This window comes from Mauremys mutica, chromosome 1, assembly GCF_020497125.1.
Source record: "Mauremys mutica isolate MM-2020 ecotype Southern chromosome 1, ASM2049712v1, whole genome shotgun sequence".
Lineage (NCBI taxonomy): Eukaryota > Metazoa > Chordata > Testudines > Geoemydidae > Mauremys > Mauremys mutica.
The window spans coordinates 18,878,863-19,122,655 of record NC_059072.1 but is presented as its reverse complement, the minus strand read 5'-3'; the positions used below and the strand labels follow the sequence as shown (position 1 = coordinate 19,122,655).

The 243,793-nt window shown below is 42.9% G+C and overlaps 1 protein-coding gene across 1 annotated transcript; it reads right to left on the bottom strand.

Moving 5' to 3' along the window:
- Positions 1 to 10,716: 10,716 nt before the first annotated feature.
- Positions 10,717 to 202,830, bottom strand: SEMA3D (semaphorin 3D). Its single transcript, XM_045002540.1, has 19 exons — positions 202,665 to 202,830; positions 194,015 to 194,144; positions 144,022 to 144,213; positions 120,281 to 120,441; positions 108,087 to 108,149; positions 105,747 to 105,866; positions 96,293 to 96,386; positions 92,539 to 92,667; positions 85,853 to 85,995; positions 56,267 to 56,381; positions 55,800 to 55,869; positions 53,346 to 53,490; positions 38,115 to 38,337; positions 34,965 to 35,053; positions 33,053 to 33,094; positions 31,286 to 31,443; positions 28,795 to 28,859; positions 26,518 to 26,657; positions 10,717 to 12,441 (listed from the first exon to the last, which is right to left on the bottom strand). Exons 3-19 carry the CDS (start codon positions 144,170 to 144,172, stop codon positions 12,013 to 12,015), a joined length of 2,337 nt encoding a protein of 778 aa, XP_044858475.1. The 5' UTR covers positions 144,173 to 144,213; positions 194,015 to 194,144; positions 202,665 to 202,830; the 3' UTR covers positions 10,717 to 12,012.
- Positions 202,831 to 243,793: the final 40,963 nt, after the last annotated feature.

Below are 243,793 nucleotides of genomic sequence, written 5' to 3'. Positions count from 1 at the left end.
CTCCTCCCCATCCAACCGCCCTCTGCCCCCTGACTGCCTCCTGGGACCGACCACCCCTAACCACCCCCTCCGAGGACTGCACCCCTATTCAACCCCCCCACTCCCTGTCCCATGATTGCCCCGACCCCTATCCACACCCATGCCCCCTGACAGGACCCCTGGGACTTCCATACCTATCCAACTCCCCTGTTCCTTGTCCTCCGACCACCTCCCCCAGAACCTCCGCCCCATCCAACCGCCCCCTGCTCCCTGTCCCCTGACTTCCCCCTGGAGCCCTCTGTCCCTTATCCAACACCCCCCCCCACTCCTCGCCCCCTTACCATGCTGCTCAGAGCAGCAGGAGCTCGTAGCAACACCACCACACTGCCTGGCAGGAGCGGTGGGCCAGAGCGCTGGCGGCGCGGCGAGCTGAGGCCGCGGGGGAGCGGCGAGCTCAAGGGCCGGGCAGGACAGTTCTACAGGCCGGATGTGGCCTGCAGGCTGTAGTTTGCCCACCTCTGTCCTAGAAGGCGGTGATTCTACAATAGAAACTATGTAGTCACAAAGGAAGGTGTTTTGGAGGGAAGGGTGTGTTGATTTTATGTGTTATGCACTGTGCTTAAATCTCACTACATTAGAGTGCAAAGCAGGAATAACGTTTGACCTGGTAGTGTTTTACACACACTTTCTCCACCATCTTACATCTTGTCTAGTCATTTACAGCACTGCAAAGAGAGTGAAAATGACTAGCCAAGATGCCTGGCAGTGGAGATTCAGGTCCTGTGATTCTCAAGAAACTGCCTTTACGCAGAATGAACAGACTCTCATATTATTGTAATAAACCTATGGCATTATATTGTTGCCCTGTTCTATGAGTTCGCTGAGACAGAAAATTTGAATATTGTGAAACTTGACAATAAGCCTTGTCTACACGGCAGAGTTTTGTCAGTAAAAGGCAGCTTTTGGCAGCAAAACAGTGGAGGTGTACACACTACACTGCCACTTTTGGTGACCACATTTTTCAGTTTTGGCAACAAAATAAAACCACCTCGATGAGAGACATAGAGCTTTTTTGCAGCAAAGTTGAAGTGACAAACCTCAGTGTAGACACTGCCGTTCATTATATCGCCAGAACTGGCCTCCCCCAGTATCCCACAATGCCTGCCATGACCGCTCTGCTCACAGTTTTGAACTCGGCTGCCCTGCAGGCATATGCCCCTCCCCTTTCAAAGCATCATGAAGTTCTCACAGCTGAGCCTACTGTTCTGCTCTGGGAACAAAGAACAAAACATTAACTCCAGTCAAGTGGGTGCTTATTTGGTTCCAGACCATAGACCTGTCTATCGTCTTGTACTAAATGTTATTCATGGTGATTCCCATGAGACTGATGGATTCTTCAAGCTCCTTCTCCATGCCCCAGTTGTTGATGTCCCATACAAAAACAATGTTCCAGATTGCATTCTACAGACCCTCTGAGTTTTAGATTGTCAAGGCCTAGAACTCTTCTGCTAATTCGAAAATTTCACATCTTCTGTGAAGCTGCTCTCTGTATTAGTATTAAACATCTGTGTAACCATTTTCTGAAGTTTCACATTTCTGTTCTTCTCCATTTGTACTGCCTCTCATTTGAGTGTAAGTGTTGCACTTTGTCACAGATGCTTGTCACAGCTAGCCTGTCTGGTAAAATCAGCATGCATGTTGCACCTAATATACAATGATTTTCCTCCACTTTCATGAAATATTTGTAGGATATTGCTGTGCTCGTTGCTTTGCCCTTATTTTAGCTACTTTACTCATTTTTTGTTGTTGTTGCCTCTTTAGCATTTTACTGCTGCTGATACTGCCAAAAAGTTGAGATCACTTCCTGCTTCCACAAGACGGGTCACTGGTTTCATGGTTGAGTGGCAAGAAATGCCAAAATTCATAAGTTCCATGACAATGGTGGCCAGGGTCTGCTCCAGGCACCAGCCCAGCAAGCAGGGAGATGGTGGTAAAATTGGGCCCCCCAATGCAGAGGCTGGCTGGTGTGCAGAGAATAATGGAGGGCACCACACATTGAATAGTAAGGGGGGAAAACAAATAGGGAACAGCTGGCTCATTGACTATGCACTGTCCCTGCTGCGTGCTGAATTAGGCACGGCTCTGCAGATATAATAGTATGTAACCATGTAATTAAAGTTTGTATTGTAAGGAGCGTTAAGGTTGTAGAGGGAATCTTAATGTTGGCACTGCCTGACTTTAAAGTGTTTAGCTCCATTTGACTGTAACACTCTTTTAAAGATGCGTGTCAACCTGTTCCAAAATATGCTTAGTTGTAATTTTTTTTTCTTCTTCACAACTTTAAGAATTAAATCTGAGTCAGAAATGTGGATTTGATACATCAGTGTAGAGAGCAAAGGAGGGAGCTCAAACTAGAATAATGCTAAATATAAGTGAACTTGTTGACCACCCTCAGCCGGTTTTGAAAGGCGTTGCTACGGTGTCACTGTATCACTCACTGGTGAAAGAGTTTACAGGTCTCCCCTCTGTGCCCATCCACAGAGGACAGGAATTGTTACAGCTTATAGTTGTAGACACTTGGTGTTTTAGCTCAAGCTGTAGCAGCCCATACTTTTAGCTCTGATGGTTCCCCATTCAATCCTTTATGTGATAACCAAGATGATGTAACATCTTACCCTCTGTGGATCAGCACAGAGAAGGTCCTGAAACCAACACTCACCAATGGGCAACAACTGTACTGGGTTAGGAACTCCACTTTCTGCCACTATTTACAAACCGTGCATTAGCTGCAAGCAATAACAATACAGAGAAAATGTGGGCAACTAGCTATTCTTTCCCTCACTCCAAAATTGGATCAAATATATTACTTGATAGAAACCTAAATTACTACCAGTGTCAAGTAAACTTTGAAACTCTTGTCATTAACATTAAAAATCTCATTGCGTGCGAATAGGTCCCCGAGTTCTTCCAAATGGCCAGATTTCACCCCTTCCCTCCTTTTCTCTCTTTGAGTAGTGCCTTATTTTGTCAGCAGCCCCACTGATTTCACAGAGACTAGATGTGGAGGTTTTTCACCTTCCTCTGCAGCGTGGGGCACGGGTCACTTGCTGGAGGATTCTCTGCAGCTTGAGGTCTTCAAACCACAATTTGAGGACTTCAATAACTCAGACATAGGTTAGGGGTTTGTTACAGGAGTGGGTGGGTGAGATTCTGCGGCCTGCATTGTGCAGGAGGTCAGACTAGATGATCATAATGGTCCCTTCTGACCTTAAAGTCTATGAGTCTATGAGTAACATACTACTCGCTGTGATCAGCGGCATGCAGAAAGTTTAGAAAGCTAATCAGTTTCATAAATGCTGTTGTGTAAGCTTCAAAGAGCTCCTTGCTTGTGCAAGGGGCTCATAATTAAAAGGACATGGCAAACCGGGTACTTCACTAATTGTCTTCAAGTTTGACCCCGTTAAACCTTTTCAGATAAAATGAAATATTTCAACTTAATTAGCTTTCCTGTCTACGGGTTCCCATGAAATAGTGCTCTGCTTTAGACCCGACCAACTAAATATGTGGCTGCAAAAAGCCAGCTGAGCATTTAATTTTTTCCTTCTTTCTCTCTACTCTGTTGAGCAGCCTGTACATTGCAGTGGATAAATAACAAAATATCTCATCCTGACGGAGTTCTGGCTGCTTTACCAGCTGCACACAGGGCCAAAGTCTGGTCATACTGAAGTCAATGGCAAGTGACTGCAGTGGAACCAAGATTGAGCCCACACAGGGATCACATCATCCACTGCTGAAGTGCGGCCACCTGTGGGGAGGGGACACAGCAGCTGTTCAAAGTCTTTATTCATGTGAAACTTCAGTTGAAGTCAACAAGATATGTATCTGAGTAATATTTGCCGTTGACCTTGTATTAGTTCCTTAGGCCAGTTACACTAGGATTGCTTTGTTGGTATAGTATAAATGTATTCCTACAGCAGCAAAGCACTCCAAAACAAAAATGTTTTTTATTTGGAAACCCATATTTTACTATTTGGTCCGATTAGGGGGAAAAATAGACAGCAAAAGTTCTGTCAGAATTTGCTCTTTATTATAATAAAACCAAAATATACATTTAACAGTTTCAGATACCTTTGGATTACAAGATTGGAATTCCTGTTAAAACAGCAGGATTGCCAAACTCAAAGCAAGTTAGTGACCATGTACAACGCTTTAGTTATGATGTTACATAATTAACTATATTGCTTGTAGTATTGTTGTAGCCGTGTCAGTCCCAGGATATTAAAGAGAGCAGGTGAGTGAGGTAATAGCTTTTACTGCACCAACTTCTGTGGGGGAAAGAGACAAGCTTTCAGGTTTACCCAGAAGGAAGAGCTCTGGGTAAGCTCAAAAGCTTGTCTCTTTCACCAACAGAGATTGGTCCAATAAAAGATAGTGCTTCACCCACTGTGACTCTATATTTAGCCATGGTAATTCACAAATGGGCCCTTTCCACCAAAAATGTTTTTTTTCCATATTACTCTATAAATAATGATACTATAAATGTGGAATTGATTCCTGCACAAAAAGTCAGTTTAAGAACCACTTAAGCCCTATAACATGGCTTTAAGTGGTGCATAGTTCTTGTGCTGGACTTCTGAAATACTGTGAGTTTTGCCTTATGTGAAAATATTAGCCTTACTGATAGAATGTGAGGCATTAACCAATTCCTTTTGGTAAATCTGCTTGGCCATGACTTTTCTCTTGAGAGCATTTGGGGAGCTTCTGAACAGTTTCCTTTCTTCCCAGACAGACTTATCCTGAGATATTTGAATTTTTCTGTCATTAATTGGGGGAAAAAACATGGACTTCATACAAGTGATGGAAAATATTATAGTCTCTCTTGATTTGTATGTTTCATAGATTTCTGTGCTTCTTATCCAATAGTAATGTAGTCCAGTTTTTACAATGTCAACATGTTGACAAGCAAACTTAAAATGACTTTTTTACATTTACTTTACATAGAAATCTTTTCAATTTAAGTCATGAAGAAATCATAAGTAACAGAACTTAAGGAATCCTTTAGAGCAGGTTGATTTTTTTAAAGTTGGGTGAGTTTTGGAACATCTGAGAGCAATTTCCATGCTGTCATCATTCGTGGTATTTTTATTTTTTCTGAATTTTCTTGTATAAAAATAATTCATTTTCAAAGTGAAATTTTCAAAAAATGCTTTTTAAAAAATCCCTTGTGACTAAGGGCTTGTCTGCGTGGGGAAGTTAGTATGGAGTAATAAGCTAGGGTGTGAATTTAAAATGCACTAGCTACCGATGTGGATACTGTTACTCTTTAAAGCACACAAAGACGCTCTTAGTGCTGAGTAAGTATGTCCACACAGAGAGTTAATGTGAAGTAGCTAGTGTGCACTAGCTGCTCCACACCAGCTACTCTGGGCTTTTTTCCTCATGTAAATAAGCTAAGATGACCAATCAAAATTGGCCATGCAATCTTCCCTTCTCCCCCCCACCCCAGGCAAATATACATTTTGAAAAGCAACAAGCAGGCAAATCTTTTCTTTACAAATTTCTATTGATTTTTTTTTTAAAAAATGGAAAACTTCAAAAATATGAAAACTTTTTCCAAAAATATTTCATTTTTGGAAAATGGCCACACTTTGATAAAGTATTATTCTCCTTTTAAAAGATGACCATTTCTAGCTGTCAGATTTCTGGAACTTTTGGTAAATTATATAGCTTTAGGTGATTTTTTGAAGTATAGTAAATGCAAGTTTTGTAAACTGATCCTGACTTTCGGCCTATAGGCAGATATATGGTACTGTCCCATGAAATGCTAAGTGCTTTCAAAACTCATAAAAGTTGTGAAGCCCACAAGGCTCTGCCCAGGGTAGCCATGACACACCTTTGCAGACAAGTTATCTGCCTAAGCCTTCTGTTCCAGTCACTATTACCATGTATGTTGAATCTTCAGAAAACGGCTTGTCTTGGCCATGATTCCATTTAACAGCAGGAGTAGCAAGAACAAAATGATAGAACACAAAAAGCAGCGAAAGGCACTTATATATAATAAGAGTAATGGAGCAGAATATAAAACACAACCAAAATTGAGACGTCTGGGTCCATTAAAAATATCATGACTGCCTATGAGTGGACAAATGACTGTCTTGGCACAGACTATTTGAAACCATTAACTAGAGGTCCATAGCAGTAATAAAAGCCACCTGGAAATGTTTTTCTGGTTCTTACATCACCCAGAAAGTTTTTTGTTTTAAAGCACAACAGACATTGATTTTAAACTGGGGAACTGTACACAATGACAATACAATAAAGAGGAAAAAGACCAACTTTAAAAAGTTTCAAAATCTCATTATTGAGGCAAATTTCACCTTCTGCTCTGTGATTTGTCTTTCCAGATCTGGTTTACATCTGTCAGTCACTGAATTGTTTTGTGTCAAAACATTAGGAAAGTTTGTGGTAGACACTAGTCTATACAAACACAAGTGCCTAAGAAAACATTGTCTGAGATGAGAATATGTTAAAGGGCCTTCTAGTGTGTTTAACTTTATACACCAAGCAATGAGTCAAATCCTGAAATCTTCACTGATTTGCCTAGTTTTTTTTTTTAAGGTCAGCAAGAGTTGACTAAGTGAGGACTGAGTGAAAACCATGGAAGGATTTGTCCCAATAGCTTGAGACAACAGACTCAGATGGTACGATATAAAAAGAAACCTGAACAATTAAGAGCCCAATCCTGCTCCATTGAAGTTTGTGGCAAAACTCCCATTAATTTCAATTGGAACAGGATCAGGCCCTTTAGCCAAACATTGGTGATTATCTGTTATCCCGGTATTATAATATATTTAAATATTCAGCACTGTGAAAATGTATGCCTGGCTAGGACACCTTTAGGATTATCATCATTAAAATACTATATGGAAGTAAAAAAACAAGATCATTTTTCACAGCCTTAAAATTCTCTCAAGGGCTGTTCTTTTATCCTTCCTTTTCCTGTCTATAATGTACTTGTTTTATAAACGTCAAAAGTTGGATTACAATTACAAAGGATTTCACACATCAGCTAATCACAGAAGCCTAATTCTGAGTAATATTTGTGACACTAAGGTAAAATACAATAAGGGACCACTTACATTTTCATAAGTTGTAACAGAATATATTGGAGAGACATGTGGACTTGATTTTCCTGTCACCCAGGTGTAATTCCAGTGCCTTCCATGCAGTTAACTCCTGATTCTCCTCTGTATAATGAATCTCTACATAGTTATCTACACTCTAAGCTGCGTCTTGCAATAACTTGCTATAATTACTTTGATTAGAATCAGATTTATATTCCACTGAAGCCAATGGGATTTAGGTCACTGACATCCATGGGAGCTGACTCTGTAAGTATTTTTAGCTCATATCAATCAGTTGCAATACCTTGTGTTACACATAAAATAAAATGCATCCAATTATTTATGTAGGTCCCTACAAAACCGTCATACACATGACAGCAGTTTAGTAGGAAAATCATGTTCTACCAATCATGTATTAAATTTTGATAAGGGATATGTAAATGGTAGATGCATATCAAGATTTACATAGATTTGATTAAAATTTCAGAGCGTTTTAGACTATGGGCCCAGTTCTGATCTCACATGAATGTAAATCAAGAGTAATTCCATTAAGTTTAATTGTGTACATTAGTATAATTGAGATAAGAATCAGGGTCCAATGTCTAGTTGAGGACTGGCAAAATCAAGGATCTTGGCTCCTCAGTATGTGTGTAAATTGAACTGTTTGCACAGAAAACTGTTTGCTTATGATATGAATACATATTTACATGTCCCTAGAATGTTTTCCAACAAAGGAACAAATTTAACAGACTAAGTGTTAAACACTTTATTCCTTTGTCTGCTAATCCCACAGCCAGTTTTATTTTAACTGACTTCAGGAATACTACAGTATTTAGGAACTTGTTGGATCTTAAAGCTTGCATCAGTTTTTAGAATTCTAACAACTACAATACAAGCTGCACTGGCTGTTCTGACAGGCTGTTTGAAATGGATGGAACTCAGGCAAACACAAGTTATATTCTGAAGTGAGGGGAGAAGGAGTTTGTTATTTTTTTTAATTTATTTTTTGAGGTAGGGGAAGAGCATTTATTACTGATCGGACCAAGGTATTTTTTTTTAAAGTCTGCACTAGGGTATCTGTTTAGAACCTTCAGTTATTAATGTGGAGGTCACTTTTTCCACTCTCGACCCAAACTTTGGGTAGCATTACTTTTACTGAGCCCTTTAAGGAGGCTGGGTTCAGTTCCATTTTAACTATGAGCCTGTTGTGGCTCATCGTACAGCTCGCAGCACAATGGACCCTCAAGTTCTCATTTTGAAAGTTAATTAGATCCAGGTTTGGGCCTTTACATTAAAAATATCTATAACTGAATATATATAACAGAATTTTTTACAGGAAGGGAATCCTTTCTTTTCTGTCTCGTTGCTAAAATTTCTGAGTTAGCTCATTCTGTTCTCCTTTGAGCCTCTCTTTGGGATTGCACATTACAGAAGGATCCACTACTCTTACTCCTGACCTTGGTTTTTGACTGAATAACAAACAGCTGTCTAGAGAAATCCCTTCTTACCCTTCCCCAGTGTTCCCTGGACTATCTAGCTAATTTACTGGTCCCCAGTGCCCAGTGTATCATCTACTGCTGTGTATGAGAAGCAGTGTCCTAATTCAATGTACATCTCTTATAAAATGTATTGAACCACAGATGTTTATTTCCACAATATTATTAATACCCCTCCCCAGGGTGGTATGAATCCAATATGGCATAATGACTTGGAGGATATTGAATTTATTTCCTCAGGATAGAAGTGGCCTCATTCCTCGCTTAGGGCTTCTCTCTGCTACTCCACACAGCAGAGTTGAGATCAGTCCTCTGAGAGGAATCCTATTGCAAGAACACTTAAAATAAAATAAAACCCCTTGAATTTAAGAGTAGTAACATTTTAATTCAATCTTTTAAAGCTCACAGTCCCAGTGGTGCAGCCCTTAGGCCCTCAAGACTCCTGTTGAAGTTGATGGGGAGTTTTGTGCAACGATTGTGGCACTAGGCTCTGCAAAGCTATTTAAACCTAAAGGAAACCAGTTCTGTTCAGCTCTCAAGGAAGATGGAAAAAAGTACTGAGCAAACCACAAACAGCTTATTTAGGGCCAAATCCTGCACACCTTATCTGACTGAGTAGGGGCACTGAAGTGAGTCCAATGGTTCTACTTTCATGAAGAAGATAAGTAGGGTTTATGCTCTAATCAATTACAATATTGCTCCCATTGACTTCAGTGGGAGAAGGAGCAGACCCCTTGTCAGTACATGTAAGCATGGGACCAATATGGATTATTTGATGCTAGCACCTTAGCTTAGTCATGGTGTGGCACCACTCATTCCCCGGGGGACCAAGTCTGAGAGATGCTACTCTCTGGACTGATAAAATACAACAAGGAATACATCGGTGGGTTCTGTATGGTGACTGCAGTCATCCGTAGGCAAAAATTTTCGAAAGTGATTCAAGATTTTGAGTGTCTCATTTTTTGGGTGTCCAACTTGAGATTTCTTAAAGGGGCCTCATATTTACAGGATAACACCCCTTCTGGAGTCTCAAATTGGGCACCAAACATCAAGGCAGTCAAAATCACTAGTCACTTTTGAAAATCTTGGCCTAAGGTGCTATTGCTGTACAAGCTGACTTCTGAGCATAATGCTTACTACTGTGAAAAGTTCTATAGACATTAATAGGCTACTCAGAGTAGTAAGGACTAAGCTTACTAATAAGAGCCTAGGACATCAGTCTCTTTGATTAAAAGTCCTGTATAATGAAACTCCCCTCTCATCTTTTATAATAGTTAACACTTGCAGAGTACACTATCAAAGTACTGTACACAAACTACCTAATGCGGTCTAATTAACCAATGTATCTTAATGAAAAAACAAAGAATCTAAAATCCCTGTCTTTAGACAATACATGCACATTCAGTTTTAATTTTTTTACAATAAACTTGAGTCAGGTGAGGTTCCTTTCTATGATCTGAAAAACACATCACCTTATTTGTATCATTTATCAAAGAGGAAATGTACAATGGCACAGATTGTATGGGCACAATTATTGATCTGGGACTGAATGCACACACACATTGGGTAGCGGATAGGGATAATCTCCAGCATGCAGAGCCAAAGTTCTTGGTTCCTTAATAAATTGCACACCAATTACATGGCGTTCCCACAGACTTTGCTCTCAAGACATGCAGAATGCATGAGAAACAAGTAAAGTCTGTCGGTTTAGTATCCATCAAAGCTTTCTTCCATGTGAGGAAGTGGCTAATTTCTCATTTCACACTCAAAGAGGCGTGAAAGGCAGAAAGGGGGAGGTTTGGTAGAGTGGGGGAGAGGGGCTGCGAAGCATGAGAAGAGGCAATAGACCTGATTTTGATCTTGCTTACACTAGTGTAAATTGGGAGAAAGTCCAATGAAGCCAATGGAGTTACACTGGCGTAAATCAGATCTGAAGGAAGTGCCAGGGCTGCCCAGAGGATTCAGGGGGCCTGGGGCAAAGCAATTTCAGGGGCCCCTTCCATAAAAAAAAGTTGCAATATTACAGAATACTATATTCTCTTGGGGGCCCCTGTGGGGCCCGGGGCAAATTGCCCCACTTGCCCCCCCACCCCCCGGGTGGCCCTGGGAAGCTCTTGCTCATACAAGAAGTTTTATCTCATTAAAGAGAGAAAGTAAAACTAGGAACACTTTACAAATGGTGTTATTGTAAATCGCAAAGCTGCTCATCTCTAACTTCTACTTCTGTTTATTTACACGTGGGCTTTTTTTGTTTTTATTTAATTATAATAAAAAAGTATTAATTCCAACAACACAATGCCTTGTTTGAAATACACAAGACCTTTTATAAAACAAATACATAAGTCTGAGGAATGTCTGCTCTCTCCCCAATGTTATACCTGGTGTAAGAGCACTGTCAGTTTCTGTCTGTCGCCAAATATGTTTCCCTCATTGTCTTTTGTCATCAAGTTCGGGAGGGTTTTTGTGCGTGTGTGTTCTCCACTCCTCTTTTTTTCTACAACAAACTAACCATACCCCAGAAAATGAAGCCAGTCGGGGGTTAGAGTTGTAGATGTGAGTGGAGACATTCAGGGTAAAATCTTCAGCAAGACAATAGAGGTGAAGGCAGAAATCCCATTATTTGTTAACAGGGTTTGTGCACGTACCTCCCAGGTGCTTCTTACGAAATTTACTCTCGAGTACCTTGCTGGCAGTTTCAATTGAGTCAACATTTCATTTCAGCAGATGGACTGCAAACTAGAGGCTGCTTATGCCCTAATGAATAAAGTTCTACATCTCCTCCTCTTAAAATGTGATTACATTTTTAAAGGGGAAAACGAGTGTTACTGCTAAGCTTATATTTAATTGATTTTTTGCTTTGCTTCTCTGTGTTAGCAAATGCCACCCATGTACCTAAATATATGTCCAATGGGTAATTTAGTATAGTTTTGCAGATCCGTCACAAAATGGCCTGTATCTATATGGCACCTCCCATCCTTACAAGACCCCCGAGCACTTTTACAAATACATCCACATACCCCTGAACTGCAGCCAACTCTTGGGTGGAATGTAGCAGTCAATTAATAATGCACTGTAACATAGACTTTAAATCTCATATTAAAATTATGCCAGGGAAGCCATGGAACACCCACATGACATATGTCACGAATCAGCTTCTCACTGTTAGCTACAAAATCTGAATTTCTGGGAAAAAACCCAGATTTGGAATTATTGCCTTGAATGCGGTACTCAAATAAGGAATTTGTCATTTGCTATAATATTCCAGTATTACAGTGCAGTCCTGTACAGACCAATAATGACTGTGCATTATCTAATCTCAGTATGAAGCAATATTAATTAATCGGAAGGATGCACAAAACAGAACACAGTATTTTTGCATGTTAAACGTCCTTTCTTTAAATAGACTATAAAAGCTACGTAGATGTAGGCCTGGCATGTGGGCTGCTGACAGGTTCATGGTGCCTTCGATTTCGCTTTTTCTTCATCTCCTGCATGTGCTTCCATTTTGCCCCACCTTTGTTCCGCTGCCGCCGCTTCTCTCGGTGCCACATCTGTTCACAATACTCATCCAGGCTGAAGCTGGGGCTGCTGACGAGTTGGATGTAATCCTTGTACCTCAGCCGCGACTCAGTAAGCAAATCTCTCCCCCGTCCCTCTTCATCCTCCGTTTTCTGAGTGCTTTCCATGTGCCCGTTCTCTATGACATTCAAATTTAACTTCACGATGGTGTGAATGAACGTGTGCTCCTGTGCTTTGCAGTAATACGCCCCTGTGTCCTTTTTCTGCAGGCTGCGGATCAGCAGCCCGTATTCCGTTTTGATGATCCTCTCGTCAGCCTTCAGCTGTGAGATTGGACAAAGCAGAAAACAATGCATTAAAAGCACAGGAAAAATAAAATCTGAGTATGTGTTAGGTGGGGAGTAGAGGAGACCAGCGGCAGCTCCAGGCACAGTGCTCCAAGTGCATGCCTGGGGCAGCAAGCCACGGGAGGCGCCCTGCCAGTCCCTGCGAGGGCGGCAGTCAGGCTGCCTTCGGTGGCTTGCCGGCGGGAGTTCTGCCGGTCCCGCGGATTCGGCGGCAATTCAGCAGTGGGTACATCGAAGCCATGGGACCGGCGGACCTCCCACAGGCAAGCCCCGAATCCACTGGACCAGGGACCTCCCGCAGGCAAGCCGCCAAAGGCAGCCTGACTGCTGTGCTTGGGATGGCAAAAAAGCTAGAGCCGCCTGGAGGAGACAGGGGATGATTGGCTCAGGGACTGACAATGAGATATGCAGCCTTTTACCTCTAGGTCACCTTAGATAAACAGATGCATATGGAACCATTTGAATTTCAGAGCTCTACTATTCAATTGGTAATTATAGTCTCATCAGCACGCATTAGTTAAAGGTACATACAGTCTGAGAGGATAGAGTCACCAAGAAATACCGTAATACAGTTAAAAAGACCAAAGCAAGAGTGGGATAGTTAGCTGGACCAATCCCATTAGACTGCAAGCTGTTTGGGGCAGGGGCTTTCATTTTATTCTGTTTGTACAACACGTAGCACAATGGGGTCCTGGTCCACGACTGGCGTGCCTAGCCACTACCGCAATACAAATAATAAATCAATAGTAATAACAATTAAGTCAATAAGTCTCATTCTGATCTGACACTGGTTTACAACACTCTCTTAACTTCAGTGTAGTTACTCTTCATTTACACCATTGTAAGTGAGAGCAGAAAAACGCCAATAAGATTCAGGGAGCTAAAACCAAGTGCAATTTTTTTATCATGTAGGGTTCAGGATCTGTGAATGAGAAAACCTAGGAAAAACTGAGATTTAAAGCTAAGGCTGAATTTCTGTGCATTATGTACCCTATTCACTGCAGCATTTGTGGAAGTGTACTTGAGATTGTGAAGGCTGTGGAAATACTTGCTATAGCTAGCACAATATGACATGTTAGCCACTGGAGTGCTGGCTCAATGCACTTGGTGCCTGAGGGAAACATAGCCATCCATGCTGCCAGCTACTTTGCAAATCTGGTAACCTACAAGTGATTTACAACATAATTAAGCCTCACAACCCCTCTCTGAGGCACTGATATGTTAGGATCCTTGCAGATGGAGCAACATGGATGTTAAGCGATTTGCCCAAGGCCACACAAAGACTCAGTGGCAGCGTTGTGAGTACAGCTCTGACTCCCAGTCCCTTGCTCTAATTCCATACCCCAGGGAACATTCCCTCTGAAGCGCTGATGTTTGAAAAGGAAGCTGGCACTTCACAGAGTGTGCAGTGTTCTGCTGCCGCACAGAGGCTGCAGGGGAGAACAACAGTGAAGGGACTGTGGTTCAGTTTAATTAGCCCACAATGCAGATTAAGCACATCTTCAGCACCACTGGTGTCATTGTTATAATACACAAGGATCCTGTTTAATTCACTATTGTGCTGAGTGCCTCACTGGGAAAAAAAAGACAGACAGAAAGAAAAAAAAATCTGGAAACGTCCCAGACGATACATCTACCCTCCCAGAATATTTCAGAGGAAGAAGATCAGGGAAGCATAAAGATGAGTAAATTAACTATATTCACAGTGGGTAGATTACACACTGTTTTTATGTGAAAAATCTGTAAGCAATTCTTCATCCCTAAATAATATATATAAGTCCTGCTTGCCCGGCTTGCTACCATACTAGCAGAAGCACTCTTCAGCCAGATTGGGAGGGATAGCTCAGTGGTTTGAGCATTGGCCTGCTAAACCCAGGGTTGTGAGTTCAATCCTTGAGGGGGCCACTTAGGGATCTGGGGCAAAAATTAGTCCTGCTAGTGAAGGCAGGGGACTGGACTTGATGACCTTTCAAGGTCCCTTCCGGTTCTAGGAGATCGGTATATCTCCAATTATTACCTTTATGTGTGCCATTGATGACCCACTCAGAGAGCACACGTCAGCTACTAGAAAGGCGGGGTGGTCTACTGAACAGAACCCAGCTCAGCTGGGGCTTACTGGTGGGTTCTGTTTGGTTCTGTCACAGACACACAATATGGCCTGAGGGAAGGCAGCTCTGGGCTTCAGTTTCCTCATTCATAAATTGGCGACAATAATATTTACTGCATCACAAGGGGGAAGTCAGGCTTATTTAATAAGTGTCTGGCAATGCTTTGTGATCTTTTGACACCAGGCACTATACAACCCCAAAGTCTGTCTGAGTTAAACTAGATCGGTCATGGTCAAAATACAAGTACATTTACTGCAGCTAACAGTCCTGCAATAGCGGGGAGATGGACTAGGTAATTCAATAAGTCTTTTTCTTCGCTAGATTCTACCACATAGGGCAGTTTTCAGGTTGGCATCCCCTTATTTGAAGTAAAACTTTTTGCAAATTCCTTGCACTTACTGTAAAGTAACAATAAAAATGTATCAATGATAAGATAAGCCTATATAATGTATTTGTGTGTATGTTTCATGTTATTGAGAGACAATACCTGACCCGGAAGAGTAAGGTTAGTTAGGCAGTGGTGGAGAGAGATTTTCTTTGGTTTAGATTATAATAATTTTTTTAGTGCCTCGCAACCCCGCCCCCCACCAATTGCCTTTCATGATCTTCCCCCCCACACACACAAGGGTCATGACCCACTGATTGAGAAACATTGACATGGGAAAGGCCAACTGCTGGATGTCTGAGGAAAACAGAGAAATGTAGGGTGGGATTTTCAAAACTGCTCAGCACTGGCCTTTACTCTGTTGCCATTAGATGGCACGTGGATTTCAACAGGAGCACAGTTAGCCCGAGTGAGCTTTCTTGAAAATTTCGCCTAAACATGGCATTATATTGTGTCAAGTGATACCACAACATTTGGTATCCTGCAAAGGTAGAATATAAAGGAGATATTTTAAGTTTTTGAAAAGGCCTATTTTAAGGGTAAAAGTTCCATCACTTTTGCTATTATTATTTCTACGGCCATCCAAAGATATATTGTTAGGTGTCTTCCAAAACAGAAAGCCTTCTCCAAGGTGCTTACAAGACAAAATTATGCATTTAATCAGCATGGGCATGGCAGTATGAGGAAAGGTTTTTATAAATTATTCTGGGAAAACGTGTCTTAACCTGGTTAATTTTGTGTAGGCATAATGGCAAAGGTGGATCTTAAAAAGGGGCTTGAATGAGTTGAGGGTGGTGGCTTTTCATAGCAGCTCAAGCAGGTCATGCCAGGAGTAGAGACTGGTGTGCAAGAAAGTGCAAAGAGGGCTGTGGGTAAAGCTGATGACCAGGGCAAAAAGGCTGATGTTGCTGGTGGAGTAGAGATGACACAATAAGAGACAAGAGGCTCAAACCACTGCTGAGCCCAGGTAAGGGAGTTTCAAAGAGGCATCCTGTGGCTCCCTGGCCCCATAGTTTAGAGCAGATTGAGGGCTGTTCTACGCTATGTCCCAGCTGCAATATCCTCCAAAGAGCTGTTTGTCAGCTGGGACCCACCAGAGCACAGCTTGCTCTGGCCACATCTCTGATTCTGGAGGCAGAGGGCCGGCTACATTGGCTTAGGGTGACCAGACATCCTGATATTATCGGGACCATCCTGATATTAGGAGCTTTGTCTTATATATGCAACTATACCCAGGGGTGAATGTAACTTACAGGATTTACCGGTACTGCCGGAGTCCTGAGGGGGCCATGGCCTCATCCGGAAGAGGCGTGGCCTCATCTAGAAGAGGCGTGGCCTCTCAAGATTTAAAGGCCCTGGGGAATCAGCTGTGGCTTGGAGACCCAGAGCCTTTAAATCAACCAGGGGCTACCAGCTGCAGAGGTGGCTGGGAGCCCCCCGGGGCTCTGGCCGCCAGGGGGAACCCTGAGCTTTGCGGGGCTGGGGCAGGGCCCAGAGCTCATGCTGCTGAGGGGAGCCCCGAGCCCTTTAAATCCTGGCCCCAGCCCTGCCGCCAGAGCCGTGGCTGGGATACAAAGAGCTCTGGGCTGCCCACAGCCGCGGGGAGCTCTGAGCCTTTAAATCCCGGCCCCAGCCCTGCCGCCGGAGCCGCGGCCGGGATTTAAAGGGCTCTGGGCTGCCTGCAGCGGCAGGGAGCTCTCAGCCCTTTAAATCCTAGCCACAGCCGGGATTCAAAGGGCTCTGGGCTGCCTGCAGCCGCGGGCAGCCCAGAGCCCTTTCAATCCCCCCCCGTGGAAGTCGAAGCTCTTGCCGGTACGCCGTACCAGACCGGACCGGCTTATTTTCACCTCTGACTATACCTCTCTGCAAAAAAGTGTCTCGATTTTTCACACTTGCTATCTGGTCACCGTACATTGGCTACATGTCAGACTTCCTACAGTAAGGGAATCTGCAGCTGACTGTTTAAGCTGGCTGTACACTGGTTCAAAGGAACCACAGTGGGGCTCAGCCTGTTGGCAGGTAAAAGGAAGGACAGAGCTATGGAGGCTCTTGAAGAATCTAGAATTAGAAAAGAGCTGTTGGGTCACTTAGTTCATCTCCGTACTAATTATTACCATGCAGTATTTGTAATACAGTAGCCTTCATGTGCAGTTTGACACTAGGATGGAGCACCTAGGATGGAGCCAGGCTGTTTTCAGTCGTGGCAGATGACAGAACAAGGAGCAATAGTCTCAAGTTTCAGTGGGGGAGGTCTAGGTTGGATATTAGGAAACACTATTTCACTAGGAGGGTGATAAAACACTGGAATGAGTTATCTAGAGAGGTAGTGGAATCTTCATCCTTAGGGGTTTTTAAGGCCCGGCTTGACAAAGCCCTGGCTGGGATGATTTAGTTGCTGTTGGTCCTGCTTTGAGCAGGGGATTGGACTAGCTGACCTCCTGAGGTCTCTTCCAATCCTGATAATCTATTATTCTATTCTATGATACAGTTCTGTTCACAGTATAGTTATAAATGTGCTAAAGGCTGAGGTTCAGATCACTCTCCTTGAGAGCCCACACCACAGGCTAACCAATATTAAAGTGGTTGTGTCTCTTAATCCTAATCCATCTCTACTTTTATTTTTAATGAATAAGATTCTTATTCAACATCTCATTTACATCTTAGTTATTGATTTATGGAGATTGTCACCTCCTCCTTTTCTATGGCTTCATTATTAATTCCTTTCTTATTATCTGACAGGGTGAAATTATGGCTCTGATTTCACACATATTGAGCCACATTTCATTATTGTTTTCCCTCAACTTTTCTTTTTTGGTATCCTGTTTATGTTGTTTTACCCAAAGGTTCAGAACTCTTCCTGTCTTTCCTCTCTACTTTTCCCCCCACAGGACTCTGGAGTTTCATAAACACCTGGCATTTCATTACTTGGTAGTAGATCTTTAACCTTTCACTTGAATGCTTAATTTGTTCTTTAGTTCCTGACCTGCAGATGTAAAACATGTTTTATTCAATTTTTGAGTATAGTGAAAAGCCTGGTTACGTAGGAGATATCGTTTTAGTTCTGTCATATGTGGTTTCATTATTTTTCAGCATATTATAACCAATCATTTTGCTGGAGCTATAATGAGTTCTTTAGCAATTCAGAAGACCAAAGATCCCAATTCAATAATGTGATTAACTTTAAGCAGGTATTTTAAGATGAACATATGAATAAGTGTTTTGTTGAATCAGAGCCAAAATTGTGAGCCACAGAAATTAAGCAGTTGATTATCAACATTTGTCCATGTAACTTTTCTGGTGTCATGTAGTTGCTTTGATTCAGCTTGCAAATAGGTTGCAGTGTGCATGCTATATCTTCTCAATGACAAGGTAGCAGAGTTGGACAGCATTCTGTATATTCTTTAAGCAACTTTTAATTAGTTTTTTATCATTGATATAAAATATTAAATAAAATGTGCAGAGCGCAGATACAGAAAATGCCCGGCAAATGAATAACAGGTTCATTTATATTAACTGCTTGTTTTTTACAGCATGAATTTAGCAATGGGGGGAAAACAGATTGCCATGAGGTGGCAAATCTTGAAAGGGTAAGATAGTAAAGAGGAAAGGATTCAAAAGTGGCATGGCATCAGGTTAGGTCAACATCTTTTGTCCTTTGTTAATGGTGTGTTTAGATGGCTCCCTCATTACAAATCATTCACGTCAACTTTTTCACAGATGAAACATTGCACCTGTGTGTGAGAAGATAGTGGCTTCAAAGCCTGCCTTCCCTCATTAATCAAAATGTGAAAAAGCACTACATGTAAAGCTGAGCTAACCATGGGTTAGATTACTCCTGGGGGAATTCTGCGCCACTGCACAATGCAGAGTTTTGCAGAAATTAATGTTGTGTGCACAGAATTTCCTCTTTTCCCCAACAGAAATGGGCTGCAGAACTGCTGGCCACCACTGGGGGCCTCTGGATGTGGCGGAGCCCAGCTCACAACTAGAAGATACTGCAGGGGGAGTGGGAGGAGGAGTTGCAGGGTTCCTGGCAGGTTCCCTGAAGGAAGGAGGCAGTGTGCAGGAAACTCCATGCAAGCCCAGGACCTAGTATCAGTTTGTTTCTCCCTCTGGATCCCTAGACTATGGGGAGAAGGGGGCGTGAGTGTCTAGACTGGGAGCAGCCATGGCTGGGCTCTGAGGGGGAGGGGTGCGAGCATCTGAGTCAGAGGGGGGCCCTGCAGCTGAGCTCTGGGTGGTAGAGGGTGTGAGTGTCTGGGCTGGGGAGGGCCCCACGGCTGGGCTCTGGGGAAGGAGGGGATGTGAGTGTCTGACTCCTTGACTGGGCTCTGCAGGGGGAGAGGCCAGAGAAGCAGGAACTTGTCGGTAGTAGGGGTTTCTTTAACTCTACTCCTGCGGGAATTTGTGTGTGTGTCTGTATTGTTACAGACATACTTGCTGACAGGTATTTTGAAATAAATGACCAAATAATTGAAACTGGCATGATTATATAGTGCAGGGATCAGCAACCTTTGGCACATGGCCTGTCAGGGAAATCCACTGGTGGGCCGGATGGTTGGTTTGCCTGCAGCGTCCGCAGATTCGGCCGATCACAGCGCCCACTGGCTGCGGTTTGCCGTTCCAGGCCAATGGGCCGAGGGATGTGCTGGCAACCACTTCCCGCAGCCCCCATTGGCCTGGAACGGTGAACCGCGGCCAGTGGGAGCTGTGATCAGCCGAACCTGTGGATGCTGCAGGTAAACAAACCATACCAGCCCACCACTGGATTTCCCTGAAGGGCTGCATGCTAAAGGTTGCCGATCCCTGATATAGTGTTATTTTGACAAATAGAATTTGCAGAATTTTAAAATATTGTGCGCAGAATTTTGAAATTTTTGGCGCAGAATTACCCCAGTAGTATTAGATGCAACTGCTGAACAAAAGAAAGAGTGGAAGAAAGAAAAATAAGGAGCGTTTACTGAGAATTCTCCTTGGACTTCATTATCAGTGGCCTATATCATCATTCTGTTGAGAAGGTGGATCTTTTTTATTATGTTCCATGTTGTTAGTGTTACCCTTGGAAAAATAATAATTGAATCCAAACATTGCTGTAGAGAGAACTTTTTTACAACTCTTTTTTTAAATTTTAACGTAATACAAATATAAAGGAAAAATGAAGAATGTGTTGGGGACATACAGAGAGACAAGATAGGTGAAATAATATCTTTTATTCGACCAAATTCTGTTAGTGAGAGAGACAAGCTTTTGAGCTTACACAGAGCTCTTCTTCAGGTTTTGGGGACATAATGTCATTATTTAGGGAGAGACATCAGTCACACTATAGTTAAGGTTGAAGCTAACTTCCCATTGGAAGGATAATTTTTAAATTCTCATCCTACATTATCAATCTCCCTGAAAATCCACATGGATATATCTCAGCTCAGGATATAATTTTTTTTTTAATTGTGGAAAAAAAATAATGGCCTGATTTAAGGACTTCATGGAATTAAAAAAACAAACAAACAATCCACCACCACCACCACCACTCTATTGGTTAAAGTAAAGTAAAAGAGTGAAAGAATCAATGGTCAACAAACTGAAACAGATAAACCTTTAAAGTGTAAGTTAACATTGCTGTCAACACCAGGGGATTTCCCCAAGAAAGCACATCACACCACCAACTTACAGTAAAAAGCAAATCAACTGCATTTTCAATTAAATTCAACAACAAGTTAGTCAATAACTGTTTAACATTGCATTCCATCCCTGCCGGGCTATGTGTATTTCAGTCCAGGGTTCCAACTAGTCACCCTTCCATGGGCCTCCAAGACAAAACTCCCTTCTCAAAGAACCAGGCCTGAAACAGGATGGCGTATTCTTAATTCTTTACATGATAATAAGGTCTATGTCCATAACCAATGTTCTCTGCCAAACTTAGCCCTCTTCTCCATTCTTCTTTCATCTGATTCTTGGGTTTGGGGCTGAATAGTCACAGAATCTATCTACAATCGCCGCCAGAAACTCATGCCCATGAAATCATGGTCAAAGAAAATAGGCTGTAATCACACAAAGATCATCAGCCACTGACTAAACCAACAGAGACCAATGCCTCACGCACCAATTCACCACCAAAAATATCAGCACCACAAAACAGAGATCACTGCCAGATGCAACTGAAGCTCAATCCCTCCAACCAGTGTAAAATGGACCATGGGAAAAAATGCCTCCCTGTCTCCAATATGGTGACCACACCAATAGAGTTCAGTGTCCTACCAGACACGTACCTTTCAAAGAGGATTACCAACCAGGCTGGCTAGCCCAATCCATGGCCAACATCAGCCAGTGAACATGGAGTGGGACAGTGGGAAAGAGTGAGCTACTGGTGAAGAAGCCAAAATATGCTGAGGCTCCCCAGTGGGTTATCTTCCATCGCCCGCACCATACAAGGAGTTAAACCATATCGATGAATAGGCCGTCATTTCAAAACAGATGTCTTGCTATATCCCATGGAAAGGGACATGACCGCTTGGCAAACCTGCAGCCACAGGAGACTCTGGGTCAGGCTAGCCGAATATTTTTAAAAACCATAGGAGGCCAATGTTAATAGCTTTGCAGGGAACACTGGATTTGCTTTTTCTGGCCCTGACACCTATTATGTACATAACACAACACATAGGAATTTAAAAAGGAATAAACAAACAGCTGAGCTTAAGCTGCAGGAAATTCAGCACATTAAAGCTTTACGAACAAATGATGTACAGGCTTTTTTATTAATGCAAGTCACAAAAATGTTCTCCCACCAGTCAGTGACTAACCTTCCAAATATGGGAATAAACATGATCAATTGCGTGAGCAACACTAAATACAAAAGCACCAGATAATTGACTCATGACCCACCAAACCACAGGGAAACGCACTCTCCCTGGCAGCAGAATGACCTGGTGACAGCTCCTGTACCACAGGAGATCCTGTCCCCTCCCATAGGCCATTCTGACTGGAAGTAGGATTCTGAACCATGACCTTAAAGATGAAATGCAGGAGACATCCTGCTGGGCCAAAGGCTCCCAATCTAGTCTGGATTTTGCCCTTTCTCTCCCCTCAGGAAGCTGTATTGCATGTCATGGACAAAGCGTAACCATCTATTTGTAAAGTGAGGTTTAAAGATCTGCTGAAACATTCCAGCTACACCACTGTAACTAAAAGTCTGTAACTTAAGTTCCAGGTGCACTGAGTCATTCCCAAAGCATGGTATCGTCATCACAATAAGTTATACCTTTAAGACATGCACTACAATAACATACAGTGTTATTAGAGAAATATAATGCAGGAAGAGAGAGCAGAATATAGAACTGTAACAGGAAAAGTTATGGTAGGGTATTGACTGAGCAAAGATCAGGCTACATGTTAAATACAACTACCTTATTTCTGTTACATATGGTGTTTTAGTCAAAGTAAAGTGCATTAAAACCCCTCAACTTAATATCTCTCTATCTTTGGATTTTCTATAGAGGCGATCCATGTGGTATCCAATACTGAGGGAAAATTTTCAAACATGGGTGCCCAAAGGTAGACCATCTCTATAAAAAGACCCTGTGGTTCAGAGATGCCAAACACCAACAGAAGTAGTGAGTGCTCAGCATCTCTTAAAATCGGGCTGATTTATGTAGGTGGCTACACATGAATTTACTTTAGTAACCAATTTGAAAATGCAGCTTTATTAATTTTTTCTTTATCTTTAAAGATAACAAAAGAAAGAACAGCATTGTTGTAGCTGCGATGGTCCCAGGTGGAGACCAGGTGGATAGGTAGTATCTTTTATTGGACCAATTTTGGTTGGTTCAAGACCAGTTTCAAGCTTATACAGAGCTCTTGCCAACAGAAGTTGGTTCAATAAAAAATATTTCCTCACCCACCTTGTTTCTCTAAAAGGAAGAACATTTTTTTTTGTATTGAAATGCACCATCAGGATGATTCTGAAAAGGGAAATGGTGGTTGCCCCATTTTTTATGACAACAAAAACTAGATTGGGTCAAAATACTAGACATAGGAACAAGCATTTACCAGCAAGGATGGAGATGAGCTAATAGGCCTATCCTGTCTCTAATTGCTATGATCTTGAAAGTGAAAAAGGACTCTGGCTGGGGACTTTGGTGGGAGAAAAAGTATAAGAAAAAAAATCCAGAACATGGGCTCCAGTATCTATTTTATCAAAGATCAAACATCATGTGTATACTCCCATGGATATCTTGATTATCACTACAAAAGTGTTTTTTCTCCTGCTGACAATAGTTCATCTTAATTAATTAGCCTCCTAGAGTTGGTAGGGGAACTCCCACCTTTTCATGTTCTCTGTATGTATATATATCTCCTCACTATATGTTCCATTATATCATCCGATGAAGTGGGCAGTAGCCCACAAAAGCTTATGCTCAAATAAATTTGTTAGTCTCTAAGGTGCCATAAGTACTCCTGTTCTTTTTATGGATACAGACTAACGTGGCTGTGGCTCTGAAGCATGTGATAAGAAACTCTTTTCTTGCAGTTGACATTCATAACACAGAAAATACATCTGGAGAGTTTTCTTCTAAATGAGCCCAGTGGTTAATATGGCATTTTATCAAAGCTTTACTTTTCTCATATAAATATTTCAGATGGTTTACATAGTGCGAGCCTATTAAACGTTGTGAAAGGCTGCTAATGTGTGCTGGGTGCATATTAGAGATGCAAATGCCATAAAGCATATGCACACACCCCCTTATGCCCTTCACACCAGATCCTTGACTCAACTCCTCAAACCAGCTGTTGAATCCGATGATGTAGGGGAGTCCCTGGGTAGCATAAAACCCACATGGCTGGACTCTACACTGTGTTCTCATGGCCTGGCTTAGGAAATGCACCCAGAGCATGCTGGCATATTGGCTATTTGCGGCTATTACAAGTTGGTGAAAGTTTGCCCAGCCCTTAGCCTGCTCTAATGTAGCCAAAGGCCAGTTTGGCCTTAAGCCAGCTCCACGATCAAGTGAGATGGAAAGGTGGTTTAAAGCCACCTTTCTTTTGCTCACCATCAGCGGCACCAATTGAGTCTTTGATTTCTAACAAAATCTGAGTTTTTTCCAACTGGGTTGCACAAAACTCAGGGAGGAAAACTAGTCTTGTTAAAACATCAGACAGAGCCAGGAGTTTCAACTTCTGATTTAGCTACAGGAATGAACCCACGGAACCCACCAACCCTGTTGTATCTCAATTTCCCAACATGAAAAATGAAGATGAAAATGCTTAACCAACTTTGCAAAGAACTTTCAGATCTAAGAGGATTAAACATTATCTTTATTAAATATACCTTCTTCAGATGTAATATTTGATTAACATTTGTAAATCCTTTTGAGAACCTTGGTTAGGTATTACAGAGGTGGAAGGTTGTTTTTATAATGACTGTGGCTCATCTAAGCACCAATCAAAGTTTCCTGTTCTGGAATATTCTAGAGCATGTGCCTAACTTTAAGCATGTGCTGAAATCCCTTTGAAAACAACAGGACTTAAATAATTGCTCAACTGTTTTCATAAATTGGGTTGGATGTAATCACGTATGTAAGTGCTTTTCTGAAGTGCACCCCTACTGAGGTAAGGAATACCGTTTCTTGAACAAGAGAGTCAAAGATAAAACAATTAGGGAAGAATTACAATATTTCTGGAGTGCTTAATATAGGTCTTCCAAGCCGTGTGCAGTACAGTTTTCAGTTTAGCCACCTGTGTTTATTAGTGTTCTTTGGCCATTCTCCAGACATACCAGCAGGCCTGCTGACGAGAATATAATATAATTTTTCAAGTATGTGGTATTGATGGATGTCAAAGATAGTGTTTTAAAACACTATAACTTTACCTAAGGCTTTAAGCCTGGGGCATGAGACATGCTAGATATATAAATACATTTGTTATGTGTTCATGCTCAGTGGTGAAGTTCACTTTGCCAAGCTTGAGTATGCAGGGGTTGGTACAACAAAAGTACCCCAAAGCCAGGGCCTGCAGACAGTCCTGTTTCTCCTGCTCACATGGTGGAAAAGCAGCTGCAGCCTGAACTACTTGCACATAAAATAGATTATCTGACTCCCAAGGTTAGCGCATCCATCACTACTCTCCATGGCCCACTACTGTTGTCCTAGCCCTCATGTGGCATCCCACATGGCAACTTTCCCCAAAGAGCCCAGATGGTTCTCAGAGTCCTCTGCAATACAGAGCTATCACCTCACAAGAATCAGCCATGGCTAGACTTTCTTGGCCCTTAGAAAGAAAGAGAGAAATCTTGCCATCACAGTCAATGGGAGAGTTGCTAGCGCCCACAATCAATGGAAGGCTGAACCATAAACCATGGTGCATATTTAATAGTTCCGATAGGACTCTGATATTTAAACTCTGCTTGAGCTTGAAAGAAAAACAATTCAATCTGGTTCAGATCCAAAGGCATAACTAACTAAAGACTGGTATGAACATTGAACAATAAAGCTCATCTAAAGCCTTCGACCAGCTTATCTCCCCCTTTTCACTACCACCACAGTTGTGATGACTACACAGATGGTAGAGAGTGGCCTGAGATGGAAAATGGCTTGTAGGAGGGCAAAAGGCATGCTCTGTGAGGGGTCCTTAGGTTTGAAAGTCAGTCCAAACCAGTCCCAATGTGTTGACCTTCAGGACATGCTCTAATGCCCATTGGTTTTTCACTAGCTATGAGAGGACTCCGTGGGAAATTATAAAGATTGTAAGTCAGGAGACATTTTGGGTGCTGGTCCCAGATGACAGAATTAACTCCCCCAGGAATAGGGTGACCAGATGTCCCAATTTTATAGGGACAGTCCTGATTTTTGGGTCTTTTTTTTATATAGGCTCCTATTACCCCCCACCCCCATCCTGATTTTTCACACTTGCTGTCTGGTCACCCTACCCAGGAACTAAGGACCACTGGAAACAACCCCACTTTCAACTTCAAGTGCAAGTGGCACTTCTTCCACCTGCCTTCTCCAACTTAACACAGAGGAGCACAAACATTTAAAAAAATCTGAAACCCAACACAATCATAATAAAAGCCACTCCATTGTACATACAATTCTCCTTCTAGGGACAGGAGGAGAGAAAGAATCAACTTCACAGGAGAGATGTTCATCACCACACTTAATTGGAAGGTTCACAGATACTAGGGTGATGAGGGTGGTATGGAAACTTATAGAGGGCAGAAGATTCTGAATGTGGTTTTGATGCTGAGTTATTCCATGTGTTAATTATTGGGGGAAAAGGTGTTACTGGAGTAGTCTGTCTTTTTAAAATGCACCCAAGACTGTTTACAGCAAAGGTTGGGGTGTTGTTTTTTTTAGTGAGTAGAATAAATAAAATAAATCTGCCTGTAGTACAGTGCAAATGGCCTCTCTCCTACCCTCTCTATGCCCCAAATGGTGATACCAGAATGCTACATGATCCCTCAGGTGAAGCAAGGAAAAGGAAAACATCTACTAATCCCAATAACTCCTGCCTTCGAATACTCAGCTGAATTCTCCACTGAGGAAGCTTGCCTTGTTGCCTATAACTTACCTCTTCTCGGTGTTCTTCTCCAGAGCGTTGAATATACCACCTAATCGAGGCTTGCTGGGACTTAGGAATGCATTCCAGAAAAGTTGAGTTAAATTCAATGCCAAAAATCACCTTTTCATCAGTAGTTTCATGACTAATGCCTGGAAAGCAAACATGGTACCGAAGATTAACCCTGACCTGATTTTTAAAGCAATAGGAAAATAGACTGATTCAGAACAGATGCTACAGGAGCAAGTGAATTATAAAAAAAGACAAAGGAAACTTAACTTTTAGCTTAAAATCTAACAGCTAGGATTTAGAGGTGGCTGCTAAATTTCCTCCACTGCAACTTTTTTTTTAGAGCAGTTAATAAAATCTGTACCACTGACTTATTTATGTTTAAAGAGATACAGCCACTTCTGGTGAATTCAATATTTTACCTGCATTTTTCCTCTGTTCCATCCTCTGTGCACCCAGTGGAGACTGAGCAGAGTAGAGGCGGGGTAGCCATAAGTGCTGGTTGTAGTTCCACCAATTCTGAGAGCCACCAGGGGCCGCTTTAGCACCCTGCATACTTTAGAGCAGCCTCAAGGCTATCTGAAATAACTCCCTTTTAGTGGCCATCTACTAGGCAGTTACTGCTGGAGCTTGGTGTGTTCCAGATAGGGCGCTGAACTAGAAGTAAGGAGACTTGGCTTCTTCTCTTGGCTCTGCCAATGACCTTGAAAAAGTCACTCCACCTCTCTGGGCTGTTGTTTCCCCTCCCAGCCTTTGTCTGTCTTGTTTATTTAGATTGCAAGATCTTCAGAGCAGGGATTGCCTCTTGCACTCTGTTGGTGCAGTGTCTAGCTCAATAGGGCCCTAGTCACAACTGGATCTGGGAGGTGCTATCTGTTGTGTATTTGGTTGTCATTATATAATTATTATCTATTATTTATAGTTATTATTATTAATCTGCCAGGGGCTGGAAGTGGGGTGGCACAAGGTCATCTGAACCTGTTTTACAGCACCAGGGGAAATACCCACCTAGCTGCTAAAGCTAGCCAGACATTCCATTTTTGCCACCATACTGGGGCTCAGGATGGAGTTCATATTAGTGAAACATCTAAGTAATTTTGTATTTGTTCATCAAAGACAGTAACTTCAATAACCATTTCTCTACAAAGAGATACCTGACTGCAGCAGTCGGGATGGCATCCCTACAGCAACCCTAAGCTCTGTGGCATATCTCAGATACCACTATGTAGTAATTGTGGGGTGAATCGTGAGAGTGCAATCCCAGCCCCTTTGAAATCAATGGGAGTTTGGCCGTTAACTTCAATGGAACCAGGATTTCACCCTGACCTTTTAATGATCCCTGCGGTATATAAGCACAGTGAGAGCCCAGTATATCGTGCAACAGACTGGTCATTGATCTCATGGCAGACAGCCCTAATTTTTGCTGTGAAATACGCTGAGTTCTGCAGCAGGCTTCCAGCACCAAAATGACACGAAAATAATCAAAGATTGATCAAAGGTAGCAGCTTCTATTAGCTCAAAAATTAAACTCAGCAATACTACCAATACTGTTGTGACTGGGCTGTTCATTTTAATAACTGAATGTAAAAACCCCAGACTAACTCAAACTTCAGTTTTGAAAGCTTTTCTTTTATTTTACGCTGCCACAGAAATTGCAGTGTAACCGCAGGATTTAGCATTGACAGTACACTCTGTAAGTGAACTGCAGCAGTTGCCAAGGGAGTGAGCCAGACTGTTTGGCAGCTGGGAGAGGGGGATTTCTTGTTGAGGGAAGAGGAAGCTCATGTTAATAGGGGGAGTGTTTAAGTAGCTGCATGGAGGGGGAACTGGAGGGTTTGGCAGCTGGAACAGGGGTTGGGACTTATTAGGGGAGGAAAAAGGAGCATTTCCTGCTTCCTCAAAGGTTTTCTTACTTGGATTTCTCTCCAGATACTCTGCAAAGGAGCATAGGTCCTGGCATCTCACTCATGTGGGGTATGGGGTATTCACATCAATTGTCTTATTTCTCCCCTGATGCGGGTTTCTGCTGGTGTCTCTCTTGCATGGAGTGGGGGGTGGAGGGGAGGGAGAAGTTGTTTTCGCCATTTGCTTCTTTTAAGTTCCCATGGCTCAGTGAGTCTAACTGCTGGATGAGGGCTGAATGGAGAGAATTTGGGGATTCTAACTGCCTGGGCATTAGCTGCCCAGATATCTGCAGAGGCCTAGTTCCAAAGAGCATAATAAAAAGACAGACACACTGACCGTACACATCTTGTTGGAAGAAGAGGCGCAAATACTTACTTTCTTCCACGTCCCAGCACTGAGCGACTGGGTCTCCATATTTGACATCTTGCCTCCTGGCTCGCCTATAATAAAAGCATTAAAATTTGTAACACTTGAGGCATAATTGTTGGAATTCAGTAACAAAATGCAGAGGAGCTCGGCAGATGTGGGACCGCAGCACTCCTGCCCTATCGTTGGCAATTGCAGCCCTAAGTAAATCCAGCCTCGCTCTCAAGTGGCATGTGACACAGATAGATTTGTACAAATGGCACAAAGAGACAGGCCGGTGATTTAAGAAAATCACTGTGGGGAGACTGATCTGCCTAGAAAAGGGTGAGGGCAATCTAGTGGCAGAGACAGCTTCCAAATCAGCTATAGATGCTCTGCCAGATCTAAAGGCAGAACAGATGTTGTGTTCTGGTGGGCCAGATCATCTTGGAAACCATCAGAACCCTCAACACCGTACATCATGTAAACCTACGAGTTTCAACAGACCACATTCCTGACGCGTTTCAAGGCCAACACAGTGTAATGTCAACTACTGAATTTTCTAAAACAAGCAATGCTGGAAAAGCGTAGGTGCTGCTTCAGATGGAACAATGTTGAGAACAGCAACTACGGAGTACGGTTTGGGGAACTTTAAGTAGATATCAACAGAGCAGGGGATTGGGAGTCAAGATTCCTGGATTCTTTTCCCAGTTCCGCTATTTAATTGCTTAGTGATCTTTGGGCGAATTACTTAACCTCTCTGTGACTGTTTTTTGGTTTAATTAAAATAATATTGATAATACTTAGCTCTTACGAACTTTTGTCCGTAGATCTCAAGAGGATAAATCTACTTATTTTCATTCTTCAGATGGGGAAACTGAGGCATAGAGAGGCAAAGTGACTTCCTCGAGGACACACTATGAGCCAGCGTCAGAGATGGCAATAGGACCTTACAAGTGCAAAGCACAGCAATGTCTAAATGGAAGAGCTGGTTCCTGATGCCGATGTGTCCATTTGGAGAAGAGACTTAAATATGCCGGGAGCACAGTGTGCCAGGTTGCTAGACCAAGCTAAAGGAAAATATGCAAGTAACTGGCCTATGGAAGATGCACAAAGCAAAACACCAATCCCTTCTTCTGGAGCCTCGAACCCACAAAGCTTTGACCTATCCACCAAGCCAGGGAGCTCTATAAATAAATGAGCCCTCATTCTCTGTCTCCGCATGCAGTGGAAAGAAAGCATTGCAGCCTTCAGCCACCCCATGGGGCATAACTTGTCCATTGAATCTTAGCTTTTATATTTCTCTTTTCATTTACATTTCTCTGAATTTATTCTAGTTCACTTTGGCTTAGGGGAGAATGTACATGGTTGCGCAATGAATGATACAATAACCCACAACTCATTAACTACAATAGCTCATTTAATCATTTAGGCCCAGTACTGCAGTCCTTAAAGAAGCAAAACTCTTATCACAGACAGCAACCATGGGCCTTTATTGTAAGCAGAGCTGGGCAACATTTTTCAGATGATTAGTTTATATGCCAAAAAATGCAGTTTCAGCCCAAAAATCTTTGTATGTGTGTGTGTAATTTTTTGATTCAAACCAAATTTTGTTTCAATTTTTTGGAACTGCCAGCAAACCAAAAAATCAGTTATTCGCTCCAATTGTAAGGACTGCCCACAGGCCAGTTTCATCGAAGGGGTGGAAGAGGAGGCTGAGGAAAAGCCTTGGAATAGTGGCCTGAACTGAGAAATTCTGGCTGACCCAGTCAGAATGCTAGTAGGGGGAGCTAATGCCAACTCAGTAACTCTATTAGCCTTCTAGAGTACAGCATGAAATCCCTCCATCTGGCTCAGGGAGAGTTCAGAAACGGCTCCCGTGGTCCTTTCTCTTTTGGGAGGCTGGTGCTGCAGCTGGTATTAGCCCAGCAAAGCACTTGTGTAACCTATACCAACACACTATGGCTCTCTGTTCTTCACTAGTCCATGGATAGAGGTTTGTAAACTCTAAAGCACTTGAGCCATGAGACCTGTGTCTTTTAGCTTAGACAGCAGCAGCTCATCCTTTCAGTTCCTGCTGCTGACGACCCACCCAGGGGTATCGTGTGGGAGTCACACTCCCCATTGTGATTGTGCCTGGCTCCCATGCAGAGGCACAAGTATCGGAGGCTCTTTGAATTACTTCCCTCCTTTGCACACTCATGCAGAGCCAGACACAATTTAGCCCTTAGCCTCATAACTTGGTATCTTAAAGCACGTAGCATAACAATAAATATGGTGATCTTGTTATGTTAGATGCCCTAGCGCAGTTATCACTATTCATATTAAAGTGCTGCACTGTTTTCATAGCACTCCCAGCAAAACATGGACAAAGTTATGTCTACAATTTACCTAAAAAAACATGCTGAAAAAGTGCAATTTGTTTTTGCTGGCCTAGAAACTCAGTGGGAACCTCTGAAGCCCTTAATGTAGGGTATATGAGTGGGTGGATTTTCCATAGGAACTCTATACATATTCTTACCTTTTAGAAGTTGGTGCATATCTGGAACACGAGTTTCCATCCCAAGCGCAGTATGGGTCTCTGGCAAGGCAGCAGTCTGCACAAGCCTTCCCATACGTGTGACATCTGTGCAGGGAGAGCTGAACCAATCCATCTTTGGAACCAATGTACAATTGTTGCTGCAAATCAGGCAAAGTGAATGAATTAGAAGCATTCTTCAAGCAATTATTTTAAATCTTCTCTTTCTCGCTACCACCCTTGCAATCTTTCAATCTTGGCCCAGATTGTATTGAACGGGAGAGAATTTAACATTTATTGTAAAATGTTTCTCAGGGCACTGTGTGTGCTAGCCAGTTTCCATCCATTGCAGATGACATGATGGTGGAAAGGGGCTATGGAACTGGAAGGACAAGGATCTAAAACCCTGGTAGGATGTTGGCATGAATTTACAATATCAAAAATCAGCAGCAATCTACAACAAAAGTAATTTTACTAATAATTTGATAGAGGAAGACAGGTCTTGCTTTTAATCTCAACGGTCATGGGGCTCATTTCTGGTTTATGTCTAATGTTCCTAAAAGCTCATGCTTCAGGGTTTCAGATGGTCACCTGCACAGGTCAGGAAGGGATTTTTCCCCCTCCAATGTATTTTTTTATCTCCTTCCTCTGAAGCATCAGGGATGGCCCTGGCTGGAGATGGGATATTGGATAGGGTGGGCCACGGTTCTGAGGTAACATTGAGCAGTCTCTCTCTCAGGTGCTTGGCTGGCTGATTCTTGCTCAAAGGGTCTAACTGATTGTCACATGCAAGGTTGCAAAGGCATTTTTGCCCAGATCAAATTGGCAGTGACCTTGGGGATTTTTGTCTTTCTCTGCAGCATGTGGGTGCAGGTCACTTGCTAGGATTACCTGGGTATATCTCACCTAATCATTTCCCTGCCATTGCAGAGACCTCAGGTACTGTGCACCTCGGTCTCTTGCCTACTCTCTGCTGTAGCACATAACAGTTCAGTTTCTTGTGGGCTGTAATACTTGGTTCTAATTTCAGTTGTTGGGTTTAACGTGCGGGTCCTGGGTGGTGTTGGTGGCCTGTAGCATACAGGAGGTCAGACTAGATGGTTTGGTAGATGGCCTGTAACACACAGGAGGTCAGATGAGATGGTTTGGTGGTCCCTTTGGCTTTAAACTATGACACTGACCTGGAATTTGGGATATCTGGATGACCTCGGGCAAATAACTTTCCCTCTCTGTGCTTCAGTTCTTTATTTAAAATGGGGAATAATAATACTTCCTTTCTCCCACCTTTTGTGACTTGTGTAGTTAGACTGTAAACTCATAGCTTGGGGACTGCCTCTTACTATGTGTACGTACAATGACTGGCACTGTGGGGCCTTGATCCCTATTTGAGATCCCTAGTTCTGCTGCTTGTAATAGCGATACTATAACCAATAATAAAATAATAATGTCTCAATGAATTAATAGAGAATACAGAGTCAAATTTTTGTTATATGTGGAAAATATGTGTGTTATCTTAATTCACAAATCCCACATCCATATGACTAAGGATTTGTATCCATGAGTAATTACCTGTTTGTGCATACAAACTACTATTTGCGAGCAAATGTCAATTTTCCAGGCAAATTAGTTCACACTATACTTTCCAGATGCAGCTTAAGTGGCAGCCTTTGAAAATTTGGCCAACAAGCAACAGATGTCACCAGCAAAGCAACAAGCTAAATGCTCAAAATACCAAACTATTCATGTGAATTAAACAAGTGTGCGAATTACCTGCTTCAGGGACATCTCCATAGTTGAGATAAATGTTGGATGCTGAAAAATTAAAGAGTGAATGTCAGTGTACCTGTTCATTGACATTTGCTTCTGTCTTTAATAGAAAAGATGACATATCTTAACACCTGCCTAACAACAAAATAAAGAAAACTACAGATCAATTTAATTGGTTTATCCAGATGTGAAAAAATATCAGAAATACGGAAATACTTGCTTCCAGAAATAAATGCCAGCAAATATTTTCTGCTACTTGCCAGTAGATGATTTTTATCCAGGAAGATTGTAATTCACCCTGCACAGAGGACCAGCACCAGATCTAAAAACTCAATTTAAGCACTATTCTGAAGGCTTAAATGAGACTTAAAGTGTGCATAGGTTGCTCCTCTGCACCAAGGGTGAATTTTACCTCTAGTGAAGCCAGTGGATGTTGTGCCAACGACTGTAGTAAGAACAGGATGGTCCTGGTATATTATTTATGCTCTATCACATAATGCAACATCTAAGCCTATTGTTTAATTTTGATGTGGCTTTAGGAATAAGGAATGGTTTGCAGCTGCTCTTTCCTCTTCAATTTTCCATATTAAAAAAAATGTAGAGGTAACATTTATAAAGTAGAGGACTGTCTGCTAAGCAAACCCCAAACCTTTTAGTGTTAAATATGATATGGCATGTTTGCCCTTGACGTTATGTTATAAGAATGCAGCAAATTGGTGTACACACTGAAACTCCTGATTACTTGGCAGACAGTCGAGCAATCTTGGTATTTTCAAAGAAATATTTATAATTGGTGTTCATTGCAGTGGAAAGAGGACATTAAGAGCCTTTAAATCAAGAGGATTCTCATCCTATAGATGATTATTAAAAGGCACCATAGAGAGATTAACTCAGTAATATCAGTTTTACAGAGCCCGCACTAGTGCTGGGTGAACTCACTGTGTCTGATTTCAAACCCACTTGATCATTGTGAATTAGAAAGATCGACTACGACCCCACTGTTCTTTGGCTTGCACTGCACTTAGGAGAGAATCTATGAAAAAAGGGCAGATGGTGGGGAGAAAGGAAAACACTAATGAAACAGTAAGGTGAAAAATGAAGTAGAGCTGGATGCAATGAAAAGGGAACAGCAAGAGACTGCCAAAAAGGAGGAGAGAGAAACACTGGAATGAAAAAATAAATCAGCAGGCACATTCTATTCTGCATTACACTGGTGTAAATCCAAATCAACTCAACTGCCATCAACAGAGTTAATCAGGATTTATGTCAGTGTAATAGAGAGCAGAATTTGGCCCAGGATATATACCATTTATAGGCAACTCACTGGAGCTGGCCTGACTCTCTCTGACATTCTACCAGCATTGCCAACCCCAAGCACACAAAAACCTTGAATCAGGCTCCAGAATAAACTCACCCCAAAACAAAACAAATCAAGAGATTGATTTAAAAATCATTAGACTTTAAACAATCACAGATATTTTGTTCATTTTATTTGTCTTGTGTTTTTTGTTTGTTTTGTTTTTAACCTTGATCGTTCGTGTTTCAAGGTTTCCTCCACAACCATGAGGGTTGAAAACATTTTTTAAGTGATAACAGGGATTGTAGGACTCCAGAAGCTGAGGCTTTAAGAAAAACACTAAAAATCAAGCAGTGTTGGTGAGACAGCTGAGAAAACTGTGAGTTGGCAGCAGTGTTGTACATAAAAGACTTCCTAGGAGCTTGAAAATTGATGTTCTTTTTGATTCAATCATCTTTGGAAAACCAAAGGATCTCAATGTTAAAAATAAAATAAGTTTGGGAACTTGCACTAGTTCTGAGAAATGAATTGCTTCAGAGGTTGAACTCCACAAGGCTTAAAACTTCCCTAAACTATTCTCTGATGCTGTTCAAACACTCAGTGGCTGTTAAAGCTTACCTTGAAAATCTGCAGCTCTTCCAGGACTACCTCCTCCATAGTCCACTTCTCCTTTGTAATACTCACAACTTTCAGTACCGTTCCTGTGTCTGAAACAAAGGTATGTAGTATACAAAGCAGTGCTTGTGTTTCAGTATTTAAGTACAGTTCTGTTTCTAACTGACTTCATATTGACTCCCCTTCCCATTCTTTTTCTAAGTGATGCGCTAAACTTCAGTTATAAAGAAGATAAAAAAGAAACTAGACATCAGGGATCATGCTTAATGTAGCAAGGAATTTGCTTTCTAAATACATCTATCCATCCCAGGTACTTGTATGGCCCCCATCACTCTAATGTCTGTGCAACTCACAATTTTTAATGTATTTAACCTCAGAATACTCTGTGAGACAGTGCTATTAGCCCCATTTTACAGATAGGGAACTGAAGCACAGCAAGATAGCTCAGTGGTTTGAGCATTGGCCTGCTAAACCTAGGATTATGAGTTCAATCCTTGAGGGATCCATAGGGATCTGGGGGGAAATTAGTACTTGGTCCTGCTAGTAAAGGCAGGGGTCTGGACTCAATGACCTTTCAGGGTCCCTTCCAGCTCTATGAGATAGGTATATCTGCATAAGACTTGCCCAGTCTCACAACAGACATTTGTGGGGGAAGCAAGAAATTTAACTAAGGTCTATGGAGTCCCACTCAAGTGCCTTAGCTACTGGATCATCCTTCTTTTTCTGTAAGAACGTATCTATTTAAACAGTTTTAAGGGCCTAAAGTCCTTTGCTGAATAGGGGGTCTTAGTGACTACCTATGCAGCGTGGTGTGATCAGACTTAAAATGGAATTGAAGTGCTTTTAAAATTACTCTAAACAGTTGTTTAAGATCCCAAAGCATTAAGGGTGGAGCCCTCACACCTGCTGAGGCCCAAATGTGGGACACTGTGTGACACTGACCCAAAGTCAGGGATACAGAAATGTTACTCATGCAAGAGATTTAAATCGCAATGGGAGCCCTTATTTTAATGTAAATGACTCTTTGGATCATCTCAGCTCCATGATTCTGCATTTCTGATGTAACTAAATTCCAGCCATAATAGTGAAGGGACACCAAAGCTGTGTGGCATTTACGTATTTGGGATTGCAATGAGTGACACCCAGTTGAGAGGTGTGCCTGAACAAGGCCCTTCGCAACACTCACATCCCACTCGGCCCTAACAGGGGACTCATGAGCTGCATAAAGCCCTGTGTGTGGGTTGCACATTTTCCTGACAGAATACGGTGTACATAGGGAGGCAGGTTGGAAGTCTAGTGAACTGAGCATTAGGCATCCTGGAGTTCTAACCCCACCTCTGTCATTGAGTCACTGGGAGGCTTTCAGAAACTCTGTGCCTCAGGTTTCTGACCTCAGCAGAAATTACAACGCCTCCCTACCTCAAAGGGAAGATAAAATTCATTGACATTTGCAAATCCCTATTAAAGATATCAGGCTTGATCATCTCCTGGGACTCCTCAGTGCTGTACATTCCAGTTGGTGGAGTCCCAGCATTGCAAGGGAGCTAGCCAACCCTGCCCCCAAAACACAGAGGCTGGTGAAGGGACATGGCCTGGATGTCTGGAAGAAGCAAGGCAGGACTGAATCAAGTCCATTCAGTACTAAATAGTATGTGTAGTATTAAAACAACAAATACATACATTTTAAAGCAAAGTAGGAGACTACAGCTGATGACATCCCTAGCACCTTAAGTGGAAGTTACAAAATGCACTACCTGCCTTCTGTTTTGTAATGCCCATACTCTTATCTAGGCTTGCATAGATACAAAAGGCTTCAGCTGGAATGTCTATACATAACAGGCAGCCTTTCTAAATTCTCTAGCAGCATTGGTTGAACATGTTCAAACATAGTTTAAGCTCCTGATCTTCTGGTGACCAAAACCTCCCCAGTTATTTGGTGTATTTTTATGCACTCATTACATAATCTTTGAAATATTATCTTTCAGCCTGAATTTCCACAGGATAGATTTAAAATATAAAATGAAATAAAACCATGTACTTCTGGGGAAAAAAAGAGCTCACTTTTTAACTAAAAGGTGCTGGCGTTGATAATTTTCTCTTTATTCAAATTATGGAGCACTACCTAGTGACTACATGGTACCTAACCACCTCCAAATCTCTACACTAAAGAAGAATTATGAGGAAGAATTAGATGTCAGTGCTATCTATCAATGCCTAAACTGACAGGAGGTTATTAATCTAATATAAGTTCATTTTGTATGATAACCTACTGCAGTAGAGGATAGCACAAAACTGAATGCAAATTCTAGAACACACCAAAACAATATTCCATTTGTTAGGCCGCAAATCTACCTTTTTTGAATGTATGTTTAATTTTTTCATAACTTTTCAGCATGTGTAATGTATGACTGATTATGTGTGTGCATGTTGTGTGTATGCTTCAGATGTATATTTTATACCTGAATTGTAGGGGTTTCACGGTATTTGAAAGTGCATGATTACTTTCCTCCTTTCATTGCTGTCAGAAAGACTTCATTCAGAGAGGCAAAGCAATAAAGGTCCTCCAAGATTGCGGCAGTGCTTGTTCCTGGATAGCCAACTGTGCTGTGAGAGCAAGTCACCCTGAAGTTCTTCCTCATGCTAAAATCCCAGTCCATCTCACTCTTCACTCATTGGCCTGAACTGTATGGATGCTGGAAGACACCTTATGACACCTTGTTTGCTAGTGAAATTAGTACTTGTGAGAAAGGCTGAGTTGAAAACCCTGGAGACTTAAGTCCTGCACCTGAGATATCAATGGCTCGGAAATTCACTCCTTTCCAGTTTTGTCCCAAATTGTCCAAATTTGTTGAACTTCAGGGCATGCTGCAAAATTCATCTATGTTGTAAAGGGGAGGCAGTGTGGCCTACTGGAGTGTGACTCAGGAAACCTGGGTTCTATTCTTGGCTCTGCCACTGGCCTGCTGGGTGATCTTGGGCAAGTCACTTCACCGTTCTTTGCCTCAGTTTCCCCATCTGTAAAATGGGAATAATGATACCTCTTTGGTAAATGGAAAGATTTTTGATAGATTAGGACCCCAAATGATCTTCTTTAACCTATTTAGCTTTCCTATGACATTGCCCTTGAAGAACTACGAGAGCTCTTTAATTTACCTGTGCCTAGGAATATAACATCATACTGCCCATCTTCCGCCATGACATGATCCACCACAATCTGTGTCAGTCTGTAGTCCACATTGATTCTAGTAAATACAGGTCCTCCAGTCATCGGGTAAACTGACTTGTACATCAATGGATGGCGTTTTATAAAACTAATGACATCATCTGGAAAATCTCTGGTAGATTTAATCAACGGGTCGTATGTTTTGCTTGGGCACTGAACACAAGAAAGGGAAAAAGAAGATAAACAAGAGAACATTAAGAAAAAATATTGATTACTTTGAAGTGTTCATTTCTGTGTTAGGAAAACTTATTCACAAACAGTGCGGGGAGATGAATGTTTAGTATAACGGAAAAATTGTCTCACTCACTTGGAAACAGCGTTTAACATATAGGGTGCTTAGGGTGACCAGATGTCCTGATTTTATAGGGATAGTTCCGATGTTTGGGACTTTTTCTTATATAGGCACCTATTGCCCCCCCAGCCCCTGTCCCGATTTTTCACACTTGCTGTCTGGTCACCCTAACAGTGTTACACAGAGTCCACTGAAGTCAGTGGGAGCTGCTGGGTGCTAAGCCCTATTGAAAAACGAACCACTTGTTTACATGCCTAAATACGGAATTAGGAGTGTAACTTTAGACAACCATTGTTTTTAAACCTTGGCTTTTGTGTGTATATTGTAACTGTTTATAAAGCATGAATGACAGCGATAAACCCAAGATTTCATCCAGAGGGAAAGTAATTTGGCCTAGAATTGGAATAGCTCATGGTGTTTCAAGTTTTCTAGTCACCAATGCGTGGAAGCACACTGGGCTGTTCAAAAAGACCATCCAAGAACTCTCTGCATTGGATTCTTCAGCTTGCCACTTTCCCCCTTGTTTTTCCACTTCCCTCTCCTCTTTTCATTTTTCATGTCTTTGAAAGCCTGTCCCTTTTATCCTCATTTCTGTTTTTCTCTGCTCCACTGATTTTCCTTTAGCTTCTAAAACTCTCTGAAACTTCATCATTTGTTTCCACTAGACTCTTGCCACTTCTCCTCAGTAATATAAAATTCAGATCCTCGCACTATCACTCTCTTTCACAAAGGAGATGCAGTTTCTGGTGTCACTTATTCAGCTGGCCAATCCAGCAGCCCTTCCTCAGGCAGACCTTCCACTGATGTCAGTGGGAGTACAGGTCAGTTGCCAGGTTGGGATAGTAAGGGTTGGCAGGCAGTGCTAGTAGGAAGGCTTTGTCTAGCAGGCACTATATGAAACTCTAATAGGGGCTATAGGAATTCAAGCACTTAGACTCTATTTTCCTCCATTCAAGAAAAAAAGTCTGTTAATGAAACTTATTTTAAAAAGTTACCTTTGGGACTTAAGATATATCAGTAAATAGGTGTGAAGACCACAATCAAAGAGCCTGTCTGTGCCCTCTTCTAACAGTCTGTGTGACTATTACAGCTATCGTTACATTTATACTACCATCACCAATCATGGCAGCAAGGGTTACTTATTTATTAATTATTACTATTATTGATCTGGTCCATGCCAGCAGTGTGCTCAGGGTTGTATGTGGCACATTTTAAAGGGCTTTTCAACAGACATTTGGATAATGAAGAGTGAACAATTTTCAGCCAAAAATGATAAAATAACTTAAGAAAAAACTCCCACAAATTTCTGATGTTCAAGATTTTTGTAACTATTTTCAGTGTTAAAAGTAGAGGTCCCAGGTGTCTTTTCTTAATCAGGCCTCAGTCCTGAGCATCAGTAGGAATTCAGGGTGCTCAGCACAGAACCTCACACTATTAATATGGAAGCAAGACTTTGTTTGCTATTTGTGCAGTCATGGAAAGTGTCTGCTGAATATCAGGAGAACTTCCTGACAGGGACACTCAACCATGAAAATGCTGGAGGCCCGTTACTTCAGATTGTTTAACAAGGAGTCAGACAAGTAAACTAGGTATGGGATAGAGGGAGAATGGAAAGACCTATTATATTGTCTACCCATTTTACTTCGATTGGTGTGTGTTTTTCAACAGTTAGCCTACATTGCCCTCTGGTGGTTCTCAATGGAAAGTCCCCAGCTTCTTAAATCTGAATTGCCTGGATACAAATACAAGACATGCTTCTTTTCATCACTGTCTGTGCCTTTTAGGGTGACCAGATGTCCCGATTTTATAGGGCTGGTCCCGATTTTTGGGTCTTTTTCTTTTATAGGATCCTATTACCCCGCACCCCTGTCCCGATTTTTCACACTTGCTGTCTGGTCACCTTAGTGCCGTTGCTTAATTGTTTAGGGCCACAGGATACCCTGATCTACACATCACAGAGAGGGGTAAAAGGAGCCAGAAAAGATCCAAAACTGAAGTGGGAGAAGTGTAAACAGAAGTATTTCAGAAGATTGTCTCAAGAGACCACAGAGACTCAACAGTCTCTCGCCAATGTTGGGGTTCTGTAGCGCTGCACTGGTGCAGTGGGGCTGAACAGGGGAGCAGTCACTCTTTAGTGGCCTGTTCCCTGGCACATTTCCTAATGGGAATCTACTCAAAAGTTACGTCTGCTAAAACACCACCCTCTGCATTACTGAAGCAGAACTGTTTAATCATACTCCCCTTGTTTGACTTTGTCTGTTATACAGCTCTCTTCTACTATTTTTGTCCTGTGTAGGGAGTTGCAGACTGTGATCAAGCCACCTTTTAGCTTTCCCTTGTATAACGTAATCAGGTTGAGATCCTTGTGTCTCTTGTTGTAAATCAGGTTTTCCAGACCCCAAATCATTCCTGTAGCTCTTCTCTGAACCTTCTCCAGTTTTTCAGTATCCTTTTTTATAGCATGGACACCAGAACTAGGCACAACATTCTGACTGATGAAGGCCTTTAAAGTGAATATTGCTGCTTACTATACATGTGATAAAATTTATTAAAATAATCCCTGTGCTTCCTGCCAGATGGAGCCACAACACCCTTTGTGAGAAGAGACGTCTGACAAAGGAGTCTGTGCATAGTGCGCTAGGGCAAAATTAAGGCTTGTGATGAGATGATTTGCAGCCATCCCCTGCAGCTGATTTAAGCAAACAGAATAGAAACCAGGGTTGCCAACTTTCTAATCCCACAAAACAGAACACCCTTGCTCCACCCCGGCCCTGAGGCCCTGCCCCTGCCCTTTCTCTGAGACCCCTCTCCCTGCTCAGTACATCCCCCCTTCCCTCTTTCTCTCTCCCTGTCCCACCCTCACTCACTTTCTCCAGGTTGGGGCAAAGTGTTGCTGTGTGGGAGGAGATGAGGGCTCTGACTGGAGGTGTGAGCTCTGGGGACGAGGGGTTTAGGGTGCAGGAGGGGTCTCTGGGCTGGGGTAGGGGTGTGGGGTGTGAGAAGGGGCATGTAGTATGGGCTCTGGGAGGGAGTTTGGGTGTGGGACGGGGCTCAGGGCTGAGGTAAGGGGGTGGGGTGCGGGAGTGGGTGTGGGGTCTGGGCTTCAGGAGGGAATTTGGGTGAGGGAGGGGGCTCAGGGCTGGGACAGGGGGTTGAGGCATGGAAGGGGTTGGGGTATGGGAGGGGGTTTGGGGTGTGGGCTCCAGCCCGCTGGCGCTTACCTCAGGCGGCTCCCAGAAGTGGCTGGTATGTCCGTCTCCTAGGCGGAGAGGAGGGGGCAGCGCACGTGGCCACCCCTACACCTAGGAGACGGACATACTAGCCGTTTCCGGTAGCCACATGGAGCCAGGGAGCCTGCCTTAGCCCCGCTGAGCTGCCAACCTGACTTTTAGTGGCCCGGTCAGCGGTGCTAACCAGATGCACCAGGGTCCCTTTTCGACCAGGTGTTCTGGTCGAAAACTGGACGCCTGGCAACCCTAAATAGAAAATACCAAATGTGCAATTTGACAGCCTAACTCTCTGGTGCCTATTAAGGACTCAGTGGTTAGAACTTGCTACATTACATAAGGTTTGGCATTATTTAAAACATTCATACTATGTACGGTAAACACTATACCAAGGACTGAGCCTGCCCCTCCCTTCATGGTTTGTATGTATTACTAGCATACAGGTAACAATCAGACTTATTTTGCAGATAAAGTAGAGACTTTCTGGCAAATGATTATTGAAACCCCTCTTTTGATAACTAGATAGCTACAAGGAACAAATTTCTTCTGGCAGATCAATACCAGATCTGCACTCTGAGACAGTGCTTTGTATCCGTGCAATGAACTTGCATTGATATCAGGGGTAGTTCTATATATGTACAGCAGGGAAACCAAAAGATCGGAGCCAGGCCTGCCGACGGGGGGCAGGGGAGAGAAAGGGCAATTGCGCAGGGGCCCAGGTGATTGTAAAGGGCCCAGGGGGCCCCGGCCACTGCCACTGGCAGCAAAGTGGAGCTAAGGCAGGCTTCCTGCTCTCCCTCACTCTGCGTTGCTCCCGGAAGTGGCCAGAATGCCCTCTGGTGGGCAGGGGGTCTCCGCGTGCTGTCCCCGCACAACGCAGCCTCCGCAGATCCCATAGGCTGGGAACTGCAGCCAATGCGAGCTGTGGGGGTGTTTCCTGTGGGCAGCAATGCACAGAGACTCCCTGAGTTCCCCACCTAGGAGCCACAGCCACAGGGGTGTGCCAGTCACTTTTGGGAGCCACCCGAGGAAAGTGCCAACCCCCTGCCTTAGCCTAGAGTCCACACCCAAACTCGGTCCCAGAGCCTGCACCCCGCACTCCCTCCTGCATTCCAATTCCCTGCCCCAGCCTGGTGAAAATGAGTGAGGATGGGGGAGAGTGAGCAGGCATGGCCTCAAGGAAGGGGTGGGGCAAGGGTCTTTGGGTTTGCGCAGTTAGAATAATAGGGTTGGAAGGGACCTCAGGAGGTCATCTATTCCAACCCCCTGCTCAAAGCAGGACAAATCCCCAAATCCCTAAATGGCCCCCTCAAGGATTGAATTCACAACCCTAGGTTTAGCAGGCCAATGCTCAAACCACTGAGCTATCCCTCCCCACAGTTGCCAACCCTACCGGGCGGGCATGTAAAAGCCCTGGCCGTGCCGGAAGCGTGCGCCTAGTAGCGCAGCTGGCAGCTCTCTGGGCACCAGCCAGCGCGGGTGCAGCACCGCCCAAATGTCAGGTGGACCACATCCGCACAGGCGCAGCTTGTGCGTGCATGGGGGCCCATTGACTGTTCTCTCCTGGAGCCCGGAATTGCTATTGGCGGGCCTGATCGGAGCAGAGACCAGCTGTGTAAACCAGGTCGGAGACAGTTGTCCTTTAAGTGGATCCTACATTTATATCTAAATTTAATCTGTACAGTCCAGTCCAGTCAAAGAAACAAATTAGCTTGAAGTTTGGCTTGTGTTAAACATAGCTAGTAACTATTCTCTGCAAGTAAAGGGAGTTTTACCTGCATATAAAACTGCACAAGTCTCCTAAGAGAGAAACTAGTTAGGAAAAAAGTAGTTTTTGACTAAGGGTAAAATTTTCAAAGGCACCTAAATGACCTAGCAGTCTAAATCCCATTTTTCCAAAGTGATTTAGATGCCTAAAGAAACAAATATTAGGAACTCAATGAGAATTAGGCATAGCTGCAATTTTTGCTGTCTAAATACTTTTAAAATCTGGCTTTTAGGTAGTTAGGAGCCTAAGTCTTATTGAAAGTCATTGCAGCTTAGTGTCTACTACAGCCCAGATTTTAAGATATTTAGTCACTTAACTCGCACTGTCCTTATGTCGCTTTTGACTATGCCTAAATTACTTAGGAGGTTTTGAAAGTTTTATGCTAGATACTTGAGGTGTTACATCAGTGAAAGGCAGAACTGCACTCTACATCACCATGTACCCAGTGTCCTATCATTTAGTGTCAACCTACAATTTGATGTACCGCTGTGGCTAAAAATTAAAGACTCAACTGGAAAATACAGTTGCTCTTGCATTACTGCCCTGTGATAGTTATTCACTGGGCATCTCTGGAGACTTTGGCACAAGCAAAGAAAGACAAGGAGATATGTCAATCGGATACTGTAAAAGTATCCTTTGGAAATATATTTTCATTTGCTGTGAGTTATTCCTAGTGGCATTTTGCCAGCATTTGCATAAGGTCTTTATCCCCTGGTTTTCTGAGCATGATCTCCCATGTTCCGTTGTCTGATGTCCTTTCACAAACGAAAGCCATTACAAGGTTATTCCTTGGAGACTGGCTGTAGTCAGATTCATTTGTGAAGAAAATCATGTTATTTTAATATAGGGAATTTCTGTCAGAATAATTTGCTTTGATATTATGTAACAAAGAGAAACAGAGTGTGTGTGACGAATCTAAAAATCCATTCAAAGGCTAGTCAAAACCCTTTCATTTCCAGAGAAATTCAAATAGATCTATACTGACAGCAGAAAAAAATGAGATAGACCAATAGCTGTAAACAAACCAAACCATAGCTAAACAGTACATTTTCAGGGCAGCAGTCAGGGAAATTTCTCTTTATCCCCATCCCTCTGAACTATCCAAATTTAATCCTCCTCCAACTTAGACTGTTCTGGGAACTCAGTAACTGATTACAATGGTGTAGTTATCCATTTAGGGGTTGAGGCAAAGCCCATTGAACCGAATGAAAATATTTTCATTTTCTTCACTGGTACGAAGTATCAGAGTGGTAGCCGTGTTAGTCTGTATCCACAAAAACAACGAGGAGTCTGGTGGCACCTTAAAGACTAACAGATTTATTTGGGCATAAGCAAATCCACTTCTTCAGGTCCATGCATCTGAAGAAGTGGGTATTTTACCCACGAAAGCTTATGCCCAAAAATCTGTTAGTCTTTAAGGTGCCACCGAACTCTCTGTTATTTTCTTCACTGGAGTTTGGATCAGCATAAGTGAGAGTAGAATCAGGCCAGATTCCCCAGATTCCAGATGGTCAATAGCTCCCCACTGATGGAATTTATTTTCCCTCCTTTGTATATTTTTCTGTGATTTGCATTATCACTAGCTAAATATGGTATACTTCATATGGCACAGTCCACATCTTCTAGTGCTTTTTGTATGGCTCCTCCATTCACAAATGAATCCCAGCCACTCTATTTGTTTCTGAATACCACTTTGAAAATCTAAGTTAGCATGAGAGACTGGAAGATATTAAAGATGTTCTGAGAGCTAGAATGTGAGACATTTAAACATCTTGTAGAAATGTCTATGTGAAAGAACATGAGACGCAGTAGAAGTGACATCACCTGCTAACATCTGTGGGATTAAGAGCAAAATGTCTACCAATCTGGAACTGAAATAATTATATTACTCCCAAAGGCCTGGATTCTAAAGCGTGTAGTGTCAGCAGATCCCTGCCCATTAATTTCAATGGGTGCCCATGGATGCTTGCACAGAGTAGTTGGCTGGAGTGCGGTCTACTATGACGTCGGTGGGCTTTGGTTCATGTCCTAAAACAGCCTGACCATTAAGAACAGCTGGCCAGGTGCAAGTCTGTTGTGCTTGGCAAAGTTAGTTGTGTCCATAGGCATCTCTGGCAGTGGCATGGGGTACTGGAGAAGGGAATGAAAAATGATTCTCTGGCACCAACAGGACTTTGCCCATTGGCAAGTCACCAAACAGCTCCACCCATCATTACAGGACAATCTATGTAGGCTTCGGCTTCCTTTCATACTAATCAGCATGACACATGGTGTTAGAGGCTAGGTAGCACAGTGAGGGAGTGAGGTAGCTTTTCACCTCTTAAAAGCTGAGGTCACATCCTGGCATATGTCACAAGTGAAATTGAGAGGGGTGATCTTCACCCATTCCATAGAGGACATTAGTGTACATCCGGAAGGACCAGAGGGTGCCTCAGATATGGCCACACATCTCCCACTGAAGTCAGTGATAGTTCTACATTCACATTAGAGGGCACAGGACTGAAACATCAGGAATGCTGCATGTGAGGATTTGAATTCTACTCTATGTAGGTTCTTATAATACCCTCATCACCATAGTATCTGAGCGCCTTCCAATAGTGCATTAAGTGATGTGACTAACATCTGTCAGGGCAGGATTAGTTTAGCACTGGGTGGAAGCCTACAAAGAATATATCCAGAGTGTAAATCACTCTTGCAAGATTTGTTAGGTCTTTGCTTTTATGAAAGATAACTTCACAAACACATAAGTTAAATGTTTAAAAAAACCCACACATACTGTGCACACATGTTCAGCTACTGTGTAAAATCTGATTCACAAAACATTAAGGGATTGATTCAACACCCATTAAAGTCAATGGGAGTCTTTCCATTGACTTCAATGAGAGTTTGATTAGACCCTACTTGCTTTGGGTCCAATTATGATCCTAGTTACCCTAACATAAATGCTGTAGCAGCGCCACCAAAATTGTTGGAGTTACTCCTAATTTACACAGCTATAGCTGAGAATTAGGAGTTGCCATTGGTTAGGGAGGTGGTGTAGCGCACTGTACTTGGACTCAGGATCTTAGGGTTCTACTCTCAGCTCTACCATTGGCCTGCTGTGTGATTTCAAGCAAGTCTCTTTGCATCTCAGTTTATGCATCTGTAAAATGGGGACAATGATATTTACCTCTTTTGTAGATCACTTAGATGTATTATTATTATGTGCAATTCTAGATCAAATTGTCCACTCTACTATGGGAGGAGATGAAACTTCAGAAGCTCCACAAACATGATGGGGAAAAGACACCACAACAGATGATCTGCAAAAATGCTTTTTAAAATTTTCTCATATAGACTATGCTAAAGCACATTTGCACTAATAAAATCCAAACAAAGTCAAGAGATGGTAAATTAAGGCAAAACTTTTTCAACTGTATGTTAATGAAGGTTAATTTGGTTGCAGTGTATAGATGTAAGGTTTTCTCTTTTATGCTTGTTTGGTTAAATATGTAGTTTAATGTAGTATGTGTGTCTGAGTAAATCCCATAAAATGCAAAGATGTGCAGCGCTGCTGAGTTAACATTATGTGGAACGCTTTGCTGACATTTTCAAAAGTGGATGCCAAAATTTAGGCCCCTAAATATATGATTTATCAAAATCCTGAGCTCTTTGTAGCTCTTAATGAGGTCAGTAAGAGCTGCTGGATGCTTAGCACTTTGAAACTCAGGACAATCATTTGGGAGCCTAACTTTATGGTGAGTTTATTTATTTTTTAAGTATAGACCCCTAATGTTTGCATTTTCTGACATCTCTTGACTTTAAGGATGTACCTTTAACACTGCATTGATGTTGACTTTTTACATCAATTTTTAAAAAAATAAAATGTGGCTCTATGCATGTTTCAACCTAAGGACAAAGGGTAACAGTTCCAAAAGCACCCAAATCTCATTTAAAAAAATGACATCAGAATTTAGGAACCTAAGTTGCATTGAAAGTCAATGGGATTTGAGCTCCGAAGACCTAAGTCTCTTTTGAAAAATGGGACTCAGGCTCCTAAACCATTTAGGATCTTAAAAAAAAAAACATTACCCAAAAGTCTGTGTCTGATTGGCAGTGTGTGAAGTTCCAGCATTTATTCTGCATTTGGTATTCTAACCTGCCTGCCAACACCATCAGTGTATCTCTGTGTATAGAGACAGCACAAAATATGCAGGCGGGATCCGCAGGGAGATTTAGAAAGCAGAATTTTGCACTAACTTTGTTGACATGTCATGCAGGCCCACTGGCTAGGCACACACGGGGAGCAGCAAAACGGCAAGGTGGTCAAGGACCAACCTTTTCTTTTAAGAAAGAGAAATATTTTTTAAAAGGCTCAGATTCCCCTAGCTGATGCCTGATCCTAGATTGACCCAAAAGAAAAAAATAAATGTTAGTTCAGGTGGTGTTTGGAATCAGCTGCTCCTCTGTTCAAGGTTCCACTGCCTGCCTCAAACATGCTGTATCACTTTTCCTGTTAATGCACTGGAATTGTGGATATTAAGGAATAAATTGAGAGAATTGCTTTTAGGTGGACTGGAATAAGAAGGATCCACTAAGTGACCCTGACTTTGCAGGTGGCACTGTAGAGTTCTCTGTAAAGCTTTGCAAGTGCAAAAGGCAACTAAGATTCACTGAGTTCAGAAAATCTGCTGATAACTCAAAGATGATTCATATAAGGGAAAGCATATTAGTAAGGAGGTGGAGGAGGTTTCTTCAGGAAAACAACATAAAGTGAAATGTTTCACTTAATCCGGTAGCCCAATTATAGTGTGGAGATCAAAGGAGAGCTGAATTGGAGAAGTGAGGAATGCATTCCAACCTATAAAGATCAGGAGCAACAGAGAGATTAGCCTACAAATAATAAGTGACACCTGTGTAACCTCCATGTTTTATATACATGCTTATTACAGCAGGAAAGCCAACCAGAGAGCGGGCTGGTGGGAGTTTTTGGCAGAGAGTGTTGGCTTTGAAGGATGCTTCCCTTGGGATTCAGTCTAGTTAGAACGAGATGTACAGCACCCCCACTACCTGCGTCTGCACTGAAACTGCAGAGGGGATAAAAGAGGTGAAATATGATCAGTGTTAGATGTTATGGTGAGGAACTCTACAGAAAAGTGAGAGAGACCCAGAGTAAGGAAGAGATCACATCTGAGAAGCTCATATTAGTTTTAATCATTTTACAGTTTTTCAAAACATATAATGCTCGGAAAAACAAAGAACCCAGAAACCCAGGGTTTGTGAGGTGCTTAGATACTAGTGATTATAGCCATAACAGTAGACAGATTAAAAGACTTTCCCCCTAATTTAATCAAAATCCTGCTATTTTGCCTTCTACCTGACATCAGAACTGATTATAAATGTGAAAACCTCCAGAATACATTTTATTCAGAGTTTTTGGAGATTTAGTCCTGGTCTTCTTCTAATGTTAATGGTAATTTCCTGGGTAGTGTTTTCTAGTGACAACAGAAGTTATTCAATCTCAATTTTTAAGACGCAAAAGAAAATCAGAATGAGGTAAGCTTGTTTTTCAAATGGAACTCAATTTCAGATCTACTGGCTGTTATTTTGATTTGCCCCTTTCATCAGCTCCCAAATTCCAGCATACTGTATTTCAATTATTTCACCCTTGTTTAATTTCCATTATTTCCTGGAGGTTCCAATTAACACCACTTGGACAGTCATGGCCGAAAGAGGCATCACACACTGACCAAGCCTAGAAGTGTGGTGTATTAGGGGTTCTTAAACTAACACCAGAGGGCAGGCAAACAATGCCAGAAAGAAACTGAAGCAAACAAGGGTTCCTGCTGCTTCTATACAATTTAGCATTGTGGAGTCATGATATCATGGTCATGCTGAGAGTTTATCGCTAACACAAATTGCCACAGGAAGCATTTTGTCAAAATTTCAATATCAGCGTGGTCACAGAATATTTAGTGAGCAGCTTTATTTACTTAGGAGATAACGTTAGTTGAGTAGAATCTTAAATTAGGGTAACAGTCTCCAGCTTCTGTATAAATGCTTAAAGGAAGCCAGTGCATCTCTGGAAGCCCAACATCAAAGGGAATACATTTCACAGTGTATTCATTTTTAAGCAACCCATAACATATAACATAAGAAATATAATGAATCCAGGAAGAGCTCTGGACACCCTAATGGCACTTATGCAGATCTTTCCATTTTCCAAATACTAATTTATTCGGGGCAAAATTGTACCTATTTTGCAGAGCCCTGAGCAGTACTAAGCTACCCTACGTTAGAGGGACCACAGGTGACATTTGACCTTGAAGGGTAGTGACTCCAGCATCCAAGGAGCACTCAAAAGGTAACACACTTAAATCATGCAGCATACCTCACCTCCTATCCCCCGACATGCCTAGCTAGCTTTACTGGCTGGCATATGGGCAGGGAGGAATCATGGCTCCAACTACATCTCGTCCCCTCTTTTGGGTTCTGTACTACATGGTGGAGGGTCTTGGTATTAGCACTGTGCTCCCTTGATCAGTGGGGATGCAAATCTGCCCAGAATCTTATGTGGCAGTACAACACAAAGAGAGGCTCCTCTTTCAGATCTGGATTCTGGCCCCTCTCCCCCAAAGTTTAGGACTATTCATATCCAGGCTTTTGGTTTAGCCTGTTACAAGATGGGAGCCTTTTCACTTAATTTTAATTTGGATTCTGATTCAGGTCATCATTATCATCAAGGCACCGCCAAAAGGGATGTAGTCTCCTTGCAGATCAAGCACCACTGGGATCAATCTCTAGCTAGGTCCTTAGGACAATCTGGCTGAATGTTCAGTCTATCTCCATCATTGGCCATCTCACTGCACCACCAAATCTTTTGGTGACTATGTGCTGAGCAGCAGCATTCCTTGGTAAACAGGCTTTGTAATTTGTTAGTCTTCCTCCTATTATGTACATACCAGAAAAGCCGACAAAATTGAACTTGTGCTGATGGAGATCCATTTGCTGGGTTTGGCTACAAATTTCCTTATTCCTGACTGTATCCTACCACTTAATATGGAGCTGAAATGGCCAAGAGTTTCTCTACCACTGAAGAAAAAATGCCCAATGAAAACTTGTGAAAGGGCCATTCCTGTATCCTGAGTGTTGGCGGAATATGTAAAATTAGTGCCTGGAATGTTCAAACTTTGTCCGAAACAGCTAAGCCGCTCTCATCAAGCTGTTGAAAAGTCTGAATGTTGATATCTGTGCCTTATCTGAAGCATATTGCCCAGAACCAATGAAAAAAGAGTTGAGGACTATACATTTTTGTTCTCATGCTGCCCTCAGGGGTTGCTCGAGCAGAATGGCTATTGTACTTTCACCCAATGCTCAAACAGGAACTGCAGCTGTGGCAGATAACCAATGAGCAATTTATCCTGACTGGGATACTAAATATTAAATCCCCAAATTTAAGAGATGTTCAGATCTGGGATTGTTCCATCTCAATAAAGACAAAAGATTCCAGTATTAAAATATTAAATATAAATAGATATAATGTAAACATGTACTACTGTATAATTAAAGTACATTATTGTAACCACTTTGAGAGCACTTTCCCTACTCAACCCTTGTTCAAGAAAACTCTTACTGACGTCTACTGACAAAAGATTGAGTAAAGAGGCCCTTAGTATTTGACCCTAACTTTTTATGGAACCATTCTCTCATAGCTGTTATCAGGTGTTTAAAGGAAGTAGCTGCAGACTTACGGGAAGGGTTATGGAAAGTATCAGTTTATCTTTAAATCCTGCAACCTTTAAAATTCTTTCAGATGAGGACATCCAAAACAGTGCTACAGATCAGTGCTGACAGGATCACTGACACGCACACTTCCTTCCTTGTGAATCTCAGTTCAGGCATGTGATGGCTAATACAGAGAAAAATTATCCTTCTATCAGGGCAGAAGTTTCAGCACATTCATCTTTCTTGGGCATGGCAGGTATTTCAGAAGAGCAATTCCAATTACATAGACCTGTGACAGTTTCTGTTTTTGTGGGCACTATTTTATGCCTATGAGTAACTGTACCTGCATTTTTAGTAATGAGCTGTGAGTGCAAGTGTTGATTAGTTATAGCCCAAATTGTCAAATGTGGCTTCTACTTTTGGGTACCTCAAATTCTGGATGGCAGTTAGAGACACTTAGTGCCTGATTTCTGAATCTCACCTCCCACGTATTCCACTCAGGCCCTAGGTTAAGTATTTCAGATTGGGCAATCACAAACTGCGGTGGCATTCTAAATTAAAGTACTCAATTGAAAATCTGGATCAAAACGCCTACCTGTTTGCATGTGCGTAACAGGCTGGGCTGCGCTGTTATGAACGAGGGGGCCTGCCCCTTATGAGGCAGGGGTTGGGTGTTCCCTACAAAAGGCTGAGACAGCTCAGTTGGAAGGGGAACTGTAGAAAGGAAGTAGGTTTCTGTGGCTGGGCCAGGAACAGGAGATAGAAGAGCAAAGGGAAAGGCCTTGGGACCTCTGCAGCCTGTGCTGATCAGAGGAATAGTATTGTTTTGTGTTACTCTGTGAGTTTTGTGTTTGAATTAATAAACTGTGCCTGAAAGAGACTCTGGGCATGGGATTAGTCCTTCCTGGGTTGGGCAGACAAGCAGCTTATAATGTGCTAGTATTTATCTCAGATGTCTAATTACTATTGGTGACTGCAGATAGCTGAGAAAAGAAGTAGGGGGGGGGGGATAAAGGAGAAATGGGGGATGACAAGAACACATAGGAGTGAGAGATGGACTGAAAGGAAGAGCAAAAATTAGATAGTGGATTACTGCCCAAGACAGAGGCAACCTCAGGCCATAAAATATGTCCTAGCTTTATTCTGCCATATAATCAGTTTCTCACTGCAATGTGTGATTTTGTAGGATCATGGATAGGGAGGGAAAAGGCCCATAAGACAATCTCTATTAAGATGTGGACTACTCTATAAAGAAGTTTGAGAACTTCTGTTCTAGTGCTCCGTCCAGTCTATATTTATATGTCTCCATCTACACAGGACTTCCATTGCTCTCCTCTCATCCCCAGTGTGGAACTGACACTCTTATCTACACGTGGTTAGGCTGGTCCACATTTTTCCAATTCAATATTTTATTTTATTTTTAAATGGGGGAAATTTGTCATAAAATGATCCTTTTTTGATCAACTAGAGAGTAGGTCAACCTTTTTTTCAATATTTGAAATATTCATTAAAAATTATAAATTTTGAAATTTAAAAAGGGTGGTTTTTTTCCCTTCAATTTTCCACCTTTTTTCCCCTCAGTGTCTAGTGGGTTACTACTGAGAAGTATTTCCTGATTTAAGCTTTACTTTTTCCTCCCATCAATCAGTTTTTCACCAGAATATCTTAAAATTTATTATATCTAATTACTTATGTTACTTTAAAACAACTTATATTAATGACAGAGTCAAAATCAATGGTCACAGCTAAGGGAATAGAATTTTATCAAAATGAAAGACTGTAAGATATAGCAAACCACAGAAACACAAGATTTAAACAAAATCTATCACCACCACCTAATAGTCATCAGAGAAAAGTACTCTGCTATTTATGAAGTGTTGATGTCTCAGAGAGGATCTCCACCTACAGATGGAAATATAGCCAGGAGGAGCCCAGAATGGGAGAGACAATCAGGAAATAGACAGTCTGGGCACAATGTTATCTCAGAGAAACGGAAGAGTTATATATAAAAAGGGGTAGGTAGAAGTCTGAGCTGTCAACATGAGGGAAGGTTGAGAGGATAATTTAAAACATCCTGAAAGGAAAATACAAGTTACTCATTCAGAAAAATAAAATATGGGACAATGGTCATTGAGTAAAAATAGAAGTATATAATTAAAGAGACACTTACTGTACCAGGCCGGGGGTATGGGATACGTCCTTCATATTGTACCCATCGATGATCCACACTTTCTTTATGAGCGTAAGGGCCATTGAAAACAGCTCTGATATCAGCCATGCTGTATACACAAACCGCAGAGCCCTTGAATACAGAGCTGAAAGAAATGAAGCATGTTTATAAGCACATTTTAAAATCTTCAATATAGGCCTGATCCAAAGCCCACTGAAGACAGTTAAAAGACTTCCCCTGTTTTTGATGGACTTTGGATCACGTCCTATACCTGAGAATTATTATAACCGAGAGTGGTGCTAATTATATACAGTATAGAATACTGCTTTGGCCTGAAAACTCATACTTAATATAACTGTGAATTAGAGTTTAAAACTTTGGTCTACTCAGGGGTGGCTCTAGGAATTTGACCGCCCAAAGCACGGCGGCATGCCGCAGGGGGCGCGCTGCCGGTCCCGCGGCTCTGGGGGACCTCTTGCAGACGTGCCTGCGGAGGGTGCGCTGGGAGGGCGGCAGGCGGCTCCGGCGGACCTTCCGCAGTTATGCCTGCGGGAAGTCCGCTGGTCCCGCGGCTCCGGTGGACCTCCCGCAGGCATGACTGCGGAAGGTCCGCCGGAGCCGCCTGCCGCCCTGCCGGCAAAATGCCGCCCCAAGCGCGCGCTTGGTGCGCTGGGGTCTGGAGCCGGCCCTGTGTCTACTGGAGAGTAGGTTTGTTAACCTTTTGGCCATCCTGAAAAAAACATCTTTTATCCTGGTGGGTGAAGGGATACAGAGATCTCTTATTCCTTATTATGATTAGGACTTTGGGGTGTGAATTTTAGAGACTGAAGGACAGCCCATTACATTCAGTTTGTATTTGACATTCTGTATTTTAATTCTTGTTCAGACAACCAGAGTATTAGAGAGGCATGTGGTAGGAGCATTGTAAACAAAAAATAAATAAATAAATAGTTGTGTGTCTTTTCTAACAAAGACGGTTGAATTATCTAACCAAAACCAAACCGTAGGCAAACGTGTTAATCTTACACTTTGTGTGACAAAATGGACATCCATTCACTTCTGTATAGCTTCAGTGGCTATGTAATCTTTAGGACAAGATCCTGTAATTCAGTTCAATTTTTGTCAGTTTGTTTACTGAATTGTATGAAGGTTCCAGGAGGCTTTGTTGCACATGGCATGGATCTTATCAATATTGTATTAATTCATACTGTTCCTATAGTTGACATTTACAGTGTCTTTAGTCCTTTGCACACTGCACTGAGACCCCAGGGCCCTGAGTTCTACTCCTGGCTCTGCCACTAATCAGCTGTGTGACCTGGCACAAGTCAAGTCATTTCTCTGTGTCACTCTCCTGCCTTGACACCTCCCCCTTTGGTTGGTCTATTTAGATTATCAACTCTTCAGGACGAGGACTCGCTTACTATGCGAATGCTCTGCATCTAGCCCAAAGGCACCCTAATCTTGGTCAGGGCATGTATGTGCTACTGTAATACAAATCAATAATAAAGACTACTACAAACTGATACAGAAATTATATCTAGAATGACTACGTTCCATTCCATCTGCAGCAGGTAGATTACTTTACACACAAAAACTACATTAAACATTATTAAGATGGAGAGTCAAATACTCAAAAGTTAGGATGCCAGAGGTAAAATTGCCAGTGCAAACTTAACTCGCCCCCTTGTGTGTATACATTATGATGCTGTCTCTGATCACACACTATTTTATCCACAGGACTTCTGCCTCATTCAGTTCAAAGGATGCAGGGTGCTCACTTAATCAGCAGTTATTCAATATCTGGTTGTAACCTTATTGTTCAATGTGTGACCCCATTTACTGCACACTATTCAAACCATGCTCTGAAAACAGAATTATTAATTTCCTCATTGGATGTTCTATGATGTACATCACTATAATATTTGAGTACTACACCAACATTAATTAATCTTCCAACCCCACTCCCCTCCTGTGAGGTGAAGGGGTATTATCTTATTATCATCCCCACCTATTATGCTGATGCGTTACTCTAAAGTGCTTTATTGCAAAAAGTGACCTACAGCTGTATCACCTTGACATGTGATATTGTTTGACCTCACAAGATAATCAGGGTCTGGCAGCAGAGGAGAATGACTTTATTTCAATAGGAGCTGTTGGGTACTCTGTAAAGCTAATCTTTTTTTTTTATTTTGAAATTCAACATCTTGAAGATTTCTGTGAAAAATTCACCTGTTTCTCAGTTGACTCTTTTTTAAACCAGGCACGTATTTAGATGCCTACATAAGGACTATGAAGCATAACTTTAGGCACACATTTTGGAAAATATTGGCCTAGGGGAATAGAGGTCAGTCCTGCAGGTCTTATTCCGGCAAGCTCCCTTTGACTTTAAGAGGTTTTTGCCTGAGTGAGGCCTTCAGGATTGGATTCCAGGGGCAAATGTGACCCTACACATACCTTGTAGTAGTGAAGACTCCATATACTAGAGGGTTTCTCTCATCTCTTGTGGAAAGTAAGAATATATCTTCTGTAATGGGAAAAGTTTCTTTTTATTAGACAGCCTATAAACATTTTCATATTTACCACCCTATCATTTGGAGCTTTGTAAACATAACATTAATCCTTACATTTGTTTGATTTTGAATTTTCTGTCCTGTGAATTGTGCTGAAGTTTTGATTTCTGCCATCTGCTGTATTCCACTTGGAATCAGCTGAACTTCTTCCCAAATGGGAAAAGCCAAGCAAAAATAACAGGCCATAATTCTGATCACATTTACACCAGCTGTATGCCAGGAGTAAAGTCAGTGGAGTTGCCCACAGTATAAAACTGGTGGGAGTGAGATCAAAACAATGTCCTGAGTTTCTGAAAATCCAAAACACAGAACAGATTACAGAACAAAATAGTAAAGCTCAGTTCAACTTACGTAGCTCATCAAAGTATGTGTCTGCCCCCTCAGGGCCAGGTATCGAGCACACTAGTCTTGCTTTCAAGAAAGTTGTCCACTTGTTTATTAGGCTCCGTTGACCTCCCATATCATTCTAATTTAAAAAATAAAGTTTTGCTTAATGACAAAATAAGACAATTTTACATAAGCATCTAAAATATCTGCTGATCCCCTTCTGAGCAGTGTTTTACAGGGCGTATTTCTAGTCCGCCCTTTCTATATTTAAAGTAGAAAAGGGATTAATGGGAAATGTTTAACACAAACATACATCTCACAAGAAATGCTTAAGATTGCAGGTGCAGGAAGACCTGCTGTATTTAAGGCTGCAGAGTGGTTTTCTTTGTGACCTCATTTTTAGTTACTCATAGTCTTGGGACTTTCAACTTTGGGGCTGAAAATTGAATGGTTTGGTATTATCCCAATTGTGATTGTATTCTTTTACTCCTTGTGCTGAAAAAAGCCTACTTTGAACAAATAAACTAAAAAAAAAAGAGAGAGAGAGATTACTATACCCCCCTTTTTACAGTTTATTTGGTCAAACTAGCCATTTTTCAGTACAAAGAAAGTAAAAGAATACATTTTCCCCCATTATACAAAAATCTGTTTGCAAAGTTTCTTTGAACAACTCCACAGCTGAAATGCCCAAAGCCACACCTCTCCCAGCCATGTAGTCTCTTCTTGTCAAGAGACAGTCATTCTGGAATCAATGGTTCTCTAGGAATTTTTTTACATACAGAATAATGGTGCAGATCATTTGGGCAGAGGTCCCAAAGACAAATTGCTGTACCTACCAATGGTTCTACAAACATACATACTCTATTTGTTATGTGTACACAGTTCACAGGGAGGTTTGTGGGAGGGCAAAATTTGATCAAATTACTATATCCTAAGTTCTTGGTGAAGTAGTCCCCTAAATTCCATTCTAGATAATTTCCCCTGAGCTACCCTTATAGCACTAACAAACAATGCTCAAAGGTTTAGGAATTGTCTAATGTATCAAGTATAAAACAAATGGGATACCAGGACCAAAACTGTTTCTGAAATATTAATATGCTTAACAAAATGTACTCATGAGTTGTCAAAAAATGAAAAAAAGGAGTTGATTCTGGAATGAAGTTTTAAATTTGTAAGGAGTCGACTGTAAACACTTAGTGACTGGATGATAACTATTACAGACATCCAGGAGCATGGTCTTAAATGTCAAAGTTCACTTTGCAAGGAGTTGCTTTTCTCCAGTAATGCATTCTCAGCTGACTAACTGTTGACTTCTCTTTTTTTCCATATTTGTTCCTTTTAAATATTTTTAGCTCAGTTTCTAATTTTTTTTGTAATTATTGCCTTTTGAATCAAAGTTCCTACAAGAACTGTCACCTCTCTGCTTATTTTTCTAAAGTCCTTCACAGCCCGCAGGTTTGCATCTAGCCAACAGATTTATTATACAGGTGTCAAAATTAGCAGCCTTACGTGACTAGTAAAGTATGCTCTGTACATGTGTGTTCTGTTTGGAGGTGCAACAGCTGAGCATTCTGGCACAAGCAACCAAACATACCTAAACAGTAAATAGCTCCGAGCTTTTCATGCATCTGGCCATTCTGTTCACCTAAATTACATCTATCTTTTCCACCAGAGTACCCTTATTAGCTCACTAGTTGATGCTGCACATTTTCAAAAGACTACAAGTAGTTTCTAAATGTCTTTCTGGGATTTGGAGTGATATTGGGGAAGCAGGGGGATGTCTGAAAGGATGAGAGAAGAATCTAGAGACATTCCGCTGCAACTACAGACCGGAAATTCTGTAAACGTCGTTCATAATCCTCAAGTCCGATCAGGCAAAGCTCTTAAACACCAACTTAATGTTAAACACATTAGCAGTCCCATTCAGTTCCTAAAGTTAAGCATATGCTTAAGTACTTTGATCGGTGCCTCAGCAAGCAGCTGAACCTATGTTACACATTGCCAATAATATTTTATTTCACATATTGAAACAAGGAGGAAAGTCAGCATCTTGTAACCTGCCAGCTCTACCTGGACTACCATCAAGTGCTCTATAAAGGAACCACAGAGTGAAAATTTCTACTACAGAAATTACAAATGGAAAATCCATTCCACTCATAACATCCTCTGTCCTTCAGCAGCAGCTTCTATCCTTCCAGGCACCTCTGGGTGAAAGAGGCAGTGAGACACAAAGAGTAAGGCACAGGGGAAACATGGGGGAATGGTTGTTTTTTTAAAACATTGGTATCTCTAGCGAACACTCAGCTCTACATCTCTTTTCCATAACACCTGAATGATGCAGTTTCTTTGCTTTTCTAATGCCTGCTCTGATAGCTTTCTAGAGGAGATTGAGCTGAAAAAGAAAAAGTAAATATGGGGGTGTCAATTGAAAGGGGGCAGGAATTGACAAATGTTGTAACTGCTCTATTTACTGGTGGGATGAGCCCAGCCTATGCCAAGAAGTAGTCACCATCTAAGAGTAATTTTGGACACCTCCCTGCTCTTGGATTCTCAGGTAACACAGTAGCTACTACTGCTTTCGATATCTGGGCTTAGCTGTGTAAGCAAAGCCTTTGCTCCGGGATGCAGACTTCACCACAACACTTCTAACTACTTCAGCCCTTGCAATTTGCCTGGAAATTTCAGCTACAACAAAACATGCTTATCTATCTGCTGATGGGAGTGCACTGGCATGAGCACAATAGTGCCCTGTGAACCACATAAGTTTCCCATTTCAATTCATTGCATTGGTTCTGACCTGGGCCTAATCTGGGAATGCATTACCTTAGAACATACCTCTTTTCCTATTCAATCACTACAACATTTGGGACATTTTTGCTGACAGTCAGTCCCTAGATTCTTCAGAGTGGGGACTGAAGGTAGGGAGCTTTTGGTGTAGGATCCCCAGTCCATCATGGCATCTTTATAGGCCTATAGAGTCCTGTCTATAGCACATTTGGCCAAACATCTTCTTGAAGCTTCAGTGACACATGGAAGGGGGGCTATTTTATTCTGTTTGTCTTTCGTGGATGGTTTGATTTAATATTTCACTGCACTTAATCATTGTCAGGCAAGGTCGGCCCACAACATTTTGGCACCTGAGGCAGGGAGCTCAAATGATGCCCCAATACCCCCTCGCTTAGGCCAAAACTTCGAAAGGTCTCAATTCTATCTTCTTCCTGTTCTACTCCTCTCATGGTATGGCTCTTCTACCTACCCCAATAAAGGAGAACTAACAACTTAAAATGCCTTGTTCAAAAATTTTAAGTAACACTTAACTTTCAAACGTCTTAACAGCAAATGTAACTTTTCTTGTCTTCATAGTAAACACTGGCATTTTTATCTGTTTGAATAATCAAAGTGGTGCTTTCTGTGCCTTCTTGGTTGCAAAGATTTGAACTACTTCCTAAAGGTCCACAGTCTGGGCCAGCTCACGCTCTATTGAGATGGTTGCAAGGCCGACCAGCCTCTCCTGTGTCATTGTGGAGTGTAGATGTGTTTTTATTAACTTCAGCTTGGAGAAGCTGCATTCTCCACTGGCAACTGTTACAGGAAGTGTTAGAAGTATGCGCAGAGCAACAAAAGCATTTGGAAAGAGGGTGGTCATCTTATTTGTGCACATATATTCCAGAACAGACTTTGGAGTTGATCCTGCTGAAATGTATCTTGAAAGGGCTTTCAATTCATCACCTAAATCACTCGCATCAATATCACGCATGTCATCATGTGCCAACACTGTCTCTAGTGCCCTGCATTGCTGGTGTAGGTCTTCTTCAGGTATAGTGAGGAGTTTGGGAATTCATACAACATCCCAAATATGTGTTCCTTGAGCTGCATGAAATGTTTTTCAGGTGACTGTATTGCACAATCTAGCACCTGGTTAAATAATTCAACTTTGAATTGTTGTTGGGGTCTCTTATGGGATTATCCTGTGCCTCGTAATGAAAATGTCTTCTTCAGTGACTCTTTGTATTCTTGAATGGGTGGGAAAATAGCTTCAGTGTGAAGTTCCTCTGCGAACTTCTGTGCACTCTTCAGAATGTTTTGAAATCCCTCATCTGACCAGTAAGACTGTAGGTATGACTTTGATTTGTCCAGTTGTTCCACTGCTCCAGATATATCAAGGTCAACACCTTGGAGTTTCTTGCTTACAACATTTATTTCAAACAGTATGTCATGCCACAACACTAAGCCACACAGAAATGTGAAGTTATGTATGTTTGGTGATTCCATTTCCCTCTGCCACTGTTCTCCCACGAACAGTTCCTGTCATAGTATTATCCTCCATAATGGCAACTATGGCATCATCTATCTTCCCAATTTGGTATTTGATAAGCTTTATCGCCTCCACTCAACTTTCCCATCATGTGGCACTCAGTGGTTTCAGTGTCAGAGAGGATGTTCCCAGATGTTGCTTCAAAATTTGCCATCGATGAGTTGATGTAGACAAAAATACACAGATGCTTTAATTACATTAAAAAATTCAGCAGCATCACTAGAAGCTGATACTGCATCACTGGCCACCAAGTTCAATGAATGAGAACTGCATGGGACAAAAAATGCTCCAGGATTTAACTCTCGGATCCGTGTCTGCACTTCTCTGTTCTTTCCTCTCATGTTGGCATCATTATCGTAGCCCTGACCTCTCATGTCAGCTATCGCAATTCCTATATCTTCCAGCTTTTTAAGAAGCACATTTGTCATACCAGCTCCTGTTGTATTATCAATGTCAATAAATACTAGAGAATGCTCTCTGACAATCACCATTGCAGGGACAGTTTCACTAGGCTCTGTTGTTGTTACAAAACGCACCATTAAAGTCATTTGTTCAGTATGGCTGATGTCAGGTGTGCAGTCCAGAATAACAGAGTAATATCTTGCTGACTTCAGATCTGCCACAATCTTCTGTTTGACTTTTGTTGCCAGTAACTGCATGATCTCATTTTGAATTGTTTTTCCAAGGTAGTGGTGTGTGTACATTTCTTGGGTGGTGACTCTTCTTAGATGCTTCTGGAGTACAGGATCAAACTCAGCCATCAGTTTCACAATTTTAAGGAAGTTTCCATTGTTTGGCACATACAGCTGATCTGAAGTGCCACACAGTGCTAGGCTTTGGGTAGCAAGCATTCTCACAATGGCAATGAGCCTTTTCAGAACATTTTGCCAGTAAAGAGACTCTAATGCAATCTTCTCTTGATGCTGATCATCTATGGCGGCCTTTAACCTTAGTCCCATCTCAAACTCTTTCCACCTATGGAATGCTCTCTGGTGATTTGCTGCCTTCTCATGGCATGCCAGATTTCTAGCCAGATTTTTCCAGTCCTTTGTTCCTGTAGAACCCAATGTGGCTGGAACATTAGACTGGAAGAGTTTGCAACAAAAACACTATGTAGCATTCTGGGTTTTTGAGTACATAAGCCATGGCCTCTCCACTTTGTCACCACTGGGGATTTCACGCCAGGAATGTGTTGGATGGAAACTTCTATTTTCATTGTCTTTGGGGAACATGAAGTTTTTCACTTGCTGTGGCCCATGCAGTACAAGAAAGTCCCTCAGGCTACTGCTCAAGTGGGTCCACAGTCCTGGATCATCTAGACGTAAGGAACTAAACTCAGCAGCAGCTGTTTCTTGCGCCTCCACCACACTCTTCTCTGATCTACACTTTTCTTCAGGAATGTGCATGGTTATATCCATTTGAGATGGAGATATGGATGCTGCAGTAGCTGCCAGGTCACCTGCACTCTGACTAACTGCAAGATCAGGCATATCCTCACCACTCACATACTCACTGGGGCCAGGCTCACCGTGAACATTTGTGCCTATGTATCTTAGGAAAGCTCCTTCCTGCTTAGATAGAAAAGCTTCCTTTACTTTTTCTTTTTCTGAATGCTGCCCCAGAGGGGCGTCTTCTTCTTTCACTCATGACTGCTGTTCTGTGCCAGCTATAGTGGCTCTCAACACTCAATTGAAGGGGACAAAGCAGGCTGGTAGCAGTGCCTGAGTGAGGGAAGATATCAGTGTCTTAAGAACCTAACTGGCTCCTACTACTTCAGCTGACTGCCTGTTCTCCTCGAGTGGGTTCAGGGAAGCAGCAGGAGACAGGAAGCTCCCTGAGAAGCTGGTGTTAATCAGTCCAGGCTTCTGGGGGTGCTAGAGAGGTACATAAAAGGCTCCTCCTCCTCCTCTCTCTCCCTGCAGCTCCTGCTGCTTTCTGTTATTCCCTCTCACCTTTTCTCCTGCCTTGCTGTTATGTCTCTTGTGCCCTCCTTCCTCCAGCACAGCACTCCACCATCTCTGTGCATCTAGAGCAGAGAGAATACATATGCACGAGCAGCAGACACAATTTTCTACACTCTGGGTCCTAGTGGTGCCTCCCCAGAGTCTGGCACCTGAGGCAGTCACCTCAGTTTGCCTCATGGTAAGGCCAGCCCTGCTGTCAGATGCTCAAATGCAACCTCAGTGGGTAGCAGATCACTAAATTAATATAACGAAACCTTCAGAGGCTAGGTGAGCAGAGATTGGAAAGAGGGTAAAAGAGAAAGGAAGGGAAGAAGGAAAGAAAAGAGTAAATTAAGAAAGGGAAATTCAAAGTGTGTGTGTGGGGGGGGAGAAATCCTGGGAGAGGAGGAGACTATGCAGGTAGGAGAATAGCAAGAAATAACTTGAAATGGGGAGATCCTCAGTCATTTCCTCATCTGGTGTAAACCAGCATAGCTCCATCATAGGTGTAGTTTGACTGCAATATTTTTTTTTGTGGGGGAAGGGGGAGGGGAAGCAAAGCACATTCATGCACACACACGTGCATGGTGAAGTCAGCTCACTTGGCTCACTGGATCTCTCCCCTGGCCAGGAGTGGTACCTGGGCTGCCAGTACTGGGGGAGATGGGCCGGCTTAATGGGGAAGTCCCAGCTGCTGCTGGCGGCCACTCTGGCACCGGTGGTTGTAGTGATGTCGCTGCTTTGGCGCTGCTGAAACTGCCTCCCTGCTGGGGCTACTGCTGCTGCCAAGGGGATGCCACATGCTGGGTTCCTGCTTCCCCCTGCCCATTCCGGTATCCCCTTCATTCCCTCTCCCCTCTGCCTTCCTCTCCCCACTGTCCCCTGCCTCATCCCATCCCCTTCCTCTCCCCACTGCCCCCTGCCCCATCCTCCAACCCCTTCCCTTCACCTTGCCCAATGCCACTGTCTCTTCCCACCCGCCCACTCCATACCCCCCACTCCCCCTTGCCCCACCACATTCTCTTGCCATGCCCCTCATGGGCACTCACTGCTGTACAGGGTACAGGCGGGCACTAGAACCCAGGAGGCAGTGTCCAGTTGCTGAGGCAGCACCCAGAGCACAGGGGAAAGGCTGCTCCATCCCACTTTAAATTGGGGGTGGGGGGGGAGGTGCAGTGTGGGAAGGACAGAGCCCCCCTCCTGAGAAAGTTGAGCAAACCCTGCTCTGTGCTTGCACAAATGGGGGGTGGGAGGTGGGACGTGAGCCCCCGGGATACCCTCCTCACACCTTGCCTCTGCTTGAGGGGGGCAAAATAAGGGGGCTTTCACCAAGAGAAATCAGTAAAGCGGGATGCAGAAGAAGAGATACAACTTTAGAGAATGTTTTCACCCCTCAGCCATAAGGCCTACTACAACGAGATGAGACAATGGCAGGAGAGGATGGCACAGGATGAATTTAAGTGTATGTGTTGAGAGGAGGAGGGGCAGGAAGAATACTTTAGTTTTTCAATCTAAAATTATGGCCAGACTAGTCACGCCACATGAGCAGCCCAAAGGTATCTGAAATCTTATCTCTAAGTATCACTGTCTATAGATCCTGAGAACACTGGCTTAGTAGTGTTTACAATACACTTTGTTGCATTACAGAAGAAGGCACTTAAAGCTGCATATTTTTCTCTATATAAATAAAGATTTAATTAGCACTTACTGCTTTGTAATCTTACAAGTTGTAACAGATACCAATGCTTCCGGCTGAAATGCCTTCTTCTGTAATATAAAGAAGTGCCTGTAAACTCTGCTACTCATGTGTATTTTGGAGTGAGAGGCAGCTTTAGATACACTGCCAGCTGGAAAGCAGATAATTTACCTGGAGTCGCAAGTCTGTTATAGTAAGACTAAAAAAAGACAGCACACACAAATTAACTAGTGACAAGGGAAGCCTATTCATTAAGATTATAAAATGTTAAATTAATATATTCTAAGGCCAGAAAGGACCACTGTGATCATCCAGGCTGACTTCCTGCATTCCACACTAGGCCATAGAACTTCCCCAAAATAGAGCATATCCTTTAGAAAAAAACATCCAATCTGAATTTTAAAATGGCCAGTGATGGAGAATCCTCCACAACCTTTGGTAAATTGTTTGAATGGTTAATTACCATTAAAAATATATGCCTTATTTCCAGTCTCAATTTGACTTGCTTTGACTTGGTACAGTACATTAAAGAGATATTGTAACTATTAGAAATGGTAAAAAAAAATATGATGGAACGATTTTCTGCCATTAAAATGCAGTTGCATTGAAATCAAGATGATTTGCTGGAACGTGTGAATTTCAACAGAATTTTCAACAGAACAAAGTCAAAGCTAACTCTTTCGACCTTCGCTTTTTGTTTAGATAATGTTGAAATGCTTCATTTTGACTCCCGTTTCGATTAATTTCATTTTGACTTTTAAAATATAAATTTTAATATGCGTTATAATTATACAGTTTTGATATTATCAAAGTGATTTTTTTTACTCTATCTATAATAAATGTTTCAACATTATCTAAATTAAATGTTTCAATGGTAAATTGATTTTTTTAAAATGCTTCTTCCATGGGAAATGTCAGCTTTTTGTTATGATTTAGAACAAAACCAAATTTTGAAACATCTGAACTTTCTATGGAATGGAAATTCCAATTTCTACCCATCTCTAGTGACTATTCAAATATTTGAGGCAACACTGAAATTAATACAGCTCTACTAAGAAATATAATACCCTTGTCAAATCAAGAAGGCACGCTCTTCAAAAGTCAGAATATAAAATTTGTATTCGAGATTAAGGCTGAATCCTGCAGATTTTATGTGAATAGCTCTACTGCTGTGCAAATCATATCTCAACAAACTGAAGGTCTCATTCAGCTCTCATTAATGTGAACAGAAAGTCTCTCACTGACTTTAAACAGGAGATGGCTCAGGCTCCAAAATTGTAATCATAATTTACACAATTAATAACTTTTGGCACTCGGTTCATATTAGAAACTGCAACTGATCTTTCTCATTCATGTCAACATCAAAATGTAAATGTAGATGCATTTGAAGCCCTTGCTTTCTATCTACAAAATTAATATGTCTCTTTCTGATTAAAAATAAAGAGGAATCTTTCTGATCTGCAATTTTCAAGTACCAGAACAAAATATATGTTTCCTAAACCATGTGGTTATAGGTAAGTTATCTGAGCATTAACCTTTTTTTGCAAGTAAAATCTATCACACCACTATTGATCTTGGAGCGTATAGATTAAAAATAAAATTAAATGATACATTTTCAATCACTTTATGGAAATATGTAGATGACATTAATGTAGCTGAATCAAAATTCACAATTGTGTGCCTTGGAATCCACTAGACAGGAAAACAGATGGCAGTACAGCAAAAGAACATCTGAGCCTAATTGATTCTTAATCTCTCATTTGGGTTGTAAATAACACTGAATGTCAGAACAGAAAATGCATTTTTTAAACCAGTAAACATTGAAGACATCAGAAAATGTAATACATAAAACTTTAAAGATAGTAATTATCCTGAACAGCTGCATAAATCAAATCAGACAATGAGTGGAATTCAAAGGAGGCGGCTATTAATTAGTGCCTGTGGCAAGATGCAAAAGGACCATCCAAAGTGAATTCCTAGCAGGAACAAAAGGAAATACCAGCAAACAAAATGAAAAGAGCTGGAACCGCGAAAGACCCTGGAGCTCTAGCTGATAGATCCACCAAAAACAAATAAAATCCTAAGCAACAGAGAGCAGCACTATGGAAAAGTTTCCAGCAGACCAATAAAATTCTATTGAGAAACTGCCAACATTCTAATGTCCATGAATTTATGCCTCCAAACACATAATTCCTTTGTGACTCTCTAAGTATTACTGCCTAATATTTTTATTCTGGCATTGTCCAGCTGTGCTAGGTACTGGCCACATACAGGAAAGATGCAGTCCCTTCATCCAAGAGCTTTTTATCTGTAGGGTCTGAGTCAAAGCATATTGAAGTCCATGGGAAGACTCCCATGATTTCAGTGGGCTCTACATCAGGCCCTAAGAAGATAAGCAATACAGGAAGGGTGGGAGAGCGAGAGAATAAGAAAGAGAATAAAAATATGCACAAGTAAAAATAAAAGGAAGGGTGGTCATGTGGTTAGGGTTAGGCTTTGCGAGTTAGGGTTAGGCTTTGTGAGTCCTGGGTCAGTTCACAGCTTCCTATATGACTTTGGGCAAGTCACTTTCTCTCTCTCTCTCTGCCTCAGTCTCCCATGGGGATAATTCTGTCTTGGAGTAGTGTTTGTTTCTCACTATGTGTTTGTACAGGGGTTAGCACAACGGGCCCCAATGTTGGCTGGGACTGCAACACACTATCATACTACTACTATTAAAGAACACTTTTATTCAATATTATGGGACAAAGAATTCACTATATTCCCTGTCTTGGACCCACAGAATTGGTGCTACTCTCCCAGCTTCGGAACAGTCTCTTGGAGGAACCCCATCAATATGTCAGACCCTAAGGGGTCTCACTCTTTCTTCAGGTCAGGCCACCACCTCCTGGGACTGCACCTGTGGGGCTTCAGCACTCCTGCTTTACACCATGAGCTCTGTTCAGTGAGTCCAACGGAGAGAGACCCGCTGGTAGAGACTTGTCCATTCTTCAGGGATTAATGCACCTCACCAAGCATTTACAGTGACACTTAAGCAATGTTTTCAAAACAGTTGGGTTTATTAGTCAACTGGAACATAGCATAGGAAACCCTTATCCTTATGTGGGGTGCTTTACCAAGTGTTAAGTCAGTCTAATGAGATAAATCAATTAACAGCAGGATACCAAAGGAGGAGAAATAACTTTTGAAGAGGTAAGAGAGTGTCCCATTACAGACAGCTGACAAGAAGGTGTGAGTAACAGTAGGGAGAAATTAATAACACTTGATAAAGCACCCCACATCCTTTCATGTATTTATACCTGCTCCTGTATCTTTTACTTCATACATCTGATGAAGTGGGTTTTAGCCCACAAAAGCTTATGCCCAAATAAATTTGTTAGTCTCTAAGGTGCCACAAGGAGTCCTCATTTTTTATCTGGAGAGAAAACTACAGAAGCAGGGAAAGTGAAAGGAACTCAGTTTGAGCAGGCCACATCACCTATGGAAATAAGAACATAAGAACATAAGAATGGCCGTACTGGGTCAGACCAAAGGTCCATCTAGCCCAGTATCTGTCTACCGACAGTGGCCAATGCCAGGTGCCCCTGAGGGAGTGAACCTAACAGGCAATGATCAAGTGATCTCTCTCCTGCCATCCATCTCCATCCTCTGACGAACAGAGGCTAGGGACACCATTCTTACCCATCCTAGCTAATAGCCATTTATGGACTTAGCCACCATGAATTTATCCAGTCCCCTTTTAAACATTGTTATAGTCCTAGCCTTCACAACCTCCTCAGGTAAGGAGTTCCACAAGTTGACTGTGTGCTGCGTGAAGAAGAACTTCCTTTTATTTGTTTTAAACCTGCTGCCTATTAATTTCATTTGATGACCCCTAGTTCTTGTATTATGGGAATAAGTAAATAACTTTTCCTTATCCACTTTCTCAAGATCAATCATGATTTTATATACCTCTATCATATCCCCCCTTAGTCTTCTCTTTTCCAAGCTGAAGAGTCCTAGCCTCTTTAATCTTTCCTCATATGGGACCCTCTCCAAACCCCTAATCATTTTAGTTGCCCTTCTCTGAACCTTTTCTAGTGCTAGAATATCTTTTTTGAGGTGAGGAGACCACATCTGTACACAGTATTCGAGATGTGGGCGTACCATGGATTTATATAAGGGCAATAATATATTCTCAGTCTTATTTTCTATCCCCTTTTTAATGATTCCTAACATCCTGTTTGCTTTTTTGACCGCCTCTGCACACTGCGTGGACATCTTCAGAGAACTATCCACGATGACTCCAAGATCTTTTTCCTGACTCATTGTAGCTAAATTAGCCCCCATCATGTTGTATGTATAGTTGGGGTTATTTTTTCCAATGTGCATTACTTTACATTTATCCACATTAAATTTCATTTGCCATTTTGTTGCCCAATCACTTAGTTTTGTGAGATCTTTCTGAAGTTCTTCACAATCTGCTTTGGTCTTAACTATCTTGAGTAGTTTAGTATCATCTGCAAACTTTGCCACCTCACTGTTTACCCCTTTCTCCAGATCATTTATGAATAAATTGAATAGGATTGGTCCTAGGACTGACCCTTGGGGAACACCACTAGTTACCCCTCTCCATTCTGAGAATTTACCATTAATTCCTACCCTTTGTTCCCTATCCTTTAACCAGTTCTCAGTCCATGAAAGGACCTTCCCTTTTATCCCATGACAGCTTAATTTACGTAAGAGCCTTTGGTGAGGGACCTTGTCAAAGGCTTTCTGGAAATCTAAGTACACTACGTCCACCAGATCCCCCTTTTCCACATGTTTGTTGACCCCTTCAAAGAACTCTAATAGATTAGTAAGACACGATTTCCCTTTACAGAAACCATGTTGACTATTGCTCAAAAGTTTATGTTTTTCTATGTGTCTGACAATTTTATTCTTAACTATTGTTTCAACTAATTTGCCCGGTACCGACGTTAGACTTACCGGTCTTTAATTGCCAGGATCACCCCTAGAGCCCTTTTTAAATATTGGCGTTACATTAGCTAACTTCCAGTCATTGGGTACCGAAGCCGATTTAAAGGACAGGTTACAAACCTTAGTTAATAGTTCCGCAACTTCACATTTGAGTTCTTTCAGAACTCTTGGGTGAAAGCCATCTGGTCCCGGTGACTTGTTAATGTTGAGTTTATCAATTAATTCCAAAACCTCCTCTAGTGACACTTCAATCTGTGACAGTTCCTCAGATTTGTCACCTACAAAAGCCAGCTCAGGTTTGGGAATCTCCCTAACATTCAAATGGCCTCTGACTGAACTATGTGTGGGAGACAACACTATTTTAGCGTTGAGTTCCTGTACCTCTCACAGATTGGCTCTTACCTCTTTAAGAGCAGTAATTTACTCACAACAAATGTGCAGAACTATTAGGGTCGCCATGGAAAACTCGACTCTCATTTTATAAAATATTTTCACATCACACCCAGAGTTTCTACTGAATTATTTTTGGATGTGTCCCAAACTGGAGAGTCTAACTGTACAGTAAGGAACCCGCTGGAATGGTTACCATTCATACCAGAAAAAAAGAGAGATCAATAGGCTCAGGTGAAGTGACAGAGATTACAACAGGTGTGTAGGCTTTGGGAGGAAAGTAATCATGAATCAAAGCTCTAACATGCAGAATGTTCTTGGGGGTGCCAGGAACACTCAGTACTCAGGTTGCATTTCCACAACAGGGCTTCTGCCAACATTTGATGCATTCTCAAAGACTGCACTGGATTAACTCTTCTGTGGGCCCGGGGCTATTAGATTTTGCGGGGCGCCTGTATACAAGTCTTTTTCCTAATTTAAAACAAAATGATCACAAGTATGGCATCTAGGGTATTAACCCTATACTAAACTTGCCTTTTAATTAACATAAAGCCGTTCTGTGGTTACATTTCAGTCTTAAAACATGTAGAATATAGTTAAGTTAATTCAAAAATAGCCTACTTCTTATCTTAGAACAGCTGTTATCTTCATTTTTTTCTGGGAGGGATTATGGGTGCAGGAAGAGGCTCCAGGCTGGGGCAGAGTGTTGGGGTGCAGGACAGGGTGAGGGGTTTGGGCTCTGGGAGGGAGTTTAGTGCAGGAAAGGATTCTGACCTGGGGCAGGGATGCAAGAGGGGTTGTGGGGTGCAGATGTAACACGAACAGACCCCAGACGGCGGCGGGCAGGATTGAACGTGGGGCCTCTGGAGCTTACTACATGAGCCTTTACAGCATGAGCCAAAAGCAAACTGGCTGTTAGCTAAGGCTGTAGAGCAGACATTTAACTCTCTCTCTCTCAGTGGTCTCCGTGCCACTAGATGGGACAGAACACCACACCCTGGAGGTGTGTGGGTTACAAAGGATCCAGCCGGGAGGCGCTTAGCACAGGCGGCTCCCAGCTGGCGGTGCAGCAGACCTCAGACAGGCTGCCTCCATGTCGTGGCCCCACACCACTCCCAGAAGCAGACGGCTGCTGGCATGTGTCTGCACACCCCTGTGGGGAGGGGGACAGTGTGCCTCAGTGCACTGCTGGCACCCACAAGTGCCACTCCCACAGCTCCCATTGGCCAGGAACTGGCCAATGGGAGCTGCAAGGACAGTGCTGGGGACAGGGACAATGTGCAGAGCCTCCTCCCTCCGCCCCCTTGCTAGGGGCCACAAAGACATGCCAGCAGCTGGCCGCTTCCAGGAACGGCATGGGGCCACGGCATGCAGGCAGCCTGCCTGAGCCCTGCTATGCCAGGGAGCACCTTAGCCTCGGGCTTTGGGCTGCAGCCCCTAAAGCCCCTGCGTTAAGTCGGCCCTATGAATAGGGACAGAGTGGCATATGGTCAGCAGTTAAGGCTAATTCCTTATGACAAAGCAGCCATGCAAAAGGCATCAGGAGATGTTAGAAATGGATACCTGGTAATAGTTGTTAACTGTTCAACTAGGGAAAAAAAAAGCCAATAAAAATGATCATAATTCATCTTTCTGTCATTAGATTTAAGCCATACCATCCATCTTCATAAAACATTGACATCGTTATTTTGGTTTTGATGGAAGGAAGTAATTGGCTTCATCTCAAAACCTCTTCAAACTACTTTAGTTGTTATGCGTCACAATGTTGTTTCCTCTGAGAAAGGACAGTCTCATATGAAGTGGATGATATGTGTTGAAGTGAGGTCTAACCAGGCTGAGGCAGTCTCCAGCAGAAACACCTCATACTGTCCTCGATACCTTTGTAGTTAATTCTCCCAGATGTGTGTCACTTCTAACTCATTTGTGTATCTTTTTCCCATATTCCCTCTTCCAGATCTCTGATGATTAGTGCAAACAAGACTAGACTAATATGCTGCCTGTGACACTCTATTTGTCAATATCCATTTACCACTACTCTCCTCTCTGATTGTGGTTTACAAAGCCCCAGCCTACACTAGCAACGTACATTGATTTTCCACATCCCTGAGCAACACAGTTATACTGACCTAACTCCATGTGTAGACAGTGCTATGTCAATGGGAGGGCTTCTCCTATCAACATAGCTACCACTTCTCAGGGAAACGAATACCTATGCCGACAAGAGAAGTCCTCCCATCGGCATAGGAAGAATCTTTACTGAATCACTACATTGGTGCTGCTGCAGCTTTTTAAGCGTAGACAGGCCCTCAGCCATAGGTTATCTAATTATGCCCAGTTATTCATTAGCGTCAAGGGTTCAGCAATGCCATAGGTCTGCTTATTCTTCAATGGGAGTTTCAAGTGAGGAAAAGGTGATTGCAGAACTGGACAAAAATTCCATTCAGTACTCAATGAAAAGCCTTATTGAAGTTCAAGTCCTGCCTGCTTATGCTTTACCCCAGTTAGCTCTCATAGGTCATCTACTCAAAAAAGCTAACAAGGAGTCTTTAACATGGCCACTCCTGTATAAATCCTTGCTCACTGGCTTTGGCCAGCATCTATGTGTCCCAGCAGCCTCCTGTTCTCTGTTTAATTAAAATGAACTATATTGTCTAAATACATAAAACCTATTAACATGATACAGCAAAAAAGATTGGCAAGTTATAAAATGTAACATACTTGATCATGAAGCTACAGGAAAGTCCGGCAACTAGTTGAGTCATGCAGTGCAATGACAAATAAGAGACCTGGGTTTTAGTGGCTTAAATAGTTACACTGTGAACTGTTCTTCTGAAGCATCTCGAAGAAGTGGGCAAAGCAGTGCTGGGATATGTTGATTTCTCACCTAGCCACAAGGTGAGCTCAATGTTCGCAACCACGAGATGTAGATTTAGAGCATGAAAACACAAGATGAAAGTGCAGATGAAGCCTTCACAACAACCCTTAGGGTAACTAGTATCCTGAGTCATTACCACAGGGCGAGTGACAGCCACCTCAGGAGGCAACAACTCAGCCTGAGCCACAAGCAGCTGACAGCCCATTATTCAATGGCTGGAGCGTTCCTTGAAGTAAGTAGGTAAGTAAGCAAATAAATAAATAAATAAACAAACAAACAGGATAACTGTCCAAGAGAACATGGTTTGGGGAAAATTCAGGACTGGAGTGTGTTGGGGTCACCCTACAAGCAGAAACCAAGGCTGGTAGAGATCAGGCATTGTGACTGGTGTATAGCTGGCAGCTACTGGGGTCAGAGTTTCTGGATACACACACTCAGGGTATGAACTGCATGCTTGTTGCTGACTGTGAGCATCCCAGCTTGGAAGCTACAGCAGCAAAGTACTGGGATGCACTCAGGGTTATAGGGTAAGAAGTAACACAACCCATCACTAGCCTGGATTGCACCCTGAACCCCTATCACAATTATTCTCTCTCTCTCTCTCTCTCTCTCTTACTAAGGTTCAGTACATTTTATGTATTCCTCTTCTACATTAGCATGACTTACATTTTTGACTTAATGTTGCAATATATAAAATTTCACACAAATTGGTGATTGCAGTGCTGAAACTCACCCACGAGAATCTGAAAATTATACAGGGACCTCCTTTCGCCATGCCTTCACCAGAGCCAATAAAATAAAGCTAGTCCAAAAAAAATCATCAGGGTTAGAAACAAATGTTGTATAGAGCTTGCTTCCTGCTTTGGTTGTGTCCAAGGCATCAAACCTTAAAATGACATCATTCTGCTTGTTGACATCTGAAAGCTGTCAAATGGTACAAACATTAATGTGTAAGCCTGAAAGCCCATGAGATGTTGACTGCTAAAAACCTTTGAGAAAGTGTGTTGCAGAGGTGTTTTGCTGGCAAATCAGCACAAATGTTTTCAGAAGCAGGACATGCTTCCTAGAATTGGTCCCGGACCAGTGATCAAAGAAATAAAAAACATCTCCATCCACGTCCAGCAGCATGTCTAGGTGAGATCACAGAAAATAATGAAAATAGTGACCCAACACCAGACCGAAGACTGACTTCCATGAGACCTACTAGCTACACCCTCCCAGTTTGATAGTGAACCATTGATAACTACCTTTGAGTACGGTCTTTCCACCAATTGTGAACCGACTGTCATGGGGTGTCGCAGTCCAGGGGTGCAAATCCAGACCAATGAGAGGCTGTGTCACCATTTGCCCTGTAACACGGAGTGCCTTACAATGCTTTGCTGTTGTAGGTCCCAACCTGGGCTGCTCACAACCAACCTGTCAGCATGCAGATCATTCTCTGAGAGTCTGTGTGCTAACAGCTCTGCTTCAGCAAATTTCTGTTGCTTCAGCTCTGCCTCTTCACTTAGACAAGTAGCCTCTAGCTCCATCCGTCTCTCCTTCACTAGCAGCTTTTTCCACTCCTGCCTCCATAGCTCTGAAATTCTTGCCACCACTATTACCTCTGCTGGATTGTCTGGAGAACCATCTGCTTGGTTGCCTGCATGTGGAATAGGAGAAAAAGGGACCCCTTCTGGCACTCAGTTTGGAGCAGGTGCTCTATCCTGCCTCCTGGCATATCAGTGCAGCATGGTCACCAGCTCCGACATCTTCTGATCAGCTGCTGACTGATCTCACTGTGCATACAGCTCTTTTAACTGCTTCCCGGGGAGCTCAGCATCTGCCTCTTTGTTGCTCCTGCCTTTTCTGCTTCTTGCTCATCTTTAAACTTTCCTTTGTTCTATTTCCCTGGCCCCAAACAAACTAATAGAAAATAATAAAACTGTAACTTTTCTTTAACTGTTCCCAGTCTTTTCACTTGAGAATCACTAAAAACTATTTCACTGTGCTTAAAGAGTAAACCACAGTTAAATCAGCACACTGTGTGCAACTCCTGCTTCGACTATGCCACTGTCACATTCTGGGATGCAATCCAGGCCAGTAAAGAGCTGCTTCTCTGCCTGCCCTCTTACCTTGTGTGCCTCACAATGCTTTGCCGTTGTAGCTCCCAACATGGTTTGCTCACAACCAGTCTACCAGCATGCAGATCACACTCTGAGAATCTGTGTGCTAGACAATCCTGGTTCCGCAGCTCTGATAGCAGCAGCCTGTCTATAGCCCCACAGTCCCACTCTGGCTTGCACCATCCTCGGTTACTTTACTGCTTGTAGGGTAGCCCCCTTTTCCCCCCACTCCCAATCCTGAATTTTCCCAAAAATGTGTGTTCTGGACAGTCCAGATCTTAAGGTTTGCTGTTCCTGTTAAGGAGTCAATATTCAACAGTTTGTTACTTTAACTGGAATTACTAAACAGCTCAGCACTGGATTGGTTTAGATTAAAAATAAAGCAAGTTTATTAACAAAAGAAGATCGGATGTTAAGTGAATTCAAGGATAAGAGAGAACACTTAGGGCTAGTCTACACTGGCAATGCTAAAGCGCTGCCGTGGTAGCACTTTAACGTGCCTTGTGTGGTCGTGGTGCAGCGCTGGGAAAGAGCTCTCCAAGCACTCTAAAAAACCCACCTCCATGAGGGGCATGGCTACCAGCACTGGGAGCACGGCTCCTAGTGCTGGTGCACTGTCTACATTGGCGCTTTACAGCGCTGAAACTTGCTGTGCTCAGGGGGGTGTTTTTTTACACCCCTGAGCGAGAAAGTTGCAGTGCTGTAAATTGCCAGTGTAGACAAGCCCTTAGAAATGGTTACTTAGCAAATAAAAGTGAAAACACACATCTAAAAGTCTAAAACTTAATCAAGCAAATTTTGGTACCAGGCTTTGTTTAAAATGGAAACTGACCCTTTCCTTGGTTAGGAGCTTTCCCTGAGGCCCAAAGGTGTTGGTGCCATTGTCTTCTTAGGTGAAAAGAGATAAACTGGAGTTTTCGTTTATAGTCCAGTGAACCTTTGAAGTGGATTCTTCTGAAGGTTGCCCTTCAAAGCAAAGTCTATCCAAAGAGAGAAGGCAACATGGTGTCTGGTGGTGAAGGAGGCTCCATGCTCTTTCTTCCCCCACTTGTGTTTGTTAACATGCAAATTGTTCTGTTTCCTACCATCTCCTTCCCCTGCATTTTTGAGGACCCTGTTTATTACGTATATGTAAATTGATGTAAACACACATTCCTTTCTTTAGATAGGCCTGTTTAACAACTTTTGCGCAGGCAGGACTGTCTGGTTTTGAACCTGTGCTAACATCATCATATGGGGGAATTCACATCTTTACATATAATGCTGCTGCATACATTTCACTATGATACAACTGACCAGCAAGTTATTCATTTTCAAATTATACCTTACAAGGCATATTTTGTACAAAGGTTACTACAATGGTGTATATGGTATGAATATAGGGGTGCTTTTGGTCACATCCACCTTATAATAATTTAATTTAGACCACATTTCCCTAGTGGGACAGTGTCAGAAGTCTTACTAAAATCAAGGTATATCACGTCTACTGCTTTTCCCCTATCCACTAGGCCAGTTACTCTATCAAAGAAGGAAATTAGGTTGGTTTGGCATGATTTTTTTTTTGACAAATCCATGCTGGCTATTCCTTATGATCCTATTATCTTTCGGTGTTTACAAATTGATTATGTAATAATTTGTTCCAGTATCTTTCCAGGTACTGAAGTTAGGCTCAACAGTCTCTAATCCCCGGGTCCTCTTTGTTCCCCCTTTTTAAAGACAGGTACTATGTTTGTCCTTCTTCAGTCTTCTGGGATCTCACCCATCCTCCAGGAGTTCTCAGATAACCGTTTCTGAGATTGCTTCAACTAGTTCCTTATGTACTGTAGGATGGATTTCAAGGAATGACATCATGACTTTTTTACACTGAGCCTTAATGATCTTGGACAATGTCCATTACATTACAATATACTGAAGCTGGCATGTAATTTTGTAAAAATGTACTGAAACTGATAAAAAATTATCTCAAAATAAATTCTTACCTTCCTAGTGGACTGTTGTAAGATTGGACTTATTTTTCTAAGGTGCTTTTGGCAGGTTTCTATATGGTTCAGTGTGTTTCTATATGTGCAGTTTGCATACAAATGATGACATTTCCACGAACAAAATCTACTTGCCATCAATTTGCAATGGATATACATGCAAAGGCTTTGTGTGCGTGTGTGACTAAAGTTTATCATTTGAGTGCAAAGGTGACAGTTTACAGAAACAGCACTAGTTTTCAAAATCTGACCCTGAGTGTCTAATATATGGACCTTACCATCAGCTCGCGTAAATGGTGCAAATTGACTTGAGGTCAATGGAGCTATGTAGGGAGCCAGGGTGGCTTCCCTCCGAACCTGAGGGTAAAGAGACGCTCTCTCAGCCTGAGTGGGCAGGGCCAGGCCAAGCTTACTCCAGCCCCCGGAAGGGGAGGGGTGGAACAGGAAGTACAAAGGGCAGGGCCCTTAGCTCAGTCAGGGTAGCACCAAGGAGGGAGGCAGACACAGACTGCTGGCTGTTCCCGTCAGACCTTGCTGGCATGCCAGGGAAGGCCCTGGACCAGGAGAAACCTGACCTGGAGGAAGGACTGGGGCTACCAGGACTGCCCACCGCCGAGTACCCGGAGGAAATGGAGGAGCCTGACGCGGAGGGGGAGCTGGAGCTGCCAGCAGCGGTCTACCCGGACGAGCTGGAGGGACCGGAGGGACTCGCTCGAGCAACCGGGGAGGAAGTAGCCCAGGGACAAAACTGCAAAGTGCGGTGAGTCTATTTGGTCAGCGTGTTGCGGAAGGACCCTCGCTGGGACCCTCTCCCAGTCACTGTCAGGGCCCTGGGCTGGAATGCAGTGGAGTTGGGTGGGCCTGCGTTCCCCCACCCCGGCCAACCCGCCCTGGGGAGCAGAATCCCGACAACGCTGTAGACTCTTGCCGGCACTCCCCTGCCTGAGGGGCGCTAGAGACTCTTGCCGGCGCTCCCCTGCCTCAGGGGTGCTACAGACTCTTGCCGGCGCTCCCCTGCCTGAGGGGCGCTAGAGACTCTTGCCGGCGCTCCCCTGCCTGAGGGGCGCTAGAGACTCTTGCCGGCGCTCCCCTGCCTGAGGGGCGCTAGAGACTCTTGCCAGCGCTCCCCTGCCTGAAGGGCGCTAGAGACTCGTGCCGGCGCTCCCCTGCCTGAGGGGCGCTAGAGACTCGTGCCGGCGCTCCCCTGCCTCAGGGGTGCTACAGACTCTTGCCGGCGCTCCCCTGCCTGAGGGGCGCTAGAGACTCTTGCCAGCGCTCCCCTGCCTGAGGGGCGCTAGAGACTCTTGCCAGCGCTCCCCTGCCTGAAGGGCGCTAGAGACTCGTGCCGGCGCTCCCCTGCCTGAGGGGCACTAGAGACTCTTGCCGGCGCTCCCCTGCCTGAGGGGCGCTAGAGACTCTTGCCGGCGCTCCCCTGCCTGAGGGGCGCTAGAGACTCTTGCTGGTGCCCCTCCCTCTGCTAATTCTCCATTCACAGAGGCATGACCCAGGCTGGCCAGTAGGGCAGTAGCTTCCCACTGCCCCCTAGTGGCTCGGTGGTCCAACTGACACAGATCACAAGCTTTAATAATTTAGACTGACTGAGGATATGGTCTTGTGACATCAATGGGAAAAGGTTCCTACAAAATGTAATACGTGTTCTATATTTTAAAAAAATATATACATAAAAATCCAAATAGGATTAATCTTTAAATGTGATTTTTGCTTTTCACAGATAATCCTACCTTGAATGAAAGCAAACAACTAGCCATGTTACACTTGATATTAGTGGGAACATTCTGTTTTCCCTAAGCAGAACAAGAAATTCCAGGTACTGCAGATAAGCTGACGATAACAAAACAAAACAAAAAAAAAAAAAGGTAAAACCAAAAATAGGAAATGCCATTTGTCATGATAAATTATACATTTTAGTCTGTAAGTGACAGTTGAAAGCACTTCCTCCCAGTTTATAATTATATCCCCCGGTGATATACAGAAGGCAAATGACGTAAACCTAAATGAGTGCTTTTTAATGCTTTGGTGGCAGTGTTATTGCAAAGCATGCTTTAAGATAGTAAATATAGGAACAGTCTTCTCAACAGGGCAAGTGACAGCTGTTTGACTCTGGGCAAAGAACTTCAAGTGATATATTGTAATCTTTTAGGTCTAGAAATAGCTGGGAAAGGGGAATGCTCTCCAGAGAAGACTTCCCTAAGGGAGAGGATCAGTGTGAGACTATATTGTTCAACCAATGAATACAGCTAAAGAGTAGACTCTACTGACTAACCTGTTATATTAAACACACAAGTCTTTTTGTGTTTTTACTGCCTATTCTAATTTCAGCATGTACCTCTAACACCAAAGTGTAAGAAGAGCCTTAGGGAACAGTGAGGCAGAGTGGTGAAGCTCTAGTCGAAGGAACTGGAATTACACACACCAAGCAGATCATTTAAATAGTTCATGGTCTCCTGACATATATCAATATGTTGTGTTGCTGTGGACATAGTGGATGGAAGACAGAAGCTCGAATGTAAGGAAAATTGTCTAGATTAGTTGAAGCTTATTATCAAGTAATGCTGCAGGGCAAATAGAACTTTCAACCACACTAAATTACTCATTGTTGATTTTAACCATAGACATGGACACCTATGCCTGCAGGCATAGAGAATTAAGCTGACCAGATTTGGCACTGCAGGTCAAGGCATCCCGAGAAGACACAATTGAAACAGATGTCGGGAGTTTATGCTTTACCCATTTGCACTACATTTATACTACAATAAGTATAATCAAGGCTGCTGAGCATTTTGGAATATCTGGTCCCATATGTCTAGCAACCATCTATATTTTGGTGTATGTACACATTACTACACGTGTTCATAGCTCCCAATGTTAGGAGTTACACATGTATATAATAAAATGGACCTAGCTATTTCGAAGTTCTCCTATAATGTTCATTTGACTGGCAAAATGAAAACATAAAGCTCAAGACATTATTTCCTACAACACCACTAGCCTAAAAACTTGATCTCATTTGAGACTCAATTATGCCTGGTCATTAGGGTCTCTTTATAGTACATTTGCTTTTATTATGATATCTTATCTGTCCTTTTTCTCAGTAGAAGCTGGACGTCTACTATTAATGCATCTTAGTTTAATATAATCTCTCTGTGCCTTGGCGTTGCAGATTCCACCTAACAATTTCCCCCCCTAATGAATTAAGTACTTTCATAATCAGCAAAAGCCACATCTAGTAGTAAATTATATTTGTTTGCCTTGTCAGTGTTTCATTAATCATACTGCTGTGAAAAACCCAACCAAAGCTTGCCCATTCTCTTGTTTGGCTAAACACGAACTGCTACAGAGAATTGGTTGCTCAGTTTGTTGCAAACATTTGTTGACCCAGGACTGAAAATTTGTAGACCCAGTGGTCACTGAAGTCTCAACTGTGACTCTTCATGGATAGTATCAGAGGGGTAGCCGTGTTAGTCTGGTTCTGTAAAAGCAGCAAAGAATCCTGTGGCACCTTATAGACTAACAGACGTTTTGCAGCATGAGCTTTCGTGGGTGAATACCCACTTCTTCAGATGCAAGTGGTGGAAATTTCCTGGGGCAGGTATAAATAAGCAAGCAAGAAGCAAGCTAGAGATAACGAGGTTAGATCAATCAGGGAGGATGAGGCCCTGTTCTAGCAGTTGAAGTGTGAAAACCAAGGGAGGAGAAACTGGTTCTGTAATTGGCAAGCCATTCACAGTCTTTGTTTAGTCCTGAGCTGATGGTGTCAAATTTGCAGATGAACTGGAGCTCAGCAGTTTCTCTTTGAAGTCTGGTCCTAAAGTTTTTTTGCTGTAGGATGGCCACCTTAAGATCTGCTATTGTGTGGCCAGGGAGGTTGAAGTGTTCTCCTATAGGTTTTTGTATATTGCCATTCCTAATGTCTGATTTGTGTCCATTTATCCTTTTCCTTAGAGACTGTCCAGTTTGGCCGATGTACATAGCAGAGGGGCATTGCTGGCATATGATGGCATATATTACATTGGTGGAAGTGCAGGTGAATGAACCGGTGATGTTGTGGCTGATCTGGTTTGGTCCTGTGATGGTGTTGCTGGTGTAGATATGTGGGCAGAGTTGGCATCGAGGTTTGTTGCATGGATTGGTTCCTGAGCTAGAGTTACTATGGTGCGGTGTGCAGTTGCTGGTGAGAATATGCTTCAGGTTGGCAGGTTGTCTGTGGGCGAGGACTGGTCTGCCACCCAAGGCCTGTGAAAGTGTGGGATCATTGTCCAGGATGGGTTGTAGATCCCTGATGATGCGTTGTAGGGGTTTTAGCTGGGGACTGTATGTGATGGCCAGTGGAGTCCTGTTGGTTTCTTTCTTGGGTTTGTCTTCCAGTAGGAGGCTTCTGGGTACACGTCTGGCTCTGTTGATCTGTTTCCTTATTTCCTCGTGTGGGTACTGTAGTCTTGAGAATGCTTGGTGGAGATTTTCTAGGTGTTGGTCTCTGTCTGCGGGGTTAGAGCAGATACGGTTGTACCTCAGTGCTTGGCTGTAGACAATGGATCTTGTGGTGTGTCCGGGATGGAAGCTGGAGGCATGAAGGTAGGCATAGTGGTCGGTAGGTTTTCGGTATAGGGTGGTGTTGATGTGACCATCACTTATTTGCACCGTGGTGTCTAGGAAGTGGACCTCCCGTGTAGATTGGTCCAGGCTGAGGTTGATGGAGGGGTGGAAGCTGTTGAAATCGTGGTGGAATTTTTCCAGAGTCTCCTTCCCATGGGTCCAGATGATGAAGATGTCATCGATGTAGCGTAGGTAGAGAAGGGGCGTGAGTGGACGGGAGCTGAGGAAGCGTTGTTCCAGGTCGGCCATAAAAATATTGGCATATTGTGGGGCCATACGGGTGCCCATAGCGGTGCCACTGATCTGGAGATATATATTGTCAGCAAATTTGAAATAGTTGTGTGTGAGGATAAAGCCACAGAGCTCAGCAACCAGTTGTGCTGTGGCATCATCAGGGATACTGTTCCTGACAGCTTGTATTCCATCAGTGTGTGGGATGTTTGTGTAGAGAGCCTCTACATCCATGGTGGCCAGGATGGTGTTTTCTGGAAGGTCACCAATGCATTGTAGTTTCCTCAGGAAATCAGTGGTGTCTCGGAGATAGCTGGGAGTGCTGGTAGCATAGGGTCTGAGTAGAGAGTCTACATATCCAGACAGTCCTTCAGTGAGAGTTCCAATGCCCGAGATGATGGGGCATCCAGGATTTCCGGGTTTGTGGATCTTGGGTAGTAGATAGAATAACCCTGGTCGGGGCTCTAAGGGTATGTTGATTAGTTCTGGTGTTAGTGTAGGGAGTGTCCTGAGTAGATGGTGCAGTTTCTTAGTGTATTCCTCAGTGGGATCTGAGGGAAGTAGCCTGTAAAATTTAGTATTGGAGAGTTGTCTGGGGGCCTCCTTTTGGTAGTCAGACCTGTTCATGATGACAACAGCACCTCCTTTATCAGCCTCTTTGATTATAATGTCAGGATGGTTTCTGAGGCTGTGGATGGCATTGCGTTCTGCACGACTTAGGTTGTGAGGCAAGCGATGTTGTTTTTGCACAATTTCTGCCTGTGCACGTCGGCGGAAGCATTCAATGTATAGGTCCAGACTGTCATTTCGACCCTCAGGAGGAGTCCATGTGGAGTTCTTCTTCTTGTGCTGTTGGTGGGAGGGTAACTGTGTATCCATGCGCTGTTCAGTGTTGTCCTGAAAGAATTCTTTGAGTCGGAGACGTCGAAAGTAGGCTTCCAGATCACTGCAGAACTGTATCATGTTGGTGGGGGTGGCAGGGCAGAAAGAGAGTCCCCGAGATAGGACAGACTGTTCTTCTGGGCTGAGTGTGTGGTTGGATAGATTGACGATATTGCTGGGTGGGTTAGGGGTACCACGGTTGTGGCCCCATGTGGCAGGTAGGAGTTTAGACAGCTTACAGTCCTTTTTCCTTTGTAGAGAGGTGAAGTGAGTGATGTAGATCTCCTGTCTTATTTTAGTGAAGTCCATTTGTATGGAAGTTTGGTTATTGATGAGAGTCTCCAGGTTGGAGAGCTCTTTTTTGATGTTTTCCTGTTTGCTGTATAGGATGCTGATCAGGTGGTTCCTCAGTTTCTTCGATAGAGTATGGCATAATCTCTCACTGTGGTCTGTGTAGTATGCAGATAGTAGTGGATTTTTTACCTTTAGTCCATTAGGTATGATGTCCATCCGTTTGCATTTGGAAAGGAAGATGATATATGTCTGTATTTGTGCAAGTTTCTTCATGAGGTTGATGGATTTCCACTCCATACGGCTAAATGCAGTGCCTTGCATGGTGTCAAGTATCAGAGGGGTAGCCGTGTTAGTCTGGTTCTGTAAAAGCAGCAAAGAATCCTGTGGCACCTTATAGACTAACAGACATTTTGCAGCATGAGCTTTTGTGGGTGAATACTCACTTCTTCAGATGCAAGTGGTGGAAAACACCATCCTGGCCACCATGGATGTAGAGGCTCTCTACACAAACATCCCACACACTGATGGAATACAAGCTGTCAGGAACAGTATCCCTGATGATGCCACAGCACAACTGGTTGCTGAGCTCTGTGGCTTTATCCTCACACACAACTATTTCAAATTTGCTGACAATATATATCTCCAGATCAGTGGCACCGCTATGGGCACCCGTATGGCCCCACAATATGCCAATATTTTTATGGCCGACCTGGAACAACGCTTCCTCAGCTCCCGTCCACTCACGCCCCTTCTCTACCTACGCTACATCGATGACATCTTCATCATCTGGACCCATGGGAAGGAGACTCTGGAAAAATTCCACCACGATTTCAACAGCTTCCACCCCTCCATCAACCTCAGCCTGGACCAATCTACACGGGAGGTCCACTTCCTAGACACCACGGTGCAAATAAGTGATGGTCACATCAACACCACCCTATACCGAAAACCTACCGACCACTATGCCTACCTTCATGCCTCCAGCTTCCATCCCGGACACACCACAAGATCCATTGTCTACAGCCAAGCACTGAGGTACAACCGTATCTGCTCTAACCCCGCAGACAGAGACCAACACCTAGAAAATCTCCACCAAGCATTCTCAAGACTACAGTACCCACACGAGGAAATAAGGAAACAGATCAACAGAGCCAGATGTGTACCCAGAAGCCTCCTACTGGAAGACAAACCCAAGAAAGAAACCAACAGGACTCCACTGGCCATCACATACAGTCCCCAGCTAAAACCCCTACAACGCATCATCAGGGATCTACAACCCATCCTGGACAATGATCCCACACTTTCACAGGCCTTGGGTGGCAGACCAGTCCTCGCCCACAGACAACCTGCCAACCTGAAGCATATTCTCACCAACAACTGCACACCGCACCATAGTAACTCTAGCTCAGGAACCAATCCATGCAACAAACCTCGATGCCAACTCTGCCCACATATCTACACCAGCAACACCATCACAGGACCAAACCAGATCAGCCACAACATCACCGGTTCATTCACCTGCACTTCCACCAATGTAATATATGCCATCATATGCCAGCAATGCCCCTCTGCTATGTACATCGGCCAAACTGGACAGTCTCTAAGGAAAAGGATAAATGGACACAAATCAGACATTAGGAATGGCAATATACAAAAACCTATAGGAGAACACTTCAACCTCCCTGGCCACACAATAGCAGATCTTAAGGTGGCCATCCTACAGCAAAAAAACTTTAGGACCAGACTTCAAAGAGAAACTGCTGAGCTCCAGTTCATCTGCAAATTTGACACCATCAGCTCAGGACTAAACAAAGACTGTGAATGGCTTGCCAATTACAGAACCAGTTTCTCCTCCCTTGGTTTTCACACTTCAACTGCTAGAACAGGGCCTCATCCTCCCTGATTGATCTAACCTCGTTATCTCTAGCTTGCTTCTTGCTTGCTTATTTATACCTGCCCCAGGAAATTTCCACCACTTGCATCTGAAGAAGTGGGTATTCACCCACGAAAGCTCATGCTGCAAAACGTCTGTTAGTCTATAAGGTGCCACAGGATTCTTTGCTGCTTCTTCATGGATAGAAGAACAATTCTGGGTAGGCATCCACACACATGTGTATGTCCAGTTCTTTGTTCTCCTGTGCATGCATGTCTTTCTAGCTCATTTTTTCCTATTAATTTCTCTTTTTGAATCAAGAAGTCTTGCAGTTAATTGCTTTTTTCCTCAAGGGTCTTTCTTAGGAACCTAATGCCCACTGTCAGTAGTGCTAACTAATGCATCAGGCAACACGCTACAGAATACCAGCAAATGAAGAAAGCTGTACAATGGCACCATAGAAATGCAGCAGATTTACCTCTGAGATTACTACATACAGGGTTTTTGCTGAGACATGGGCCATTTCATAATCAAAGCATGATGTTTTCAAAGTGTAATAACATTCAGACATTGAGATTATTCCAAAACATGATAAAGAAACTAAACAGTTCCAGTGTGACATTGGAGTTCCTCATGTTTCCAACATGACTTTGGCCACTCCATGGAAACTTAATCAAAAACACAATTTCTAATGATCTGGTCCATATTTTTTTGAAAAATCCCAGCTTTTCTAATCATTACCAAAGTTTCACAAATCCATGGAACTGATCACAAAAATACTAGATTTGGAGCACAGGGCATCTGCAGTAACAACATCTATCTCTACAGTGTTATGGATTACAGTAATGGCTGGGGAAAGGAGATGCCGGCTGGGTACAAAGAACACATCAGCTAAAGTATTGTATGGGTCATTGTTACTATTATTTATTATTTCTATTATTGTAGCACCTAGGGGCCCTAATCATAGGCCAGGCATGGTGCAAACACAGAACAAAAAAGACATTGTTAGTAAGACTTGTGGGGGTGATACACTGCTGCTCCCCACCTCAGCGGGGATTCTATTTTCCCTTTAAACCAGGGCACACCCCATACAAAAGGTTCATGTACTCTAACTTAGCACAGATGCTTAGGATTTAGCCTTAACCAAGACAGCAAAACCAAGGTTCTCACCACAGAGTAGCTGAAAATTAATCAATCGCTATTTAGATGCATCATTATCGATTATGAAAATATTATGTTTAAAAAATATATGCTGATTTACTAAGTATCAAGCCTATTTTACAGTTAAGGCAAGTGCATTTTAGACATAATTAGTAATCCATGTTATTGAACATTACTCAGAAGGTACTATGGGTGAGGTTATTTCCTTCCTGGACAAAACTGAGATTTCTTAAAGAAACAAATTAAAGTTTCCTTTTTTTTAAAAAGAGGGAAAAAAAAGAATGTACATTTCTCACCTTACAAATTCTTCCAACTCGGGAAAGGATCGCTTTGTCAGACGTGCTGCTATCTTGCGATATTTCTCGGAAAAAGAAATAGATTTTGTCGTCATCTGGGTTGTATGTGTCTGGGATGGGGTAGGTTCCAATAAATTTTGCTCCTAAAAGAAACCCCCAAAACAAAAACAAATTATTAAAGTATTAAAAAAAAACCTAATACTTGAGACCAAGATTCTGCGTTTGTGTCCATGAAGCAGATCATGGTGAAATCAATGAGTCATCATAAGCATATCTGAGAGAAGTCTGGTCATAAGACTGTATTGACCCCAAAAGTATTTACATCTAATAGGATCGCTTTTATTCTTCAGGCTGTATTCTGTTGCAGAACCCTGCATTGACATAATTGGCTGCCATTGTGAGTTTACAGGGTTAATGCCAAGGTTTTTAGATCCAAAAACCATACCTATGATACAGCTGATTTGCTGCTTGTGTTACCCTGTTTCCTGCTAAGCGGGTTTTCCAAAATCACACACTATGTTACACAGTTATCTAATTTAAAAATGGCAGCACTTAGTAGTAGTCCAGGGACGTAGGAAACCACAAATGTTTACGAGAGACAGTATGCAAGGGAGCAATATAACCTCGATTTGTTTGCATGATTCAAGCTCAGATATTAATAACAGCTGTACTAAGACAATAGTTTCCTATGCACATGTGCTAGGATGGCCTTACTAAGTTAACAGTGTTGAGATTGTTTCGCTAAGACAATTGGTTCATATGTCCCTGTTCTGCTCTACAGTCTCATTTTCAAAGGTTTAATAACTTGGCATTTTCACTTTGCTTGTGCACTCAAATCAGAAAGTAACGAAATGCCAGCCACCTTTCCTAGCGAAGCAACAACAAGCAACAAAATTCAAATACACAAATAGAGGGGGAAATATTTAGGGAAATTGCTTTAAGATGTCCTTGTGATCTGCTACCATGACTGAGATCCTGTGGGAGCACTCAAGATAACTGTCCTTTGCACTGAACAAGAGGTGGGCCAGTGACCAGACTAACTCAGCAGGAGTAGGCCCTTGACTATGGAATTCATTTCCCAGGCTAGTCAGACAGAGCATAGTATCTCTGGCCCTCACAGGGTACAGTGCAAGGATCATCTTTTCTCCCAGTTGTTTGGATAGGGGGGTAAGAAAGAGGGGCAAAACCAGGACTAGAGGATGTTGGGTGAGTGAGGAGTGAACTGGTGGTTTGTAGAGAATGATATTTTCTTCTGCCTCCGTAAGAAGTTAATTGATTTGTATTTAAATATGTTTGTTTAAATTCTCAGTATGCACATTGATGCCAGAGAGTGAAATGTATGGGCCAGAATAACATTCGATATACTCCCGCTTCACACTGGTGTGACTCCACGGAGTTACATGTCAGTGTAAAAGTGGAATGATGCGGTAGAACATTTAGGCTAGGATTTTCAAATGAGCCTAAGGAAGTTAGGCACCCAGCTCCCACTCAGCCCCTTTCAGGCTCTTTTGAAAATCCCAGCCCTAGCCATTAATAAATGCATTAATAAGCTTCCAAGGTGGCTATCAGCATATAGAGCTAGTTAAAAATAAACAAACAGCAAATTCTGAAAAATACCTTGACAACATCCTTATTTCTTTCAGATTTTTTTTTAAAAATCCACGTCTGCAGAGCTAAACTCTGAATTCTGATTTTTTTTTAATTACGATTTTACTGGTTTACTTGGCAAATGGAATCCAAAAATAAATGCACAAATATCAGTTCCTGGAACAAATTTAAAGCAATCTCAAACAAATGAAATAAAGGAACAGGAATACTTGAGTAATACAATATTCAAGGACTTAAATTCACAGTTGAAAACATTAAAGTTGAAAGTTACATCCAAACAAATAAGCTGGAAAAGGTAATCATACACAGACAAAGACATAGAAATCAATGTAATAAACAGACCATCACACACACACACACACACACACACACACACACACACACACACACACACACACACACACACTATTTTTTCCACCAGTGAGATCTTCCTCTCATCTTTAGTATCCTGTTCACACTCTATATAGAAAAACAATTATAATCAGCTCTGACATGTTTTTTCTGTTTTGTAGAGAAAACAAATGGCATAATTGTGCATTTTAAATCATTGTTTATATTCTCAATCATATTGTCTGTCTTCATTCAAAAATCTGACTAATTTCAATGGAAAGATTGTAAAGATTTCATTTGTTGGGGTGTGTATAAGGAAACATTAAGGCACTGAGATGATAAATGGAAAGCAAGGCCTGGTAACAGATGATACAGTATATCCTGGTATTGCATAAACTTTTTGTAATTTGCTCTGATGGCCTTCTGGGAGCAGCAATAAAAGTATAGAAAGTTCACTAACGCAGTCTGTATCCCTGGTGTTGTATCTGATTACCTACTTTAAACAATGCTCCAATCCAATATTATAGGATTGCTTGGTCAAGAGGCTCAATAAAGTTTATTCTACTGAATGAGTCGTATTGAGACTCATGAGGCCCGGATGCAGAGGGAATCAAAGGAGTGGGAAAGGCCCAGAAAGCAGGGAAGTGAAGAGAGAAGATCCAAAGCAGCATGAGCTAGTGGAAGACACGCTGCACCAACACTATGATTTTGGGCCTCTAGAGGTCATGAGTATAGAAGAGGGGCAGCCACTCCGTGATACATGCTTCCCATGCGTCCTACATTTTGGGACAAACCCCTGGAGGTTAATGATATCCAGGGAGACATTAACTCTGACAATGGCATTAGCTCCCTGGACAAGTGGGAGGAATGTGCATTTGCTTGGTGTATACAAGTGTGTGGACAGATCAAAGACAGCGTGGCTCAGGAGCCAGGCACACTGCCATAGGACCCTTCAATTCTCATACAATCCTTTTCATTGCCAATCTTGTCAAGAATCTGCTTGGCTTGGGCAAGACAGATCCACAGAGCTTCAATCTAAGGCCCAATCCTGAGACTAGATCCACATGCTCATTGACTTCAGCCACTGGCGGATTTAGAGCTAGTGGTGCCCTGTGCACAGTTTCATTTTCAGGGCCTCCTGCTCGGGACCCAGCCAATAAAAAGAACATTCTCTCTTATCTCCCCTGGTTTTTCATTTTTTTTCCTTCATCCTCCTCCTATATTATAAGTAATGGGAAGTAAACGAAAATAAAGTGAGGTACCCTGATTGGGGCAGGGGGTTTGGGTGTGGGAGGGATGAGGGGTCAGGCTCTGGGAGGGATTTTGGGTGTGGGGTGCGGGCTCTGGGCTGGGGCAGGGGTTTGGGAGGAGGGGTGAGGAGTCAGGCTCTGGGAGGAAGTTTGGGTACTGGGTGCGGGCTCTGGGCTGGGGCAGGGGGTTGAGGTGCGTGTGGGGGGAAGGGAGATGGCACTTACCTCGGGCGGCGCAGATCCCAAAGTGACTGGCAGACACACCCCTCTGGCAGAGGCTCCTAGGCAGGGGGGAGGGGACAGGGGGTCTCAGCGCACCACTGCCCACAGTTGCCGCCCCTGCAGCTCCCATTGGCCTCAGTTCCCAGCCAATGGGAGCTGCGGAATCGGTGCTCGGGGCAGGAGCAATGCGCAGAGACACCCCCTCCAGAGGCCGCAGGGACATGCCATCTGCTTCCGGGAGTAGTGTGGCACGGAGGAAGGGAGGCAGAGTGGGCTGGGAGCTGCCTTAGCCCTGCTGCTGGCACGTCTCTGCACACCCCTTCGGGGGAGGGGGACAGCAGGTCTCCGTGCGCTGCCCAGGATGGGGGCAGCGTGCGGAGCCACCTCCCCCATGCCAGGGGTGCATAGAAACGTGCCAGCAGCCGGCCGCTTCCTGGAGTGATGTGGGGCTACCGGCCATGGCATGCAGGCACCCTGCCTGCCTGAGCCCTGCTGTGCCACCGGCCGGGACTCAGGGGCAGATTGTCAGATGAAATTTGTCCTGCATTTGGGGGAGGGGGCTGTCATTGGGGGCCCAGTGCCACCACATGATTTATTTCATGGTAAATCCGCTCCAGACATCAGTGGGACTCTGTGCAGGAGTAAGAGTCCCAGTGGGTGTGAATTTGTTCGAAGGTTTATTCATCTCATCTCTTCTGAAAGGCTGCTATTAATGCAGTCAAGAGTAGGCTGTGAAGGCAGTGCACTGCACAGGACCTAATGGTGTCCCAGAAATCTTTGCCTTCTGCATTGTTGTTTCCCTCCACAAGAAGGAAAAATACTGCTTCAAGAAACATTTTACTAAAAAACTTAAAATGCTAACGTGCATTATAACACAATCCCCTCTGCACTCAACCCCCCCCCCATACATTTTTCACTTATCCTAAGTAAAATATGAGTCACCCCCGAAAGTAATTTATTGCTAATTATTCAATTACTTAAATATGTACAACCATTCCTGGAGGTCTAACACATGCCTGGTAAATGAATAGTGAATTTAGGTTCTGTAGTGATTTTAAACCTAGAATCAAGTAAATATTTTCTTAGCACCAAAATCTGCTGAAAGCACAAAATGCATGTGATTGTTAATATTACTTAATAAACTAGTGATGCACTGAGTATTATGGTACAGTACTTAGTGCAAAAAATGATCACAATAGTTAGAATTTCCTCAGTCTTAACAGAATCATTTTAAAATGTTAAAAACATTTCTATTTATTTCAATGTAGAACAATGCATGGATTGTCTATGTCAAGTTTCAGACATGCTATAATTGTAGTCCTTAAATATGGCTGGAAAGAGAGCAAAAATCTGACAGAGATTTTGGGGGCTTCGTTACTTACATGGTATGAGAGTTTCCTCACCACAGCCTAACATACTAAGTTGTTTTTAAAACTCAGCCATATTCATATAACGCACACTGTCCTTACAAAATCCTCACAAATATGTTACCTCTTAAGGAAAACAAAATAATTTTAAAAAAAATTGGTCTCAAAAGCCAAACCAAAAACCTCAGAACTAAAACACATACAAAACTCTCAATTTCTTTGCTTTATGTTACACCTATTTACTGTTCCCTTGCCTGTTTAGGGCCCAATCCTAACTATACACAGAGAGGTAACTTATTGATGCTATTGAACAGCCCAAGTGGAAATTAATGGTGTAGGTGAGTGTTTGCAGGGTTGGACTGTTTGGTTGTAAGGCACAGAACACCAAAGGTATTAAGGCATCTAATTCCCATTAATTGGTGCCTAAACACCTTTGGGGATCTGGGTCTCAGTTCTTTTGGGCAGGAAAAGGAACCTTCTAATATGCCTGTGCCAGGCATACCAACAGTGGTGCTAGCACTGTAACAACTAAATTTATTAGCTCACAACAACATTAAATCTTTTCTATGATAATACTTTACCCCTTAGGAAACTGGCTAATCCTAAGGATTTTTATGCCATAAATACTGGTCAATATCCAGGGTTCTAAATTGGTTAGTGAAGGAGCAGGCTGCATCAAAATTCCTGAAAGGAGCCAGTCCTGGCCTGAGCTGGCCTGCCTCACTTTCTAGGAACCCTCTCCTGCTCTGGACTGCAAACCGAACATGCCCTGCCTTCCTTCACCGACAGGCCTGCCCCCACCCTCAGGAAGTGTAGCAGCTGGTGGGTGGCACACAGCAAGAGAGGTGGGACAGAACAGGTACAGAGGCAGCCAAGGGAGGAAAGCAGGAGACAGCAGAGAGGGAGCTCAGCAAGGCCTAAAGGAGATGAGATTCTCCACCTGCTTGGAAGGATCCCATTTTTACAGCCTGGGAAAAGCTAAGGATATTTTAGTGGTTATATATATTGCTCTTTTACACAGAAAGACACTGGGACAGGAGAATGGGCACAAGTGGATAGAAAGGTGAGGCGAGAGAGGAGTGAAAGAAAATGGAGTAAACTCTTGTCAAAGGGTTAACAGGCACAATGATCCCTTTCAGAGGATAACTGTGGAGAAGTCAACTTACCCCTGCGGTCAAGAGCTCTGGCCAGTGTTGCCACATTTTTAAAGATAACGGATGGCTGAAAGGGGACACTTTCACATCTCCTCATTGAAAGGCATTAGGATTGTGGGTGAAGTTTTCTGTGCCACTCTGTGTGTGGTTTGAGGATGGCTGGGTATAAATATGGCCATTTACTACTTTAAAAATGGTTTTAAATGGGCAAGAAAAAGCAGTCTGCTACTTAGGAAGCAAATTTAAAGCATTCATAGTGGTTTTAAACTGCTCCTTGGAGTAGCACGGGATATTTTTCCCCTGGGGGAGAGAAGTGGGGGAGGAGGGGAAACCTCCTACCTAATAGATGGAATTTCTAGTCTGACATTTCAGAGCACTGTAGGAAGCAGTTTTTAATAAATGATTGCAACTGTTTGGTGAAAAAAAAAATATTATTCCAACAACACTGAAAAACTAGAAGCACTTATGCCATGAAATTATTTCCAACTACTGTGCTATATATAGACTCATAGATTAGAGATGGAAAGAATTCTTAAGTCTTGTACTTCAAATCCCTTCCATTGCAGTATTTTCCCCTCTGGTACATTTCTCCGGCACTTTCTCTGTTCTACTTTTAAAAGACTGTAGTTGGGAATAACCAACAATGCAACTTTATTTATGCTTGTTATATACATGTTTTTAAATAAAATGGGCCTCTGAACGTTCAAAAAAGCAGAGACAATGCAGTCAACAGCAACATATGTTTAGTGTCCTACCGTTAAGCCAGTAATGTTCGGAAATGTCAGTTCTGATGTAATGGTGGTCGTGAGAAGGGCCCAGAGAACGTGTTAAAGCTGTATCTTTGCCAAGGAAATCAGAAGCTGTTCCAGCATAGAGGTAGTCATCTGTAAATAAGAAAGAAATAGTGAGGCTTTCTTCAAGACCATGGCGTATATATGTCTTATTTTATTCGCCATGGCGTATATATGTTTTATTCAGTATTGTTGCATTAATAAAGTATACATATTTTACACCATTCTTTTCTTTTAAATCCAAGTCTTTGATTCTGTAATGTAACATAAAGGATAACATTTTCAAATATACCTCAGTGACTTCAGAGCCCAGGTCCCATTATCAAAAGTCACTTTGGCACATTGACTTTCAATGGAATTTAGGAAGAATTTCCAAAGGCTCCTAAGTGCTAACTAAACAATTTAATACAGATCAGTGTTTCATATGCTGCAAACTGGTAATGATGAATTTTGATACAGGGCCCAATCCTGATCATGTTAAAGTAAATGAGCCTCTTTTCCTGGGTCAGGTGATGACGATTTACTTCACAGCAAAACTAGAGTTAAACATAATGGAAATTCCAGATTGTTTCCATGCATTGCACTGTGCCAATTGCAATTGCAGTTACAGTTTATTCCTCTGCTTAGGTTTCTGTATGGTTCTTAGAATCCAAGGCCAGAAGGGACCATTGTGATCATATAGTCCAACCTCCTGTATTACACAGGACGTAGAACTTTCCAAAAATATTTCCTAGAGCATATGTAACTACCTTTGTGGCATCTCAGCACTGCACAGAATTAAAGGAGCACAGAAGACCAGAACAATGTTTGCTCTTTGTGTTCAGAACATAGCTCTTTTGTGAAAAGAAGCCAAAGAAGACCTTGCTGCACAAGTTTTCCATTGCATAGTGCATTTCACAATATCTCTTTAATTCTTGCAAAATAAAAAGCTATGTTTAATGATGATGATTTTTATAACACATTTGTATATGACAACATATTTCTGATGTTTGTAAGAAGAAACAACAAAACTATGATGATGTGTGTAATCCATACATGAGTGGCAGAACTTCATATTGAACAGCAATCATAAACCACATATAAAAGGTCCCTTTACTCAAAGTCTGACATGGATGAAAACATTCTATGTGATCTCTGTGCAGTTAAATCTGAAGCTGAAAGTAACTGCATTTTTTAATATTATACAATACTGATGTTGTGAAGTTTCTTCTGTACAGAGAAAAACACATTAAAAATATACCTACCCCCCCCCAATAAATATGAACCAAACAAACCTATTTTATCAGTATTACTATTATCTAAGTAATCCTTCCATAACAAAATTTTAAAATACATCTTTCAGACATCATGTCTCCTTTGTTCAGTGACAAAGCACATTCTGAAAGGTAAATGTCAAAATGAGGAATGGATGATATAATTAGTGTTTGCTAGCTGACAGGCATTCAATGATTGATACATCTGAAAGACTCAAAGAAAGTGCCCATCCTCACTTAACCTCTGTTGACAAAGAGCTTTCAGCACTTAATTTATTCTTTGGTATCCTGCATTCCAACTTCCTGTTGTTTCCTATAAAGGCTTTGGTAGACAAGAATTTTTAAAAAGGGATGGATGCTAAACAATATTAATAATAAATGCATTAAAAAGCTTTGAGCAATCGCATAATAGTATAAAAAATGCCTACGTAGGGTAGCCAGATATTCAAAGCTTTTGGTAATACATTCGGAAATACTCATGCAAGGAAGTATTTGTAAAATCGGGCAAATAGCTTTTTAAGATTAGGTACTAAAATAGACACCAACAAATGCATTCAATTTGCCCCTGTAGGTTTTAGCCAAAGAGACTAGTTTTTTTAACATAATGTATAGCTAATATCTAGTACACAAGATATTGAGGCCAAATGTTTTGCAATATTCAAAAACAACAAAAAACATAGACATTTATAAGGAGAATGAGAGCATTCCCAATTACATTAAAATAGAAAACTATTTATAAAGGATAGAATTCCTAGCTCTTGTAGACTGTTTCACATCTTTAGATCTCAAAACACTTTACAAAGGAGGTCAGTATCATTACCCCAATTTAAATATGGGGGAAATGAGGCACAGAGTAGGGTCGTGACTTGTCCAGGGTCACACAACATGCCTGGGCAGAGCCAGGAATTGAATGGAGGTCTCTTTTCATAGACTCTAAAACCATGTTTCATCTGAACTCCTGCATAACACAGGCCATAGAACTTCCCCCAAATAATTCCAGTTTGAACTACAGCATCTCTTTTAGAAAAATATCTACTCTTGATTTAAAAATTGCCAATGATGAAGAAGCCACCACAATACTTGGTAAAGTGTGCCAATGGTTAACTACCCACCACTATTAAAAATGTACACCTCATTTCCAGTCTGAATTTGCACAGCTGCAACTTCCAGCCAAAAGGAACTTGTCAGTAGTGGGTCCCACTCCAATGCCCAATCCTGATCCAGTGCCCAAGCCACTAGGCCAAACTGCCTCCCTTATGTTTCAGGGCATGAACTAATTGATGTGTTAGGAAGAAACTTCCCCCAAGGGCAGGTGATGTCACAGCTGCCTATTACAGTGTTTCTTGCACCTTCTCCTGAAGCATTTGGCATTGGTCAGGGATGGGATACTGAATTAAAGGGGTCACTATTTTGGTCTAGCATGGGAATGCTTATGTTCTAAATGATATGTTTTAATAAATTGAAACGTGGCCTCTTCTTCACTGCACAAGACTTAACAGAGCACTCAAAAGTATTTTAATGCTACTGAAATTAACAACCAACTCTATAATAAATCAGAGTGTTCTGTCACATTAGGAAAAAGAGAACAGTAGAAGTTTTTAGAATCCCTTTTTAGAAACAGACTTCATGGCCATTAAAAAGGGCTAGGGGTTCCTGAGAATGGTAACCCTCAGGCTTTAATCTATTGTTTTTAATAAAAGTAGTGCTGGCCCTTCAGCTGGGTCAAGATCACAAATCATCCATCTTATTATTGTAGAATAAAGGCTGAACATTAGTCATATTCTTTTTATAACCCCAAGTGTCTGATACTTCAAAGCACTATCACCACTCCTCTTTTGCTGTAAATGAAAAGGTCATGGTGCTTCACTCTTATCTTGTATTCATACACTTGATGGACAAGTTAAATGAAAATTGTCCAAAGCTCTGAACCAAACCATGACAAAAGTAGCTCTCTTACAGTGGTTTGAAATTCAGAGGTCAGACTGACATTCCATGACACCAAATGTCAGACCACACAGCATGGAAGTACAGGCCTCTGATGTGGCTACTAAAATAATTAGAAACCTCAAAATGGATTTATGCAGATGACTTCATGTATGTCAACAGACTTCAAAGGGCTGACAATATTGATAATTGCCACAGAACCCCTGAATCATATGAAATACTGTATACAGATTTTTTTTAAGCAGAAATGACTGGGTAAAGATGACATCACCTTGTTTCTAAACTGGCAGCTTTTCCATTTAATGGCTCTCATATTTCCCCTTTAGCTTTATTGCATTCTTTGGGGGTGGGGTTAAGCATATTCAAAGTGAAGGACACTGTTGGGCCAGGTCATGAGCTACTGAAAATTGGCACAGCATCATAAAAGACAATGGAGCTGAGGATCTGGCCCTGTTGTTTTTAATTAAATAAGATTGTGATGAACATGCAAGGAAGAAACATCCGTGATGTTGACACCTTACCTGTCATTACTGAAGCAAACGGCTGATGAGGATCAAAAGGACATTTCAACCTGCCAGGCTCCAGGTTCTGAGTGTCCAGTCTGAATACTGTTTCCTGAGAATAAATGCAAATTCATTAACCAGGGGTCAATGCAGAGAGAGACTAAGTCTCAGACATATTGCTCTTCTCATATATGAAGTAACGGTGTATTGGACTGTATATCTCTCACGCATCTGGCCTTTCTGTCTGTAGTTTTATAGATCTGCTTTGTATCTGGCTTTTACATTCATCATTTTAATGCATCGCAGTCATTTAATAGCAATGAATCTAATAAAAATAAACTGATCTGAAAATAGATGTATTGTTCAATTCCATCCGTCCAGATTAAAGGCTGGATGTGCCTTAAAGGCATAAGCCTTTGTTGGGGAGAGAATACTGAGAGACTGTGCACAAATGGGAGGGATTCTGACTATCTCCACGTGGATTTCTCTCAGGGCTCCTGAACAGTGCTCACTGCAGACACAGCTCAGCCACTCTTTACATGAGTGCAGCATGTGCTCTCCCCTTGCCATCTTTAAGGAAGCTGTTCATGCTGGGGCTGCTAGCATGGCTCACTGGCTCCAATCACCATCTGCATAGTGGCTAGGAGCTGGGCAATGGCACAAGGCATAAAGCAGGATGGAGAAAATCATGATTTAAAAAAAATAATGGATTTTAAAAAAATTAACAACTACTGTTATACTAATATAACTTGCAGGGTGAACACACTTATTCTGGAGTAAGGGTGGCTTTCCTAGGTTAGTTTAAACCCCTTACAAAGCAACATAAGCTAAACAGAAAAAACAAAACAAAAAGGCACTCATACCGATATAAGAGTATCCACATAGGGACTTATATCACTATAATCAGAATGGTTTAAATTAACACTTTAGTTTCCATTGGTATAGCTTTCCTGTGGGGGAAACACCCTAATATCCTTATTGTAAGAACAGCACAAATTGAAACACAAAATTGATAAGCAAATAGTCTGGGCTGTATTTGCAATCACCACTATATTCCATTACATTGAACTGCCAGAAGTCAAGAAAGCTGAAATGGTTCAACCATATTACGCTCTTCCAACATGGTTTACAATCTGAAGTCAGTGGGACCCTGTGCTTTTGAATTACTTAGCTGCTTTTGAAAATTCTACTCTTATGTATATAAAGATGGGCTTGTGGTGGGTCGGCTGCCCCACACAGGGAGAAGGTGTTAAAGACAGCACCAGGGAGGCTGCGCAGAATCCATTAATCAGGAAAGGGCTTATTGATCCCACCAATAGGGGGAAGGCTTGCTGGAGCAACTGATCAGAGCCAGCGAGGGCCATATATAAAGGGCTGTTCAGCAGCGCAGAAGGCACTCTCTCCTTGGAAGGCAAGGGAGGAGGACTGGCTGCCTGAAGAAGTGGCATAGCTAGAGCAGTGCTGGGCAGGGGCAGCAGAGTGAATGTGTGAGCTGCTGGCTGACCACTGCCAGGCTGAGGCCTTGCTCCAAGGGCTGAGAGGATGCTAGGGCTACAGGGGAAATGACCCAGGGAAAATATGCAGCAGGTCGGAGGGCAGTAGGTCACTGCCAGCTATAGGGTCCCTGGGTTGGGACTCAGAGTAATGGGTGGGCCTGGGTCCCTCCACTTGTCAATGAGGAGAGTTGCCGCTATCCAGACTGCAGTTTGTCCCTGAGGCGAGGGGCTGGACTCCAGTTGGCCAGCGAGGCAAGTAGCGGGAATAGAGACATCCGCTTCCCCGGGAGCAGGGAGATACCAGAATGGGGGCACAGCCAGAGGGCCGTACCCAGAAGAGGATGCCATGGTCCAGGGAACGATGCAGGTCCAAAGAGTGGAGACAGCAGTGATGGCAGGCCTGACACCACTAACTGAAGGCGGACTGGAAGGGCCGAGAGCTAATTCACAGGACGGCCAGCAGGAGGCGCCATGGTGGTGAATCCTGCTTTGTCACAGGGCTTAAAGCAAACTTTAGGCTCCTATTTTTGGACCATATGTATGAAAAAACCCCACCTTTGTTAATGTATTGAAGGTCTACATTTTTTTCCTTAGTTTTTCATTGTTAAAACAAAATCTCTTCAGTGTTAAAGTGACAAAGATGTTATGCCACTAAGAGAAAAGTTTCAATAAAAATACCAATTTTAGCCTGTGATGCTGTAAACGCTCACATGAATGCTTAACTTAATGCATGTGAGTACTCTCATTGAAGTCAATTTGACTATTTGTGTGAGTAAAATTATGCAACTGCTAAAGTATTTGTTGGACCAGGGCCTTAATTTTCCATATTTTCTTTTTTGCCTGGAGCAGTTTTGTGTAACTGCAATGAGATACCCTACTAGTAGTGGCATTTAAAAACCCCTCTTGCATTTATAGTTTAGCTCTTCATACATTTTAATTTAAAATTGCAATAGCACAATTTTTCTAATTAGTTTTACAAAGTTTCAACTTGATTTAAATCAATTATTAATATAATAAAATAAAAATCAAGTGCCTTCAATGAATGGTTTAAATCACTTTGTGTTAAATCATTCCACCCTGTCTTGGGGTATGGAGGGCAGGCTACTTACACAGCCACAAAGGGTCATGTACAATAGGACTCCTTAACAAGTTAAATCCACCAATAAGCTACACTACATCGTTAGATCAATACAAGGCAGCTTATGTTGACCTAGTGTGGATGTGTCTTCACTTAAATTTGGCTCCCATCGATGTAAGTGCCCTACTATGCCAACTTAATAGCAAACACCACCTCTCCAAGCAGCGGAGAGTCCTAGTCGATGTATTTAGGTGAACACAAGGTATGTCTACACAGCAAAGAAAAACCCACAGCTAGCCCATGCCAGGTGACTTTGGTTTGTGGGGCTTGGGCTAAGGAGATGTTTCATTGCTTTGTAGACTTCTGAGCTTAGCTTAGAGGCCAAGTCTAGGATCCTGAAAGGTAGGAAAGTCCTAGAGCTTGGGCTGCAGCCTGAGCCTGAAAGTCTACACTGCAGTGAAACAGCCCCGCAGCCCGAACCCTGGAAGCCCACGTTGATTGGTATGGGCCAGCCACAGGTATCTAGTTGCTGTGTAGACATACACACAGTGTCAGTGAAGACACCGTGTTACTTAAATTGACTATTATTGTCTCCAGGACCTGTCCCACACTGACCACTCTGGTCACCATTGTGAACTCCACTGCCCAGGGGGTCCGGGAGACAGAAAACTGCCCCTTCTCTTTAAAGCCCTGTGAATTTTTGTAATTCCTTTTCCTGGATGCCTGGCCTGGAGAGCACACCTACCAGCTCTCCACAGTTGTGTGCAGCTGCCCAGCTGACCAGGCTGGCTACATGGTGCAGACGTGTTCCTACCTGGAGTAAATGAAGTAACAGTATTCAATCTCCTATGGGGAGAAGAAGTTGTGCAGGCACAGCGCCAATCTAGCCACAGAAACGTGGACATCTAGAAGCAGATTACTTGGGGGATACTGGAGAAGGGCTACACCATGGTTGGTGTATGTGTACCTGAAATGGAGTGTTCTTTCCCCTTCATAAATTCTGATCCCTTAATGTATTACGTTTTAGATGGGTTTTTTTTAATTGCCTGGTTCATGTTACAGAATAAAATTCTATTTTTTGGAATAAAATTCATCTTTATTAGTTCACAACATATGCTGGCTGGTGCTGAGCAGATCTGACACCCACCTCTTTCCTGTTACTTCACTGTCTCAGAACCTGTAACACCATTCATGGACAATATTAATAGGTGTATTGACAACGTTCTAATCACTACAAGACTCATATCAGCCTGCAAAAGAGCAAGGCCAGGTAGAATACACTATAGCAACACTTACTACTCTGGCTCACTATTATAATGATCTTTCAAAGCCTCCCTGCGCCGTGTAGCCCTGTATTGTATCTGAATGTTCAAATTCAGAAGACAGCTACTCGACCTCCACCCCAGAGGAAACCTTTCTCCTTTTACTTCACAGATATTATGCAAGACATAGCAGGCTGCTATAACCATTGGGATATTTTTCTCACTTAGGTCCAATCTTGTAAGTAAACAACGCTAGTGATCCTTCAAACGACCAAAGGCACATTCAGCTGCCATTCTGCACCTGCTGAGCCTGATGCTGTCGCGGTGGCCAGTGTATAGCTTCATGACCCATGGGAGCAATAGGGGTAATCTGCCAGTTGGGAAAGAAAGACCCTGCTTGCAGTCTTTTGAACAGTTCCGTCTTCGTAAAGATGCGAGCATCATGTACCTTCCCTGAAGAGCCCACACTGACGTCAGTAAAGCATCACCAGTGATTTACAAGAGCTTGCATTACTATAGAAAAGTAGCCCTTTTTGTGGATGTACTCTGTGGCAAAGTGATCCGATAGTAAAATAGGGATACACGTGCCATCTCTTGCCACACCACAATTCAGGAACTCTGTTGCTGCAAAACCAGCCACTATGCCCTCCACATTCCCCAGAGTCACAGTCCTGCATAGCAGAAGGCAATTAATAGCCCTGCACACTAGCATGACAATGGCCCTTACGGTGGATTTCCCAACTCCAAATTGATTCCTGACTGACAGGTAGCAATCTGTCATTGCAAGTTTCCACAGTGTGAATCACCACTTGCTTCTCAACTGTCAGTGCAGCTCTTATTTTGGTGTCTCTGCACTGGAGGGCTGGGGCAAGTTCAGCACACTTTGTGGCTTTATGCATCCAAAATCTCTGCAGCCATGTCTCATCATGCCAAATCTGCATGACAATGCAATCCCACCAGTCAATGCTTGTTTCTCAGGCCCAGAACTGGTGCACCGCCATCTCTGGCTGCTCCGTGAATGCCACCAACAACCTGGAATTGGTTCTTTCTATGCCCCACAGCAATCTAGCCTCCAAGCAGGGGCGGCTCTAGGTATTTTGCCGTCTCAAGCATGGCAGGAAGGCTGCCTTCGGAGGCTTGCCTGCAGGAGGTCCCCAGTCCCGCGGATTTGACAGCATGACTGTGGGAGATCCGCCAAAGCCGCGGGACCAGTGGACCCTCCGCAGGCGTGCCGTCGAAGGCAGCCTGCCTGCCGCCCTCGCGGCGACTGGCAGAGCGCCCCCCGTGGCTTGCCGCCCCAGGCACGCACTTGGCGTGCTGGTGCCTGGAGCCGCCCCTACCTCCAAGGAATCATCACGTTCTCCACAGCTCCTCTGGCAGGTCTGCAAACACTACAGCACCATGCCCTCTATGCTTGCAACACTCATGACAATAGTGCAGCGCTGTGCAGACTCCATGCTTCTGTCACAGATGGTGGGTAGCAAGGAGGGATGTGTGGGTTTTGAAAAGAAGATGTGAAATATTATGGGATGGAGAACACTTCATTATGGGAAGTTGACCTCCCAGCCTCCCAGTCACCACTGCGTGACTTGTTTCGACCTCATCAGGCATTGCAAAAACTTCCCAAAACACCCTGTGCTGGTTGATGGCAAGTTGCACAGTGGGATTCCTACCCATGGTGCACTGCTCTCTGCACTGATACAAGCACTCCTGGTGAGGACGCGCTCCGCTGACACAAGGAGCAAAGTGTACACATGCACAAGCGATGTAATAACTGTGGTGACTGTATGCCAATGTAACTGAGATCAGCATAATTTTGTAGTGTAGACATGTCCTAAATTTTCATTTAGGTGACCAGAGGGCTGACATTTTTATTTTTCCTGTTATGTCCATCCATAAATTCTCTAGGTTCATGACAAAATGTAAAACCACAGCAACGCAAACCATGTATGCGGAATATTTAATAACTAAGCTCCCTGCAAAGAATCAAATCCTTCCCAGTACTGGGATATATTCCACCCCATCCATTCACCTCATTCCCTCAAATAATGCCACTTGGGACACAGGTAAACATTGCCATGTTCTCAGAGGGTCACCAATGTAAGTTGAGGCATACTGATGGGGAAAATGAATTCTAAGGCTAAAGATCACTGACCTGCTCCCATCCCACTCCCATTTCAACAAGGTGGTTTTTAGTATGAGCCCCTCAGAGGATCACAACTACAGCAGTATCAAATATGGACAGGTTGTCTCTAAGTTAAACAGGACCCAAGTCATTTAGAGTTTTATACATCAAAACCAAATAGCTCAAACTTCACTCAGAAATCAACAGGTAACCAGTACAGAGCATAGGTGATTAACACACAACCCGGCCAAAACTTTTAACACTGTTTTGAAGGCTGTGGCAAAAGGCACAAATTAGGCCCAGTCCTCTTCACCTGGCAGGCAGGCAGAAGTTTTGGCTTTGACTTCAATTGTAAGAAGATTGGGATTTTAATCTCCTTAAATTCAACTGTGTGACGCCTTGGCAGATTTTATACTGTTTCCAAAACAGTATGTGCTGTGGCTTAAAGTCACCTGACCTGTTCTGACTCATCTGTTTCCAGAGCACTGGCATCAGATGGCAGAAGGTTGGCAGACACACTGGCAGGTTTCCAAGGTTGTCAGTACACTGGCAGATTTCAAAGGCTCATTACAGAAAGGAAGAATATCTGGAGCCTTTGCTTTCCCAACAGCAGATTAGTGCCTAGAGTCCAACAGGGTTGGACTGAGTTTGATCAAACAAAACACACATAATTATAATCTAGACTTTTAAAAAACAAGAAAGGATCTGGGTCAATTGCAGTGCCGTGTTACCATGCAAGAAACCTGAATTCAGTTCCAAGTCTCAGGGGACAAAATTCCACCTTCAGTACAAGACCCATGCAACCACAGCCGTATCAATGGATTTGCAGAGAGAGTAAGGGCTAGCAGCATCTGGCCCCTAGCCTCTCACTTCTCAGAAGTTAAGTGAGACAGTGCGGAGGCAGTGGATTTAGCCTGTTAGATAAGCGCTGCAGGAGGAAAGGGAATGAGTGCCTCATGCCGTTCACCGCTACATTGCACTTGATTAAACAAGGCTGCAGGCAAGAGGTACTATCATGTGAGGCTTTGAGTGGTAATGGGAGAAATGAACACTCCTTCGGGATGCAGAGGGCGAGCAGGAGAAGTGGGAGGAGAGGGGAAGATGAGGGAGAAAAGTTGCATAGCCAGTCCAAGAATTCTGTTCCAACGGCTGTGACAAAAGAAGCAAAAGTGCTGCTTTTCTTTTATTTCTTTTCTTTTCTTTTATTTTATTTATTTCAGAAGCACTAAAATGTGCTAATTTCTCTTTTGAATCTTAGGTAAGAGACCTTTGAAAAAAGTGAATTATTTCAACCCATGAAAAACGTAGCCCTCTTGCACCCTCAAACACATAGGAACATTGGACTTGTCCTAATGGATCAGGCTAGTCGTCGGTCCAGTCAAATGGCCTATTTCCTACCTTGCCCAGTACCAGCTGCTTTAGGGGAAGGGGGAAATAAATCCCTATAATGAACAACTATGGAATAGTCTGTTCATACGGGAAATTTCTTCCAGCCCCATCAGTTAGTGACTGGATTATACCCTGTAGTGTGAATTTGGCACATTGCCACTGTTGTCACTAGGGAGAGCGTGGGCCTGTTATACCAATGCACAGGGTGCGGCATGTACAGACACATGGGCGGGGACAATTTTGCAGGGTGGTGGAGCTGGGGGTTAGAGCTTGTGAAGGCAAAAGTGTTGGAATCAGTCTGAACCGAGCTTGTCCACATAGACCGATAGTTTGTCTGTGCCCTGTGCAAGGAGAGGAGGGAAAAGCTCCTTAAATCCTCCTGCTCCATCCCTAGCAGATACTGCTCTGGTGCCTTTACACTAGGTAAAGGGCTGGAATGACATAAAGAGGCTCTATAAGTCCCATTTCAGCTGCGGGCGGATTCCCTCAGTGCAGGTACTGATGAAGACAGCTTTCTGAGAACCTCCTCGCAAGCCCTGGCATAGGATGCATGCCAGCAGAAGGGGCATGTCGGGGCAGGGCTGGGTTCCAGGCAGCACTACGGCCCAAAGGCAGAACTAGGAGACTGCTTGTAGACAGGTCACAGGACTAGTCTCTCCAGGCTCCAGAGCATGCCAGGATCAAGGGCTTGCAAAAGTGGTTTAGTTTCCCTCCCCTTGGGCTGTGAGTTTGCCTCAGGTCCCTAAACCCTCTTTTCAGCTCCCTTGTTTTTAAAAGTTTTATAGGAATCCTTGCACCTCTTACCTGGCAGGAAATATCTAGCCTTGGCGCTGTGCCTCAAAAGAATTGCAGGTAGCTGGTGTTACCACATGCTTTGGCACACTATTGCTTACATTATATTTTACAGAGCAAGCCAATATTATGTTAGATTTTGGGAATCATGGGTTCAAATGACAAGTCCTTCAGGATGAAATCATATCCAGGAGCAATACGCATGTGAAAGGACTCTGCTGTGTGTTCTAAGGACATGGGGAGGGTGAGGAGGCTGCTCAGCATTGACTGATAACAGATTTGGAGGAGGAATCTAAGGGTACGTCTACACTACCCACCGGATCGGCGGGTAGTGATCGATCTATCGGGGATCGATTTATCGCATGTAGTGTAGATGCGATAAATCGATTCCCGATTGCTCTCCTGTTGACTTCTGAACTTCAGCTCGGCAAGAGGCAGAAGCAAAGTCGACGGGGGAGCGGCAGCCATCGATTCTGTGCCGCGAGGACGTGAAGTGATTCTAAGTCAGTCTAAGATATGTCAACTTAAACTACGCTATTCTCGTAGCTGAAGTTGCGTATCTTAGATCGATCCCCCCCACTGTAGACAGGCCTGTTGCTCTCCCCAACTGTCATTTTGATCATGAGTGGCAGACAATCAGTCCTGTCATCTTCATCCCCATAACTTTCCTTCCCTCATGAGCAAAGAGCCACCACACAGTTCCCCCTTCTGCTTCCTTTTCAATTCACAGCTCCCCTGTGCATTGGAAAATGTGTTATTTCCACTGGGAATGGATGGGTCTAAGGCCAGGCCTGGGGACTGAAAGTTTTCACCCAAAATGGTGAATGGACTAAGCAATACATAGTGGTTTAGACAGTCCCAAAGCACCAGGGCACTTCCATTCCCAGAGGTAGCTGGCCCATGGAGTGATAGCGATAGTGGATTTAGAAGCTGCTACTTTCCCTGGTAGAAGCAGAGTGTTGCAATGCTGACCAGAAAGCAAGGAAAGAGAAATAGGAATAAATAAGCAGGAAAAGGATTTGCTAGAAAACAAGACATCTGGGTTAAATGTGCTCTTCACATAATTAATCATTGAAAGTGTCACTCTGAAGACCTTTGTATATTAATTCCTATCGGGCAAAAAGCTTTGTTCAAGTGCAATATGCACACATCAAATGTGAGAACATGAGTTCTTACATGACCTGTAAAATGCACCATAACCCTGCTATTTATACAAACTGCTGTCAGTTCATTTTTTACATCACTCACTCTGTTTTAAAATAAATGATGGATGCTAAGCGAGGTTAGAGCCATTTCTTGTCATGCACCATTGGTGGAGGGATTAAATTACCTCTTTGTGTATTCCAAGCTCAATGTAGCCACAGATAGGGTGGAAGGCTCCTGTGCCACAGACATAAACATGGGTCCGGTTGTAGGGTTGAAGAACCCTGATAAAATTTGCACATTCTGTCTGTTGGGAAAAATGGAAGAAAAGTTAATCCTTTGCAACCATGCACATAACAAGACTCATATTTGGTGACTTATTTATTTTTGCTCTCACATCTACCTTTCATTAAGCAATAGCTAACGTTATTTTTAAAAAGTTGCAGCAAGTAAAGCATTAGCACTGGCCAACTACTGTACAGTTCATCCATCAGGCAATGACGTACATGTTATACTGATTACATTCTTGTTATACTGGTATAAAGCCATGAAGAATGACAAAGTACATGGTGAAAGTCTAGTTTTGAGGAGTTCTTTCTGTACCAGTCTTTGTTGTAATAAAGCTCCAGTCTTAACAATTGTCTGGAAATGGGAAAGTTGGCAACCGTTTCCAAAATGTGGTGGGCCCCACGTTTGGCTGGCCCGTTGGTTCCCCTGTCATTTCTTCCAATTAAAGACTCAGTGCAAGCATTAACAGCCAAAGGTTAATTGTGGGAATGGAGGCGGGGCCCCTCCATAACTGTGGCAGTCCTCAGGGCTGCAATAAACTGTCAAAGGATGCATTATGTATATACCCTCCTTGCATTGGCCAGCAAGGACTGGGGCAAGTCTGTTGTGCTCTGATGCACCCTAATCAGCAATCCCAAAACACAAGGAAATTTAAGCAAGACACACAGGAAGGTTGTCAATCAAAACCTGTAACAACCATGAACCAGTTAAATCAGCAACAGTCTGAACAAAACATCATAACAGTCCAAATGGCAGGTATATAGCAGTTGTCCCTGACTAACTGCACACGTCCAATGGTATGTGCACATACACACAGAACCAGCAACTATAGCAAAGAGGAACAGGAACAGAGAGAAGGAAGCAGTAATCAGGAAGGGAACACACATGCACACAAGTCATCACAAGGTCCATGACACCTTTGGGCTACTTAGCACCAGGGTAGTCCCTAGACAGTCCTGGTCCTTGCTGTTCAGCAGTGCAATTAACTAGATTGTGGCTGTCCATTGCAAGGTTATGGAATGGAGCAGGGGTAAAGGTCAAGCAACAGCCTTGCCCTAACTAGGAAAAAGAAGCATACAACAAAGCTGTTCGGCCACTTATTTCCAGATTAATATCTGCTGTCTAACCTGTGAGGCTGGAAGAAAGCTGAAGAGGGAATGTAGTAGGTGACACCTACAAGATGTCACAAAAAACAATATTCTTCCCTCCAGCTGCCTCTCTTTTACAAAAGCACAGAGATTGGTCAAATCACAAAGTTTGTGTACAGATCAGGATCAGTGATTTCCCAGAGCTCAGAGGAGGTGTTGTTCAGACCTGCTGTATTATAGAGATAAGGGACAGCCATTATGTTAGGATGCCAAATGGAACCTCCTCATAAAGTGTATTTCAATCCAGGGTTTTAGCTTGGGCCTATCCCTTAACCAAACATGCCCAGTGAAGGCCACTGGGTTAGTGGGAAGAGAGGGGAAGAAACTTCACACGTATGAGGGGGGCAGGCGTCACATTCTTTATGGCGCTTCTTGTCTTTCATGAGGGAATCTGGTTTCTCTTCACTGTGCAGAAGAGGGATGGGGGATGCCTTTTTATTATGCAGAATGATGCATGTTCTTATAGGAAAGGGGATCATGGCACTGGAGAAGAGCTTATGAAACCATGAGACTGGTGTTTTACACTGGTGATAATTGCAGCTGTCTATGAATTGAGTTAATTTGTAAATGTACAAGTCGGATGCTTTGTTAGTGAATTGCAGTAAAGCTGTGTTCAGTAGATTCCCAAGGGGAAGGGACTTTTTGATGGTCACAAGAACTTTTAGTGGCTTTGGATCAGGCTCATAATGAGTATCACAGGATACATTTCATAATGGAGTTGATTCACTTCTCAATACGATCTGTGACTGAATTTTGAGTGTACACCGAATTTTGCATGTATACTGATGGCTAAGCACCTCTCCTACTCAGTATTGTTCCACATTCTCCTTGAAACATCAGCATTTGAAACAGAGATGAAACTACTCTTTTAAGTTAGTGATTTCAATAACAGTTGCATGAACTTTTTTAAAGAAAAAGGCTAAACTATCAATGGTGTGTCTTTTGTGCATTAAATTAGAATACAACAGTATGAGTATTTACCAGCCTTTTTTCAACAGCTGCTTAATAATCAAATCTAACACATTTAGAAATAAATATATAGCTATACAGTGTTACCAGCACCAATAAAGAAAAAAATGTTCTGTATTTACCTGGACATCTTTCCCAGCTAGTTTGCATACTTCCACCTTCTCTTTTGCTGCAGGCCAGTAAATCTGTAATACATTTAAAGGTGTGTTAGGACCAGAGATTTTGCAGCATTTTACTTTTTCTTGTGATTTTGCTTGAAGTATTTCATTGCAAAGAACAGGTCAAGTAACCTTATGCATAGTTAAAGAACTGAGATATGAATATGTATGCCTTTAAGACTATCATAATGACTATACAGACTTTAAATACAATGTGGCCTGCCATTTGTTCATTTCTTCATTTTATTTTCCCCATTTTAAGGTAACCTTTAAGACCCTTTACCTGTTTTAATAGTTCATATGCATTTTTTAACATGATGAGCTGTGTCTGGTTCTCAAGGATAGGACAGACCAAATTCAGCCTGAAAGTAAAATGAATACAATCTATGGAATTACACTAAAAGTGAATTTAGCCCAGTGGCTACAGATTTGGCAAATCTGTATTTTGGCAAATATATATTTAGCTGTGTCTGCCAATTTTAAAATGAAAAGGGGTTTTGTTTGAAAAACTAAACATAGCTTTAGGGAAATCTTTAGAACAAAAAGGGCATTTGTCAGAAATGTATAGCACATAATTTAATAATCCGACCCATCAGCAGGAACTGAAATAGTAAAGCATATATATGTAGAAAATGACATACATGCATAGAGCAGAATTACATGCCATTTTTAATAGGTCTCTTTTCTTTCATATACACTTAGAATCCTGACATATGGAAGTTAGTATTTTTGGAAATATTGGCCCAGATCATTAGGTGGCATAAATTGGCATAACTCCATTTATGGCAATGGAGTTACATTGATTTATACCAGCTGAGGAGCTGGCCCATTTATTTCAATTAAGCAATCAAAATAGGGCACTGTCAAATATATGTATGAATCCATCAGCTTAAGAAATACAAACTTTTGATAAGTTCAAAGGAGGGGAGAGAAAGAGAGGGAAAAGTACACTTCCAAAACCAACATGATTTATTTGCCCTGAGCTGACCAGGGATCTATATTCCTGTTTTTTATTATTTTAAGATGGCCTGAGTGCTAGGATTTTTTTTTCTGATTGAAAGCAAGGGGGCAGAAAGAATTTAATATGGCAAGGCCTTGACCGAATGCAAGTTAGGAAACATCTAATGCTTCAGGAGCCCAAAAGTGATTTACCAGTAGCCTGGGTTCTTACAGCATAATGTTCATCTTGGATTGCACTTCGTTCAAATCTTAACACCGCAGTGGTAAGAGTCTAGATTTGTTGTATTACAGAGCAGACGTTACATAAGGCTTGTTTTCAATACAGACATGCCTTCACCAAAATATATACTATTTCCAAAAAGGGATTTAAGGAGTTGAATTCATGGTAATTAAATCGAAAGATATTCCTCTGTACAATTTCAGATGGAAGAAAGGGCAATACGATTTATACCCACTAATGGTGAGCTTCAAAAGGTTCAAAATTGGAGTTCAGTTCAGATAAGCATCCAAACGTTCTGGATGTTGGGGTGTAGATGAGCTGTACTCAGAGCAAGATTAAAAAGCTTGGAGACTTAAGTGTCTCTCTGGCACCATTTTTACTCCTCCAATCCTCATGGCTACTCTAATCATGTCATCTTGTAACAGGCCCCTAGGGACCATTATTGCAGATGGGGATCGCTGGAGTGAAGCACATTCTAGCCATGTCCCTTCTGCCAAGGCATGTCCCCTACACCAGTTCAATTCCATGCAATTAGGGCAGCTTGAAAGTGCCAAAGCAGCCTTAACACAGCCCAAGATCTTGCTCCAGATTTATGTGCAATGTTTCTCTGAATCATCCCAACCTCCCAAGTCTGCAAAACTGGACTGAGAACAACCTCCCCTGTTTGGATTCCAGCCCTTCTTGTTCTCCTCCCAGCCACAAATGGGATGTGCTGGCCTTCTGCAAGGAAATTAATTTCACTCCTATATGAATAAGGGATGTGCAATCAGGCCATATGTATTTTCCTTACTGTAAAAATACAGTCATTGATTAACAATTACCTTTGTGGTAAGAAACTATTCATAAAGGAAATTTAAGTTACATAAACTTTAACCCTTTACAGCAATAGTTACTTAAAGAAAAGATAAGGCCTTATAATGTCATCTCAGGAACTAGAGCTCTAATTTGCTCTTCCAGAAAGCACCAAGGTCTTATGGTCTGAATCCGACATGCCAGTACAGCTGGTTCCAGGGGCATGGTGCCAGAATGTTTGGGGGGAAAGTACTGGGAAAGATGCAGGGTCATCAGGGTGAGATGTTGGGGTGACTGCGTGGAAGATGGCATAGGTTTCAATGGGGTACAGCATAAACAAGGTAAGAGATTCAGGTGTATGGACCCTAATTCCTGGGCAGAGTCTTTTCCGGGACTGAAGCCTAAGGCATGATAGCATTTGTTGTACGAAATGGACAGATCAGGCTGGGACATGAACGCTTCTTGCCATGCTGACTGAGGAAACGGACGGAGTCAATCCTGACTACAGAAGAGTCACTTGGTTTACATCCTAGCTACTTGACAGCCTCAGAGCTTAGCAGTCTAAAGACATAAATCTGTCACTGAAGGGTATCTTAAGTGCTGCAGCTTAACAATCTGTTTACAATTATGCACAAAGGATTTAATAGAATGTTTGTTTATTCTTCATGTGAGAAATGAGATGTTCCCTCAATGTGCCATTTCTAAAATGTAACACATCAAGATTACATAATAAATTATAAAGTATGATCAGAGAGTCAAAACTCTTTTAATTCTAAAGTGATCAAACTGCACGCAATAGTTCCCCAGGGCTTGTTCCTGCTAACACTGGCCCTCATAAGTAACTTTAGTTATGTCAAACGTCCCATTGACTAATCATGTGCACCAAACTATTTACCTGCATAAGCATTTCAAAGATCCTAGCTATAGACTTAAGACTGGATGCCTTGCTGGACTAGGGTGACCAGATGTCCCAATTTTATAAAGGACAATCCTGATATTTGGGGCTTTTGCTTATATAGTTGCCAATTACCTACTATCCCCGTCCCGATTTTTGACACTTGCTATCTGGTCACCCTATTCTGGAAGATATGCTTTAGTCAACAAAATGTATTGGGCTTAACATAGAAGTAAATGGACAAAATTTTATGACCTATGTGTGACACCCTGGCACCCCAATATTCACCACTGTCATGTAATTAGGATATGTTTTGCACAAAGTATGCCTTGTGGGGTATCATTCTAAAAGTCTTGATCTGCTAGACATTAATATCTCGTTGTGTTGTATTGTATCTGCTATCGTCGTATGTGAAGTTATGAAATTGGCTGTGTTTGTGTTACTGAAACATGTTGTGAGGCTGAAAATACCCACAAGCAGATTTTGGGTACAACAGTAAAAAGGCCAAACAATGTTAATGGCTTATTGAGGAAATGCACACAAGTACAAGGATTACCCCAGGAACTGTGTACAACAGAAACCTCTCAGATAGAACTACACCAGGGTTTCTCAAACAGGGGTCCCCTGGCGGCCCGGCCTGCCAGGGGCTTTCCTTACACAAGCAGCGACCCCTGTTTGAGAAACCCTGAACTACACCATGGGAACTGTTTGATCCAAGTCACAGCAAAAAAGCTTTCCAGCAAGTGGGAAGAAGATATAAAAGGAGGGAAATGACCTTGTGATGGTACCTCACTCCCCCTACACAACACACCTGGAAACACCTGAGGAACAAAGACTGAACTGGGGGAAGTGATGGTCCCAGGCTAAAGAGATTTTTAGCCAGTGAATGGAACACCCGGGGATTCCAAGCTGTAAGCAAGTGCAGCTGGCCCCTTAAGAATCTGCAGCCTGCTTGTATCAGCTCTTAGGGTGAAGATCTGCTATTCACAGCCAATCTATTTAGTATATTAAGTTGCGTTTGCATTTTTTTGTTTATTTACTAGGTAATCTGCTTTGATCTGTTTTATTTCACTTATAATCTATCTTTATAGTTAATAAACTTATTTTTGCTTTATCTAAACCAGTGTGTGGGAATCATAACTCAGGGGCAAAAAGCTGTTGCATATTCCTCTCCACATTGAAGGAGGGGGCAAATGTTATGAGCTTACGCTGTACAATTCCTTGTGCAATGCAAGATGGGATAATTGTGGGTTTACACTCCAGAGGGAGTGTGTGCCTGAGGAGCTGGTAGTTGCCCTAGCTGTAGCCGTCTCATGCAGCGGCTGGTCTGAGAGCCTGCATGTAACTACAGCTGCGTTTGTCCCTACCTGTATGTATGCTGGTGAATGTGCAGGCTGGAGAGGGCTTTGCAGCTTGTCACAGCAGTACAGTGTGAGAGGGAGCACAGGCTGGTGGGTCAGTGGGGCTCAATGGTACCCCAGTTCCAGGTGGCACCCTAAGGGGAACCCATCACACTATGTTATAGAGAAAATCAGACTAGCCAATCTATGGATGGCTTGGACTGACAAGGTCAGAGCAAAACTTACTTTATTCTGCAAGATGCGTTTCAGCTTATGCATTCAATGCAAAATGTAAGTGTTGTAATCTCTTACTGACCTAACCGTTTTGTTCTGGAATTCCTCAAAGGGAAGCTCATTAACAAAACCATTTTCATGATAATGAACATGTACAAATGCAACCATGCATGCCCTGCTAAAATCTGTTATGGGGTTGCACTAGAAGTATTATGAAATTATTATTTCTGGATTTAGAATAATTAGTTTCATTCCATAAATCCCACCAATTATAGCTTATAAATTGCATGGAGAGCATCTATATCTTAAATATCTGTGAAAATTGTAGGTTACCTAACTTAAGTGAAGAATGTAACTGTATTAAAGACGCAGCAAAGAATCCTGTGGCACCTTATAGACTAACAGACGTTTTGCAGCATGAGCTTTCGTGGGTGAATACCCACTTCTTCGGATGCAAGCAGTGGAAATTTCCAGGGGCAGGTGTGTATATATAAGCAAGCTAGAGATAACGAGGTTAGATCAATCAGGGAGGATGAGGCCCTGTTCCAGCAGCTGAGGTGTGAAAACCAAGGGAGGAGAAACTGGTTCTGTAATTGGCAAGCCATTCACAGTCTTTGTTTAGTCCTAAACTGATGGTGTTAAATTTGCAGATGAACTGGAGCTCAGCAGTTTCTCTTTGAAGTCTGGTCCTAAAGTTTTTTTGCTGTAGGATGGCCACCTTAAAATCTGCTATTGTGTGGCCAGGGAGGTTGAAGTGTTCTCCTACAGGTTTTTGTATATTGCCATTCCTAATGTCTGATTTGTGTCCATTTTTCCTTTTCCTTAGAGACTGTCCAGTTTGGCCGATGTACATAGCAGAGGGGCATTGCTGGTATATGATGGCATATATTACATTGGTGGACGCGCAGGTGAATGAACCGGTGATGGTGTGGCTGATCTGGTTAGGTCCTGTGATGGTGTTGCTGGTGTAGATATGTGGGCAGAGTTGGCATCGAGGTTTGTTGCATGGGTTGGTTCCTGAGCTAGAGTTACTATGGTGCGGTGTGCAGTTGTTGGTGAGAATATGCTTCAGGTTGGCAGGTTGTCTGTGGGCGAGGACTGGCCTGCCACCCAAGGCCTGTGAAAGTGTGGGATCATTGTCCAGGATGGGTTGTAGATCCCTGATGATGCGTTGAAGGGGTTTGAGCTGGGGACTGTATGTGATGGCCAGTGGAGTCCTGGCCATCACATACAGTCCCCAGCTCAAACCCCTCCAACGCATCATCAGGGATCTACAACCCATCCTGGACAATGATCCCACACTTTCACAGGCCTTGGGTGGCAGGCCAGTCCTCGCCCACAGACAACCTGCCAACCTGAAGCATATTCTCACCAACAACTGCACACCGCACCATAGTAACTCTAGCTCAGGAACCAACCCATGCAACAAACCTCGATGCCAACTCTGCCCACATATCTACACCAGCAACACCATCACAGGACCTAACCAGATCAGCCACACCATCACCGGTTCATTCACCTGCGCGTCCACCAATGTAATATATGCCATCATATGCCAGCAATGCCCCTCTGCTATGTACATCGGCCAAACTGGACAGTCTCTAAGGAAAAGGATAAATGGACACAAATCAGACATTAGGAATGGCAATATACAAAAACCTGTAGGAGAACACTTCAACCTCCCTGGCCACACAATAGCAGATTTTAAGGTGGCAATCCTACAGCAAAAAAACTTTAGGACCAGACTTCAAAGAGAAACTGCTGAGCTCCAGTTCATCTGCAAATTTAACACCATCAGTTTAGGACTAAACAAAGACTGTGAATGGCTTGCCAATTACAGAACCAGTTTCTCCTCCCTTGGTTTTCACACCTCAGCTGCTGGAACAGGGCCTCATCCTCCCTGATTGATCTAACCTCGTTATCTCTAGCTTGCTTATATATACACACCTGCCCCTGGAAATTTCCACTGCTTGCATCCGAAGAAGTGGGTATTCACCCACGAAAGCTCATGCTGCAAAACGTCTGTTAGTCTATAAGGTGCCACAGGATTCTTTGCTGCTTCTACAGAACCAGACTAACACGGCTACCCCTCTGATACTTGACATGTATTAAAGACATGATCCATCCACTCAGAAGGGTGTTTATTTTCTTTTAATCATTTATTTTTCTTGGAAAGTATATATAATGAAGATCCAAAGGTCAAAGCTGACTTTATAGTTTCATGATTTTATCTTATGTAGCTCTGATCGAGAATGTACCCTATTATTACTTTTAAGTAATTCTACAAATATTTTCTTAAATTTACTAACAGGAAAAAATTAAAAATACTTAATAAATGCAGGATAATAAGTTATCTGCTGGAAGGATGAAAGAAAACCTCCCAGGAATACAAAATTAAAAATACATAGATGGATCATAGATTAGGTATCATTTTAAAGTGTAGCTGTAAATTGATTTCTGATTACAACAAAACACTACACTGGATCCATTACACATATTAAAATTAGAAAGAAAAATTAAAAAGCACCAGATGCTGATTTCAATTACACCAGAGCAAAACTGGAAAGACTTCATTAACTTCAATGGAGTTACTCTGTAACTGTAAATGAGAGAAGAAATTACCCCACAGTCTGTTTGTCATAAGAGGAAAACATGATTGCTAGGGAAAATACCACCCCTTTTCACATTAGTCTCACCTCTTGCATTTGAATACAAATCCCACCCTCACATAACTTGAGCAAAGCCCAAGATGAGCAGGATTTTTCAGATGGAAGCATATCAACTATTCATTAGATGACACCAAAAGCCAAGCAGTGACATATGAATATGGCAGTGGATGTTTGCACTGTATTTTATGGCAGCATTACAAAAGGAAAAGAAAGATACACCAGCAGTGGGGAAAGATGCCAGCAAGCTTCAAACAACAGCTTGACTCCAGTTCTCTTCTCAGGACTTTCTTTACTAACAGACATTCAGACCAAAACCAAACACAGGCGAAAACAGTCCCACTGCCCCTCATGGGCTTGTCTTAGCTTCACAGCTGTTCCGTCCTTTCTTCTAGAACTTCACAGGCCACCCCAGCTGAGGCTTCTCCCCAGGTAGCTCCTGATCTTTGCAGGTGGCTCCTTCTCAGGTCTTACATCCTGACTGGTGCAGAGAGTCCCTTCCCTCACTTTGGGTCCCCACTGTCTGCTCCTCTGCATAAGAGGTAGGAAGCCCTGTATCCAATTTTCTGTAGGACATCTTACCTGCAACTACATTTCCCAGTCTAATTGGTCTGAGGGCCTTAACAGGCACACTTGCATGTGTGCATGAGCCCCAGAATTCAGTGCCCTAATACAGGCCCAATCCCACATTACTGCTATGCTAAAATTCCCATTAATTTAGTCCAGATTTACGGAAAACTCCCACTGATTTAAATAGAAGTTTTGCCTGAGAATGTGTGGCCCTTATCAAGTGTTTGTTTTACTACAGGAGGATGGGATCTGTCCAAAAGTGAAAAGAGATAAATCACAAGACTCTTAATCCACATGCTAACCCTCAAACATTCACATGGTGTTGCCACAAAACAAGCTGCAAGCTAAAGATGCCCTCGACAACAACAAATTGTGACCTCATGTCATGCACACTGTGGCAGGTCAAAATAACTCCTTCCAAAGAAGAGAGTGGGGATGTGACATGTTTATCTGTTTGGCCCATATGTGGATGTGTTTTCTAGCACTGACAGCTCCTGTAGGCTGGCAGTTTTTCAGGAGTTTGTCAGCTCTTGATAGCATTCCTATTGCTGCAGAGAAGGGTGGGTCTCACTATAGATCGCACAGTGATAACCATGCTAAAATGTAACCCTGCTTACACTGCTGAGGGCTGTAAGTACATAAGATGCAGAGGAATATGGGAATTCCTGTGCAGCCTTTTCACCAACATTTGTACAGTTGACTGAAGTTATTTACTTTATTTATTAGTTTATTTAAATTTAAAATAATAAGCCAAGGCTCTAGATGCTCTAACAATACAGTAAATGAAATGAATCCCATCAGTATAGAAGTAATCGTTTCAGCAGGAACTCAGCCAGTCGGATGCCTATCAAAACTCCTTTTCACCTCTTCATCATTGTGAGGAGCATGCTCTCTTCAAAATCCTTTCTAATGCCTTCCTTTTAAACTACACCCTCCATTGGTTACAACCTACTATTCATTTAGGAGTGACATGCTGTAACAAACATCCATTAGTGCTCTTTTCTGCCTACTTCTATGCTGATTTTGCGGTTATTATTTGTTTGAAGAGAGTTACAGGGTCTCTTCTTTATAAGCAGTTTGTAATATTTGTCAAGTGTCTTAAGCTCTTTGGATGAAGACATTAGGGCATATGCCTATGAGCTCTCTTACGGAAAAGCCCTATGGAATTTAACAGAAAACCCTCTTGAGGTTTGTAGATCCTATGTAATTTCATAGTAAATTCTATCCCTGATATAGAAAGCTGATCCTACTCTATTAAGTGCTATAGATTTCTACAGTAATATCTACAAAATCCTAAATTAACTGATCTATAATTTTAATGGTATTCATTCCTTTTAAATTCTAGAGGACGATCGTGACTGCATGTACTGTGCTGAAAAGGGGGTGGTTTTTCAACCATACCACAATTGACACAGTAATAGATGGGAGTTGTCAATCACCTCCACAATTACCTAGAATAGGCTGATTAAAAGCTACAACAATTAAAGAAACCATGTCCTTGAAGGAAAGGAAAAAAATATGTTAATTGGTGATGAAACTGTGATATGACAGAATACAGAAGCTATATATTTTTTTAAAAGTATTAAAATAATACTCCTCATCAAGAATTTCATAGTGAGTAGCTGCTCTGTCTCTTTCCAACATATGTAACTAACTATGCAGTAACAGAAAGTTGTAAAAAGGTTTTGTTTTTTTTAAAAGGGGGAAGGGTCTGCTTTTGAGGCTTCTTTAAATACTATTCCAGAAATACTGTAACTTATCTGAACAGACTTTACAATGTAATTTTGGCAAGTGAATATATAGAAAGTAGCATTCTAAATGTAAATAGAGGGATATTCAGAGTTAGATATGCAGGGTTATAACTGCTCCTCTGAATCCCCCAAAAACTGAGTAACAGCCTGTTATTCTCTAGATCTAGATGCACATCTCTAGATTCACTAGGTTTATAAAATTCAAACATTGTTCATGCACTCTTTTCCCCCCTGAAGAGTGAAAGCTTGTGCATTAGTTACACAAACTTTCATTCTGATTGCAAACCTCTTGTGCCTGTCTCAAACCTCTAAGCACAGTATTCTTGCCTCATCCTTCTGCAAAGTCATTTGTAATTGTACCATTTGCAGGAAGAAATTTAATATCCTAATGTGTTGCTTCTATCCCTAACGGACACCTATAGCACAATACACTTTTTTCAGAAGACTCTTAGTCCAAAGAGTACAAAGGACACACTTCAGACGCTGGTAGTCCCAACATGTGTGGTTTCCTCACACAGGGAAGGGCTGGAGCTGAGCCGAGTGGCACAAAGCCAATCAAAACCACAGTCAGTCTAAACACAGCACAGACAAACACTACATTCTGACACTTATTTGCTACTGGAGAGTACCCTTTGGCATTTGGTACTGGAGAGTACGCTTAGGCTACGTGAAATCTCTCTCTCCCCTATCATTGTGTAAGTATATTATGGTTATGGATGCCAGCACTAAACAGATAAGACAGACTGACTGATACATAGATGCCAATATTGTCTAACTTGAGTGCCTAAAATTAGGCACTGAAAAGGAAATCCATACTTACGCATTTAAATAAAAAGGTCCAGTATACAAAAGTGCTGCCCCCTCCCATTGAAATTAATGGGATAAGTAGGTTCTTTAGTCATTTATGTAGCTGCTGAAATATACCTTGTGTGGCTGTCTTGTGATAAAACTCAAGACAATTAAAGGAAACTCCATAGCAAAATTGTGAGTGAAAACTGTGTTTGATCCTGGGGTACATCTACACACACAGCCTCCTTTGAAGTCAGAATCTACTAAAATCTGCACATTTTATTGAGTTCAAATTATCACAGTATCGGTCAGTTATTCACTTATTGATTTTGATTTATCACAAGTAAATTTGAGTTCTATCATAAAGTGAGTTTACACCAGGGCTTCTCAAACAGGGGTCGCCGCTTGTGTAGGGAAAGCCCCTGGCGGGCCGGGCCAGTGTATTTACCTACCCTGTGTGCAGGGCCGGCCGATGGCGGCTCCCACTGGCCATGGATTGCTGCTCCGGGCCAATGGGAGCTGCTGGAAGTGACGCAGGCTGAGGGACTTACTGGCCACTGCTTCCAGCAGCCCCCATTGGCCTGCAGTGGCAAACTGCGGCCAGTGGGAGCCGCGATCGGCCAGACCTGAGGACAGGGCAGGTAAACACACTGGCCTGGCCCGCCAGAGGCTTTCCCTACACAAGCAGCAGCCCCTGTTTGAGAAACCCTAAGCTAAAGTAAGGATTTGTAGAAACAAATCTGCCTCCCTTACAAGTGATTTTCCCTCTTTTCCACTGCCCAGTTGCCAAAACCTGGGATAAGAACTATCCCTAAGAGATGGGTGGGGGCCATTTTTACATTATCACAGTTCTGACGATACTAGTGAGCCCTAAGACTGAAAATGATCATTTGGAAAAGCATACAAGGAAATATGAATAAAAGAATAAGAAATAGCTATTCAGATTGTGAAGTTTGATATTGGAAACTCTTTTTTACAACGCTCTCACGTTTTCCCTTCACGCAGATGGGCCTGACCTCTCCTCTGTTACACCTGTTAACTCCATTGTCTTCAGTCAAGTTACTCCAGACTGAGTTATACTGGTATAGCCCACAGCAGAATTTACCTTTTAAAACCTCCTGTCATATTTAAAGAAAATATAAAATACAGCTGAGGATTTAACTTTCTTCAATCAGAAACATACATGTGACAATCAAAAAGTTAGCGTTTTTGTGTTAGCACCTGGTTTTTATACTCTAGAGGACAAAGGTGTGTGCAAAAATCATCAAATCATCTTCCCCACTGGAAATATTGAAGGTTAAACTGACATCCTTCTCTTAGATATGGTCTAGAAGTAACAAAATTAATTGTACCCAGGGTAGGGGCTTGGGCTATGTATAGTAGCACCCAACAGAGGTCCCTTGTAACCCAAATAATTCTGATTATGAATACAGTTATGAATATTTAAATTGCCTTCAAAATATTGAGTGCCATTTACAATACAGCAGACTAACATACTAATGGGCCATATTCTACTTTTAGTTAGACCTATAACCCCAATTAAATCAGTAAGCAAGGACAGAACTGACCTCACTGTTTTGTTTTTTTTCCTTGCAAATGTCTCCATTACGCTAGAAGAGAGAAGAAACAAATACTTTGAGAGGGGGGTCCTTGCCCACTGTTGATATTATGGTTTCATGGAATGGAAAACCCCTATAGGTATCTGACCTATTACATTCCTTTATTGCTACAAGGGGGTCACACACGCTGACAACCTCAGTTGATTAAAAGCAAACCATGTAACAATGGGAGGTGAGATTATTAAGTCCTGTTACGAGGACGTATCACATAGTGAATTTGCCATTTAGCCAGTGAAGACAGAAAAAACAAAAACAAAAACACAAGCCAGGAAAGGGGCTGAAAACAAACTTATCAGATGAACTGTATAGAAAACAAACTGACCTTTTTTACATTTTTGTTTAAATCAACCAAGCTGAGCAGAAAGATGTGGTCTTTAGCTCCGATTAGCAGCCGGCCCCTCTCCTCATCTAGCAGCAGGGTCCGAAAATCAAACCCCTCCGCTGAGCCCAGGAATGGGATACAGCTGTTTGAAAGCAGCAAGTCTGTGGGAAAATGAAGAAAATCTTTATAATCAAAATGTTTACATATGACTCATTGGTGTCTGTTATAAATATACGCAACCACCATGGAGGTTGCCGGTGAGATAACTGCAGCGGACAGCATATCTTTCTGGAGTCAGAATACAATTTTTGTTATCCTCAAACTTAATTTTTTTAAAAAAATTTTGGTTTTCAATTGGGTTATATTCACTTTCACAACTGATTTTTAATGTGTAAAAATCTGTTAATAAATATTTTTAAAAGTCTCTGAGGAATCAGATTTTTGGAAGAAATTGGAAACGGAAAAGGCAAAACTTCGGAAGAAATTTGCTACATCTTTTTTCTTGCTGCTATAAAATCTGGCCACATTATTAATATTATTCTGTATTTTAATTACCATTATTATTCACCCCAATCAAGGATCAGGACCCCAATGTACTCGGCTCTATACAAACAACGTAACAATAAAGACAGTCACTGACCCAGAGAAATATCAGACATGATGTAACAGGTGAACCAACGAGATAAAGCAGGAATGGAGGGATTTGAGATGTTGAGGTAATAATTAAATTGATAGAGGTTAGCATAAAAAGCGAGAGATCATGGGTGAGGTAATATATTTTATTGGACCAACTTCTGTTGGTGAGAGAGACAAACTTTTGAGTTACACAGAGCTCTTCCTCAGGTCTGGGAAAGGAGAGGGTCACAGCTAGATACAAGCTCAAACAGAGAGATAAGCATAAGTAATTAGCATATATTCTAAGGGACCATTCAAGGTGAAGAGGGCCATTAAAATCCCTGTAGTCATAGGACAAAAAGGGGGGTTAATGGGTTACAGATTGTTGTAATAAGCCATAAATCCAGTGTCTTTATTAAGACCATGATTTTTAGTGTCTAGTAAAGTTATGAATTTAATCTCCCACACTTGTCCTTTGAAGGTGTTGTGCAGCTTTCCTTTGAGCCTGGGAGCTTAAATTCATAAGCTAGACACTAAAAATCATGGTCTTAATAAAGACACCGGATTTGTGGCTTATTACAACAATCTGTAACTCAAGCCATGTCTGTATGTGCAGCGTGGCAGCGGCGCTGTTGTACTGACACTGCAGCCTGTGCCACTGTAGCACATCTGCAGAGCTCTCCCATCGGCATAATAAAACCACCTTCACAAACGGCAGAAGACATAGCGCTGTGTATACGAGCGCTTATGTCGAAGTAACTTATGTCGCTCAAGAAGGTGGAATTTTCACCTGAGCGAATATGTTTTGCCAATATAGGCTGTAGTGTAGACATAGCCTCACTAAGCCCTCTTTTTGTCCTATGACTACAAGGGTGCTAATGGGCCACATCACCTTGAATAGTACAGTCAAACCTCGCAACAATGCGCTCCGCCATAACGCAAAATTGCATATAACACGATCATTAGTTGGCTCCCCTTTAAGGCCTAATACCAGTGGTCCCCAACGCCATGGCGCCCGTCGGGACATTGATGTGCCCCTGCCTAGTGGCAGCAAGGGAGAGAAGCTGCAGCCCTGCGCCTGTCGGGGACAGAGAACTCCAGGGCTGCAGGCGCCGGTGCTCTCTGTCCTCAGCAGGTGCAGGGCCATGGCTTCTCTCCGGCTTCCAGAGGCTTCACTCTCCCTCTTTTCCTCCCTCCCAAATAAGCTACATTCCATATTTTCCACCTCATCTGGAAACAGTTTTCTTCACTATGGAAATCACCTGATTTTTATCATCATCCCATTAAAAACAAATATGTTTCTATAGTTTTTCATGGGGATCCTCAAACTTTTATGGGCTTTGGTTTAAGGCTGCAAGAGGAGCCGCAGCCCCGCGCCTGCCAGGGACAGAGAACTCCAGGGCTGTGGGTGCCGGTGCTCTCTGTCACCGGCAGGCGCGGTGCCGCGGCTTCTCTCTGGCCTGCCAGGGACACAGAGCACCGGCGCCTGAAGCCTCGGAGAAACCAGAGAAAAGCCACGGCCCCGCACCTGCCGGGGACAGTGAGCACCGGCGCCCGCAGCCCTGGAGTTCTCTGTCCCCGGCAGGTGCAGGGCTGCGGCTCCTCTTGAAGCCGGAGAGAAGCCGCAGCCCCGTGCCTGCCGGGGACAGAGAGCATCGGTGCCCGCAGCCCTGGAGTTCTCTGTCCCTGGCAGGCGCAGAGCCACAGCTTCTCTCCAAGCCAGAGAGAAGCCGCAGCCCTGCACCTGGCGGGGACAGAGAGCACCGGCGCCCGCAGCCTGGGAGTTCTCTGTCCCTGGCAGGCGCAGCCCCGGTTCCAATGCACCGCATTGGGGACCACTGACTTAAACTGACCGGCTTGAAACCCTGCTATACCGCGACCCTGCATTTATCGCAATGGAATTGTTTGGACCCCAAACATCGTGTTATAACGGGGTTTCACTGTACCTTATAATATGTGCTAACTACTTATGCAAGACTATCTGTTCCATCTTGTATTTAGCTGTGATACACTTAAGCTATGTCTACACTATCGCCTAGGTTGGGAAAACTTCTCTCACTCAGGGGTGTGAATATTCCATTCCCTGACATAAGTTACACCAACATAATCGCTCGTATACACACCGCTATGTCAGTGGGAGAGTTTGTCCCTCCAGCATAGATTCTGCTGCTCACAGAGGTGGTTTTATTATGCTGACAAGAGAGCTCTCTCCTGTCAGTGTAGAGCGTTTTCACCAGATGTGCTGCAGCAACGCAGCTGTGTTGTAAGTGTAGACGGAGCCTAAGTACCTTTTCCAGACTTGAGGAAGAGCTCTGTGTAGCTTGAAAGCTGTCTCTCTCACTAACAGAAGGAGGTCCAATAAAAGATATTACCTCACCCATCTTGTCTCTAATGTCCTGGGACTGAAATGGGTACAACAACACTGCACAGCATAAAGCGTCTCAGTTCGCCACTTGCCTACCCCATACCAGGTGGTTGGGGATGTATCGGAGCATAGTATTAACATTTGAAACAATCTTAAGCAGTACATATGAGACTAAGGCGCAGTCTTGAAGTAGGGAGCAGTATGGAGGCACACCAGCCCAGCCAATGCAACAGGAAGCTTGCATGGTGCCTGAGCCAGGCACAATGGCCCAGATCCTCAAGGTATTTAGCTGCCTACCTCCAGGAGCCGTGGAGGAGCACAGCCAGTGGACTCCCATGAAAAGGAGTCAGTGTGTGCTTGCCCCAGCATTGCTGATCTATCAGCAGAGGAAGTGAGGACACAGCTAGGCCCCTCCACTCACGTTGTCCAACCTGAGCAATCTAGTGCCCAGATTTGAACTGAGCTGTTGCTTTTGCATGATATTCACCTTGTCCAACACTGGGGATTGAACAGGGGAACCTCCAAAGCTAAAAGCATGAGTCTCCACTGCTTGAATTCCAGAGCCCCCTTCTATAGCATAGGCTTTATCTGACCCTGTGGATCCAGGACAGAAGCGGACACGTAACATATGCCAATCAGTGAATTACACTTGCACACAGAAGAGCACAAAGACTATGACTGAAACCAGCTCAATATAGCTCTGGAGGGCTTTCTGCCTAGGGGCCCTCTTTCAGTGTTCTCACCGGAAAAGCAAGCATAAACCAGGGCTAAAGTTGACCAACCAATTCATCTACTGATATTCTTCTGCCTGATGGTCCCCATAAACACCTCTGTTCTTAGCACCATAGACCCATCCTCTGATTCTAAAGCTGATTATTAAGATAGCCCCTCTTCTTCAACCTGGCATAAAGAAAAGATCAGTTTTGATTTCTTTTTACTGCATGCCCAGCATGTGGCAGTGCTAGATCAGTTTTCATAAGAACATAAGAACGGACGAACCGGTTCAGACCAAAGGTCCATCTAGCCCAGTATCTGTCTACCGACAGTGGCCAATGCCAGGTGCCCCTTCATGCTGTGGAAGAGAGCCCTAATTTGGGGTGAACACACTTAAACATGTGCATAAATCATTCATGGTCTGGTTCCCTAAAGTGAACACACATCTTTTGGGAGAGACAGATGAATCCAGGGATCAACAGAACAATATCAAGGTTCCTTCCCTTTCAAGGTGGGTGGACTTACTCCCACCCATTTATCTAACCTGCATGATTTATACGCCCGGCCTGTGAAGAAAAATGTTATCGGGCTTTCACAAACAGGAACTCCTCATTCAACAAAATAAAGGGAATACCCCAGAGGACTCTTGCACTCAAACAGAGATATGGCAGACACTGTAGACTGCTCAAGGAGTAAGCCAGTTTATTGGGAAAACAGTATTGGGGAAGAAAAATAAATATTTTATCGTTATTCATCTGCTAATGAGGATATTGTTTCAATAGCTATAAGCTGGCTCTTTGTCATCTTTATGTATGAAGTCCAGGTATTATTGTCCGGCTCATTACTGAATGTTGTTACAGCACAATCTGCAGACAAATTGTCCTGTACTGCAGCTTCTGTCCCCTTAGGTGAGATTTATCTGGTGATATTTGGAAAAATCTTAATTTAAATAGGAAATTAATTCAAATGTTTTGCCTAAGCTGTTTCAGGCAAGGGCTGTCTTTGTGTGTGTCTTTTAGAGCCAAGGATGGTGCTGGTGTTTAGCAAATAAATAATATTTTAAAAGAGCTGTCTCTTACTCAGACCAAGAGCAGAAGAAGGGAGCTAGGCCTGCACAGGTTTTCAAGACATGATGCTTTGAACACCTGAGCCCTGTCCAGGTTGCTCCTCACACTACTGCAGGCTAAAATGCAGTTGCTGGAAACTGGGTACCAAATTTTCCAGTGGAGGCAAGACAATGCAGCCTGAATATCTCCATGTATCCAGTGAGCAGGTACCACACGCATAGTTAGCTTACCCAACTATGCTCTGCCAATGGAGGTTGAGGGGATGATTTATTTTCCATGAGCCATTCATTTGCTGGCCTCTTTGTGGAGGCAGCCAATCAGTGCCACTTACAGCGCGTTTTTTTCTTTTTTTTTAATTTGTGTGTGATGTGGACATCTGTCCACTGGAAATTAAAAGTTGTTCAAGAGTCTTTCCAAAGTTGTTATTAATATTATTTGTATTACTGTAATTCCCAGAGGTCCCAGTCAAGAATGGGGTCCATTGTACTAGATGCTGTGAAAATATATAGGAGACGATTCTCTGCAGCTGTGCACAACAGAGTAATGGGTTACAGCCACTTAATACTCCCTCAGGCTACTCTAATTTGCACTAGCAGTGGTCCCTAAGGCCCTATTCAGCAGCTGAGCATTGCTGGAGAGCATCATGCTCCTGTCACTCCTGCCCTCCCCCTCCCCCACATCAGCTCTACACCATCCTGGGATAAAGGGGATGGCAGAGACCAGGGTGTCTGGCCCATAGTATATGTAAATCCTTGCCCTAATGATTTTGCAATCTAGATTAAAACAATGCGTAAGAGTTGGGTGTAGCAGGCAATGGATGGGCTCAAGGAGGAGAGATGAGAGTAACAGCAGTGGGAACACACAGCTACATAGATCAGCCATGGATAATTTGCTGGGATTCATTTTAAAGAAACAGGAGATTTTAATGAACGACTGTAGGCTAGTGCATTTTAACAGAGACCCCCTCTTTTTTTAGTCCCAAGTCTCATGAGCACAAAATCAAAATGACAGATTGTGTGATGTGTCTAAACGAGACCACTGACCTCATTTTCATCTGCCTCCTAGTAAAACAGGATTTGAATCTGGGTATCGGGAAATAGACAGCTACTGCCCTCTCCCACCTGGCTCTAATTGCTATAGCTCATAAAATCAGTCAACATGCTAAAATATATAGCAATGGAATCCAACATATCTGAGAGGGGAGGAATGAGGCACTGCTTTCCTTTTTTATTTGCTTAATTAGAAGGAAATATCTCGGCAATGAGCATCCCAAAAGGATAATACGTCATTCCTTCTTCATGAGCAAATACTGTCAAGAAAATTTAAGTAACCATCTCAGGCTGCTATTAAGGGGAAGCAAAAGAGTTGTCTCATGACTGGAACACTTGACTGGGAGCCTGGAGAACTTGGACGGATTTTCCATTGTCTTGCGCAGTAATTTATCCTGCACAGAGGGTACAAAATGCTATCAAATGGGAACAGCCACATTTCACACTGACTTTACACAGGTGTAAATGAGAACCCAAGGTGCAAGGCAGTGAAGGATCCAGCTTGCAGCATTTTTACTTTTAACTAATTTATTTCTGAAAAAAGCTTGGAAATTAGACTCTGCCTATTGCCACTGATAGGATTAAAACTGAGATGTGACCCATTAAAATCTTGCAAAGCAACATTAGCAGAGAACTGATTAAATTATTGCCAGATTAATCATCACAACCACTCACATTAAAAAGAAGCCAAATGTATGGGTTTCCCCCTACCCCTTTTGGGTAAATCTATTAAATATTATCAAGGATATTAAAATGATCAAAGTTATCATGAAAAACAGCCCTGTCCACTGCCATCCAGGAGAATTTATTGCTCCTTAGAGAAATGTGTAGATTTGCAGCACTGCACCTTGATCAGTTAGTGGCTGACTGATTCCAACAGTTAAACTGTGTTCTCATATTGCACAGGAACAGAGTTAATTATCCGTATGGTCATTTATTAATGTATGGTGAACATTCACTTTAAAAGGTATGCTTTCTGTTTTATTAAAGATTAAAATCTTTATCATTTCCTCAGAGGCTCCGGTTAAGTCATTAGATCAGCATGCAGCTAGTTCCTTATCTACGTTAATGTTTGCCTGTTAAGTGGTGGATATTACAGTCATGCCATCATTTTTATTAATGGAGAAAAGCGTCTCAATAGACCTGACTAGCCATACCAGTAGCATTGTTACGCTACAGTACAGCAGTGCTGTAATAAAAATACATTGTATTATGAATGAACATGCCACCTTTTGCACTGCTTACCTGGACTTTAATGTGTAACCCCATCCCCCGACTGCAGTTGTGCAGATAGTCCTATTGACTTCAGTCATGCAAGATCGGGCCCTTATTCTTGGACCAATGCACCATCACAGTGTTAGAGATGCTGCTAGCTGGAGCCACTCGCATTTTGATGACCTAATGGAGCCATTTTTCTAAATTATGAGCCAGGTCCTCAGCTGGTATGAATGGGCACAGCTCCACTCATTTCTAAAGAGTGGTGCCCATTTACACCTACTGAGGAGCCTGCCTTAAAAGAACGTGTGTATGTGTACATATTTGAATACACATTTTTTAAATATCCCATGGCATTTTTCTCAGTAATTGTAGTGTTAGCTCCTGGAGTCCTGACTAAGCTACTATTTTAAATCTCCAAGAGTGTCCAGAGCTGCAGAATGAAATAGATAGGTGTGGTGTACAGAGCATTCCATTTCCAAACACATTTGACTAGAGAAACAGCTGCACAAATAACAGTTAAAGTATTATTATTCCAGAGATGATTAAATGCTGCTTTGTGACTTCATGCTATTGGTGAAAAAATGCATAAGGCCTGGTTCACAAACTCCATGAAGCCAAACTAAATAGTTAGCTTTAGACAGCACAAATGAAAACGTATCCGACTGAAATATTTGTTATTATGAAGAAGACCTCAGGCTGTGGATTTGCCCAGGTTCCCTTTTTCCGAGAGCAGCTTATCTTTCTTGTGTTACTGCCAAATAAAGCAAAGTCATCTTTGTTACCAAGGCAGATCAATTCGCAGATTTTTTTTTAAATGAAACTATGGCCATTAAAGGTTACAGATGGAAAATTTAATCCAGCACAAATTATTTACACCCATGCCAGCCTCGGAATACCACCGGTGGGTACAAGCCACATCCCACCACTCTATTCATAAGGCAGGTCAGCCTGGAATGGAAGAAAAGAAACCCCATCCTTCAAATAAAGCTCTCTCTGGGAGAGCTCATGCAAATAAGCCTCCCATCACATTTGTTCCCCAATTCCCAATTCTCAGAACTGCACATCCTGCCTCTCCCCTATCCACCTCCCACAGCTTCCTGCTGTAACTTGCCTGCAAGCCTCAGGTAGACAGTCTGTACTGTTTCACTGGAGTCCATTTCTCCTCCTCCTCCTCCCTCCTCTCAATTGCCATTTTAAGTGAACCCAGTTATAGGGGAGTAGCTGAGAAGCCCTACTCTCTAATATCTTGTCTAGGGGTGCGGGGGAAAGGTGCTGAATATTTAGCCTGATGGGCTCTTCTCTTCCTCTACTGAATCCTCACAAAAAAGAGTTGCCAGCCTGGGAGAGTCCAATAAATGTAGCCTTCTGCCCTATCTTTTAAAGTTTTCGCTGAGTGACTGAGGTTCTGGCATCTAAAGAAGAACACATCCCCTATATTGGGATGCTGGGGCACTTAATATGCCTCTCATTGAATCCTCAAATTGTTCCTAAAATCTGGATTACGATTTTCACCTGTGGGATGGGCAGGACTATTCAATGAAAGGGCAGCTGTAGAAGGGCTTGTGCTATCCTCCACACTCATTATCAGGATTTAAACTTCAGGAATCTCCCATTAATCTTAAAATTGTGAAGGAGGCAAATCCTTTATCTATTCGGCCACAAATCCCCTCCCCTTTCTGTTCCCCACATATCTATCAACCAATAAAAATGGAAGCAACATGCCACGCAGTTCGACTAGGGATTGTCCTACAAATTGGAGACAAAGGGACATGAACAGGGGGACTCCTAAGTCTACAATTGTTCAGGTCCTAAAAACAGACTTTGACATGAGCTGAATTAGAAATGGCCTCCTAGCCTGGAGCGCTCAGAGGCTCTGTAGGTAAGTAGCAGTAGTTCATTTTGTCTGGACCAATGAAATAGTAGAACTGGACCCACAATATTAAAGAGAGAGTCGAGAATGAACTTGCACCTTAAGATCCTGTTCCCCTACCTCCAAATTTCTTGTGTCTGGTGTTGAGGATTTTAAAAGGGTCATGAGTGCAACATAAATAGTGCATGCAAATATGCACTAATCTGAAGTACAATCCACACAAAGGAGACATTTTGTGGGTGGAAAGGCTGGCAAAGTTCTCTTTGGCTGTCTTATTTGAATGGCTGTGTTAAATGGATTTACTCTGAACCCCTCTTCCCCACTGCCACATCTGTCCCCATCATCCTGCCCTGCCCTGCCTCTTCCATGAATTTCCTTACCATATTTATTTGAGTGCATGATCCAAAGATCTCAAGTTCAAACTCTGAGGGATTCTCAGCCACCAGAGTGCAGGGCATGCTACAAAGCACGTAGCTACCACACTGAGTGAAAGGTAAGGAGTGGCCTAAAGAGACTAGGACTAGCCAGCGCATACAAAATTTTAAATTGGCAACAGAATGGGCCCAGCAGAAAGCTGATTGCATCAACATGAGCCCAGCCATCCTGGTATACGCATTAACTTCCATTAATACAGCCCACCATGCAACAGATGCAGCATTTGGTCACTGTCATAGTCAGTGGTTCAGCAGGCAAGTAGCCCTTTACAGGTCACATGTTCACGTTACACATTTCAGGCAAATACAGGTGTTAAAAATGTAACATAATCATACTTAGCACTTACACCCAGAGTGTCACACATACAATTATCTGTGGAACTGAGCCTCATTTTAAAACAAAATAACTGTCATTACATTTGTCTCCAAAATAGCACCTGCCTTTTACTTTAAAACATATTTTGCTTCCGAGTTACTCGGAAAGAATTGTTTTCCAACAGTAAAGCCCTATCTACCATCAAAACTGGTCAGATTTTGCTTGTTTGCAGTGCATTTTAAGTCAGAAACAGGACTAAAAATGGCTACTTTGACCTTCCCTATTCTTCTGCAATGACTTTTATAGCACAGTTTGCTCCATTTACAAGTTGAATGATGATTTTTCTAACTGCGAGCTCTTCAGGCTCAAGCTAGGTTAATTCTGCCACTTACAACATCACCACCAAAAAAAGATCCTGCAATCTGGACATAGCTGAAGATACACAAGGCAGACTAGAACTCAGCTCATTTTTCCCTAGCTGTACAGGCTCTGAAGACCTAACATGAGTAAACAATTTGTTTTGCCTGGAAAGAACATGCATGGCTCTAACATACAGGTGAAAAAGCTGCCCTGCTCCTTCTCAGAGAGCATTTGAGAAAGGAGCAAAAATGATGCGCAGGGAGGAAGGTGAGTGGAGATGCCACTCAAGAGACTGCTCATACCATAAAAAGAACAGGAGTACTTGTGGCACCTTAGAGACTAACAAATTTATTTGAGCATAAGCTTTCGTGGGCTACAGCCCACTTCTTCGGATGCATAGAATGGAACACACAGACAAGAGATATTTATAAATACAGAGAACATGAAAAGGTGGAAGTAGCCATGCCAATTGTAAGAGGCCAATCAATTGAGATGAGCAGGAGAAAAACAACAACAACAAAACCTTTGAAGTGATAATCACTTCAAAGGGTTTTTTTTCCCCCTCCTGCTGATGATAGCTCATCTCAGTTGATTGGCCTCTTACAGTTGGCATGGCAACTTCCACCTTTTCGTGTTCTCTGTATGTATAAATATCTTCTTGTTGTGTGTTCCATTCTATGCATCCGAAGAAGTGGGCTGTAGCCCACGAAAGCTTATGGTCAAATAAATTTGTTAGTCTCTAAGGTGCCACAAGTACTCCTGTTCTTTTTGCGGATGCAGACTAACACGGCTGCTTCTATGAAACCTGTTCATACCATGTGGACCCAAGCTCCTGGTGGTTCTCTCTACAGACACACGGAGTTGATGACAGGCTGAGGGAATGACCAATAGTTCTATGCATGGACCAGATCCAGTGACCTAAATTTCCCTATGGTGGGGAGGCTATAGGACATAATGTCTTCTACTCCTTCCATAGCCTGTTCACCAGAGGGCAAATTCTGAAATCCTTACCCAGTTTTTGCTCCTTGCCCCCACTCCTCATGGGAGTTTTGCTATTGATTTTAATGAGGCTTGGGATTCAACCCTTGTCTTGAATAGGAATTTGCTTAAATAAAGACTGATGAAGAATTGTGTAAGGTGTTCACAATCTGGCTCCAGTAGAATGCGTGATACGACTGGTAGGTGCTGATACGTGTGTTTGTTAGTCTGATTCATGCTTGTCTGACCCACTTCTTGGACCATGTGTTTGGTGCCAGAATTTGTCCCACAGGGAATAGATCTGTTGAATACAAAGGTGCCAATTTATAAAGTGTTGGTTTTTTTTTAATATTATATCCACCCTTAAAAGTTTCTCTCCAAGTAGACGGGGGTTTATAAGTAAAAGGTTGGGAGACGCTAACCTACTGTGGCATGAACATCTCTGCTATGATAAAAGTGTTAAATGACTGTGGACCATAAAGCCCCTTAAAATCAGTTCTAACAGGCTTGGGCGAGCAGTATAATGGCACAACCTTTTTTTCTGAAATAGGTGAGTTGACAGAGCTAGGAGAATTAACACAAACACATTTAGTTGTTTAGTTGTCTTTAAAGTACTTTCAGTACCTTCTTTGTAAGAATGTTTCATTGACAAAAGAATCCAAATAGGTGCCTTATGATTCCTATGACTGTGATTTTTTTTTATTAGCGTAAGAGGAAAGTAATAACTAGTAGGGTTCTGTAACAGGGTTCACGACCTGCCCCTCTTCCTGGAGCCTGCTTGCCCTCCCCAATAAAGAGGGCAAGCAGAGGCTTCAGGCTTCAGGGTTATACAACACCCGGGTCTTTATTTATTTAACCTTGTCCCACAACCAGTGTCCATCTATATACACAGGGCCAGCTCCAGGCACCAGCTCAGCAAGCAGGTGCTTGGGGCGGACAAGAGGAAGGGGCGGCATGTCGGGATCTTCAGCGGTGGGTCCCTCAGTCCCTCTTGGAGGGAAGGACCTGCCACCGAATAACCTCCGAAGAAAAAAGCGGCGCGGTGGAGCTGCTGCCGATCACGATCGTGGCTTTTTTTTTTCCTCCCCGCCGCTTGGGGCGGCAAAAACCCTGGAGCCGGCCCTGTATGTACACACTTTGCAAATGTGGTTACCTCCTTTACAGGCAGAGTCAGCCTTCAGCTAGGCGTTGCCAAACCTCAGGCCAGCATCAGGCCTTTTCCATCAGCCCCAATCTGCTTCCCTTAATTGGAGCTGACCGGGCAGGGGCTAATTAGGTGCTTTTGCACCAGTTCCCTGCTACAGGCTCTCTCAGATGTAGTACTGTTTGTACTGACTCAGAGACCATTAGAAAATTAAACTATAAAAGGAGTTAAATTTACACCCATGCTTTGAGCTCATCAGGTCTCACCCCCTAAATTGGGTTGGGCCTGGCCAAGACTTGGAAGTGACAGCAAAGGAAAATTAAAATCAAGGGCCAAATCTTCAGCTTGACTTCAATAAAGCCATGACAAGTCACAGCAGATATCGATCCAGGCCCAAGATCACTGCAGAAGGTTGTGCTGGCAGTTCTGTAGATGACATTCTTCCCTCAGACTCAGTACTGAGTGAAAGCCCTCCCATGCTGTCACATGAGATATAAACGCGAGTCCTGGCCACCGATGGTAACTACATGAATAAGGTGTCCTGACCACATTAGTGTGCAGGTAATTATATTCTGCCTAGGCAGTTCCAACTGAATGTAGTTAGGTCAGGGTTTCTAGTTTGAGGTTAAAACCATAAAACCACATCAAAACAAACATCTGAGAACAGGTTGTTATAAAGCATAGATGGGAGGGGGGGGACAATATTTATTTTATATAGTTCAGAGAAAACACTATTTCAAAACACCACTTAAGAGTTTTTACTCCAAAACAGAGCCATTACTTGACTAAAAATAAAATAAAACAGGAAAAATATATTGAATAACCTGTGTATGACAATCTTTGTTTCCCGTCCTAAACCATTTTGCGGTCTTGCTGCAAGTTGTTAAACAGCTTCCACACTTCATCCCATTCAGTGAAAAAAATATCATTCAGTGGTTAGGTATCTGGCCTAGATCTTGGGTAGACCTGGGTTCAAGTCCCTACTCTGTCACAAGCACTCCCTTATGCTGCTTTGGGCAAGCCACTGGCCTCCCTATGCCTTGGTTCCCCATCTGTAAAATGGGGATAATAGCACTGCCCTACCTCTCAGTGGTGCCATGACATTAAAAATTGTGAGATGTTCATGTAATGACCATCACAGAAATGCCTAAGATAGATATCAAAAATAGCTGCATTTCAGCCATGAGAGTCTTTCAAGAGTATGTAAAATAATTACCACATAAGTAAAGTGATTTAGAATTCGCTATAATTTAAGACACTTTTTTTCAATGCAAGCAATTATTTTATTGAATAGTTAGTTTAGAAACAGACTAAATTCTGCATGGGGATTAGAAATAAGGACTGATTGGTAAAATACTACCCACATGAGACAAAACAAACCATGTTGTCTCATCAATAAAAGTTAATCTCATTACAGTATTTCATTGTTTTATTTTGGAAAGAAGATTATAAAATATTTTGTGGGGGTGAATTTTTTTCATAGCTCCAGTTTTTACTTTAACTCCCATTTCTGATATATTAAACTCTGTTTTACTCAGTTTAACTATTTACTCCTGCAGTGCTTGCATGTACTTGTTGGACACTCATTTAATTTTAATTGGCTATTCTTGTTAGGAGTTTAGCAGCACCATTTAGAAAAACAGCTTATTAATGCACCATAAAAGCGGAACCACTTTCAGCAATAAAAAAAAATCTGCATGGTAATAGCTCAGATTAGCATAATAAAAATGGACACAGAAAACTAAATTATATACTCAGTTACACTTTTATATTGATGGAGTTGAAATTCTGATAAGACACCCGGAACTAAATGACACTGTATATGTAGATTTTTGTCTTTAAAACATAATTTATTTGTATTAGAGTACTGGCTAGCACCCCCACCCAGGGTTGGTGCCCCAGTGTGCTACATGCTAAACACATGGCCAGAAACAGCCCTTGCATCAAAGAGCTCACAATCTACTTTAACACAAATCACAACTAATCAGAAGGAATGGGGCAGGGGAGATGAAGGATACAATAAGGACATATGTTTACATAGGCCAGCTGTGTGCACTACCAGATTACATCTGATCAGTTTGGGTTTTTTTAAGTTATAATATATAAAAAGAAATATTTAATTTATCAGCTACAGGCTAATATTACAAATCAAATTCTGCTTCAATCCCCCCATGCCCATTATGTACATGTTCTATGTATAACCTTTGCTGTCAGCAAAATACTCATGTAGAAACACAAAATTTTCATCAGATGATCTCAACATTTTTTTACAAAGGAAGTCAGCATGACGATCCCCACTGTACATATGGGGTAGAGGAGGGTGTGGAGACTCACCCAAAAATCCAGTAGCAGAACTCAGGTGCTCTTGAGTCCCAGGCTAGTACTTTATCCACTAGGCCAAGCTGCCTCCCCCTGTAATGAGCTGACCTGACAGCCCTGGAGATTGAAATCCTTTATCTAGTCACAGGGCAGTACATGCAGCAGCAGTGCATACTTCTTCAGGACAGCTGGGACCCATGCCACAGCACAGAACTCCTGCCCTGTCTAATGCATGTTCCTCAGCCCTTAAAATCCTCTCTACCACCCTGTGCATATACTTATCCTCTTGCTCCTGGATAATCTTTGCAAAATCCAGTTGCAAATTGGACAGTGTAACACAAGTCCCTATTTAAGCCTGGGTTTCCTACTTGGACACTAGAGGAAGCTACAAAAATACCCTTAGCTGCTAATAGGATACCCTAGCATCCCCTTATGCCATTTTAAAGACATGTAAATAGCACAGAGACTTGATCTAGGTAAGTTACTCTGAGCAAATATGTTAGCAGCAGCATAAAGTTTGGCAAAATCCCTTCAATGTGTTTCATAATTTCCCCCTTCCTTTCCCTCTGGCCCTGTGTATAAAGAACTATTCCATACATAGATTACCAGAGACCCAGAGGAAGGGATAGGAGGTAAAACATGATTTAAGGCCCAATCCTATTCCCACTGACATCAATGACAACAGGATCAGGACAGGTCCTAAAATTAGTTTATACTGAAAGATTAAGGGTAGGGTTTTCAAAAGCAATTGGCCTAGGACTCACTCTGTTTCCACTGAAGCCAGTAGGAATTTTACTATTGACTTCACTGGGAGCAGAGTTAGGCAAGCACTTTGGAAAATCCCAACCGAAAATGCTGCCATTGATGCCATACTCACCCCCCGGTTCTTTTAGAGAAGCAACTCGTTAGTATTTTCTCTTTCTCCTCTTTAAGTGGCTCAACACTTTCTCCAAAGTCCAGTCCACTTCCTCTCACTCATCTTTGTGAACTCTAAGAATTATGGGGCAGTGTCTTGCAAACACAACATTTTTTCTCATCCAAGTGAGGCCCCTTTTCCAATTATGCAAAGAGAAAAGTGTTGTGAGCTACAAGCTGTTTACATTGTTATGAGGTTGATGTGGATCAGGTCTTTAAGGTTATTCTTAGTTCAACTGCTATGTAAACTATTGATGTCATTGAGTGGAAGTTGCCCTGGAGGACATAATATATTTGATAATTATAAGACAGAGAACACAGCATATAGTCAGATCTGACTCCAAGTTCTCTAGTTAAAGGGAGGAGGGAGAAACCTGTTAGTTTTCTGGTTGTAGCTCCGCAAAAAAGCCGGAATGAAAAACATTTTTATTGATTCTATGCATGTGATATTGCAGAATTTTTTCCAAGCAGGGTAGTGCTGCCCACCCAAATTCATTTAGCATTGATTTAAGTGTCAGTGTTAACTGCTGGCAGAAAGCATCTTTTGAAGACAATGGAAAGGAAAAAAAATTATATGCTGGCTAACCAACACCCTCAACCAGGACCTTGTAACAGAGCGTGCAGCTACTGATGTTCTGCTTGTTTTTCAAGCAGCTGTATTGATTTGTGATGATCCCACATCAGATGAAATGACAAGTGCTAACACTTTGCACTTGCATAATAACACTTCTCATCTATGGATCACAAAGTGCTTTGTAAAGGTGATTAAAGCATGGCTCTTGTCTGCAACTATATAAAATGTCACTCTCTCACTCAACAGATCTGCTTGCTCCTTATGTGTATTTAGAATTATATCTGCTGACTTCTGTCACAGCAGTACATTTTACTGCTTTTTCCTCCTCTTATTCCTGCACAGCCAGCACAGCTAGGAGCATGTGAGCTTAATTCTATTCCTTCTTGTGCATCATCAGTAGAACAGTTCACTAAGTTCCAATCAGTTACACCTGTGCAAACCCTTGCAGTGTGGTCACTGTTGGCTTAAATGAGGATCATGGAGCTACATCATTGTAACTCAGTTTTGCAGGTGTAAGTGAATGATGGAAAGATGCCAGCTTGACTCATACAACACAGGCTGAGTACATAGGGATAATAGTTTATTGTCTTTTCACTCGCAAACAGAGTACGTTTAATACAGAAATCACTGAGAGACAGTAAGCATGGAACTTCGCAATGCCATTTTTAAAGAATATATTTATTTTCAGTGCATTATTATTGTTATAGGAAGTTACCAATTCTAGGTAAAAAAAATTCAAAAGTGCCTAAGACACCAAAATTTTACACTGTTGGTTGTGTACATACGAATGGATCACTCAGACTGTAAAAAGGAGGAAACTCACTCTCATCTGTACAAAGCTAAAAGCTTATAAGGCAGGGTTCATTCCTGTTCAGGACTGATGATTTACCTTATCCTGTAACATACAGAACAGGACCTTACAACAACAGTCCTTCAGATAAAGTTGAATAATGGTGTGAAAACTGGTGTGAAAACTGCTCCAGTTGATGTCAGTGGATAAACTTCCACTGGCTTCAGTGTGAGTGGGCCTCAATTGCACAAACTATCTTAATTAATGCAGCAGGATCTTCATGCCCTGTGAGTAGGAAGAAGTCAGGTGAAACCTATGTTCTTTTTTACTAGCCATTAAGGTACCATCACAACAGTCCTTAGGAGGGTTGAGTCAATGCGACCTGAATATTGACTTCCAAACTCCAAAGGGCAAGTAATACAAGGTGAAAATTGTTTATGAAAATACTAGGGCGGAAAGTATTTCTTCAAAGAGCCACTCAGTAGTTGCTTCTAGTCAAGAAGCATCCACTGACAGGGTAAATAACTTATACATTAAAAAAACTAATGTTAAGGTTACAAAGTCAATCACTCAGAAGTTAGGAAATACCAGAATTAAAGGTTGCTTGTGCAACATTAAGGTGGCCCCCTTATACAGATGCATTATTAGGGTGACCAGATAGCAACTGTGAAAAAACTGGACAGGGGTGGGGGGTAATAAGCACCTATAAAAGAAAAAGTCCCCCAAAACAGGACTGTCCCTTTAAAAATGAGACATTTGGTCACCCTATGTATTATGGTATATGATAACATGATATTTTTCCTCACAGGAGCCCTGCCTCATTCAGTGTACAGCATGGACATTGCTCTGGGAATCAGGGTTGTGTAGTGAATAAGGTTGTTGTCCCTATGACCTCTGCCTCATTTGTTGCAGGAGTTGGAAGGTGCATAGTGAAGGCAGCAGGGGCTTACAAAAGGAGAAGGAATGGTCTCATGTTCAAAGAAAGTTGAATGCAACCTTTGAGAACTGGGTTCAATTCCTGCTTCTGCCATAGAATTTTTACATGATGCTGGATACGCAACAGATTTCTTACAGAAGAATAGCCAAGCACCTACAATTGAAATGGTGCTTTTAACATATTAAAGTGCTACAATCGGTAAAATTGTATCCTAAGGATACCAAGTTGGGCACCTAAAATTAGCAAACACTTTTGACAATTTTGTCTTTAATCTCTCTGTGCCTCTGTTCCGCCTTTTGTGATCTGGGAATAATAATGCCACCTAAGATCACAGGAGTTCTGAGAAGATAAATTCATTAGTGTTTGTGATACTATGGTGAGAGCACCTCAGAAGCCCAAGAGAACATTATTAATTTTGTATTCAACATAGTGCAAACACTCTGTAAGCCAGAAGTCCCCAAACATAAACCACATCCCCCTCCGCCCCCCAGGGCATCCAGTATTTAAAACCCAACTTCGTTCTCACCATAAATGTCTTGTCCATCCTGTAGCCTGATTTATGGTGTACTGATAATATTAATTTGGATAATATGGGAATTTAATTCTTATTTAATTTTAATGTAATGTAATTTATTTATTAATAATTATTAATAAGTCTGGGACTTAGGCTCACCAATCTGTTTGATCGGAAGATAAAAATTCTTGTCCTGAATCAGGCTCCACAGAATTTACGAAGGACCCTCAGGGGTATGACAGGAAGCCCACACTGAGACAGATATAGTCGTAAAGACTTTTTATTAAAATCCATAATAGTAAGTAAATGGCAAAATAATCAGAGTTACAAAGTTACAATTGCATTACTGCTATTCAAAAGATACATATGATAATATAGTATTATATGCAACAAAGCTTTGGTTAATTTACTCACACCTTTCCTTGATAACCTGGTGGTAAGAGACACAGGAACAGCTTGCAGTTCAGGTTTCTCAATTCTTGAGTGAGGAATGCAGTGCTTAGAAGAAACTAATGCTACAAGCTATTAAAGCGAACTTAAGGTTTAGTTGACTAACTTAAACTTAAAATCAAAACCTAATAAACAAAGAATAAAACATACGGAAATCAAGCTTAGCCTGGTTCCTTTGAAACTTAAAGTTTAAGAAGAACAAGTATAGCCTACTAATAGTAGCAGTCATCATAGATAGATAGAGTGGAGGAAGTAAGTGAGAATAAGTAAGAAATGGAGTAAAGTGAGAATGGAGTACTCTATCGAGGTGGGTCACCTCTTTTATAGGACTAGTGCCGGAAATCCTCCTCTTGTGCCCAAATTTCATTCCTCGCCCACAGAAATGTTAGGATACACTTACCCCATAGGCTAGTATGTATGTGCGTATGGATGACATGTATGTACACACTTGTGGTGTACTTTTTAAGTCTGTAGGTACAACACTGAAAAAACCCCTATACCATTCTCCATTGTCTATTGGTCTAGATAAAAGGTCATAGACATAGGTGTGGGTACTTATTTATTTAGGTATAGGATAAACAAGATAAAGGTCAATTTTACTTTCTGGGTAAAAGGGCCCAATATAGATATGCTAACTTTGCTTTAGCTTAACATACAGGTTTTTGGCCTGTAGGTCTCTAGCATTACAGCCAAACTTACTTTAATATAAATCTATAAACCTATTACAATAAACCAAACACTTAAACTATATTTACACACGCACAAATACATACATATATATGCATATACATACACACATACACAGACACACACACAAGCAAGCAGGTTAGTCCTATAGGCTACAATCCCTCTGCCAGGACAGTCACCCAAGACTTTTCTTCTGGGATGCAACCCTGCTCTTCCCAGTGAGAACTCCCACAGCCTATCTGCTGGGTGCATCCTCGCCAGGGAAGCATCCTTCACTCCCCCAGCCCTCTCACTGTTCCCTGTGGTCTCCACTCTCCAGCAAGGGGATGCCAGCAAGTAAGCCCTTCCTCTTCTTCCCCTTCCTACAGCTCTCCCTAGCCCTTAGCTCTGGCTCTCCAGCTTAGAGCCAGCAGGCATCTCCCTCTTCTGCCTTCTGCCTTGGCTCTCTGGCTTGGGGATGCCAGCCAGAAAACATCACATGTTGTTCTCTTTGCCTTCAGCCTTCTCCCAGGAACCAATCTTCTCTATCTGGCGGCTCTCCTGTCCTTCTCCCATCTGACTCCCGACTCATCTTCTACAACCCATCCAGATGTTTCCCCATTCTCTTAATTGGCCCAACTGGGAGCATGTGGACTGGAATGGGAAAGCTGATCCCAGTTCAATTAATGGGTCAGCAACCCTGTTGCAGAAAACAAAAGAAACATCCCTAGTACCAGCAAAATCTCCTGGCCAAATTCCCAGCCTGAGAAAGTTCTATCTCCTGCACAGATGAGCTTTATTCTTATTGTTGTGAGTTCCATTGTGCCAGAGAGAGAAGCTCTTCATCCTGGAGCTTTATATAGTCTTCTAGGTATCCTGGGCTCATGCCATGAAGCACCTTGAAGATAAGGGATGAACCCTTGAACTTGATTTGATATTCCTTGGGAAGCCAGTGCAAAGAGTGGAGGAGAGGTTTGATGTGTTCATGGTATCCAGTGTTGCTGAAGAGATGTGCTTCAGCACTTAGACTACCACTAGTACAGAATGCTGAAGACTTCATTCCTGGTAATCTCATTGCTGTAGTCCAACCAAGAGGTGATGAATGCATTTATAACTTGAGGTCAGGCCATCATCTTCCAGGATGTGATGGAATCTCCTAGCCAACCAGAGATGATAGGCAGTGTTACTTATGGCTGTTGCAATGTGAGAGCTCAGTGTCAAGAAGAAATCCAAGAGCACTCCTAGACTATGGTCTGAACTGACCTATTGTGGGTGTGAACCATCAAAATGTTGTCCTCTGCCCACCAACATCACTTCTGTATTTCTTGGGTTCAGCTTCAGCCAGCTGTGCTTAATCCATGAGCTGATCTTATACAAGCCTGGGCCCATCCTGGTGGTAGTGGTGAGGTTATATGTGGTGAAAGACAGGTAGAAATGTGTCATCCACATATTGCTGGCACTTGAGTTCATGTTATTTGGCCATTTCACTATTTCATGGTTGCACGTGGATGTTGAAAAGGACTGGAGAAAGAATTGATCCTTGTGGGACTCCACAAGTGAGGGAACTGGTGGTGGAGGTGCAGTTTCCCATCATTATTCGTTGGTTGTGTCCCTCAAGGAAGAGCTGAAACCATTTAGTGCATTACCCTGGCCCCTGTCACTTCCCTCAGCTGAGAGAGCAGCAGCTGATGGTCAACAATGTTGAATGCTACAGAGAAGTTGAGCAGGGCTAAAATTTGGCTAAGTTCTAAGTAACTGAAAACAGCTTGTAATCATGGGAAGTACTGGGCAACTTTAACTCTAGGCATCGCTATCTGCACTGCCTATAATGCAAATTGTCACTCAGTGAAGAGTCAGCATAAAACAGGCACATCAAAATTCTGTTTTGGAAATAGAGACTTTTGGATGCACCTCTGCAAGCCTCTGACATAGGTTGACAGATAGTTACTTTCTGAACTTTAGGACCAGCCTGGTTGTTCTTGCAAATGAACAGATGACAACACATTTTGACATACCTTCTCATAGATTCCAAAGATGCTCTAAAGACACACAAATCCTTAAGTAATTGGTTCAAACCATTTACTTCTCTTTGGTTGTAAGCAGAATCCAAGATTGCATTAGTGTGTGTTCAGGATGTGCATTTTCCCTCTACTTTTTATTTCTTTTTAACAAACCTTTTCATCCTTACAATGCTCAGACAACTTAGTGATGTTAGCAAGTTTTGGGTTTTTTTTGTTTTTACATTTTTTTCTTCCTTGCCATTGCTTTAATACCGTTAAAAAGCTTGAAAATGTTACATTTTCTTTTACTTTTTTCTTCTTTCAGTTTTGGGGGAAAAAACCAAAACAAAAAGAGCAAGCACAATTAGTAATCCAATATTCCTCATATTTCCTTATTTGTCTATTGGCCTCATCAGCGGCAGCACAGCTCTCTGAATTGGAATGTGTGTGTTCATGTGTATTCCCCTCTGCTTTTCTTCTGCAAGATGAGGTCACTGAGTTTAGATAGAATAACCCATCCCTCCAGCCAAATCCAGAGCTTTATGAAGGTCCTAATAAAAGTTTGGGTCAGGGCCTCAATATCAGTCATCCACTTGTTGTCATTATTAATGACTCTAAGCATTTTCCAACACCACGCCCAGCAGGTCTCTTTCACTATTGTAAAATATTTCGATAAACACATTTTTTCCTACACTGACCTCAAAGTTTTTTTTGTCTCCCCTCCTCTTCTACCTGCCAACTGAGTCCATCAGGATTTTGCAGGTGGCTAACTATCTTTGAAGTACAGAAGAATACAGTATTTTTGGTCATCAGTCTCACAATAAGTGTCATCACCATGTAGAATAAGTAACTCTGGGGAAATGTTTAGAAGCCAAAACTAGAAGTAAAGTTTGAATACAAGCTGCAGGTTTTTCCTACTAATATTCATAACTCAATGTCAGATCTTTCAGCTTCTGTATTCATTGGCTTACATAACTGTAACTATTTCCTGAAACTATGGGAAAGCCGTCAAGATCTCACATGCACATAAACACACACACATACTTGCATACAAACCCAGCAGATGCAGAGTTGAAACTTGTAAATAAGTAGCATTTCACAGGATACAGTACTCACTGATGAAATAAATCCTTGTATGTGTAATACCTTACAATAGGCACATTCTGCTCATTTACGATGGCTGTTCGACCTCTTGTCATTACAGAGCATCTTGGGCCTCACTTAGGGTGACCACATGTCCTGGTTTTATAGGGACATTCCCAATATTTGGGTATTTTTCTTATATAGGCTCCTATTCCCCCCTAGCCTCACTCTACTCATTTACACACTGAAGAATAACTATGCCTCTGTAAGTGACAGCAGAATCAGTGCCCTTAATTACAGGCACTGAGATGGTTTAAAATTAACTAGGGAAACTTTTCTTTAACTAAGCAAGACAAGATCAAGTGCACCAATATATCTGAATGGTATCATCTCACCAAACTCTGGTAGGATGCAGTGCAGAGACAGCAACAAGAAAACCCACAAACTGGACTACGATCATCATCATCTAACAATTAAAATATATATCTTTATTTAAATTCAGCCTTTATCGTTCTTACTGAGGGCAGAATTTAAGACAAAAGGGTTGCACAGGTGTAACAGTCAACACTTCAGTATCTAGTCTGAAGAATCTTTCTAATGAGCTAAAGACGCACAAGTAAGGGGGAAAAAAAACACCTCTAGATTTTCAGATCCCAGGTTGCGTTAGGTAGGGCAGCAGTTAGGGGGAAAATAAAAACAAAAACAATGCATTTTGTAAACTGAGCAAAACTTGTTATGGTAGCACATTGCGAAACAATCATAGAACTCCACAATGACCCTTTTTACACAGCCAGTTTTCAGACAGTTGTACTTGCAGTTTTACTTCTAACCTCAATGTGAGCAAGGTACTGGGCCCTAAATCAGGGAATTGAGCCCCAAAACAATAAGAAATACTATCAAGGGGCTACCAGATTTATGCACATTCAATGGAGACCATACAAAAGAATCCGAGAGAATGAGGATTAGTTTCTTACCAATCATATGGGATTAATTCATCCAATTCTTTGCATGGATTTGCATACTGTTTGTCACATACGTGATTTTTAGCTTCAGAAAAAAGTCTAAGTTTAGCAAATGCTTTGGAGTTTTTACTGAGTGTTAAAAATTATATCCCTTTAAAATGTATCTGAGAAACTTTATGGTTTCCATTACTATCCGTCACCCCCCAAAAGGTAATTGAATACTTCTGTCCCATAGAAGACTATATAAGTCTTTCATGCTATTGTTGTCTATTTCTAGGAACAGTTGTGACAACTGTTTATTTTCCTGTTTAATAACAGAAACTAAATGCTGGCACCACCACACAAAAACAACAACAACAACAACAACAACCCAGAAATAGAAAATCTTCTGATGGGTTTACCTTTGTAGGAAAGTTTAAGTCTTGGGATATTTTGCTTTGACGTTTCAGTGACTGAAAGGAACAGCATTACTAAGGATAACGCTGTGCAGACATGTGGCGCTTTGAAAGATCTCATTCTGTTGTTCTCCCAAGAGTCTTTTCTTGCATTCATGGTGAAAAAAGTCTCTGTTTTTCAGAAAATCCGAATGTAATCTGAAAGCAAAAAGAAAACATCTGTGTGTCCTTGGCATCCTCGCACACAATGTTTATGAAGGCAGGCCAGACCTATAGTTAGAGAGTAGCTTATGCAGAAGTCACTTTGTTTGCCATAGAGGATTTTTTTCTCCAGTATACACCAAATCTCTGTAATCTCTTTTCTATAAAACTAATTTGGTAGACTGAGGCCAGAAAAATATGTAAACTTTTGGACAACATCGAGCATAGCTAACATTTAAGTACAAATTAAATTAAATATAGTACCCGATAAAAACAGTCACTATTAAAATGACAGCGTTTACCAAATTACCACACATGAATGTCTTGGCTATCTCTATATAGATAGAACAGCTATTTTATATTCTTATAAAATAGCTTATTGAAGAGGCTACAATGTAGTACCTCAGATACCATGGTGCAGTAACTGGAGATACATGTTCATTTTAAGGTAATTGTACATTCATCACAAACTTATTTATAAAGTAAAAAAGGGGATATTGGAAGCTTTTACTCACTTTCAGGAGAAAAGCAATGATTGCTGATACAATGTAAAACATCCCTTCCCATATGTTGTTCTTAGTGAAATAAGACTTACTTAACTACCTCAATCCACAAACCAAAACGTCCTAGGAACGCTAAATGGGGGGTTCCAGGCAAGGGTCAACAGCATTGTATGGGCCCACCTCAGCGCAACATGTAAGAAAAGCAAGCTTTGTATCACCTTTCACTTAATAATCATAATATAATACCCAGCTCTTTTCATCCATACATCACCAAGTACCTTACAAAGGAAGGTAATTATCACTATCCATGGAAAAATGGAGACACAAGTAAGTTGAAGTGACTTCAGGAAGATCACACAATAGTCCCTGTGTAGAATTGGGAACAGCAAGATTGGATTTTTTTTTTTCTAAAAGATATTCATGTTTGAACCAGACCATTGTCTTGGGGAAGTTCTTTGGCCTTTGTTATGCAGGCACTCAGGCCGGATGACCACAGTGGTCTCTTCTGGCCTTAGAATCTATGAAAATGACCAGAGCAGATACACCACCAGTGATTAACAAGTAGGGCTACTGGGAAAATTACGAAAATTTTTCCATTCATTTTTTTTCTGAAATTTTTGTTTTCAGTTGCTCTAATAAAAAAACTCCGGTGCTCTGATCAACTAATTTGGTGTAAGTACCGGGGGCAATGTTCTCTGCTGACCCTTTTAGATGAAACACAGAATGCAGAGCCCTTGGGGAGGGAACTAAGGTGCCTTTAATCCTTTATGCCCTCTGACATTTGGGCTGCTCTGTGGCTCTCGGTGTTAACTTAGCGTCAGTTTAGCTGCAGCACTGCCCAGGATCTCCACGGTATTGCATGCTGCAGTCCTACTCCCAGCACATCCCTCCTGGCCCCAGCCTCTCCCCAAGCACATCCCCTACACCATGGCTTGCAACGGAGTCCTTGGAAGATTGCGGAGAATAGTTGTAAAGCTGTGTCTTGCCAGGGAAATCCTTCCTCTGGCTAAACCAGGTGGGTTTGAGCCCTTTACACTACACTGGTACTTCTACCTTCTGTAAAGAAGCCAGAGCGGGGTGAAGATCTCACCTGGAACATCCTTCCTATGCCAACACATTTGGCTTCCTCCCTTTCCTCCTTCAACTCTCTCCTCAGAACACACCAGGACCCTGCCACCTTTCAATCTGAATGTACTCCTGTAGGCTAAGCAAAATCACTCATTCATTAAATAAATTTCCAAAGTAAGCATTTGATTGTTTTTGGGTTTTTTTATTCTTTGCCCTATTGGAATGTAAATACCTGAGAAAGAGAAACAAAGAAATCTTGTTTACTCCATAAATGTGTATTACTGAGTTCATTATTAGTGCCCAACAAATAATAAGACACAGGAAGTAACTGATAGTACACAGGCCAATTCTCCCAATTCCTGGGAATCGGGCCCCACGCGTAAGAGGGCCCCGTGCCTTAGGCGCCTTTTTAATTTTTTTTACTCACCTGGCAGCCGCGGGGGGGGGAGAGGTCCGGGTGTTCAGTGGCATTTTGGCTGCGGGGAGATCCTTCAGTGCCATGGAAGACGCAGAGCAGACCCCCCCCCCTCCCCGCCACCAAAGTGCCACCGAAGCCCCAGACCACTGCCAGATATTCAAATCAGGCCCCGCATTTCATAAAGCTGGTCCTGATGGTGACATTAATGCTGGCCTACTCTCTCTCTCTCTCTCTCTCTCTCTAAAAAGACAGAGGTGAAAAAAGATGATAGGCCCTGTCCATTTTGGTGAATACTCCAAAGCAAGAAATTATCTAACATCAAGTCTCATTGCAAAGATTGCATAGGAATCATGGCTTGGGAAACTGGGACTGTGCTAAACCCATAAGGATTCCACCAGTGGTTTGAGGGTCATTTCCCTGGAGGCAAGAGCATAATTATGTTGTAGGTCCAAATTCACCAATAGTATAAGGAGGTGCGAATGTGACGATTCACTGACATCTGCTGCCTTACAACCAGCACTGAATTTAGCCTTTTGGCTGCCTGGAGCCTGACTTTTCCATGTAGAAATTTCTGGCTATTGGAATCCTTCTTCCTTTGTTTTATCTGAACTCTGGCTGTGGAAAGAGGCCAGACACAAGGGGTTTACTTTACACTTGAGGCAGCTGTTCAGTGAGTTTGAGCCAAACAAGTCCCATTAAGGACGTGCTGCAGGCTAGCCAGAATTTTTAAGTTATGTTTTTTCATCAGTTCATCCTCTAATACAACACCAGCTCCAATACAGGACTCTTCCCAGGAGATTAATGACTAGCTCAGGTTAATGTACCTCAGACCAATTGACTGGTCATTAATCCCCAGAAAATGCCCAACACCTCCTGGGATGTCTCTAAAGTAGATCAGTGTCCTATACTCCATTTGACCAAATCCATAAGCACTTCTTTTTTTAAAAAAAGAGGAATTTTATTAGAAAGAATGAGTAGAGATTCCTCTTACTTTAGTTGTTTGATGTTTCTGATAAGCGTCTATCTATGCTGCGATAGTCCTGTGAGATGTACTGAACCAAAATGGTGGACAAAACATTTCAAGAGAATTATGTTTAACTTCAAGCAGGGCCGGCTCTAGGCACCAGCGTTCCAAGCACGTGCTTGGGGAGGCCCTCTGTAAGGGGTGGCACTCAGCCTTTTTTTTTTTTTTTTCCTACTTCTTCTTCTTCTTGGGGCAGCAAAAAACCTGGAGCCGGCCCTGACTTCAAGTGCTTTATCATGAAGCTGTAATGTATCTGCATTCAGTTCTTTTATGTTTTTGATTATCTTCCCTTAGTACTTTGCTGAAAAGGGCCTTAAGCACAAACCTCTTTTTACGTACACGGTAGCTCCAGTGAAGTAATGGGGACTATTCACATGCTTAAAATTGGGTGGGTGCAAAAGCACCTTGTTGAATCAGGGCCTATGTGCTTGCCTCTGCGGTTAGATCTTCCCTGTGGAACTCAAATTTGAAACGGGTTATGGGCTAGCAGAGCTGCCAGCAGTCAAACCACTGATGTGCTGGTATTCTGCCATCTTGGGACAGCCAGGGCTATCCAGATGCACATGACTGGTGCATTTGTGACATTATATCCCTGAAAAGAGGTGACATCTTAGTGCAAGTGGTCAGACTTAGTAAAACTTGTAGGATAGATTATTCTGGAACTACTGTCTGAAACAGGCAAACCTGGAGCCAATTTATTTAGCATAATTTATTCCAGGCCCTTTGTTGGAACAAACAGAGCTCAGATAGATAGTCCCCTATTGGCTGCAAAACGACATCCGTTTTTAACACATTGTTCAGTTAAATCTGATATCTAAATGCAAAAACCTAGCACCCAACTTTCCCAGGCATCTTCAAGTCCAGAAACAAAGGACAGCAACTCACCCACAAATGTAGATGTTTCAACCATGGCTGATATAACCCTCATTTGAATATATAATGCATGTTTTTTACTTAATTGGAGTATAAATTAAAACCCAGTTACCACTGTTCATGCTCTCAGACAGTTTTTAAATGATAAGTTTTGTATTATGTGAGAGAACACAATGAAAACTGTTTACAGCAAATAAAGTATTAGACTCTCACTAAATCCAGAGTAAACCTAGAGAGTTTGGTCCATTGTGATTATAATAATTAAGAATATGGTAGGAAAAATTAGGAGACAATGTCTACTCATAAATATGTTGGGTAAGTTACTGGGCTCCTTTGTTTCAGCATGCATAATATTAACCATGTTTTTTTTTTAGTGGAAAAGGCGGTTGTCCAGTAAAAAAGCCCATTTGGGTTGTCTGATCCAGGGCGATGCACATGACAGACATTCTGCTGATCAGACCTGTGTTTAGACCCATACATGAACATACTGTATGAAAGGGTTAAATACTGACTGTAGTTGCAAAAAAAGACTGAAGCGTATCCCACCTACAGAATATGTAGAGAAATATATAGAGAGTTTCTAAATATATTATATGCAGATAAAAACATCCACCCAAGTTCTAAATTTATTGCTAAACAACAGTCTTGCAGATGACTAATTGCAGTAAAACAGCAAGACATAGTTCCAAGAAGGATATTTCCATAGTTGGCTAGCTTATACTTCAAAACTGCACCATAATCACGAACTGGGTATTGGAAATCTAGCCTTAATCAGAAGAGAAACTGGAAATGTATATGACAGTCAGATGAATAATTCAGCAAATAAAACACAGACAGAGTAAAATGTAGTATCCGAGTTCACTTAGCATCCAGGCTCTCTTTTTAAATAACAAAGATGACATTAATGCAGAGCACAGTGAAACCGTGTTCTTTCCCCTCGCAGATAGGCAGGATATTCTGTTGATAGACAGTTTGGCAAAGAAAGCTTTTCTTCTCAATGGGAAATCTCATTATAAATCTAACTCCATCTGAGAGCTAACAAACAATATCTTTCATAGCCATTCTCCAACATTTACTTTATAAAGCGGCTTTAGTGATGTTTACAGTGCAGCAAATTTTGTCTTCTGCATAGACTCAGACATATTACTCTTTTCCACAAAAGCCCCAAAATCAGTATCACTCCACCTGCATCCCCCTCTAAAAACAAACAAAATAACCTAGCAAAACTAACATTAACAAAAGGAAAATGTTTTTGTATAATACTAATATTAAAGTGAATGTGCAATGCAGTTACTTGATCTTTTCTTGATTTTCAATACGCTAAACATCCAATGGGTATTATCTACATATTCAGGCCTCGGTCCTAAAATGAGTTTCATGACAGCACAGGAATCCACCCATTCTATGCAGAATCTGGGCCTCTGTCTGTCATCCATTCAGCCTCCAGAACATCTGCATCCTCTCTATTTAGAATATGAGATAGACCTCTTCTCTGGATTTCAATCCACAAGGAACAAGTGGAACAAAGAGAAAAGAAGGGAATGGAAAATGGAGGAGAGAGAGAGACAAGTAAAGAGAAGGATTCAGACCAGTAGAAAATAATTATTTTAAATTGAGAAAAGAAAGAGGTTTAGACATTATAGTAAATTAAAACAGTAAAAAGAATGAAACCAAAACAAAACTGAGGGTAAGTTGGGGGGGGGGTGGGAATCTGAAGAAAGGACACCCTAAAATAAAGTAGTAAGTGGAGACTAGGGAAATGAAAGAAAAAAACAAGGTAGGTTTATTTTTTCCCAATTAGGATTTAACATCTGGTAAAGCATGACTATGACACAATAATTGGTCGAAGGGCAAACAGGGATAAGGATGGGCCAGGTCCACACTGCAGTCTGGATCGCATGGTAAGCTAGGCTCTTTAAAATATGTGCTTTGATGCAGCCAATGCAAGGTCATATATCCAGGACGAAGGGTGAAATTCTAGCCCTACTGAAGTCAGTGCCAAAACTCCCATTGACTTCACTGATGCCAGGATTTTATCCAAAGAATGTGGATCACACTTGTAGGAGAGGGGACAGTACCATGGAAAGCTGCGATACTGAAAAGTACTACATGATCATAATGGTGCCTTCTGACTTTACAGTCCATGAATCGAAGGCTGAGGATAAGGGGAAGCCTTCTCTCCAGACCTGATCCATTGTGTGCTGCGGATCATGCTCATGTGCATGTAGAAAAGCAAATGAAGGAATGCACTTTTAGATTGTATTGTCTGTTTCTGTTTCTCCAACTCCAGTCTGCATTTTCTGGCTGAAGGCTGAGAGGAGCTTTTGTCATTTGGTGATGATATCACAAACAGTTGATAGCATCCAAGCAGCCAGCTGTCTAGATGGTTATTTGCACCCACAGATCTCAGTACGTGTACACTATTGTATTGAATGCATGTGCAAATGATATTCAAAATTGTACACATATTTTTGAAAAAATCCTGCCTTATCTACCCATTTTTGTAAGGTCTGAGACATTCAGGCACCACTGCTTTAATACTAGCTCCTCAGGAGCAGTGAGTTTAAATCACCTAAAAAACCCGATTGCAACTTTTCTCATTTGAAAAGGCAAATGAGAAAAGCAGAGTGAAGCATAGTTTAATAGTTTAAAAAATACTCAAACAGAACTCATAGGCCAAACTCCACCATTATATTATTTTCATTACAGCAAATACCCTGATCAAAGTGAACTTAACAAATTATTTGTCTATATTAAATTTGTTCTAGGTATCTCATTACCTAGGCCTCTAAAGCAAGAAGGCAGTAAATAGAAAATATCAAGAGGCGCTAAATGGAAGTGTGAAGTTGACACCCAACAAACAGATGCTGAGAGCTGCCTCTGGCAGAATAACATTTCCCAGAAGATGCAGTTTTCCTGAAGAGAGTTGGATGGTTTCACACAGCTATAAAATAAGTGAGCATAGAGAGTAGGCGGAAGCACCTTTGCATGCTATTTGAGAAAATAAGAACCCTCCCTCCCCTAAAAAAGAAAAAAGTGTCATGATGACAGCAAGAGAAACTTCAGGAGCTTTATCTTGGGGCTACCTGCCTAACCAATTAAATACTCCCCAATTTTATTGGCAAAAGCTAATGTCTGAATAACTCCAGGCAGAAATCACAAGCTGTTAATCAACTGACCCTGCAGCCACTATTGCCCTTCACACAGAGAGACACACCTGCTGTAGCCAGTTTGAAGAACTAGAGTCTTTTCCTCTCCTGTCCCTTGAAGTTTGTGCTGATAGTTTGCTGAGGAATCAGGGAGTACCGCTCTACTTAGTTTACTTTTTGCAGCCCCACCTCAGGTCATCAGCATGAATGGAATCAGAGACCTCCAATAATGGAGGTTTGAGCTTTCATGATCCAGAGCCTATCCCTACTGGTGACCAGTAGTAATGGGTTTTTACAAACTGGGACTTCCATGCACCTCACATTCTTGGGATAAGCCTCCCTTGACAGGGCGATTGTGCAATGCAGTGGCTAAGGCTATTATGAACCCCTCCACTGATGGGCTCACAAATAAGATAAGACTCTACAACTCCTACCAGAGAAAGGAGCTAGAGGAGCATCTCAAGTGGAAGAGGCTTGTGTTTCTGAATGTGAAGGAATTGGGTCTATCACGGCAACAATCTGGAATGGAAGGTTATGACCAGCTGGCAATCCATAATATTGTTATCACTACTTGCAAGTTGCATTAAGAAGCTTGCACTGGGGAATTTATTATTAGATGCTCCCATGCCACATGACACATATGGCAATGTAATGTTTCCACCTCAGTCTGTCTAATGCCACATTTCTTGCTCTGTTGTAGTCTGTTTCCATGACAGCAACATCTTTCCCAATTGTTCTCTTACATGCCATCTGTCATCACCCACTTCTCCATTTTCCACCAACTGGTATCCAGCATTTGGGAGGCTGCTGTTTGAATATAATGGGTAGAACATGTTCAAATTTTAATGTTCCTAAACATTTACATTGGGGTAGCATATAAGGTCTCATCTTGAACAGGGCCCCTTCTGGTAGGGACTACAGAGTCATGTAGTAAGTGACAGTCCCTGCCCCAAAGACCTTTCCATCTAAAACACAGGACATTAAAATGTGGAGGATACAAACAATTAAACAGGGGATTTCATTTACTGCAACTCATAGTAAGCACTTTCTCAGTTTATTGATCCGATATAACAGATGTGTAATCGGATTTGCTTTTCTGTAATATTGCACTAGCAGGTTTCTTGCTATGGTGGGAAATGTATGTAACTGTTTGGTACAGTTGTGGTGCCAATAAACATGCTAGTTTTATTTAAGATAAACAGAATAGATTACTTATATATCTAGTTTCTCTTGTGTTTCCCTATGAGAAGTACTGTGAGTACTGCAAATATGGAGGTTAGCTAATTGCAGACTTTAAATGAGAAACCTAAGGCAATTAATCATTTTTTAACCACCACTGTACTACTGATACAAAATTCCATCAACTACCAATTATCAGCAATTCATTGTCAGCCCATGTTTCCTGTTTTGAAAGGTTTGTTAATAAGTTCAGCTTGTTTAGCGTGTCTAAAGTCATGTCTACACTATGGCAGCTAAGCTACAACACTTTACCTGTGCTGCTGTAGCACTGTAGTGTAGATACTTTCTCCACTGATGGAAGAGGTTTTTCCATCAATGTAGTTAATACACCTCTTCCAAGAGGTTGTAGCTAGGTCGATGGAAGAATTATTCCTTTGACCATGCTGTATCTACAGTGGAGGTTAGGTTGACCTGATTAAGGCCTGGTCTACACGGGGGGGGGGGGGGGAGAAATCGATCTAAGTTATGCAACTTCAGCTACATGAATAACACAGCTGAAATCACCATACTTAGATCTATTTACTGCAGTGTCTTCGCTGCGTTAAGTTGATGGCTGATGCTCCCTCATTGACTCTGCCTGCGCCTCTTGCCCTGGTGGAGTGTCGGAGTTGACAAGAGATACGTGATAGATCGACCCCCACTGGATTGATTGCTGCCTGTCAATCCAGCTGATAATGTAGACAAGCCCCAAGTCACACAAGTGCACAATTTTTTACAGCCCTGAGTGATGCAGGCTAGGTCAATCTAATTTTTTAGGTGCAGACCAGATTTAACTTCAAGCTATTGTGATTTAGTGTCTGCCAGCCATAGAAATGTAGGTTTCATACTAGAAGACGACTGATCAAATGTTTGTTCTGTACTAACTTATTATTTTTGATTCCTATCATCAGTATATGGCCTCATTATTTGATGCACGGCCAGTGAACTCTATGCCATATAGCCTGCTTGGATTTAGCACGTGAACTACAGAACTGAGAGATATGGGGGAAGGTTTTTTTAGTTTACAATTCCAACATTTTTTGGTTTCTTGTAATCATTCATGATCATATCTTTGAATGCTTTTGGAGGAGTTCTTTATGCCACCCATCCAACTAAATTTTGGATCAACATTTTGTGCAACCTATGTGTAAAATGATATTCAAGGAGGTTAAGAAAGAATATATTGCAATGGAGTAATCAACCAAGTTATGGCCCTGCTGGGATGGGATGTTTTATTTTTTAATTATTTTTTTTAATGATTGGATCATATTTTAAGAAGAGATTGAGAGAGCAAGCAGAAGCATTATAACATGTAAGTTTACAATCTTACAGAGTAATTAAATCCTTTTAAATCTTAGCCAAGCAGTATAGACCTCTTATAGGCTCTTCTAGGATGCTCATCACCATAGTATCTGAGCAATTCACAAACATGAATGCATTTATCTTCACAACTCCATTCTGAGGGAGGTAAGCATTGTTATTCCAGTGTTGCTACTAGAAAATGGATGAACAGAAAGATGAAAGGACTTGTGCAAGGTCACACAAGAAGTCTGTAACAGAGCCAGAACGCACATCCCTTGGGTGCCTATTCACTTCCTGAGTCACAAAACCATCCTTCCTCTCCTGTCCTACTCATTCCTTATACTATGCATTGTTTGCGGTAAGTCTTGTGGCCGGAGACTGATGACTCACATTTCACTGAATTTAAACTAAATAAAAGGTGAAACTTTTCCTAGTGTTTTATTCTTTGCCTGTGTGCAAACTTCAGAGTGTTAAGTGATCACTGTTTTATTCTTCATTAAATATTTAAAATGGATTCAGTAAGACTCCTTGTGTAGTAATAGACTGGTTGGGGTGAGTAAGGATATCAGATTATTATTTTAAAATATGTTAATGTTAACTAATTATACTATTTCCAAGGGGTTAGGACTCGCTGCTGCTATGACCTAACAGAGCTTTCTGCCTGCGTTACATCAGGACTCAACTTATCTTTAGTGCAACACACATAAAAAGCAAACGTTGTTTTGAGAAGGATGCAGTGTCAATGTCCTCTGGGTCTAAAAGAGCCATTCTGGAAAATAAATAATCATCAGGGATTAAGACGTCCATTAAACACAGAATTATTTTCCAGTTTGGTTTAAACCACAATAGAGGTTTGGGGTTTTTTTGGTCTGAGTACAAAGTGAGAACACCATAAGTGCAAAGAGGAATCAGTTCTGCACGGGGACATAACAGAGCTTTTCAGACTTTTAACCTCTTACTTACTGGGTAGATGAGTGCCTTGTATTCAGCTTTGTTGTACAGCCATCACACTGTGAATGAGCCTGTATCTTCCAGGATCATGGATCTTTTAAAAATAATAAGACCACTTACACACACAGTAGTTTTCATCTTGAGTGTGGGTTGCCCTTGAAGGACTTCTCACCCAAGAATTTGGACATGATGAAATACATATCAGAACCTCCCTTCTTTAATGCTCAGATATCAGGGGAATCCAAAATCGGCACCTAAATAGATACCTGCTTCTGACATGTACAGCAATCTGAAATGACTGCCAATTCCAATGGATGACATAGCTGAGAACAAAACTCAAACATCATATTAAGCCAAATCACTGACTTCATCTGAGTGTCTAACTTGGAGAGCAAGGAAAATACACATGCATGCACTTTATAAAACCTTTGTAAGTATATCAGAAGCTGGAAGTCTGCAAGAGGGTGAGTCTGCTCTCTACTATTAGGCATAAAGGGGGCAATTAAAGGGGTTAAGGACATGCCTGACAAACTACGTGATTCCTTTGTATAAAGAATTAACTAAAAAGGTAGTATTTTCAACCCTACACATTCAAAAATCATGAGATGGGAACAAAAAACCCCAAAACCATGGGATTAGCTTAAAAATAATGAGAGTTAATAAATAAATTTGGAATCTTATGATTTGCCTTCTTATGATCTCTCTTCTGGGTTTAGAGTGTTTAAATTTACTTTTCCCATTTTTATCTACAGATACGTTGGCTGGAGCTTACTTTAAAAAGAAGAGGTCGAGATTCTCATTTAATCACGGGACTCCAGGAGCCAGAACCTTAAGTGCCATGAACCTGCTCTAGACCTGTTCTTTTAATCTGAAGCAAAGTCAGATGGAGGTGCCAGAATAATATGATATCAAAAAGCAACAAGTCAGCACTCCAAAGCCAGTGGAGCTCTGTGGTCTTTGGAACAGCACCAGGACTTGATAGTAGATGGACTTTTTAAATAAAAAGGAAGCTAAGCATAAAAGTGGCTGAACTGCTAATCTTGCAAGCCTTTACTCATGAGTAATACTTCTTACACAAGTAGCTGCACCCACTTGACTGGGAATGCTCATGAGAGTAAGGAATACTCATGTGAGTAAAAGCTTGCAGCATCCAGCCCTTAGGTTTGGTATTTTGCACAGCTGGTACCTCTGATTATAGTAAGAACTGTTTGTGTCATCAGCACCTTTGTGCAACCGAGGCTTTACAGCACAGGTAAACCTCCTCACAAGACTTCTGACATCCTCTCTCAGCCATGAGGACCCTCTATGACTACAAGGTACTTTGGGATCCTCGTGATTAACTAGCCTATACGAGATATTCCACACTGCTTTAGTGCTTTTAAACTCCTGACCCTCTGGATTAGAAAGAGGTACAGTTCTCTCTTCACAGCTGCAGCTCAACTTTGGGAGGAATTGAGAAACATCCAAAAATGAAGCCAGACAGAATTTAAAACCAAAACAACAACAACAACAACAACAAAAATCCTTCAATGAGGCGTTTAAAAAGGGTGACAGATGCAGCTGGATCTTACAGATACAACCACCAACAAAATTAACATTTATTATACAACAGCCTTACGAGGACTGGCCTTGAGAAGGACAATTCCGTATAAGAAACCAGAAGGAACAAACAAAAAATACCATGAACAAAATAGATCAATAATAAAACAATACAATATTTTGTACTTTTATAGTGCCTTTCATCAACTCGGCCTGCCTAATAAATAATGTATACATCCTTGGGCACTGAAGGTAATTATCTTGATTTTACATTTGGGAATGCTGAGGCATAGAGTGGTTAAGAGCCTTGATAAGGAGCAGAGATGGAAATAGATATCAGAATTTGTGATTACAAATGCCATGTTCCAGCCATGAAGAAAAGGCTCCCTGATTAAAGAAGTTATGCATCAGAATGAAAAAGGTATTAGGTATCCACTGAAAAAAAATTGCAACTACGCAGAGTCCAAGACATTCAAGCAAAAGAAACATAGTTGCAAAGGCAAGAAATCTTTAGAGCAGCTTTGCCAATTTATCAAGCCTGGATGCTATGAGTTATCAAGAGCAAACTAGAAATGAGTATTTTAAATCTCTACGTTCTACCTTTCCAATGGCTCTGTTATCCTCTCATCTGGAGTGCGGCATTTGTACTAATGGCAATGAATGGGAGCAATGGGTTTGCTCTAAGGGCCAAACCCTGGCCCTGCTGATGTCAGTGGGAGTTAGGCCATTGATTTTAATGGGACTAGTGTTTGCCTGAGGGCAGGTCTACACTCAGAATGCTGCAACGACGCAGCTGTAGCGGTTCAGTGAAGACACTACTCCGCTGACGGGGGAGTGTCTCCTGTCGGCACAGTTAGTCCACCTCTGCGAGAGACTGTAGCTATGTCAATGGGAGAAGGGGCTAGGGCAGGATAACTGCATCGCTCAGGTTTATATAGTGTAGACCTGGCCTAAGGGAAAAGGCATCCTAAGGACCCAATGAAACAAACTAGTGAACATTGCCTCTGAGGTGCTGACAAGTCTCAATTCTCACTGGTCTAGATATTTGACCCTGCTACGGCTGTTCTGTACCACTCCAGCTGGCTAGAAGGGACACTTGAGAATACTCCCTGTGTTTGGAATCCTGGGGTGGCAGAGAGTCACGGTAACATACAGCCCCCCCTTCTTGGCCCCTTCACAGGAGAACGGCCATGGCCAGGATATCCCTACATGCCAGAAGCCCAGAGTGCTGCGGCATCTTGGCGGCCATATGTAACCAAAATATATAGACTTTCAAGAGAACTGAGGACACTTGGCATCTTTCAGGAAGCTCTTGCTAGTTTGCAGAATTTGCTTTCTTCCAACCCCCATCCTAAGCTGTCCCAAGTGCCCAAAAGTCCAACCCAAAGACAGCACCAAATGTATGGTGAAGGCACTCACTGAGCACCTCGAAAGAGATGCTTGTCGTATCAATGAAAGCCATCCTGCTTGGTTTCCTGAGCCCAAGCCCAAATTCCATCAACTTTAACATCAAACAAGCAACAAACACTAGAAAAACATGTTGAAGCCAAAAGAATGATGGCAAAAGAAGACTGAAGTCATAAGTTGCCCTTACATAGCACAAGTTGGATCACACAATACCATTTCAAGGACAATATAAAATGGGGCCATGAAAATGACACTGAGATGGGCACTTCAAAATTGTGTTTTAACTGAAGACCTCCTTACAGGTTCAGATGTACAGTGACAGATATACAGTTCATCACAGAAAGACAAGTGTCATCCAGGGAAAGGGAAGATGAATTTAACAGCATAGTCCAAGAACTGTCACCGACATGCTACAATAACGAGTCAGATCTGCAGTTGGCATTGTGACAGAGGCCCACTGGTGCCAACTAGCCAAGGGTTCAACACTGTTTATTGTAAGCAACTCCTGTCTCAAACCTGACATGCTCAATATACCTAATACACCACTTTCCTGGTATTTATCCATAAAGGGTAGCATGTGAGGTCTCTAATGAGAGCTTATAACTTAATGATAATCATTTTGAGATGTGTGCATGGGTACCAGTTAAGGAGTAATGTAACTATACTGAAACTTATGCCCTTATGGTCTTGTAGTGAAAGTGAGTCACCAAGGAATCATATATCTCAGTGATGGCCCATTCAAGTGGCAGGGAGTTGTCACCCTTCCCTGACTAGCTAATTATGTATTGTATTGTTCAACTGTCTACCATTGCAACAAACCAGAAAAGTCAATGGAAAACCCTCAAAGACAAAACTATGATCACTGAAGCCACTTGGAAGTGATAAGGAACTATATGACAGTAAAGAGATGGCCCTGTCTGTGAAAAAAAGCAAAAGTCTAATTCTGTACATCACATGGTGAGAAAGACACTCGGCATCCATTCAAGGAGGAGCAGTAGGTGAAAGAATGGGCCCTGGCTCCTTCTGGCTAGCAAGCACCGCAAAAGACTGAACTGTGGGGTGAGAATCTACTTTGTTGGACAGGAAAGGAGATCATTAGTGTAGGCCCTGGTTTGGTTTTGTATGTTACCATTTGTTTCACTCACTTGTTTCTATTTGAATCTCTATTCTTTCTTCAGTAAATTTCCTTTAAAAATTATAATCAAACTCAAGTGCTGTGTGTGATACAGGAGCAGTGGGCTAAGGTTAAACTGGGGTACGCTGTTCCTTTGGGAACAGATGTGGGATTTCTGATGGTATCTACTGATCCCGGGCTGGATAGCACAGCAGGACACTTCGAAAGGACTCGGGCGGGGGTGCATCTATTGTCAACCAGCAGAGGTGCTGTAGTCCAGAGAAGATTGCTTGAAGGCCGACAGCCAGTTGTGTTAAGGCGCTAACACCCATCTGGCATAGACTAGACTCCCTAGGCAGGTGGCAACAAGGTGACTTGGAGACCTGGATGCCCTGAGAAGCATCACAGGAATGAATCACCATCGCTCCATCTGGCCCAATTGCCTCCCACCTGCACACACATATATACTTATTATAATATTTGAGCACCTCACACTCCTTTAATGTATTGATCCTCATAATATCCCCCTACAGTAGGAAGTCATTTACAGTTGGAGAACCAAGACCTACAGAAATTGACTTGCCCAAGGTCATGCAGGAAGTCTGTGCAGTGCAGGGAATTGAACTTCCAATCCCATACAAACACCCTAACCATTGGACATACTTCCTCTGACTGAGAGACGATAAGATGACTTATAACAGAATTGCCATATTTGAAAGCTCAAGGGCTGCCAGATTGCTGATAAAGAAATTTGAGGCCAAAATTGACTGCCAAGGTATTAACATACACAAAGATGAACATAGTAACCAATTTTTGTACCATCTCATTTCAACCAAGAGCTTCTGGAAGCAAGTATAATAATAATAATAGTGACACCCACCATGTGAACAGTTTTCACTAAGATCCAGGTTGATCCAGAGAGTTTAATGTGATCTTTAGGGATTTTGCTTCCAGTAATGTTTAACCACATATGAAAAAAGAAGCTCTGGGAGTTACAGCACAGCACTGGGAGTTGGCAGACCTAGGGCAAGTCATTTAAAGGAGCATGTTCAAATTTAAGCACCTATATCTATAGGCACCTAAATAACTGCCTTGTTTTAGAAGTGCTTCTATAAATATTTAGATATACAAAATTAAATATAAAAATCCACAATGTAAGGAATAGCCAAAGGATAAAAGAAAAAACAGAAAAAAACCCCACAAGATTGAAATAAAAACCTTATGTGCCTCCTAAAAAATTAAAAATTACAATATTATGAGTCATCCAACTGACTCACAAACTATAAATTGATCTGTGTCCCTTTAATTTCCTTCTGTGAATGATGGCCCATCTAAAAACAATGTAAATTGTATATTTTTAGCCAAAATAATAGTTGTAGGTGATTGGCTTCTGCTGGTCAGTAGCATGTAAGTGCTGTAGCATAAACCACGCCATTTCCTCAAAACCGGATACAGCTTTATAAGGTGCCTCTCAAAAGCAGATTTCCATCTGGATCAGTCATTGCTCTTTCAGAGTGATTCTAGAAGGAACTGTTAGGAAAAATTGCAAAAGTCAGCTCAACTTAACATTAATATAAAAGGGAAAGAAAACATTGACAACCTACTTTCAAGTAGTTGGAACAGTAAGAAAATGTGGGCTTGTCACTTGGATTCTATGCCCGAGTGACCCCTAGGCCAGGCTCCAGCTCTCCTCCGGGTCTATGCTTGGCAGTGTCTGGGTATCTCAGCATGCCACTCCAGTCTCAAGAGGCACAGCCCTTTGGCCGAGCCCCTTCCAGAGGGGCAGTAAACAGAAACAAATGGGAATTAACACAAAGGAGTGGTTCCACAGCTTGATTAGAAATCCTCCTTCAGATGGCACCTGTCAGGATGTGGCCCTGAAATGAGTTCACAAGTAGACAGCAAAGGGGGAGGGATAACTCAGTGCTTTGAGCATTGGCCTGCTAAACCCAGGGTTGTGAGTTCAATCCTTGAGGGGGTCACTTAGGAATCTGGGGCAAAAATCAGTAGTGGGTCCTGCTAGAGATGGCAGAGGGCTGGACTCAATGACCTTTCAGGGTCCTTTCTAGTTCTATGAGATAGGTATATCTCCATATATTTTTTTTATTTCATAGTCCTTTCTTCAGGTGAGTCAGCATCAGGCCCTCCTTTGCTTCAGGGAGGGACCAAAAGATGGCAGGATCTCCTTGGATGACTGCTTTCAGCCAGCCCTCTCTGCAGGAGCTGAGGACTTAAGGTCTGCTCTCCTCCCTGGTCTGTAATCAACTGAGCTGGGTTTCTCCCTTTTTCCCTCCAATTCTGACATTTCTCACTGGTGTGATGGCATGGGACACTTCAGCGCACATTAGCTCATTAATCTCCTATTGCCCAGGGTGGGGTTTGAATACCCTCCTCAAAGGGCTTCCTTTAACACATTAGTTTAAAGGATAGAGCATATTCCTATTTTTGTAGCTCCCTGCCCCTAGTTAAGGGTGGGGGGAAGGAGAGGTATATTTTCCCTTACCTTATTCCAAGCAGATGTTAGCCATGGGTGCTGTCTTAATTCCAAATATTTATCAATAAGCACATAATTTATGTTCCATTCCTGAAGGGGAGTTTTCTCCAACCCCACCCATGGCTTGTTCAGAGACAAGCATCCATATATCAATGACTGGAAGGCATCTATCCAATAATATAATGTGATGATATGTAAAGTGAGTGTGCAACCCAAGCACCAATGACACCATTCTAAGGGCTGAAAAGTACATCCCATGGGGTTCTGGATATGGTGACGTATGATTATGTCTGAAAATCACTATAGTTATCAGCATATTCTGCCACATGATCAATTATGCACCATACACTATGGTTTGCTTGTTTTTACTGGCTCAACTCATATTGGCTTGGAGTTCAGAGATGAAGAGTTGAGATAGCGGGCACCGTTCAGTGTTGCCCTCTGCCAGTTGCAAGTATCTTGGTTTGAGAGCCATTTATTATGATCATTGCCCTAGATAACATGTAAATTGCCATTAGCCACATTTGGAATTTGATTTGATTCCCATTTCCCAGATGATTCCACAAAGCAGCTTTTCAACTGCTTTTAAATCATTTTTCATACTAAAGACATTGCAAATGCAGTTACATAAACCCATACCACTTCAAATACTTGAGCTATGATCTTCATGTCTCAGATTTTTATAGATATATGTTTTGCATTAAAGTAGACAGCAAATTAAGGACTTGCAGAGACTTCCCAGAAGCAAAGTTAATACTTAACTGAAGGGATCATCTTCATATTTTATTTAGTGTTCATATGCTTTTTACATGCCAATAATGTAACTTTGATTTCTAAATATCCCTATTAAATTATTAAATAAGGCAGACATACTGGGATTTGGAACACCTTCCATTTGATAACAAGTACTGGTCAAAACTGGAACCATTATCAAAAGCTTCTCAAACTTTGGAGTTTCTTACTAAATGGGACCCAAATCTATGCAATCCACTGCATTTGCAAAACTGACAAGGTTTTGCAACACTAACAATTGCAGTTAGGTTGTATTGTTTCCAGGGTGTCTAATGCTTGAATAGCAGAATTATCACTATCATCTTTTTGTTTGTTAAAAGTATTATTAAACATTGGAATAATGACAGTTTTAAGTCTTACTTACATAAACTAATATTTTAATAAATTTTTCAAAACCCAGAGGAAAACAAATACATTTAAACACTTGTTTTCAGTCCTAAAGAAATTCCTCCCAAGGCCACATAATGCTACTTACACAACATCAAACAATCCAAAGCAGCAGAACCTTTTCCCGCTCCCCTACCTCATATATAAATACAAGATGAGATTGGTACAGTGACTTTTGTCGTAACTTGAGACTGAAATCTAGCTCATGTAACGCCTACACTATGACTTGAGTGATACCTTTGCAAACCCCTAATCTGAACACAGCGAGGTTGCAAAAAATGTAGGTGAGAGAAGTGTAATTTGACCTGCAAAGTTTTCATTGTGTGAGATAGAAACAACCCATCTTCACGGTCAGAACCCAGGTGGGCCTATGGGATGAGGTGTTAGAGAAAGTACCTCTTAAATTTGTAAACCAAATAAATTCAGAATGGAAATCAATGTGTTATAGTAAAAATGGAAACGCAGGATGCTATTGTTAGTCACTTTTCAGGGAACACCCACACATATATTTCATTTTTTTATATAGCACATGGTTATTGCTGCTATAGACACTTAACTGCCCTATCAATGTGCTGTTGACTGCCATCAACTCCTAATGAAATCTGTGAAAGCAGAAGGCAGTTGGATTAAAATAGGTGCTCAGCACCTTGCTGGATCAATCTCACAAGGAGGTTTCTGAGCTCTGAGGCTTTACAACTACTGCACTTTAATATATTTTTATTCTAGTATGTTTTTAACATACACATAGAAAAGCTTGTATACTTCTCATATTGATTGATGTCAAAGGGAGTTTTGCCATTGGCTCCAGTAGGAGCAGAATTGCAATGATTTTACAGTAGCTTTCAAGTGTGAAAACAGTAAATTGTACTGCTAATTAAGAGGTATTGTATGAGATATGTGGATCCTTGAATCTCAGAGCTATCGCCTTTTCTGTCTGTCTCATTCCCTTCCCCATAACAATGTGGCTGACATTAGATAAGGAGTTTTACAACTGTTAAAGAGGTCACGTGTGTATTTTGATCCACAACAGTCCACTTGGGCTACATGGAGCTATGGTGATTTACAACAGCTGAGTTCTGGCTAATTATGTTCATACAACTTACTATAAGTTATCAGAACATGGCTATAGACTGTGCTTTCAAATAACAATAATCACCAATCACCGGTCATCTGTATTTTCATTGGCATAATACTAGATTTCTCAGGAGACTTTTTGATGACAAAGCAGAGCTGAAATATCAAAATTCCTTCAAATACTTATCTCCACCACTATTATCTGCAGCTGCTTTCACAAGCTGCTGCCCTTGGTATCACTTACATTCCCACAGGAAGATAAACCTCTGTAAGGCAAGAAAAAAAAAAGATACTCCAATGGGAAACACAGATTAATTCTTTTAATGCCGAGTGATAATTTGCAAATTTTATACATACTGAATTATGTGATCTTTGTACTCTTTGTGAATTTTATTGCCTTTTAGACTATTAATTTGAAAATAGACCAAAAGAAAACCAACTGAGAGAGCTGATGAATTCAGAATCAAGTACTGTATTGCCATGTTTGTTCTGGCCCCTGAATATAGGCAATTTACTTCTAGGCACTGGAATGTTAAGAAAATTATCATCAAGAAGAGATTGACACTGGTTGTTCTCTTTGGGATCGAAGGAAATATGAAATTGTCAGCTGTAGACAACATAATAGGTGTGGTGGTGTAACGGGGGACACACCTCTTGAGCACCTCCTGCTGCTGCAAGCAATACTGTAAGCCTTTTCCTGCTCCTAGCACCCCCTGTAGGTTAACAGAATTGTAGCCCTGCTTTTGCAAGTGCAGGTACTCTACCCTTATGGCCTGCCCCATTGTGACCCCATCCCACAAGCAGGATCCTCCTAGCATGTTTCTGTATAAAAATGGCATCCTCCATGCACCATGAACTCACACATGCAGTGTGTGTGAGGTCAAAAGCACAGGAACACTCTATCCAACAGAGTATCAGCCTTGCTTGGCAGGTCTTCTTCAGATCAGCCCTCCAGCTGGGTCACACAGGGTAGCAGAGAGTTCAGAAACACTATCTGACCTCACTAAGTGCTTCAGCCCCAGTTCTGAGGCCTTTAAATTCTGCCATTTTCTTGGGCTTCCAAACAAACCTTGTCCTCAGGGTTTACACCACTTCAATAGTGGCTTGTGAGAGAACCCAGGCTCACCCACTACATATTCCAATCCAGGGACTTACAAACAGCAGACACATACATCTCCCTTCAATTCATTGCTGCTATTTCCCCAGGCCTATTCCCACCCAGCCCCTTTATCTTCACCCCTTACTTCAGAGTTAAAGTTCTCCAGTTCTATCTCTCCCACTTTAAGGAAATGCAGCCAGAACCAAACTCTGGTTATCCCTCAAGTGTGTTTGGCCAGAGAGAAGCCCCTTCCTTGACACTCTACTCTCTGCCAGGAACTGAGCTCCTAAAGCCCTGTAGCTCCTTTTATCTGAGCCTGCTGGACTCTGATTGGCTGCTTCCATGCAGCGTCTCTAGGTAGGCCTGGAGGACCCATCTTTGCTGCTCCTTTCCTGGGGTGTGGTGTGGTAGGATCACAGTGCTCCAGCAGGAGTCATGAAGGCCTGGTATGCCCCTTTATAGGTGTTCTTGCACTTTAATGGTTAAATATGCATAATAAGAAATTTTATTTTAAAAGATTTAATTTTAAAATCCACTAGCATTATAACAAATGAACAATCAAAAACTATTGATATTACATTTCAAAACTACAACTATTTCAACCAAGGCACCTTCTTACTTGTATGGCTAAAAAAACAATTCAAAATGAGATGTCTCCGAACTATAATGCTTTATTGTTTGGAAACCTAGTGGCCGTATTTGTTTAATGTAATCTGTTAAACTTCATGATTATCATGATAGACATTCTATAGATCATTATTATTATCACTATTAGCAGTTAGATGCATAGTTACAAAACTGAAAACATCACTAACAAAGCTATCCATAATGATAGCACTAAAGAAGCATCAATCTTCCTTACAGAAATATTAATCACAATTATCTTGTCTGGAATAAAAAAATAACATAAAAAATACTATTGCAACAACAAAAATAGAGCACATAAACATGTGTTTTGAATTGCACCCTGTCATTAGTCTTGGGTGCTGCCATCTCTCCCTAGGAGGTCTTGATTGAGAAATCCATGATGCTAGTCATGGAGAGTTCAACCCAAGGGATGACAGCAATCTTAACTATTGAGTGGGAAATACAGTGAGAGGTCTCAGAAACCCAGCAAATTCAACACGTTCATTTAATCACAGACCCTTAAATGGCACAAGGAAGCAAACAGGAAACCAATGCCTAACATGAGAAAGGCTAAGGCATAAAATAGTTTCACCTAGCAAGGGACATAAGAGACAATAAGAAGATATTCTATACATACATTAGGAGCAAGAGAAAGATGAAGAAAAGTGTGTTTCCTCTTCTTAGCAGGAAAGGAGAATTAATTATGGACAACATCAAGAAAGCTGAGGTGTTGCATACCTATTTTGTCTCATCCTTCACTAAAAAGGTAAATTGTACCAGCCAAATTAGGGGAAGAACAGGCTAAAGAATATTTAGATAACTTAGATGTATTCAAGTCAGCGGGGCCTGATGAGGAAAATAGAAAGAAGCATAAACTCTGGCGAGCCAAGTGTAAAAGTATAATTAGGCAGGCCAAAAAAGAATTTGAAGAACAATTAGCAAAAGGTAAAAACTAACAATGTTCTTAAGTATGATAGAAGCAGGAAGCCTGCCAAACAAACAGTGGGACCACTGGACAATCAAGTACTCAAGGAGCATTCAAGGAAGACGAGGTCATTGTGGAGAAGCTAAATGAATTATTTGCATCAGTCCTCACTGTAGAGCAGGGGTTCTCAAACTTTTGTACCGGTGACCCCTTTCACATAGTAAGCTTCTGAGTGCAACTCCCCTTATAAATTATAAACATTGTTTTTATATTTAACACTATTATAAATGCTGGAGGTGAAACATGGTTTGGGGTGGAGGCTGACAGCTCACGACCTCCCACGTAATAACCTAGTGACCCCCTGAGGGGTCCCAACCCCCAGTTTGAGAACCCCTGCTGTAGAGGATGTGAGGGAGGTCCCACACCTGAGCCATTCTTTTTAAATGGCAAATTTGAGGAACTGTCCCAGATTGAGGTGTTGATAGAGGAGGTTTTGGAACACATTGATAAATTAAACAGTAATAAGTCACCAGGACCAGATGGAATTCACCCAAGATTTCTGAAGAAACTCAAATATGAAATTGCAGAACTACTAACTCTGGAATGTAACCTATCACTTAAATCAGACTCTGTACCAGATGACTGGATGATAGTTAATGTATTTTAAAAAAACACTCCAGAGGCAATCCTGGCAATTACAGATCTGAAAGCCTAACTTCAGTACCGGACAAACTGGTTGAAACTATAGTAAAGAACAGAATTACCAGAGACATGGATGAACACAATATGTTGGGGCGGAGTCACATGGCTTTTGTAAAGGAAAACCATGTCTCACCAATATATTAGAATTCTTTGTGAGAGTTAAACATAGGGAAAAGGTGATCCAGTGGACACATTGTACTTGGATTTTCAGAGAGCCTTTGACAAGGTCCCTCACCAAAATACCTTAAACAAAGTAAGCAGTCATGGGATAAGAGGGAAGGTCCTTTCCTGGATCAGTAACTGGTTAAAAAATAGGAAGCAAAGGGTAGGAATAAATGGTCAGTTTTTACAGTGGAGAGAGGTAAATAGCAGGGTCCCCCAAAGGTCTGTACTGGGATCAGTGCTGTATCATATATTCATAAATGATCTGGAAAACGGGGTAAACAGTGAGGTGGCAAAGTTCGCAGAAAATGTTAAATTACTTATGATAGTTAAGTCCAAAGCGGACTGTGGAGCGTTACAAAGGGATCTCACAAAACAGGGTGACTGGGCAACAAAATGGCAGATGAAATGAAAAATAGAGCACGTTGGAAAACACAATCCCAACTATACATACAAAGTGAGCTGTTACCATTCAAGAAAGTTCTTGGAATCATTGTGGATAGTTTCTTGAAAGCATCTGCTCAATGTCCATCAGCAATCAAAAAGCTAACTGAATTTTAGGATCTATTAGAAAAGGAATAAATACTATATACATCCATGGTACACCCACACCTTGAATACTGCATGCAGTTCTGGTCACCCCATCTCAAAAACAGATATATTAGAATTGGAAAAAGTACAGAGAAGAGCACAAAAATGATTAGGGGTATGGACTAGCTTCTGTATGAGAAGAAATTAAAAAGACTGGGACTGGTTGAGCTTTAAAAAGAGGGGGATATGACAGAAGTGCATCAAATCAAGAACTAAGATTACCCAATGCAATTAATAGGTGGCAGGTTTAACATAAGAAAGTAGTTCTTCACACAATGCATAGTCAACCTCCGGGACTTGTTGCCATGGGATGTCATGAAGGCCAAAGTATAACTGGGTTCAAAAAAGAATTAGCTAAGTTCAATGAGGATAGGTCCATCAATGGCTATTTGCCAAGACAGTCAGAAACACCACCCCGTGCTCTGGATGTCTTTAAGCCTCTGATTTTCAGAAGCTCGGACTGGACCACAGGGGATGGATCACTTGATAATTGCCCTGTTCTTTTCATTCCCTCTGAAGCATTTGGCAATGGCCACTATCAGGAGACAGGATATTGGGCTAGTTGGATTATTGGTCTGACCCAGTATGGCCATTCTTATATTCTTATTAAATTCACTGTAGCATGCTTAAGGAACTAATTGAAGCAGTCTCAGAACCATTAGTAATTATCTTTTGAGAACTCATGAAGGAATGGTGAGGTTCTAGAGGACTGGAGAAGAGCAAACATAGTACCTATCTTTACAAAGCGAAACAAAGAGAATGCAGGGAATTATAGACCAGTCAGCCTAATTTCAATACCTGGAAAGATACTGGAACAAATTATTAAACAATCAGTTTGTTTGCATCTGAAGGATAATAGATTTATAAGGAATAGCCTGCATGGATTTGTCAAGAACAAATCATGCCAAACCTATTTAATTTCCTTCTTTGACAGGATTAGTGGCATAGTGGATAATGGAGAAGCCGTATACCTGATATATCTTGTTTTTTAAAAGACTTTTGACACAATCCCACATGACATTCTCATAAGCAAACTAGAAAATATGGTTTAGAAGAAATTACTATAAGATAGGTGCACAACTGGTTGAAAATCTGTACTCAAAGGGTACGTCTACACTACGGGACTATTCCGAATTTGCATAAACCGGTTTTGTAAAACAGATTTTATAAAATCGAGTGCGCGCGGCCACACTAAACACATTAAATCGGTGGTTTGCGTCCACGGTTCGAGGCTAGTGTCGATTTCTGGAGCGTTGCACTGTGGGTAGCTATTCCGTAGCTATCCCATAGTTCCCGCAGCCTCCCCCGCCCCTTGGAACTTCCGGGTTGAGAACCCAGTGCCTGATGGGGCAAAAATCATTGTCGCGGGTGGTTCTGGGTAAATGTCGTCAGTCACTCCTTCCTCTGGGAAAGCAATGGCAGACAAGCATTTCGCGGCTTTTTTCCCTGGATTGCCCTGGCAGATGCCCTAGCATGGCAATCATTGAGCCTGTTTTCCCTTTTTTGACTGTCACCGTATGTGTAATAGATGTCGCTCACAGAGGCGATTCATCAGCGCTACACAGAAGCATGCTTTTGCTTTTGCATGATAGCAGAGATGGTTACTAGCCATACTGCACCATCTACCATACCATAAATTGGTAATAAGATGGTCATGGTTACCAGTCCTTTTGCACTGTGCCATTTGCTGCTGTCATAAGTGCCCCTGGCTGCTCTTAGCCAGGGGCGCAAAAGCCAAAATTGGGAATGACTCCCTGAGTCAATCCCTCCTTTTTGGTATCTAAAAATAGAATCAGTCCTGCCTAGAATATGGGCAAGTGTACTAGAGAACCACTGTATCATAGAACCAGAGAGCACAGCTGCTCTGTGTCAGATCCCACAGAAATTATGAGCTGTATGCTATTCACAGGGGGTGCTCCTGCAAGAACCCCACCTGTTGATTCCGTTCTTCCCCCAGCCTTCCTGGGCTACCATAGCATTGCACCCTCACTTGTGTGATGAATTAATAAAGAATGCAGGAATAAGACACAGTGACTTGTTAGTGAGAAATGAGTGGAAGGCAGCTTCCAGCTGCTATGATAGTCCAGACAGGACAGTAAGGAGTGTGGAGAAGAGGAGCCCAGCATCCCTCTGCTAGTCCAGGGGCAATTGAATCTTTTCTTTACACATGAAGGGTGGGGGCTGATGGAGCTCAGCCCCCTGTTGCTATTATGAGGATGGTTACCAGCCATACTGCACCATCTACAAGGAAAAATTAGGGCCAGGCGCCCTTGATTGACCTCACTGATGCTAGTTGGCATGGTTACCAGCCCTTTTGCACTGCCCCATGTGCCAATATGCTGCTGTCATAAGTGCCCCTGGCTGCTCTTAGCCAGGGGCACAAAAGCCAAAATTGGGAATGACTCCCTGAGTCAATCCCTCCTTTTTGGTATCTAAAAATAGAATCAGTCCTGCCTAGAATATGGGCAAGTGTACTAGAGAACCACTGTATCATAGAACCAGAGAGCACAGCTGCTCTGTGTCAGATCCCACAGAAATTATGAGCTGTATGCTATTCACAGGGGGGTGCTCCTGCAAGAACCCCACCTGTTGATTCCGTTCTTCCCCCAGCCTTCCTGGGCTACCATAGCATTGCACCCTCACTTGTGTGATGAATTAATAAAGAATGCAGGAATAAGACACAGTGACTTGTTAGTGAGAAATGAGTGGAAGGCAGCTTCCAGCTGCTATGATAGTCCAGACAGGACAGTAAGGAGTGTGGAGAAGAGGAGCCCAGCATCCCTCTGCTAGTCCAGGGGCAATTGAATCTTTTCTTTACACATGAAGGGTGGGGGCTGATGGAGCTCAGCCCCCTGTTGCTATTATGAGGATGGTTACCAGCCATACTGCACCATCTACAAGGAAAAATTAGGGCCAGGCGCCCTTGATTGACCTCACTGATGCTAGTTGGCATGGTTACCAGCCCTTTTGCACTGCCCCATGTGCCAATAGACTGATGACGAGGACGGGTATCAGTCTTATTGTACCATCAGCCACCCATGGCGGGGCGGGGGGGAGCGAGGATGTTGATGTTGAGTGCTGCAGCATCGTGTCTATCTGCAGCATTCAGTAAAGATAGGGTGACATGTAAAAGAGTCAAGAGAGGATTGTTTTCCCTTTCACTTCTGGGGGTGGGTGGGGGGGTGCGTAGATTGCCGAGCTATGCCCTGACCCACCGCGGACACGGTGTTTCACCCTAGAAGCATTTGGAGCTCAGCCAAGAATGCAAATGCTTTTCGGAGACTGCAGGAACTGTGGGATAGCTTGAGTCCTCCAGTCCATGAGCGTCCATTTGATTCTTTGGCTTTCCGTTATGCTTGTCACGCAGCAGTGCACTGAGTCCCTGCTATGGCGTCTATCTGGAGATTTTAAAAAAATGATTTTGAATTTCGTCTTTTGTAACGGAGCGCTGATAGAACAGATTTGCCTGCCCTTACAGCGATCACGTCCGCATGGTCCATGCGGGAGCTCTTTCTTTATTTTGATTTTTAACTGCATCGCCACACGTGCTGATCGGAGCTCCATGCTGGGCAAACAGGAAATATTCAAAAGTTCGCGGGGCTTTTCCTGTCTACCTGGCCACTGCATCCGAGTTCAGATTGCTGTCCAGAGCTGTCAGTGGTGCACTGTGGGATACCGCCCGGAGGCCAATACCGTCGATCAGCGGCCACACTAACCCTAATCCGATATGGTAATACCGATACTAGCGCTACTCCTCTCGTTAGGGAGGAGTACAGAAACTGGTTTAAAGAGCCATTAAAATCGATATAAGGTGCCTCCTAGTATGGATGGTTGTGGCGCTAAATCGGTTTTACGCTCCTAAAACCGATTTAAACGCCTAGTGTAGACCAGGCTAGAGAGTATTTATCAATGGTTCACTGTCATACTGTGAGGGTGTATCTAATGGAGTCCTGAAGGTGTCAGTCCTGGGTCCAGTACTCTTCAATATTTTCATTAAAAACTTGGATAATAAAGTGGAGAGAATGCCTATAAAATTTGCGGATGACATCATGCTCAGAGGGGTTGCTCGCACTTTGGAGGACAGGATTAGAATTCAAAACAACCTTGATGAATTAGAGAACTTGTCTGAAATCAACAAGATGAAATTAAATAAAGACAAGTGCAAAGCACTATGCTTAGGAAGGAAAATTCAAATGCACAGCTATAAAATGGGCAGTAACACTGTTGTCAACGATCTGGGACTATAGTGGATCACAAACTGAATATGTCAACAATGTGATATAGTTGCAAAAAAGTCCAATATCATCCTGTGTATTAACAGTAATGTCATATGAAAGACACGGGAGGCAATTGTCCTGCTCTACATAGCACTGGTCAGGCCTCAGCTGGAGTACTGTGTTCAGTTCTGGGCTTTAAAAAAGATGTGCACAAATTGGAGAGAGCCCAGAGGAAAGCACCAAAAATTATAAAAAGTTTAGAAAACCTGACCTATGAAGAAATGCTAAAAACGATGGCCATGTTTAGAGTTGAGGGGTGACATGATAACAGTCTTCATATATGTTAAGGGCTATTATAAAAAAGATGGTGATAAATTGTTCTCTATGTCCACTAAAGATAGGACAAGAAATAATTCATAAAATATCAGGGTTGGAAAGGACCTCAGGAGGTCATCTAATCCAACCCCCCGCTCAAAGCAGGACCAATCCCCACACAGATTTTTGCCCCAGATCCCTAAGTGGCCCCTCAAGGATTGACCTCACAATGTTGGGTTTAGTAGGCCAATGTGCAAACCACTGAGCTATCCAATTATCTTAATTTGCAGTCTGGAAGATTTACGTTATATATTATGAAAACTTTCATATTATAAGGCTAGTTAAGCACTGGAATAGGGTTCCAAGGGAAGCTGTGGAATTCCTGTCATTTTTAAGAACAGGTTGGACAAACACCTATCACGGATAGTCTCGGTATATTTGCTCTTGCCTCAGCACAGGGAGGCTGGACTTGATGACCTCTCAATGTCCCTTCCAGCCCTACATTTCTATGATTCTATAAGTGTATGGACTCACAACAGTTTGCCCTGTTCAGCAGGTTGATGACTATGGTCTGCACTGGCTAAAGTTTACAGGTAGACTTCAAGGATACCTGTGAGTAAAGCACATTAGAGTACTAGAGCCTGGTGACAAAGGTATGACTGCTGTGAGTGCCATGTTAGGGAGAAAGGACCACAGCCTCCTGGTGAAAGGCCCCGCAGACCATGGCTGTAGACCTCACCATTAAAAAAAGTCAATTTTCCATCTTAAGTATGTGAAAAAGCAGATATTTCAGATATCATTGCAAGGAGATGTTGACAAATTCTGGCTTTTTTATTGACACCCTCATTACTGCAAAACTGAAGAACAGCAATGGATCGCATTGGGTTAGAAGACTGAGAATTATTTTGCAGGGCATATACCCTCAGTATACAGTGTAGGTATCTCCTCCACCCATTCCTCTAAGTGCTTCCCGTATCTAATAACCATCATTTCCTCCTTAGTCAAATTTGTAACAAACAGTTCAAACCAGACTGAGAAGGACCAGGAAATCTATGGAATATGAGTGTAGGTGGAATTGCTCCAATGCCACCTTCTCAATAACTTTTCTTCAAAAAGGGAGATTCAAGGTGGTAAAGCAAATGCTGAGATATTGCCATCCAAATAATATGAGTTTAAGTAGAACTGCTTACCTGTTGCTGGCAGCTTGTCCTATCCAAGTGAAGAGGCAACTCAGTCACAATGAGCCCAAAATTTCTTTGTTTACCTTAACTGACCATGAAGTGACATGGGTCAATCTCACAGGTGGTTGGTTACAATTTCCTAAGCACATCCAAAACCACTGGAACTTAAAGTAGACAAAAATCAACCAGAAGAGATGACACATTCCTTCCCTTCTGCTCGAACATGCTTCCTACAGAAATCATCAGACTGGCCCAGATCTGACTGGATGTATCTGCTAGTTAAGTTGACAGTTCCTCATGAAGAGAAACATTCCACTCAGTTAACCAAGCTAAGAGAGACTTAATTCATCAGTCTGCTGACAACTCAGAACAGTCCAGCTGGTTTGGATTTCATAAGATGTCAGGGGACTCTGCGGAGAACTCAGTGAAAAGAAGCTTAAGAACGTGGCAGAAAGGGGGATGATTACTTCAAAGATGGTTTAGATTAGTTAGAGATGGAAGAGGTGTCTAAACACAAGTCCATCACACTGTGTGCACTTACTACAGAATGCTGTACTCAAAAACAAAAGGCATATTAAGTTGATACAAAAGCTACAACAGAGCCAATTCGGAGGTACAAACTCTGGCAAGCATGTAATATGTTTTCAAGAGGGCATCAGGGGACGGCAGCCGCATATTTGTCTGTTGTGTCAAATATAGTAACATCATGACAACAGCTCAGCATAACTCTAACAATAAGGCAAAAAATAAAATAGTAATACCTTGAAAATCATTAATGCGAATTACAGTTGCATCTGCACTGTTTCCAAAAACTGGCAGAATTCCTTCAAATAAACAAGTGACTTTTTAATTTTTTTTAAAGATTCCATGTCAGCAGTAATTTGAGGAAATCTGCGAATTGGTTGCATTCATCTGAGGTGAAACAGCAGAAAATACATCTATCACATTGCCTTTTCTTGCCTGGAAAGCCAGAACAGGAAATCTCCAAAGAGTAAAGCAGTATAATTAAAAACGATCATTGCAAAATAAGACAGTCATAGTCTGGGGTATTTACATGTGCATATGTGTGCAACATACTAAGCCAATAAAATCATAATGTATTTTTTGTTATATAGGGTCAAATTCTTTCCTGGTGTAAATGAGCACAACTCAGTTGAAGGCAGTGAAACTGTGATCAGTTACACAGACAGAGAATTTGGTCCTAAATAATATGCAAAATATAATCATAGGCCCCAATCCTGCAAACACACAGAGGAATAACTTTACTCATGAGTAGTCCCTATGATCTGTGTGTTTGCAAGGCTGAACCTTTAATATATACTGTACAATACCATGACATGCAAAGCATTATGTAAGGGCTAGAATACATAATAGTATTATAATCTTCTGCATTTGGAGATTTCAGTTAACTCAATTCCCCTTACAAGACAGGACATATACCCAATTTTTGTAACAGTGATCTTAGTGGGCTAAAAGAAAACATCCTTTTATCCAATAACTGAAATTTAAAATAAGCACCTTCATGCTTTCTCCCAGGCAGTTCCTCATGCTTCGAAAGAGCTTCCCTTAAATATTCACAAAGCTAACACAATGTCCTCTCTCCAGTCCCTCCTTAAAACTCTCCTTTGCCTTTATGGCTACAAAAGACTTGGCAGATAAGGAGCTGGTATGCTGAGACCCTTGCCTATCATTCTGGCCAATATTGTCTCGTTTCGGTGTGCTCCCCTGTCAGTCTTTGTGTATCCATCTGTTGTCTCTTGTCTTAGGCTGTAAGTCCTTGTGGCAGGAGCCCTCTTTTTGTGCTGGGCTACTTGGCCATAATGGGCCCCTAGGCACAATGATAATACAAGCAATAATAAAAGGGTAAAATAACTGTATAAAACCTTCTCCTGAAAACGCCATTCTGTCTCAGATGGTGCAATAATTGGCCTATTCACCATTTGAATAAACACCAAAGCTGTTGCACAAAACAAATGCCCGACAGGAAAATGTGCTTGTTTAAGAAAAAATAAATAAAAAGGCTGAAAGAAGTATCAGCCACCACATGCTAGAGTGAGACTGTTTAACGATACTGTACCTTGGAGACTAATCATGCATCAGTGAAGTCAATGACAGTTTTGCCGCTGACAATGTCAGCAGGGCGCAGCCCCATCTGTATGAATGCAAGTAAGAGGCCTGTGTAATACAATACTTTTATGTTGATCTGTGAGCTACTAAGCCCATGCATAACATTGTCTTACCCACAGCATGGGTGTGATGTGGAATGTGTTTTAAACCTCTGAATATCTGCGGCCTGATTTTGCTCCCATTGAAGTCAATCAGGCCGCTTCAAAAGCATGTTAGTCATTCATAATACAGAGGTTCTTAAGTCATTTCTTGGGAGGGGCGGGGTGCAGTACTGCAGACCTAAAATGTGTTCCAATGGCTCTGAACTGGAATTAGACCGATAAGCCAATACTGTAAAACTCCAGTGTTTATTCATGTCAAGCATGACATTCCAGATGAGTGTTACATCCTTTTTAAGGATGACCCCATACTTAGTTATAATTCACAAACAATCAGAATGGTATTACATGTGAATGGTGATAATACACTGCTGAATTCCTCCCACAACCTTCTTCTAGCATGTACTTTCTGGGTATGCTACCATGGGAGTTCAATTACTTTGTCCAAAGCAGGCTGATCTATGCTTTAGAAATGTGTACAGTCAGATCAATTAGTCACTCTCTCCACCCCACTGCAATACATTCCTATCTAGTCATTCTGATTTTCTCCCTTCATTCTTTCTCCAATGAATAGTTTCTCTATATCATGGTGAATTTTTCCCCACCTTTCTACCCAAAATAACAGAGATTTATGACTGTCTTCAACATGGACCAATATCAGCATATTGCATATAATTACAGGGTCAGAAAGTCTTTTGTTGTTGTTCTAACTCAGTGGTTCTCAAAGGTCATTGTACCACACCCTCTTCTGACAACAAAAATTACTACACGACCCCAGGAGGGGGGACCGAAGCCTGAGCCTGCCCCAGCCCCGCCACCCAGAGCGAAAGGGCCAAAACCAAAGCTCGAGCCCTGCCCCCCGGGGGAAAGCGGGCAAAAACCAAGGGCTTCAGCCCCAGGTAGGTGGCCTGTAACCTGAGCCTCGCCACCCAGGGCTGAAACCCTTGGGTTTCAGCTTCTACCCCAGGTAGTGGGGCTCAGGCTTTGGCTTTCGCCCTGGGGAGTGAGGGTCAGGCTTCGACTTTGGGTATGGGGCTCAGGCTTCGGCCCCAGCAAGTCTAACACCAGCCCTGGTGACCCCATTAAAATGGGGTTGTCCCCCATTTTGGGGTCCACACCCACAGTTTGAGAACCCCTGTTGTAACTGAATAAGCTCTGGGGATTAGAACCTCAACTGGTATAAATCATGTTAAATCCATTGATTTCAATGGAGTTACACCAACTGAAGCCAAGAGAGGATGTGGCCCTAGAGAATTAGCGTATTTAAGAACACAAATATCACAAATTCAGAATTACTTACCTTGCCTGTAATTCTGAGTTATCTTAATATGGCCGGCTACCTCACTTTGAACAGAAATAAAAATTCATGGTCATGTTAGTCCAGTCCAGTTGAATGGAAACATAATTCCTTTTTACAGCAATAAATAAATCCTAAGGCCTCTATCTGCTAACATGTTATCTGATCTGACTACGGTTTCCCCAGGCAAACACTTCCCAGGACAACCAGATACAAAAACAGAACAAATTGCCACAATCTGGACCTGAAGAAACAAAAATATAACTATTTTGTATGTAACCCCCTTCCTCAGAGGTCACCTGCTGGCCACCTATTATTTGAGCGTGGTCAAATATTGTCAAATACTCCACTACGAATGCCTTGATGTAGGCAGTGGTGTACCATTTTGATTCCACCTGTTACCAAGCCTATTTAAATGTCTTGATCACTCACTTTAATATATGCTAATACCACCTGTTGGGGAAAAGATGAACTAACTGAAAGCTGAGCATCTTGGTTGGTTGGAATATTCTAGAATAATGTATGTATGTGGTATATAGTTATTTGTATGCCAGACCATCAGTGTGCATGGCGGTTTACAAGGCACATTAACAAGTTAAAAGACACAGTCCTTGCCCTGAGGAGCTTACAAGGCACACATACAGAAATTAACTCAGAAGGGAGTGGAGTTAGGAAAGGGAGGCTTGTAGTCATTAAACCTCCTCCCACAATACAAAGAGAAAAGATGCACAGCCATTGAACAGCTTGAAGAGTTAGCATGCTGCCTACGTAACATAAGTGCATGTGGAAATGTTACTGTTTTTCTTTTCTTTTGTAACTGTTCCGTCTTAAATGACGTTCATAGTTGAATGCTAACTTCACATTGCTAATTAAAATAACTCAGTTATGTAACTTGTGTTTTGGTTGTCAGGCATAAGTATCTAAGGCTAAGCTTATTGGAAACAAGTCAAATGCCCAATCGTACCTAATTCTTCTTTTTAGCTAAGCACATTCTCTTTTTGTGTGCTAGGTGTTAAAGAAGAATCTAAATAGAACCATGTCTTCTCAAATGTTACAACACAATTGCCTCTTCTTCTGAAGCAACTGGTACTGACCACTGCCAGTGACAGGACATAGAATTAGATGGATAGAATTGTGCAGACCAGATCCAGGAGGATCATCTGTAAATACTGTACAGGGATTCTTATTATAGAGAGAAAAGTGGGCTGAAATCAAGAAGTCGAGCTGGCAAGCAGCATACATCCCTGAAGGCTTTCTCTAAGGGGACTAGGCTCAATAGCTAGGACTGGAAATGTAAGGGAAACTCTCCACTCTTCTCTTTCTTTCTAAAAAATAAGTTTCTAGCCATTTCCTTTGCAAAGATTCCCTTGAAAAGGTAACCAAAGCAAAACCACCCTTTAGAACTGAAAGCCTATTACTATTTTTTTTCCTAAGATCACAGGTAATTCAAAAGCAGCAAAGAGTCATGTGGCACCTTATAGACTAACAGACGTTTTGGAGCATGAGCTTTCGTAGGTGAATACCCACTTGGACAACGAAGTGGGTATTCACCCACGAAAGCTCATGCTCCAAAACGTCTGTTAGTCTATAAGGTGCCACAGGACTCTTTGCTGCTTTTACAAATCCAGACTAACACGGCTACCCCTCTGATACTTGAGGTTATTCAAAGTCCCCTCACAGCCTTTGGGTTCCAGATAAAAACAAACCTTAGACACTGATTTTTGGGAAGACCCTGGATCAGTTCACAGCTATCGGGTGCAGTGATATTTTTCCTGATGTTCAGCCGAACGTTCCATGCCTTACTCTCATTATTCAGTCCCTATGGGGCTCTGCATGTAGCTTCCACTAGCTAAGCCCACAGAAAGGAAACAAATAGAAATAGACATTGTGAGAGTCTCCATGAGCATACTGAATAATGTTCCCAAATTGTTAAACGCTAGTGAAACACTGAACTTGATATCATTGTTATTGTTTTATCATTCTTTTCAAATCAGAACTTCATGCTTTCATCCTCCATGAACTAGTTCTCTAAACTTAAGATATACACAATGGTCTAACAGAAAGGCATTAGAAAAATGTTAAAGTAAACATAATAAATAAAATAATAATAATAATAATGAATTAGGCTTACATCTGTTTGTGATTATTATTTATGAATGCCTTTTGGGGAAAACTATATAGAATCCTTATAACACACATCAATTTAACTGCTTTAACTTTGGCCCAAAATTCAAGGTACTGTTACGTTTATCCAACAAGGATCCTCTTATTTGAGGCTCAGTGTCAAGTAAGACTAAGCTTTCAAAAGAGGCTGACTGAAGCTATCACACAAGAGGATCAGATGCATACTTCTGCCACAAGAGAAAGCACTTTGACCAGCCATGTGCAATTCTGTCAGCAGCTCATCACTCAGTGGATTATAGCATCAGACTCAGTCACAGATTCCCCTTTCAGATAAACACTTTGTCACAGTCCTGACCTTGCCAGATAAGGCCCATTTAGCAGAGTTCAAGTCTGCACCATGTAAGACCTGAAGAAGTTATGATTCATCACCTCTCTTTCTCATCACAGAGCTCTATTCATTACCAGCCACAATTATTTACTCTGCGATTGTTCAAACTTTACTGGAGGTGGAGGAAGTACACCAAAACCAAACATGCACATGCTAAACTTAAAAGGTTCAGCAAATACCCCCACAGCATAGGAGCAAATGGCCATTTCTGAGACCTCCTTATGGACACAGTCCAAAAAAGGGATGGAAAGTGACACTGGCAGGCCTATTCTGCTCCAACTAGCAAAGTGTTTCAAATCAAGAAAAACAGGCAATTCTGCATCAGATTAGGCTAATTTATGTGGAATTTTTGTCTCTTAAATGTTCCCTTTAATATTCAATCCAAACAAGAAATGAAATATTTGTAATCTTAAGGGTCTGACATAAGGCTACAAAATTAAAAGGTAACTTGTGCTGAAGTTCAGTTCTTAAGGTTATTTCCAAAGTGTTATTCTGTGTTGTTTAAATAAATGCCCTTAGTTTCCCCCCCCCGTGGTAGAACTATAATAAGGGCATACACCAAGTTCCTCACAAATAATGAAGACCAGATTGAGACACTTTTATTCACACTCAGTGCTCCTGAGATTGGGGCCCTACTATGCCAGGTATCGTACAAACAGTTAATAAGAGTCAGTGCCTGCCCCCAAAAGCTTGCAGCCTAAACAAAGGGTGGGAGAGACAACAGAGACACAAAGTGACGTGCACAGGCCACTGGTAGACTCAGGAACACACTGACTCTCACTGAGCAGCTACAATGTAAACAGTGGAACTGCTGATGAGGAATTTACTCTTCAATGTGCGCAAGGTTGGAGGAGTCAAGCCCACATGAAAGTGAAAGTAAAAACTGGAAAAGAAAGACAGGGCATGCAGGGGTGGGCTAGATTCACACCCCAGCTTGCTGCAAACTAATTGTTCATGTAGACAAGTCCTTCCTTAAACTGGTTTTAGAAAAGGTGATTCTTAGGGCTTGGCTACACTTACAAGTTGCAGCGCTGGTGGAGGCTTTCCAGCGCTGCAACAACACCCCGTCCACACTTGCAGGGCACAACCAGCGCTGCAACTCCCTGGTTGCAGCGCTGGCTGAAAACCCATCCCGGCAGGGGTATAAGGAGTGCAGCGCTGGTGATCCAGCGCTGCCCAGCAGGTGTGGACACTCACCAGCGCTTTACCTGTCCTCCAGGGAATAAGGAGGTATCCCAGAATTCCTGTTCAGCCACTCTGCACATCAGTTTGCACTCTACTGCTCTTGCCTCAGGTGACCCGCCCTGTAAATTTAAAAATCTCCTTCCTGTTTGCTGCAGCCAGGTGTGGAGTGCAATCAGTTTTAATCAGTTACAGGTGACCATGCCTCCACGCGGCAAACGAGCCCCAGCATGGAGCACTGGTGAATTGCAGGACCTCATCAGTGTTTGGGGTGAGGCATCTGTTCAGGCACAGCTGCGCTCCGGCCGTAGGAATTACGATATCTTTGAGCAGATATCAAGGGCCATGCTGGATCGGGGCCATGATCGGGACGCAGTACAATGCAGGGTGAAAATTAAAGAGCTGCGGAGTGCCTATTACAAAGCCCGAGAGGGGAATCGACGATCCGGAGCTGCTCCCACGACCTGCCGTTTTTACAGGGAGATGGATGAGATACTTGGGGGTGACCCCACTGCCAATCCCAGGATAACGATGGACACTTCTGAGCAGGCTGGGGGACAGGAGGAGGAGGCGGAGGAGGCGGCGGAGGCGGAGGCGTGGGGGGGGAGGAAACCGCGAGTGAAGCTCCTGGCATGGGGGAAGAAACCGCAGATTCCCTGGAGGCATGCAGCCAGGAGCTCTTCTCAAGCCAGGAGGAAAGCACCCAATCGCAGCAGCCAGCAGTTGCAGAAGGACAAGCAGAGGAGCGTGTTACCGGTAAGCGGCTTTTATTTTCTGGGTGAAATGTTTCTGGAGAGGAGGGGGGGTTATGGATGCATGCATGCCAGCCTCTAGATGTGGAATAGCCCGTTGATGTGGTCTATCACGTCGCGGTAATCTGCCTCAGTTATCTCAGCAAAAGCTTCATCCAGAGCGTGGGCAATATGCCTGCGCAGGTTTATAGGCAGAGCCACTGTGTCCCTTGTCCCAGTGACGGTGACGCGTCCGCGCCACTCTTCTGCCAGTGGTGGGGGGACCATTTCTGAACACAGGCAAGCCGCATAGGGTCCCGGGCGGAATCCACATTGCTCTAAAAGAGCCCCCCGCTGTTCCCTAGTGACTCGCAGTAGGGAAACATCTTCCAGGATTAAGTCCTGTGAAAAATGTTGGGAGACTCTTTAGTGAAGAGATAGGGAGATAAGATCACCCCTGCATCTGCATCTTCATTTCACTCAACCCCTCTAGCACTCCAGATTACCCGAAGCAACCAGCTCCCCTCTATCACCCAAGCCCCACTTCTCCCCATATAAGCACTGCTCACTCACCATGTCGTGGCTTCTGTAGTGTTATGCGTGTGGGTAAAAGAATGCTTAAATAAGAACTCACTCCCTCAGTGTAACAATTCATGTCTGGAGATAGTGGATACAATGCTGCCCGTGTTAAATGTTGTCATTTCTGTTTCTACAGTGACCTTGACTACTGGACTGCCCAGATGTTCAACATCACAGAGGCTTCAAAATTTGAGAAAAAATCCCCGAAAGAGCAAAGAAGACATGCTGAAAACTGTTCTTAATCAGTCTGCTCGAGAGAGTAAGGACTTGAAGGATTGGCGAGAGAAAGAAAGCAGGACACGCAAGAGAAATGCAGTGGCCAAGAGGAAAACCACGGAGCGGCTGCTAAGCATCCTGGAGCGCCAAGCGGAGTCTATAGAGTCACTCGTTGCCATGCAAGCAGAGCACTACCGTGCTACTCCCCCCACCCGCCCCGTCCTTTGTGCCTTGTGCCCCAATGTCAGCTCAAACCACCTTTCCCCAGCATCCAGGTTCTTACCACCACCAGCTGCCTCCAACACCTGTATGTTCCCCAACCAGCCCTGATACCTACCACCACCCTTACCCTCTGCATTCAACCCCCATCACCATGCAGTATATGAACCCTGAAGTGCAGGATTCATTAAACAGCAATCCAGACAGGGCATATGCAAACTTGTGACTGTACAGTTCACCAACCCACACCCCTGCCCTCTTGTGTTCATGAAATGTTGTGTGTCTGTCTGTCTGTCAAGGAAGTTTTTTTCTTTTCAATAAAACAATTCTTGGCTTTGAAAACAGTCTTTATTATAGCAGATAGTGAAAGATACCTTAGCCCAGTAAAGAAAGAGGCACTACAAATCATATTATTATTATGGATAATAGAATAACAGTGTAAGCAGTGCAATTCACTCCCATGCAAGGCAGCAAACATTATTGTTGGCTTTCAGCCTCAAATTCTTCCCTCAAGGCATCCCTAATCCTTGTAGCCCTGTGCTGGGCCTCTCTATTAGCCCTGCTCTCTGGCTGTGCATATTCAGCCTCCAGGACTTGAACCTCGGTGGTCCATGCCTCACTGAATGTTTCACCCTTCCCTTCACAAATATTATGGAGGGTACAGCAAGCGCATATAACCGCGGGGATGCTGCTTCCCCCAAGTCTAGCTTCCCATACAAGCAACGCCAGCGGGCTTTTAAACGCCCAAAAGCACACTCCACAGTCATTCTGCACCGGCTCAGCCTGTAGTTGAACCGGTCCTTGCTCCTGTCAAGCTTCCCTGTATAGGGTTTCATGAGCCAAGGCAGTAACGGGTACGCGGGGTCTCCAAGGATCACAGTGGGCATTTCGACATCCCCTACTGTGATCTTCCTGTCTGGGAAAAAAGTCCCTGCCTGCATCTTCCTGAACAGGCCACTGTTCCGAAAGATGCGTGCATCATGCACCTTTCCAGGCCAGCCTGTGTAAATGTCAATGAAACGCCCGCGGTGATCCACAAGCGCCTGGAGAACCATAGAGAAATACCCCTTCCGATTAACGTACTCTGATGCCAGGTGGGGGGGGGCCAGAATAGGAATATGCGTCCCATCTATTGCCCCTCCACAGTTAGGGAAACCCATGTGTGCAAAGCCATCCACAATGTCCTGCACGCTCCCCAGAGTCACGGTCTTTCTTAGCAGGATGCGATTAATTGCCTTGCAAACTTGCATCAAAACGATTCCCACGGTCGACTTTCCCACACCAAACTGGTTCCCGACCGACCGGTAGCTGTCTGGAGTTGCCAGCTTCCAGATTGCAATAGCCACTCGCTTTTCCACCGTCAGGGCAGCTCTCAATCTTGTGTCCTTGCGCCGCAGAGTGGGGGCGAGCTCAGCACACAGTCCCATGAAAGTGGCTTTTCTCATACGAAAGTTCTGCAGCCACTGCTCGTCATCCCAGACTTCCATGACGATGTGATCCCACCACTCAGTGCTTGTTTCCCGAGCCCAAAAGCGGCGTTCAACGGTGCTGAGCATTTCCGTAAATGCCGCAAGCACTTTAGTGTCACACGCGGCAGGCAAATCCATATTGATATCATCGTCGGAATCCTCACTGTCACTTTGGAGCTGAAGGAATAGCTGGACTGCCAAACGTGTTGTGCTGGTGACACTCATCAGCAGAGTCCTCAGCAGATCGGGCTCCATTTGCCACAGAAATCGCGATTCACACAGAGAGTAACAGAAAGACACTCACAATGGCGCCAAACGCTGCTGGAAAGAGTGAATGCTGGGATGTGAAGCGATGCACCACGGGGCGCTGGCAAACAGGAAGCGGAATGACCCGCACACTTCCTTCCCCTTCCCACAATACTCAGCGCCAAAACGGCGCCAAAACGGGACGAGGTGCTCTGTGGGATAGCTGCCCACAATGCACCTCTCAATACAGCGCTGGAAAGTGCTGCAAGTGTGGCCACACTGCAGCGCTGGTAGCTGTCAGTGTGGCCACACTCCAGCGCTGGCCCTTCCACAGCTGCATGACCAGCGCTGTAACTCCCAGCGCTGCAACTTGTAAGTGTAGCCAAGCCCTTAGGCTAAAACCCCATCTGATTCTTACTGCCATATAATCCATTTATTTTCAAAGAACTGTTGACAGATCTTTAAACAAAGCAAAGCTGTCAGGTGCCACAATGAAAACAAACACTGTTCTGCAGACCCCTTAATCAAACTGTGTTTCTAAACCAGAGTTCTACCTACTTCTGTATATTCATTCTTGAGTCCTCGTTCCACTATTTGATGTGGGCCCCGTTTTTAAAAAGCTCCATGTGTCAGACTAGAGGAGACAACATTCTTATAGGTGGTATCGCTCCTTGGCCGCTCCAGCCACATCCTCAAGCTTATGACCCAATCCTGCTCCCACTTATTTAATGGCAAAGCTACCCTCTGTCCTCCTGTTGCAGGTCCAGAGTGACACATGATGCCTGAGACCGGGTGGTCTAATTCTTTTATTAAAATCCTGCCATCCCAGAGGTTAGTTTATTTTTTATTCTTTGTAATTTGCCATGGCTCATGAAGGAAAGGGTCTCATGGAATTTTTTATGGCAGAGAACAGGCTTTTTGCCATCTGTATGTTTGTTTTGTTTCAACTAACCATGAGTGGAGCTTCTGTAGCTTCATTTTTCTCCCCTACTCCAAAGCCCCTGTGGATGTTTCTCTTTAATTTCATAGTTTCACTCCTGCTCTGGAAAACCTTCTTCCTGGTGTGTGAGAGCGACCCTTCCTCAGAGGCTTTTAAGGTCAGGCATGACAAAGCCCTGGCTGGGATGATTTAGTTGGGGATTGGTCCTGCTTTGAGCAGGGGGTTGGACTAAATAACCTCCTGAGGTCTCTTCCAACCCTGATATTCTATGATTCTATGACTCTATGATATGAATGGAGGGTAATCACTATTGCCTACTTCATTCTGCTCTTGCTGAATATTCTATTCTTCCAACTCTTCCTCAGAACAAAGAAAGGAACATCTTTTTCTTTCCCTTACAATTTTTTTTTTGGCTCTGGGGAAACCGAGGTCTCTGTCTTCTTAGGTCCAACTACAAGCTGTGATGAGGTACACAAACCCCACACTGGGACGGAAGGGGTTAAAAGACTATACTGGGTCCAGCTAGCCCTGCCCCTCCAACTCTGCAGGGCATGGTCCAAATGGAGATAGGGTTGAAAAGGGAGCGACCCAGCTCAGAACGGGGAGACTGGGTAGGAGTGCAGACCAACCTTTTGCAGGAGCCTGTGTGCTGAGCCCGGTTGGGGCAAACAGTTTGGTTTTCCTTTTCGATTTTCTTTCTCCTTATCTGGGACTGGAAGCAGAGAAAGCAGAGCTAGGAAGCAACCCAGGGAAGGTAACACAAAAGGGTCCACAACCCTCCTCAGGGTTCTGTGCCACTGACCCTTCTAGGGTCCTGGGATGAGCCCGGTGGAGCGGGTGGGCTGAGGCTCCCCTACTATCCCCCACCAGCTGAGTGGGAACTAACCACTAGGACACCCAGCCCACCGAGGACCCTTCCACACAAGCTCTTTGGCCTATTGCGTAACTGAGGCCATTTGTCCAGCTTCCTGCTTATGTGGAATTTTGAAATCAGGAAATCCATGGCAAGACATGGGGCATGACTTTAGCAGGCCTAAGCATCTACAACTCCAGCTGAAGTCAATGGGAGCTCCTGGGGTTCAGGACCTCTGAAAATCAATCCCTTGGACAACAATAGAGTTAAGACAATGGAGCACAACTGACATCCAGAGAGGAGACCAGTATCTTCTTCTTACATACTAAAGCCCTAACTATCCAGGCCAAGGCCATGTGCATGCCAGAGCAAAGGCGGGAGGAGAATTACAGAGTCTCAGCAAAAAGGACAGGAGTCCTTGTGGCACCTTAGAGACTAACAAATGTATTTGGGCATAAGCTTTCATGGCCTGTGGCCTAAACCCCACTTTCCTTTCTCCATCCCAGCCCAGGTGAAAAGAGATCAATCACTCATCCCCAATTTAGACACTTCTTGAAGCAGCTGCTATGGGCCAGCTGGTGCTGGACTGTACAGGATCACACAGGTTCAGCAGCATGCAGCCGAAATAAGAGATTGTGTTTCCTGGATGCATGTTTTGTGTTTGAAGACTTGATTCTAACCTAACAGACATGATCCAGCTCCCAATGAAGTCAATGGAGGGACTCTGTTTATGTTCAAACACTCTTTTTTATTAATGTAATGTGTGATGTGAAATAAAAAGCACCCCGGAGGCTATTACATTTCATTTCAGCAGCAGTTCCCTGGAGGCTAGATAGCCTTGGCGATGACTAGTGCAAGCTGAAATCCACATTGTGTGCTGTAGGTCAGAACTCTGCTAGAGACATCAACTTGCCGTTCTTAAATTAGAGCACTATAAGATCACTCTTCAGTAGCACTCCCTGTAGAACGGCTGGGAATGTCATCTCTACAACCCAACAGTTTGTGCCTACAATCTACAGTGCAAAAGTCACTCCCAAGCCTAGGTCTGCTGCTTAGGAGCAAACTGGGCTTCTACCTGAGCTATAACTGGCAGTGCCTGCAATTTTTCTCTACAGATTATGGAGAGAAAGAGAAATATGCTGCAGATGACCTATACCCATGGTAAAGCTGTTTGACTGACTGGTCTTCCTGGCAAGCATGGATCTTAATGCACTGCCAGTTAAGAGATTCTCCTAAATTCACTGGCTTGTAACAGTGGCAGCTGTGAGAGACCACTCAAAGGTGTTGGACTTAGTCTGTATGTGGGAAGATGTCCAAGCCACTGCTCTCCATTCGCCTTCTGGAATTCAACTGGAAGATAGCTGCTCCTTGGGGAAATGAAGGTGAAAAGAATTAAAGAAACACAAGTGACACATAAGGCTACAGCTCTGGAAAGCTCTCAGTTCAAAGTGATACAAGAATGTTGCTGCTAAACTAAGAATTTCCACAAAACCATGTGAATTTGCCAAGAGTACTTCATTCAATGCTAATGCAAAACACGGTCTGCATTTCACCAAATCATATGCATCTGCTGAAATATAAGCAGCAATTATCTACAAAAAGGAAAGACCTATAAGGGGGCAAGTCATCTAATCTCTGTGCTTTGGTTTCCTATCTGTAACGTGGGGATAATAACGCTTCCTTGCTCCCATCTAGGCCTGTTGTCTATTCAGAATGTAAACTTTTCAGAGCAGATTCTGTCTCTCACTCTGTGTACCGATGTTGGACAGGGTCTCAAGGCACTATAGATCGAGAGGAAGCTGCTGCAAAACTCCAGTGTAATAGCAGCAAAGAATCCTGTGGCACCTTATAGATTAACAGACGTTTTGCAGCATGAGCTTTCGTGGGTGAATACACTTGCATCCGAAGAAGTGGGTTCTTTGCTGCTTTTACAGATCCAGACTAACACGGCTACCCCTCTGATACTTGACTCCAGTGTAATAGTTGCCCAGACATGGCAAATGCTTTTCAGTTGTTCAGAGGTATTACTTCATTTTATATATTTATGAACTTTTTGCTCTTGGGAAAAACCTCCAAAACAAACCCGACAAAGCCTGGTCATCATCACTTAAGACACATTCTGCCCACACTTGTCACTCACCCGTGCAGTAACTACAGATTGCTCACACACACTGCATTCTTACGTTGTCTTAGGTTTCTAGCTCTAAGAGCCGGCAATTGCATGAACCAGATATCTGACAACAGTGTCGTTTATTGTTAAAACAGAGCTTGGCCCTCAAGAACTATATGGATGTTATACTGATAATATATGATTTGTATTGGGGCAGTGCCTTGAGGCCTCAAACAAGGATCAGGGCCCCATTGAGCTAGGCACTGGACACAGTAACAAGACAGTCGGTGCCCCTACGATATTACAATTTTAAAATATGACAAAAGAAAAGACTCCAGGTGGATACAAATAAACAGTCGGTGGAGCAAAGGTGAGATGGTTATGAATGGTGTTATGAATAATGTAATAAGCAGCAGACACAGCACACCAGCTGCCTAGCTATATACAGTATAGGCAATCTTGTGTTCCTATTACTATAATTCTTGTCTTCCCTTTGCCCTCTCCACCCGTCATGTTCTGTCCCTGCACAGAGCCTGGTCCGAAAACACTTGGGCACATGAGTAGCTTTACATTGACTTATTATTCATTATTTGTGTTACTGTAGTGCCGAGGAGACCTAGTCATTAACCAGGACATCCCTGTGCTAAAGAGAGTGTTTGCATAACTGGCCCTTGGATTGTAAACTCTCAGAGGTAGGACTGCCTTCTATGTTTATACAGCTCCAAGCACAATGAGGCCTTGATCCTAGTTTGGGCTTCAGGACACTACAAATAATAAAGCAGTATCCAGATTACTTTTACGCGACCACTTGGGGTATGTTATGTATGATTCTCTTCCTAACCAGCACTCTTGAAAATATATTTCCCACATCTGAATTCAATGCAGTATAGCATCTTTGTATTCCGACACTTCAGAGCTTAAAACTAATCTGATGGTGCATGTTTAATATCTCTCAGTAACAGTTAATAACAACAGCACAATACTTTGGAATTATACAGCATTAAAAACACATTGTACAAATATTCACAGAATGTTGGGGTATACACTGTGGTTTTCGATGTTTTCTGCAATGCACTAGGACATACTAGAGTTGCTTTACAACAGCAATGCCAGACACTCCCTGCCAGATCCAGCCCACTTGACATATTTATGTGGCCGGCATCAGTCGTTTTGGCAGAAACAAAGACACTGATTCTGCAACCTGTGCCACACCAGCAGTGCCTCTAAGGCAGCACAGGGTACCACTGAGATCAATGGGGCTTGATGAGAGTTGCAGGGATAATCCAAGGTGGGGCAATTTCTGGGACTGCTGCCTCAGCTTTAATTAAAAAAAACCACACAAATAAATTATGTCCCCAGCCTTCATGGTTGTGAAGATAACCTTCAAACTGAGTGCACTCAGAGCAAACCAGAGAAGTGTTGACTTCCTGAGTCTGCAGACAGCTTTGTCTACCCTGGGAAAATGAGTGGTGTTTTAATATGTTTTAATTAACAGGTTTTTAAACATCACTTAGCACCTGGGGTGGACAAAGACAATAAAGGGTTTGGAAATGTGTTAGCTGGTTAACCCTACCTGAAACTTGCACACCAGCTTGGTCATCCCCTAGAAGGAAGGGAGCAAAACTGGTGAGAGAAGGCAGTGGCAGGAGAAGAATGCTAATGGGGGGAAGGAGGGAGAAATCTCTCATTTTCATGGGCTATCACTTGCCTTACAGTCAAGAGGAGGGACTAACAAATGTCTTGCTGCAGCACTGGTAACCAAACCACGGAAAAATCATAGTCCAGGGAAATATTTTGTAAAGCACCGAATGTGTGTCACACATTTAGCTCACTGACATCAAGCCCCATTTAGGAAATTGTCTAAATGGATGGTACCAACAGGACATCTCAACTCAAGGGTAGCCTTCCAATACTACTGTGTGTATAAGTGTGGATCCCTCTTCCCCTTGACAGGAATGCTGAGAGCTACCCCACATCTATGATTGCTGTCGCTTGTCTGCTCTCCTGTATGGATAAGATGAATAAGGGTTGCATGATGGTGACTTAGTGCCATGGCAGTTGGTGCAGAGAGATGAGGAATGTGATCTCCCCTTAAAAAAAAACAAAAAACCCTAAACGTTTTTCAAATGGGTGTTTCCACTGTTTCTCTGAACTTAGAAACAAAACCCCTGTGTGTCTATATCGATGGAGTCCTGGTTCTCCCCTGCCTCTTGGCTAGGAGCATAGCCAGTTGAGGGGAAAGGGGGACGGGGGACTGAGCAGTAGAGGGATTCCCTCAATGTGTGCAGATCCAGTGAAATGAGTGAGCTCAAACAGCTGGGAGGGATGCAGAGCCAGCTGTGTGGGGATGAGCTCCATAGAGGTAAGGTATTGGAGGTAGCTGTGTTAGTCTGTATCCACAAAAACAACAAGGAGTCCAGTGGCACCTTAAAGACTAACCGATTTAATTGGGCATAAGCTTTCGTGGGTAAAAAACCCACTTCTTCAGATGTAAGTTAAGAGTGGTAGCTACCATGATACTAGAGACAGAACATTAAAGCAGGCCAATACTTCAAAGGCTACAGACCAAAACAGTAAATGGGACAGGAAGAGAGGGTGTTATCCATCAGTGTAGAGTATAACAAGGGAGAAATCAGTGACTGAGTCACACCTATGTCTTTAGCTGGATGGACCAATTAAACCCATCTTCCTTTGAAATGTAGAATCCTGGACTCATGTGGAGTAGAAGGGCTGTTGGGTTATTCCACTCTGTCTCCTGTATCCTAATTGCTAAACCTTGCTTCAAAAGGGCCCCATCTCACAGCTGCTCTGCACATGGACCTCCCAGCAGCCATGTTGGGAGCTACAAGCATTTTCAAAGCTCTCCTCTGAACAGTCCATTTTTTTCCCCTTGTCTTTTTTTTTTTTAATGCATGTTGAGGCCTAAATATTGAGGCCTACCAACTGCCAAGTAGGGAGCTGCCACCTATGGGCAATTATTATTACCAATTTGATCATCAGATAATTTTATAGAGCAATTACCAATCTTATCAAAGCAATTAGGGCCAAATTTTCAGAAGACCTCAGTTGCCATTTAAACACGTAGGCCCCAATCCTCAAAGGTATTTAGGCTCCTAACTTCCACTGAAATCAGAAGGACTAAGGTGCCTAAATACCTATGAGGATCTGGACCTTAATGGCTACAACAGTTGTTTCTGCTACTTTCTTCCCCCACAAAAAAATTCTTACAATATATAGGCATGTAATTACTCTATCAGAGAAGCTAGCAATGGAAATGACCTATCATCTAATTAAACTTTCCTGCCAGTGCAAGATGTTCCCTAATAAAATAACGGTTGTTCTTGGCCAGTTTAGTTTAAAAAACCCCAGGTGATGAGGTTCCACCACTTCCTTTGGGAGAATAGTCCACAGGATAATAAATCTGTCAGGTAGATTTTGTCGAATATCAGTCTAAATGATCTCTTTCTTAATTTCATACCACTATTCTTAGTTACTCTGCTTTTTATCTGTTTAAGGTAATTGTCTGTCTCCCATTACCATAGTATCTGGCGACCTCACAATCTTCCATTGTATTTATCCTCACAATACTCGTGTATGGTAGATTAAGTGCAATTATGCCCATTTTACAAATGGGGAACTGAGGCACAGAGAGGCAAAGACAGCATACCCAATGGGATTTAGGCACTATTACGATCCACAAAAACTCTGCTCAGCTGCCACCTAACCCTATAGGTACCAAGTGAATTAAGGCACCTAAGTTTTCACTGCAAAAATTCCTTAGGCTCCTTGCTAGAGGCACACACAGTGTAGCTCAGGCATGCACCTGAATGCCTATCTTATGCCTACTCCCCAGTGGGATCCTCAAACCAGGTGAAGATAGACATTCCCCTGCTTATCTTGCCTGTTGGGTCTGATCTGGTAGGTGTGCTCTGAGCACACTCAACCCCCCACAACATGGGTGGGAAAACCACTTGGGATATGGCAGACCCAAGATTAATTCCACCCTGTAGCTCATGAGAAGGGATCTGAACGGGGGTTACCCACCTCACAGCTGAGTGCCCTGACCTCTGGACTATTCTGATATGGGTCACTCTCAATAGATTACGTTGAAGCTGTTCAATTTTGTATTAAATAATTGGGCCAGAGAGCGTAAGGATGGTTTTATAGTACAGTGGTGAGGGCAGTTCCCTGAGAGGTGGGTAACAACTGTTCAAATCCCTTCTCATCAGGTAGAGCGGTACCAAAGCTCACAAGGGAGTCTTCCTCTCCTTCTCCCCTGCTGTTCTGTGTGGAGCTTGGCAGATGCCTAAGACAATCTCGCAAGAACGGCCGAGGCACTTGACTCCAGAAGCGGGGCTCCCGGCTATGGATTGCACAGCCCAGACTTCATGAGAAGGGCAGGTTTTATCTTCTGGGAATAAGATGCCCCAAAATATCATCCCAAAATAATGAAAACCTGGTCTCAATGGGAGCTTTTAGGTACTTCTGTGATACAAATTCATAATAGGGACTGATCCAATACCCACTAAAGTCAGTAGAAATATTCTCTTTATTTCAGTGAGCGCTGTATCAGACCCATAACGTAACTTTCTTCCAAGACATTTTATACCACAATGTGATGAATGGACTGTATATATATTACACACACACACACACACATTATATATAAAGATCAAGACATTTAAATGCATAGCCCTATTGGTACACAGCAGGCGTCCGTACTGGGTTTTATCAGTAGTTTTCCTACTTCTTAGAGTAATCATGGACTGCTCTCAGATGTCTGCCCCCAAGGCTCCCAATGACCTCAGTAGGAATCATACATGAGCATCCAAGGGCAGAATTTGATGCAAGTAATGACAGATAAGCTGGAAACATTTTATAAATTAGGTTGTATTAGTCCCTGCTCAAATCCTGTTACTGAGCTGCAGCCTGCACAATTTACATATGGTGGGGCAGGAAAAGCAAAGAACTGAGCTGTCCTTGAGACAAAATTATCACCTATGTGAAACAATGACAGGCTCGCACTATCAAGCTCTGTGAGGAATATGAACAAACATTTTGCGCTACACATTTGCTATTTTCCTTTACTGAGCCAGAAGCCTTGATCTTAACCAAAAACAATTCCATCCCTTCCTAGGACCATCCTCAAAGCCAATCTGTATTTTGTTTTTCAAAAACTACATGCACTGTTCCATTTTTTTAAAATATTCAGTTGGAGTAAAGTGCATTTGTAAGCAAGGTGTTTTTTAAACGACTGTAAAAGGTTTTGCACATTTTAGATTCATCGAGTTTTAAGCCTGAAGGGCCCAATAGATCATCTGGTCTGACCTTCTGTGTAAAAAAAACCATAGAATTTCAATTTCACCAGTTATCTCTGTATGGAGCCCAATAACTTGTGCTGGGTAAAGCATATTTTCCAGAAAGGCATCCACCCTTGGTTTCAAAACACCAAGGTATGGAGATTCCACCATCTTCCTTGGAAAAAGTGACTTGACCAAGGACATGCAGTGGATTAATATTTCCCAAGTCCTACTCCAGTGACCTAACCACTGGCTTGCATTGTCTGCCACCATTTTTTTTAATGAGACAAAAAAAACCTATATCAAAAAATGAGAGAGTTTCACTGAATGAGCGGTCTTCAAAGCCAGAAAACAGCACTTGTCCAAGGCAATGCAAAGAACATAGGAGCTGACCTAGTAGATCAAACCAATGGTCCATCTGATTCAGTATCAGAATAAGGTATTGATGTGGGCCTAGGGTTCACTGCAGGATCATGGTCTAAATGCCTATATAAAAACTGTCTCTGCAGCTGACATACATTAAACCCTCTACCCTTAATGCTCTTTTCCTGTCCCCTCTGCCTCTCCATGCACTCTCTCATTTAGACACATACACAGCATGAAGGATGAATATAAAGAGAGAGAGAGCATAGGTCAAAAGGGTTTCTTCTACCATGCATCAGATGTGCCAATGAACATAATAGACAATGAGTATAACATAGTGCCCACTACAAGACCTCGCTAGATATTACAAAAGGCCATAGTACTCCCTGCAGGCATTTAGAGTGAGGATGACAGTCCTACTCACACTTAGTGTCACTTTGCTCCAGTTACGCTGGCTTCACATGCTGGTTCTCTGTGCTATTCAATAAAGAGGAATACGCTCCTTTACATGGAGACTGATGCATTTATCTTGTCTCCTTTGTATCATGTGAATTCTAGAATAGGAGACAAACAATTATAATGAACTGAGTTTCATTTCCAAAATGGGTCCAAAATGCGCTTTTAAAATCTCTTTAGTAGGATTTATCTTAATGCTTTTACTTTAAAAAAAATCTGTTTTCATTACATGTACTGCAGCTTTTCTTCTTCTTAGCAGTAAAAAAGAAAGTATGATGCACTTTGAGAAAGACAATGATTTGGCCTCCTAAGACATGTCTGCGCTAGAGAAATTACTGCCAATATTTCATCAGTGACCAGCAGTAGTGAGTGAATCTGCACCAGCGACAGCAATGTTGTAAGTGCTAATGCAGACAGACAGGACTCAGGCACTTTTACCCCTGTCATGAAAGTCTGCCTAGAGCTGAGACTTGTCTGCGCCTGAGCTCTCTCAGTGCTAGCAGCTTACCACTCATGTTGCAAGAGTGTTGAAATACGGGGACTAATTTGGATGCACCCTTAGGGATGCAGCTGGTGTTTTCAGTTTTCATCTGGACCATTATTTGGTGTTAGCTGAATACAGCAGAAATGTGGCTGCTGATTTACTCATAACCACAAAGGAGAGTTAAATCGTAAAAACAGAGGGAGAGGGAAACTTAGAAGGGTTTGCAAGGGGAAAAGATCTATGTTTTACACTATGACTTGAAACAAGCTGAGGACCTGGTGGAGCAAAGAAGTGCAGGTGGGCTGTTCCAGGCAAAGCAGAAGAAAAGGTCCTTGTGCCACAGTAGCTAGTATGCATGGAATAGCCCGAGATGATGAATTAGGGAGTGGAGGACAGAAGAGATTGTATACCAAATGCGAGCTCACCAGTGATGTCCAAGCAAATTAAGACAATTTTGATTAGTATGATTTTTCAGTCAATTGTGTGAATACCATTTATACTATACATTTTGTAACAATAGTGGACAAGCTTTATTTCCTCATTTAACAAAGTATTTATTATAAGTGATCGTTATAGTGGAGCTACTGAACAGAGTAAAGCTTGAGACATTTTCCAGACACCTACTATCCAGGAAACTAAGCCTACCAGCCACAGGGTCATGAAAGATGGGGAAAGACCACCAGCATGTTCCAGGGTCAAGGTTCTAATGCCTAGGATACTGCTCATAACTTTCCCAAGCGTCAGCCAAATGACACTCCCATCAACCTTGCCAGTTTCCCTGATGCTCACAGAATTCTGAATAGCACCAAGAAAATTGACCAGTGTCCTGTCAATTTAATTCTGCTGTTCTTGCTGCTGCTTAGGAATGCTATGAGTTGTAGCGGAGACACAGAGCAGTGGGTCTCCAGACTCAGGAATACCACACCACAATGGTTTACATTTGGAAAGCTATCTATCTTTGGACACGTGCATACAAGAAAACATTTGCAGACTTTAAAGTGGGATGATTTTAGAATGGAGGTTCATCTTTTTCCTGCATATCCTTAATTTTGCAGGTTTAAGCAGTCTCCTAACTATGAATTGCCTATTATGGATTCTGGCCTAGTGATGCAATCCTTCCACAATGTAGAACTCTAGTGGGAGATCATCTTCTGGCTATTATATTGGGCCCTACTTTTCTTTAATATGGATTTTATTTTTTTCTCGCTGGGACAGCTTTATGAGATTTTACATCTCCTTTTTTGTAGGTGTAACTACAGGACAGTAACCATGGTCATAACTCCAGCATAAATCAGTGTAGCATAAACAGTATACAGGACACTCAAGAGGCAGACAGAACTGAGCAGTCATAATTACAGGTCTTTTTACAATGACAAGGCATCTAGAAAAGAAGACTCAAAAGTCCCTTAAACCCAAACAATGATAGTGCCTGATTTAAAAGAACAGGTGCTGTAATCCCCCTTCCCTACCCCCAGTGGTTTGGAACTGAAATTCCAAACGCTTCCCACAATCAGTTCTGCCCTTGAGACCCTTTAACACTTTGTGTTTGTATTGGAAAAAAATAATAATACCTACAGTTTAAAGGAAACAGCTACAATTTTATCAGGATTGAGCATCCTTCAGATCTGATACCCATGTATAATCTAAGACCCTGGATAAAATAGCCCATGCTGATTCTTTCAATGACATCATGCCTATTTCAAAATCGTTTACCCGAAGTGTATTCACACTATACACTGAAATTGAAAATCTGAAATTCCTCATGAACCCTTTAATTAAAGTAGTTGGTGTTACTGGACCCTTCTCCAGATATAGGGCCAGACACTCAGCTGGTATAAATCAGTGTAACTCCATTTACTTCAATGACACTACTCTGATTTATACCAGTTGAGGATCCAGGTTGTGAAGTCCTGAATTCTTTGCAAACATGGCCATGAGATTACTCTGTGATTGCAACAATCTTGCCTATTCCCAATCTACAAACTCAGACATGTCCTCAAAAGGGGATTTTGTTTTCCTAACAGGAATCACATTTATACACCTCAGCTCTTGCAAAACAGGATTTCTCACACAAGTATGTGTTGTTGGGATTTGTTTTTTAGTTACTACCTTGATCATTATTAAAATACCTCCCACCACTTTAATGGAGTGCCACACAGGTTTCTTTTGTTAAGATATAACTGTGAGATAAACTGCAGAATTTCAAGACCTGCTGATACCTATAGGGAAACTTTGAGAAATACTCATTTTACAATTAATTCCTATTATATGTTATTTTCAGAGAGGTGGGTGGGCATAGAGCTGGGGGGGAATTCTTCAGTGATTTTGTTTTATCACTGAAGATTTTTGCATTTGAAGGTTTATTCCTGACCAATTGAGCTTTTCCTGCTGTTTCTTGCCTAATGATACTTTGTGCTGAAATAGCTCCTTCCAATTGAAGATAACACAAATCTTTACCAATATTAATGAACGAAGCCTCGTATGCCCTCTGAGACAGATATAGTAAATATTGTTATGCCGATTTTTAGATGAAGAACTGAGGCACAGAAATGCATGTTTTTTTCCCTACACAGGAAACATCACAAGTTTGTGTTCATGGAATCTGATAACTTTTCTTTAGGGTTTGGTCCCAGTGAAAGTGGCAGGGGTTAGATCCTCCAAACCAAAATACCACCTAAGATTCATGTGTTTCTCCGTGGATCCATGGATTCCAGGATCATCTACATGAAGACGCTGTGTCTCTATACCAGCTCCCAGTCTCCTTGAAGTATACCTCCTCATGATAAGATGTAGCCTCTGAAGCTGCATAGCCCAGAAAGTTCAGCCCTCAGAGGCTCCAGGCACTAGCAGACTAATTTAGTATTATTTATTTTAGATAGTAGCTCCCATTTGCCTTTGTTTTTAATTCTAGCTGCTAAGTGTTCAACATGCATCTTAACTACTGCAATATTCTCCTCTATGTCTTTGACATAGACAAATGCAACCTTGGTCTTCCCCCATGCCTCAAGTGACCATATTTTCCTAAACTGAAAATGGAACACCTAGCTGATGATCAGTGGGCAAGAGTGAATGGGACAAATGCCCAATTATGCCAAAAAAATCATGATGTCTGGGACAGAGCTTAAAAAGGGGACGGTCCTGGTCAAAATGGAATATATGGTCACTCTAGCCATGCCCCAAGTCATTCAAAACACTGCTGCTAAAACCATCTTTCAGGCTCATTACTCTAAAGGTTACATCACTCCTATTTTTTGCATCTCTGCACTACCATATCAAATACAAATGATGTTTCTTTGCCTTTAAGGTCTTTCATGAGTTAATGCTACCTTACCTACCTATTTCATCAGAACATGAGAACATAAGAGTTGCCAGGGGAGGGATAGCTCAGTGGTTTGAGCATTGGCCTGCTAAACCCAGGGTTGTGAGTTTAATCCTTGAAGGGATCTTGGGGAAAAAATCAGTACTTGGTTCTGCTAGTGAAGGCAGGGGGCTGGACTTGATGACCTTTCAGAGACCCTTCCAGTTCTATGACATAGGTATATCTCCATACTGGGTCAGGCCACAGTCCATCTTGCTCAGTAGCCTGTCTCTAACAATGGCCCATACCTAAGCTTCAGGATGAGTGTACAGAGCAGGGCAATTATGGAATGTTCCACTCCACTACTGCTAAGGCATCAATGCCTACCTCCTCTCTGCCAGTGATACTAGCTGTCATCAATACTCAAGTTATTTCCCCAAACATCTTCATGCTTTCTACCATGTTGCCTCTTAGGAGGAGGTCCCTGTAAAAACCCATATGTCAAATCCCTCCTTAAGTCTCACCTCTGCCAACACAACACAAGGGTTAGACTGTTGGTGTGCAAAGATGATTGTTTGTCATACTAACCAGCCTTTTCATTATTATTACCTTGTCTTCCTCCATACCTGTTTCTTGGCCTTCCCAACCTATTCAAACCATCTAAGATGCTTGTACCATAGCCATAGTATCAAAGCACTGCACAACTGTTAATGTATTTATCCTTACAACACCCTATGAGGCCAGGCAGTGCTATGATCCCTATTTTGCAGATGGGGAACTAAAGCACAGAGAGACTAAGTGACTTGCCCAAGGCCTCACAGGAAGTCTTTAGTGGAACAGGGAACTGCACCCAGGTCTCCCAAGTCCTAGCTAAGGGCACTAATCACTGGACTATCCTTCCACACCTGTTCTCTCTCATCATATGCTAAGATTGTAAACTCTCTATAAGATGAATTCACTGTGCTTAGTACAAGTGATCCCTGACTGTGGCCTCCAGATGCTACTGCAATACAAATACATTAATAACAATAATCCTTTTGATTAGAAAGTGTCCCCTTCTTAGCAACTAAATGAATGTACAAACGAAACAGAAATGACAAAGCATCCCTGCTACTACGAAGGTGGCTTACGAAATATAGAAAATGGATACAAACAGATAAGCATCTAAATCTTTTTCCCAACATTTTCCATGATACATCAAGGGATCTTTAATCAAGAAGCATAAAATTACCCTGTAGATACAAAGCCGTGGAGTAGCTTTAAAGGAATATTTATGTTCTTAATAAAGGTTTCCAGGCAGTTGTTACAGAAACATGAAAGGTCGCCAAACTGATTAAAGGGTCAATTTTGTGTGAAAGACTGTGAAATTTCAGATACTGAAATGTTGCAGCAAAAGAGACAGCAGATGTATCAGTAGTCAAGAAAGATGGGCTCAAATTGGAAAACACTTAGGGTACGTCTACACTTCAATTAAACACTCACGGCCCATGGGGCTTGGGATGTAGGGCTATAAAATTGCAATGTAGACATCTGGGATCAGGCTGGAGCCCAGCATCTGAGAACATGCCCCCTCATGGGGTCCCAGAGCTTGGGCCTGAGCCCAAATGTCTACTCTACCATTTTACAGCCTTAGCCCTGTGAGTCTGATCAGCTGACACAGGCCACCTGCAGGTGTTTAACTTCAGTGTAGACAAGAGCCCAAGTGGCCATGCTCTTTTATGCCTGGAGAAGAAGCACATTTGCAATAACACACCACTACCTGTCATTGCCAGCACACTTTATTATTTGGCTTTTTTAGGTGTAGCAACTTTGGGATCAAAGCATATTATTCTAACCACAGTTTTCATGCATTATAATTTCTATTCTATAATTGGAGATATACACCTATCTCCTAGAACTGGAAGGGACCTTGAAAGGTCATTGAGTCCAGCCCCCTGTCTTCACAAGCAGGACCAAATGCTGATTTTTTGCCCCAGATCCCTAAGTGGCCCCCCTCAAGGATTGAATTCACAACCCTGGTTTAGCAGGCCAATGCTCAAACCACTGAGCTATTCCTCTCCCCCATTACCAGCACCCATAAAAAGTTACAAAGATTGTAACATCCCAAAGATAAGTCTCTACATGAACATTAAAATATATTTCTTCCTTTTTTATTTTTTAGCAGATACTTTGGTATTTAATTTGAGAGTTACATACACTCCTTTTGACCTAAGCAGCTAGTCAAAAAAATCAGGGTCTAGTGGATTGTTCCAGGTAGGAGCAAAAATTAATGGAGTTTGGTATTTTCTTTGATGCAGTCTTGTTTATTTACAAGGAATATACAGAGTCCTGCTTCTCTGAACTCAGAAGGAACCAAATGGGAGATAGCTGCTTTGCTTATAGCCACGGGTGAGCTGCAGCGGGTTCGCACGGGTTCGCGGGAACCCGTTGTTAAATTTAGCAGCCATTTTAGAACCGCTTGTTAAGGGCTGCTAAATTTAACAAAAGTTCCCGCCCACTCCTCTCCTGCTCCGCCCCCTTCTCCTCCCCCTCCCCTGCTTCCTGCGAATCAGATGTTTGCGGGAAGCCTGAACAAGCAGCATGGAGGCAGCCAGCAGGTAAGCTGGGGCGCGGAGGGGGAGGGGAGGTGCTGCTGGCTCAGCAGCTCCCGGTCCCAGACCGCGGCTCCCTCCAGCCCAGCGCCGGCCCGGGGAGTCGGGCCCCGCGGCTGCTGCCGAGCGGCCGGGCCCCGGCGCCGGCCCGGGGAGTCGGGCCGAGCGGCCGGGCCCCGGCACCGGCCCGGGGAGTCGGGCCGAGCGGCCGGGCCCCGGCGCCGGCCCGGGGAGTCGGGCCGAGCGGCCGGGCCCCGGCGCCGGCCGTGGTTCTGGCAGAGTGGACCCGGTCCCCAGGCAGTGTGGTAAGGGGGCAGGGAGGGGGTGGGTTGTGGGGGGGTGGATAGGGGTCAGGGCAGTCAGAGGGCAGGGAACAGGGGGATTGAATGGGGGCAAGGGTCCCGGGGAGCAGTCAGGAAAGAGCAGGGTTGGATGAGGTGGTGGGGGCACTCAGGGACAGAGAGAAGGGGTAGTTGTATGGGGTAGGGGTCCTGGGGGGCCATTGAGAATGAGAGGAGGGGTTGGGTGGGGCGGCAAGGGGCAGTCAGGGGACAGGGAAGGGGGGATGGGTCAGGGGTCTCGGAGTGTGTGTGTTAAGGAACATGAGGGGTTGGATGGGGCACGACCCCCCCCACGGAGCGGGGGGAAGGAGGGAACCCGTTGTTAAAATTTTGGAGGGAGGAGGGAACCCGTTGTTAAAAAATTGGCAGCTCATCACTGCTTATAGCCTAAGCCTCTTTAGCTAGCACCAGACCCAGAACCTTTCTGTATGTTTCTCCGGGGTCACACTATGCTTATAGGCTTCTGTCTGGCTTTCTTCCTGCCTCTGAGTCTCTCTTAGATTCTGATTGAGTCTTCTGCCCTCCCTCACATACACACACACACACACACAAAATTCTCTACCACCTCAGTCCAAAAGTCCTGGGCAGGTTCACACACCCCTTAGTCTCAGGTGAGCGGGGTGGGCAGTTGTCATTAACTTATCCTGACTATGTCAACTGAAGAGTGTGTTCATGCAGTTCACACCCAATCTCAAAGAGCTTTGTGATCCATGACGTTACTAGCACTTCTCATCATAACAGCATGCTTTCGGGAGTCAGGAGGGGAGAAAGCAATGTTTTTGGGCAGGGAAAGAATTCTTTGCATTTTCTCTCTTCTCATTACACCACAAAATGTGTAATGAGGAGCAACCACAATTTTACAGAGTGTGTCACTGACAACTTCCAGGGGGATAATATAAAGTAGGTATGCAGAATGCACATACCATTAGATATAGCTGTACAGAATGTTAAACTCCTAGCCAAACATAAGGTTGGAGAATTTGGACACATCTGGTATCAAAATCATGCTTAACATTTGAAGGACCTGATCTTACATTACTTTGAGGCACTGATTCAGGAAAGCATCCTCATTAAGGGCAACACTTAAGCAGAGACTTAACTCTAAATGTCTGCAAATGCCCTATGACAGTCACACTGGTATAAGATGAGATCAGGATCAAGTCTGCAATATCTACATTTTTAGAACTGGATATTCCAGGAAGATGGGTAATTTCCTCACCCTCTCTCCAAAAAAAACCCCCACCCACCCACCATCCCGCTAGATTGAATCATTACATTTTTAAAGGCTTTTTTTGCACAACATCTGCTTCCTGCAGGAATCCAATTCACCAACCAATTGTAAACAGTTTAACTCTGGGTTTTCTCTTTTTAAAAGTGACCCACATCAAGAGAGAAAACTCACACAGCTCTCCCCTCTGTGTACACTCACAAACAAGGTTAGAATGCTAAAAAGTGCTGTCTTGTGTAAGGGCCAAGGACAGCAGAGTAATATATACAGCACCCTATGAGTGAAATTCACCCTCCGTGCAGAGGGTCCTCATCATTTAAGCTGTGATGCACATTTAAGGTCCACCGGGTGACATTAAATGTTCATCACAGCTGCACTCAGCTAATGTGTGAGCCAGCAAGATTCCACATGGGAGACAAGATTGTGGAGTCTTTACACCTTAACTAGTACAGAACTAATGTACTATGCTACTCCTGAGAAATGGTTTGACTAGGAAAATCCCCTAATTAATTAATTATTATTACTATTATGGTAGTACCCAAGCACCAACCAAGAATGGGGCCCCATTCTGCTAGTCCCTGTACCAACACATAGTATTAGCTAGACACTGCCCCCAAAGAGCTTATAATCTAAACTGATAAGACAGAACCAGGGTGGGGGAAGAAGTAGAACACACCAGCAGAGTGACCAAATGTGATGGTGGCAAATGTCACATTAGTTCCCGCAACACTTTTTGAAGTTGGTGTAGTTAGGAGGGGATAAACTAAATGGAAAGAAAAGTGAAGGGAGAGGGAACACTAAAGGGAAGGAGGTTCGGGGGGGCAAGGCAAGGGAGAAGTGTGGGGGGGCAGGCGTAGAGTGAAGCTGATGTGAAGAGACTGAAGGAGGGAGAGGAAGAGGGTTGGAGCAAACAGCCAATAAGCATAAGGCAAAGAAAGTCCAATCAAAACTGTAGAATGTTTTCATTACTAGGTAACAGTATCAGCAGGGTTCTATATTTTAATCGGATTTTCCAGTTGTGTTAGCAGGGTTACTGGGTGGTGCAGTGACTTCGCTATGGTCACATATAACTGTCTAGGTTTTAATACCACACCCATCATCAAAAGAGTTGAACCGAGTCAGTGATTCAACCCAGATGGGAACCGAGGTTCCTCTTGGCTTTCCCTTATTTCCTCTGACCATTAGGTCAGGTGGCCTCCATAAATTATTTGGCATTTTCTGTAAAAAATCCACATTCTCCTGGCCACAACACCAAAGTGGGATTTTGGAGGGGTGCCTCGCTCTCAAAGAGCTGACTCATTATGGATCCATTCCATTTTATGCTGGATCCCTCTATCCAAGCGAGAATAGAATTTTATGGGATTTTATCTCTCGCAGTCAGATAACATGTGAGTGATTATGCCGTATGCCGCTGGGTATGTGAAAAGTAAAAATAGAGTATAGGTGCTTTTAGATTAAATACAGTAGATGGAGGGGAGAAAGAAAAGCATTAATGATGTATATGGGGCTAATTTAAACATTGACTCATTGCCATTACTAAGTTTGTAACACATGAAACCCAGACAAAGTTGTTAGGGGTTTTTTTAAGCAGCATGACTGAGGTTCAGCACTATAAAAAGATTAAAATAGCTCACACATAAATAAAAGGTTAGTCTGCACATGAATTAAAAGGAGTCGCTGCTCTTCATGTTTCAGATGCCTTGGGGGAACCCTTCTTGTGAGCTTTTCTGTCGCTTACTGGTAGCAGAGGAAATCCCACCAAGCAAGGAAAACAAATATGTAACACATTTACTATATGTATGTAGGTATTTAGATTTCACAACTATTGTGTACCTTAACTGCTTTACCAGGATTAAAAAGACAATGGACATTTCCCCTACCTTGATTGCAGCAGAACTGACCCTATGAGACTGATATGGACAAGGGGCCCTGGAGGGCACCTCGAATCCAGCAACTAGGGAGTGTCTCCAGGGACTAGAGGCAAGTGACCTGTAATTGTACTCAGAAAGGCCCCCAGGAGTGACCTGAACTCTCACCGGGAACAATGAGATTGCCCAGGAGTGGGTGCTCCAGGAGGTGACCCAGGGTAAGAGACTACAAATGAGTTCAGGCTGAGGGTCGTCCAACTATAATTGGTGGAGAATGAGGGCATGAAGCTCTGTTCCTGATAAAGAGCCTTGAGACAGAAACAGGTTCCTCCAGCCCGTGAGTGTTCTGGAGATAGAGTGGCTGTTATCGAGTGGCACGGAACCTGCAGTCAGGGTTAATGAGAACTTAGCTACTGGTACCACAAAAGCATTGCCAAGATGTAATGCAGCTAGCTCATCATATTATCTGTGCGGGGCATCTAGGGCGGGATAAGACCTTGCAATGGTTACTGGCCGCCTTTTTCTGGAGGATGGAGGGTACAGCACAAGGTTAGGGAATATTGCTCTTCCTATCCTGAGTGTCAACTCCACCAGAGTGGTCCTTTGGGGCCATCTGCCTGTCCCAAGTCAGGGTAAAGGAGGAGGGTTGGGCGTGGGGCTAGCAACCCCACCCCATAAAAAATCAATTTGCTACAGAAACGCCAACAATAGAGATAACAGAGGCTTTTATCCTGGAAAAAGAAGGGTCTTCAACTCGAAGACGCATGACGCTGGGTGGTGAAAGCCACGAGGAAGCCACTAAGCCGATCACCCTTCTTGCAGCCAGAAGGATTACCATCGGTACATGGAACGTGAGGACCATGTACGAGTCAGGAAAGACGGCGCAGGTTGCAGTAGAGATGAGGAGCAACAACCTGACCCTACTAGGCGAACTTCAGGCTGATTGCACAAAAATGGGCTATACCTGGAACCAGTTAGAGCAAATGGCCCAGGATAGAGGACTCTGGAAATCTGTGGTTGGCGGCCCATACCCCGACTGGGGTGACAGGCATGAATGAATGAATGATGTTCTGAGTGTCAGTATTTGGCAGCTAAGAATGTTTCAAAGGCCCCCTTGGTCCCAAAGCCATTAGTGGAAACCCTATTTGAAAGAAAAGGGAGGACATGGTTGCCCTTTAGAAAAGAGCTCTGTGGGAAACAAGTATATACTTGTAGTAGTGGACTATACCTCTTGCTACCTGAAAGCCATCCCCTTCCGTTCAGCTAAGGCAACAGCGATCATTCCCAAGCTGATGAGACTCATTGCCTGTGTATGTTTCCATGGGAATTATTGACTGATCATAAGAATGGCTATACTGGGTCAGACCATTGGTCCATCTAGCCCAGTATCCTGTCTTCTGGCAGTGGCCAATTCCAGATGCTTCAGAGGGAATGAACAGAACAGGTATTCATCAAGCTATCCATCCCCTGTCACCCATTCCCAGATTCTGAAGGGCTCCAACTTCACCATGCAGGTGATGCATGAGCTATGCTCCCTCTTTAAAATCAAAGCCTTGAAAACATCAGTGTACCATCCACAGACAGATAGCCTCATGGAAACATTTAACAAGACACCGAAGAACGTGTTTAAGCAGATAGTCTGCACCAAGCCTAGGCACTGGGACAAATTCCTCTTGCTGTTTCCCTTTGCCATGAGACGTGACGCAAACCTCCACAGGGTTCCTCACCATTCAAAATGCCCTCTGCCCACAGAATCTTGGATGTGTTGCAAGGAGGTTGGGATGAGCAAGATGCAAACACGCTCAGAATGATCCAATACATCAAATGTCTAAGGGACAAGAGCACCCAACTGCATATTTTAAGGAGCAACTTGTTCCCCAGGGAGAGATTGAATTCAATTAATGAGAAGGAAGCTCTGGATATCTAGTGGGCTGTGGACTCCCTCAGCTATTATATGCTGGGTAGTCCCTTTTCTCAAACCACAGACCACATGACCTTGTGGAGGCTATACTACACGAAGGACTCAACCTTCTGGATTATCAGCTGGTATTTAGTTCTCCAGCCCTATAGCTTCTGGGTACAGCACCATGCAGCGAAAGAGCATGCAAATGCAGGTATTTTTTCCCCAGGGAGACTGGGACTGGAGAAATGCTCGAGCAAGAAACTCTTCTGGTGTTGAGGGCGGGAAGGGGGGCAGGTATGTGATGAGACATGACCCCATCCCATTGATAGAAAGGCTAATGAGCATTCCTGCACTCAGGTAAACCTGCAGAATATGGTTCACCTGGAGAAATGGAACTTAAAAGGATGAGACTGGCCACACAAACGCAGGGGGAGTTCCCTCACCTCACAGAACCTGGGGAGAGCTGCCCGGGATTAGAGGCAAGTGAACTGTTACTGGACTCAGAAAGGACCCTGGGTGTGAGCTGAACTCTCACTGGGATCAATAAGATTGTCCAGGAGTGGGTGCTCCTGTAGGGAATCCAGACGCAAGAAATTCAAAGAAACTACAGCTAAATCCAGGCTGAGTGTCAGCCAACTACAGGCTGACATAGTGGCTCTGTCATCAAGTGCACTGTAGAGATTTGTATCAGTTATTCTTTTGACCTCCCTCACTCTCTGGTGCTTCCAGCTAATTGGCTGTCAGTTGGACAGCACTTGGGTGAAAGAGGAAAAGGAGACTTCCAGGCCTAAAAGACCAATGCACTGGAGCAAAAAGACTTTGCAAAGATAAGAGTTTTGAGAGCCCAGTGCTATATTCCTTTCACACCCAAACTCCCCCTGACTTCAGCAGGGTTTTGGATGCAAAAAGAAAGCAGAATCATTCCATAATTCTGAACGCAGTAAACACAAAGACCCAGATCCTCAGAAGTATTTAGGCTTCTAACTTACATTGAAATCAATGCAAATTAAGTACCTAAATATCTTTGAGTATCAGAGTGAGAAAGTCTGCACATATAGCAATCTCATTAAATGATTATGGCATTTTTGATAGGTTAGGTAAATTATAGCCTCTATAATTTACCTATGTTCTTGTGACCCTGTTACTTATCCCCACTTGTGTTATACTATGGTTCATGCATGTGGTTTGTTTGGAGTCTATTTTATAACTTGGAGTTGAGGATTTTTTGTAATTAGTTTATTCTTTGTTTGCTTTATAATGCTTTGGCAGTCATATAGTAGTTTGGTGTTTTTAATTAATGTCATTATAATTATTGCATGTTTAATAAGTACATTTATATAAAATACATATTTATAAAATACATTATTTATATTTAATTTTCTAACACAATTTTTGAAACACACACACACATGAATCTCTCCTTGAGCCTTCCCTCATTCAAGTCAATTGCAAAATTCCAATTGACTTTAATAGATGCAGATCAAACCACTAATCATCATCATGGTATCTGTAGGGGCATATCTCCCTCTGAAAACCCACTGTAAACAAAAAGGTACATCATCATTCTCTCCTCTTCAGCTGAGGACAAAGATAAAATGAATCATATTTCACACATGTAATAATTCAAGTTAGAGGAATATTAGATAACTACTTTGGAGTGTGTTAATCCATTCACTATGGATCTGGGGTAGGCAACCTATGGCGCGCGTGCCGAAGGCGGCACGCAAGCTGATTTTCAGCGGCACTCACACTGCCCAGGTCCTGGCCACCAGTCCAGAGGGCTCAGCATTTTAATTTAATTTTAAATGAAGCTTCTTAAACATTTTAAAAACCTTATTTACTTTACATACAAGAATAGTTTAGTTATATATTATAGACTTAGAGAAAGAGACCTTCTAAAAACGTTAATATGTATTACTGGTACACAAAACCTTAAATTAGAGTGAATAAATGAAGACTCGGCACACCACTTCTGAAAGGTTGCCGAGCCCTGCTATAGATTAAAACTGAATCCAAGTATCTTTTCCTATTGACTAGAAATGCAAAAGAATAGTAAAAGGTGATTGAGTATATTATTGCAACTAATGTTCTAGTCTGCATCTGTGTAAAGACAGAGCTATGCAGATTAGCAGCTTGTGAGCTGATTTCTGAGCAGACAAGAATAAGCTGTTTGGTATACGGTCTGACTTCCCAAATCATCCCTACTGTTCTTGGACATTTTTTTAAATTTATTTTGTCTTGTTCTGTTTTATGGAAATCTAAGTGGCTGCTTTGTAATTCTTCAATACCCAACAAAGACCAATCGCACCACACACTGTGGCATGTTTCTGCTCTAGAAACCACAAAAGCCATTTTCCATATTTATAATGAAACAATGAGCTTTGGCAACTACACCTGGGCATCATCTATGCATTTTCCTGTACAAAGCAATATACAGCTTGTTGCAAATTTGAGAAAGTTAGCAATATCATTCTAGTGAACACCACAGGCCAAACTGGCACTCATATACTACACCACAGCTGGATACATTTGAAGAAAATAAACAATTAGATCAAGCTCCTCTCTGTAGTAGCTGAGCTTGAGAAAGAAAAATGCAGCATTGCTCTCAGCAATTGCAACTCCAGAGTTCAATAGACTTGCATGCACATACATTAGGACCGCATATGGCCACCCACCTGTGTCATTCCTTCTCCTCCATTGTCTAAGGAAACATTTAAACAATAACTGGTTCAAAAAGCACTAAGGAAATCCACATAGGTAGATGGAGGAACTGATCTGTTGACCTGTATGGCCTCCTTCCCCATAGTCTGAATACCTAAGCTCTGGAGCACTTCCTGTGTCTGTTTAATTCTGATCCAAAGCGGTGTGTTTCCCACACCCAGGGAAGCGATGGCAATGTAATGATAATCTGGTGCAGTGCTGTGGTTCAAACCGATTGCCTGTCCTGGAGGACTCACAGTCAGTGGGCATATTACTCCCTCTTTCTGCAGCTCTGGGAGGATTCCCCCCTCTAGTGTCTTGCTCTCCAGAAATCCAATCAAATAAAAAGAGCTGAACAAAGTTTAGCTCACAAATTATACTGAGCACTGACATAGCACACTTCTCACCCAGTGATCTCAAAGCGTGTTAAACGGTGGGTAAATATAATTATCCTCATTCTACAGAAGGGTACACTGAGGCACAGTGAGCCGAAGGGACTTGCTCAAGGTCACACAGCAAGTCAGGGGCACAGCCTGACTCCCAATCTCCTACTCTAAACACTATGAGTGTATATTACCCACCTCGGTGGTTAATATTAATTACTACCCAGTTGTGCATAAATTATTTGCAGTGTATTAAGTGCAAAGCCAAAACACCTGAGCTGATGATATCACCGGCCTGAACAGGGGACGTAGGGTGCTTGGGTATCCACCGAGCCCCCAGTGGTGTCCCACACTTTAGGCGTTAAGGCAGCTGCACTGCAGACCCAGCTGTACTAGCTAGATGACGCCCCGGGAGCTGCTGCCAGGTGTCTGGCACCTGCACCGGCGCTGCATGGAGCGAGCATCTGCGGCAGCCAGAGCGCAGGCGGGCGCCCAGAGCACCTGAGCAAACGCTCCCTACTTAGCGGGCAGGCAAAAGCGAACACGCCAGCCAGCCGCTGCAGGGAATTAGCCCCAGATTTGCAAAGAGCCTCGCAAACGTGAGAGGTTTGCCCGGGGGAGACAGACCGATGGAGCCTGCCCGAGAAAGAGTGGGAACTTGACGCAAACACCACTGTCCTGCTGCAACCCAGTCCCAGATCAGCTCATGCAACGATCTGTGTTCAGGCTGCCCAGGGATAAATTCCAGATCAACTCATGCGATGGTTGCAGCGTGTAGCTTGCCAGCAGGTTAGTCACCCGCAGACCTGCCTGGAGATCAATTCGTCTAGGCTGTCAATGAGCGTCTCCATTTAACTTTTCTAGTCGTGGACAAACCCCCAACTCTGGATGCACCGTGGGTCATTTCCCCCAATGGGAACCGCCCGCGGCTGAGCGATTGTCCGAACAGCGCAAACCCGTCTGGAAGGGGGAAAACATAGGGGAGGATTTTACACGTGGATCTGCCACGCTGCTTTGCAGCCTCCACCTTCGATTAGTCTCCGAGCGGCCCCGGTGACAAGCCCGGGCAGATTCACCTCCCTTGCGCACCACCCCCCCGAAATCACAGCCTGCCCCCGCCCCCGGCTGGGGAGCAGCACGGCCAGCAGCGTCCCGGCTCCCTTAACCAGCCCCTCTCCCGTCCCACCCAGCCCGCTGCTGGCCCAAGCCCGCGGGACGCCGCTTTACCCCGGCTCCCGTCTGGACGCTCGCTGACCTGCCCGCCGCCACTCGTGCCCGGCCACACGCCGGGGCCGCGTCTGAGCCCGTCCCAGCCCCGGCAGACTCGCCCCCTGTGGGGCCAGCCCTGAAGGGAGACGCGCGGTACCTGCCGGGTGAGGAAGCCGGTCCCGGGAGGGAGACGCTGTGGCTCCGATCAGCGCCGCTGGCCCCTTCGCCTTCGCACGCAGCGGCCGCTCTCCGCAGCCCGGGAGCAGAGGGCGCTGCTGGCCGCTCCCCGCCAGGCAGAGGTTGCTGCGCTTGAGCGTGACGCGACTCCGGTGTCCCCCTGCGGCTGCCGCGGCTCTTCACGGGCCGTTCGGAGCGGCGGAGTTTCCTCCTTCCATCACCGCCCCCCTCCCCCGCCCTCTCACACCCCCACCCACCCACCCAGCCTCGGGCGACTTGGCCGGAGATCCCGCACACGCCTCGCCCCACGCGCCAGCCTGCGCGCACAGGCGCCGCAGCAGGTCGCCCCGCTGGCCAGCAGCCGGCAGCTGTGGGTTAAGTGAAAGGGCTTCGCAAACACGCCCTGGCAGGTGCCACCCAGCCGGAGTCCTAGAGCTGCCGGCCAAGGGGCAGGCTCCCTGCACTGTGCTCCTGTAATACTGACAGACCCCAGTGGTAGGCAGGCAAGGATCTAGCCTGGGACCTCTGGAGCTAAATGCATGTGCCTCTACTGCAAGAGCTAACCACTGGCCCTTAGCTGCAGCGGACTCGTTAATCTCTAAGCGGTCTGGATGCCACTAAAGGGGACAAAACACCACACCCAAGAGGTGTGTGGGTTACACTCACATGGTCATTGGCCAGGTCCCAGGCTGGGACATGAGCTAGATATTGCACACAATGCCAGAACCATCATGGGCAGGGGCATTGGGCATGAAAACTTAGGTGGAACCTAGCTGCATTGCTCGGGACTGTGAAAAATTTCAGCACTGTAGTCAGGCAGACCTAACCCCTGGTGTAGAAGGGTTAGAGCAACAGCAGGATTCTTCTCTCGAGCTACCTACCATCTCTCAGGGAGATGGATTCTCTGCATCATTGGAAAAAAACCCTTCTGGCACTGCAGGGAGCAGCCTTACAGCGGCACAGCTGCAGCTCCATAGCAGTGCTGCTGTAGCATAGATATACCCCAAGCCACAACATATCATAGAATCATAGAACTGGAAGGGACCTCAAGAGGTCATCTAGTCTAGTCCCCTGCACTCAAGGCAGGACTAAGTATTATCTGACCATCCCTGACAGGTGTTTGTCCAACCTGCTCTTAAAAATCCCCAATGATGGCGATTCCACCACCTCCCTAGGCAATTTATTCCAGTGCTTAACAACTCTGACAGAAAGTTTTTCCTAATGTCCAACTTAAACCGCCTCTGCTGCAATTTAAGCTCATTGCTTCTTGTCCTATCCTCAGAGGTTAAGAAGAGCAGTTTCTCTCCCTCCTTGTAACAACTTTTTATGTACTTGAAAACTGTTATGTCCCATCTCAGTCTTCTCTTCTCCAGACTAAACAAACCCGATTTTATTCAATCTTCCCTCAGAGGTCATGTTTTCTAGACCTTTAATAATTTTTGTTGCTCTTCTCTGGACTTTCTCCAATTTGTCTATATCTTTCCTGAAATGTGGTTCCCAGAACTGGACACAATACTCCAGTTGAGGCCTAATCAGTGTGGAGTAGAGCGGAAGAATTACTTCTCGTGTCTTGCTTACAACACTCCTGCTTATACATCCCAGAATGATGTTTGCTTTTTTTGCAACAGAGTTACACTGTTGACTCATATTTAGCTTGTGATCCACTATGACCCACAGAGCCCTTTCTGCGGTACTCCTTCCTAGGCAGTCATTTCCCATTTTGCATGTGTGCAACTGATTGTTCCTTCCTGCTTTGCATTTGTCCTTAACGAATTTCATCCTATTTACTTCAGACCATTTCTCCAGTTTGTCCAGATCATTTTGAATTTTAATTCTATCCTCCAAAGCACTTGCAACACCTCCCAGCTTGGTATCATCTGCAAACTTTATACGTGTAGTCTCTATGCCATTATTTAAATCATTGATGAAGATATTGAACAGAACCAGCCCCAGAACTGATCCTTGCGGGACCCCACTTGTTATTCCCTTCCAGCATGGCTGTGAATCAGGCAGCCACAGGTTCACTGAGGAGCATTACACACCAGACACAAGAGCCATTCCCATTGATGTGGACCCAGGGCCTGCACCCATTTGGTAGTGGATCCTGCCGCCAGTGAATGGAAACAAAATAAGAAGGCAAGATGTCCATGCTGTCTGAATTGGGCAAAAGGGGATGGACAGTTGCCTATAACTAGAGTTGCTCAGACAGGGTAGCTGATTTCAGCTCAACAGTAGTAAACAGGGGTAGATCTGCGCCCCAGCCTCCCTCCCCACAAGAACATAAGAACGGCCATACTGGGTCAGATCAAAGATCCATCTAGCCCAGTATCCAATGCCAATGCCAATGCCAGGTGCCCCAGGGAATGAACAGGTAATCATCAAGTGATCCATTCCCTGTCACTCATTCCCAGCTTCTGACAAACAGAGGCTAGGGACACCATCCCTGCCCATCCTGGCTAATAGCAATTGATGGACCTACCCTCCATGAATGTAGCTAGTTCTTTTTTGAACCCTGTTATAGTCTTGGCCTTCACAACATCCTCTGGCAAAGAGTTCCACAGGCTGACTGTGTGTTCTGTGAATAAATACTTCCTTTTGTTTATTTTAAACCTGTTACCTATTAAATTTCATTTGGTGTCCCCAAGTTCTTGTGTTATAAGAATATCACTTCCTTATTTACTTTCTCCACACCAGTCATGATTTTATAGAACTCTATCGTATCCCCCATTTGGCGTCTCTTTTCCAAGCTGAAAAGTCCTAGTCTTATTAATCTCTCCTTATATAGAAGCCGTTCCATAACCCTAGTCATTTTTGTTGCCCTTTTCTGAACCTTTTCAATATATCTTTTTTTTTTTTAGATGGGGCAACCTCATCTGCATGCAGTATTTGATATAGCAATATGATATTTTCTTATTATTATCTATCTCTTTCTTAATGATTCCCAATATTCTGTTTGCTTTTTTGACTGCTGCTGCACATTAAGTGGATGTTTTCAGAGAACTATCCACAGTGACCCCAAAATCTTTCTTGAGCGGTAACAGCTAATTTAGACCCCATCATTTTATATGTATAGTTGGGATTCTGTTTTCCTATGTGCATTACTTTGCATTTATCCACATTGAATTTCATCTGCCATTTTGTTGCCCAGTCACTCAGTTTTGAGAGATCCTTATGTAGCTCTTCTCAGTCTGCCTGGGACTTAACTGTCTTGAGTAGTTTTGTATCATCTGCAAATTATTTCACCTCACTGTTTACCATTTTTTTCACACACTTTTGTTGTTATTGTTGTCTGTTTTTGGTCCTTGGAATGTACTACATCAGTGGTTCCCCAACCTTTTCATTCTGCAGACCACGTCCTCAGAGAGAACTCTCCTCATGGAGCCACCCTCTCACCCCAAACCGTCTTCCCAACACTTGGCTCTCAAAATATGTCATTCTGTGGCTGGCCAGGAAGAGCCTCACAGACCACAGGTTGAGAACAGCTGTATAGACTTCATGGATAGTATCAAAACATTTCCCAGGCAGGACATCCTTCTCCCAAATTGGCTTTATTCACCCTACTGGAAACTCACAATGACAATTTCCAGTTGGCAACTGTTTTTTGGAACAAATCAATGGATCCTCCAGTAAAAAACAAGGGACCAGTTAAAAAAGTCTAATGCAATAGACAGGAAATTTCCACTAGGGCGACACTCCAACAAAATTCTACCCTCAGTTACACCAATGCCGCTTCAGTAATTTGGGCTGTATGGGTGGAAAAGAGGGCAGAATTGGACCTATATCTGCATTTTAAATGGTCCCTTTATTGCTGAAAGGCACCTTGATATATATATCTTGATTTTAATACCAAGTTTCTCATCATGGTATCTGATATGATGGTAATGTTATTGTAAGCTCTTTGGGACAAGGAGAATATTTTTGTTGTGTGTGTGTGTACAGCGGTCAGCAGAGTGACATCCTGGTCCATATCTGGATCACCGAGCTGCTACTACAATAAGAATAAATAAATTATATTAGCATTTAGAGAGAGCTGGCTGGCCGGGACACTTGGCCTTACACAGAGAAAAACAGTCCCTACTTCACAGAGCTGGTGTTAAATTCTTCACAAAAGTAGTATGGTTTAAAGAATGATTTGAAGGAAGGCAGGGTGGTTGTTCTGTGAACAAGGGAGCATAAAGAATGCCAAACAATTAGTGGGTTTCTTTTGTTTGTTTGGTTTTTTTGCTGCCTTAAGGGCTGCAAAAATGGATTTCATACCTTGTTTCCTCCTTTAAATGGTTTGGAAAATACAGATGATCTCATCGCAAAAACAGTCTTCACACTGATCAGCCTTGCTTTAACCACTTGCCAGCCCCTGGTGTTAGGATTCCAACAAGAGCAGTCGGGGCCAAAGGTCAGAGCAGGGGAAAACCTAAGGCTGGGAGTAATAGAGGAGTTCATAGTTAGGTCCAGGCCAGTGTCGATACCAAGGGTCAGAGTCTGAATCAGGTTTCAGTGTGCAAGTCAGGAGGCAAAGTCCAAATCAAGCCAGAAATTCAAGGGCAAGGAGCACAAATGGCCATGGCAGCTACAGAAGATCCACACTATTGCCTGGACACTTCCTGGAATGACCTTTGGTTTATATAGGGCAGGGAGCCAATCAGGTGCCATGAGGCTGCTGTCTGTCAACCCCTTGAGGTGGAACTTCCCATGGACTGTGTCCACAGCGGGTCATGGCAAATGGAGCACAAGTTGGTTACACCTGCTACTAGTAGCCTTGAGCTGTCAGTTGCCTGGTAGTGCTACACACCTGCTCTCTAGATCTGTGGGGCCTTACACCTGGCAAGTCAGAATATCATAGTGGTTTATACAATGCAAGTCGGAAGTATTTTTAATCCATGGAGATTAACTCTTGTCCTCCCAGATCCTCCCAATCAGATTAACTGTTGTCATCCCAACCATATTCTAGATGAATGTCCAGTAAATTACAAGTAACTGCCCTCTTCCAACAGACAACATTCAGTGAAGAAGAAATGGGGATCCTACAGGACTGACAAAGGCAAAATTGCCACTTATTTTTATGAGTGATTTGCCTCCATCAGAACTATAGGACTGGACTCGAGGTTGCTCTCAAAATGTCTGGTCCTGCAAGGGGTCAAGTATCCCTGAGTGGTGCCAGGCACCATCCACATGTGTTATAATCAATGGAAATGGAGAGCACTCAGAACTTCTTAGGATCTGTCTCAAATATGGAACTATTTCAGATGAGAGACCAAAAAAAAATAATAAGGTAGCACGAAAGAGTCTCCTTTCTCATTTCTGAACACAGTCTGCGTTCTCTGTGTATTATAAAATAAAACCATTTGGAACTGGTTTTCTTACTTTCTTTTCCTCTTGTGGTTCATTAGAAGAAGATTTCTGAAATCTAATAGAATCAATATGTTCAATGTTTCCCAAAAAATTTAATGCTAAAATATGTGATAAAATAATTAGTCCATATATTTATTAAAGCTGATGAAGCCAAGATGCCCTCTTGTGGCTATTTGACAATGTGTAAAAGATGTGAATATCAAATAATAACTGTGTTTTCTGTATAGAGCGACCATGTCTTTTTCTTCTATAAGTTAGGCATGGCTGTAAAACCACTGGCAAGGTTACATAAGGTCATACCTTAGGAGCAGAATGAAAAGACACATTCATTGTCCACACAGAGTATCTTTTTTAGGATCTGATAGTACAAAATGTTCAGCCTTAGTCAGCATGGTATTTTAAACTACTGGTGTTCACAAAATCTCACAGCAGGCCTACAAATGTCCTTACCCGTTATGGCAGATTTCTCCAATACACTGCAAATGGCTGAAGATTTCATAGCTGGAAATTTGCGGGGGAGAGGGTGTTCTCTGAAGGAAAACTAACAGGGGAAAGGTAAGCTCCATGGGTTCCTGCTTACATGAGAAAGAAATGTGTACTAGTTTCTTTGAGACCCTTTGGGTCAAATTCCTCAGTCCGATACACCCGGACAACCCATCAAACTTCATACAAGTCAGTGCTGTGTTTGAGCAAAAGTTGGACATTGGATCATTTTTACCATTTTCTTTTTCTTCTCTCATGTAACAACGGTTCAAGCAGAAGGAAGAGTGAGTTAGGTGATCAAAAAGGTCTTTAAAAAAAGTCAAAAACTGAGTAAAAGATAAACAATTATTTATTTGGTCATGGCAATGGTTACAATGGAAATATTTACCTACAGCATGACTGTTGGGTGCCACTCTGCTATTAGCATTTATGTTTATACAGAGCTCCATTACAGTACTACTATTTCTTCTATACTGAAAATGTATGCAGCACTGTGCAATGGGTCAAAAGAGCCAAAGAAATTCTCTGGCCTGAATATGTGGCAATCTAAGGGTCAGACCCAATACCCATTGAAGTCAATGAGAGTCTTTCCATTTCCTACAGTGGGTACTAAATTTGGCCCACGAGGGTCATGTACAACAGAGAGCAGAGTGAGCTGGACTGTGGAGGAAGATACAGCGTGTGGAGTCACACCTAATGAAGGAGTCAGCATAAAAAGACCTCATGAAAGTCATGGGTTTTAAAGGGGGATCTGAAGGAAGGGCAGTAATGCTGGTATTCAATTAGATTGTCATCTTTCAGTCCCTCCCAGGGTAAGGACAGCTTACTGCTCTGAGAGTTACAGTTCAGTCCCGGTTTCTTTGATCCAGCAGGGAAGGAAATGAACACGGCTCTTTTCCAGGCGCAGCTTATTTCTCCATCGCAGCTGTGCTGGCCAGAGAGTCAAGGGGCAGGAAGAAGACTCTGCCCACTCTCACCCACATGCAGGACGGGGACTGGCAGCTGTGCTGAGGCTGTTTTACCCCCAGTGCTATTAACTACGATACAGGCACTCACGCAACAGAGTGCAGGGGCTATTTACTCCCCTGCACAGGTTCACAGCCACCGTCATGATCAGGAGTATCATTTGCCATGGGGCAAAGGGGGCAGTTGTCCTCCTAGAGCTTGCCCTCCCCCGACTTTCATAGATCTATATACTCCACTCCCCACCACTCCAACTTTGCAGGATATAATGTAATCACACATAATGTTCTGTATGCTGACACAAGTTTGCCCCCTCTCCAGAGTTTTTCTGAAATGATGCTGCTGATTGTGATCTGGTCCTTTGTTTTCCCTATAATATAGCTTGAGCAAAACCTCCTCACTTGCTTTTAAGCAGCAGCTGTCAGAAGATCTTGATATCATTAATGGATTTCTCGGTGATTTCAAATATATTTATTTGTTTTTAATTTGGACTAAACATGTACATGCAAGTGCAGTGGCATGGACAACTGAAATCCATTCTCCTAACCATCGGGGTACAGACCTATTTGGGAAAGACACACAGAAGAGAGAACTTACAAATATATTCTGTTTTGGAAAGTTTTATTTTTTTTTCACCTCTGTTTGCTCCTTAACTCTGTATTTCAGGTTTTACCTGGTCCAAAAAATATGATCAACAAGTAGCAGCAGAGCTGGGAGATGGTAGATAAGATTCCTCTAGGCATATCAAATTATTAAAGAATTCAGGAGTAAATTGCTGGTTGTAACACTAGGGGAAAAATCTGACTGAATATTAAAACTTATGAAGCTGTGTGCTTTACATTCACTAATTTATTATATTAGCACCCAGGGCCCCCAGCTGACGACTGGGTGCTATATGGCTGTCAAATAGAACATACTCTCTGACCCACTGACTTCACTTTCTTTAAAAGGAGCAAGGTGCAACAGATATATGTAGAAAGAGAAGTCAAGGCTGACATTTAGGGTACATCTACTCTGAAACTGGAAGGTATAATAGCTAGGGCACTAAAAATAGAAGTGCAGCCGCAGCAGCAGGGGTGGTGAGAGGGGCTAGCTGCCCTGAGCACGTACTTAGGGGTTTGGACAGGATCTATACTTGGGGCAGCCAGCCCCTCCTACCAACATGGCTACACTTCTATATTTAGCACACTAGCTCAATCAGAGCTAGCATGAATATGTCTATTCGGGCTGGAAATTATACCTTCCAATCCAGTGTGGACTTACATGAAGCCTTACCTTCCCATTTAGGGTATCAGTACGGTAAAAATGGAAGAGTAATGGAGAGTTCTGCTTTGCTGCTTAATGCACAGCCAGGTACCAATTTTTAGTCACAATAGAGCTGATCCGGAAATGGAATCCATTCAAATTCCACGGAAGTCAGTGGTGTTTGACGGTGCTTAGCATCTCATAGGATTGGGCCCAAATTAAGTTAAGCCACAGTGAACGTTTGACCAGTTTCTTTGTGCATTCCTGCCTTCATTTGGGCCCAGTTCTGTGCAGGGTTGTGCTCTTATGAGGTAAGCACTTGCAATTTCCATTGCCTTCAGTGAGAGCTAAAGGTGCTCAGCACATTTCAGAATCAGGCTCCAAACTGCCTTAGAACTATGGCTACAGGAGCAGGAATTTTGTGCAATGATCAAAGGCAGAATCTGAACCCAAATATTAATTTATGTAAAATACACAAACGTCTCTTAAATGTCTCTGTCTGTCCTAACTAGAAAAAGGTAAAAACATCCAGTGCTATGTGACCTACAGCTCATTTCTATCCCCACTGGAGTCAGTGGCAGAACTCTCCTGGATAAGGGGTATGTCCCCACAGCAATTAAACACCTGTGTTTGGCTTGAGTCAGCTGACTCATGGGGCTTGGTCTGCAGGCTGTAATACTGTGGTGTAGATCTGGGATTGGCAACCTTTAGCGGGCCGGGCTGGTTTGTTTACCTGCCGCGTCCGCAGGCTCGTCCGATCGCGGCTCCCACTGGCCGCGGTTCGCTGCTCCAGGCCAATGGGGGCAGCGGGAAGCGGCGGCCAGCACATCCCTCGGCCTGCGCCGCTTCCTGCAGCCCCCATTGGCCTGGGACGGCGAACTGCGGCCAGTGGGAGCTGCAGTCGGCTGAACCTGCAGACACAGCAGATAAACAAACTGGCCCGGCCCACCAGGGTGCTTACCCTGGTGGGCCACGTGCCAAAGGTTGCCGATCCCTGGTGTAGATAGTCAGGCTCAGGCTGAAGCCTGGGCTTTGGGGCCTTACTCCCTTGCTGTATAGACTTAATGTCAGAGCCTGCATTTGCTGAAGCCAATCAGTGTCAAAAATTGACCCATTGACTTCAATGGAAGAAGCATTAAGTGCTTAAATAAGAGCAGGACTGTAACATGGGGATAAATTCAGCTCATGCTTAGATGGGTCCGACTCCCATTCAACTGGAGCTGAACCCACATTAAATTATCCCCTTGTGTTTCCCAGGAAAATGAGTGTTATAGCAAGAACTGATTTCACATAGTTTCTTATCTCCAAACACAGGCTCTACAGTTCTATTTATCTTTAGCATGAACAAGTCTTTGTGTTCTTTTGAATGTTACTTTTAATATCCCGAATACGTACTTGTGGTTAATTGAAGAAAAACGTTGAAGCAAAGGTACTACAGACAGAAAGGTACTACAGACAGCTCTTCGTGGCTTCAAGATATAGTTTTTGCCTAAAGTTCCCCCTATTTATTATTCATTTTTGTTTTCCACCTGATTCAGAGCAAGACTCACTATGAATGATCACTTTTTAAGAAAAATACCTGTTAAAAGAAACCACGTTGGAATGATTTATACAGTGCGTTGGGTGGACTTGTAGCCTTGGCTACAAGGTTGTCACTGGTAAATTCCAATTTTGAGTGCATTATAAGATTTTGTCCTTTCCTAACAAATGTTAAATTAGTTATAGCTTCTTTACACAAACATATTGTTTAAAATTCCCTGAGCCCGTTTTCTCCAGGCCCAACAGGGCCAAATGCAATTTGAAAGCTGTGGGTCATCCTCACGCTGGTTCAGAAGGGGAAAATCTGAGTCTTTTTGTGGTGTAATTTTACAAATTGCCTTTATTCCATCTATTGCCTTCTCTTTAGTATTTTGTTCAAATCCACTCGACTCTGTACTTCTGTAAGGGCTGGATTTACATACAGAGTGCAGAGGCTGAAAGTGAGTTTACAATGCATGCTTACATTGGAAAAAAACAAATTCATTTAACAAACCCAACCAGACGAAGATGGTTCAGTGGTCTGAGCATCAGGTTTGAAGGAACTGGACTCCCTCGAATGACAGGGTCAAGTAATCTCTTCTCATGTAGACAAACCAAGTCTCATGCAGATTTTTTGCTTGTTTGTTGGGGTCTCCCAGATTAATTCAAGGACTGGCTTTCTCTCCATGAACACAGAACCTAACCTAAGCCCCTGTGAGTGGAAGGGAAATCCAGGGAAGCCAGCAGAGGCCACACAGCACACATATTTTGAGCACAATCCACTGTGAACTGCATCTTAGACTGATAGGGTTTATTTTATGGGCTGAGCTTGGAGGGATATCAATAATCTTCTCCCCCAGCCCCAATTTGCACTCACTTTTTGTAATGTGGGGGGATTTGCTCTCACTAGCACTGGCCTGTAGCATGCTCTGTCAGGTGTCTCCTTCGCAACAGCCTTTCTTCACACATTTTTGACTGCAAAAATTTGCCTTCGAAATCTAAAACAATCATACTTGATTCAAACTAAACAAATATCTGTCTAATTAATTTTGTTTATTGCTTTTTCCAATACAAATAGTTTGTGAAGTTTTACACTAAATTTAATTCAGTTTACATCAGCAACATTTCTTGATGTGGCTATGTCTGGCTGCCTTTCAGTCTTTTGGCCTACGGTTTTAAAGAAATGACAAATTCATAAATTTAGCATCATTGAAACCATGTGCTTCTACATCAAAGTGTCCAATTATTCAGTGGCTGTATCAAATGTGACTGCAGTAACTTGACCTCAAATCTGGACAATCTGGAATGTTGCTTTATATAAAAAATATCTCTGGATATGGAACTTGATATTGTGGTTTGGGTAGGTACAATCTCATCCTCTCAAACTGCAATTATGAAGTGATATGTATCATACACGTTTTGGTTAGTTAGCCTTTATATTCTCTTTTGGGGGCTGATTCTGCTCCCTGTAAAGTCAGTGCAACTTCTGCAACTGACTGCAGTGGAAGTGGAATCTGGACCTTAGAAAAACAGCAAATATGGTGAATGTTTTTAAAGGAGCATTCAGGTTAAAACACCCTATCGTCTGTGCACAAACATGTTGACTCTTCCGACACTGCACGTAGGTGTTAGTGCTTTGTAAGTGCACAAAGGCATATGTGCAAAAAAAAAGCCAGGGCTTTAGATGCTTAAAATCTTCTCCTTCCCCCAAACCCTCACCACTCCCTCCCTCTTCCTGCCCCTGCTCCACCCCACGCCACCTCTACCCACCCAGTTCCACCCCTCCCCCGAGCACACCATATCCCTGCTCCTCCCTCTCCCACCCAGAACCTTCTGCATGCCACAGAACAGCTGATTGCTGTGGACAGGGGCAAGAGCTGGCTGGCGGTGGGTGCTAAGTGCCCACTACTTTTTTCCGTGGGTGCTCCAGCCCTGGAGCACACATGGAGTTGATGCCTATGCTCCCAGTTATCTCTCCTTCCTCTACACTCCAGTTCACACCTTCCCTTCTGCTGCCCCGTTCCCTTGGAACAGTTACCTCTGTGGGATACAAACTTTGTCATCGCATCTTGGCTTCTGTAGAACACTTTGCAAGCTAAATAAACAAAGGGTCAATTCCTCAGCTAGTGAAAATAGGCATAGATCTGTTGAAGTCAATGGAACAACACTAATTTATACCAGCTGATGGTCTGGCCCGACATCCTCAGGATTCAGGAACCAGATTGTATCTTTGCTTGTTGCATAAAATACTGTGTACAGAACATACAAGGGTCTATGCAACCCTTTCTTAATAGCAGTATTTATTACACAGTCTGTCTGCTATATTCAGTGCAGTTTGTTCCATACCTATTTCAGAGCTGATGGAATGTGTTCCCCCGCTTGATCTTCCAACCTAATCTCTTTAATATTTTTTTTAATTAGAATTTGGATGGTTGGCAACCTGCTTCTTGTAAAAGATGCTTTGTAAAGGGAAATTTCTCATCTTACTCCCAAACAACAGAGCTAGACTCACAGATGCTTCCCAGTCTAGCTTGGCATAGCCTGTATAACCAAGTGATCTTATCACTGCTACAATCATCCTCCTTCCCATTGTTTGTTACCTTTGCTCATTAAGTCCCGATTCAAACTGGATTGTAATTTCTCCCAGGCAGAGACCATTTCCCTGTGTTTTTGTGTACAGTACAAACCCTTGTTTATCTGAATGGCCTGGGGGACAGCCAAAACTTTTGGATAACTGGGTGTTTAGTTAAAAGAAAAAGGCTATTTTGAGCTGCAATTTCACTATACGGGGAACAAAGGGAGTAATGCTGATGTTTGCTTAAAACTGGGTACTTTATTCAAGAGTAAAAAACAACTTTATGGAGTTTATTAAAATGGAAAAAAATGTATTATGGACATAATTTAATTCTGACTTATTTATTTTAAAACTGACTAATCGCGGTGTGTCGTTTGTGTAGGTCTCTGTAACGGTTCAGAACTACTATACAAATACAAGGCTATTGATTAGCTCTCACAGGAACTAGGAGGCTACTTGAAAAGTTATTAGCAGTTGCTTAACTAACATAGGGCTACAGGGGGACACCCTGTAAATTTGGATAACTAGGATTTTTGTATTAAAATAATTTGGCAATTGCAATTATATGTAATACAAAATTCTATGGCCTGTTTTATACAGGAAGTTAGACTAGATCAAGGTTTCTCATCTCAGGAGTTGTGACCCCAGATTGGGTTCTCAGAATGTGTCAAAGGGCTGACTGGGCTCAGCTTCCCGCTCTGGGCTTTGCAACCTGGTATATGGGGTTTCAGTGCCACTCAGGTTTTGCCCAGCAATGCCAATGTCATGATGATGGGCAGCCAGCTGAGCCAAATTTGAGTGAGGCATGCTGTTGTCTCAGGCACCCAGTAGTAAAGTCACTCACACAAGTTTGGCCTAACCGGCCCCCATAACAGAGAGGCCAGGCAAAACCTGAGCGGCACTTGTGTCCCTCATGGTTGCACCACCCAGGCCGAGGAGCTGAGCCCAGCCAACTCTGTGGCACAGGAGCTGGGAGAAAGCAGCTGATGTCATATTCTCTGGGAAGTACCAACCACCTGATGTACTCCTCCCCACAGCTGGGTGAATCTCACTCTATCATACCACCCCTCCTGGCCCCAGATCTATCCCCACTGCCCTCCCAGCCCCTTCTGCTCTCTACTCTTTCCCTCAGCCCCACCCATTCAGGACTCCAAATTCCCTCTGTCCCCCATGGGCCATGTGTGGGGCCGTGTGTGTTTTGTGGGAGGTGTCAGCTTGTTGCCCCTTCCCTATACCTCTTTGACCCCCAATTCTTTCCTCAGCCCCGGCAACTCCTTCCTCACTACACCCCTAGGCACCCTAATCTCCCCCACTTCAGCTCCAGGACACCAAATCCCACCACCCTTGACCTCTGTCATCTGTGGTGCATGGAGGTGGCTGTGTGATTTGAGGAGATGTCTTCTCTTACTGCTCTTTCCCCAGTTGCTGGTTAGAGGGGTTCCCCAGCTGTTCACATCTGACTGGAGTGTCTAGAATCTTAGCCCGGAGCCTCCCCACAATGGACCATTGCTGCGGGGGTGGGGGACATGGGGCTAGGAACATTTTTCTGATCAGGAGAGTTCTTTGGGTCACAACAGGCCATCAAGGTGTACAAATGGGGCCTGAGCCTAAAAAAGTTGAGAACCCGGGTACTTTCTGGCCTTAAAATCTCTGGAGAAACCCTGACCCCAGTGAAGTCAATGGCAAAACTCGCATTGACTTCAACAGTCAGAATTTAATCCTATGACTATAAATTTGGCCCAACTCTCAGATAACAATAAAGCCACCTAACAAATCTTTCACAGAATCATAGATTCATAGCTTTTCTACTAATAATCAATGCAGTGTAACAACGTACTTTAAATTGTGACCAGTCTGTTTAAAAATGAGGGATACCCTAATTCACGATCACTTGGAAATCTTCAGGTTTGGCAGCACAAGAGCACTTAGGGTCGTTGCATTTTACTTACCCTTTTTTTAAACAGTCATTTTTAATGCAGTTTTCTTGACCCATAGAGCCTGGTTGGAGTTTCAGCTCCTTGATGCTTTTATTCAGACCCTATCCAACATCATTCACCAGCTTGGTTTTATGCAACATTGGCTGTTTGCGAAGCACAAAAGCTGTTTCTTTTGGCATCTTTGAGCTAGGGTTCAAAATGGGGCCTTAGTTTAGAGCAATGTGCTCTAGTGTACACATAACATAGCGTTTTAAGTTTCAAACCCCAGCAAACTTACATTGCAGGTGCAAGTTGTCAAAACTTGTGGTTCTTTAACTTGAACCCAAAGAAAGATATAACTACATCCAGTTACATATTCAAATTGTAAATTACATAGCCCCGTTCACTTGATGATCCTCTCTTTTTTGTTTCTTGCGTTTAGAATGAAACTATAAAGGAAAGCAGACTTGGCAGGCATCTGGGTGGTTTCTGGAGGGATCTAAGCAACATACTTCCAGGTTTTGTGGCAGTTATGGTAGAAATGGGTTCAGTGCTTGTGGTTTCTCTCTATGGAATATCATTGGACACGTTCACAGAGGCCTGTTCTTCATTTTCCAGAACTGCAAGACTAGAGAACATTGGAAAATCAAAGTCTGATTTTCTGATGCTTCACAATAAGAATACCCAAACCCAAACCATGAATCACATCAGTGTTTGTTTTGTTTGTGTGTGTTTTAAAGAGGCAATGACCAGTAAGTTTCAGCCTAAATTTATGAAGGCAGGTTTGATTCCATTCCTTTCACATGTGGCAATGAGAATACAATCCCATGCATCAATCAGAGCTAAAGCAAGGTGTGGAAGGATCATTTGGAGGGTGGAAGGGAGAAAGGTTTCCAAAATCTAGTTGTGGTGGGTTCACCCCGGAGTGCCATCTGGAACTGGGGTACCACTGAACCTGCCTGACCCACCAGCCTGGGCTCCCTTAACACTGTACTGCTGTGACAGGCCCTCAAGCCCCCTCCAGCACACACACAAGTAGGGACACATCCAGCTGCAGCTACACACAGATGCTGAGATCAGCTCTGCATGGGAAGGCTCAGCTAAGGCACCTCCCAATTCCTAAGGCATGCACCCACCTTTGGAGTGTATACCATCTTGTGCTCACAGAGATCTGCACAGCGTAAGTTCATAAAATTCACCCCCTCTCTCAATGTGGAGAGGAATATACGCAGCTTTCTGCCCCAAGTTATGACTTCCACACACTGGTTTTAGACAAAGCAAAAACAAGTTTATTAACTACAGAAGATAGATTTTAAGTGATTATAAGAGATAGCAAACAGATCAAAGCAGATTACCTAGCAAATAATCAAGAACACAATCTAAGCTTAACATAATGAAGAGATTGGGTATGAGTAGCACATTCTCACCCTTATTGTTGATTTAGGCAGTTTGCAGAGATTCTGGATGGCAAGATGCACTTGCTTGCATCTTAAAACTCCAAGTATTTCTTTCACAGGCTAGAAATCCCTCTAGCCTGGATTCAGCCCTTCTCCCCCAGTCCAGTCCTTATTCCTCAAGTGTTTCCAGCAGTCTTCTTGGGCAGGGAGTCAGTGAAGAACCACAATGATGTCACTCCCCTGCCTTAAATAGTTTTGCATGTGACTCCCAGTTTGGTTCCCATGCCTGGTCAGTGGAAAAACACTGGTATTCCAAGATGAATTCCAATACCAGGTGACTTGGTCACATGACCCACATAGTGCCATGGCATCCATGAGTCAGAGGCTGTTTGTAGTGTCCTCAGGAAGGCTCCCCAGGAAGGCTCCTTGGTGGGAGATTAGCTTCTTCTAAGACCTGTTGTTTTCCCTAATGGCCCTTCCCAGACAGCCATCTAGACTGATTGCATTCTGCCTAGTGGGCATTCCTCAGGTGTAAACACATTTGTAATAGATGCATAGGCAATATTCCTAACTTCGGATACCAAAATGACACATGCATAAAAATAGGAGAATCATATTCAGTAAATCATAACCTTTTCAATGATATCTCACATGACCTATCTTGCATAAAATACATAGTTTTTGCATAGTTGTGCCCTAATCATGTCCTAATAATATCTCTATGAAGAATACGGGGCATAGTGTCACTGGAAATATTACATTTTTAAATTAAAATAAATAACTGCGGACTGAAATTGATAGATTTTAAGGACAAAAGAGACCACCATGATAATTTACCCCAGTGATTCTCAACCTAATTACCACTGTGGACCGCATATGTAGCTCTCTATGTGTTATATGAGCCACATCCATACAATATATATGCTACCTATATAGCCCTGAGGATGTCACATGAGCCGCAGCTGTGTGCTGACTGGGGCACTGGTTGAGAACCATTGATCTAGCCTGACCTTCTACATAACACAGGCCATAAAACCTGTAATTCCTGCATCTAGACCAGGGGCGGCTCTAGGCATTTTGCCGCCCCAAGCAGAGCAGGCAGGCCGCCTTTGGCGGCTTGCCTGCAGAGGGTCCGCTGGTCCTGTGGCTTCGGCGGACATCCGAAGCCGCGGGACCAGCAGACCCTCGGCAGGCATGCCTGCAGGAGGTCCGCCGAAGCCGCGGGACCAGCGGACCCTCCGCAGGCAAGCCGCCAAAGGCAGCCTGCCTGCCACCTTCGCGGCGATCGGCAGAGCGCCCCCAGTGGCTTGCCACCCCAAGCACACGCTTGGCCAAGGATCGGCAACCTTTGGCACACAGCCCATCAGAGAAATCCACTGGTGGGCCGGGATGGTTTGTTTACCTGCAGCGTCTGCAGGTTTGGCCGATTGAAGCTCCCACTGGTTGCGGTTCGCTGTTCCAGGCCAATGGGGGCTGCGGGAAGTGGCACAGGCCCAGGGACATGCTTCCACTGCAGCATGGTGGTAGTGTGTAAGATCCAGATAGAAACTGTCTAGACATCACCTAAGACAATGGCATATTAGTTATACTTCAGTCAATTGAAATTTAATGACATGTTATATGCAACTAATTATAATGAACATGTTTTCAAGGTAAAAAGTAAATTTGTTGGAATTTTTCCACTTTTAGGGATTAATTCTTAGAAGTCTTGAGAAGCCACATCTCCAAGCCAGTAGGAATTGCAGATGCTTACATCTTTCAGGATCAGGCCCTTAATAATAGTTCAAGACACCACATAGAGACAGAATACACCCCTGTATTCATACCCTACACACTCTTGTAATAATTTTTGTACAAAATATGCCTTGTAAGTATCATTTGAAAACTCATAATTTGCTTGGTAGTATTGCCCAGAAAAAATATGTGTGACAACATTGTGTGTGAAGTTATAAGATTCCACTGTATGGTGTTATTAACACATGTTCCAAACCCAACAGACCTGCCCAAACTGAGGTTGGTAAACAGCTCTGTCCTAAAATCAAGGGATGTGTGTTTTGCTTAATTTGTATTTAAGTAGTTAGAGTCATCAAGCAGATAGGGAAACAAAGGAAGCTGAAACAGGTGAGAGAAAAGCAGCAGGGAATGTCCTTCCATGTTGACTCTTTGCCTCCTGATACCCAGCTAGAAATGTTTTTCAAGAGAGGGGCTGACACTATAAAAAGGAAGAACAAACTCTCCAAGGACCTCTTTCTTTTCCTGCCCATTGCAATCACTGCACTTGAAGCAACAAAGGAAGCATCTGTTGAACTCCGGGAGTAGGTATCCTGACCTACAGACTTTGGTCAGTACAACTACTGAAAGCATGTGGTGAGAAACTTTGCTTGAGTCTGATATAGTTTGTTAAGTTATGTACCAGTGAACTTCTTATCTTTATTTTTCTTGTAACCATTTCTGACTTTCATGCCTCATTACCTGTACTCACTGAAAATCTCTCTTTGTAGTTAATAAACTTGTTTTATTGTTTTAGCTCAGGAAGGTGGGCAAAATTTTTGGGCCAAGGGCCACATCTGGGTGAGGAATTGTATGCAGGGCTGGGGCAGGAGGTTGGGGTGTGGGAGGGAGTGCCATGTGCAGGAAGGGGCTCAGGGCAAGGGATTGGGGCAGAAGAGGGATGCGGAGTGTATGAGGGGGCTCAGGACAGGGGTGCAGGAGGGGTGCAGATTGTGGGAGGGGTCTCAGGGCAGGAGGTTGGGGTGTAGGAGGGGTGTGGAGTGCAGGAGGGAGCTTAGGGCAGGGGTGCAGGAGGGGTGCAGACTGCGGTGGGCTCAGGGCAGGGGGTTGAGGTGCACAGGGGTGCAGGGTGTGGCAGAGAGCTCAGGGCAGGGGGTTGGGGGGCGGGGTGCAGGAGGGGTTCGGGCTCCAGCCCGGCGCCACTTACCTAAAGTGGCTCCGGGGTGGCAGCAGCGTGCACCAGGGCCAGGGCAGGCTTCCTGCCTGCCTGCCCTATCCCCGGCCCCACAACACTCCAGGAAGTGCTGCAGCCCCTTGGGGAGTGGGGGGCAGAGGGCTCTGTATGCGCTGCCCTTGCCGCACCTCCAGGTACCCCCCCAAAGCTATCACTGGCCGTGGTTCCCCATTCCCGGCCAATGGGAACTGCGGGGGGCCGTGCCTGGAGGTAAGGGCAATGCATGCGGAGCCCTCTCCCCCCCTGCCCGGGGGCCGCTTCTGAGAGCAGTGCCGGGTCCACGGTGCCACAAGGGGCAATCCCACAGGCTGGATCCAAAGCCCTGAGGGGCCGGATCCGGCCCACGCAACATAGTTTGCCCACCCCTGTTTTAGCTAATCCAGTGTGTTTAAACTGAAGTGTCTGAAAAACTCCTTTTGGGGTGACAGGTTCTGTGCATATTATTCTCTTAAAGAAATAACGGACTTAATATAATTTATACTGTCCAGTAGAGAGCTGGGCAGTACAGGACATACATTTCTGGGGAGAAATCTAAGACTGGGCGTGTGTTGGGGTCACCGTGCAGTATAACCGGGGTGGACGAGGGCCAGAGTGTAACCCAAGTGTGGTTGGCAGGCTGCAGCTATTCATCGACACTCAGGGTGTGGCTTGCATGCTGGGAGGCTGTTGTGAGTGGCCCAGGTGGGAACTACTTCAGCAAGGTACCGTAAAGTACCCTAGGTTGCAGGGCTGGGATGACACAGCTCCTCATTAGTCTGAATTGTAACCTGGTATGTCACACAGATATATAGAATTAAATATAAAAAATTCAACTCAGAGTTATCCCCCAGTCAAATCCACTGAATTCCTTATTTTCAGTCTGTCATTGTTCCTGTAAGCACATTATCCTTTCCACAAACACTCAAGAAGAAAGATGCAATTACATTTACAACAGTTAGATGATATATGTTCTAAACTACAGAGCAGATACTCTTCTGGAGGACATAACCTCACCAATATGTAAAGCAAGATGTAATATAAGAATCCGTCACATTTTTCTTAACTGAAACAACACAGCAGTGTTATCATTTTTCATTGGCAGTTTGAGAAGTGTTTTGGAAGAGACATGCAATAAAGTAAATTAAGGTCCAATCCTACCATCCTTCCCCATGTGGCAATGGGAATAGAGTCCCAGGCCTTAATGGGACTTTTGAATGCACAAGCAACTCCCTTTGTGTTAGGTTATTCTATAATTGTCCATTTAGAAGTATTCTTGCACTCTGAAGCACCTAATGCTAGCCACTGTTGGAGTCAGGTTGCTGAACAGATGAATCCCTTCTCTGATATGGTAGTGCAGTTTCTATGGTGAAAAGATGGATTTAGTTATGTTACCCCGAGTGCTTAGAATTCGTTAAGGAAAACACAAATAGAAAACATTGATACCTTTCCTCCAGCTTTGATTTCTTATGACAACTACTGCTGACAAAAAGATACCGTCTGCCAACCATAGATGGAGTAGCGGGTGCGGCCAAAGGGAGGTACAGGAGAAATCAAGAATTATCCCCTTGCACTAAGGAGCTAAAATCCTGGAGTGAAAATCCTGAATAAATAATATAGATGGGTATTTTAGCTGCACTTTTCAGATAGCTTTGCTGAATGTTCCTTTTCTATGTTGTATTTATGTAAATTGTCCATTACAGAAACCAACTGAGCTACAGGTTCTTGAATCACTATTTCATCACAGGGAGTCAAGGACAAAAACTTTCCAGAACAATGTGCTGAGGACTGAATCCTGTACTCGTTGAAGTCAATTAACGTTAAGACGTCAGTGAATGTGAGATCAGAAAATAGTTAACTATGGAACATATCCTGAGTCCTTAGTTAGTTCTCCACCTTTGCAGGATACTTTTCTCAGTGCATTACACACACAAAATTCAAAGCTCAACTCAAAATAGTATGGGCCAGATCCTCAGAAACTTTAATTCGCTGTAGCTCCCATTGACCTCAATTCAGCTGTGGCATAAGCTGGCAATTGGATTGAAGACATCTCTGTTGCGTATTGTAGGATATTCTGCCACCAGTTATGCCAAGTGAAATGCTGTATTTTTTCCAAGATATCAAATAGTGAAATGTTTATTAACAAAAAAGACTATAAATTAGTCATTTTCCATTGTGGATGAAGGTTGCTCCCTAAGTCTTCCAGTATTTTGAATATTTTGCACTTCTGTACAACTTGCATGTGTTTGGAGAGACAGATTTCAATACAATATGGTTAATATGTACTGGCCACATGCACGCTCTAAATACCACAATCAAGTGAATGCAATAAAATGTTTTACAAGCACTAACATTCTTCAGAGGGATTAACTTTTTTTCTTCAAAACAATGGATCTAAAAGTAACATGAACTTCAGAAGAGTGTTTACCTTGGTTTTAACTTACATTAAATTATTTTAGCCTTTGGCTTTGTAGCATCATTACTGAATTGCAATTTGAACTATCTTCCTTCTCCTCAAACCTTATTTGTGCCAAGAGAATGATTGATTAGCTGTGTTTGCAATGAGTTTATTACTTTTTAATGTAAAGGCATTTCTTCAGTGCCTACGTCCATAGCAACTTTTACTTGTATGGCAGTTTGGTTATATAATGTTCATATTTTTCTTCCGTTTCTGAAACAAATCAGTAGGATAAAGTTCACTCTTAATTTTGCATGTTGTCATTTCAGGACATTATGGGCCCAATCCTACTAGTCTATCATACTCAAAAATCCCATTGTATATCACAGGAGTATTAGACATGCCAAGGAGACAGAAGAAAGCTCAGTGTGCATCACTGAAGAAATATTTCTTGTCTGGATGGTTTGTTGACTCTTGCATGATCGACATCATAGCTAACACATAGCATATAGAAAAAAAATAAATAAAAAGGTAGAAATCATTCCAAATAAGACATTTAAATAGAATGCTTTAGTTTATTATGGCGATCTGTCAGTTTTTCCTGTTCATGGAACAAACCTCCAACAGGGTTTGAATGCAGGACCTCAACAGACCTCTACTAATTGAGGAGTTCCTTCATTAGCTGGTAGCAGTAGTAGGTTTTGGTCCTCCAGCAGATCTGACATTAAATGGAAAAAACTCTGAGTAGGTTAGATTATCAAAGTAATATCTTTGAAAAGTACAGTCAAACACTGTCAGTTACAACAGTATGACTCCATTGACTTGTACCAGATGGTGTTGAACCGTGTAGATTTTTGCCCTAGAACTTTATTTTGGAGTTATATATATATCTATATAAAGCTGGGAATTGAGCTTGTCAACTACAAAACAAGCTAAATTCTAGTTGCAGTCGATACTTTTTAAATCTTCCTTCAGCTCCTATATAAAGTTAAAACAAAACTGCTACACACTTATCCATGCATCCGACGAAGTGGGTATTCACCCAGGAAAGCTCATGCTCCAATACGTCTGTTAGTCTATAAGGTGCCACAGGACTCTTTGCTGCTTTTACAGATCCAGACTAACACGGCTACCCCTCTGATACTTATCCTTCTGTAGGTTAGAAAATGTAACTTCAAAATATAAATTTTAAAAGGGCAGACTTGGTAAAGGGCCCAGCAAACTTTTCCCTTTTATTCCAAATAAAGTAAGAGGTAAGTTTATATAAAGTAAGTTGCACTATATTGGGTGAGTTTGCCATTTTTCAACCAGTGGGAAAGCTTGCCTTGATATCCCCACTATCTTAAAATGTAATTTTTCAAAAGTTTTAAAAAGACTTCTCCAGTGCCTCACTAATTTTAAGGTTGTTTTATCCTTTAAGCGACCCATACACAGGCTCTTATTCAGTTGACTAATTCCCTGCCTTTTCCCATTAAGATTCAAATTGAAAACTCTAAAAAATCATTAAGTGTCAGAACAATGGGAACAAGACAATGTTTTGGCTCGCTATTAATAAGAGAGACGTTTATTTCATACCTCAAAAGAGAAAAAATGATTCCGTAGTTCACAGATTAGCCTGCTAGGAAGAGGAGCCTTGAAGAATTTAGATTTATGCCTATTAAGCCACCTATTTCAACCATAAATATAGATCTCTGGAGGAATTTGTCAAGATTTTGCCCTCAAACATACATTGATGAGAACATTCCATTCAAGTAAAGGTGAATCATTGTGAAGTGATGTGGAGTGAATCATTGTGAACATGGACAAGCTAGGCCAGCCAATCCCCAGGCAGTTCTGTCTGCAGTAACTAGTGCATCCAGCGACCATGGTGGGGTTGTGTCTTACAGAAGGAATATATCTCATAGCCTGGCTTTTGGGCCCTACCATTTTTAGCTACATTCATACAGATTATACAGGAAAGAGATGGAAAAGGAGAAGCAGGAATGATGCAAGATCTGTTCTTTGTGGGTTCTTATACTGCCCTCAGCACCACTGTAACTGAACACCTTCTAGCAGAGCACTAAGTGATGTAACTAACATCTGTCATGTGTAGAGTTGGTAGGAAATTTTTCCACGTTTTTCTTTTCAAATTCATCAAAACCAAAATTGTTTGCCAATCTAGGTTGGGTTTGATTAATTTCCCTACTCAGAAAAGGTTAAGGACAAAAAGCTTCAAAAAACCATTGAAGTGTTTCATTTTGACATTTTCAAATAAAAAAAAATTATGTTTCTGTTTTGAAATTTAAGGTAGTTAGACTAAAAAAAAGGGTTAAAAAAGAAAAAAATGAGATCTAAACAAAATATTTGAATTGATGTGAAACACAAAAACTGGTTTTTAGGTTTGTGAAGTTAAAGCTAAGCTAAGCTCTAGTCACCTGTGATTCATTTTCTCTCCCATCCTTTCTGAAGGGGGGAGAATTAGGTGTGCGGTGTGGTGCTTTGGTTTTTAAAATGTCCACACTGTGTTTATGTTAGAGATGACAGGTAAAAGAAGTGCACTGTGCACTCAGTGTAGGGGAAGGTGCGGGTCTGTGGTAGTCCTTAGTTCCTATGGGAATTCATTCCAGTCTTGGATCAGTCCCTGAGAAAGCTCTGGCTCCTGTACAGATGAGCTTTACCCTTATGGTTAAGGTATTTCTCTGTTCTCTGAGAGTAAGTTATGTCTTAGCTGCACATTAAATGACAGAAATAGCAATACAGTAGGTATCACTTAATGAGGATGGCTCATCCAGGAGCTTGAACTGAATGGAGCCATCCTGAATGCCATATCAAGGTCCAGTCCCTAATGGCCGTATGTGTTCCATTGCCAGATTGGTCCTTCTGATTCTGCAGACCAGATGGGAGCTCCCACACTTGCATTGCTCTCCCTAAAGTACATCAGGAAGGAAAAAGGGACAGTTTCAATATATTAGAACAGGGAGTCTTGATCTGGTCGGTGCTCTCTTCTTTAGTCTACCCTCATGCATTTGGCAGCTGGCTATGAGGGAAGCACTAATATTATGATGACATGCAAGGGCATGCACAAAGGGGGGGTCAAGTAGGGGCAGTCCCCCATAATCGGCAGGGGAGGCACAGAACTCCTCCGGCCCTGGGGTTGGAGTGGGGAGAGCGAGCTCCTCTAGCCCCAGGGTTGGGTGGGGAGAGAGAGCTTTTCAGGCCATGGGGCCACAGCGGGAGTGGACAGTCCCTCCGAAAGCACTGACATTTACATTCCTGTGCATGCCCCAATGACATAAATATGAGAAAAACAAATATGCAACATCCCATCTAAAGTGAGGAATATGAGGGGGAAAGGGATGGGAGGAATGAGGAGGAGGAGGAGAAGAATTGAGGGGAAGTGACCAGACAGAGGGTGAGGGCGACAAGTATCAAGCCCAGAGGGTGTAATGTGGCTTAGGTAGGGCAACTGAAGTTGTCAAATCAAAAACAGAAGTTTTGAGATAGTTAAGCCATGAGAAAACTTTCCTATAGTTTTATATAGAGATTAATCTCCTCTCCCCCCCATGCCCAAACCCAAGCACCCCAACCTTTGTGGGAGTTCAGCCACGGACTGGCATATTGCATCTCAGGTCCTGCTCTGGCTCTGATTTGTTGAAAAGATTCATAGATTTAGGGCCAGACAGGACAATGACCACAGTTTAACTCATTTTGCCAATTAAGACTATCTGTGTTCCATGGAGATGTCTCTAGTAACAAAGTTCTACAGCTGATAGAAAAGTATGTTCACCTACATCTTTCTTAAAACACTGAGCTCTTTTGTGGTCTTGAATATACAATGGGGCAAATTCTCATTTCATTTACACCCATGCAAGTATTTTTGGTACCTAACGTTTCAAACTATACACTGAATTCATTATATGACTATCACCGATAATAAAAGGATGCACTATTAAAAGTTCAGTATAAAACTGAAGATTTAAGGGAGAAACAGTATTATTAATAGCTGTTTCATATACATGGTTGGAAATAGGACATTAAAATTTCCCCTCCATTTTCTTTTAATTGATTTCTAAAAGGCATTCCATATTGCACCTTTGTCACCACTTTTCCTTTTTATAATACTAATTTTATGAGCTCTGATCCTAGGAAACTTAATCTATGTATCATGATCAGTGGAACTGGAGTCAGAGGGCAAATGTTTCCAGGAGATACTGTTATTGATAGGACACCAGTGGAACAGGGAATGTTGGGAGTGAGGCTGGTAGCTACTCAGCCATTTGGAGAGAGCAGTCCATAGGGTTTAATAAAGTTTCACTTGTTCAGTTTAAACAGCATTCCACTTCAGACTTTATGAATGAAACACTGTGCAGTCTGCTAAGGTCAAGATTGGGATGGTTACAGTTAACTTGAAAGGCAAGGGAATTCCATCTGTACAAGAATACAATTTCTTTTTTAAAAATCACTTTGAAACAAATGTATTCAACTCCAGGAATGTTGCATGTGGTTAGTACTTTGCTCCACATTACCAACACGCTTCCTTTGTACTTGTCCTTTGAGACGACTAGACTGCCGCAACATTCAGATTAAAGCACCAGAGTAGGAGGTTCATGTTGCAACCCAGAGCCGGAAGAGCAACATAAGATATTGTAGTTAAGTGGTCAGAGTAGGCTATTTGGTAGGAATGCCAAAATTGGACTGCTCAAATGGCCCCACTCCTCTTGGAATCAAAACACAGTGGTAGCAAGTTTGGGAAGGAGGGCAGAAAGAGACTTCTCCAAATAGCCTACTTCCTCCATTGGAACCAGAGCACAGCAGCAACCTATTCAGACTGGTTCCCAAATACGTCTGTTCTACCCAAACATCCCACGTCCAGGCTGGCTTTGTTTTGCTAAACTCACAGCTTAGATTAAGCTATCATGGCTCCAGGAAGTACAAGCATAAACAGAGACCACTGTTGACTTTTTTTTTTACTGTCTACATTAGATTCCTCTTGTCTCAACCGAATGGGATGATCTCTTGATGGCTTAGCACCTTCCAGACCATCTCTAAACTCAGAAGTCTTAATGGAAATGTGGCTCACAAATGTTTAAAATAAATAAGTGGATGAGAATTATCTCACGGGTGGCACATTTGCCCTGGGATGATGTTGGACCTTCAGTAGAAAAGGTGAAACATGGGATTGAAACTATGCTTTCCCTTCGATTATTTGTTTATGCTAGCATCTACAATACGCTTGGCATTTTCCAGATACTCCGGAACAGACAGTTCCTGCCTGGAAGAGCTCACAAACTAAGGATAGGAAAGCATAGGCTGCAGAAGGGAATCAAACACCAATTCAGCTTTTGCACAAGTCACCTAGATTCACTGCAAGCATCACAGCAGAAGTGGGTCCTTAAGAAGGTCTTAAGATACTTGCAGCTGAATTCAGGGAGGTCAAAACATGCCTAGCTGGCCACATGGAAGGTGGGATGGAAGAGATTGTTCAAGGAGCTGACACAGTTAAATTACTGTTCAACAACTAAAGCAAAGTTGACCCAAATGAGAGGCACATTTTAAACAAGTGAAGCCTCTTTGCTGCCTTATTTTAGAGATATATTAGCTTTGGAACGTGTTAGTTATCTAGGGTCTGTGATGGGCTATACAAACCCCACACTGGGCAACATGAGGTTAAGGAACTACTCTGGGCCCAGCCAGCACTGTCCCACCACACCTGTAGCAAATGTGCCAATTGGAGGAGGAGTTAAAAGGCAGGGGAGCAGCTCATTTGGCGGCAGAACAGGGAAGAGAGCAGACCTGTAGCTTCAAGAGTGAAGAGCTGAGGGAAGACAGAATCTCTCTCTCTAAACAACTGTCCAAAGGTTCCTCCCTGAGGGAAGGGAGAATCTGCTGCGGAGACAGCCTGAGAGGGAAGCATTCCCCTCTCCTTCTCATACGAACTCCGGACGTGGTGAAACCCCTTTATTTTGTTTGAACTATCCCAGTGGGGGAAAGCCCTAGGACAGAGCTGGCCCAGGAGGCTTGGCCATACTGCAGGAGGAGGCACTTGCTGCCCAAGAGATAAAGAGGGTGACTTCACTATACACAGCTGCCAGAAGGTGCCGTGCGGCAAGCAGACACCCCTCACACCTCCTTAACCCAGATGGTGACGTTGGGACAATCGCAGGTGGGGATAGGAAGTGGGCCAGGGAGGGCAGCCTTAAGTAGCCCCAGCTGTCAGATTACTGATCACCTTCAAAGGGTGGTGGGTCAGAGGCTGGTGGAGTAGGGGGGCCCTGGCTTCCCTACCAACAACCCCCTGCACATTATGGGCCTAAGCTCTGACCGCTAGGAAATGCTCCCCTACCAACTACTTGGGTTGAAAACACCATGCCATGTTTCCAGTTCACAAGAAATTTAAAAATGTCAGTTTCCCATAAACCAGAAGTTCGGCATTTTGGCCAGCTCTACAGACAACAGCCTTATGTGTTTTCTCACTACCAAGGTATATCTGGGTTTGTGAAAATAAAGCAGGTAGGATTTGAAGCTTAGAACCCAGTTTGAGAAAAGGTGAATATTCATTATGTGGACATTGTTTAAATACCCTTATTATAAAACACATGCTTCCTTTTCCAGCGGGATTATATAGTACTCAGGGGGAAGCAAATATCCTTCATTTTTCTAGTGCTTCTTATTTATAACTTTGCTTACCATACATTTTCTTATATATGTTTACCTGTAAACAAGTCTCCATTCCAGTCCTGCTTTAGCCTCAGGTGTGAGAGAATTACAGTTTTGGTCATGTCAAAACAGGAGCCTATTAATCGTGTCATGCAGTAATTAATTATTTTGTTTTTCTGAACCGTGTCCTCCATCAGATATATGTGAGGGAATTCAGAAAACATCTGCATGGGAGAGATTTAGACACAATGTGAGAATTTGTATCCACTAGATTCCATGTTCTAAATAAGGATTTACACTAACCTTGCTCCACTGGGACAAATGTCTCCAAAAGAGCACCTTTAGTCTCAAGCACAAAGGCAATTCTGACTTAGAAGGAGTTAAGCAATGGGAGATAATTTACCCATTGTTAATGGACACCCTCAGCACTGCTTCTTAATGGACAATTTCAGTCTAAGCATCCTTACACTTCCTATACCTGAGCCACCTTTAGAAGAGATTGTAAGTGAAGGTATATTGGACCAGTGACTTTCTTTTCTGTATAATGACCTCTTTTATATTAAAGTACTTTCAGGACCCTCTACTCCCATCTTGTCATAGAGAAAGTGAGGTTGGCTGTGACGGCCTGAAACCTGTTTGTGACGCCCCCAAAACACCACCCCGTATTAGTCCAATCTTTCAAATATCGCAAGTAGTGACAATTTTACCACCCCCAAGAGAAACTGGACATTTTATGAACAGAATATGCCTTTAGTAACACTTTATCCAGATGAACTTTTGAGGCATGTACACTGAGATGTAATCAGAGAAGAGTTAGCAGCACTGTAGCACACATCCTGCCAAAAACATTTTGCACTTCCCTCACATAGTGTTTTCTCTTCAATGCTCTCAACATGCTTTAAGGATTATTAAGCCCCAACATCCCATGAGGTAGGTACCCACTTATTTTGGGATGGCAACCAAAGTACTAAATGGATGGGATGAAGTGGATGTCACCAGACCTAGTCCATTATCTTTCCTGCCTTTCTCCACACAAGCCAAGACCATATGCTTTCTCTCTCCCAGCCCATTCTGCCCCACCCAACCCAGCTTCCCCTATTTTAGCTCCTAAAGTTTCATGGCCATTAAAACATGTAGGCTTGTGTGAGAGCATACAAGAATCCACAATCAATATACACTCATCGGTGTGTTCACTTTTGCTCTCAGATACTAAGTCATCCATAGTGAATCTGTTGTGTCTGCCATATGCAAGATCTTTCCAGGGCTCATTTTCAAAAGTGTCATAAGGCATTTGGCCAAGGTGAGTGCTTAAAGTCCACATCCAGGTACCTGGATAAGTGGTCTGATTTTTCAGAAGTTGCTGTGCATCTGCCATGCCAGTTGAAGTCAATGGAAACGGCTGGGTGCTTACAACCTTTTGGAAAAATCAGGCCTCAGTTTTAGATGTATAAATATTGGTTTAGGTGCCTAGCTTTAGGCAGCCACATTTGAAGATTCTGGACTTCCCAGGTCAGTGGCATAGCCACAGAGTCCAGTTCTCTGACTCCCAGGCTTTATGCTTTGACCACACATCCATCATCCATCACACCATCATTTCTCAGAGCTGTTTGAGTGGAAGGTTTAAGACTCGGGAGTGCTCTGGCTTGGGATTCTCTTTAGCCTTTCAGAGTTGCTGAGTACTCTCCCCTCCCAATTGACTTTATTGGCCGTTGTGGGTATTCAAAACCTTTGAAAGGTCGGGCATCTAACCACTGCAATCTTTTAATTTTGGGCAAGTTACTTTGACGCAAATCTTCAAACTTGGGTTCCTAAAGACAGGCACCTAACCCATATTTAGGCACATAAATGAGCAGCCTGATCCATACCTCTCATTGTGTAGAGGGCTCAATATAGGCGTGTTTGTACCAGGATCATAGAATATCAGGGTTGGAAGAGACCTCATGAGGTCATCTAGTCCAATCCCCTGCTCAAAGCAGGACCAACCCCAACAGGACCAAGGATGATCAGCATGGAGCCTATTGATACTGAATGTTGTGTTGTGGGGAAAGGATGCATTCCTAATAGATTAGTACTGTAGTGCAGATGGCTGGTTTATAGAGCCCTTCACCCAGATGATTTTGTAACCACTTCCCACTGCCAAATTGGCATCTTTTCAGTTCTACACAATGTGGTGTTCTGCTGCTCTAGAAACATATGCCAATGCCAAAATGCCTGGGCTGAAGGATTGACAAAGGGCTTGGATGTGGGAAGAGAACAGGAAGTGGTCAAATTAGCAGGGGTCTATTGAACAACTTCCCGATAAATAGGATGCTCTCACACACACATTCCAAAATACACTGTATGGAAGGCAGCACAGATGTAATCCTAGCAGAGGGCAGACATGCTACGTTGCAGATAACCTATGAGACAAGCACAGCTAAGGAAGGGCAGAGACATTACCACATTCTGAGATGTTCACTTTGAGACGCTGGAGATAACCCCCTCGTTTGTGGTCCTCTGCACTGAGAACAAGAAGGGGAGCAAGATCCATCTGGGAAGAACATGGCAAGGGAAAATGGGGGTACATCCTTTGTAGCCTGCTGCTCAGAACTGCCAAGTATCTCAGGAAATGCTCTCCCATTCCTAGGAAACGCCTGACTGGCTAGCAGGGTGACATCTTATTCGTCAAAGGAAAATGTTTGCAATACTCACAAAACTGGGGTAGGTCTTTGTGGATGGACTGGCCAAGGCTAACTGACTCTTTATGGATATCCTTGAGAACCGTGAGAAGTGCTTATTGTTCTGCCTGCATACCCTTCTGCCTCTCTTTTATTGCACACATCAAGGACAACATCCTCTGATTGGTTTTATGGCTCTGTAGTGAGGCGGCCTGGCTCCCGGCCGCACCTGAGAGGGAGGAGCCAGAACAGCTGCCCCAGTGGGTGGAGCCACCGCCGCCTGTCCCCGCCCCCCCGGAAGTTAAGGGGCGGGACAAGAAGTATAAAGGCCCGGCCCCAGCGCTCAGTTGCAGCCCGGCGGCCAGAGAGGACAGACGCTCCTGACCGAGCTCCTGCTGGACCGAGTCTTCCCCGAGCCCGGTACCCTGAGGAGGACTGGCCGAGCCGTCCCCGAGCTCGGTACCCTGAGGAGGACTGGCCGAGCCTTCCCCAGCCCGGTACCCTGAGGTGGACTGGCCGAGCCTTCCCCGCACCCGGTACCCTGAGGAGGACTGGCCGAGCCTTCCCCGAGCTTGGTACCCCGAGGAGCTGCCCGAGCGTCCCCCCGACCCATGTCCTGAGGAGCAGCCCGACCTAGCCAGCCCTCAGCATGACGAGGAGCCCATGGTATGGGACCCCGCTGCAGACACCAGCGATGAGCATGTACCCATGGAGTGGGAGATGGGAAGTAGCCCGGGGATAGCTGACCCCAGTCTGGCTACTGCAGATTTCTAGCCGATGTCGGTGTGTTGCGGTCAGGACCCCACCGACACAGCAGCAGACTAAGTGCTGCTGTTAGGGCCCCGAGCTGGGACACAGTGGAGTGGGTGGGCCTGTGTCCCCCCTGCCACCCCTCTCACGGGTGGCAGTCTCCCCCTCACACCAGAGCTCAGACCCAGAAGTCTGGACTCACCTATTCTTGCTGCTCAGCTCCTGCTTCAAGGACCTGAGCCCTTGAACTATTGTTGCTGCTCAGCTCCTGCTTCAAGGACCTGAACCCCTGAACTATTGTTGCTGCTCAGCTCCTGCTTCAAGGACCTGAGCCCCTGAACTATTGTTGCTGCTCAGCTCCTGCTTCACGGACCTGAGCCCCTTGAACTACTGTTTGTTGCCCCGCCCTGACTGAGGGCTTGGGCTTAAATGACTGTTTATTTTGCTCAGCCCTGCCTGAGGGTCTGAGCCCTTGAACCACTGTTTGTTGCCCCGCCCTGACTGAGGGCTTGGGCTTAAACCACTGTTTATTTTGCTTAGCCCTGCCTGAGGGTCTGAACCCCCTTGAACCACTGTTTGTTGCCCCGCCCTGACTGAGGGCTTGGGCTTCACTGACTGTGTATTTTTGCTCAGCCCCTACCTGAGGGTCTGAGCCCTTAGACTATTGTTTGTTGCCCGCCCTGACCTAGGGCTTGGACCTTCGGAGACTGAACGACTGATCTAGGCCGTGTAGTGAGGCAGCCTGGCTCCCAGCCGCACCTGAGAGGGCCGAGCCCCCACACCGGACCCTTACAGGCTCCTTTCTGTTTCTCCACAACCAGAAGATTCGGCACATCCACCTGTTGAGGGGCTGGTGTTGTACAAAAGTTACTACTGGGGCTCTGGGACTCTGCAAATGTAGCTCTAGAGAAGGTTGGGGCCACAAATCTGTCAATGATTTGGGAGATTGGGTGCTCTATTCCTGGAGGGTCCTCCTCACTTGCCATTAAGTGTCCAAACTCACAGCCTTCTTCACCCTTTAGCCCAGTGCTGTCACTCAAGTTTGAAGGTAAAGATTTGTGCCTGACATTAGGAATTGGAGAAGGTGTCTCCAATGGGGAAGTCAGGGGATGCTCTTGGAAAGGAGCAACCACAGAGACTACAGGAGTTTGGAGCGGCTGCACAGGGAATGGGTTGCTTGACCAAGAAAGGAGTTCCTCAATAAAGTAATGGGACGTAGGGCTGAAGGTCATGAGCGAAGCCACTGTTGCAAGATCAGAAAAGTCTGTTGCTTCAGGAAGATGCGTAGGGAGAGTTGCAAAGCCTTGCAATGGAGTACAAGGCACATGAACATGCAGATGCACCAGGCCAGCCACTTCTGAAGCCAAAGTTTTTCCTCCTTGGTCCTTGGATGGGGCATGGAGGTTGTATCCTCTGACGAGCTGCTTGGCCTGAAGAATATGATCCACACTGAAGAGACAAACCTGAGTGAGAGAAGATTAGCACAAAAACCTGAAGTGAGACGATTAGCACAAAAATGAGGTTAATCAAAATATTGGGCCAATTTTATTCCTGGTGTTTATTCTGTTGGTTTCCCATTGTATCAAAGATTAATGTGGCCACTCTCAGAATATGTCTGGATCATGAAACACTGAGAGAGCAAGATGATGGGACATATAGGATATGCATGCTTATCTGAAATGCTGCTTGTACCTGAAATGCCCATGTACTCTGGAAAGCTGAAGTCTGACTGTTCTTCCCAGGGGAAAGCCAAACTGTGTATCTGAGGCGGCTGTAGTTCCATTGTCTCTGTTACTGAAGGTAGCGCATTTGTGGCATGCTCCATGGCAGGTTCAGGTGCAGTTCTTTTGCGTGTCCTAGCACCTGAAAAAAATTCAGAGACTGGTTTAATCTTCTTTACAGTGTAAATTAATATATCTGATGTAGCTGTGGCACTGCACTGATTTATCTTGCGGTCTACTGGAAAGGAGCAAAAATTAGAGCACCATGAGGACAACTGATGCATGCACATGATAGGTGTGTGGAGTTTGTGTAACTGGGATGTTCACTTTGAGACTTTATAATATGAATAAAAATGATATATGTAAAATGTAAAGCAATGTTTCTACCTAGAGGCTTTTGCCTTTTAGGTAGGTCCAATTCCAATTCCAAGCCAAATCAAACTCCTATGAACCTTTTAGAGTTCACCCTGCTCTAAGATCAGCTTAAAATAGTCTTAGCTGTTCAGCCCCACAGAAAAACAGCTCATGATGCTGAGATCCTCCCAGGTGCATCTGCAACACATCCAGTAAACTCACTAATATATTTAACTTTCCAGTTCCCAAAAGTGACAATGCAACACAGAGAATTGTTATTGTACTACTACAAATGAAAATCACGTTAAGGAGTCAAAGACCTAGTGTGCTAGGGATGATTAAAGCAAGCCACTCAAAAAGCACATCTGGAGACTTTCTGTTTAAAAAAAAAAAAAAGCATTACTTGTCAGCTTTAATACCATGTGCTGTATTTGACAGGTTTCTTACTAACCTCAACCACTGGGGAACCAACACTCCCCCTTTGCAGTTATATATTAGGCGATTGTATGTGAAATGTTGATAATTATACACTGCAGCCCATAATACATGATTTTAAGAGGTCCCTCAGTGTTTGATGACTATGTAAATCTAAAGTAAACATAGAAGGGGTTTAGGTCATAGTGAAAATATAGAATTATTTAGTTAAGCACACAATATTCATA

Coding starts and splice junctions, on each gene's coding strand:
- SEMA3D (XM_045002540.1), bottom strand. CDS start 144,172: ATGAATGCAAGAAAAGACTCTTGGGAGAACAACAGAATGAGATCTTTC. Junction 96,387..105,746: donor AGCTTGGAATACACAAAGAG/GTAATTTAATCC, acceptor ATTTATTCTCAG/GAAACAGTATTCAGACTGGA. Junction 12,442..26,517: donor GAGAAGAACACCGAGAAGAG/GTAAGTTATAGG, acceptor CCAATCTCACAG/CTGAAGGCTGACGAGAGGAT.